Below are 288,358 nucleotides of genomic sequence, written 5' to 3'. Positions count from 1 at the left end.
GATTTTTGGTGTCTTGGTCACTAAAAACTGTTATAAAACCAGCGTGCCGTATTGACAGAAATAATAATTCTATTGCAGCTATATAGCGTAACTATGTTGTGAAACTCAGAGCGATGTAGAGAACAAAAGTAAAACCAAGGCAGAAGAGGGACTAAATACCTCCACAGAGCAGACCACTGTGAAACACAGTGCGTAGCAGGCACAGCGCAAAGTAGCTCAGGAATTTCTCAGCAGCTCCCTGCTAGAAGCAGGGGGGGACAGGCCGGGCACGCCCTGTTCTCGCAAACAAGCAGCGGGGCTGGCCGTTCTGGGAACTGTCCAGAGTGCTGGACCGACATTTGCTCTGAGGCCGCGTTGTCTGTTCAGACAGACAGATCCTGGGGCAGGGCACCGAGATTGGACCTAATGCACTGACTTCAGTGGACCTTGGCTCATATCATTGCCTCTTGTAAGCTAATAAAAAATTATTCTTCCTTTCTAATACATTAGTACAATTCTTATTATTTATATTAGTGATAACTGTTATTAATATCAGCATATCTCAATATTATCATACGTGGGCTCCCATCTCAAAAGATCAGCTGAATAAAGGGCAACCCAATAGTACTCATAATCTTTAGGCAGATGCAGCTTGTTAAGCAAAACCATCTGCAGCAATCTGCTCCAATGAGTTCTTCTGCTTATTAAAAACATTTTTGAAAACATTTCTACAGAGATAAGGAAAACAAAGGCCAGATAGCATTAATGATCTCTCTTTCTTTTCCAAAACATTTGTTCATTCTAAACATCATGCAGCTCATCATGCAGCTTAATATGCAAGCAAAGACAGCAACAGTTCAACTAATGCCAAGACCGCCCCCTATCAGTCTGACCAGTATTAACTCCTTTGCTCCCCTGTGCTCCCTTCCCTACCTGTTTTCTCTTGATTTCTACGGAGATTACAGTCTCGTGGGGGCATAGCCTGTCTTTTGTTCTGTGTTACCTATCATAACAGGGTATCTAATCTCTTCTGTAAAGCACAGCACAGGTGTACTAACAAACTTTGCTGAAGTAAAAATAATGAGGCATTAGCCCACGCTAGGTACATTTCCAGTTCAGTGTCCTAGATGAATGCCAGACTTCTCTGTACGTAGATGTCCCATCCCACTCGGTGGGTTGTGAGATGGGTGAATCTTTTTGACTCCCCAAAGGTCTGTGTACCAACGAAGGCCAATCTCTGCTCGGCAGAGCCACAGAGCCAGCAGAGTCACAGCAATGACTCAGAGGAACAGTCTGACTTGCAACTTTATTAACTGGCGAATTCAACAAATGGACAAACTTAATGAACTGGCAAGCCCAATGAATGAACAGAGGCAATTTGGCAATGGAGCTATACTTCCTGGCAACCTGTTACAACTTATGCAAAACTCATATACCTGAATATATGGTGGAAGAGTGGAGGAAGAGAGAAGCAAGAAAAGGAAAGGAGAAGCGAGGAGGATAGAGAAAGGAAAGGTATCACCATCCTTGGATCCCGCGATGACAATGACAGGCGTGTCAATCCGCCGGTGACGGGCGCGTGTGTGGTTCCCTGGGGAAGTGTCTTTTATACTCTAGTCCCCGCCTCCCATTATGCCCCTTGAGGACTTATATGGTTCTTGTTCTATAAGGTTCTCAATCTTCTGTGCAGGCCCTGGGGGAGGGGGGGTGGTTGCAAGCCTCTTCCTCAGGTAAACGCTGTGTGACCTCTGGCCATGTATGGTAAGGCCCATCAGAACCCGGAACCGTGCATCCTCCTGTGCTCTCCGCTCTCCCCCGTGCCCTGCTAGCCAACCTCTGCCATCGCCACACAAATCACGCCTCACCTTGCCACAGTGTTTGAGACATTAACTCTTACAGCCTCTCACAGTAGAGATATGAGATATGCTTAAACATAAGGAGAAAATCCTAAAACATGTACTATCTAACAATTGCAGGTACCACAGCTGAAGCAGCACTTTCAACAGTTTCAAGAGATGGAGAAACCAACATAGTGTTCTCTCATGTACTGATTTAAGTTATCACATTCCCCATGTTGATTCACAGTTTATCATAATGATTGGTTTCTTTCTGCTTTGCAGAAGTAATACCATGTATCCATGGTATTTCAGGTTTCTGCCTGAAAATTAACATCACCCTGGTAATGAGGAGCAGTCCAAACATGAATCTACATCCCTGAAGAAGTCCTCCCAAGATGCTCACATTGAAAACTCTGACCTCCACATCCTTATTGAAGTATTTAAGTCAGAAGATGAAGGCAGGAATCAAGATACTAACAGCTTAACACTTAAGACACCTCATTTTACTAAACTCTGTGGGACTTGGAAACGTACATTCTTCCCCTATGAAATGCTGCGTACTTCTTCCAATCAAGCCCTAATTTAACACTGGCAAAGTGCACGCAGTTCTTTCACATGTTCCCAAACTGTTTACAGTTTGAAAAGTAGTAGGAAACTAGTTTCATTTTTAAGCAACTGAAGTAAAAGCAGAGGTTGGCACTACTACAGAATTCATTCAAGACTTAATTAACTTTATTCAAGGGGGTCCAAACTATGTGATCAAGGAACAAGCACTGTTCTGGTTAGGGAACCAAAATCTCCAATAATCAATTTTTTTTCCTCATTTTTAACATTTGTTTTCTGCCCATGGTTAGACTTTGCTGTAATTTTGTTTCCACCATATCTGAAACAGGGATGATAACTCTTCCTGATAATGAGTTTCACAGTAATTGTTTTAGAGCATCTGGGGAAAAAAAACAAAAACAAATGTGCTGTTGTGATAATACTGGCTCAATTTCTCAGTGTTGGCAGATGACTGGAAGCATACCCACATTAGTGGAGTTGTTTCTTTTCCTTTAATACTGTGTTCATCTTTGTCAAATGAAGACCCCAAGTTTCTTCCAGATGACAGAAAGTCTTAGCAAAGTCAATAAGAAATTCCCAAATAAAAGACTATGTGCACATAGTATCAATTTTTTTATAATTGCTTCATTTCAGCAAGGCACAGACAGATTGATAGAAGATCCATGCATCAGAACTTATGTATGCCCAAATAGTTTTGATAGTTTTTGAGATGTTATTCCAATGGAGCATTTGAAACTGGAGCTGAAAAGTGTGTTGAGTTTACATATCTAGGCCATTCCTCATTGACAAATTAATGATTATTTTTTGCCATAAACTTCTACAAGCTACTGTGTGCACAGTCAATATTGGCCAGCGTGATGAAAAAGCCAAATTAGTTGATGCAGTTTTCAGTTAAAGTGTATAAACAATCATCATAATTAAAAATAAGATTATCAAAACAAAAAGATAGGTATTGTGGAAGCATGTGGCTTATTCTCTTAATACCTTTCTCTTTCTTCCTTGGTCTACATTTGCCCCTGAAAAAGAAGCTCAAGAACAAGGAAATAAGAAGGAGGGAAAACGGTGGGGGTGGTTGCGTTTATTTAAAAAAAAGCAAACAAACAAACAAACAAAAACCACACATTTTTTATGAAGTATTTTGGGTTCCCCCCCCCCCCATGGAAGTCAGGATTATTCTTCACTTCTTTCCCATGAGTCTGCTTTTGCAAGTGGTTTTTTTATTTCTCCTTTTTTCAGTAAGGGCATTTTAACTCTGTGCTGAGACCATATTGCTGCCACAAGAATGCTCACAGAAGAAAAATGAGAGTCATAAATCCATTCAAAATTATTTAGCCACTGTTTCTAGAAAAAAGAAAAAAAAACTGTTTCCTATAACAATGAAATACTGAGAGGTATTTGTGTTCTAAGAGTTCAGTTTCGTACTGGTGTACCAGTGAACCACACACAAATAGAAGAATTTAGTCATAAAAGCCCATTTCTGCCACTGTAATTGTGTCCTTTTTAAGGACTTCTGTTGACAGAATGGCACAACATGACACCTCTGAACAATATCACTTCACCAGCTAAAAGCTGCTGCGTATGTATGGCCTTATTCAAACCTTTGCTTTCTTTAAACATTAAATGAAGAAGCAGTAGTTATTTTCCATTGATCCAGGCAGCCAGTCACATGATCCAAACAGAAAATACTCAAATAAGAGTGGCTTAGTAAATAATACCAATTAAATTGGTTTGCCATTAAATCAGTGTGATTAATGAATATGCCAAAGTTTATCAGCAGACAGTTCAGGTGCAGAGTCAGAAAAATTGTCTGTGGCAAATACTGTGGCCCATTCTGCTCTCTAGAAATTGTATCTCATCATAGTAATAGTAGAAATTAAACTGCTACTGAGATTTTGTCACAAGGTTTAGCTGCTGTAGCCATCCTAAAACACAAAGGTCAAATCTCCCTTAGAGCCAAACTTTTAGAAGCTGATTGGAGGTTTTTTCCAACAAACAATAGCCAATTAACATACACTGCTTCTACTTTTCACTGGTTGTCAAAGAAATAGCTCTTGGATGTTTCCTTCTTGTTAATATTATGAATTAGAACTTTTTTTTAAGAGACCAAGAAAATAGAAATAGAAACTGCACAGCTCAGAAGCAGATATCAGCAGGAAGGGGAGAAAGGGCCATAAGAGTAACAGACTAAAGATTTTCTACAAATTCAATCCCAGTGCAGGAGTTATAAGGTCATGCTGTTGCATTAACATGTAAAAATCAAGCTTTGCTAGAAGAAAGCCCAGCTGCTTGCTGGCAATGCTGAAGAGACACCTCAACCCTCAGGACGGCTATAACCCAAGAGATGTGGGTTATAGCATAAGCCACGTGCTGTTTCAGCATCCTACCAGCCAGCAGGTAGGGACAATGAAAAGAGTACCTGGAACACCTGCACACCTTGAGGCTATGAGTATTTTTAGCATACAAAGCCAAAGCCACTTCAGATTACAAACCAATGCACAAGACAAGTCAAACTGTGCTTGAGTAGAACTGTGCATTTTAAGGGACCAGTGCTAAATCTGAACCACAGATCTAGCGCTGGGTGACAGGGGCATGTCTAGGCAAGGTCTTCAAAATGGAGAGCACATTCGTATCTCTTACAGGCAAAGTAGCAGATACCCAGTGACACACCTGATGAACTTCTTTCCCTGAGCTCTGTCCCCAAACACTGGATCTTCTATGACCATAGAACAACCTGTTCAGGTATTCCCCACATACTTTGGTACTCCACACACTCTAGATGAAGGTTGCTCACTCTAAAAATCATTTATGTATGATGCACCCTGACACACTAATCCATTACTGGTAACACAATTTCAGTGGCATGGACAAATAACCTACATATAGTCATTTACTTTTGAAATGGTGCAGGGAATGTTCACAAGCTCAATTTATCAAGACAGATCCCAGAAAATGCATGCAGATGTCACTGGGCATGATGGACACTTTATGAATACACTTCCATGCATTAATGGCCATGTACCATCTCATTACTTCTTTTCAGAAGCAGTCTTGTTCTCCTTCTATGAAGAAATATTTCCTCAGTAGAACAAGTAAACTGCAGTGGCTAGCTGAGAAAATCCTGTTCTGAACAACTGACCACCCATTATTAAGTATATCTATCTTACTTGCATATTAAACTCTGGTGGCCTTAAAAAGGGAGACCAAAACATGACTGTTATCCCAGTGATGAGGCTTTCTTCCTCATTAAAGACTTATTTGCACAGACTCACAGGATGGCAGAACAACCACAATGGCAAAGAACAAAACCGAGATGGATCTCATGAGACCCATCAGAATAACCTTTCAGAGATTTGCAGCTACATCACACTAACTTCCCTAGCCAACTTGTTCTCTTTGTGACTGACACTCCTTCCTGGAGAAATCCTAGAAGAGCTTAAACCGATAATTCCTAAAATACCTTCTAGGGTATTGATAACTCCACAAGTTTCAGGATAATGCTGTATTTTACTCAGCCACAAAACATAAACAACTTTCTTTGATACCAGTATTTGTTAAAGGGCTTTTACTCCTCTTAGCCCTTATTTGGCTAGGGAAAAACAAAAAAACCCAAACAAACAAAAAAAAAACGAAAAAAAGGAATTCAGAAGTTGCTCAAGGCAGAACATTAACAAAATAAGAATCATTAAAGAGATTATTTTGGGTCTTCAGCTAATAAGCTTCATCTTTGCCATGCTGTGGGAGTTCTTCCCACATATTCTCATTAAAAAGAGAAGTTTTACATTAGCCTTTACACATTTCCTTGTGGTGGAAGCTCTCTGGTGCCTCAAGAAGGTGGGAAGTCCTAAGAGGTGCTTCCTCAGAACTCCTATGTGGAAGGAAGTTACAGCCAGGAAGCTGGGACAAAGCTCATTAGTATAAGTGAGTGGTTGTTAGCTGACCCTGGATCATTCTTTAACCCCACATTGAATTTAAGGACACAAGATATGCATGCATATCTGCAGGGAGGGAAATTCTATCCCTGCCATTGAAAGCCAAAGCCTACCATAGTCCTTCTGCAAGTATTACTGTGGTAGGTTGGAAACAGAGAGATTTCAGCATGAAGTTGCTTAAATGTTTAGCCATTGGTGGCTTTGATGTTGTGCCAAGGGCTACAGAAGGATGCCATGCAGAAATGCAGAGATGCTATCAAGATGCAGATGCATCTACAGCTCTATCTTAATGTTTCCACCAGCAGCACTTCAGAGAAGAGCTCCACAAGGTGCAGGAGGCATGAAATACATACACCATGTTTCCACTTCAACGTGGTGCTGCAAAACCCATGTTGATGCTGTCTTGCACAGACAGGTATGGGTGCACAGACCACCCTAGCCCAACACCTATCACACACTTGTCTGCTACACAAAAAGTCCTTGCACTTCTGCTGGCATTTGTCCTGGTACCAGAATCGCTAGCGTGCCAAAAACTTCAATAAAACCAAACAAGTTAAATACAATGCTGTCCTGTTTAACTGGCTTAGTGTGCATAATCTCCTGCCTGAGGAATTCCTTGATGTTTTCAGAGTTGAATCAGGTCCAGGTCTCTCACCTTTTAGGGTAGGAGGTATAGGCTGGTGAAAGATCATGCAAATGGTTTTGAACAACAAGATTTGGTGAGAAAAAATTTAGTAAATTAGTGAGCCTTCCTTTCCAGATACAAAAATAAATATATCAGAGGCAACATGAAATAATTGAGAATAAAAAATTGTTCTAAAGATATAATGGGCAAAATATTTTATCCCAAGGCCAAAGTTCATCAGTTTTCACTTTGATATATTTATGCAGCACCACTTTGGGTACGGTAAAATTACAGAGCAACAATCTTCTGAAACTTGACAAATTTGTCATGTCAACAGATGGGCTGTAAGAACAGAAGCTCTGAACTGGGATTAAGGATGATTTGGTCTTGAATAATTCCATCTAACTGCTAGCTACAGCTAAAACAGCTAGATATAAACTTAGATCGTTATCCATGTATTATAAATCATCCTGTTCATGATGTTGCTTGTTGAGAAAAGCTACATATTTCTCTCTTTGTAAACTTTCCCCTGCTGTAATGATTCTTTGAAGAAATTATGCTGGACATCAGGTAGGGGAATTAATATTGGCTGACCAGAAAAATGGATGCCTTCCCCTCTTGACATTTCAGCCATCACATTGAGTTATGTTGCTTAAATCTAATCATAGCATGATACCTTGTACCATGCTGTTATACCTGATGCAATAAATCATTAAATCCTGCTAGAATCAACCTATGCTCAGCTGCAGCACTGCTATTGTACCCCACTGGTTTGTGTCATGATTAAGAGATCCAGCACCAAACTCACACTGAAGCAGAGTGCTCCATTTCATGAGTCTTGGAATTACATTTAATTTAAGGGCATAGATTCAGGTGATCAAGACTTCACTTTATTTGTTTGTATTTTTAGGATGAAGAATTCCTGGAACTAAGGTTCTTGATTGCTCCAGGAAAAGCAGGTAGTACTTAGGTGGAATGGGAAACTTTGGGACCCTTATTGGCTCTCGTGTTTATGAAATCTATAGTAGGTTTGACCTAAAGATAAACTTAGCCAAAGATTACATTCACATACATTCATGTATCCAAATACACATACACGCCTTAGAAAATCATATTCTTCTGCTGCATGAACCAGTTCATGGCTGCAAGCAGACATACATATGAAGAAAGCTTCCCATACACTGTGTCATTAATCTGTATCTCTGGTTTCTTCATCCAGATCAATACAAGGTTGCTGTACCCATATGAAACATGCTGGTGCTTATGTAACACTTCATAGGCTACTGTTTCCCAGAGTGCTTCTCTTGGAAATAAAATGTCATAAGTATGTGTGTATGTACAATATTATTTCAAGTCTAGAAATCTCCAAGTACTAGAATGACCTAGAAAAGAAAAATTGTTACTTCACAGCAAGCCTAGCCAATAATCACACACAGCTTCGGACTGAAGCATCAAAAAACCAACTCCTCTACTCTGTGACCACAGCTCCTATAAATAAACCTCCAAAACCAGGCAAGGTAATAAAACTATCATAGCTGGCATTGGGGATTACTAATAAGAAAAATTACTCAAATGCTAATCTGTTACAGTACTTCAATAATTAGATCTTCAACTTGTAGAGCACAATTTGCAGGAAATACTGGGCAGTTATGTACAGTAATTTACACAAAGACTGCCTGTGATAATCCATTTGTTTGGCTCATAATTTTCTTCTCTGCTCTTATTCACCCATTAACTGTTATAATAATTCCAAGCGTGAATCTACTGTAGCTTTCACACAGTATTTGCACACCTTGAGGTACACAGACACTGCAAACTGTATGGTCAATACAAACCGACTTTATCATATGTCAAAGCAAGGGAATAAAACCTAATCCCAGGCTTCCTGAAGCCTGCCATTGAGAATCTTTCCCTAAAAAATAAACAAAAACACACCAGCAGGCCAGCCATTAAAAGGAGATAGGACAATTCACACCATCAAATGTCAATAGCATTTACTGGAATCTCCTTCCTAGAGCTAACTTTGCCAGTGCTCTTTAATGTTTTATTTTTTAATTCCCATAAGGGCAAGAAACATGCTAGACTGGTCTACCAAATTAGCATACTCATGTCTCTGAAGAGCCATAAACTCCATTCCTGGTCATGCTCATGCTAGAACCATCAGTCAAACATGCATTACATACACTTCCACCCTCTAGGGCTTGTCCCACCCAAAGAGGATGGGTGTGACCAACAACCACACCTAGGGACCACGGATATTTAGCTCAAGCTGTAAAGGATACAGCTTCCTCCTCTGGCAACTGCCACTGGTGAGCAATATGATACCTGTTTTGTTAGAATGTTTCTGGGTACATGCAAAGCTGTAGGGATTCTTTGGCAGAATTAGGAACTAACTTCAGACACTTCTGGTGAATAAAAATGGCAATAAATATGTAGTTTTCAGAACTTTTTTGACACAGGTCTAATAGTAAAATCTAAACCACATTTTAAAGCGCAAGTGAGCCTATCAATAACTGCCTGCGCTTCACTGGAAGAATACCCTTGTGGTTTGCACAATGCTTTGCTCTACTGCCTCCTTTAGCCTTTTCAAGAGTTACTTAGCTGCAGATGGGAACAGAATTTTGGTTTACATTTGAGTTTGCCTAATTCTGAATCCTCTAGAGAAGAGAGAACAGAATGGTATGATCCAAATGCTGTTTTCTAAAGCACAGGTCCAGACAACATAAAGCATTCCTTTGATACATTTACACAAAACACACAGCAGCTTACAAACGTTCATACAAAGTGAGGATTCTGCATTGCATGCAACTGTTTCCCTCTGCTAAGCTGATTTCTTAGTCAATGTGGGGATTTTAGTATTGCAGAAATGACCTGTTACTACTGTGGCTGTGTGAATTTTCTGTCTCCTCAGTCAAATAAACCTGTAGCAAGCTTGCAGTAGCCTTGCCTTTTAACCAATGATCCAGTTAACCATTCCCCTGGCCCACCACTCTCTGCCAGTTGGGAACTGACCATCTTGCAAGCCACAAGTGTCAGAATATGAATTTGTATGGTGACTGCTCTGACATGGTATTTTGTTTCCCAGGCCTTCCCATTGGATTGGTTCAAACAAGCCCCCTCCTCGCCCCACTGGCAGAGCAGCATTTACCTCCTAGGTGCCCACTTCTAGGGGCTCTCTGGAGGTGCTATCCTTTTCTGTTGGGCCATGGGTCATTTAAACAAAAAATTAAGTTCAACAGTCACAGATTGAGTCACAACATGTGCAATCCTGTGTAAACAAACCTCAAAGGGAGATAATGAGTGCAGAGCTGCAAAATTTAATTTGAGAAAAACATGATTTCATGAGACTAGATGAAATTAGGGTTTGTTTTTGATGTATTGTGGAGTGGGATGGAGAAGAGAGTGGTTGTCTAAAACAAGCTATTTGTTCAGCTTTGGATAATCTATCCTCAAACAGCATGTTCCAAGCCCTAATTCTTGAGCAAGTAGATGCACTTTCAACCTTACTACACTCATGGGAATTGCTTGGCCATAGCTAACAGTTACCAACAGAAACATTAGGAACAGAAAACTTTTTAAAAGTTATCACTAAGATCAATAAAAAGAAAATCTATTTCTATCCATTATTGATCAAGTTCAACTAACTGTTGTAATTACTTTTCCAAATTTAAACAGGAATGATTCATGTTGCAGAAACTTAGTGCACCTTTAGATAGGCATCACTGCAAGGAGATACTTTCCTTCCTTGCTTACACATGCCACTTTTCCAACTCATAGTGTTATCATCAGTGTAATGTCACTGACATCTATAATTCCCATTTTAATCACAGAGGACCCCAAAACTGTATTATGTGTGGCACTCGAGAGAGTTGAGTGTATTCCAATTAAACCTAAAGATTGAGAAAGATGTATGTACTGCTCATTACAAAAATACATTACTCATCTAAATCTGTCGTGGAATGATTCATGAGCAATTCATTTGTAAGCTATGCAAAAACTGTTCCTGTTCAGAGTTCCTTTCTATATTTAGATTCTACAGCAGTTCACTTTAAAAGAAATATTAAATCAGTGATGGGATGTGGAACATTATTCTTTTAGACAAAAATAAGAGGTTGTCTGGGGATTCTAATTAGTTCAATAAGCTATGAATGAGTATAAGCAACTTTAAATACTAAGAATAATTTTGAGTCCCTGTTCGACTAATTAAGAAATACCTTTAGTTGTAGCTGAACTGACGAGTCCTGTTAACTGTAACTAATAAGCCTAGGCTAGTTTTGATGACAATTGAGGCTAGATAAACACATTAGAACTTTTTTCTGCCTTGGAAACAGTAAAGATTTAGCTTCACAGTCTTGCCTCCAGCAATGCTTTACATAACTGCATTTTATAAAATGTCATCAGCTCTTTCAGTGCCTGAGGACCTACCATGAGGGAATGCCATAGTTCTATATATGTCACACATATTCTGACTACTTACCAAAATAATAGGAACATCATTAACTTGATTGACTGCATATGGATCAAGAAGGGTTAAACTGTTCTTTCCACAGCTTGACCCCAACAAAAAAGTTCAGAGAACAACTTTAATTAGATTCAAATTTCCTAATGGACCTTGGTTTTGCCTTTGAATGTGCATTGCAGATTCTGCATAAACTTGCATTTACAATTGAATGTCAAAGAATTTTATTGTTCCTTAAATTCAGTGTATGGACAAATATTTTCTTTCTTTCTGCGTACATGGACCCCAATTCAACATTCCCATTCAACAAGGAGATTGTTTAAATTCAGCCCATTTTGTTGGCAATAGAAATAGTAAGTTATACTTTACTTTCTAGGCACTTGTATTCTCCAAAGTCATAAGATTCCTAAGAATGCACCTGACACCACTGGGGTTTATTGGGCGGATGATCAGAAATTATGGGCTGATGATCAGAAATTCCCTGATGACACTAGATCCCACAGAGCAGCACTAGCACGAGATTGCAGACATTCAGCATAAAATTGTTTCTGTCCTAAGCTTCTAGGTTTCCAGCTGGAGAACAGGAGCATTGGCAGTCTTGGAAGACCCAGCTCAAAATAGAGCTCTCAGTACTTTTCCCTTTTTCACTTTTAAGGTTAGTTTGGATGACCTTGCTGGGTACAGGATATAGCACATTCCAAAACATCTGACTTAGTCCCTCTAAAATAGATACTTTTCTGCTGGAAGAGGCATTACTTAACAATTTTGGAAGCTAATTTTATTATAACATTCTTAAGTACTTTATGCAATTTTAAACACAAGTGCAAACTGAAGCAAAGTTTTAACTATAAATCGGTATTTTGGGAAAAAATAGTGATGATTAGTTAATAACTGCATTCTGATAACACTGTGAAGAAGGCCATGTAGGTACACAGAGATATTATGATTCCATATTGCCAGCAGAGTTCAGAGGAAAAAGATAAAACAGGCAAATTACATCTGAGAAAGGAGCCAGAAAAGCGTATTTACATGGCTTTTCATCCCTGGCAGAAAACATGGTGATCTGGGAATTCACCTTAACAATCTTATCATTAGCTCACAGCCTGCCTAAAATGCACAACAGACTGTGGAAAAAAATGCATACAGCTTGCAGAGAAAAACAACATCTTGTTTCACTAAGATCTATGTATTGCCAAAGGACAGTGACATTACAAACAGGAAGATGGCCAACAGCAGCCCCTATAGCAAGTTTATGGTAAGAGCTTGAAGGTATGTGAGCAGCAGAGAAATTCAGCAAGCAGCATCTGTTTCTTTGATTTTGTATGAGGCATTTTCCAGTAATAAGCCAAATGAATCTGAAAGCCAATGCAAATCATATCAACTCCACGTTTTTTCTCTTGGAAAAAAAGCCCCTTGTACCAGGTCAGATATCTCAACCAATTGAGAATAAAATTGAGAACTATGTCAGGGAATAAAAAGATAACTTCTCTGATCCTGAATAATCCTCTCCAAATGCAGTTCATAGAGCATAGTGAATATAGCACATCTGCAGTCTTCTATCCAAACTGCTTCCCAAGGTAAGGTGCCTCATGAATACAACACATAAATGTGTGCAAAGAGCTGTTTATTTTCACTCTAATTTTTTTTCCCTTGCTTTTTTCATGTAATAGAAATGAGCACACTGGTACACTAGGGGACCCAGAATGTTGTTTTCTTTAAACATTTTATTTGTGAAGCTACATATCCACTCAGGAGTCAAAAGTACCAGTCATCCTCTTTCACCTCACAGAGAGCAGGTCAAATCCTCTCCTGTTTCATGCCTCAAACTCATTCAAAACTTGTGCCTGAAAAACACCCCAAATAATTTCTTTTGTACCTACCATTACCCCTACCATTACAAAAGACCACACAAGACCCAAGACACTGGAAAATCACATATTGGTGATATAGGAGTCAAATATAATAAACTATTCTTAAGACCAGAAAGAAGAGCACCTGGTGAGCGAGTATGCTGCTATTATGCATTTCCCCAGGGATGAAAGGCAGCCCACGGAGGACACTTGGTGAGACAACTCAGTGATGGAAACTGCATGGCATTACAGGGCAAAGAGATCTGCACAAAGGCCAAGTCGCCTTCAGCTACTCTGCTCAGCCAGCCACTCCTGCTAATACCATCTGGTTTCAAAACTCTATAAAAAAACATACTCGAAAAGATTTTTAAAAAGGGAGCAGGGAGGGGAGGGAAGAAACAGCCCAAGCTTACAGCATACATAAATTGCCAGAGTCACATGTCTTTAAGCTGCAACAAATATGAAAAAAAATAAACTGAGAGCCTAAATGAACTAAAATTAGTACTGTGCCAGAGGAGAATATGTCCATTGCCAAAGGCAAAGAAAGAGTTGATGAATGATGCAAATACAGCAGCCAAAATATAAATCCCTATTCCCCAGTCTAAATCTTTTTTAACAAATAAATTAGTCATGTCATCAAAAGCAGAGATACCTGTGTTTCCATATTAGCTGATCTACAGGGATGAGATCAGATGATGTTAGACAGGACTGAGCAGGATTCAAAATGTCATGTTGTGTACAGCCATCAGGAAACTGAAGTGGTCTTTCTGCTTTTGATGCTATGAAATCCTCAGGATTCACTGTTGCCTACTGATGCCCTTTGCAATGGGTCTTGAGCAATTTTTACACCTAAGTTATGTTTCCATTTCTCTTTTATTCTTTTCATTCTCTCTTTTGCTACCTTGAGTATCACAAGACAGGAGCAAAACTTTTTCATATTGATCTTCTTTCTAGATCCTATGAACCAAACACAGGGACTAAACAATTGCTACATGAAACAATAGGCTGCTGCTTTCAGGTCCAGCCTCTCCTGCGAAAAAACACACTCCTCAAAAGAAGTTAATCTGCCTTTAAAGAGCAGCCTTTTTCACGTAAAACAGGCAGGTGTAAGTTTATAGCACTGGATTTCAGTTCTTGACGCCAACGGGCCTGCAACCAAGCTTGGCAGAAATGAAAGCCTGAAGGCTTGATCTTGAATTAACTGAAAGTTGGTAGCAAAACTTCCATTAATTTGAGGAATACAGCCCTCTAGCTGACTTGCTCAATCCATCCATCAATACCCACCTCACTCCCTGCTTTCTATGCTTGTAGGAGGAAGTTTGCAGATTGGTTACTCTGTCCCTTTCAATATCATAGTGAAATGTGTAGCATAGCCTGTCTTATCCAAAAGGAAGATTTGCTTACCCTGAAATTTATTCCTCAAGACAACATTATCCAAAGGAAGCTTATTATCTTAATTGAAAAAGATAAAAGAGAGCATAGGTGCATTTCTAACATCTCCTATACACCCCAAAAGAGAAAAGGTTACATCCAGATTAAGTTGGTTATACCTTCCGGGCTCCATTTATCTAATGTGCTACTGGAGATAATTCCCCATTCTCTGAATTGTTGTGCAGGAGTATAAATTCGGTTTTCATAAAAATTCACTGATTGCTAAAGCCATTCAAACTCTCTATAATATCAATGCTACTATCACATTTCCCCTCCATGTCCCTCCCTCTCTTTTCCCTCTAAAATCGAAAGAGATGCTTCTATATCAACATTAAATGAATTTGTTTGCTGCCCAGAAGCCAAATTAAATGTGTTATTTTATACTCAGCACTCACAAATAGGGAGAAATAAGAATAAATGAGAGCCATTAATTCTCACAGGGAACCACATTGCTGCAAATGGAAAAGAAAACCTATTTTTCCCATAACTACCATTTTATGCTAAATACATCATAATTGCTATTCAAGACCAGATTAAGAGTTTGTTTTTTTCCAGCATGTGCTTTCTTTTTATTTGTGATCAGACTGCAGACTAAGTCTGACTCTTTGCATTCAAACCTAAACATGAGTTTTCTGAGTTGTGGGTATGTCTGGTGCAAGTGTGACTGCAGAGACCCAAGCAACAAGGCTAAGCAGTGTGGTGCCTTATGAACCTCCCAGCACAGGCTCTCATAGGATACCATCGTTGGTGGCGTTCTGTGCTCCTAATAATAAGCCCTTCTAAATTCTTTGTCCCATGTTCCCCTTCCCAAATTAACGAGGGTAGAGTCTCTACTGGTCAATAACCTGCAATTGCAGTACAGATGCATCCTGTGCTTTGTATGCCTTCGGGCACATGGCTTCATAAGCAGAGTCTAGGCCAACAGGTTTGCCAGCCTGCAATGACAGATGACAGCCCAAATGAGATGAAAGAAAATCTTCCACTGAATACACAGCAGAGACACCTTATAGTTTTACAGCAACGATAACTGACAGGTATAAAGTCTTTTCTAGGTCTGGCCATAGAAAGACCCTTTCCTTGACAAAAGCCCTTCAAGTTTAAACATGGTTTTAATTTACCTGATCGCAAGACTTCCCATTTCTAAGAAGTTACAAAGGTGAATTTTGTTGAAATACCAAAAATGTCAGGTTTGTTCTGTCTTCATTTAGGTATCTGTCCCCATGCACTTTCCCTCCCACTGAGCTGATCAGTGAGAACATCCTAAACATCTTACTTTGTGTGAAACAGCTTTTTTTTTTTTTTTAAATTAAGAGATGAATCCATAAAATGTTCCAAGCTCATCTTGTTCCTGCATTTTATTACATTATGCATATATGAAAGCCTTTCTGATCTTGCAAGTCTTTTATGACATAAATTACAGCAGGCCATATAAAACCAAACACAAGACATCTTGGAAAGCACCAGGAATCACAAATTCTGAAACCACAGCCTATGTTTAGAGCTAAATAAACATTTCTCAGCTTGCTTTGAGGCAGTGGAACCACCCCCGTTCCCTGTGGGGTTAACATTTTATAATCAAAGCCCCATCAAAAACCTGGCATCACTGTGACCCCTCCATTCATCAGACGGGAACTACAGGTCTCTGCAACCTGCACATCCTTGCTTTGCATCACACAGAGATTACTGACAGACAGCAGTTGAAGACAATCTTTCTCCCATGGGTATGCTCAGTCCTTTTAATACTCCTAATCCCTGAAAGGCTCAAGTCAAGCTCAAATCAAATAAGAAAGGATCTTTAATAAAGGGAGGATCCAAGATCTCCATTCTCAAATTTGAGTACAGGAAACCAGCAGAGGGAATGCAATCCTCACATGCTTGTAATCACAGAGAAGGCCTGGCAGTGCCTGTGAATGTCCCAACAGCTGCACAGATGTTATTTCTAAATTGTACTTCCCATCTGAGCGAGTAGTTAAACAGTATGATCCTATCCTCCAAAGCAAATAAGTTTCAAAGCCAAGTTCTAACAGATGACAGCCCAAATGAGATGAAAGAAAATCTTCCCCTGAATACACAGCAGAGACACCTCATAGTTTTACAGTGACGACAACTGACAGGTATAAAACAGTCTGTAGCCTCTGGAAAATAATACCCAGAAATACGTGACTAAAAAGCAAAGATACTAAATATGTGTGTATGCCCCCAGTTATACCTATCTAAAGACAAAGCTTTCTGTACACATGCACACAAAAAATAGAAAATCCTATCATGTAGTCTAACATTGTGTATATGTGTGCACACACATGTATGAATGCTATACCCAATATAATCTTAAGGGTTTTCCCCATAATTCAAATTATTTGTTTCTGTCCTCTCACAAGCCCAGAGCACTTACTTTCCTGTTTTCTGTTGCCTTAGGGCTTTCTACCCAGACCTTGCTTCTAAACCTCTTATTCAACAGCCCCTGATACATTTAACCCCCCATGAATTTGTCTAATCCACTGTGAATCCATACATATTTGTCTTCACAGCTCTTTACAACAAGTGGTTCCATAATTTATACTTTGCTTTACATGAAGAAATACTTTCTTTTCTTTACTTTAAACCTTGTGCCTTCTTGTTCTCCAGTTTAAGTCACCATTCTTGGTTTCAGAGGCAACTATAATTTACACACATACACATAATCTTTTCAAAGCCCAGTTATTCTATTCAGAATACATTTCTTTTACGCACGCATGGAAGCCACTCCAGATATCTCTCCCCTCTTTTCTACTTCTGTTTTGTGAGGTGATGAGAATCAGAATAATGTGCTGTATTCCGCATGTGAATGTACACGTGTGTGAATGTGAATAATTCATAGAGAGACAGAATGCGACTTTCTGTGTTGTTCAACTTTACATAATATTTTCTAAGACTGTATTTAGGTTTTGACTACCAAGAAGCTCAGGACTGATGTTTTCAGAGAATTACCAGTAATACAAGATCTTTCTCCCTGTGTGTACACCTCATCACTATGTGGGCATTGATGCATTGTTATTTTTTACTGTGCATTAGGGTCTGCATTTAGCCCAAGGTTTTATAACCCAGTAACTCAGTATTGTGAGATTTACGTTATAATTAGAAAACTTGTAATTCAATGAATGACAAAGGGCCATTGATTTTCTTAAAAAACACTTCCTTTCTTACAGTTACTCTGGAATAAGGAAAGGGTTGATCATGGCACACAAGAACAAATAACCTTCCATAGCCATCTTCTCTACAGTTCCATATAGTAACCTTTAAAGTCTGGCAAAGCAGCATTTTGTAAAATGACAACATCAATTCTGTCAATATTTAACTGGCCAAAAAGAAAATCATTTCAGTCAATCACAGCTTGGAAAAATACAAGACTATATTCCCTGAACTGTTTTTTAACCAAATTATACCAATCATCTTTAATGAATATTCTAAAGCATTTAAGTGCTGTACAATTTAACAAAAAACAGTGGCTTTTCAATAGGTTGATCTAATTATTTTTAATAACACATAAAAAGAGGGACTATAACTCCACCAAATAATTATGTAGGTTAGGAGGTTTTTTTTAAAAAAAAAAAAGTGCAGAAAGAACATTCTCTGTCAAATGAAAATCAAAGTAATACCTAATAACTTACTGATTTCAGAGTAATTTCTACTGAATCCTGCTGGGTTTATCCCTCGTAATGTGATTCCAAGGGACTTTCCAACATGGGATGTTAACTGGGTTTTTTACACCAACTCTTCTCATAAGTAACGATGCACAAAAAATTGCATTTATCAGACAGTAATCCACACATTCTCAAACGTCACCAAAAGATCATAGAAAATTATATTGTAATGCATTCAAATCCTCTCAGTGAAATTGCCTTTTAAGCAGTAGTTTTATTTGTGGTTTTCTTATAAAGTAGGATTGATAGCACATTGCAGTGCAGCTCTTGAGTCAGTAGCCATCTCCTGGATCGTGCATACTGCCATAGGAGCAAAGATGAGGTTTTCAAGTGTTCAGCACTGACCTATCCCCAAAGCAGTTTTACTATCAGTTTGAATGGAAGTAGCATTATTTTACTACCAGCTAGAATGGGAGTAGCGTCAGGCCCAGGGTATGTCAGGCAAAATTAAGAAATATGAGCTAGCTGCATCCAAGCACAGGAGTGCTGAAAACAGTGTGGATGCAGAGCCATAAAGTCTAATTAAAGTCTTAAGTACTTAAAGTCTGATTTACTTTACTAGCATTATTTCATTCTCTTAAAATTCTATGCATTTCTTTTATTCTTATCGCATTTAATTATAGTTTAAATATTTTTTCCAAGCCAAGAAAACTGCCACTTGCATGTTGAAAATGTTGAAATAAGATGCTCTCAGCAGTTGAAATCTGTTTCTTAAAGCTTTTTCCACAGAAAAAAATGGATCAAATCAGCCCTTTCCCACACAATTCCGGTTTTGACAAATTGGCATTTCTAGATGAAGTATGTTCTTCTAAAACATCCTGTTCAGTTCTATTTAAATACATAAAAAATGTGAGCAGTGAAACTATGTGATGAAGTATATTTTATCTGGGGCTCAAATCATGAAATATTGAACATGGCTACAGGAACCTTATTGAATAACAGCTCCAGTGAACCAAATTGGGTTTTGGAGTTATGAGGAGAGACCGCTCAGAGAAAGTACCTGTGTTGCAAACAAAATCATTTTCATGTCATTACTTCTCTCACAGAGGTGTTCAGAATATCCAACTGCTATTTCAATTAAAAGGGGTGTAAATACTGTGGTTTTAAACTTGATAGTGTGAACCTCATTGCCACCCAAATACAGCCATTTTAGGATGGTGTTACTTACACACAGCTGGGACAATATAAACAATTATATTTGCTTTTTACAGCTAATTTAGACATTATGACATGTTGCACAAAATAACATTCACAATTAGCATAAGACTGGTTATTGTACCTTAATTTTTTGGATGTGAATTCTTTCTCCAACATCCAATACTGGAGACTGCCATAAGCTAATCACATCCATGAGGCTTCACTAGACTAATCAATGAACACTGAATAGGCTGAAATTTTAATTCTCAAGTATTCCTATTTTTTTCCAGAAATGCATAATAGAGAACATAATTCAGTTTTGCAGATCTTCATAATTAGTTACCCTTCATTTAGTTTAATAATCATGTTATGAATTCATTTGTTTTACAAATTTACTTAATTTTTATGCTTATTGCCAAATGATATGATTAAAAAATTTTAGCAGGCCTCTGTACATCGATGAAAAGATCTAAAAATAAGTAAAACAAGGAGATGATGAGGAATGCAGAGCTTAAAATGTAAAATTAAAACATTAATTTAAATTCTTAATAATGTAGGTGACCTATTATATGACTAAAACAATGGAAGATAGAGAAAAATATTGGCAAAAAAATGTTAATCAACTAACTAAGGTTCTCAACCATGTCTGAGATAATAGACAATAAGCAGCCTTCAACACAGTCGTTACAGCAATCAGTTTTAAAGAAAGTCCTGGTAAAATCTAAGCTGTAGCAGTAGCTGACTAGAGACCAGTTTGAAACTGGCAATAACAATTTTCTTAAGATTTTTGAAGATTAAAAGAAAAAGCAATCAACAGGAAAAACTCAAGCCCCATACCGTAGCCACAATAGTATGACAACAGGCTAAAACAGAGCAATAAATATCCAAGTACAGAAGATACAACCCTCTTAAATTAATATTGAATAACAAGCTTCAGTGCACCTGTTCATCTCCTCTGTATGCAAACTGCTAAACTGCTGTCCAGCTGTTAGATACCAAATCAATGCACGTTCAAAAGCGATCTGTGTGTCTAATTGAAGCTAACCAAGGAAATGCATCTCCTGTCTCTAGAAGATTGCACAGAACGAAGGAGAACAAGGAAGAGTCAACAGTGTAAAGACAATGGATAGGAACTCTGGGCACAGAAATAGTTGGGGAAAAATCATAGAACATTATTGCAGTAAAACTAAATAACTCACTTCTTGGTTGCTTCTAGATGGCTTCTCAGTGGTTGCTGAACACAGCCCACAACTGATCTGCTCTGATCTCTCTCACATTACTCTTTCCCATTTTTCTCAGAGTTTAGACAGTAGGAAGAAACCCCAGACATACGGGGAAGAACTTCTACAAGTCTGAAAAGTGCTATTGATTTGCAATTGCAAGTAATTGATTAACGATTTGTTACAAAGGTCACAACAATAAGCTGAGAAAAGGAGTAATGATACATTGTACTGGCCTCCTGTTTCAAGGATGAATTCACAGGAGGGGTCAGATACAAGGAGATAATTAGCGTTAAGAGAATTCAGGTAATCGAGTCTGCTTGTGACAATGACAAAGATAAAAGGACAAGAATGTTACTTTGCTCCTCCCCCCCCCCCCAATCACAAAATGTTTTTGCTGCAGATTTGGGACCTGTAATGTCCCTGCTCTGATTAACAAATTGACGTGGGTTTCTTTGACACATTAGCAGATATCCCATATAAGCGCATGTATTCTCTTTATACCTGTGTACAATTCTATTTTTCTAGCACATGCAAAGCAGGATCTGAGAGCATAATGTACCCAGAACAGTGTCTCTACTAAACAGAGCATCAGGAAACAGTCTGCATTGCCATCTAACCTGATACAAAACTCATGACACTCATTTTCATATTTGCTGGTCTTTGCTGTTGATTATAGTGCAAGTGATTAAATTATTCATCTTAATTCCTCAGGCAGTGTTGTCTGTGTGATTGGTCAGGGAAGTTGCATGGCATCATTTCAATCCACTTATTGCAGCACTTAACTTTTTTTTTTCCTGTTGCATGTGTGATAGGGATTGACTGTGGTGGTAAAATTATTAATATTTACGATTGAGAGGTCTGGCTAAGAAGTGATCATTGAAATTATTCATTGTTAACATTGAAATTATTGTTTTTCCTCACCTCTTTCTTCTTTCTCTGACACAGTATATAGGTTGGGTCTGCAATCAGTTGACGGAGAGCAGGGGGCAGATGCTGCCCGACTATTCTCTCACAATGATCATAGTTAATAAAGCTTCTGCCTGACCTGTCCTAAATTGTACTTGCTTTATTACACAGTTGGAGTCCCCAGATTCTCCAACAAGTTGTAATCACTGTTTAGGAATGGTAATGCATGCAATGTTGAAATTCATACATAAATTATTTATACCACAACTGATTGGCAAATTCACCAGATAAACTACTTATGATTATTATTCTGTTGGCTCTAAGTTTTTTGTGAATTATGTACCTCTGAGAACAGATTGCTTGTACTTGGGAGAGAGATCACTGAACCAATATAATCTTTACTTGACATGTGAAGATATTGCAAGAGGTTTATACCAATTATTGTATGATATAGGAGTCTATAACTAGCTGAGGACCTGGGTTTAATATTACTATTAATAAATACTTTTTAAAGTGCTTACAGGCCAGGATGAATAAATGCACACTGCAGTCTATGAGAAAGTCAGAAGTGTAAAACAGGCTATAAAATACAATGAAAACAATGATATTCATGAGTGGAAATACCTGTCTGCATGTGCAATTTACTGATTTTATTAGTTTCCATATACCTGTAAAATAAGTTTGACCTTGTTCTAGCCCTCACATTATAGTAGCTTGTGTTTGATCAATCATCCTTTTTATATGAATAATTTAGTTCCAGTAATAGCACACTACTCTGAAAAATATAACTGCAGGGATGTCTCTCTGTACTTAAGTATCACAACAACTAATGTTACAAAAGCAAGCTTATTTTCACCTGAAAATATTTTCAGAATTAGCAAAAGATAATAATATGTCTAAATTCAGATTTTTTTTTCCCAAAATATTTTCATAGTAAGGGAAAAAATATCTTAGCTTCAAGGAATTTATTTAAAAATACTTACACATATAAATATTCCTGGCACAGAGGTGAAAAGAAAAGCTGGCAAATCAGCAATATTGTAGTTTGCCGGACAGCTAGAAAACAATAAAACACAAACCCAATTTGTTTTGGATCAACCTGATTCAAACAGCACTTGACCCAGAATAAAACAGTAAGTTGCTTCACATCAATTTCCTTCAACATTTAGTTAAGGAAGGAGACCAAAATACATAAAAACTAAGAATCAAAATACTTAGGAGACTTTTATAATTAAAAGGAAAATCAATACAGCAAGTGATACAATCTTTCTCTTAAGATTTTCCAAAGAACAAAACACTTCAGTTTGCTTATTCTTCCCCCCACCCTTTCATGAATACTGCCAAAGATCAGCAAAACAGTATGGCATTTCAGTGGCCATTGCATGAATTTCTTCTTTATTCACCCACTTGGTGTCCCTTTCAAAGGAACTGCCTCGTGGATTGCTTCGGAACCGTTGTGCTGTCATTCAGCAAACTACTTAGGCCTAACTTCAGCCGTTCTGTACTAAAATGTTCAAATGTGCCTGAAATGTAGTTCTGGCTCAGCATGAACGAAGCGTCCTGCCCTTTACAGCTTTGGTCTAATAGTATCCAAGACTATTTAGCACCGCACTGAACAGGAACACAGATATCTATCTATCACACATCCATTTATACTGCAGCCACAGAAACATCAGCGTGGTTTAAAGTTAGCGCAGGATTCTTAATACCCTTAAAGCAGAGGTTAGAGTCATCTGCTGAGCTCAGACTGCAAAAGCAGACAGCAAGGTGGAGAATGAATTTGAATAAATGCTTCAAATTAAGACAAAAAAGGGAATGAGACAAATAGTATCATAGTAAATAAACAAAAAACCTGCAGTGCTTTACCTAGCCTCTGCAAAGAACAATGGACTCTTTAAATGAATTGTCACAGCCTGCAGATACTGCTGGAGAAACATTTCTAAATATACTCACCATTGATTACACTGGGAAAAAATAAGAGATCCAGTAAAGCAAAATGTTCATACACAAGTTCATTTTTCCAGAATAAATGCCCAGTGTTCTTAATGTGTTTCTAATGCTATATTACCAATTACCTGGCACAAAACCTGAAGGATTCCTTTTTCCTGTGACTCTAGAAACACGAGTACTGAATTGTTTGGGGACTGGACTAACAAACCCCAAATCCACCAGGCCTCTTCTCTGGCCCTGCCCCACAGGCTCTGCACCAGCCTGGAGCACTTCTCAGCTCTGTGTACGTTCAAGCTGCTCCTTCACAACTTCTCCTCCTGCCCACCTTCCCTGCCTGATTTTCCGTAGCAGCACTCCAGTCACACGAGCTAGCCCACCAGGTCTCAGTTACTCTCAGTTACTCAGTGTTTGCGTACAGGCACTTGAGATGGGCCTCTCCCTGCCCTGTTCTATCATTCCTGAGGTTTCCCCTGTTCCCATCACCCTGCACCACTCGTTTTCAATCCTGTCCACCACTGCCTCACTTAACTGCGGCCTGTAACCTCCCTCCCACCGCTCCTAGTTTCAAGCTCTCCTCACCAGGCTGTCAGCCAGCTAGCAAAGGTGTCCTCCCCTCCCTTCTCCAAGTGGATCCCATCAGGAGGAGACCCCACCGGGGCCCCCTGCCCAGGCCACCCCGGCCCTGCCATCGACCTCAGAGGGAGAACAGCAGGTGTAACAGCCCCACAGCTGGACAAGCTCCAGCAGCTTCTCCACGGCATCCTGGGCCCCCAGCAAGCACCCACACACCCCCAGGGAGCAGGCTGGGGCCCTGCACCCTGCAGGAGGGACCCTGCCGCTACTGCCCCGTGCTGCAGATGTGGCCTTGGGGTGTGGCTGGCTCCGAGGCCTCCACAGACAGATTTCACCCCTCAGCAGCTGTCCTGGTTTTGGCTGGGATACAGTTAATTTTCTTCCTAGTAGCTGGTATAGTGCTGCATTTTGGATTTAGGATGAGAATAATGTTGATAACACACTGATGTTTTAGTTGTTGCTAAGTAATGTTGACACAGAGTCAAGGCCTTTTCTGCTTCTCACCCCACCCCACCAGCGAGTGGGCTGGGGGGGCACAAGAAGCTGGGAGGGGACACGGCTGGGACAGCTGACCCCAACTGCCCAAAGGGATATTCCATAATATATGGCTTCATGCTCAGTGTATAAACTGGGGGGAGTTGGCCAGGGAGCAGCGATTGCTGCTTGGGAACAGGCTGGGCATGGGTCAGCAGGTGGTGAGCAATTGCATTGTGGTGCTTGGTTGCCGACTGGGGTTAAACCACGGCAGCAGCTACCAGGGCACTGAGCCTCTTCTGCAGCCGCAGACACGCAGGAGATGAGCCTCCTTTCACAAGGGCCAAGCCTCCCCCATTTCGGAAGTCTCCGCACCAAGCACAGCCACACACCTTCCTGTGCAGTGATGGGGGTTCAGGCACTGTCTCCCCAGGGTTTCCATGAAGATCCTGTCAGTCTCTACATCCCCCCGCTGCCGCGCAGCCTGACAGCCTGCTCCCTCAGCTCCTGGCTGCTCACCCAGCACAGGCCCCACAGGCCAGGGTGCCGCCTGGGCCTGCCCCGCTCCATGCAGCCCCCGCCAGCCTCAGCCCCTCGGCACCCGTGGGCCAAGGCCTCCGAGGTGCTGGGGTGGCTGTGCCAGCTGACAATTCCACTAGACAATTCCCGATGAAACGTGAGGAAGGCCCCATATTGTTCCCATTGATTTCAGCAGTGCCATACTAGACTTGGAGAAGCCATTGATTTAGGAGCTGGGGTATTGAATGCCTTGCAAGATCAGCCCTTCACTGCAAAAGCGTTTAGAAGAGCTCGTGACATTCTCCAACTTCTAATTTGCTGAGGTGGTTTCAGCAAGTTGGCGTGCATTGCATGACTGCGTTTACGAGCCATCCCCAACTCAGGACTACCCAGACAGATCTTTATCACCAGCTGTGTAAGCCAACAATATATTGGTCCAGAGATTTTTATTGATACAAATCCTCCTCTGAGGTAATTTGTCTGGATCAAACTTTGCCATGTCAATTTGTAAACTTAATTAACTGTGGTCTCAATAAAAGCCAAGATTAGGAACATAATGATTAATTAGATCCTTTTAGGTAATGCAATGGTTGAATTAGCTAAATAAAAATAGCGGAGAAGCTGGCAAGATAACGCTCCACTGATGGATGTAGGTTTGTCCTACAAAAGCAAATGCAAGAAGTATTATGCATTAGCACAATAGAAATAACTACAACATTAATCATTGGAAGTATGCAAGTTATATACAGCTCCTTTTTATATAAAAAGGCATAGCTATTGCGATGATATCTTACCCCAGAAAAAAGGGAAGCTTCAGTCTCTCCATATGATGTCAGAATTTAAGAATTATCTTTAATCTCAGATAAGGAATCAGGAACCAGTCCTACTAACCTATATTTCTGACATGAGATATTACATAGATGAAGATAATTCACAGGTTTTTTTCTCTTATTTATATGGGAGTAGTAGGCCTTTAATTAACCAGTATTGTATATCAATACCAATTATTATTGTAACGTTGTAAAGCTGTTCTGAGATTGAGTTCTTTCTTCCAAATCCTGGATTATTTTTTATTTATATATTTTTATAATATGTTAATATATGAACACACACAAAATATCAATTCCAAACATTCTTGTCACTGGCGAGAGCTCTGGGAATAACGCAAACACTGACCGTTACAGCAGAAACCCTAGCAAGTCCTTCCTTTCAAGGGTTTAGAATTGCACCAAAGCAGATTTCTGTGAAATGATATCTGAGGCACCAGTTTCTTCCATGTTCCACTTTAAGTTAAAACTCTTTCCTCTATCTTTTGCAAGTTTTACTTTAAAAAAAAAATTGACTCTATCCTCTGCTTGGAAAGCATTTCAAAAGCACAGGATATTATTATGTAGTTATTAGAAGAGTTGCTACACGATGGTCAGAATTTCACAGGTGCATTAAGGCTCTGATATACAGAAGTCAGGAAGAAACTTCTGAAGTTTAAATACTTTTGGAGGATTTAATCAAGCCATGTATATATCTTAGCATTTATAAACCAGACTACATTGGCAAATTGGATGGAGAACATTTCTTTAGGTCTGCAAGTAATTGGCAATAACCAAATGGATTTAGCAGTGGTCCCAATAGTCTATTCTAGTTCTGCAAAGACCTTGCAGGCATCATTATTCATTTGTCCCTCTTTCCCTTCCACCCTCTCTTTTCTCAACTTAGACAGTTAGCTTGGACTAAAAGCGTTTTTGATGTGGGTACGATTAAACTTAGTGTTTGACTTTTAGTAAAATAACACTTCAGCCTAACTTAAGTTTTCTTAATAGTAAGTATAATACAAAGCAGAAGATAAAAATGACTGATTACTTTCTACATATAGGTGAGTTTAATCTCCTGCATTATTTCCCTATTTTCCACCACCATTCTTTAGACTAAAAAGATTTAGAGGATGGATATTTCTCATAAGGTTGATCCACAGTGGTATCGTCCTTATTTTGTTGAAGGAAGTCAGATCTCTTGTTTTTGTTCTAACTCAAAACCAGCACCATGCGAGTTACAGTGGGGTGAGTTTGGTTCCAGATGCTGGGGCTACTCATTGTCACAGGCATTGTTCTTTTTACTAGCCAGTACTGAAGTTTACTGGCATTATTACTGTAGCATAACTATGCCAAATAAGTTTAGTTGTGCTTAATTGTTTCCCATATGCATTTAAATCTGCAATGGTTGTAATAACAGCTAATAAATTGTGAGACTGAATTTCATAGGTAAATTCTAAAATTATTGTGGTCAGAAGTGTGTGAAACAGGTTGACAAAAAAAAAATCAAGAAAATCACAAATCTTTAACTATTCAGAATTGCAGACCTTTTTAGGAAAAAAAAGGTAAAACTGTATGTGCTACCTACTTTCTTTTATTCTCACTACAAAAACAGAACTGCAACTGAGGAGCTGACTAACTTGATCATTTGCAGTGAGTCACAATTAAATGGAGGCTGCCAGACCCAATTAACATATCAGTTTAGTGCAGATATTGTTCTGTCAAACTGAAGGGAGAACTGGTTTTTTCAGGTCCCAGGAGTTTATTGCTTCTTGCTTGCGAAAAAAGCATACTTCATTTGAGCATTTCCAACTCCTGTTGCCACTGTCTAACAGTACAGAAACAAAAGCCTAAGGACTGCAGCCTATTAGGACTCCACACATTAAAAACACATGTTGGCCAAAAATTGTCATAATAAAACATTTGCATGTCTGTCCAAAATAAGTCATCTCAATGTATTATAAAGTCATTGGCTGTTATGCTTTAAATCTGATTAGCAGGGCTTTTGTGTGTGTGTTCTGATGTGGTTTTGTTTTTTTTTTAAAGCAATGTGATTGATAAACAAATTAAGATTTACTTAAAGTGTTAGACTAGCTTTTACAAGTGAGCATCTGAGTGGATTTTACTATGTCTAATAGGCACTGAACTAAGAGTCAAATACATTCTGTAGGCAACCATAGGGTTTTCCTCCTCCAGCCAGACACATTTCAATAAAACTTAATATCCTTTGCTAACTGTGGTTCAAACTATCCAGCAGCTTGAACTTTCAGCGAGACAAGGGGCCTGGGCAGACAGTAGAAAAGTCCCTAGCTCTACTTCCCTTAAGGAACCGAACTACAACATAACAACGGGGAGGGGGTCAAAAAGTGGATGACTGTGCAAAGCGTGAGGCAACAGGGGTCAGAAGATGCCACAGCAACGGTTGTTATGAGGCTTTCTTTCATTCAAAGACACAGAACTGGACTGTTTTCCAATAACCATTTTCCAGACCAGTCCATCCAGGCAGCAGCCCCGCTCTTTCCAAAACAGAGGAGTCTGCTCCTCCAGAAAGTTGAAACACAGCTGTTGTCTTCAGCTACAAAATACCCTACTTCCATTTTCATACATAGGTCAAAATCTACAAGCAGTTTGAGCATACTTATTCTCCTGAAATGTGGGTGGAAAAATCCCTCACTTTCCTAGCCTTTTTTTTATTAGAAATGTTTACAGAAGCTCAAGAATATCACATAAGGAGAGGAGGAACTGCCAAACAATCAAATCCTAGCATATTGAGAAGACAAACTTGCACTCATAACTCACCCCTCAAGCATTCGGTTCCACACTCAGTCAGTTTTATGTCAAGGACAAGAGAAAAATAAAGAAGGGAGCATTATCTTCTCTCCCAGGAAGGGGTGTCACAGGACTCTAAAGGAGTAGCAAACCCAGCTGCTGCCCATATTTTTATTTATGAATTTATTTTAAAGTGCAGTTGAATTCCCTTTAAGGCAGCCACACACCTGTAATAAGAAAAGTTGATAATTTAGCCACTTAGCAGCACAATTTCAGTAAACCTGGCATAATCCCTACTCCTGAAGTGCAATGACTAGTGCTACAAACTTCAGAAAAAAGCTCCCTCACCAAATGACTATGGGGTTTTTTCCCCTCTTTTTTTTTAACTTTGTTTTTGTTTACTTTTAACTGGAGAAGGAATAAGTGCTGTAGCTGATGGCATTATTCTGTTTACCCCCTTTGGCAAAGAAGACTCTAGCATTTCAGTGCCACTTACTCTGTCGCTTTTCATTCCTGTTCCTCCTAGCCATACAGACTCCTACTGCTTTCTGCTTGCCTTGTAAATAAGTATTGTGTCTCCCAGCTAATGGTCAGGCTCCAAAGCTGACAGCCAATTAACCATCTTTTGGCGGCTCTTGGAGCGTGTGCCTTCTGCCAACATTTGAACCCAATCCATTAAAATCAGCTCTAGCTAAGCACAGATGTTTTCCTGATTGCTTTCTGCAGACACAAGAGGACAATGAACCTAGCTGCCTGCGTGCAAGTGCATTTCCCAAATGTGCACTGGCCTCTCTATGTGAACATGAATTTCATATGGGAATAGACATGAATTGCAAAGGTGCAATGTATTTGTGTTCGTTATCCAAATAAAATCTGGAAAAAAAACCCCAAACCCACAAATAAAAATATTTTTAAAACTCTTTAAAATCATCCTACATTTCTAGTTTATAATTTATTAAACATTAGAAACTTTCAGTACATGGACCTCAAACACATTAGCCCTAGGGAATCTCTTAATATCTATAATGCTCCTTATTTCTCATTAAGAAACAGATAAACAATTCAGAACATTTTGATATTACCCTGTCACAGTTGGGAAAAGATTTTTACATTAACTATTTAAATTTTATGGCACTGTCTGCAGTATTTTCTGCTTTGTTACAACAACTGAATTAAAGGACAAAGGAAAAACGATTCTTTCCAGCAGAACTGAATTCCAAACCACACTTTAAGGTTCAAATGTTATGCAGTCATGAAAGGATAATAAAAATCTTTAATAACTCCATGGAAGTATGCCCTGAAGGAATGAAACTTAGAAGCCATGAATAGGTCATCTAAGGGAATTTCTTCATGTTTGAAACTACAGAAATGTTGACAGCTGCAAAGGATCGGTGACTCTGCACATTATGCAATGCTGTGTTCACACAAAATACTTAGCCAGCCCTGGGAACCAGGGCCAGAAGCTGGGGACCAAGCGGGCTCAGGATGCACCTTCTCATTTTCTAGCACTCTTTCTTTAGCAAGTTAACCTTGCATTCTTAGCTGTGTGGCCTCAAATGTACCCTCATCTCACTGGCCTTGCACCTAGGGCTAGCAGACTCCTTTTAGAAGCTTTAGCTCCTACGTCCTACCTAAGCTGCATAACATTTGCAAAACAATTAAGTGCTAAGTTGCATGTTGCTCACATAACATGGGAATACCGATATACATTCACACGTATTTTTTAATGTTATTTTTCTTTTCCCTCCTCTGAGAGCACAACATATGTAGTTTCACTGTTTTTCCTTTTTATTTTGAAAAAATACTTAGAAAATGAGAAAGCAAAACCTCTTTTTCCCTAGTAAAAGAATGTTTTAGCATTAGCTACTGGTACAGGATTGAGCTAAGACCCTGCACACACTACCCCCACACGATATATGAACATACAAGTGAGCACACACAAAAGCACTATAGGAATGACTGGAAATGTGAACAGCACCTGTTTTTTTTCTCCTGCTGTGTCTACTCACATACAGTGATCCACTGCCATGTTTTTACATAATGACTAACCAAAATCAATGAGCTTCCCACTTTTTCTTCTGATCTCCTATAATCATTTGTGTGACTACTAAGCAACACCTTCAGTAACTGAGCACACTGCATGTGCTCCACACACATTAAAGCTTTTTTCATGTTTACAGAAATCTAGCAAATAGCTCCACTTGAGAAGAGCAACTAACTGATGAACACCAAGTCGTTTAAGCAAGCTACACAGTCGAAAACTAAGAGGCATATAAGGATGTTGCACTTGTTCAGGCCAAGGGTCGATTTAGCTCAGTCTGCTGTCTTCAGCAGTGGCTGCAAACGGACCTTGGTGCACTAGCAGCTTCAAGTGCTTCATTCACAGTGTCTGGTATTTATTTTAATAAAGCCATGACGTATTAGACAGTTGATAGAATTCAGTCTATTTTCTGGGCCTGACCACAATATGGGAGATGCTTTATAAAACACAAATGTGCGGCGGTTGGCAAGCCATCCATCAACTTCAGTCATATTCAATCTCTCTTAGGCCTTGGCGAGTGTACAAGACCCCAGCACAAATATCTTACATGCAGCTCAGGTGTGGTGTAGGACACTTCTGCTCTTACTGCAGGCCTCAGCAGTCACAAGTGCTGGTGCCAAGGAAACCCACTCCATTTAATTTAATTTGCCAGAAACAAGTGCTATTTATGAGAAGTTTCTCTTCCTAGAATAAAGGAAATTTATTATAGGAATGGAGGCCAAATCCAATAAGACCTTGTTATCCAGATCTTCCATCATGGTTCAATGTACTGTGGAGTAATCAGTAGCATTTCCATTTTGCAGGATTTTATACATGAATTGACAAAAAGTTTTGCTTCTTGCCAGACAGGGAACAAACAAGATATCAGTCTGGGAACTTACTGAAAGAAAGTTTAAACTTTAAACAATACCTGTTTTATCACTGAATCTTTTGTTGGGGAGCCGTGACAGATATAATTCCTGGCACACAGTGAATTCCAAATTAAGTTTATAGTTTGAAATTGTTTTTCCTGGCCGTTATTGGTAACAGAGCTAGTTAACAGCTTGCTAGTTAAAATGTAATTTAAGTAGTACTCATATTTAAACACTAGCACTACTAATTTCGAATGCACATATTGACAAATATCAGCAAATGACTGACTACTGCAGAGAAGTTAATAGTGCAGCATTAAGAACAGGTGCGCTGGTTCAAAGGGTTCTCATAGCGTAAACAGCAAAAGCTTCAACTAAAAAGAAAAGGCATGTTTTGAAGTGCAGAACACTATTGCATGTGAGGTTCATAAGGGAATGAAATGAACATATACGGCTCATTGAATCAATAGAGTTCATCAGTGAATTTGTCAGAGTATATTCTCACATATCATTAAAAGACATTTGCAAATGTATCCAACAGAGCAAAAAGTTACTTGCTTTTTCACTAATTTTTCAGGTTTGTCCTACCACATTTGGCAAACAATGATATTCAAACAAGGGCCTCTCTTCACATGTCATATTCATTTACATTTGCATTTGTACAGGGTGCCATAAAAATCAGGTTATGATGTTAATCAGACATGTACCTGAGCATTTAGAATGATCAGCGTTTTATCATCATAAATTTCACTTTTAACTTGAAATCAGTTCCATTTTTCAGCGACAAACTAGAAATTTTGTGTTCAAATGGAAGCACTTCAAATTAATTTAATTTAAACTGTATAAACATGGCATATAACCATGCATATATTCCTATTCAATTTACAACAGGCTTAGTGCCAAGCCTTACTGACAGGTATGATATGGACAGTTGTCTCTTTTTGGTCCAGAAGGTTGTTAGAAGTTAGAAACAAAGAGAAAACTGGAATTAGTTTCAGGGAGAAAAAGCAGACTAGAGGTATGGTGCACTTGGTAAATTGCATGCTTGTACAATTCGTATCCCAGGGAAGCCCGGGGCTGTGAGAGGATGCAGTATGTTCTGGAGAGAAAAATGCACAGACCCACACAGGCAGAGGCTCCTTGGAGGTGTCAGGCATGTAGAAGTCAATAGTTGAGACTCTTACAGGGGTAAAGCCCAAATGAACCATAATGTACAGCTTTCCTTCATTTCACCCGGTAACTTAAAAAATTGTTTAGCATTTCTGGAAGAAGGAAATTAAAATCTGAGTGCAATATCAGGTGCTGTTTACATATAGTAATAATAAAATACATATTCCCCTTGAAGACAACACTCTTTCTCTCCCTCCTTCCTCCCAACATCTCAATAGCCAAATATAAAAAAATCAAGTTTGGAAAAAAAAAAAAAAAGACACTGAAAAGCCTGGTAAAGTGATTTAGCACAGCCAGTCTATCTGTATTACTACGAGCGGGTAGAATTTGTTATCAGAAATAGACACTTTTCCCCTAGTCTTCACAGATTCCTAAGGCTTTTCTACCTGGCCACATCAAAGAGTATCAACACTTAAAGACATTTGTATGATAATATTAATTCACACATAATTCACACCATCTTTTGATCAGGATTACTTTGATTATTATAGACAAGATGGTTTATATTAAATTTTTCACACCCTCAACATCATACTGTGTAATTGTTTGCTCACTTAATTGCCATGAAAAATCACATCAGCTGGAAATAGCGTTGGTAAAAATATCTTAAATCTGATTTTAAAAAATCACTCTTCCTATAGAGTGGGACTGAAAGTAGACCGACCAAGATAAACCAAGAACATTCATAAATAATTCCAGTGATGACGCTAATGAGATAAAATGCTGTGGGCTTCTCCTGGCATGTGTCAAGCCGTAAGATTACAGTGAACAGTCTACAGACACTGCAACCTCCTAAAACACTATTCTTACAAGCTATAGCTTCACCATACTTTTAGGATATTAGTCACCATATCTTTAGGATATGGTTCAGTGTATGTTTTGTGTGCAGGTGAAGAACTGCAGCCTAGTGAACACAGCATAGGACCAGGACTTAAACTACAGGTGTCATTTCTGCTCTTTGATGCATTTGATAGGTGACCTTACGAAAAGTCTTTACAATCAGTTTGCAACACGGGGACAGTGATACTACCTCTGTTATAAATTACTTTATAACGAGATCGACTGACTGAGAAGTGCTCAAAAATTACCATTGTGAGGGACACGTGGCATCAGCAACGGGCAGATTTCGTAGTGCCAGGATGGCATGCTGTCAAGGTACAGCATGCCAGTGTGACCTTCTGGTTGGAGGCAGACTGGGAATAGAGAGTGTTGTCCTGTCTTGTTCACAGGAGGCTGTAACTATGCTTGCAGCGTCTCCACAGAAAATCTAAGCAAGAATAATGTGCTCTTCCAATTTATAAATGTACCATTTTCCTACTCTGCACACACATGTTCTCGTATTCTGGGAGCACAGGGAAAATGGCCTGAAGAAAAGCTTTTGGCTTCTGGGTGTTCACTTTCTGCACGCAGACCTCCGAGATTCATGGACTTCAAGTCTTAACTCAATAAAAAGCATATGGGAAAATACAAGCACAGATCCACTTTCCCATGTCCACATTAAAAGCACCAGTAACACCTAGCAGCTTCACCAGTTGCAGTGTGTCAAAGAAAGGAAAACAGCCAGCAGATGGTCCTCCTCGAGGCCTTGCTCTGAATCAGAGACAGTACATAATCAGGAGCTGACTTCATTTGCAGTGGCAAGCACTCAGCACCGCTGGAGAACAATCCAAGCAATTGTACAAAAAGTGCCAACAAGAAGTCCCATCAGAACGGATTAAGCAATGCTTAGGCACAGCTCTCAAAGAGATGGAGCACATAGCATTCCACAGCAAGGGGGACACCTGTCCTGTCACTTCCCACCACAACATGCAGACAATGACCTGTCTCTGCAGTCTGACACGATCTGTGGAAGTTCTCCAGAGGCAGAATGGATGCACTGTTGTTACTAAACAAATTAGGGAACAGACGTATTTAAGACTCTCCCTTAATTTTCCTCTGAAAATCCATAATAAACTAGCAAAAGATTAAGATTTGGTGATTAGCACCTGAATAATAACAAGTAATTATTTTTGAGCCAAACAAGGATAGAGTATCCTGGGTAATTTATACTGGGTAATTAAGGTAATTAATACTTGAGAGTCTATCAAATAAATAGTCCCTAAAAGTGTCATTCTAATAGGGGCATGATTATAGGCAGCACTAAAGAGGGTTGAAACAGATACAACTATACCTGTTTCAGACACATATTTAAAAAAGACATAAATCTCATCACTTAAGCTGTCATCTAAATTCATCATTGAACAGGGCCTGTTCCTCTAAGCTTGTTTACATGGGCAAATCTACCATCAAATTAACTGGTATAATTATACCAATAGCACCACCTGAACACACTTACTTGAGATCCTTTTTCTGTTTGGCCTATCTCGCACCAGTTGCTACATGATATAGTTGGACAAAGAACTGGCTCCTGTACTGTTTCTACCTGTGGACAAGTGAGCAGGTGGAGGGATCCCAGCATAAGAGTTCGTCTAATTCATTATCCTCATTGGGACACAAAGGTAATATTCCACCTTTCAGTACAGTGACAGGAAAAAAGTGCAAGCATAAACTAATCTTTCCAATAGCACACCTCAGCAGGATAATAAACCAAGTAAAGGCTACTAAAAAAGCGTGTCCTGCCACAGAGCTGTTGTGTACTGAATCAACCCAGTTGTATTTCCGATGTTCTCCAGATCAGTAGGAGTTGCTTAAGTAGCACTCTTTTATGCTCTAACACCCAGCATGGGCAGTGAGTCATCCTCCTGAATCCATTTGGGTGCCTTGGCCAGAGAAATGAAGCTGCAGTAATGGTGAGCTCTTGCTGACCAGCTCAGCAAGCCCAAACATTATTAGGTTTTATAGCTCTCCTCAGCCAAATTATGGCCATTTCTTACCACACCTTGAAAAGGGAGTCACTCTTCCTCAACACAGAATGAAGGGCAAATACAGCTACAGAGGATTAAGGAGTCAACTTGCATGTCCAGGATCCATCTTTGCACTGGGGTCAAGGATAGGCATGTCCCCAAGTCACTATGGCCTGGGAAAAATATGAGTCACATTACCTAGCTCAGTGAAATAACAATAATCAGTTATCTGGGCTTTGCAAAGATGCAGTATGTCCCCCTGTGGTAGGACTGTATTTATAAGTTTGAAGGTGATAATATTTGGAGGTGGCAAGTTGTTGGATTTAATATATTCCTCCTGCTAAATTATATTACAAAGTTGAAAGGACAGACTACATTGAAATTTCCTTAATGAAAAGTTAACTGCTCATACTATGACCTGCTTCACCAGGAGAGTCTTATGTCCTGATTAATGAGAAATCATGAATCTCATTGGTTTTCACAAGTAAGATGAATCTTTAATATATAATGAAATATCTAACAAACATTAGAAGAAAACTCTAAGAAGCAACAGAATATCCACTTGCACGTTTGAATGCTAGTATCTACTGACCAACTAACCAGTTTGGATAGGTTGCCCCATGCTAGCAACAGCCTTACAAAATGGAGGAGAAGGGGCTTGCTTACATTTTTTAGAAGCCAGTGTTTGGATTAACTGCAGTTTTATGCAGTTTTGTTTCACTTCTTCATTCATCTTCGTGCCTCAGTTTTATAGGACTTCTTGGTATGATGTCCAGCTTGGAGTTTGGTCATGACTGATGGTTTGGAAGGCTTCATACATGGACTTCCATCTCTGCTTTAATAAAATGCTGAGTTTGATGGAAAACTAATTCGCTAAGCCCCTTCCATCTTTCCTCAAAGACAACATAATCCTGGTTTTTTAATTGACTTTTATTGATTGATCAGAAAATTGGTGCTCCTCACAAAATTTGTCCCCACATTTGCACAATTCTCTGATTGTAAGGGTTTGTTTCAAAATTTTGCATGCCTGTCTGAAAGCATAAGGAAGTCTCTGATATCTGTTTTCTTCCAGGCAGGTCACAAGTGTTGATGAATCCTCAGTATTACTTTCCATAGAAATACAGGATAAAATAATTCTGCTGGCTTAGAAAATACCTTAATTTTTTTTTTCACATAAGCACAAGCTATAATACTCAATATAATTTATTTCTGTGAAAAAAGTCATATGCTAGGAAAATAATTCAGTAAGCTAAACAATTAATCACTACAGCAACCCTAACAATATTCTTTTCTAACTGGTAATTAATATATCACTGAACATTTTTTAATTTGTTTCTGGAAACACATCCTGCAGGTTCCACTATTTGCAGTCAGTAGCAGCACTATCCTTCAAGTGTTCATCTTGACACAACCAGTGGAAATGGGCTTTCTGTTCTCTTCATGTCCTTGCTGTGCACTTGCACTACACTGTGCAGCACTTGCCGTTCCACTGACTGTGAGTTTGATTCCCAGCACTTTCTAGTCAGGTGCTAAAATCCTCAGGTCAAATCAAAGATGAAGCTGGCAAACGTAAGTCATCCTAAAAAAAAAAAGGTGGTATTTTATTTTCCTCTTTAAAGGAAAGTATAAAGAGCCTGAAGTTGGAAATATTCCTATAATTTGATGTTATGATTTACATAAAGTGACTGTAATTTTGGCAAAACACTAAGGTAAAATGAACCATACATAAAAGCTCCACTTAGGTTAAATGGCTCAAATCCAGTAGGAGCAAGAAGAAACCAGCAGTTTGCATTTGGGAAAGAAAGCATGAGGATTCATCTGACAGTGATATCTCAACAACTTCATCGTGAATTGTCCCAGTGTTAAATGTTAGCTGTTTTTGCAGCAAAGTGTGGAAAGTGTTCCTTAGTTAAACAGCAGATTTCTTTGTTTCTTCGTTTAATAACAAATAAACTAGGAGGAAGGTTTTGGTTTTCATCAGCTTGAAATTATATCACTGTTTTGCTGGAAATAATAGCAGTTGGCATTTTCTTCATGCCAGCATATGCATGTGTGAGTTGAATTGTCTCTGAACTACAAGCAATAACAAGATACTCCTTGTGCCAGAAAGCAATTAATTATTGCACTGCAGCCAGGTTAATCTCGCGGGTGGAAGCCCCTATCACACAGCCACGTGGCAGCCACAGCTTCTGTACTAAGAAAGGTCATCTCTGGTGTAACTGCTTAGTCACTTTAAGGAGTAGAGACCTGCCCTCTTGGAAATACACCATCTAATTTTATTAAAAAGAACTGTCTTTCTGACCATATAGAAAAAAACATAGAAATAAAGGATGCAATCAGAAGACTGTAAATGGATTATTTGATTTTCCTAATGTTCAAAAGGATTTCAGGGCTAAGGCAACTTACTGCTCTCATACAAATGACTTTTTGGCAGCTTTTTCTGTCTATTCAAGAATCTAAAATCTGCTGTGAATTGGGATTTACAAGACCAGCACAAACCTAACTTTTCCTAGAAGGGCAAAACCTACTGAGGTACCAAAGAAAACCATTGCAAACGCTCTCAGTGACGAGGCAGGAAACTCTGAGTCCCGCAGGAAACATTGCACCCTCAAAGCAGCAAGCATAGGGAGGGGAGCAACGGAAGCCTTAAAAAAACCACTTCTGTTTTCACTAACAGAGCACCAAATGTTGATAAACTGTCCAATTAACTACGAGGATGAAAGCTTTTTTTTGAAGCCTGCTAGCAAGAAGTCCTCCATAACTGCACCCAAATGTACAACTATCATCTTCTCCTACCTCTTTAGCAATGTCACTCCAGTTACATAAACATGCCGTGCACACTGAATTTCACATCACTGATGCTGCTTGAAGCATGTCATAACATTTTCCAGCCAAATATATACGCCACTCCAACTAATATGCATATACATATATCTCCAGTACGCAGTTAATGAGATGCAATTATTCACGGCTGATAAGACTCTTGTTCTAAAACCCTCTACATGAAAGCAAGAAAAATTTGAGTTGCAGGGAGACTTCTCCCTTTCATCAGTACTGTCAATTATAATTCCAACATTATGTAAGAAACAGGAGAAATTGGCTCTGATCTGGCTAAAGGTTAATAAATGCAGTGGTTCAGGGAACTAGAGCAGAAGAATACTAATGACTCCTGCACCTGGAACGCAGCTTCCCTCTTCATTCTCATTAGCTGCTCCCACGTCGGAGAGTTTACAATGCATTTGTGCCCAATGCATTCATGAAATAATGCAGGTCTTTGGCTTCAATAAGTTAAGTTCAAGTCAAACAGAAGAAACAGGGTGTTAACAAAAGACTGACCCTGTTATCACTAGCTAGATAGCATAAAATAATATTGACAGCTCTTCTGCTCCTCCATCCCCACTTTAAAAAAAAAACAAGTATTTTTCTCTGGATTAATTTACAAATCCGTTTGTTTATTTTCCTGTGATAATATTTTTAGATTTCTCTGTCAATATTCTGACTTCTTCTCATGCACCAACACGTAACAAAAGATTTGCAGCAATGCTGCATTTCTTGTGAAACCATATTCTCAACAAAACGTGAAAAAAACGAACTCAATCAAAATGCTATAGCAAGAGATTTCCTGGCATTGAAGCAGTCAGGAATATACACCATACATTAAATTAAATGTCTGAGGGCAAAGGCGAGGGAGAGACTTGAGGAGTGACAAACCGCTCATCTCTCACAGTGCCGTTAGCAAGCGCAACAAATTACATGCAAGACATGCACAGGATGAAACACAGCTCCTTCTCCCTGTCAGTGTCCTCCCCTGCGGTGGCCTGGGGTCACTGTCATGCAGCATCATGGAGCTGACAGTCGGCCCTTGCACCCCTTGCAGCCGTGAGATGAATGATCTCTCCCAGACTCTGCTCACCAAATGACACTTAATCAACCGCCTGCTTTTTGTCACGTCAGTACCTCATCAGAGAGTGGCAAAGTAAACTGCTCAGAGAAGTTCAGACAACATTGTTGTCATGAGATGCGCCACATCATTTCTTAATTCTCATTTTAGATCTTTAGCTCTATACATAATGATTCCCCAGAGCAGGAGTGCAATCCAGCTCTCCTGGCTGACCACCGGGTTTTGGAGACACGGCCTCCACCACCAGCTGAATATTTTGTGATTCGTGGAACGTGTTCAAGGGGAGAGACACTACTGGTATAACCAAAAGTGGTTAAGGTTATAAATGGCACGTTAAATTAGGTATCAGAGGGAAAGTCAGTGGAGGGAGTCTGGTTTTGGTAAACCGGTTATCTCCCAGCACTGTCAATATGTGTGAGATGCTGCCCTTCAAACCAGGCAACGCCAGGAGGCAGGAGACCTCCCTCCCTGCTCGCCGGGGCTGCCTCGCACCAGGCAGTGACCTGACCACCGTGGGTCTATGGCCGAGACTGAGGCATCACCCTCCAGCCCTCCAAACCCCCACCAAAATGCCTGCACTATAGGTAGGACTGTTCTTGATATGCTTTCTTTTTCCAGGACAGGGAATCCATTCATTCAGCAATGGAAAGGGGATTTTTTTTTGTAGACAAGAAGCGGAGAGCATCAGCTGCTGCCAGAAGGAAATTATACAGAGAAAACCTGCAGCAGCAGCTGGTGCAGCTGCCAGCATCCCCCGTCTGCTCACCCCTCAGACCAAAGTCTCTCTCTTCAGGATGGAGGAGCTGCCTCCTTTTGTGAAGATTGCTTCTGCCAGCACAGCAAGCAGATTCCAGAGGCAGAGGTACATAAAGCAGCAATTCAGTGAATCCCAGGCATATTTGCTATCGCTAACAGCAGGGCAGGATGTCTGAAAGTGGGGTAGTAAATAGGATCATGGCTGAGGGAAATGCAGACCCTCAGCCAGTTCCCAGACATGGGCATGAATCTTACTGAGCAAACAAATATTTACCTCTACAGTAATTAGTTCCATGTTGCAGTTACATATAAACCAGCAACTGTGAGTAGGAGCTACTTCGGGAGGAACTTCTGACTGTTTTGAGCACATAATAGGTATTCTTGCCCTCCAAATAGTTGTGTGAAACCTCTGGAAGGGTTTATTTTGATAAAGTGTGAGATAGAAAGATTTAACTCTATATACCTGGTGTTCCTGAGGCATTTGGCCAAGTGTTTTCAAAGGGTTGCAAGCTTATGGCCAGGGCTATTTAGGACCAAGCTTTACCAGTGACTTAGATCACAGCCTAAACCAATGAGAAACCATCAGTAGCATGCAGATGTGTTTCAAACATGCACTAAAAATATTTTTCTTTACTTCTTGACTGAAAAAAACCTGATGATGTCAGCTCTCAGCCTGCCCCATCCAGCAGCTGGTTTCTGCCATCTCTGTACCTTCGGTCCTCAGCTGTTGTTCCTCTGTACCTTCTTCCAGGCACATGGTGAGATACAGTCGCACACAAAAGTTCACTCCTTGCTATGAAATTAGTCACTGCTGGCCTTGACACAGATTATTCCCTGCGTCATAATGTTTAATACCAAGGAAAGATTAATTAAATTTTGTGGAACTATGGCTCAGGTAGCTCATTAGGGACTTGTTTCCTTCTTTTTATTTAAATTTTCATTAGTTCACATTAAGTTACATTACAGGCTGTAGCCACTTTCCCCTTCTTGCACTCAGCAGATCAACTTAGATGCTTCCAGGATTGGAAACAATGCAAGGTAATTAGCCCAAGTAACACTCGCTCCCTCCGGGAGTGACTTTTTCCGTGGTGTACCTCCTGCCAAAGGAAACCTGAAGCACCATGAGCTCTGAGGATGAGGGCCAGGTTGTGAAATTCCACTTGGAGGCGCATGTTCACCCTGCAGAGTCAGTACAACATGCATCCCTCTGAGTGAGAAATCCCACCTCTCCCATTGTGGGAGGTGGTGAAGAATTACAAATACCACAACTTAAATGTTTTAGAAGCCACAAACTCTGGAGACACTTTTTCACGCAGCTGGATGCAGTCACCAGCGTTTGGGCTGTGTGTAATACCACAGGCTGAGAAAAAATGAGGACCCAGTGCTTAAGGCTGTGCCTCCCCCATGGCCACCTGATGGGGACAGCCATCGCTGTGCCCAAGAACCTCCCTTGCTTGCCCCACTCCTTGGGCTTCTCCAGCATGCACACATGTGCTGCTGAGCAGTGACCTGAGCAACTATAACTGACTGGGCTGAGAAAAAGCTGAGGAAAAAGTTAATGTAAAGAAATCCTTCCTTTTTAGCCCAAGTACGGCCCGTCTGGTTCATGCCAGAGTGCTTCTGCACATGGGCAGGTCAAACAGAAAAATCTCCTCAGTCAAAACACGGCAGAAATACAACTGTTCAGTCATGAGTGTGACAGACCCACTACATTGCTCCTACAAACTTGATTGAATGTCTTGCAGTCCTTGAGGCTTTTCCCACAACTTGAGGTCTCAATGGCAGATGCATTTTCCATCCGACACACCACAGCCCTTTGCACAAACAGCTCTCCACCTCGTAAGCGCAGAGCGAACTGGGGCAGGGGAAAGCCTGGCTAAAAGAAATAGGCAGTTTTATTTAGTTTTTGTTTCCTTTGTGAAGCCCACCAGATGCATATCCAGTTCTTTGAGCACCTGTTTGTGCCAGAAGAGCAGGAGCTGAACTTCCCTGGCTCACAAGGGAGCCTCTCCTCATGCTGCTGCTCCTCATCAGGCTCACCTGAACCCACGCTGCAGTTCCCCAAGGTCTAACCACACATTGTCTACCCTAGTTTCTTCACTTTCTCTGAATGCTATCCTCCCAGTTTCTCCCACATCTTCTGTTTTGGACACAATGACCTACCATGGAGGTGTATGACTCCTTCCCTCTTCAGGTACTTCATGCACCTTCCCATACACTCAGGCCAGCCTCCTTGAGCTGGTCCCATCAGTTCCTGTCACAGCCAACTGGACAACTCCATAGATGTGTTTTGAGTCCCAGCTCTGTCTGGAAGCTTTCAGCTGAGCAGGCCTGGCCGAAGGGCAAGTGTTGGAATGAAGGATCAGAATGAGTGCTTCAGTTAAGCAGGAATTTCTATGAACTTGCATTTTGGTGGATGGGTTTATGTTATCTAAAATAACTGAGCAGACAGTTTTCAGTATGAGAAATCCATCAAATCTACCTGGTGATACACAGAGAGCACAGATGAATGAGAGCAAGAAACATTATTTAGAAAGGGGAAAGAAAAGGAGTCCGTAATAACAGAGAACAATGGAGGAATGCGTTTCCAGGACAGGGTGTTAATGGGGAGTTGCTATGAAAAATGATTAAAAGCTAGTAGAAAATACAGGCTGCGCAAAACTGATGTTATCAGGTTCAATTTCATTTTAGTCATTCAAGGTACTGAATCAGAGTTATTATAACAACCAGTCAATGGTCTCAATAGTTTTCCCTGCCTGCATGTTTATTATCAGGTTTTTCAGATTAAGGCAAGAATAGTGAGCAGCTCATGTTAAAATACAAGGTTATGAGCACATTTTTCATAGGTTATAAAAACTGTATTTGCCAAGCTTCAAGTTGCCACATTGCAAGGGAAGGAAATTAGAGAGCGTAAATCCATTTGCAGCTGCACTTTATTCCAAAAGTGATCACGTCGGGAAATACAAGGATTTTAAAACATCTACTACATCGTAGACTCAACAGATAAGACATCCACACTGGGGAAAAGAGATTTTCAAAGTTTTTCAGCCTGACACAGAAGTCAATGGAGTCAACGGCATCCTCGGTACCTGCCTGTGCAATACACGCACTTTAGCTTTTTTCTTACACTGCACACACCTGCTGAACATAAAATCTGACAAGGCCTTTCATACCCACCACTTGCAACCAACCCTGGCACTGTCTGAACTGAAAGTTTGTGTTCCCTGTGCAACCTGTCCTATTTTTTTTTTCAGGATCTGAATTCAGTGTTAGAAGAAAGAAAGTAGTTCATTGTTCACAGCTTAACTGATGTATTTCTGCACCGGCACCTGCGTAGACAGTTTCTCTCACAGGTAAGAAAGGATGGCTGAACAGAAACGGATCCCTCTGACGCTCCACCGCAACTAGGACAAACCCGATGCCAACAAGGCAACCACAGGTGAGAGCAGGCGTCCCCTCACACAAGGCTGAAATTTAGTGTCACGTCACCTGTGGACAAACTCTGAGGTGGTCCTGCCACCCCCACCCTCATTTCATTAGTCGTTGTTGGAGATTTAACATAGAAGAAATACGTATTTGAAGATGGGTGCCAATGTTTTCAAACCATTTAAAGGGCCATGAAGTACCTGAAGACAACATTGCCAGAGTCCACTGCATGCGTATGGCTCCTGAAAACTTACGATGCTGTCTCTGTCTGTCAGGATACATCACAGCGCGTATTCCCAGGAGGAGGTAAGGTGTCACAGGAAAAAGGGTACTGGGGAAAATAAAAAAAAAGAAAGGAAAGAAAAATTAAATGTTATTTATTCTAAAAACTTGGCTCTTCAAAAGAAAAACACTTAATTTTGTTGAGCGCTAAACTTCTTGCTGACTAAGAAATTTACCACGTCTTTTTCTTCCTCTCTATACATCTGAGGACAGCAGGGTGCCTTGTGTTGAAACAACTCACTCAAGCCTCATCGTATTTCACTTGAAATTATCTTTCACAGAGCTGGAAAGGTTGAAGAGAATTTTCAAAATCAGTTAGGCTGCACTAAACCAGATTCATTAATGTAATAAAACTTCAAAGCAGAGAATTTATTCTATCTGTAGCAATCAAAATGTAAATAAATACAAGAATTCAAATAAATCATCCAAATATTTGGGGGCGTTATATCACTTTTGGGAAGTGTAACAGTTACACCAGCACATCAGGGAATGGAAAACTGGCTCGCTCACACTCAGGAGATTCATCTGAATCAGACAGCAACACTATTGAATTAGATGGTGCATAGCAGGACGGCACTACACCTCCCAGTATTCGACCCTAAATCTATATTGCTGTTGTACAACATATTCTGCAGCATCTCTTATTCAAAATACAATATTTTTATTCAGCAGTTGGAAGCATTTATCAGTGTAAGGAGGGCTTTCTTCTGCTAGCTGTATGGGCTGAATACTGACTATTTTCCTTATTTAATGGAGAAATTTGAGCGGGGCACTGCCAGGTTAGATACTACACTAGTAGCTGCTGCCATGTACCTGCTCCGTCCCATCCCCGACACTGTCACACTCTGACTGCTCCTCATTCCGCACCGGGAAACAAGTATCAGTAGCAAATACAACTTCTTACTCACAGTTTCAGTACTCCTGAATCAGAGTTTCTGCTGGGGATTTCTTTTCTCTGAAACAGCCATTCGATACTTTATTTTCCGCCAGTGGATGGACAGCTTGTGTCAACCTATTGACTTACCCAGTGACAACCGTTCCTCTTGCTCCTCCCTCTAACCTGCCAGTTCAACAAAGGGCTCCATGAAAAGACTCATTGGGTTTTTTGGCACAGGCTGTGCAGGGAAGGCAATTAAAAGACATCACAATATTAAAATAGGACTGTCGCCATCTTACATCCACAAAGAGATCTTTAGTTTGATTGGTGGACCATTAAAATGCAGGCCCTTAATGAAGACGTAACTCTGGCACAAAGATCGTTTTTGGAATATGAATCAACTGTTCTGACTAAATCTCCAAAACCATTATTACAGGACTTTTCTTTTTATAACCTATCTCATTAAAAAAATATTTGGATCCCTCTTGTTATAGTTAGCTCAAATTCTCTCATTAAGTCCTCTTTTATGATCATTTTTCTCATGCTGAAGCTCTTAAGGGGAAACAAAGCTGTTTCCTCCAAAGGGCTTTTCCTTTGTGCCCCTTGTAAGGAGGACAGAGCGATAACATTCAGGACAGCTGCTCTGCACTGTACACAACCAACCAGACAGCAAAAACAGTGAAAAATGAAGCCAAAAAAGGAAACCTTTTCATATTCATGGGTCCCTGAGGACACTTCAATGAGTTCACAGGGGTCTAATGAACAGCAAATGTCACAAGTGTGGTTCACTGAAAACATCATGTGGAAAAGTCTTTAAACAAAAATGATCTAACAACATAGCTTATACAAGGTTAAAAGAAAATGAAGTTTCTGTGTAAGACTAGGACAAACAGTCCAACAAAGGTCAAAAGGACTAGCATTCTCCATGTATTGCTGTTAACTTCAGGTCCGCAGCTTTAAAAATGGTACTTCCTCCATGTGTTCGCACTGCAAACACATCTCCTGAGTATGAAGAGCAACATGGTGTCAGTCCTGTCAAGGATTTGCAGTTTGTTTTGCAGGTAATTGTGGAGTGAGACCAATTTGGAGGCTTATCTTCATTGTTATATTTCATCCTAAATGTTGGTGGCTCCAGAGATCTGCTCTGCTTCATTACACCTCTCTGTACATTAGGCTTCTGCTGACAAATGGTCAGATGTGGTGAAGTTATGCCAATAGCCTCCAAGGTAGGAGAAAAATTAATAATTGAGTATTTTTAAATATTTTATTGCTGCAAAACCAATTGGCCTTTGCCAAGACTGGGAGCTTCTTACTTTAGTGTCTACTCCATATGAGAAAACGGCAAGAGACATTAACGCCAGCAAAGACTTTACTTATGAACTGAAGAGGAGCTGGAGGGAAACCAAAGAGGTGAAGGAGCTCACAAGATCCTATGACATGGTAATGCCAGGGCCAGCATTAGAAACCAGTTTTTGAGTTTCCCAGTCCAGCAATCTGTTTTGTTCCCAGCCAAAAATGAAGCAGGACTTTCATAAAATCCTACTGTCAGGAAGGCACAAGATTTTATGTCTTCGTCAGGACATACTAGCAGCATACAAACTGGCCAGCTATCCCTGGCACCTGGCGCTATCAGGGTCTGTTCGGCACACACAGGCAATGTTCCTCTGGCCTTACCAACCACTGAGCCATCTGTCCCCCTAAAAATCATTCATATGATTGCTGCTAAAATCAGCAAATAAGGGTCTGTATTGGGAGCACTACATTCACATTTGAGAGCATTTGAGAAGCTGTTTCTTTAAAATATGCACACACATGCAGAAGTGTGTGCACACACACACAGAACCAGTCACTAAAATATTGGCAGCCCTGACTTAGTCTCAATAACAGTCACATATCTAGACTGCTCAAGCCCTGCAGTGCCTCGTAAAGACTAAGAATCCAGGACCAAGTTTTCTCTGGGTTACACCAGTATGATGAAGCCAGTGGGAACACTTCGGAATTACAAGGATCAAAGCGTTCCCAGGTTGTAATTGGTCTTTGTGCACATCAGCGCAGCCGTTCGTGCACGGGCTGCCGAGCCAGAGTTACTCTGCATGCTCACTGGGGTAACAGACTGCAGTTCACTCTGAGTTAATTTGTATTTAATTCATCATGGGTTGCCCATGTGTAAATAACTACATCTCAACTTCCTATCTAAAATCATGGGATTTTGTTGTTACAGCATTGAGGCAAATATGGTACAGCCATAGCAGTAGCCCACAGACAGCAGTAGCCCACAGACAGCAGGAGGGTACAAGCATCACACTGCGGATATCCTCACATCCTCACATCCTACTTTCCCTCTCAGCCTCAGGAAGGAGAAATATTTCCACAGAAATATGCAGAACCAGCTGGGGAATACACCAATGTGAGCAATGATCTGGCAACTCTGGTTCGTATACACTCCAATCTACCCACCCACTGCTCTGAGAAATATGTAAAAATACCATGATCAAATAGGGCTACTTTCACTATTGACTCAATTTCATAGAATCATAGAACCACAGAAGAGTTTGGGATGGAAGGGACCTTTACAGGTCATCTAGTCCAACCCCCTTGCAATAAGCAGGGACATCGTCAACTAGACCAGGTTGCTCAGAGCCCCACCCAACCTGACCTTGAAGGTTTCCAGGGATGGGGCATCTACCACCTCTCTGGGCAACCTGTGCCAGTGTTTCACCACCTTCATCGTAAAAAAATTCTTCCTTATAAGACTGGTTCTGCTACCTGCATACAGCTCCCCAAAGAAGTAAACTTGTGATTTTTTTTAGACTGCAATGTGAAAAAATTGAAGATGTGTGCCATTTTCTCAAGGCATCAATATTTAATACCTTTCTTGATAACCTAAACTGTGGGTTTCTCATTCTCTGACTTCAAAGCATTTAGTGGTCTAACCCAGTACATCACATTATATAATCATGCTTTTTTTTAATGCTGAATATTAACTCAGAAAGTCCTCAGCACATGGAATGCAATACCACAACACACAGGCATTCAGGCCGCAGAAGTATCTAAAACTATCCAGCATCCCTTAAAACACACAACTCCTAGCCTTAGCCCTAGTCTGTAGATGACCTGTCATTTCTTTGTTATTCCAAGCTAGATTGATTTGAAGGACATCTAAAATGACCTATCAGACTCAAATATTAAGGAAAAAATATGTTAGTGTTTAGAAATGCCAGAAAATAAATACACACAAGGAAAAATAATTTAAGCTATACAAATGTTTTGAGTGCAAAAATAACATCTGAAAAAAAAGGTTATGGATGTCATTATGCTCTGAATACTGAAATCATCTTCTCTTTGCAGAGTGGCAGTGCAGAAATAAACAAAATGTTAGTTTTTATAGAGACAGAAATAGAAAAGAACATGGAGATTACAATGCTTTTAACTAACACACGGAAATGTGCTGACCATGCAGGTCTGGTTCAAGGTACAGCTCACACTTCCATCATGTTCTAGCAGGGACAGAAATGGAGAAAACTGTTAGGAGTACTTCAGAAAAAACTTATGTTATGTTTACTTCAGAAAAGAGATATGTGAAAGCAAACAGAAGTACAAATATAGTAAGGTCACATTGGGTGCTCCCCTTCGCTAAGATAATAGTGCATCCATGGAAAGGAACAGCAGTGGATTTAAAGCTGAGCAAAACAGGACCTGATTTTCATTCCAGCATTTCTATTTAGTGGAAAAATCTAAATGGAGTAACAATTTGAGATTTGATTTTTCATTAAAAATAAATTATTTTCTTGGTTGGTTAAGACTTACTGTGAGCTGTTCTTGCAGGTAAGAGGCATGTTCAAAGAGATTTGTGCCTTTTTTTGCAGGATGCTTAGAGTTGTCTAGCGCCATTTGAAAGTTTCTCCCATAGCAAAAGCCCTCAGCATCATCCCCACCCCTACTTTTAAACATAAGCTCTTCACACACATTTACGTATAAAATAAAAAGGGTAACAGGAATTAACATGCACTGCAGTTTTCAAAGCCCATATTAGGAAACACTCATTGTGGCCAAATCAATGCAACAGCAGTTTTGTTCTCAGAGGAAAATCAAAGCTATTCTAGTCATCCTCATTCCTACTACTTTTATCCTCTCCAAGGTACACAAATGGTTCTTCTTTTATAACTGCAGTAAGGGAACTCGGAGGCATACTCAGCTACCAGAATTATATGATTTGCCATATTTCGCTTGCTGGGAAAGAGAAGGGTAAAATCAGCATCATGATACTGTAATACCACTGCAGAACCTTTTTCTTCATTTGGCAAACCTCTCAACTGATAAAACTATACTGTCTCAGAAATTGGGAGTAAAACCTGTCCAAGGTCTCTGTTTTCCCTTGAGCATAGAGAAATGCCTGTTATGGTTCCTACTTGATTTGTTTTCCCTGTGCAGGACAGAGAGAAAGAGCTGCTCATAACTAAGCCTCTGAAGTGCCAAACATCATCAGTCCCCAAAGTAATTAGTGGAACTCCACACTTCTATAATGAGAGGGTCTTAGACTTTCAAACCTGGTTAATATTGTATTTTTTCTCTCTAGAGTCCTGTGCTCAGATTTTCTGCTCTGTATATCTTTCATAGCTCTTTACATACAGTGTGAAATGTTACCGGCCTGATCAGCAGTATGCTGCAAACGTGGTCTTTGAAAGGGTTCAACGATCTCACTAGATGTGTCATGTCTAACTAGCAGGCTGAGGTCCACTCTAAAAAGAGAGAAAGAAAACACCAGACCTTGTGCTTTTGTAGCACAAAGGGTTTCTTAAGGAATATTGCTGTTAAATTAGACCTGGAGCTGCATGGAGACCACTGGAAAATGTCTTTGACCTTGCAGTAACCTTGTGTAAACAATTTTAATCATTATTATCTTCTATATTACTGCCCCTGTTGCCTACTGCAATGCTAAGAAACTTCAGCGCATTAAAATCGTTATTGCCATAGTTAAGGAACAATCATCGCTTACATTATAAACAGATTATTTTTAATAAGTAAGATTTGAGCATACTGATTTGAACAGAATGCAGTCAACCTCTATAATGATCATCCTCTGTAAGCTAACTAGTGGCAAATAGATAAATAAATAAATAGTCAATAAATTACACCCACAGAAAGGTTTTGGGGGAACTTCTAGAAAGCAAATATGCAAATCAATGCAGAGACCTTCAGTGTGTGGAAGTTCTTTCTTCAGTGGAAAGAAGGACCCAGTTACAAGCTGTGCTGTACAAGGAGAGATGCCTGCTGAAGTAGACTGCCAAGTAGGAGAACAGCAGCAGTGGCAGAGGATCACACGATAGATCCGATGCAATTTGTGGAAGCCATGGTTTGGTTTTTTTACTGCAACAAATCCGCAAGGGGGACATAATGCTGTTTGTAAACTGTTGGAAGAAGCAGAGAGATGAGTGGCTAGTGTGATCAATGGGAAAAACTCACCATGACAAGTAGGGTGGATGGTGTTTCTATATATAGAGACAAGCAGACTTCAGCAGTTGGCCTTAAAACAGGTGTTTTTGCATCCAAATTACAGGAAGACACTTGTGTTCATACCGGGTGAATTGCTCAGTTTGCTATGAACACTGTTGGCAGTGCTATGCACAATATGTCAGACTTAAAAAGCTTCCGTTTCCCAGTCACCACTTACATTTTATCTTTTTTTAGTAAGCAAAGTCTTAGAGGACTGATAGTTGCCATAGACACATCAGCAAAGACTCAAAAGAATGATCTGGGAGAATATGACTATCTTTGAACCAGATCCCAAAGGGAATCAAAGCTGAAGCTGAGATGACTCATGGATGCACAGAGAGAAATCAGCTACTCTGGCAGGTAGAGCTGGGAGGAGCAGCCTGGATACAAACACCAGCCCAGCTCTTCAGCCGGAAGCCAGGAGTCAAAACGGTGTTTCTAGATCAGAATCACACAGGTTGTTTCCTCCATCACCCATTTCCTATAAAGACTCCTGTTTATTTTATGTGACTGAAGGACTTGAATTGGCCTTTGGTGGTCATCACTGCATGTGAACCAAAGCCATTCAGATCACCATGTGTTATTGTGCAGAACAGATTAGCCTGTCCATTGGATAAAGATTCAAGATCAGATAAAGATTCGATAACCTGGGCATAGTTCAATTTATTTCATGAAATGGAGATGTTTAGATAAAAATACAGTGGGGTCCCTTTAAAATGGCTTTCTAGCAGAGGACAATAAGCCCAGCAGTCTTTACTCATTAAAAACCTCATTAAGGACAGAATTCCAGTTTTATCTCTCTCATATTATCTGTGCAGTCATGTTTATCTTGGGAACAAATAAATGGGACTGTTCTGCTGTGAGACATCTGTGAGCAACCTTTCACCTCCTGTCTGTTATTTTTATATTCAACACAAAGCACATTTATCAAAACAATGCTGTGGATTTATATAATGACTTTCATCCCACTGCCTCAAAGAACATTATTCTAATTGCCAAGGGTTTGTTTATGCCCATTTTGTGGAATAAAGGCAGACTTTCATTAGCTGATGAGACATCCTCATCAGGATGGAAAATGGGGTCCTACAGAACCACTTAGGAGCGCCATGTGAACCTTGCTCTTTCAGCTTCCCTGGCCAGGCAAATGGTCAAATCTTGGAAAAGATTTTGATTGCTCCACTAAAACCTCTGTTTTGATTTAAGTCTTGATTAACCAGAACATTAAACAAACTTGCTGATATCAAAGTCATAGAAGATGTGTCACATCTCTGCCATTTTCTCACCCCCGGTTTGCTGTCTCTCATCCTCACCTGATGGAACTCCGAGAGCGCTGCCACGCCAGGAGCACTCCACACCCCCAGGTCTCCAGCTCTTCTCAGGGATGGCATCGTTCTTGGCAGGACAATTCCTCCTCCTTGGGCTGGATGCTGCCTCCACAATCGCCCAAAGAGCTCCTGCATTTCTGCAGCCAAGATCATCTCTTCATGCAGGCCCACCGTGTTTCGTGTATCTGATGTATTTCAGAATACGGGAAAATGGTGCCACAGGTTAATTCAAATTCAGGGCCATCCTGAATTTAGCTCCTACTGCTCCCTCTGTTGAGGGAGCATCACTCAAAGTAGACTTTTCACACTGAATGAGTTTTTCATAAGTTAATTGTCTCCATCCTTTTCATGAATTAAATTAAACTGGGAACATCAAGCATATACTGTTAGCTTTAGCTTCAGGCATCTTCACCTTTAGATAATTTCTAACAGCAAAGGATGGCTCAAAACATGTGGCTGTTAACACCTTTCAAATCAAATCAACTACTAACAAAAAAACAAAGGTAAGCCTTATTCATAGATGATGCTTCATCTTGTACCATTTAACAAGGAAGACAGACAAGAATGATACCATTGTTCATTTTCATATCAATTGGCAGAAATTATCTTTATTAGAAAAATGAATTTTTCATATATTTACAATTTTTACATCATGTTATACTTGGCACGTGTGTTTTCCCCAAATAGTTATATACATTTCGGTACACACAGACATTCGAGTCCCCCTTTCCCTTAATGTTTTTCTACATATTTAACAAAAATGAAGAACACAATACAATTTGTAAGACAACCATAATAATTATATATTTCTCTATCGTAAAAAGTTTGAAGCAAATGGTTTTTTTAGATATGTTTCAAAATATTTATACAGTATTAGCACTCAGTCATGCACTGGGTTAAAATACGGTCGGGGTGAACTGCTGTGAGACAGTATGCATAACGCGGGAGAGAAGTGTGTGACTCCCAGCTCCTTCAAGCTGCAATGTGTGCTATTGGGGAGATCCAACTATCACCAGGATGTCAAAGGCAGGGACAGATGGGTGCAGGGGTAGCTGGGTGTACGCGTATCTCTGTAACATGACAGTTAAAACTGTGTGTGTACAGATACTTGTGTGTTAAAATTCGTTTCCGTTTGCTAAACCTATCTAATAAAACAGGCAGTAATTTGAATGTCAAAATTAGTTTTTAATTATTCTCTTTTTCCCCAAACCCTTTCTTTTGAAGAATCCATTAAACTATGAATTTTATAATGAAATTCTGGATTCTCTTAAAAATCAATTATTTTATGCTTGATTCCATTTCACCAATATTCTTTTATTTCTACTCTAACATCCTGATCTCTTTCCCCAGGTGTTAAGAGGTCCTCAAACCTCTACTATTCTTTGCTAGCAATTGGAAATTTATGACTTACTCTTTGGTTTGAAATATTACACTCTTGACACTGTTACAGTGAATTGCACTAGTAAATAACAGAAGTGATAGGCTTTTTAATTTACTGTGTATGGAATCAAATGGTTCCAAGATTTCTGGTAAGATGTTATTTATGGAATACAAATTTATTCTACGGCAATGTAGACTAGTGCTCCGTGTAACCAGTACAAATCAGTACACTTGGATTTTTTTCCCCCATCAGAACAAGAATACTTTTCCAACTGTACTAATAACTAATTTTCTTTCTGAGCAAAATCCTAAGTTAATATTGTGAATTCTTATTTTCTCAAGGTACAAATGAAACTAAACCGGTCTTAGGATGACGACTGAAGATCCAATACTAATTTTCAGTTACATCTCATTTTTCAGAGTTCAGCTGGAAATAACTTCTAATCAAACTCAAAATAGCAATACATTACTTGAAACTGTTAATAAATGGTTGTAGAATCTTTGTCACAATGCTGAATTTTTGTCTTGCCCCTCATTCTCCCCAAAAACTTTATACATATACATATATATAAAGCTTATATATAGCTTATATATGTACATGTATGTATACAAAGACTAATCAGGACAACATATTAAGTTTACATTATTCAAGTAAACAGGTAAAAATGTTTTTAAAAGTGTAATTTGAGATTTTAAAATATTTCTGATGGGTTTTGTTTAGCAGCACAGAAATATTAGTGTTTCATCTAAGCCAGCAAAAGTCATTAAACAGGATGAAAGGAAGCACGAAATGCCCTTCAGGTTTAGTGTAAATTTGAATCTGATGAATTAAAATTAACATTATTAGCTCACAGGTGAAGTGCTTCTGAGAGAACCTGAAATGTATGGATGCAAATTTTGCATAAAAATAGCATACTTAGTTAAGAATCAGGTAGGAGTTTGCCTAACACATTAATGAATTCTGTTTGTACCTTCTGGTTTCAACAGGGAAGACACAAGATATACTGTTCATGTGCATGTGGGTGTGAGGTGTGAAGACAGAGAGATCAAGCTGTTCTTCATCAGTGCAAAATGGACGTTCTGAAATGAATAAGACTATTTCAAAATCTTATAGCTGATATAAAGTATAAAGTGTAAACAGTTCTTATTAAAAATTGCACTAGTTTCCTTCCTAGCTGCACACAATCTTACATGATGCAATTTCCATACCTTTGCAACATGAGGTTTGGTTTTGTTTTTTTTAATTCTGAGCGTGAACTGCACTAAGGATCTGCTCTCCCATCACTCACTCACACATCCCTATTTAAGTCAAAAGGTGTTTTGCCTAAGTTTGGAATCCAGACCTAGGCCAGGTAAAAACGAGCTAACCAAAAATTTTCTTCTTGCAGATGAAGGGCTTGGAACCAAGTTCTTCTCCAAGACACACTTGCAATGAACTGTAGACAAAATCTGACCCTACAGAATTTTCTGTTTCTGGGTTAAGGTGGAAAAATTAATAACTATCCAACTCTCCCTTTGAAAAAAAGCTCAGGAATTACTTCAAACAAATGATTCCAAGGCATTCTCTGTCATAAGTTTTGGTTAGAGCACTGTAAATTTAGAAACGGAATACCACAATCACCTCTTGGTCAAAATCTCCACATCATCAATAATAGCAAGCTCAAAAGCCTGTGTGTTGAGAAAAGTGATTTTGACTTCACCACCACTGCTAAATACTGCCTCTGTGTGCAAAACTGATTTTGAAAACTGCCCAGTCTGCATGGAAGAATACGTGGGCGGCCACTGGTACACACACCAGCTGATCTTTCCTGGGCATTTTTGTTCTTTAGGTATCCTTCCTCAGCTACCTTAAGTAACGTGTTTAATGACCAGGTGTGGATTGCGTAAGCTGACACAGAATTTTAAGTCAGTCACCAGGCCAAGAGACCCTCTCTGACCATGAATTTTCAAAACAGTATGAGAAGACCTCCTTTTCCTATGGCTTTGTTATTTATAGTGAGTATAATTTCCAGATCTTTTGGAGAGGAACTCTCCTCTGATGTGTTTTCACGTGTCCTAGCACAATCCAATCCTGATCCCAGCAAGTCCTTTAGCCTCTTCTGTAATAGCTATCAAACGACAATAAACGCTGCTAGAGGATTTGTGGATTTAGGAGGTTTGGAAAAGAGAGCAGAGAATCACTTAAAATAAAGCACTGCTGAAATGTGTCCCACGGCTTTGGGATATTACTCACAAATGACTAGGTTGGAAAGTATGCACGCACACGTGTGTATACTGTATATATATTTAGGTTAACAAGTTTAAACTATTAATAAACAGCTTCTTATGGTATTTGGTAATTAAAATATCAGGCTTGTATCATTCAAAATAGTGCAACCTACATAGCAATATACAGGAAAATTACACACATTGTTCCTATTACCATTAATATGCTTGTGCATATCAAGATGACAGGATACCCTTTTCCATAGGATTAACCTTTTGCATATTTAATTGTATTCTTTGGCCCATTTTCCTGTGAAACCTCGTATGACAACATAAAGACTTTGGCTTTAAAAAAAAAGGAAAACTCCCGTTTTTTCAGTGATTTTCAGAAACTTAAGTAGAATTCAAATCACTTCAGTTAAAAATTATCATTTCTTCCAGAAACCACACACCCCGCAGCCTGTCACAGACCATCCGCTCGTGTGGATAACTGTGAACCTTCATTTTAATTTTTTTTCACTTTTGAAGATCATTTACACTTCAAACATTGCACAACACATCCTCCAAAATTTTTCTCGACTCCTCTAATCTTGTCCCAACAGTAAGGTCTCCTTCCCCAGCAGCACAGGAAGGCACAGCAACCTTGTGAGGGCCTTCGACTGCATCACTATGAGTCCAGATACAGGGCTTGCAATGTGAAACAGAAGCCAAAATATATTTCCAAAAGGTTTTTGCCATTAAACACCATTATTAAACGGGCTCATTAAAAAATTATCAGACTAAAGAATCCTGTAGTAATGATGTAACACAAATCTCTTCAAAATGGCTATTCTTATGTGCTGCAATGCACAAAACAAATTAAAAAAATGATTTCTCATAATGCATTTGCTGAGAAAAACATATCATTTCTTCTAATAGTACTAGAAGTGCAAAACAAGACATTCTCCATTAAAATTTCATGTCACTGTAAATATTACCATTTGCCCACGTTAAAGCTTAGTACCATTTATGAGAAGTGAGGAAACCTTCATCAATTCCCAAGCAAAGTATCATCTCACTTGGAACTTTACAGTGCACTGAGTAAGTATCACAATATTTATTGGTATTTATTTTCACAGTTTTATAACGTGCACATAGAAATATAAATTTTGAAATATATTAGTGAAAACAAATACTAATACAAAAGGGAAAGGACAAAACATCTAGGAGTATAACTGCTTATCACCACTACTTTTTAAGAGCTGGAGAGTCAAAACCACCTCTCTTTTAAATACGTAATACTATATTTAGTGTGGTTATCTACTAATAAAGGTATTGCATGACAACGTTACAGCATGGTTATATTCTCTACTAATTTAGCGTTGTTTTCAATACAGGTAAAGAATTAAGCAAAAGGAGTAAAAAGTGTCATTTAAGTGCAAAACAACAAAAACCTGGTAAATAGTGAGGTAACTTAATTTTACTAATATCATTTCTGGTTCTTAAATTATAGATATGACAAAATCATCACAAAATCAACAGTGGATTCTTACAGCTGTTTGAACTGGCATTCATTTTAAAAACAATTTCAACCACAGCAGATATATTCTGCAGTATGTAACAAAAAAGCTCATGAACCTGTGAGAAGAAGGAAGTGCATTTTCACTGCATTGCAGGGCGATGCACACTTGTAATCCTGACTTCCAAAGCTGCAGGACATTGGAAGAGCACATATTTAGAAGGCATACTCTGTACACAGGTCGAGAGAAGCAGGGCAAAAAAAAATTAAAAGCTTGACTGATGTGAAATAAATGAGGAGCTTATTTACAAAGAGTGCAGTAACCCTCCCCAGCAGAGCAGAAAGAAGCAAGGCAGGATTTCTGCTCCCATTCAACAGGGCCACAGACATCAGAGAACATAAACAACCACCTCTCCATCCCACAAACATCGCTGCTACACTGTAATGGAGGTGAACATGGGATTAATTCCACAGTGAAAGCTGAGCATCAACAAGAATTTTACACTATGTACAACGTGCACATCAGACAGAAAAGTCTGCATGATCAGAGCGATGTAAGAGACATGATGGTCTTGAGGCTACTCCCATTTAACTTAACCACAGCTTCACAGGTGACTCCAGCCAGAGCAGGTTGAGCCTTTCCTCTATCATACCATATAGCTGCCTGTACTTGCATTTGTGTCCACAAATAAATACACACCTGCGATTAAACTGTGCTCCCTCCTCATGAGAGTAAATACTAGCATGTTGCTAATACATTTAAAGAAGACAGTACAGGCAAATTTGGGCAGGGAAATGGCTCATATCATAAAAGTCATACTTTGAAAGGCCCTTATGCTCTTTCAGAAGTTCCTTCAGCATTGTTATACTTTGAAGGCTCGGCTCTCAATAGGAAGGAAGTTTAGATTAAACAAATAACATTGGGAAAACAAGCAATTTAAGTGTATCACCGGAAAACTGTTTTTACGTTGCAAACCAGATTGCCCTATACAGGAAAGATATCTACTTTAAAAGGACTTTTGAGCTAAGATAGGACTGGAGCTGGGAAAGGGAAGGTTTAGCAAGGGAATGTAAGACACTCCATCTTGAAAGAAGCACATGATGTGATGATTAACACTTAACACAATCTAGCGAAGCCACAGGATGGTTACTGTTCTATATTAACTAAGAGAGGATTTTGCCATAAAAGATCTGTTTTCACTAGGTTTTATATATCAAACATCTTAAATGCAATGTAAAACAACAAAAAGATTCACCTCTTGAATCCTTCCTAAATCCAGGCTGACTCTTAGACCCTTAGATTCATATCACAATTCCTGTTCTACGTTGATGAACCCAGCAAGAGAAGGAATAGTACCAAAATCTTCCCCATCACTAAGATGCATATGCTACACTGCAGAAATATGAAAATAGCAAGTTATTCTACAAGGAATAGATTCTGACACTTTTATTTCATGCTGGATAGTCACGTGGTATAAAGAAAACGATGATACCGGCTAGGCTGGGAGCACTGCAAAACCCACCGATGACAGGTGCTGCCTTAGTAACTGCTTGCATAAGCACAGGAACCTATATGCACCTGCAAGGTTTAACTTGGCACTGACTTGCAGATTTAACTAGCAAATTTTTGAGGCTGGGGATAAATAGAGCATTACTTTTCTAAGCCCACCTAACTGAGACGTCTAAGTTAGGAGCCTATACTTTCTAAAAAGTCAACAGAAAGAGGTAAAATCTTTCAGGAGACATCACACACGTAACTGCTTCCAAGCCTTCAGTGCTCCTAACTACCATACAGAGGAGCTTTCTCTCTCTCTCTCTCCCCCCTGCCACAGGCAACAGAAAGAGCTTAGCCTTCCAGCACAGAAACCCAAAGCTATACACACAGCTCTAGTTTTTGCTTCCTTTAAAACTATCCAGAAAGATTTATTTTCACCAGGAAAAAAACAACCACTCCTGATTTCCCTTGTGAGCCTTATTTCACCTCCTAAGTGTTCCTGAAAGATCACAGAGAAAGAGACATGTATTTATGAGATGCTGCCAAAACACGGTGAGCTGGTGGTGATTTGGTTTCTGTTTGTCCACAGCACTCTTTCTCCTAACCGAGCTTCTTAGATAGCAGAATAATGAATTCTGAGCAAAAGCTGCAAAAACATTAAATGAAATTTTCCAGAAATACAAAACCTCTTAATTTTCCTTAATTTTATCTTATATATTAAAATATCTTATTTCCATGCGTTTAAGTTAGTGGGTGGCTACACTGCTCTAAGAAACACAAGCAGAACACAAAATCCATTTGAAAGGAAAAAGGAAAATTTACTGTGGTGAAAAGGGAAAGACAAAAACATGAAGAAATTCTACAATGTCTTTAAAAGAGGAAAAAAGCAAGAGGCAGGTATGTCTATGTAGCTGTTTTTACCTCCATGTACCTACTCCATTCCTCAGCAATTCAATATCCTGCCTCGATAAAAGTTGTCGTCCAGGAGCAGTGTAACACTACAGGACATGCTACCAAGAATGGCCCATATCATTTACAGCCTGATTCAGTTCCAGCTGGAGTCACGGGAAATCTTGGTGATAGGAATGACCAACAAACTGCTAGAGCTGTAATCAGGAAAATGTAACAAGTCACCAGCACCATCCAGAAAGGTACAGAAAGGATGGCCACTTATGCAGGAAGATTCTTTTCTCCTCTTCAAGAATAGCAGCAGCTAGAGTGAGAGAGAGGGAAATACAGAAAGTCTTGATCTCAGTTTAATTGAAAGTCAGTGCAAATATATCAACAAAGCTCAGGCAATACTCAGAATTCCACGCACTCTATGGCTGAGCCTCACAAGCTGTGGCTTGCGGCTCTACTGTTGAAGATTTTTCTTCAACTTCTCAGCTTCTTCTTCTTTACATGTATACATCTGCAACCACACCAGCTACTCGCCTACAACCCTACACTTTAGCCTTTTCTTCCCCCTTTATTCACTCATATTATATGCCAAGATCAAAACAACAAATGCATGCAGATTCTTATTCCCTCTACTTTCAGTATCTGTGTTTTGTTTTTCTTTTTTTTCCCTTTAAGGCAGCATCTTTTATTTCCATGTGAATAACTGCTGTGCAACATTATCAAGTCTTCCCTCTGTCTCTTTAATTTGTTTTGGTTTAGGGGAGGTGGTTGTATTGCATATTTACAGTTAATAATAATAAATCTCTACAGTCACCAGAAATCTGCTCAAATCCAAAAAAGCAAACACTGCAATATATTTCTTTATCGCTAATTTGCTTGTACATTTCACAGAAGGATAAATCCACCTGGGTTTAGGATGTTTACATTTGGATATCAACAGTTTACTTAGAAAATGTTGTAAATGGGAATTTTTCTTTCCCACAACTTCACATACAGTACTTGTCTCTATATTGAATTATGTGTGTCTAGTTAGATAGAGATGATGATACAAAAGACTTGGAGCAATCAGCAAATATTTTGAGAGCTTTAAGATGATGTGAAAGACAAGAGCCACCACTGAGTTTTATGATTCACTTGGTAAATTCTCAGCAACTTGCATGGCACTTTTTCATATGATATCAGCAAATACCATATCTGCTGAAACACAACAGGTAGTTCAAAATACTTAAGATTTTACTTAATATATTATGATTTGGGATGGAAATTAAAATTTGCCTGAAATATTTTTATTAAACTTGTTACAACAATATTTATGTCTTTTGTGCATTTGCCTTCCTATAGACCTAAGACAAATAGTATACCTATGTCTTTGCGAAAAGGTTTTGGTTCATGAAAAGTAGTGTTCACCCCATAAACACCCTAGCCCTGCTTAGCTCATACCACTATTCCTAAGAAATGTGAATCTCTCTAAGGGCAGGTAAAGATCTTCTGTTTATGAAAACTACATCCAGTGAGGAACCAGAAAGCATACCTTGTGAATCAGGGCCAATAATTGTGACCAAATGTTGAATAAAGAATAGTCAAAACATATGGGTACAGATACCCATAGATATGCTTTCCAAACATACTTATAATAAAGCATACTAAGATTTTTGGAAGCTGGAGAGGGACTCGGAAGCCCAAATCTCATTACATTTAATTCCTTAAAAAATATAATCCTTCACCATCATGGCCAACATACAAATATATTTGTAAATACCAAGAACTCATTCTGGACTGTTTGGTAGTTAAATTCAGCTTAAATCTGTTTAATAAAAAAATTACAAACAAAATTCAAGAAGCCATATTTTGTCTATCCCTATATATCATTTATATTATCTCCCATTTGCAACTCTGCTCTGCAGTATGCTATTCCAAATTAAACAACTTGCATACTGCACCTCTGGCATGCAGACACTACAATTGCAGCTGACAGGCATGATTCTATTGAAAAGAGTTTCAGTTTAGAGAAAAGTTAGGGTAAAATTCACATTTTCCAATTCACAGTGGTAATGGTTTCCCTGCTCAGTGTTCTTCAGTGAAATGTAAGGAATAATGCTTGAATAATCTAAACTTCCTCTACACAAAAAACCTAAAGCAATTCTCAGAGTAGCAGGAGAATAGGAGAGCACCACCTGTTGAATGCTTTCAGTATTTAAATATATTAGCAATTATATTTACTTCTCTAGTTTTAATTACATTTACAGCTGTACATTCCGCTCATGAAAGACTTCCTCTCTTCCCTTCCACATTCCCTCATGGTTAAAATCTAGCGGTCTTTTTTTTTCCAATGGGGGTGAGGAGGGGTGTGTAGCAGACATTTCATTTATGAAACAATCTGATTGATCTTTACTGGAAGTAAAAGTCATATAACAATGCATCCCTGTTATGTGAATATCTTTGTATACCAGTAAGTGATAAAGATCCTGTTCCTTAGTTATGTGTGCATATATTCAATTTATGTAACAGACTTGACCAGAGAGGTTAAAAAAAATGGTCTGATGTTCAACAAATATGCACAATATTCCGGAAGGAAGAAGTCCCTCAAAAGGTGTTAATCCTTCACTATGTATGCACATAAGTGGTCCTGCGCTCCTCACTGATACACTGGACGTATGGCTGTCGGTGTTTGATACTGTATTAACAGCTTTAATACTATTAACATACAATTAAGTAGATGTCATTAATACACTATGAACAAAGAACTACAGTGGGTTGGGATTTGGTTTGGGAGGTGAAGGAATAAAAGAAATACTATACAGCCCTGAGTAATCACCAGTAAGGGGCAAATGCAAACTTACGTACACATTAGGCCTCAAGGTTACTAATAAAGTCCACAGCTCCATTGTAAGTGCCATATAGTGATATCTAAAAATATATACTCTGGATTAGGCAGCTGTGAAATTTCTGACAAGATGACTGCAGACTTTTCAATGAACTTAGTTTGCAATGGTAAGTGCACGTGAAATATAAGAAAAACATTTGTACATTAACATTAACCAAGATCCGTGGGGCTTCCTTTTGGTACACAGCAGTTCACATGTTTGGGCCTACAGCCTTCCCATTTATTTTCTGTCAGTCTAGAATGAACATACTAATTTTGTGCTAACACGCTGTATTTTATTTATTAAGGTCCCGGGGTTTGGGGTTTTTTATTATTATTTGGCTTTGAAAATGATTATGAAGCTAAAATATATTTTTGAAAGTCTAGCTTTCTGTTCTCTTTTAGAGTCTTACTTTTGAAACTGTGCAAATGCATTCCTGATTCTTTTTGTCTGTGTCATACTACATGCATACCATATTGCTTATCCAGTACTAGAAAATGATTAAACATTTCTAAGGACAAAAGTACATCGAATGATACTTAGCAACATAAAATAGAATAACCGAAATAGTAAAATAATTAGATACAAAACAGCATAGTTGCCAACATATATTGGGGCTATTTCAGTACAGCTTGCCATTTATATATAAAGCATACATAAATGGCTATTTTTTATCCTTTTCAACAAGACATATTTTAAAAGGATAGTTAAGAGCACACTAGTTTACCTATTCATGTACAAAAGTACACTGGGAAAGGGAGAGGTTTACATATCATTTACCATAGCAGGATACTATTAAAGGATAAATTCTCCCTCTAAGATGGTGGCAACTATTTTTTCCCTATAGATAAAGTGTTCGTGGAAAATTTAAACATCTGATTCAATGCTAGGCATTTTCTTATACACACGTCTATTGCTACAGGAATTTAAAACCCTTGGAGTTGAGTACAAGCTATTCCTATTTGCAACGTAAGGCAAAACATGCTCTGAAATGTACATGTCATTATGGATCCGACCATCCCTGGAACAGTATGATGCTGTAGACTTTATGGATGACCTTAAATAATTATCATTTCTTCCTCTTGTTGGTAATGAATGTTTATAAAGATCAGCTGGACTTCGCCTAAGAGATAAGTGCTGGTCATCACGATACGAGTGCAGAAAGGGATTATCATCTGAGTGAACAGGATACAGGGACTTGCTCCGCTTACTGTCCTCTAGAGCATGAGTTAAAAGTGAGGCCTTGTTGCTCAACAGTTTGCTTGAGGGAACACTAAACATGCTTGCATATGGACTACTTTGTAGAAATTTCTCTCTTTCTTTCAAGCTTATACTACGAGAAGGTCTTCCAATGTCAATATCCCTGGACTTATCAGCGATATTATCAAAAGAATGTTGCCTGCTAATCCTCAACTTATTTTTTTTATGATATTGCAGAGCATTATTTTGTGACCAACTATGCTCATATATTTCTTCAGGAAGTGATAAGTTCGTTGTATCCTGCAACATCTGATCTTCTTCAATATCATAGAGGTTCCCCGTCCGCAAGCATGCGTCACATTTATAGGGAGATCTGCTCAAATAGTGTCCCGCATAAGTGGGCAAATTGGAAAGACAGCTCCTGCAGTGGGTGGAATTCTGTCTGTATCTATCATTCATGTCAACTAGGGAAGCATTTTTATCTTTTAAAGTGTAGTGCTTTGCATAAAGTTTATACTGGTCATTATTTGGAAGACTGTCTTCATTATGCAAGGGAGTCCTGTTAGCATGTTCTGCTTTCCTGTAGTTGTCATTGTGATCTTGATAAACATCAGGAAACTCTATAGGTTCTGGAAGGACAATGTTTTCCATGTACTGGGGTGTGTCCAAGCGGAATCCTGGCTCCTTGTCAGCATCAATTGTGTAGATTTTATCCCGTGGAGAGCTCTGTTTGGTTTTCAGATATGTCAGTTCCACTTCACTACAGTCTTTTGGGTATTTTGATGCTACTGTCCTTTTTTTAAAGTTGTCCTTGGTTTTGTGGTGCTTGTTGTTGTTTTCAGGTTCCATATGGCAAGTAGCTCTGCTTGATGTCTCTGATACATCTGAATGGACAATCTCTTCAGGAAGGTATCTTTGGCTTTTCACTGAAAGCTGCCTGTTTTCATCTGACTCGTTTTCTCTCTGTGAACCTTGGCTCTGACGCACAGACTCTTGACGTAAAGATTCAACAGATTTCCTCCAAAGCTGCCTGGGTCTGGAGTTCACTTTTGCTTCTGCTGTTACTGCAACCTCTACTGTATTTGGATTGGACTCATTCAGTGTGAGAGGATGCTGACCTTGGAAAACATAGTTGTTAAGATTGTCCTTGTGTCGATTGCCAGGAAGTGTCTGCAGTTCACTCATGTTGTCACCAAAAAAGTTGTCCTTTGTCTGAAAGGACCTGTTATCAGAAAATATCAAGTTTCCCTTATCCATGACCATGTCCATAATCAAGGAACCCCTCTGAATAAAATCAGCTGTTCTTTTGGGGGAGTTAATTCTTGAAGGATTGATATTGGTCATATTTTTCGCTGTTCGCAGTAGTTTTAACATGTTGGTTTGGGAATTGGTCAAAGTAAAGTCAGGAGACTTCTTTTTTTCTTCAATGTGTACTCCATGAATGCAGCTGTAAATACCCTGTAATATGAGGAATATAAAACAAATTAAATCACTGGGTGTAAATTTTAAATACTTCCATTTTATTTTTAATTAGCAATCAAGAAAAATTTAACACTGCTTGTCTAATGACTGGAAAGATTAAAAGTACATATCTTTATTTTTAGCATTTCCTTATATTGCTATGGAAGAATAATTTCTGCCATATCTGTTGGAACTGTAAAGGAGAAAAATTGCCAGTATTTTACAAACCAGTGGTCCGTGTTGGCCTCCCCTGCTTATTCCAGAAAACAAGATTAAAAGGGACCCCAAAAGGTTCCCTAGTCTCATCACAAAATGTAACTAACCTTCAGTAATGGCGACTCTATTATTTTAAACCAGTGATTAAGCTACCCCCCTAAACAAGCCTGCAGTCAGGCTATTTTCTTGGAAGTTAAGGTACTCTTCACTTTCACTCAAATAAAAAGGCATCGTATTTTAGCTCTTCTGTTTCCTATCCTAGTACATATTAAAAAATCCCAGCTCTTTCTGAAGCCTGAATTTGAGTTCATTTTGAGCAAAAGGCTGAAGCCCATCTTTTAACTCCAACCTCTTCAGTCACTCCTGTGAGCTCAATTGACATTTCCGACCCTGTGAACTTGTAATTCTCAGAAATTTGCCTTTGAAATAAGTACTTTTTTTTCCCTGCATTGGTTAGGAGAATTTCACATGTAAAAGGCCAAAAGTATAAAGTGCAAATCTAAAATGTGGAGGTTAAAGTGTATATGCTTTTCTAGACAATCCTCAGCAGAGTAGGGCAGAGTATTTTTAATGCAGTTCCAATACAGTCCAATTTACTCAACAAGGTAATTTCAGCACATTTTAAAGCAATTAGGCATTTTAGTATCATTTTCAATTCTCCTCAGCTGTATAAAAAAATCTAGCAAAATCAATTACCTAATGAAAGTACTACATGTTAAAAAAAAAAAAGACAAAAACCAACTAATTTGTCAAAAATATAAGAACAAGCACATACTTCCCTTATTTTATGACAAGTATCAGTTACTTGGATATGTAAATCCACTTTGGGTTTGGTAAAGTTATCATTAAAACCTGTCTTAGTGTCTAACCAAACATAAATGACACTTGTGTTTGACCTTTTCTCATATGGTTTATTGAAGTTAGCTATCAAGAAAAGCTTACAAAAATATTCCAGTATATTTTTATCACTTAAAATCCACTTGTCCAAGAAATACACAAAACTGACAGCTAATGTCTGTCATCAATTTAGTATTTATTTTGTTTGGATTTTTTGGTGGAAATTAATCCATTTCCTGCATCTGATCAGCTCTACCATTTCTTCCTCAAAATTTCCCCTAAATGTATTTGTTTTCAGCATTTGATTACTGATTATCCTGGCATAAGATAATTCATACCCTAGAATAATCCAATGGAGAAAAGACTTCCCATGGAGCGCAAGTACATCCTAAGCCCATTGACTACTCTAGAGCATCACACTGATGCTCTAACATGTATTTCAAATGTCCAAGTGGGAATAAAAAGAAAGATAATGTTTTAGGGAGGTAGCTTTTTTTCTGTCTGTTGCCTGAAGGGGGAAAATGAAAGTAGTACTAACCCTGCTGATTGAGAACAATAATCCCGGCCTATCTGAGCAGACTCCAGTGAAGCAGAATCTAAGTTTCCAGTAAAATAAGTGCTCCCAGACAAAGGTTATTAAACTGAGTGCCATGGCTGCTGCAAGCATGTAAAACACTCCTGCCATGTTGTCAATGTCCAGCTGGCTGCTCATGACTTCATTCTTCTCGTTGTGGCAAATACCAGTCAGCCACAGGGTTTCTAACTCTTCCATTTCCCCTAGGGAGAGCAAGGAGTCAAACCAGTTAGAATGCAAAAATTACTGCTCACAGTATTCGAAAGTCTTTGCAAGTGTAAAAATACAGCACCATTTAAAGCTTCATTTGTAGAGCACTTTAGTCTTATCTATTAAGGATTTGCAAATATAGCAGATTTCAACTCACAGCACCCTAGTTTCAGATGTCCTCAGATTTCATGAATTACGTGGGAAGCTGGCTGCTCTAGAAAGCAGGATCTGTGATTTGGGTAAAACTTTCTTCTGCTTGCTATAACTAGTATCACTTGTTACAGAGAGTGGAACCGGAGGGTTCCTGTCCCAGGGGATTCCTCCACCCCATCCACAAGAGCTGCATTTGGTGCACACTCAGGCCCCGGAGGCTCCTCCCGTCCCAGTCTAACAGGTGCCAGCGGTGCTGCTCCCGTCTGCAGGTCCGGCCGGTAGTAAGCCCACGTGTGTACTCCAGAGGTGCCAATGCACACGCAGACCCGCACAGACAGCAGTGTTGTCAGCAGCACCCCCATGGCACTCACAAACACAAATAAAGACGGCCTGATCTTCCTCCTCCTGCCCAGCTGATGAGGACCGAAGTTTGCTAGTGAAACGCACGCACCATCACTCGTGTGACTCACAAACACACCAGTATTTACAGACCCCTCAAACACCGGCATGGGCTCAGTCTGTGCAACATCTGTGCCCAAACCTTATACGCCCCTTACCCAGGCACCGGCTTCGACCTCGGGTCTTTCGAGAAGTCCCCTAACAAATCACATCTGCCCCCACGCTCATAAACACTGAACGGAAAGCAAGATCGCATCAAAACCAGCTAGGAACAGAGTTTAGTACAGAGATGGGACAGGCTGTAGCAACCAGACAAAGGGCTCAGTCAGACAAGCATCCTGACACACAACCAGACCCTTTTATGCCCCCGCTTCTCCATTTTCCTACACTTGTTCCTCCCTGATCCATGCTGACCCCTCCCTTTGGCCCTTCCCTTAAACATCACAAAATAAATTTCACGTGTTCTCACAATCCCTTTAAAACACGCCATAAGAATTTTGTTCTTTCCTGTGAGACCCATGATAACCTTATTTCCCCTTTTCATACAAGTTGCCACATTCTGGCTGAACCTCTCCTGACATGGCTGCTCTCTGCTATTGTCCCTGGTATATCTTGTTCCCTAGGGTTTAGATATCTGGGAATTTGATTTATTAGTGTTCTTGTCTCTTGTTTTATTTTTTATGTTGAACAGCCACTAACCAGATAACCTTACAATCCAGTTATCTACATATCCTTTGCATCCATATATCCCTTCCATATTTTTAGTCCAGCCTCCCAGCCCAAGAAGATGTTTTTGAATGTTAAAAGACAGACCATCCAAACAACAAAGATTAAATGGCAAGTTTAAAAATTCAGCATGAGCGGTAGCAACCAGGTCCAGCAGCTGGCTGCCCCGGGCCATCACTGCAGTAGTCATTAGTCACATTTCCTCTCAGAGTTGGCTGCATTTCAGTAATAGGTGAACTGATTTGGAGATGCAGTTTTAAATCACTTTCTGATCTACAAACACTTTAGAAAGAAAAGATATTATTTAGCAGAACTTTCTGTTTTTCTTCCCCATAATACTTTTATTTATGGCAAAGCAAGGACAGTAACCACCACTGGATGTAAAATCACCCAAAGCATTATGTCTGAAGGTTACAGTAACGTTATATTGGAAATGGAAAGCTTGACTAGCTTTACCTGTGCAGCACATGCAGCAAGTGAGGAAAAATAGTTGTATATGATACCGTATTAACAAAGTCCATTGTGTTTCAAACACCACCTGCTCTTCTATAGAAAACAAGTGTCACTTAATGCCTGGATACTTGCAGGAATACAGTATGCCGCTTTTCCTGTTTACGTTTCTTTTTTTTTAATTTTTATTGTAACTAGCAGTATCTTTCACATACAGTTCTTCTCCTGGCTTTCTGGCTTTCTGTCTCTCTTCATTTTCTGTTTTCCCCCAGAGGCCTGGGTGAAGCAGTAACTGCAACCCCTTCCCCCCTCACATACTCAGCCCTCTCTCTCTCGGTGCCCGGGACCCCTGCCTCTGCTCCCTCCTGGCCCTCTGGATCGCCCGGCCTGTCTTCTTACAGTCTCCTCTGCCCTTGTGCTGCTGCCGCTGCCTGCCTCCTGGGCAGCGGCAGAAAAATAAATGGTATCATCACGTGCCTGAAACAGAGCATTCCTGGTTTCTGGTTCTGGCTACGCCACATCCTTGCTACCATTAAAACCTTTCATTTACTTAAAGCTAAGGAAGCAGATCCGCTTTCTCCCTCTGTTGCATATTCTTAGACTTAGAATCTGTATTTGACTGCTGAGATTTGGCCTCAGATGAAGGACACTATCACTTAGCAGTGGTTGCTACTGCCAACATGCACAGAGATGTGCAAGAAACTGTAACGGTTCCTTCCAAGATTGTTTTTTATATTGCATGATATATTAATTTTCAAATGTTTAATGTTGTTCTTACTGAAGCATTGCATGTGCATACATGCGTTTTTACTCTCTTGGGGATACAGTCAGCTGAGTAAGTCTGTTATTATTTGTAATGACATAAACTTCACTGTTTCTAGAAAATACAGCAGGCAAACAGAGGCCCAGAAAGTACAGTATTAGCTGGCTTGGTGTGTTTCCCAGTTTAGGACAGGGCTTCAATTTGGGGGAAGAATTCCCATGCTACAGATCCCTAATCCTTACCCAGTGATTAGGGAATACATTTTCAGTATTATAATCCATACATCATTATAGTAAAGATCAGAAAAAATTGGCTAGAAGCTATATTGACATTTCAGCTACCTTCAAGCTAGACCAGAAGATCAAGGACCTGCTGTGCAAGACCATTTTGCAGGATAGAGTGCCAGGGCACTAGGAAAGCTGCAGCGCACAGATAATTTGGATGTGTGAGTTGGAAGTGGAACACAATACTGTGATGGAGAAATTGCTTCTCATAGAATGCGAAGGAAAAATTGAAGTAGAAAGGACAAGTACCGAGGCACTTTAGCAAAGGCATTTCACAAATTCGTAAGAAATTATTCGGTTCCTAGTTAATTCTGAGTTTAGTTTTGTGCTTGAAGCATGAATTGAACCTCTACATCTGAAAAAGGCAGTGTATCTTCTCCCAAATTACAGTGCTCAATCTTCAAAATACCTAAGAGCATCCCCAAAGAAGAAATTCGATCCTAATGAATCTTTAAAAGTCTTCTAATCCAGGACATAGGGACAATAAATTATTAATTGTAACAGTACAGATATTGCATACTGTCGCTGCATAGATAATTGGGGTTCATTATTGCATTTCCATATCTTAGAACATTTGGATTTCTTTTGTTCTGCTAAACCTCAGCGGACTGTTCCCCTCGTCTCTCTTTCTAGTCCTCCCCAAGGTCTATGAATAAAACTCACAGAGGCTATAGAAGAGAAAAGAACCAAAGTCCAAAGAGAGCGCAGTATTTCTGGTTTGTGCATTAGTAGCCGAAGCTCTGACAATCAACCCTCATTACTTCCCACAGGAAAATTCACATCTCCCAAGACTGTCAAACATCAATTTGATATGACTGCTGTGCCCTTTTACAATTCATAACAAAATTCACGAAGGAATTTAAACCTCTTTTTTATTACTGTTTCCTCTGTGTTTATTTCCCTTTGGCATGTACATCTAAAGTAACTATTGATAATCCACTAACCTTTCCAAAAACGTCACTACAGAAACCAACCAAGCTTGTTTTGAGTAGAGATAAATGACAGTGCCCGGGCAAGCTACGAAGAACAAAGCATCCCAGAATCTCACAGATCCTGCTGTTGCAATATCCCTTCCATTATATCTGACAATGACAGAAATCACTGTTAATTAATACCCAAAAGTAATCCACAATTTTATAGATCACAAAGCACTGTGAATCATTGGATTGTCATATTTACGAAATGATATTATCTGGGAATGGACAGATTAGGCTGGTAATTCTGGTCTATATATATAAATGTTACCATTTACAGCATATATTTATATACATGTCTGTGTGCATGCACACAGAAACACAGACAAAACAGTTAATACAATTAAATACTGTAATAACACTTCAGCATAGCTGACAATATATTTGGCAAAAATGCCCAATCTATATCAGTCTTCCTGTCCATTACATTTTACCCAAGATATTTACAGAAAGCATAACATTTTTATTACAAAATCCTGAAGTATGAGGAATTTTTTAACTGGGGTGTCGATTCATTCCTTATAAAAATCAGTCACTTCCAAACTTGGCCTTGAGTTGGAATTCAAAACATTGAACTTTGAGGCTAGTTAAACTTTGGTTCAGAAAAAACTATTTAAAAGAATCAAGTCCTTTTGGAGGAATGCTGTTGTCTTTCAAATCCTTTTGGGTGGCCTAATTTGTGAGGTGAATGCGTAGGGTGATGACACCTATATACTGGTCTTGGCAACCGAAAGGCCAGTAATTTGTGATTACCAGGCATTGGAGAGTTCAGTCGTCTCCATGTGTGGATAATTCTAATTAGCAAGTAAGAGCTCCAAATATTGCATAAGACAGACCTTGGAAATCTAAATCAGCAACCTCAATATATATAAATGCCAGGCCTCAATGAACCAAGTGTTAGTGGAGTTCAAGTCTGCATCTAATAGAGGGGTCTCAAGTTACTTATTAATCAGACTTATTTTAAGGCTTTTGCTAAAAGGAATGTAATGCCACAATCATTTTCTACCTCTGTCCATGTGTGGACTAGATTAACGATTAAATGAATAGTTGCAGATTTCAGCAACAAAGTACATCATGACACTAGAACAAGATTAGAAAATTAGTTCCAATATATTTGAAAAAAAAAAATAGTGTTTATTTTCTGTTTAATATGTTTGCAGTATATTTAATCTGCAAAATTTACAAATAACTGCATGATGCCTACATGAAGATATTTTTAAAGTTTCTATAGTGCTGTATCATAAAAAGTCTGCCTCATTTATAGTGTAAGAATTAGTATAAGCAAGTATTTTAAAGATCCATATTTCAAGCAATTTTGAGCCTCTGCACTATTCACTCAAAACACAGTATGGTCTTGTCTAATAAATTGCAAACTTCTAGCTTTCTCAGTGGTAATTAAGACTATTTACCATGTTTTTACGTTACAGCGCAAACAGTACTCAGATCCCTTTGTATTTCTATTGGGTTTGTTCCTGTGGCTGTGGTGCTCTCAGCTCTGACTACCATTTGCACAGAAACGCGCCAGTTGGCCATTCTGACTGAATATCCCAGAAGTTACTTTCTTTCTACGTTCTAATGCAACATCTCTAGTGTATTTCACACTTTATCATTCGGGGAAGGAGTGATAAACTGTCCAGTGTATCCCCTGAACAATTTCTTCACAATAAAAACATCATTATCCAGACACAGCAAAGATACAGATCAAAGGGTAGAATTACACGCTTTTCCTCATCATAGCCCTTAGCAGTTTTGCAGGCTGTGGTAAGCGTCACCTATCCCTGCCACCCTCCTCTCAGAGCTGGAAAACATGCTGCCGTTTTGCGGTTTCTGTCATTGTCTCTTGGAGATGTGGCAGCTCTCAGGGGTTCTTTTAGGGGGGTTACTGGTATCCCCAGATTCCCTGCATTTCCTAGGCCCAGCGTCTTGTAAGGGTCTGGGTCCTCCCTTGGCTCTCAGCTTTGCTCATTAAACCACCTTCCCGAAAGAGGCGGTGTCTTCCCAGGAGATGGGCCAGCCATGAGATACTGACGGTTAAAGCTGTGCAACTTATGGCTCATTTCACTGGTGTTATTTTGGTTTCTGAGTGCTTTTTTCCTCTACATCTACACATGTATCCAGGAAGATGCATGCATACTGAAAATTATGTATTATTTATAAAAAAGAGAAACCCAAAACCCACATAAATCCATCATTCTCCACATTTACTTATAGAAAAGCAGTTTGGGGTAAGAGGGGTTGGTTTGGGGGTTTTTTTTGAGAGGGAATAATAGTTTTTCAATACTTGTCTAATGCCTTCCTCATCATTAGTAAAAAAAATAAAATCGTTCATTATCACCCAAGTATGTCCCTAGTTACAAACTTGCCAGAAATAAACAAGCACAAAGTTTTATAATGACATCCAAAAAGAGAACAAACAGACTAGGATAACCTTCTTTGCTGCTTATTTTAAAAGCAAATAATTAAATCAACTTGCTGCTCCATTCCAGGAAAGAAAGCAAGACCTCTGAAGCTTGAGTGGCACCTGAGCATCTTCTCCCCCTCTCTCTGAGGATACAAAGGTGGGGAAAAGTGACAGAGACAGAGAAGCTAACCCTGTATCTCCTGATGGCAAAACCAAGAGCGTACACCAATAGTCGGTAAGAAACAAGCATCAGAAGTGCTACATGCCCGGTAGGGTCTCCACCCCACTTCTCCAAGCCCACAGCCACAGGGCTTTTATCCTTCTCCTCCCCACAGCTGCTGACAAGCACCAAAGGGCCCAGTCCCAGCCAGTACAGCTGTGGGTCGAGCTTCATCCTGGTAGAAAAGCACTCCCCAAAATCAAAGCCCATGATTTACCTCCTTTGATCTTCACTCTTGGGAAGTAAGCCAAGCCTGGGCTGGGTTTCAGTGTGACTTGGGAATATAGACAGGTTAAGCACAGACTCATGACAGTCCAAAATAGCAGTCAGAAGTGTGAGACACCTTTTGCTTTTAAAAGGTGTGCTGCATTCAGCCAGCCCCGGGGGGAAACAACAGCAGCAGAAGTTTGGACAGAGTGTGTGATGGAGGGAAATTGAAGAAATAATAAAGGACAGACATATGACTTTGGAATTAGCTCTACACATGAGAAATGCTTGTCAAGAGCCATTAAATAAAAGTTACATGAGGGAAGAAAAAGCAGCAAAATATAAACAGAGACTACAGTCAAACCATTGACTAAGTGGAAAAGGAAACAGAAATGGTCCTCGTGAAGAATTTACTATTTACTTGTGTTTCACTTATCTACATTCTCTGCAAGAACAATTACCCTATCAGATGAGTAATTACATTAATTTTACAAGATTTGTAATTGGAAAATTGATTTTTAATTTTGATTCTCTTATTATCCTCCAAATGATCACATTAAATTGCCAAATAATTTGGTTTAATATTTTTATAGGCACTAAAGTCTATAATTCACTGAGTTCTTATTTTTCTTCTTTAAAAGACAGGTGTTTTACTGCTCTACGTTAATCATGTAGGTTAAAGCCATAGGTTCCTGGAGATAATCACTGTTGGTTCACAGGCTGTCTCAACTAATTCCTTAGGTAGTCTGAAGGGGTATTTTCATCAAGTTCCTACCTTAATTGTAACCTCTTTAATTATTCTCACACATAGAGGGAGAAGAAATCTATTTTATATGTCCCTTCTGGATCAAAAAAAAGATTTTTAACACTTCATGTGCTGTTCCCAAATGACAATTTAAGGGTGTTTCAGAGTGCCAGCCTGTCCCTTCACCTTATCCACAAACCACAACCTGGCACTGAGGTGCCAACAGAACATAAGAGAAACAGCAAACCTAAAACAAACTGAGGAAAAATTAATCTAGTGGGGGGTTCTCTGGCAGTGGCATTTCTAAAATGGGCTACTGCTCTCTTGAGCGTGGGTGAGAGATCGAGATCGGGTTTACACAGTGAGATCCATTGCACAAAGGCACTTGCAACCACCTGAGCTGTGGAAAACCCCAGTGCCAGGTACGCCTGCACCAATGCCAGGTCCTGCAGCAGGCATATCGGGCAACTGCAGCTGCATGGAAAGTCACCCTCCTCTGACTCCAAAAAACATTGCCTTGCATGAATGAGAGCTTCTGGAAAAATTAGTTCTCCCTATATTGTGTTGCTTCATCCACTGCAACTGTCCCTATCTGAGTGTAGTCTGCATATTCTGCAGGAGTGTGCCTAGGGCAAGCAAGGAAAGGATGCTCTGTCCAAGTGGAGAAAGCCGAGCTGCAGCCCGACGTCTTCGTTGTTTTATTGGTTAAGTACAACAGGCCTGTAGGGTCAGCACATCCCCTAGACTTGTATAAGGTGCAGGGCAGGAGGAGGCCACCCCAGCAGGAGATCACAGTGCATGTGACAGAGCAGAAGGTGCAAAAAGAAACCAGCTGATATTGACGGTATAAGGGGTGGTGACTCTTGCGCAAAGCGCTAACCTAAGGTTCAGCATGAGGAGCCAGGACGCAAGTAAAGAAAACTGACATATACCAATTATACAACTTGAATAAAAGGGTTAAATATATACTTTCACATTGGTCAGATGTAGGGCATCATCTTCAGAAGACTGTGGCTGCACTAGCAGAATCATCTGCTTATTCAGACTGGACAAATGGCAGTTTTCAAATGTAGGGGCAGACTGTTTCACACTTACTCTGGTGAGAACTCCTGCTAAGTGATGGAGGAGGAAGGCAGTGCCCTATCACTTGGATACCCTAACATAAGAGGGTCTTCACCCTGAATAGAGGAGTCAGAAGCCAAATGGGTTGATGTGCATTTGGTTCAATAAGCTCATCAATTTGAATTTGACCTAGTTATATGATCCATACAGCATGTTTCATAGAAAAGATTATATAAAAGCACAGCAACTTTTTGAATTCAGTCTGGATCCCCCAAAACAATCTCTCTTACTCTTATTTTCTGAGTTATTTCCTCCTGTAGAAATAGTAAGAGGAACACAGATGACTGACAGCAATAAACTTATTGTGAGCTAATGACTGCACTCTGCATGCCCCCATTAGTTAAGGATGAATTAACAGGACTGCTAAGCGCGACTTTCAATATTACAATCCCTCTAACTCTTGTTCAGCTACACAAACACCCTCCACTTATACACTCAGACTCTCCAGTCACATTTGTTCCACCCACTGCTTAAGGAGGACACTAAATATATAAACAGAAAATCACTGGGATTGTGGGTGTATTCTGCCTGAGCAGCACGCACTGAAAATATGTCCTTATAATCACATACGTATTTCCTTCTTGGTCTTTAACAGCCAGTGTGAGTCACACTGCTACACTTCCTCATAATCTAGACAGCGATTTGGAAGGCTTATGCTAAAATATGAAAAAAAATAGCAAAGAGCTTTCCTCTTCCAGATGTAAGGGGCCAAATCTCATTTCCACAGTTACCTATTACCCCTAAGGAGTGAGAAGCAATTATCCACCCAGGAAAATAATTCTTAGTGTACTAAGCTGTCCTAAAAGCACATAAAGATTAACCAGAACTGAAAGTTATTAGGAAGGGGATAACAGACTCTCTGTGGAAACTCAAACCAAAACCAGTTTTCTTCTTTACATCTCTGTCTCGCTAATTGCTTTAAAGGTTGCAGCTTTAAGGGTTAAGGGCTTAATACAGCTATACCATCTGCCCCTCTTTTCCTGGGGATCTCTTCCCAGACCTTCATTTGAACTGAGCTCGTAACCTGTGGGTAGCACAATACGTTACAAATACCTCACACGAGTAGATGCTTCACCTGGCCAGCTGGCTGATATTCTCCCACTCCTCCCCAGACTTGCTCTCTTTACCCAGCATTTTTCTGTTCCTCATTTCCATCCATTTCTGCTGTCATGCGTATTTTATCCCTCTATTTCTACTGCATCCCCTCCTAGCTAAAGGCTCCTTGCTGTCTTTCTCTCCATCCCATGCACACTCTGAAGCCCTCTTACTCTTTTAATCCCAAAGCAGCTTTGTCGTTTGCAGTTCAATAATCTCATTTGCTCACAAATGGGAAAAAAAAAAGAGAGAAATACAGAGAGGAAGAGAAAGAGAGGAGAGAAGGAGAGAAGGAGAGAAGGAGAAAAAGAGAAAGAAGGAGAAGGAGAAGGAGAAGGAGAAGGAGAAGGAGAAGGAGAAGGAGAAGGAGAAGGAGAAGGAGAAGGAGAAGGAGAAGGAGAAAAAGAGAAAGAGAAAAAGAGAAAGAGAAAAAGAGAAAGAGAAAAAGAGAAAGAGAGAAAGAGACAAATTCTCCTTACCTACTAGGCACCAGGGATTCTGCTCCAATCTCAAAGACGTGATGCTATAGGTTTTAGAAGCAATATCTTTCAAACTACTTTGCAGGATAGTTTTAGAAAAGTACCACTCTGCTTTAAATGGCACCATGCAGCCCAGGCCCGACGAGTATTAGCAATACCTGGGCCTTCAGACAGCTGGCCAAAACTTCCTCCTATTGAAGGCTGGAAAAACATGAGTGCCTGCACAAATGTTGCAGTCCAGCAGTTATAGACTTGCTAAATTACGCAGGCTGTGAGCCTGAGCCTTTACTGTATTTATCAAATGGCAAGCTAGCACAAAAAAGTAGTTGACAGCTGCTAGGGTAACATGCTGGATTCTGGGTATGTCAGCCTGCCCAGCTGCTCTTTACAGAGGTTTATAAAAGAAATCAAAGCACGTATCATGCGATTCTTCAGTGCACAACATTTTTGTTCTGACACATTCCTGTGGCTGTGGGTGGAAGATCCAAACAAAATGATGGTGCTGCTTCTTAGCAGCCGTATCATTTTAGCTGCTTTTGAACTCCTGGGTGCTTCTATTTCTCAACAGAAGATTGAGAAATAGTCTTCTGTGTCTCAGTAGAAATATTTTTATTTCTCTGTTAAAAAACAATGACAGTTTTGTCTTGTGACCACAGCAAGCCAAAAAAATGCACAGCCACTACTGCGCTTTAGAGAATTACCCTGATGAGCAACTATTTTGAACAAAACTGCAGATGCTAATCAACTGGAAGTTTTTGCAGATAATGAGATGTGCTGTACAGATAGCAAGATATACACAGCCAAAAATTCACTAGTAATACACTGCACTCATATCCTTTATACAAGAAAAAGCAACTCCTAACTCTTTACATTAAAAAGATTCAGTGCTCCAAAGCAATTAATGTTATACTAACAGATGCATATTCATCTCAACTTCCTGTGAACTGGGCTATGTATATGAACCTGCACAGACCAAGTGATGAAACATTTTGGGGATAATTCTATTTTTGAGACAACTAAGTAGCTATTCTTTAAATTCCTCAGCAACTCCTTCCCATCCTCCGTCCCTCTGTCTCTTTTCCTCTTTGTTAGAGTAACAAATTTGGCATCTTGTAGCCTGCTTCCTTCCCCTGAGACTTCAGAGTCGCTTTCACAGTGTAATTGTTAATTGTCAGTATAATTTGTCCACCCAGTAGAACTATCCCCAGGATCAGAACACTACTCATGTAGATACATATAAACCACCCAGTCTAAGCTTAAAGTTATCCCTAACACAAACCTACATCCCTCTGCATTTACCTTAATTTCTTTCCAGTGCCAACAAGATAAAAAAGAGTGTTCAAAGCCATTGACTTTAATGCAGAAAAAGCATCGTGCTTTGGAAAGTATGAAAAGATGCTCCTGCATGAACAGGTCATTAATACTTCAGTTGGATATTTTACATCAGCAAGAAAGAGGAAAAAGGTTCCTATTCACTGTGCAAAAACTACATTTCAATGTGTAAGTGAATTGGCTTGGATAGGAGAATGATATAGAAGAAGCAAGGAAAAATCAGATGAGAAAAATCACAGGAGAAAGACACATGCAGAGGAAATTGAAAGCTCTAAAACACATTTCAAGAGGCTATCTCAGTACTGTGTAAATGTAAAAGAGAGATGAGATCATGGGTTTTTGTAGGTGAAATCAGATATATTTTTAAACAAATTACTTGGTCTTATCCACATATCTACTATCATCCAAAAGGTTCTCTCCTCTTATTAACATAACATTCATATCAAGAAATTGTGTTTGTTCAACTCATTAGGACTTTTTTTCTTACAGTTATGAAACTCATTAGATTTATAATCATTCACTGAAATTATTCCATACTGTGATGAATGTTCTATTACATATACTGAATAATAATTCAATACTACTAGGCACTTTGCTGTTTTATATGTCTTAGAGAATAATAAATTCTGCAGAGGCTATACATGTGACAGAAGTATTTCTGCCTTCATTTGTGTTTGCCTATTTACTTAAACAACGTCATTCAGACTCCACTGCGGCCTTCCCAGGAGTATCATCTTAAGATGAAACTTTCCCCCCAACCATACTTGCTTTTAGTCTAGATAACTTCAAAGAGATTTTTAGTGATACAGCAAAGTGATGTTGGTCTGAACTCTGGGTTCATCCCTTCTAATTCACTAAAACAGAGTTATATAAGTTCATAGCTAAAAAGATTACTCATTGAACTACTGAAGTTAGACGTAGATTACAAAATCAGGTCATGCTAGTTCCACACAATCACTCTTTACATTTAATTTCTTGGTGTTTTGTTCCGGTTCACCTGCAATGTACTTTATAAATCAGTAGAAGAAATTTCAACCTCAATATCATTCTTAGGGGGGGGTTGGTTGGGGTTTTTTTCTTTTTCTTTTTTTCCCCCTTTTGTTTGTTTGGGGTTTTTTTTCCTGAAAATTATCATCTAGACCTGTGACACAATGGAGTGAGACAAGATACCAAACATTTCTGGGACTAAAGGAAACATACCTACAATAATTCCTACACATCATATATGTCCAACTGCTATTCTCTTTAACAGTGCCCACACCATTTTCTGAACAAATTTAGGGATCCTTTACAAGAGAGAATGAACATTTTAGCATTCATGGGTTGTTCAGAGTACCTTCTAAAGGTACTGAAAAATACCACTGAAAAAATGCCATAAACATATTCACAATCCCCATGGTTTGTGCATTCAAAACTTTTGCTTATCTTCTGAAGTACTGTCTGAGCAAGATGAACATGGGAGCAGACATTTCATGACAAGGTTTCATTCACCCGGGTGCCATCTGTATCTATTGCAATTCTATAAATTATTCATATGGAAGTTTTAATACTGAGTTTCGTAGACAATTCATATGTATTATTTTCAGCTACTAAAAATGAGTTAAAGATACAAGCATTCATATGCTATGTAAATCCACAGGTCAAAGTGTAAATACATGATAAGATTTTTCCCTCTTTCCTCCCATCCATTTTGTTTTCTCCCTGATATTCAGAGACAAAGTGATGCATAAAAATGCAGTACCTTTGGTATTTTGACGAGCTTTTTCTTGAATAGCTTCAAATACTTTCCCTTCTATTTAATGTATTTTCTTTCCCTGTGATTTCATTTCTTTTTGTTGGATGAGAAGTATCAAAAATTATGAAAGAATAAGCATGAAGAAAATGCAAGGTGAAAAGAATTAAAACCTCAGCAATGCTCTGGCAACATCTAGAGGGGTTAGCTCACAACTGAGAAAGACACCTCAGATCCTCCTTCAGGCTACAGAAGCATTTTCTTCTTTAGTATGGGACAAATAATTCAACTTCTCTGATTCAACTTCCCCATCTAAAAATGGGTCAGAATTACAGCACCTAACACTTCTTAATAGTATTACACAAATAGAAAAATACTCTATTCACAAAATATTCACAAATAGAAAAATAAAGCAAAGATTTTAGCCAATTAATTGCAACTGTTTAAAACAAGGATACGTAATTGCTTGAAACCTAGCTATTATGTGTCATACATTCATTCCTTAGCAGAAGTGAGCAATGCTTCTTCCATAAGCCTCTCTAAATCCAACAGATATGTACACCAGACAAAATGCATCAGTCATGATGATTACATAGCTTCCAGTCGTTTTAGTATTAAAATAGGAATACAATCCCTGTGCTGGAAGACTAACACACTCACTGTCTCCAGTATGAAAATTAATGTCTTGTTTTTTATGAAACAGGAGGCCACTATGCTAAGGTCCTGCACTTTGCCATTTAAACTGTCCTATTATACAGAAATTTACCATTCTTAGTCTCAATAGCATGCTATTTACTTTTCAATAAAGATTTCTTTTTCACTGACAGAGAAATGCAAAGTTAACACATGTATCTATGTAAAAAAAAAAAAAAAAGAAAAATCAAAATGATTACGTAACACACCCCATATTCCAATCTGATGGAGGATTTTAGTCAGTCATAACACAGAAAGTTTTTAACCACCATATTTTTATTCGCATGCACATGTGAAAGGCTTGAAGTTTCACTGTGGCAAAGAAGCATTTCTACAATCAAAATGTACTTCAAGCTCTATGTGGAGAACGAGTTATTATTACTGTCTACAAATATATCAAGCATGTGCAGTAAGTTTTTTTCTTCTGCAGGGCAGAAGTACCAAGAGGACCTACAATTCTTCTATTTTTGAATTAGAATGAAAAATAGCTGTTTGAAATCCAATAAAACCAGTCACCCTACTTCAATTCCATAAACATTCTTTTTCCAGGAGTTTAAATTAATCCATCCTAGATTAGAGATCACTCACATCAGTTCAGAACTGAGTTAAGGACTTTTAAAAAGCAAAACAGTCATGCTAGATAACTCATCTACCAAGTAAAAACTCCTCAGGAATTGCTCAAAGGCAAAAATAAAAGAAGAAAATAAATAAATTTAGAAATGCTCTCTAACATTGAGGCCAGCGTTACTTTGTGATGTATACGAAAACACTTTCTGAAAATAGATGCAAATGGCCTTGGCGGTGAGGTGAGTTAGAACAAAGTGGAAGAGAATTCCTGTCTCAGCAACGAGAAATAATTTTACTCATTTGTTTTGCATTTGTTTGGGTTTTTTTAAAGACTGTAAGAGAACACTAGTAAAAGGCTCAGAGCCACTAAAACTGAATTAAGTGTGCACACATAGAGAAAGAATAGAAAGGAAGAAAGATAGGTCCCTACCATCTCCAACAAACTGAAGGAGGGCTAGATCGATTTGTCTCTTCCAAGGTGATCCTTTCTGAAGTGCTATTCCATAACCCGTAGTGGCAAAGATGTATCCACTCCCTATTGTGACAAGTTTGCAGCCTTCATCTCTTCCAGCCTTGTAATTCAGCACCGCTGCATCATAGATGAAAGCATCCAACTTCCTGCAATAAAAGAGAACATTTTACAAACCGAATCATTAGGGACAGCTGTTGTCAGACTTCTTTTGTCCTTGATGTTAGGACCCTGTTGAATATCATATGGATTCTTTGATATCATTAATTACATATACTGCTCTGCTGTATCTAAAATTAACAAAAGGCATCTATTTTAGTGAGGGGAAAGTAGGACACATAGTTTTGCATTTCTATTTTAAGGGATGCTGTTAAAAAATACTGAGCAGGAGAAACCAAGTTACAAAATGTCTTGCCCTGTTATCTTTGTATCTTTGCTCTCAAAACGGATAATAAATATCTTGAGATGCAAAGTGATCTCCAAAAACAACACAAACGACAATAGAGAATTTAGAATTGAAACAACAGAAACCAATTTGCTTATTTAAAATACTGAATGAGACTGAAAACGCGACTTCACCAGTTTTCCACACACTCTTAATTTTATGTCTCTTTCCAAAACTAAACAATGAAGGTGGAGGTTAAGTCCCTGCTAAGACAGAGGAAGGTATTGGAGCATATCTGATATAGCTATCTAAATCCTGCTTAAAAATTATAGAAGATAATTCTTTAAGATTCGCAGTTCCAAACATACTATTTGTGTACCTGGAGCACAGCAGGAATAAAGGCACTTGTTGTGGAAAAGTTCAAGCCTTTCAGCCCATCTACCTAAAAATGTAAGAATGCGATCATCCCATTCTCCAGGGTATACAGGGAACACAACAAAATAGAGGAAAACAACATCAGTAAGGAAAGGAAAAGAGGCAGTGTCCTTCAGGGATAATTTTTAAGAAGCACTGGAAAGAAAGAGTTAGAAGAGACAGGTGCATGGATATTTCACAAATGAAGCCAGTAAAAATGCATATACAAGAAGAGGAGGCCAATTGGAAGGACAATCACTTGCCAGCAGTAGACCTCAATCAAAGAAAAGACATTCTTATACCTAAAGAAATTCATGTGCAATCTTTAAAAGGAAAAAGATAAAACTTAAATTTATTTTGTATTGCTGCCCTCATCTGCAGCCAAAACCTTTAATTTAAGATTTCTACCACTTGCACAAGACTAGCAGAATACAGAGGCAATAGGAAAAAACTGTCATCTCAGTCCAAACCTCACCTAAATGACGCACTAAAACAAAGTTATTCCATCCACCAGAAACACACTTTTCAACATCTTTGGCCATCCCATCGGAGTCAGGGGAGGACACAGATACACAATTGGCTTCACAGGTTGGTGAAGTCTTCACCCTGCCACCGTCACTGGCACTGCAGCTCCCAGGCAGTGCCGGCACTGCCCGCTGTGCCTTTGAAGAGCCACAATGCATTACAGTGGAGCACTGCTACAATTTTCTGACGGGATGCAAATGACAGAGGCTGGCAAAATACTGCTCATAAAGAGTTGGGACCTGTCTTCATGGAAAGGGAATTATAAAAATAAATTAATTGTGGCACAAACAGGTACAAGAGCATCAACTTAATTATGTTATATCAGTATGTACCAGTTGTGAATTCTGTTGCTGTTGAAGTTTTGGAATCACACTTGCCACTAGCTTAAATCAGTTTATGTTGATAGAGCTTTAATTTATATCCACAGAACAGAGGAAGACCTAGGCATATCAGATTTTGGCTACTGACAGGAAAAAAAAAAAAACTTTCATGCATAACATAATGCAATGTTTCTTCTTAAATAATCAATCATACAGAACGGTACAGAACCCTAACTTTTGCAGAACTCGAGATCAGATAGCAAAAATGCGGCACTAAAATTACCCCTGTCCATCTCACGTTAAAACAAGGGAAATACCAGGAGAAAGTGAGGTTGTTGGATTTTGTCTGCTGTCATGAAAAAGTGAAGAGTGAAGTTCCTGTCACTACTTACTGTACTTTATTGCTTCCCTTCAAGGATACTTACCCCAACAGTCACCTTTTAAGTCATGAAATTGGAATTTAGTGAAGTAGTTTCTCTAAATTAACCAATTTAGAGAAAGTACAGGTGGCTCATGCAACCATTAAAAGAAATAGCTGGGCCATCATTTCTTTTGTTTTTCCACTCTTCCCTAAAACTCAGTTGGTGCAATCCTCAGCTTAAAAGTCAGCTTAGCTCCATCAATGCTAAAAGTCTGACTCTCTCCTTCCTTTAAATGGGTAATTTCACACGGAGAAAACAATTGCTAAACATCTGGTAGGTGATGGGTCACAAATTCAATCCAGAAATAAGATATGGATGGCTACCTAGCACTGAGGGTAACTAAACTGGAAATAGCCAAGAGGGTGTTGGGGTACTGCCCAAGCCTGCAGTCTTCAACACAAGACCAGACAGTTTTCTAAATGATGTGCTTTGATTCAGCATGTCGGAGACAATCTTTGGTTTGTGTAGAGAGAAAGAACAAAAATCCACATCCTTTGGGTAGGCACACAAGGGAAAAAAAGAAAACTGCTTGCCGTACCCTCAAGATACTTGTAACGTTTCTGATCTACAGCAGACAATTACCATAATCAATACAATCCAGTCTTATGCTTTTAGACCTCTGCAGTTATCTGTGGGGAAGGAAGGATACTTTGGCTCAGGCAAGGGATTGGAAGGTAATGCTCCTCTCTGTGGGTACAGACACTGCTGCAACCAGCCGACCTAAGTTAAAATACACTCTAGAATTTGTCATCTGTTTATTCTGGGGTTTATAGTTTTGCAATGTAAGCATATAAAACACATGCTGGTAAACAGAAAGAGTCAGCTATTCTTCTGTCAAAACAGACTCAGTCAGAAATACAGAGGAAAAAGATTTTGCTAAAGACTCCAGGGCAAAAGCCTTGTGCTACCTCAGAAATCACTCTCTTCATATGCAGCTTACCTCCTTAGTTATTGAGCAGCGTAGTAAAACCTTGGGACAGAAAGACAAGGCACAATCACAGTTTCACTCACTCGCTGTGGACCCCCCTCCCTAGCTTCCCAGAGAGTCTGGCATCAGCTGCAGTGGGTACGCACAAGGAAAGCACGTTCTGAAGCTGCAGAAGGCTTTACCTGAGGGTTTTCGCTATACTACTTCTACAAAGTCACAATAAATCTCATTACGCAAATCGATTTAAAAACACGAGGTACTTTCTTGACAGATGCTGAGTGCTGAAAGGTTCTGCTATCAGTTGCTGCCCAATATCTGAACTGTAAATCAAAAAGTTGATTGCCCTGAAAAAGTCTTGCTGTCTACAAATACAAACTCATATTCAGAATATATTTTCTCTCTTTCCAACATAAATCTTCTAACCTCTCAAGGCTTAATTATCTCTTCATCATGTGCTGATTACAGAAGTACTATTCCTTGCAGAGCAAAGCTTCAGAACATGATGTACCCCTGCAGCGTGGGCAGGGAGTAACAAGCCACGACTGAAGCTCTCAGATGTTAGGGCACCCAACTCTTCCATCAATAGGAGGTGAATTTCCTGACACACTGAATTTTTAAGAACTTTCAGACAACTTTAAACATTCCTCAATAAGAGTTTCCAAAAACTGAGACAGCAAAATCTGGGCATGTCCAAAAATTGGACCCTTTCCAAGTTGTTTGCGAAGACGGTGGTGAGCATAAGCTCCGGAAGAAGACAAAGCAGGCATTTGCACAGGCCAGCAGGCTGCTGGGGCCGCAGAGGACTTTCCTTCCTGCTATGGCTGTGGGGAAAGCCACATCTGCTGTTTTGCTTGGCACTGGCGGAAGAGCCAGGCTGCGTGCATGGCAGTGACTGCTGGATGCAGTAGCCCATCCTTGTCTTGTCATTCTCAAGGCAGGACTGGCAAGTCTGGATCTGTGCTCCAGCTCACCCTTTTCTTCTTTCTATTCTTTTTCTACAGGCGGACTGGCAAGCCCCAGGATCTTTGTTCATGTGGCAGCAAAATTCAGCTGTGCTACACAGCTGAGAAGCTTTGTATTGGTCTGAGTGCTGACAACTCTGTTATTTAAGTTACATATTCACAGTAAAACAGCTTACACACACCGAGTACAGCACCCCATTTCAAGAAATGCTCAAAGCCTCTTGCAAACCTTAGTCATGTAAAAATGAATCAATTAACTTGTCATTTCAGTGCAGCCACTTCAGGGGGTGAAAAGCTTTGTCACATTGTGTAGGTTTAAATAAACTGCTAAGAATTATTAGAAAGATGAAAGAGAACTATAGAAACTGGAATGCAGCAAGAAACAAGATTTATAAGTGCCATGAACTAGCCAAGCGCGCCAGGCGTCTTCAATGAATGCAGGGGAACAGGACTACAGTGTTATGAATCATCTGAGCAACTGGCAGGTTTGTAAACTTCCTCAGAACTACTGCAATAATCCGGGGTAGGAGAGAAAATAAACTTTTTGGCATATTTGTATAAGAGAGACTACAAAGGCAAATGTCCTTCATTACCTAGCAAGCACAAAGAGGGAAAGGGATGGGGAGAATTTTAGCTCATGCAGTACAGGAGAACATGTGTTATAAAATTATGAATTGGAATAGTTCTAAAAAACCCCAAAGAGCATTACTGAATGTAATAATTTGAAGCGGGAGATCTGTGAAAAACAAATGTGGACAGTCTTGTACCTAAACATTTATGAGTCACCAAGAAGTAGAAGAGTTGAAAAATCAGAATAGTGATTGAAAAACCCCATTCTCTGAAGTGTTGCTGTAGACATTCAAAAATGCCTGCGTAAAGAAAATTAAAGTTAGAGGAAAAGGTACAGAAAGGTAATTACAGAAAAGCTGAAAATACTTCGCTATACTTTCCCCCATCTTTATTATAGGCACATACTTTTCATCAAATTCCTATGATGAAAATTGAAAAGCAGGATTAGGAAAATGCTCCTTTATTAGTCATAGTTTCTTCCTCAACAACAGAAGTATAGCTCACTTGGAAAATGTTACTCTGCTTCCTTAACCAACTACATGATCCTTCAGCAATTTTGTTTGCTTGATGGAACAAGAGGGAAAAATCTAAAATGGCAATCTGCTCAGTAGCTCTGGAAACACAAACAGGAATCCAGCACACTAGGAATCAATCTCTTTCAGTTACTTTGTGTCCTGCTATGGCCTGTGTTGTAGTATTCAGAAAATGAGAGGGATGCTTTAATGCAGTCCTGTTTATTCACATTCTTCTATTTTACTGTCAAGCACTGGAGTCGATGGAACAAATAGTAGTGTTTCCATTGAGGATCAGAGAAACTGGAGCATGACTGAAGTCACTTTCTGGTTTTGAACTACTGCAGTAAATCCAAACATACAATATCTACAGCAGAATTAATTTCTTGGTAAAGTGGGCACCATTCGGTGCAGTGTTCATCTGTCAGATCCAGGACATTAACTTCAGAATCAATTTTTTCTCACTCTCGTTTCTTTACGTTTTCTAACACCCCAAATATGTTCTTTTCATGGCCAGACAAAAGCTGTGTATTATTACTAACACAGATTTGACTCACACAAAACCAGAATGTGTGTAATATATGAAGTGCACCACCATAGCAATTTGCTTGCACTGCATTTTGCTGTACACAGCTGTATTGCAATGACTTTTCTACATTATTTTTGATGAAGGGTACCTTTTAACTCCAATATACACCTTCTGGGGCTTGTTCTGGAAAACTAAAGGTCAATTATATATTTAAGAATAATTATTCATCATAAATTATATACATTTTATTCTGTGGAAAGATAGTTAAGGAAATCAGATCTATTTTTGAAATTTGCCTAGGTGACTTAAAAAACTAAGAGATATTATTCCTCAAATTTGGTTGTAAATAAATGCAAAAGAGACTTGAAAGGTTATCACATAGCAAGTGTCATACCTGTTTACTAAGGCTCCCGTTGCGTCTTTTGAAAGCATGATATTTGAAATTACTGTCTTATTACAAATACCAGACTGCAAGTCAGTGAATCCTCAAACAGTAGTTTTAACACCACCTTTGCCCTCCCCTCTTTACCCCCACCCCCATCATCAAGAACACTTTTACCTATTAAAGCTTTGTCTCCTAAACATAATTTTGGAGAGACACAGCTCATTTTCAAAACATTCTGCAAAAAACCACTACTTTTTAGCTTTTTTGTTTTTAAAAATAAATTGCATAGTCTGCAGAATAGATGCCTTACATGACCCTTAAAGTAGCATTTACAATTTGATATTAGGCAAAAAACTGGTATCCACTTAAGGCTGGATTAAACATAAGCATATATTTTAGAGATCATCAATACCATTGCTGGGAAGGCAGCAAGTGCAAAAATACTGGCTTTAAAATATGATGGATTTACATTACAGATTTACAGATGTATTACAAATTTAATAATTTACATTTTATCCCTTTTTTATCCACAGAAGGGATAAAAGAAAGTATGTCAAGAGTGCACAATGAGAGACACAATGTCATTTGTGCATCTCTAAAATTATGTCCAGGGGATCTAATGCCAAAAGGTCACTATGGAATGACGCAGCAATCAAACGGAAAGAAGGCTGCTCTGAAGACAAGGCTTCAATGAAAGTGCTCTAAAGTGACACTTTGTTATTGCTGGAGCAAGAGAAGCAGATATTTAACCTTTAGTATGAAGGACTGATGATTTCTTTTACCCAGTTTTGACTAAAATGCATTTCAGGTTATCTGGTGGCACTTCATCACCAGCAGTGACTTTATCTTTTAGCACATATTCAAATAGCTCCACACAGATCTTAAGTTCAGAACATTGCATGGATTTCTTGACATCTTGACATTGCCAATTCATCAGGGGAAAATTTAACAATCACCCTCCCGCAACAACACAGGTTAGCAAATTTTAACCCAGTTAAATGATGAACTCATTAGCAGGGAATGAGCTTTCAACTTTTCTGCCAGTTCAAACTGTCCTCACTTCAATCTTCGCACAGAAAACGTAGACGCAAAATTCGAAAGAGCCAGCTCTGACAGACATTAACACCATCATGAGAGATTGTGGAGGCTTCACCTCACCTGTCAGGGCAATCTCAGGCTGCCAGAAAAGCTGCTGTGAACCTTCCTGCACCACTTGGCTGTGGTTAGCTGAACAGGCATATTCACCTTCCTCACTCACAGGAGCTCCCCTGCACCACCCCTCTGTCCACCCACCTTCCCAGTCCCTATAGCATTTCCCTTAGCAACAAAATAATGGAAAATTTAGTGTGCCTTTATGATTAATTTATACAATGGAATAGTGTCCCACTTCAAGTCTCAGAAGCCAAGCAACAAAGTACTTGCAAAGCGTCAGTTTATCAAAATGCAAAATTGGAAAAGTCGGGTAGGGAGAATATATTTTTAGATTAAAGGTTTTGTCCCAGTTACAATAGCATAATGAAGGATAAATTCAGCACATTTCACCAAGCACCTGATCTCATCCCCAAATCAAATGAATACTAAAACTTAGAATAGCTTCTTCTCAAATGAAGAGAGGTTAGATGGGATATAGCTACTTTCACCTGTTCATTATTTCCAGGTACTTTGTAATATTTAAAGACATTACATAGATAACTGCATTACCTAAAAAATTATAATAAAGACACAAGATATAACCTTTTTTCAAAAAAAAACCAAAAAACAGAAGAGAACTCAGGTACTGAGTAAAGGAATTAGAAATAAATTACTATAAACCATTTTTTTTTTCCTAGAGGCAAGTTGCTATGGATCAGCTGAAAAGGAGAGACAGGCTTTATTTCCTTTTTTAAAAAAAAAAAAAAGCCATGAAGAAATTCCTGAAAATGTGATCCAGCTTAAAAGGACATGATAATGTCTGCTTCTGTTTATAGATAACTTGAAACTACTGAGGTATGAGCTTCCCCAGACATTTCAATGAGAGCCTTCTTAGATCCCAATAACCCTCTAAATGCCAATATTAGTATTTGCCTGTTCTTCAAAGCCTGTAAGAACCAACCTCCCCCAGAAAGTCCCCTGGAACAACACATTAAGTTTTACCGAGTGAGACTTTTCAACTCGTGGAAGAAATACAAGAATGTGAGAATAACTGCATTCCCTGAAAGGACGGCAAGTGATGGGGAAACGGGGATCAGCCATCAGAAAAACTGATGCCAGAAAATCTGCCACAAATGGAAATGCCATAAGAAGTCTTTATCTCTGTAGTGCCAGCTTGGTGGCACTTTGCAGTCCAAACCCTGCCCTCAGCTCACTTTAGCAGTTACACTAGCAGTAAAAGCAGGAAAGCTATGCTGATTCAGCCACACTTTTCTTTTAAGCTATTAGATTTCAGAATTGATAATTTAGTGAAGAGATCTTCTGAAAAATGCGCCTAGATGGAACAGCAAATTTAAATGTGTTCATATCTCTGCAGCCTTTCGGCACAAATAGCAGCTGCCCAGTTGCAAGCCAGCTTTCCAATTCCTAGCTTGGGTGACTACAGTTGTAACATCAATTGAAAATCATTCCCCTCAGAGTGCAATACCAAAATGAATATTAGAATGAACACTGAAACAAATATTAGATTGAAGTCCAAAAGAAAGCATCATAATGTAAATTGATATTAAGTTACCCCAGCCATCTGATGCCAAACTGAATGAAGCTATTGATTGAAGAAGTTGCCTGAACCCGGTCAACCAGGAGAGAAAATACTGAATGGGCCAAACTGTTTAGCAGAGATTTCTTTTTTCCAGAATGTCAGGAAGAAAATTGTTACTCACATTATTACCTCCTTCAGATGGTTTTAAGGAAAGTGTATTTGTATTTATACAATAATTTAGTACTTACTGTCAAATTTGATAGGGATAAATAGACATTCTGGAGCACAGCAAACATCTTGCTCTCCCAGGTAGTTTTGGATCTTTGTTCAGTGCTGTTTGACTTACAAGTTTCCCCAGAGGTATATATGGTTACGAATACCCATGCATGGGCAGTATATCCTCACTGGCTTAGACTTAGGTCCCGATAGTCTATGACACTAGCAAACAGCAGATGCTTAAGGAGGAGTAAAAGAAACAAGACATGTATGGATGCTATTGTCCCTGAATATATCTTCTTGGCTTGAGATGAATGGATATTTCATGAGCTGCAGGTTGTATTAAGCCCCATCATGTTTAACAGCTGCCAAATTATTCTCCTTCCATCAATTCCTTCTGTTTCTTTCTGAGCTTGTTTTAATTTTGGTATTCACACCACTTGATCTCCAGAATGTAAGTATGCCAGTCTAACTCCACAAACACAATATTCTATCAATCACTACTGAACTTTACAAAGGTCTGGTGCCAAACAGGGAAAAGACAGAGAGAGAGACACTAGGAGAGAGAGGAGAGAGCAACGAGGAGAGACCAACTGATGTTCACTTTTACTTAAACAAAAAAATCTTAAGTGGTCTACTCTTGTGATTATTTCAACTTGTCAGCACTAAAGAGTACTACAGAACAACAACTTTGGAAGTATTTTACATCTCTATTTCCACTCCAGCTACGAGGCAGAAAGTATGCAGGCATAAAATATGATACTCCAGGTACGATTTACAGGAAAAGTTGCCTGACCTCATCAGTGCATCAGATGTGGTCTAGCTCGGTTTCAGATTTCACTTGACTGAGAAAATTAAAGTTCAGTTCAGCTTTTTTCTAAGGAGTTCCTGTGGTCCTATCTCACAGCTCTATTTAATTTTTTATTTTGTCTTTCAGTCCAGCTGCAGAAATGGATGCTTCTAAGCGTCAGCCTCCAAAAATGTCTGAAAGTTATATCCAGAAAAATGGTCTAGTGGGTGCCTTTGTACGGAAGCAGAGCAATCCAGGAGCTAGTTAAATCAGTCCTCTAAGCTATTTTATAATCCTGACTATTAGTTATAAGAAGCCTTGACAGTGAATTATCTGAAAAATTAATTTCTCATCTTATGTCACATGTTCACATTTTGGATTTATCACCCCCTTACAGGAATGATCACCTGGCACAATAATTTGCCCTTTCAGGGTCTGACAAAAATGTTTTAAATTAATATCCTATAGATCTGATGAAAATATGGACAGTAATTTTCTTAAACATTTCTCCTTAACAAACCAACATCTAGAGATACAAATTGGATTAATCACTCAGTACTTTCCTTTAAAAAAAAAAGGCTAATTCCCATCTTAGATTATAAATTTTGTTGTAGTAACAGCAGATGCAGACTCAGGAAAATATTTTTCCAATCACATGTGAATAAACAAGTTTCAGATTCAGTAGTTTAAACTGGTGAATTTTGAGTATCCCAAAAGATCTCTAAGGCTTTCATGCTTCGAAAGACACTTTGAAAGAGGAGAACATAATTCCCTCTTCATTAAGATCAGTACATACTTCAACTACAGGCTGCTCTTTCAGTGACATCTTAAAAATGTGACTGGAGCGAGGATCACCCATCTAAAAACTGATTATTTCAGTTGCTGTGTTTGATTTTTTCATGATGTTTTTGAAGCTTGTGAAAAACACAAAACCCAAGCAGGCTCAGAATAGAGAGCTTTGACGAGTAGGCCATGAGAAAGCAGGAAAACATCATGCTCTTAGAATGATAGCTGGATATTAAGGATTTGATATATTATTTTAAAATTCAGTTGCATAAAGTAGTGCTTGTGCTAAAGCTGTCTCCAGCACAGTTTCTCTCTTCATGTATCATAACAGGCATCCAGGAGGGTTGCAAGCAATAAATTATTCCAGACTACAGATATCTCATGCTGCCTGCCGACCTTTCCCTTTCCCCCAAACACACCTCAGAGTCAACCATCTCTGAAAATTTCTTAAACATTTGGTAAAAGAATTGCTATATGTACTGTAACATCAAAAGTCTAAGAAAAGAGTGACTCTTCTCAATTACAAATATTGCAAGGTGTCATCAATTAGAAACAGTCAAAAAATATTGAGCCACTAGATTAAAAGTTTAAAAATTTATGTCTGCTGAACATTTCTTTGAGTGCCAGTTGCAAGCTGTTATTATCAGCCCACAAGAATGATGAACTTGTGCTTTTTATGAAAAATTAAAATATATAATTTTTCTTTCAAACAGGTAATTTCTCTCATATCTTTCCCTCCTCTTTTTAGGTGAAAAGGTATGAACCACAGAAAGAATAAAAACTAGTAAGTTTTTCCTTTGATGAAAATTTTGATGACAATTTTTCTTCTGAAAATACTGCAAAAAATATTGAAATTGGTTTTGCATCCAAGTGGAGATGTCAGCTGGCTGCCTAAAAGACAAGTTTGTTTTGTTTTTTACTTTAGGCACACCACCACTTTAATTGACAGACCTAATTAACAGAAGGACCTGCTGTGAACAATCTGAATTGTGTTCCTGCTGACAGAAATGGAGATGTTTGCCTCCTGGTCATGCCTGCGCCACGCTGCAGAAGCTGCCAGCACAGCCTCTGACCAGCTTGTATCCGTTCAGCAAATAACAGAGTGTGCAAAGCTGTGAATTGGATACAATTTATAAGCACTGTAAGCACAACAAAAATCCAATTCAGGCCAATAAACTTAGAGACTGAGGGTTAAAAGGGCATCAGATCCTTCTAGGGTCTTCTCTTGCACTTTCTCTGCTTAGTACCATTGGATTAAAAAAAAAATATTAATAATCAAATTGTTGTTTTCACATGGGAGGGTGTGCTTGCAGGGAGGAAATAACTTCTCATGCCATTCACACTGTTCAGTTAGATACTTTCAGGTGTTTCTTCTAGCATTATTATTTGTCATTAAAAAATGCCAAGGAATAGAATCATCACATGTTCCTATCAAAGCGACTAGCAGCTCGGAACACGCCTGCAGGCAAATAACAGCTTCGCGGGGGACAGCTCAAATTTGAGAATCCGCTGCACCCGAGGCCACGCCTGCCGAGGCTCCGGCAGTGCAGAAATGCTATCACCACAGCATTCTTTCCAAGCGGCTTCGTATTTCTGCCAGTATGCCACAGATGACTAGGGAATAAGGTATTAAACTTGATGTGTATAAACTACCAAGCATAGCAATCTCTAACAGGAAGGCAGATGGAGTCCCAAGTAAACTTTAGTATCAAATCCCTGAATATATAGTCACAGCTGTGGCTGTAAATAAAAACTGAAAACCGCTCACGACAGCGAGGGGGTCTGCAGCTGTACAACAAGGGGCGGCTTGCCTGTGGAACACCAGGGATTCATTACTGCAGTTTCTTTGAAACAAGTTATATTCTCAGCTTTTTCCAATGAAACTGAAATAAAGTCCTTGCATCAATATGCTGCCATAACACAGCATCAGTTAGACCGTCTCTTTTCCTGAAACAAGATATACACTGTGTGATACTCAGCTGCAGTCCTCACATCCAGGAAAATTAAGGAAGTGAAGAAAAAATTAGATGGATTCATCAGTGACAGGCAACAGGCAAGCGGAAGTTGCCCATTTTGTCTCTACAGTAAGAAGAGACTCTCCCAATTAAATTTTCTAATTTCAGCCATTAGCGGTTAAATCCCAGACAATATTCCCGTGTAGATGTGCTGGGGCAAAGGTGAGAACATGAAATGCATTTCCAGTTTATTGCCGTTGCATTTTTTCCTGTTGACAGTTTTACAGCAACAGAATACTCATACACGGAGAAACACTACACGCAAGCTCAACAGCTATGAGCTAATACAACCCACACCAAAGAATTACAACAGGTAATGTTGTTTTGCTTGCAAAAAGATAGCATTCTTTAACTATAACCTCTTCTGGAAAAATATAGCAAGGCAAAGAGTAGCAACCAACCCAAACAGCCACTGTAAACATAACACAAGAATTAACTACTTCCTATTTGAAGACTTATTCTCTCTTCAAGAAGCCAAATCAATAGGATATGTCTTTCTGGTACAGAGGGTTCTAGAAATGTAAATTAATTAAACGCAGCATAGACAGAAATGCTTGTGATACATTTTTAGAATTTTATTTGATCAATAAACATCTAAAGAACAGAGAGGAGCCACCACAGCTCTAACGGAGCTGGACTTCACCCACCAAGAATCCATTAGCTAATGTCTTACAGACTTTACTCTTCTGAATAATGCTCAGGAAAATAACTTCCATTTCTGTTTTCATTAAGGAAAAGGAACAAAAAACTGGAGAATTCCTGAGCTGCTCAGTCCTGCCTAATGAGCAATCCGAAGCTCTGCAGGTAGCACAGCGCATGTGGTTCAGCTGATCCCTTATATGCACGATATTTAGGGAAAAACACTGCTACAGTTTTTGACAAGGTTGTGAGATCGTGATTACTTTCAGTACCAAATTGCACTGAAGGAGAGACAATATTTTGCCATTTTTAAAAATATGAAGTAGTACTTCAATAACAACATGCATGAATTTTGCTCCCTTTTAACAGGCCTGGTTGCAAACGGATACCTTAAATTAATAAATACAGAAAGTTCTGCTGTTGTTCAAACGGTGTTTCAGCAGCTTTCTGAGAACTGCATCTGTGAATCTCAGAAATAAGACACTATTGACAAGAGGTAGATATTACTGAGTCTTTACAGATATTTTAAATATATATTTTCAAAGGGGAAAAGCCAATATAGCTGATAAATTTGCCTTCACCATTGATAGCAACAAGCCTTCATGAGTAAGCTGCAATGAACCCCCCCATGGGGATTCACCTGAAGGAGTAAGCATAATGTCAATGTCAGTGTAAAGCAAAAATCTCATTTCCATTTTGATTTGCAGCATTTCCCAGTTGATTCCCTTCTAGAGTGATCTTAAACATTTTCAGTGCTAATTAAACAAGATAGGTCCAAGCCTATTGCCTGTGTAGTGGTTTGTTCTAATTAAAAAAAACAAACGCAGATGCTTTCCTTGTAAGTTATTTTTTGAAACACTGTTAGCTTCACCTCTCACAGATGAAAACAGAAAGGGGCTGGGGGTTTTGTTCAAGGCTTCCCAGACACGGATGCGCGCACACCCATCTCTGCATGTACAGCAATACTCTAACACAAGACCTGTCTAACACAAGACCTGTCTAACCCCTGCACCAGACCAGGAAATATAGGCAGGAACATCATTTATTTTATACACATTTCTATCTGTATTTCTGCCCTTGAGGTTTTTCCTGGCCACGTTAGCGACTGGACTGAAGCAGTTGATTCTTCCATCTTGTGAGAAAGCAAGATAAAAAACCCAGTTTGTTTTTTAATTTGTTTTCAGAATAAGGAAAGGGACATGAGCAAGTCTCCAACAAAAAAGAAATCTTAGGGAAATCTGTGCATCTGAAGCTTTATGTTTGTCTCCTTCCCACTTTCTCCTTCCAGTTCAACTCAATAACATTATGTATTAAACACGATGGTCTCAAAGATCAAGATATTCCCAATACATCTCAAGAGGCTAACGCTAATTAAAGCTGATCAAAAGACTTAAGAGTTTGAGATACAGCAAAACCAGACTGCGCTGTGGCAAGGGACTACCCGATAGTTTGATTCTATTTAGATCAGACGCCACATGTGTAGCATTATTCCATCATCAAGTACTGCCTGATTGCTGGTATTTTTGCTCCACCTTAAAATTAGAATCAAACTCTATATATAAGGAATTAAAGGGGACTAAATCTTATGTCTTCAATTAAGCAAAAGTAGTTTTAAAAGTGAGATTGGAAATACATACAAACATTCTTCAGGAATAACACAGGTACTATTTATTTTGACTCGCAGCAGCAGTTATCAACCAGACAATCTTTGCAAGTCCTTCCCAGGTCTATAGTCTATAACTCTGTAATTACCAGGTAGTTCATCTTCAAAAACCTGTGCAGAAGCAGCAAGCTTTACCATATGTAAGAGAAATTGCTTGTTGTATGCCACCAATGATGAGGATAAAAAAGAAAAAAAGATAAAAATACAGGAATAGCTTTGACAAGATATACAGATGAAAACAGACAAAATAGCTGTAATAAGGTAAGCAGAACACATACATACTGAAGAGGAAAATAGAAATTATATATTTGGTCAGAAGCAGTTTGAGGAAGGAGACAGGTCGTCCTCTAAAGAGCAGTAGCAACATAGGCTTCATGGGGCAAGACGTATAAAAAATCATGGGATCACGCAAAGTAGGGAAGGTGAAAGCTTGATCAGGTCTAGGTAAGCAAACTTTACATGGAAGAGAGAAACAATCTGGTCAAAATTCATGAGGGAGAAAGGAAGATAATACAGGAAACAGTTACGTATACTGAGGAACAGAACAGAAAATTTGGTAGAAAAAGTGAAAAATGATGTTCTTAAAGAATATGAGTCTGGAGAAAAAGAAGAGGCAGGCAGTTGTAACACACTACCAAATACCTATTCATGTTTTTCTATTCTCCTCCCTACAGAGAATGCAAGTTATTACAGTCTCATATTATACAGTCTCATCTCTTTCATTCAGGACACTTTTAGCTCCAGAGATCGCTGAGGTGTCAGCCACGGGAACTGCATCACGTCCTCACCAAACATCTTAGCAAAAAGGAAAATCTGGGTGGGCTCAAGGTGCATGTGACAGGTGAGGATGACAGAGCCTGATAGGTTTGGTCACCTAAATGAAATCATCTTTCCAGAGAGAAACCACTCTGAGGCAAAAAGAAGGTGCAATCACGCTGCCTGATCTGTAACTGAGTTTACTGCCCACAATTACCACACCGATTGGCTCTTTGCACAGTTCTTGCTCTGCAGAACCTGAGGGCAGAAAATATGTGAGCCCACTTGACACTACTCTCCTGCTGGAATGTCCAAACCTGTGCTATAAGCAAACACAAAGTGACACATCTATTGTGCAAAACTTCAGCAGCTGACGGCATGCTGTTTAATCCTTCTGTAGGTGCCATCAGACAAAATACTAAGGAGCGCAGCTGTATGTAGCAGTTACTTATATTGATCCGGAAAACACCGCACATGGCAGCTTATTTGCACCATCTGCTACAGAAATGTCAGTTCAGGGGAGAAAGGTAGACACCTGGGGGTGTCCACACTGAGAAATCACTTAGAAGAAGAAAGAAACTCCAGCAGGGGAAAAAAAAAAAAAAATTAATAGCTTATGCTGTCAAAAGGACTAAAGCTTCTGAGGAAGAGCAGCAGCTGGCACAAAAGCAGCCAGCCTGAGTTTTAGTGAATGTCCTGACCTCCCCTGCAGTCAGGTAGCCCCCCCCTTTTCATGCTTAAGTGTCCGACAGGTGGCCTGATTTTAAAGCTAACAGCAGTTTTTCAGGGCTTTCAGTAGCACAAATGGTGGGTGAAAAGTACAAGGAATATACATCCCCTAAATGAACTATCCATCCAACTGAACAAGGCCTAGCAATGGCTGAAACTAAGCATAGCTTCTTGTTTAAAAATTCACATCAGGAATGGTAGCATTCAGCTGTCTCTCTATAATGCATAATTTACCTGTCACCCAGGAAATATAACTTGCACAGGCTCGGTCGGAGCAGGAGCTCTGCCTCTAGTTTGGAAGACCTTGGGTGAGGTCCATCTCACATTATGTTACACGTCTATCTTAGGATGGGACAAACAGTGCTTGAGAAATGCCAGTTGAGAATGCCTTGAGAAATGACGACAGAGGGAGTCCAGACAGCAACATGGAGACAGCAGAGAACGAAACAGTAGGAAGAATAACTTTTTAAAGAAGGGAACCTGCACTCTAAGGGGAAAGATTTGGGGACTTCAGGGATTTTTGCATAAGAAATATGTTACAATGCCCTACATGATTGGGAGAAGGAGAGTAACAATTAAAAGGACAAGCAGTTCCCAAAAAAGGACCAAAAGTAACAGCTTAATTTAGTATAGGAAGAAATGTGTCCTGTGTTCACCATAAATAATAGCAGGCGAGATGTGCCTTGAAACAGCCACTAGAGTAGATGTACTTAAATCCACTATGGGTAACTTAGCCTTCTCACTTCAAAACCAAACAAACCTAAACAAACTATATTGATAAAATATGATTGTTATAATCCAGTATTAGTAACAAAAATGCACATGCTATTATCAAGCCTATATGTTTAGAAAAGACTACGAGAGCTGACGCATTCCTGTCACCCAGATGAATACTGATACAAGTAGTGAATCACTCTCATACCTTTTGAGGATTAAGAATGAAAATGCAGTCTCTTTGTCCAACCAGGCAGAATGGGCTACTTCAGAGAGTAGGATGGTTGGCACTCAAGTCTAAATCTCAGATCTTAAGGAAGAAGGACAATAATATTTGCCACAATATTGACCAAGATTGCCAGAAGCAGGATTAGATAGTACATTTGAGACTACCTCATCTCAACAGATTTTACGAAGATCAAAGTCAATACTTCAGATGTGACAGTAAATGTACAGGGCCATGCTAATCAGAGGACGGAAGAAAATGTAAGAGTGGACTTAAAAGCGTACCAAAGGGACGGGAAGTTGAAAAGAAATAACAAGTACTTGCACACTGGTCAGACAAACAAGCTTTGTCAGAAATTCACCCCACGAAAGCACATTCCTATGAGAGGAATTTCTGCAAAGATAATGAAGGACTGTACAAAACATCATGTTCTGTGTTGAGCCCCCACCCAAATCCAGGTCCATCTGTATCATCTCTCTTTAAATTTGAGAAATACTAATTCTGCCCCTTGAATCTATTTTACACAGGACATTGAAGCTTCCATGCAATTTTAAAATACTCATACAAATCACAGGCAATTGTTTTCCTTTCTGATATCTGTACAGTGCAGTTGAAAAAAAAAAAGAGCCATGTACTACACAGCATGCCTGACATCAGTCTGTTCAGTATCACAGTAAGTACAGATCAATATTTCTCAGTTTCTGCAAAGTCTACAGTATTCTTTAAAATCCATGGAAAAAAGCTTACCCAGTTTTCAAGCTGACCAAGGCATCTTCAACTCCTTTCTGATTATACTTTGTCATGTAAAGGTGCATGTCAGGGTAGTTGTTTCTGATATTCCTCTCTGTGCTTCCATTTGGGACCGTTCCAAATCGAAAAGGAGGTGAATAATCATATGGCCTTTGAAACTAGAGAGAAAAGGGAAAAGCAAAGTGTTTCAGGCATTCAGAATGTGAAGAAGGGCAATTTCAGGTTGAAAAAACCAGAAGTTGTATAAGCTGCCTCAAATTTCTTCTAGGCAAATGCTGTGGGTTAATTCAGCTCTATTATACCAGAAAGTGTGTCTTTACACTGACTGAACTTACAGAAACGTCTACATCCAAAGTAAAAACAGCTCAATTTTGCCACTCTAATGGGACTTTCTCCCATGCATTGTAATATGGCAGGACAGCAGAAAGATACTGGAGCAGAGAGATACTGGAAGATGTTCCTCATCTGCCAGCATCTCCCTAGAGAACCCAAAGTACAAGCAGACAGACTGGTAAACAGCAATCAAAAGAAAACAGTATTTTGTCAATAATGGTTTCACACCTCCATCTCAGCTGAGACATTGTGGGTCCCCACACAAAGAAGGCAAGAGGATCATTCCCACTACCTGAGAGGGAGCCTAACGCGCTGCTCCTGCAGGGTGCAGGTGGCTGCAGGAAGCTTGTGCGCAGGGAGGGACAGGGTGAGGGCCGGCGTCCTTTCCACCGCCGCGACTCGAGGAGAATAAAAGTTCTTGCATCTTCCCCAGGGGCCCAGCAGCTACATCACTTGACATGAAAAGGGCTCTGGAGCTCTCACACCTATAATCCTAGTCCCTATTTATTCCTACAATTTAAAACTACAAACCATTTGCTTGAGGGCATATGGGTTTATTCTACAATTTTACTTTCTATATCGCTATTGCATCAGCACAGACAAACAAGCCAGGGAATATCTGCAAAGGAATAGCAATAGCTCAGGGCACACTCAGGTTTCAGATTTGGAAATCATTCATATAATCTCGCATAAAATTTTGCTAACAGACCTGAAAATTTTATATGCGCCTTTTCAAGATCTCCCTTTAAATACCAAGTGACACTTCAGGATTAAGTTAAAATGTCTCTTTAAGAAATAAATGAAAAAGGCCACTCAAATTAGAGGAACTATTGGCTAATGAGGAAATTCAATTGAGCATTGATAAAAGCAGTCACCCATGAATTCCACGGTAAAACGCACTCTGGTTTTACTGCTGAAGTTAGAAGAGCAATCTATATACCCTGTGCTGCAAGAGGCGGTTAATATTTATACAGCTGCTGCTTCCTTTGGGCTACATATGTAATACTTCTCTTTTTAAATTTGGTCTCAGGGCATCAAGAATTCCCAGGACCCAGTGCCAATTTGCAAAGAGAATACAAATAGGCTTATACAAAAACTGGGAGTATTTTCAATTCCATCAAACCTTGACTGTGAAATTATTGCTGCAACAATATTTTCATGTTACAGAACTACAATTAAATGCTTCATTTTAATTAAGCATATTTTGACAAAGCATAAAGGAATGAACTCTATTTTTCTCTATTCGTTTAGCTAACAGATGTCTTACTTTTCTCATTTTTCCTTTTCACAGCTTTACTGTTTAAATTATTACTTTGCTACTACTTTACACATACTAATTGACCATTGCACTAAAATTACCCTGTATACAAGTCATGGTTCTTAGTCTATATTTGCTGTCTCCTTTTTTCAGTTTATTATGCAGCACTGAAACAAACCCTGCTCTTAAATATATGTCCAGAGATTCTGCTGATATAGATGTAGCTTGCTGTTAACTTTATTTAAATCTACAGATAATGAATCCCTGAAGTAGTGAGATGGCTTCCAATGTCTCCTAATATCTGTATCAAATTTTCCAGTCAACAGAACTGGAAAAAATAATTAAAGAAACAACGTCGATTTCAAGACCTGTAAAAATTGCTGCTGCTCATACAGCTGAGATTTTTTTGGAAATTCAGCTGTGGTGAGCATTCTGCAAGCTCAATTCCTAATCCTGAGGTATGGCAGGGGAACTGGGGGAACAGGGAGATTACGGTGCAGTATCCTGGTAATTTAGAAATGGAGGTTGGTTCTGAATATTCTCACTTTTGAGTACATTCACATGAGTTTAAGATATTGGGAGGAGTTTCCTCCCATAGGAATAGTTGAAGGAATTGAGGTATCTGTCCCAAACTGACCATTCATGGAACACAAAAATATTTCTGCAGGAGCACAGAGATTAATAAAAAGTACTAGTTCATTCAAAGATCACAGGGATAACAAGCAGATGAATAGTTCCAAATACCATCCACAGACTGGAATTTCTTGGCACAAGACACTCAACCAACAAATTTTAACAGTTACAACGAGATAATTTTTTGAAACGATTGTCTGCTACTACTGCCTGCTCACAGACTACTTGTAAATAAGAAAGAAAGGGTTTAAAATATTTTTACTAACAGTGCACTCATATCTAAGGTGTATAAAGTTATCATCAATAATTTTAAACTTGTATTCTTTGAGGTGACATGTCCTGGAGAAGCACATAGGCTCTGTGATTGCAGCAAAGATCTATGTGGCAGGTATGAGACAGGAAAGAAAAAGGATCAAGTCTCTATATGCACTCATTTTCCCTGAAGCCCCATGATGGGAAATAAAATATATCATGCCTGCTAGGAAGCAATTTTCTTCCTAGACATTTTCTGAAATGCTAATTTTTTTTTAATCATTAATAAAATCCTTAAATTGAATGCACAGGCCCCCTGCTTGAATCATAATTGTGGAGAGATCTACTGTTATTCAGAAGACTAACCAATTTGTCCTTGTTTCCCCACGCTCTGCCAGCTGCTAGAACTGTGGCACATGGCAACAAAACTCTGATCTTTTGCTTTTATTTTGTTTTACCTATATGCCTTAATAAAACTGACAATTTCATTAAGTCAGTAAAGTGATCTTTCACAAATATTAAATACTGACTTAATCTGAAGGTGTGTATGCTTGCCTGAAAAGGCTGGTATTCAGAGCAGTTGTTTGTTATTGTTCTGAAGTATTTTAAGGAACTGTGGAAAACATTACTAAAATAGTAGAAAATAGTAAATATTCTCCCTCTGCTAACACAGCTTTTAACAGGAATTATGGCTGGTTTGGAGTGATAGAAAAATACCCATATTTGAACTCTCTCCTTTCTTCTTTTACCAGACGGAAAACACTAACAATCTGATTTTTTATCTTTGAAAAATATAGCTATTGGTAATTCCAAGACTATTATTATAATCATCAGTTACCGAAATGCAGTTGATATCTGTGCCTGACAACCCTCAAAAAGCACTGTAAAGGTCTAATATTGAAGTGGAGAGAGGGACTGGGGTAAGAGGGTCACCCGACCTACCCCGTCATCCATGCTGCCTTTTGACCTCAGCCTGCTCTGCTTTCACACGGACAGATCTCTAAGTAACTATAGAATTTGTGACATCTTATTGCACAAACATATAAAGCCAAGGTTACTAGAATACTGTGAATCTTGCAAAAATAAGGAGCCTGTAAATGGCATAATTAAGGCTTCCTATTAAGGTTGAAGAGGATCCCCTAGACCACAGGCATCTGGGCATTTCTTAAAATGTGACTGTGTAGAGGAATCACAGCAGATAAACGCTTTGCAAGACAATTCTGTCCACTGCTATCTACTCTCCCTTAGTAATCTTGTCTCTCTTTCATTACATGAAAAAGGCATAAATGGTCTCAAAAGTAACAAGTGCTATGAATGCCAGCTTTGCTGGATACTTTTGGACTCATTTTCTGTACCTTTTTATGAACACAAAGCTTTTAAAAATCTTTTACATACACAAGAATGTCAAAATATAATTTTCTTCTCATTTTCTGAATCATTTGAGTTTGTGAACACCCACCCCTAGTAACTGCAGTACATGCTGTGCCATGTATTTCTGGGTGACATATAGATAACATGGCATTCAGAAATTCATTAGCAACATTATGAAGGCTGAGGAAACTATCAAGAGGTCTTAAAGCGAAGAAGGGTAACTAGCACATTACCATGTGTTCAGCAAACCTGGTGAACCAGATGCTAGAGTGTAACACATTTCCTGAATGGGAGGACATTGAATGCTGAGGTTCAGGGATGACTGCTCAGAGAGAGAAGGTTTTTTTCCTGGCTTCTCTTCTCTATAGTCTATCACATACGGAGCTGGATTGAGAAACCTCAGTATCTCTAATTGGGAATACTTTTTTGCATTGACAATACAGCAATGACAAAAGAGCTTGACTCTTCAGTTGTGGCAATAGGAAAAAGGGGAGAGGGGAAGAATAATAAACTGATTTACCAGCCCAGAAGTTTTTTCAAAAAATTATTGAATTTCTAGATATTACTTATTTAAAGTTAATTTTACCCATACTTCTGTCCCTTCTCAGTGGTCTTTGCCTATTATCACTTTGCTTGCAGCAAGGATCAGAGTTCTCTACTGAACAACAGTAAAATTGTTGCAAATTCCTGAACTGTTCTCCTACTAACAACATTGCAGCAACAAGGCAAAGAGGAGAGAAAAATAACTTAACATGAATCAGATTATATTCCTGTAAATTATCCTTAATTATTTGAAGTTTTAAGATCCGAGAAACCTCAGGATTGTGGAGGAGGCAAAACCTGTGTATGACAAGAAGAATGTTTTGAAAGAGATCATTGCTTTTCTGGACTTGTGGCTTGTTTAATTTAGAAAATAATCAGAAAAGGCATGGCTCCCCTGATTTATCTCTATATGCTTCAGGCAAAATTTGAAGAACTGTAAAATAAAAACAAAGGTGGCAGATCAAATAAATGATCAGCAGACCACACAAAAACAGATGGTATTTTCTGATCCAAGTATTTCTCTATTTTTATTTTGCTTTTTGTGGAAATAAAATCCTACTTAGCAAAGAGAATAGAAAAATGACAAAAATAAGGAATTTATTAGCCAAAAGCTACAGAACAAATACTGACATTTTCCCAGCCCATAGGTGAGAGTGGCAAACAGCCAGCAAAGAGAGGAAGACAAGGGTGAACTGGCAGCCCCAAAAGCTAGTGCTGTGCCAGGTGCAAGCCAAACCCTGCCAAAACCAAGACTTCCCAAGAAAACGCTCTGTACTTTCTCACAAACAGCAGAAAGACATTTGTCAAATCCTTTTTTTTTATCCTCAAGAGAAGAATACCTTTTATCTGTCTCTTACTAAGAATATTATCTTAAAATAGAGGTATATTTAAGTCTTCATACTCTTTCAAAGGTTTTGCAATAATGCAATTTAATGAAAACAAAACTACTATCATTTTTTGTTTCTTTTTATCTGTCTTTCCTCTAGCCATGCTCGCAATTCATGCTTTGATACTTCAGGAGATCAATCAAAGGCTGGTCATAAAAAGCAGTTAAAACAAAAAGCAGACACAAGGCTATCTGAGCTGTTGCCTTTTTTTGAATAACAATTTCCTTTATTTACTGTCCTTTGAGAAAAATCCCTTGTGAAGTTCCCCCCTGTGCTATACTTTATTTAATTATTGCTTCTTAATGTCAATATTTAGTTTCATTTTAAAACAACTGGGCACAAACTTGAAAACAGTGTGCCCTTCATGCATTTTGTGCATATCCATCACAACAATAATTTTGCAAATGGACTTCAATCCCTCCATGCAATACCACTATTACAAAGCAGTCACGCAAAAGAAATAAAAAAGAAGTAATTGCTAGGTTTCTGATTTATAAGACTTGATTAAAATTCACAAGTACAAAGATCTGGGAAATATAATTTCAGCAGAAGAAAGTTCAGTCAAGCTATAACAATATGAAAAATAAGCATATTTATTATTTGTCAGTTTGTGGGAAACTTGAGTAGGGTTTATGTGAACTACCAGAGCCTACTGCTCAAAGTGAAATTCTCACAAAAGTTCTTAAATTAGGAAAGCGCCTTCCACAAACACATAAAAATTCTGCACCTTATCCTATGTAATTTACATCTCACTTCAATGTGATAACACAAAGCCCCAAATTTTCTTATCTGTTTATTTTTCCTATTTACTCTTGGCATTTTATACAAGGAAAACATTCAAACATCCACAGCCAATATGTATCACTTTTTATAATTTCTCTTTGCTTATTTGTGGCAGCATCACTTTATGTCTGAACTCTTTCTATAACTTCCTTGCCCACTACACAGAAAGCAAAAAGACATTTTTTCAGGAGCATTAACTGGCTTCCGATAATTACTGGATAGTTGCTGGTTTTATTAATATTTTGTCAATTAATATATTATTCATATTCCACACAGAGATGTTCAAATAATTTTAAATATGCCTTCCCTGCATTCAAACTGACTTTTTCATTTTCCAAGCTTTTGTATATTGGTGAGGCATTCCTTTTAATCAAACAGGAATTGATTTCCATCACAAAATAAAGGTACTTTTCAATTAATGCAGTTACTTTTGAAAAGGCAACTCAAAGACTTTGAAAACAGTGTGATATTTTCATACTTTGGGTCTTAGGTTTGTTAGTGAAGGACTACACTCAGAATGAAATCATCCAGTTTTAGCTTATTATCTTGCTCAGTGTTTTTTTAGCACAAAGTACAAATTTGTAGAAGGATTATGAAGAATGGACACTGACCTCTTTTGAGCCGAAGACCTACCTTTTTATCACTCAGTCCAGTCACTTGGTCAACAAATTCCTCTTGAATCATAAATGCAGCTAAGTTGGCAGTGTAACTAGCCAGGAAGATGACAGCAAAGAAAGCCCAGACCGACACCATGATTTTACTTGTGGTCCCTTTGGGGTTTTGCACAGGCACAGAGTTGTTGAATACCAAGCCCCAGAGTAACCACACTGCCTTTCCAATGGTAAAGGATGGTCCGTGGGGATCTGTAATTGCAAAGGGCAGTTATTTTAGTTGCAGTTAAATTCAACCTTGGCAAGATACCCTACATAATAACAACAAATTACTCACAAAGACATGGTTAAAAAATATTTCTGTACATATTCACTGTACTCCCAATGGAATCACAGCATTTATTATAGCTACTCTCTATTGTAATGACATTAAGTTCCATATTTGTAAAAAATAATTCAACATTTTTCTATGTGGCATTTAGTTCAAAAGTTTTAAAATGAAAATGGAAAGCATAGGTTTGGAGAAGCAAACTGGTATGTCTCTTGCAGTAAGGTATGTGCCACAGTATTGCCCAGTATTGCCCAGTATTTCAGTCTTCTGTGCCAGTGGACATGTAAAATTGGAAACTGGGTTTAAGTCTTAATGTTTCAATTCTAGTACTTTTCTCACCCAAATTATTTTTTATCATTTCCAGCCTTTCAACATCATGCTTTTTGAACTTCATGTAAGCATATTTAAGATCAAAATGTGTGAATACATCACCTACTTTTAAGCAACTTTGCACTCCAAGGATAAATCAGTAAGTCAACACAAAGGAGCTGCCTGTAGAGATACCTAACTTAGAGCGAATCAGACTCTGGCTACCTCACATGTTCAGAGTCAGTTCCATGGCTTCAAATGTGTTGGCACTACAAGTAAAAACCTGTACCAACTAATCCATTCTGTAATTTTTGTTATTCCTGTTTTCAGTCAGCTTTTAATTCATCCCAAAGCAAGGAGAAGTGGTCAGCACAATGCCCTCATGCCCACACAGTGGCAGAAGTGGATACGCCATGCAATTATCCACTCAAAAGGGCTTATTTGTAGAGCCCTATGAGAATAAAGGGAAGTTTGTTCTTACCCAGCTCTATGTAAGTACAGTGCAGGCATCACATACTGCTCGTCATCAAGACTCCCTTTATCCTCAATGGAAAGAAACAGGCCTCCCCTGGCTGTGACTCGTTTGACCTTTTTATAAGTATCTATTTTTCAATCAAATGGCAATTCAGACAATAAGCTGTGATGCAGACACCTGTAATATTACCTCCTTCCCTGCTCTGTCCCTTTATCCAAGGGGATGCACATTACAAACTCAGATTTAGTTATTAATTTAATTATAATTTGTTTGAATCATAATTTAATTATTATTAAAAGAATAAAACCCAAAGTGGGTATACTCAGTGCATGTTCTCATTTCAGTAGAAATGCTCTCTGATGCAGTGCAAATTTTTCACAACACAATCAAGCACAACATCTTAGGTTATCCTCTTTCTGTTCTGCAGCAGTGCTAAGAAGATAGAGTGCAGTAAAATAAACACAATGGAGCTGACTTTTGGTTTATGAAACTACCTTCTAGAGCCATTTAAGATTGAGCTGATACAGGGATAATATGTATTTTCTGAGCAACAATGATAAGGAAAATATATGCCAAGAAAGCAGTCTAAAGTCCCGTTTATGCTACTGGAGATTGTATTACCATTGAGCTTCATCCTGCCAAAAAAGCCTAGGGAAAGCAGTAATCTACATAAAGATTCCCATTTATTTTAAGCTTCCCATGTTTCAAATGAACGGCAGCTGCATTCGTGGCAAGTCTCTAGACCTAAGTTAGGATGGTCTAGTGCCATAATATGTCTTTGTAGCCATAAGTACACTAAATAATCAATTCTGGCACATGAGGTGGCACAGAAAAGAACAGCCTAGCCCCTAGGTCCCCAGCGTCTATATTCACCTTTGATTTCCCCTTCCTAAACACAGTGTTTATTTTAGACAGAGGTTACACATTTACCATCTTATTGAAATGATAACATCATCTGAACATTACAATAATCCCCTTTTTCAGGGAACAAGCTAGTCATAATCTAGAAGAAACCATTAGCTTGTAATACTCTCCAGAACTGTGTTCACCAAGCTGGAAGATCTCTTGTTATAAAATGAGGCAAGTATGATTCAGAAACTAAAAACAGGCTGCACCCTCAACTGTAAGTAAAGAAAGGAAAGGATGAGGGCACCACAATACATGGAATCCTCACTCTCAGGTCAAAGTGCTAATAATATACAACTGCAGCTTTCACTGCAAAAGGCAAGCTCTGTATTAAATTTGTTGTGCTGGTATATTTTGAAAATGAAGTTTCTATAACCATGGATGCTACTCAGAAAGAGGCGATGCCCTTCTGCTGCTGGCCTCATTTCAAGGCTCAGTTCATCAGACTTTTTATAGGGACTATATAAAACTATATAAAACTGTATACTTATACTATATAAAACTATAATAGTAACTGCTATTTTTCCAGATTATCCACCAAACCACACCAGGTCATTTTCTCTGAACTAACCGTGAATTCGTAAGTCAGGAGTCTGTAGAACTTATTCCAATGCTTTTTTAAGCTGACACTCTACAACTGGTAGAGTATGCTAACCAAACACTGCCTGAATACGACTCTCTCTGATATCACTTACCCTTCTATATGTCTTTATTCCAATTATTAGAATACAAACACGAGTATATAAGCCCTCCAGAAATCATATTTTAAATTAAGAGCAAACATAGTTTCATAGCTGCTTTTACTGTTTTATTCCTATGTTATGTTTATTTTAAAAGATGGAAGGCAAGGGATGGGAAATACATTCTTTTTTATAACTTTAGGGTTGTGTAAAATGCAAAGCTTACCTCTCCCTTGTGCTAAGTTCCTGTTATATCCTACAGGACTAAAGTACTCAAATATAAAGACAGCCATGGCGGACACAATGAGAAGCATCACAAACATCATCACCCAGACAGAAGCACTAAAAGGCTCTGCAGCAAAACAGACAAGAGAAACAGAAACACAGTTCATTAAACCAGTTGCAGCACAAGAATTCTAATGTCTTCGGCTAGGCAAGCCGAGCAGCTTTCTTTAAATTAGCTTTTACCAACCACAATGCTACCAAATAACTACCTAGCAATATATAAAGAACTGCCATTAGTATATATACACAAAATCCATACAGTCAAAACCTTAAATGTAAGTTGCAATTCAAAAACAAAGGCTGCACACTTTTCTTTGCCAAAGCCTTCACTGACACTGAGTGACAAATAATTGGTTTGACTCGGTGCTTATTCAGTCCACAATCAGGTAGCCCATTTCTATTTATGTATGTTAGATGCATTTACCAACAGAATGGTCCAACCATTATGACTGTGTTTCTGCAGAGCAAAAGCAATTAAGCATATGTTTAAATACATTTGGTAATTCAGTGAAGTAGACTTCTCTCTCGTTTTCTATCCAAAAAAATTGTTAGGGAAAAAAAGCTAAATACTTGCATTCAAACTAAATTTTTTTCTTTCAGAATTTTTTTGTCTCTGTGTTCACTTTCATCTACCTGCAATGAAGATGTTGTTTTTACCAACTGCAAACACATCCTTTTGAAAGTTTCATTCTCATCTGGGAGCAAATTTCTGAAATCAAAAGGTTTTTATGGAAAACTGAATGTCAGTTTGAAAGACAGAAGAAACATGATTAAGTAAAAGAAGTAGGTTGGAACAGAAAACTAAAAGCAGTTTCAAATACCAGACTAAGCACCAACTTTTTGAAAGGATTGGGTATGGTAATAGTATGTGATAATGCAAAGTTCTTAAATATCATCTGGCCCAATCACAAATTCTCTGTCATCTCAGGAATCCCTGCAGTAGCTGTCATGGTATAAGGATATATGTAAGAAAGGTTTTTTTTTATGGAAAAGAAATATCTCTTTATCAGGTCAGCTTATTTGGGGCAATTTATACCCTGATTTTGGTAGATAATGCAACTGTGAGTGTGCTCTGAAGCATGAGAAAAAAAACCTTAGTATACTATTTCAAATTAGGACAGAATCAAGAAGCACTTGAAAGAACAAGAAATTAGTGTGTTCCAATGCTTTGCCTGTTTTTGAAAGCCCAAGAGGTTCCTCCATCTTAACCTCTTCATTCTTTGAATTTAAATTAAGATTTGAACCCCTGAAAATTCTTCCATCATTGCAGGAAATGACTATGAGTGAGAGTTGAGGTGTGCTAAGCCCAATAGCCCAGTCTGAACCTTGCCCGAGTTAGCATGAATGATTCACCCAGAACTAGAATGAAGTGTAATAATTTGGGCCCAAGCATGGAAATCTCGTGAGATCATTTGCTTTTGCTACAATTTCTTCAGAAATTTGGAACCAAGAAAAGACCAAATTCCAACTAGCCCAGCTGGTGATTTGGGATGCAAACTAAAAAGGCAAGGCAGGGAAATTTTAAGCCAAACTGTTCTCTTTCTGTTTTTAAGATAAGGTTAAGGAACAGGGGTTTTTTTAATTTTATATTATTTTATTTTTAAGACATCTTATGAATTTCTTTCAATTACTATAATTATTTGTACGGACGACAATCGTAAGTTAGCAAAATAACAGAATTCTTAAAAGGCAGAGAAAGATCCATTCCGATGCAGACAAGTAAAGGACGTTATGTAGCCAAATACAGTTAATAACAAATATTCTATGAATTCACATTAACTGGATTAAATTGGAATTCACATAAAACTATCATACAATTTTGACAGCATTCTCATAGAAGAAAGCAAGCCTGATAAAACTCTTATCAAAAGCAACAGTGTAGAAACAGCAATGGTAATTTGTCAAAATCTGAATAAGACAAAGGGCAAAACAAGTCGATAAGAAAAAGTGAGCTATTAACAACAGTTTAAGCAGAATGCTCTTTAATAATTTAAGCAGTCTGGTTATGAGGTGGAGGATTAAAAGAAGCAATAGGAAAATAAAAAACTATTTAGAATACCAAGCAGTAAGACTGAACAAGTACAAAATCAATTGAATAACAAAGTCAATCTTCCTGTCCTATTAGATATCAAATTACCCATTCAGCACTGTTCTTTGATTCTCAAAGGACAGAAGGAGAATTTCCCTCAAGCAAGCAGCAGGTTTTATAAGAATTTTCAGTAAAGCTATGATATGGCAGAAAAATACTAATATATGACTTGCCAGTGTACATTTCAAATGGTTGGCAATGGAGAACATTGAGCAATGAAACAGATGTCTTACTCCACTAACTTTGAGTTTCACCTCCCACCACCAAAACCAATACTTAAACAATACATAAAATCAATAGGGACATAGATTTCCTATTCCACCAATGTCTCCAAAAAAGAAAACTGACCTCACTTATGAACTCTCTCCCTCTTAAAAATATAGAAATTTGGATTTGAGGTTTCCCTTATTTTGTTTGTTTAAATAAAGTTGAATTAAATCTCCACAGAATCTTTTAAAAAATCTATTTGTGGATCTAGTATATATGAATTTTAGTACAATATGAAAATATTTTTATGTGGATAAAATTCTCATTTGAAGGAGACACCCACATCAGAATCAGAACACAGCAGATAATGAGGAAGAGGCTGTCAGTCCATCAGTTGCTTAGATTTATTGGACACAACCACTGAATGAAAAATCTAGTTTAGACAAAATCCTGTAATTGTGTACATTCATAGTAACAAATGACAAAACCAAAACCAAGTATTTCATGAACTGTAATCAAGAACTGGTATTTTTAAAAAATCATTGTATTTGACAGATTTTAAAATAATCTTTTAAAAGAATTATGTAAGATGACTCTTTTCTTAGACATTCACTTAATTGAAACAAAATCAGTCTGTGAATAAATTCAGTTATCTGCCTGATAATATTTTGCACGGCAAAGCATTTTACTACTATGCACACCTCACTGAGATACATAGTCACTTCCAGTAAAGTGGCAGTTTCATCTCCAGCTAAAAAAACAGAACGGACTTCTGAGAGCACAGACTTGATTTATTGGTGCAGTAAATCAGATTTCTTCAAAAATAATGCTATTCTATAGAGCTTTATAAGAGGTTATTTTTCTTTTTGAATTATATATACATCCAACTAAACCAATAACATGAAATGCATTTTAGAAATCTAATAATTATGTTATTGTGAAAAATGCAAAAGCAGCCTCTCTTTTCATGGTAGCTGTAAGCAGGTTTTTAAGAGTTAAGCAGAGTCCATAGTAAAAAACAACTGCACTTGCAGCACATTAGAAAACATCCCAGTACTTATATTTCAAATTATAATTTCAACATGCTGTAACTTCAATTTTAAAAATGAATTAAGCTTACAAGTCAAAGACTTATGGGAATGAAAAGACACTATCTGAATATTTGCATTAAAAGTACAGCCTCTTATAACTTCATTAAAAAGTCTTTCATTCATTAAACAAAAATAATAACCACCAACAAAATCTGTTTAGGAATCACCGTGTTTGGGAAGCTATTTGATTACTCACTGTGTTATATTTATTTGCATCATCTCTCTTGTTATATTTATTTGCATCATCTCTGTAAAGTGCCTTTATGGAACAGGTATGAGAAATAAGCTCTGTGGCTAAATGATGATTCTTGTGCAAGAAAACCCAATTATTTGTCCACTTGTAGCTGATATTACACCAACAATCTGTTCCTCGATGGCTACAAGCGATTTCAGTGGAAGTTAAGAATTTACACTTAGCAATTTAAAAAGAAACCATACAATCAGTGATGCAAAAATGGCATCATTGCTGGCCCAATGGACTTGAACATACTAAACTGTTCTGTAAGATACCTGGAAAATACTGAATTTTTTTTTTTTTCAATTTCACTTAAATGATTTTAGTGTCACTAGCATTACTTTCCTGTGCAAAAGATCTTTAAAAATACTGCGCCCAAATACACTACGAGGAACATAACAGCACTCTGGGCACTTTTGATCCATCTCATGGGTCATTCTCTTTTCAGCTTCAGGTAAATTCAGGCTAACCACCAAATACAGAAGTAAACAATAAGCATGAAAAGAGAAGGAGAGGGAAATAATGAAAGGAGAAATGAACAATTGAAACAAGAAGCAAACAAGGAAAGAAGACCAAAGTCTTTGTTTCTTTATATCCCACCTCCTTTCTGTCCAGCCTTTCATTTCTTTGCTATATCTCCACTGTTCAACTGCATCATCACAACTCCACTGTTCAGTTGCATCAGTGGAGAAAACACTCAGAAGCTCTCCACTGCAGTAGTATGGTGTTCAGAAGCCAGAGGTAAGTTATCAAACGAGCTGTCAGATCTCTTCTAATCATAAGGAAGTATCTTTTTCTTAGCTATTCTACAAGGCGTTTTAAAATTATTTTGTGAATGTGAACGTTAGAAAGATATGAAACCATTTATAATGGGCTAAACAAGCATAAATTAGTTTGTAAAGAAGAAGTTTTTGAGGAAGTAATTTTCCCAACTGAAGATTTTGGGGGATTCTTTTTCATATTGAAATCACTATCATTGGTTTTCACTTACTGCATCTGAAACCAACAGCAGTATCGTCATGTGCCAACAATCATGTTAATCAGCACGTCAACACAGTATGAACTTCCTAATGTAAAATTCAAAACTTGACAGAAATAGGTCAATGCACTATATGGTTTAACGAACAATGAAACCTACCCAACTTTATAGAAATGCAATTAAATGATCTGGATGGGTTGGAGAATCATACCTAGAAAAGCAGATGGTGAAACTGTGCCATTGCTCCGTGACACCATGACACTAATCCCAGTCTCAACAAATGGCACTGAAAAGTCAACCACTTCAGAGCGCTCTTCATTAATAGTGAGAGACCCCACAGCCATAACTGCACGATGATATACCACCTGATCCACAAAGAGAAGACACCACCAATATTACTCAGTAGAGAATGCCTCATTTCTCCAAAAGAATTAAAAACAAACATTGCTAAGTTCTTACTTAAGAGCTCTTTTACCTAACAGAACTTACTTCACCAATCATTCCATTCCACACATTATTGACTTTTTTGCCATGTTTCCCATTAGTCACCAAATACAGGTCATATGTGAACTTGACAGTTTTAGACAACTTCTTCAAGATATCGATGCAGAATCCTTTGCAGCACTTCTTTACGTTAGTTCCCTCATTAGTTGAGTTGCTGTCAACAGAGAAGAGAGATATAAACATTTCTACTGGGAAAAACAGAAGAACCACAACAGCAAAATTTAGCATACTGTGAAACAACATTTTGTCATACTTGTGAGCGACCATGTTTTACTGAATCAATGGAGAAATAATCCACAGGGTGCTTTATATGGTTGTCCTGGTTTCAGCTGGGATAGAGTTAATTTTCTTCCTAGTAGCTGGTATAGTGCTGTGTTTTAGATTTTAGTATGAGAATAATATTGATAACTCACTGATGTTTTGGCTGTTGCTAAGTGGTGTTTACACTGGTCAAGGACTTTTCAGCTTCCCCTGCTCTGCCAGGCGCACAAGAAGCTGGGAGGGGGCACAGCCAGGACAGCTGACCCCAGCTGCCCAAAGGGCTATTCCATACCATATGGCCTCATGCTCAGTATAGAAACTGGGGGGACTTGGCCGGGGGCAGCGACCGCTGCTCGGGGATGGGATGGGTGTCGGTCGGCAGGTGGTGAGGTGTTGCATTACTTGTTTTTTTTGTTTTTCCCTGGGTTTTGTTCCTCTCTCTCTCTCTCATTACTTTTCATTAAAAGTTGTTATTATTATTATTAATAATATTTCAATTATTAAACTGTTCTTATCTCAGCCCACGGGTTTTCTTACTTGAGCTTTTCCAATTCTCTCCCCCATCCTACCGGGAGGGGGGAGGGTGAGCAAGCAGCTGCGTAGTGCTTAGTTGCCAACTGGGTTAATCCACAACAATGGTCTTTGTAGATCTTACGAATCATAACGCAGTTGCTTGATGAGAGATAAATAGAAGATAATGGTAGACCTTGTATGACATGCTTTCTGCTGCAGTATCCAGCCTACTACACTTCACTTCTTCATCAAGAAATACAGTCTCCTCTTACTAATCTTTCTCTTAGGCTTAGATTAAACATTTATTACTTCTACTCTCAATACATAAGACTACATGTCATTTAGTACTTAGAGAACTTCCCAACATGTAAGCTATATAAAGGCAAAGCATTTCACCATACTGAAAATGGATGCTGCACCTTTTTCTGCACCTTGAGAAGGTGAATTTCAGGCCACCTTTGAGTCCAAAGATGAGGGCTTTCCCTTTGTTTTTTTTCTGAAATGTTCATTTCATGAACTCTAGAACTTTTTAGTATAAGCGTCTTCAGAAGCCAAGGCAATATTTTACAGCCTTTGAAAGAATTCAAAGTTAAAATAAAACTAGTTTAGAACTTGACTAAGTACAGTTGTGTAAAGAAAAAGTTTCTCTCAACTTCAGGAAGCATGTGCACAACCATTGAGCAGTCTCTGGAAATCTTCAGAAATATGCATTATATTGCCTAACATCTGCTCAGTAAAAAATGTTGTTATTATATTCAGTTCATAAATACGTAGAAGGAAGCACAGAATGGGTGAAACGACACTGATAAATGCACAATGAGAAAATTTCCACTGATTTCTAATGACTGCTCCAAAGTTACAGAGCAATCAAAGCAGGGGACTTTTCTCTAGATGGTATGTCACAGTGGTATTTTATGCTGGAGTAGTTTATCCTGTGCCAAATTTAAACATAAACATACATTTTCAATAGGAGACATTCTCAAATTGTTAAAGACTAATTAAAACAGGCTTATTTCAACGTAACTGGAAATAATTCAAAGAGGACTCATTAAAACAATCCTATTTTAGAATGCAATCTTCTTTCATGTGACTGAAAAGGGCTAATTCTAGTTGATTTTGAATTTACTATAAACTTACTATCTTGTCGTTAATTCAATGTGACTTACATGTATATAACCAGAACCTTTCAACTTATAAAAAAGGAAGATGTGCAAACAAGAGCATACCTTGTGGGAAAGGGAAAAAGAAAGAGTAAATGAAATACAGAAGGAAAAGTAAAGATAGGAAACAAGAGGGAAAGAACAGCAAAGTATCAGAAAACAATTATACAATGAAAGAAGCAAAGGAAAGAATTAATGAGAAAATAGTGGAATATATTTTGCACTCAGAAAAAAAAAAAAAAAGGAATGCTGTGTATTTACTTACTTAATTTTGACAAATTTACGACATGGCACGGTGTTTTTTTGGCAACTTTCCATCAAAGGATCCACATCCTCAACAATGACAAAGGGAGCCTCCTCCAGGGTGACAATACTCAAATGGTTATCGTCTGGGTCGCTGTCTGCAAAAGAGCTGTACCTTGGCCAGACAGAGTACTTCAGGCTCAGTGAGTTATTCTCCCATTTCCCCACCTGAAATGCCAAGATACACAGGCTGCTGATATCTGCTGGCTTGTTTTTGACAAATGAGATCTAATATTAAATGTTCTGGGATACAGGTACAGGAAATTGCATTGCAAAGACAGTTGACTTGGGGTTTTGTTATCAAAATTGCTTTAGAACTTTTTAGTAATTGCATGAAGTGAGAAAATGCACAGTGGTAAAGACAATGTTAGAAAATGGACTGTGGTAAAGGTAATGTTATTTTAAGAGATAACAGCTTTTTAAAGACCGGATGACAACAGTTAACACTACCTGTCACCTGGCTATAGCTGCACTGAAATTTGACAGAACAGCAACCAGATACTCCATTTGTAATCAGGACCAACTTGCAGTAATACGAAAACCGTTCTCAAAAAAAGAAAAAAAAAGAAAACTAACCCACACACACACATACACATCAAACTGATAACCAAAGTATCATAATATCATTTCTGTATCTTCTCAAAAGAGAAGACTTCTCTATCCTTATAGTTTGAAAAGCCATTGTGAAAGCCTTTACCCAGGGTTCCATCGCACCAGGGCTAGGCCAAACCAAGTTTTTAGTAAACACAAGTTCAATTGTGCATGGTTTAGTTCTTACTAGAAATAACGTATTTTATTCTGCTTTAGTTAATGTCAACTGTTGGGAGAGTTTAAGAAAGCATAGTTCACTTTACATTAAAATTGTCTATTTGTTTACTATTATAAATTATCCCTTTTAAATTAACCTACATTTCTTTCCACTTCCAGAACACCAGAAAGGGGCATATGATTTAAATATTTTGAGAACTCTAGCATTTTCTTCCTCAGATTGTGTTTAACTACTTTGTATCCATAAATCGAATTGCATGTTTTATCTGAGTAGCGATGACAGATAATATAAATGAGCTAGCCATCCACAAAATTTATAACCTAATGCATTTTAATAATTCTTCAGTTGCTTAAGCTTAAATGAATTATAACATAATCATGAGACTGCCAAAATATTTGTTTTGCAAGGAAAATGGTGGGAATTAACAGTACAATGAGAGACTCAGGTCCTAAAAAAACCTGTAAAAAAGTTGTCACCTACCTTCTGTCTTCTAAAGACTTTAAAATGAATCACAAAAATTCCCGAAGAACATGATTTATATCCATTCCTATTTAGGGAAGTATGTAAGCACATGCCCTTTGCAGTTTCCTTTCCATCCTGTTTAGAAGTCAAGTTTATAAGTCAAGTTTATTTGCTGAACTTTAATGTAGGAGGCAGAAATGCCAAATCTCTGTACACTTAAATTCAGAAATTCAAAATATCTCAAGGGAATAAGGAATTCACATCTAAATCGATGGGAACCAGGCACAGGATTTATACGTACAGTTCTAGTATGAAATTTAACCAAAACACAATGGATGAAGCCTTTGTGAGAAAAACTTTTTCATACACAGGGAAGTAAATTATTTAGCTCTGTATGAGACACTTATATTGCAAAAATAGTTTAATCGTCAAGTTATGGTATACAATTGCATTCACAGCAGAGGCTGTGTTGGTTTACGTTAGCTTACACAGTGTCGTTCCTATCTACGCCCTAAGTATGCCATGAAGTTGGCCATCTGGAATGGGGAGATTTCCATCCAGCTCAGTACTTCAGACAAACAGCAAACGTGCCAAGTAATACGATGAATTTCAGAAGTGGAAAATGTGCCCGACTGTCTGCCTATCCCAACCAGCAAGAAGAAACGACACGTGACTGAGGCTGAGTTGCATTTGTGTGTTCAGGACTATAGCAGTGGCAGCACCTGCCTTTCTAAATCACTCGATACAGGACTCCGGGAGGAGGCAGATCTGCCTAAGCCTGAAGCGCTTCCCTCTGCAAGCCAGCCCTGCACTTGCATCACTGTCACATGGACCAAGAGGAGTACGAGCTGCCCACAACAACACGAGTTCATCTGATCCTATCAAAAATGTAACGACCGTTTAGATGCTGTTAAAAGAGGAATCGTGATACTCTTTCGTACTTCAACCGGAGTAACTGCCATTTTATTGTTCTGAGGAGGATATAACCAGTCGTATTTTTAAACGGCTGAATTTGGGGAAAGAGTAATTTCTTTTGACAGTTTTATCTGTATGGAATTGTTATGTGTTGAGCGAATCTCTAAAGTTAGGTCCAAATTTTTTTTTATCTGTTGCCTTCCATGGATTTATCTCAATATTCACTCCTTGCAACCTTATTTTTAAAAAATAATTAAAAATTAAGACCTTGCCTTGGGTCTTAGGGGCATCTCTACTTCTCTGTCCAAAGAGGTCTACTGCTGCAGTCCTGGGGTGTCACAGTGACTTCATCTGGGCTTTATACGGTGCATAAATCGCATGACCATTGCATGTCATCCCTGCTACCACCGGTGCAATGAATAACCCACAGTGTCAGAAAGCACAATGAAAAAAAAGTACAAGAAAAAGATATCAATGCAGTGAAGAATGGTAGGAAAAGCAAAAGGCAGAAAAGCTCTGAAAATCCTCGCTGATGGCCTAAGAATGGCAAATGAGGAAGCGTAGGAATTAGAAAGAGCCTGTAGGTCACTCCTTTTGTTTGGGAAATGTTTCTGTTGGATTTGTTTGTTCTAATTAATAAATGGTTAGCACAGGTGTTGGCTTTGCTCTGCTGCTGATGCTGGACTCACAGGTGAACAGTTTCCATGTTTATTTGGGTTTTTTTATTTTAAAATAGCTGTACTGTTGAAGATTACATGTTACACTTCTATCATTCTGTTACAGTTTTGAATGATCAAAACACTTTTTTTTTCATTTATTTTAAGTGGAGGGAAAGAATTCAGTTTTATACAATTAAAGCACATAGTCAAAATATGGGAGGATTTTTATATTTATATTAGAAGCCTTTTAGCTTGTGCAGAACTAATTATAGCATTGTTATTAAGAATATGAATGGTATTAATTATTTACACAATGTTTTGCATCTTCCTATATTATTTAGTTCTTTCAACATCCTTGTGCAATTGACAGTATCCCTTTTTTACAGGGTGAAGGGTTGAAATGACACCAAAAAGCTGTAGAATAATAAAAACTAAAACATGAGCAGGTTCCTGTCGTAATAAAAAGAATTTATGAAATTGCATCCATACGTAGGTGTCCTGCAGGAGCAGCATTTATGTCATTTATAAAAGTCAGATCTAGTATTGGATTCAGTCAATATCTGTTTTGATTGCCTTTAAAACCTCAAATGCTTAGGGAAAAAAACAACAAGTTATAACAACTACACATGCTCATTGTATTTCAGAACATTATAAAGAGGTCTGCTTATAAAGTGTAAGAATTTGTGTGCAAACCCAAATGTCAAGTCCTTATTCAACACTGACTGTTAAAGTGGCTTACCTATGACAACAAAGCAAAATGTCTGAGTTAAAAAAAGCATGCCAAGTCCTGGTTTTGCCTGTGGAGGTCATTATAAATGCTGTAGAATATGAAAAAGTTCATATGTAAAATATGGAAAGTAGAATATGAAAAGTTCAGTTGCTGCTTTCAGTAGGAGACAATGGTGATATTTGAATAAACCATTTTACCGTGAAATAGTTTACCAACCCAGACATCTTCAAAATTCAATTGCCTCCAGTGTTTTGCAGCGCTGATTTTCAGTGTGCTACTTCGTGATCATTATAGCTACTGATGAAATGAACTAAACGTGGCATCCTCCGACCAAGTCCCAGCATCTAGATTTGAGGTAGAAGGTGTCTGTGTTTAAATTAGCATGCTTGCCTACTAATATTGGTATCCCTGATACGTATATTCTTTATGCAACATTTTCTAATTTTAATGACAAATGATTTGAACACTAGAACGCATTAATCTGCAGGTGAAACTACAAACCTGCAATACAGAACAGTAGTGAAAAGTAACTCTACATACTCTTAGCAGAGACCAGAAACAATTTTCATAGCCAGTCTATCAAAGACTAACAGGTCCACAAAAATAAAATAGTGGTAAACTTACATGTAGGATAGAAATACGCTGCCTCTACTGTGGAAATGTTATCACTACAGTGAAGAATTGCGGTCTTATTCTTTCCACCTGCAGCCTAAAACTTCTTACTTGTACTTGATCAGTCTCAAGGGAACTCTTTGCCATTCAGAAGCTTTTTCTTATCTCCTTAGTCTTCAAGCCATCACTGCTTGGGAAAGGGTAGCCAGAGGACACCAGGGAGTTAAAATACTGCACAGGCCTACCAAGTTGCCAAAATTATATTTTAATAGGGTGGGAGATGGGTAGAAGAGACCTTTTCTGAACATAATTTCCATTGTCCTAATTTCTTGAAAGAAAACAGTTCGGAAAGTGGGCTTTTTACTGTTCAAAACATAAACCCACCATTTGAAATAGCTTGTAAACAGAAATAAAGATGTTTTAATAAAGACGTTGCACTTACAGTTCTGGACTTGCTATCTAGAAATACATGTTAATTTATCAGAATATGTAGAGATAAATTTGAGGTGAAAGAATTTCAACCACTCCAATCTATTATTTTGTTTTGTTTTGTTTGCGTTACCGATTCACAGAATTTGAAATTTTAACTTTTTTTTCTCTGAAACAGAACGGAAACATTTTTAAGATTTCAAAACTTTGTGTCAGTCAGGATAATCTTTTCCTCTAGCTCCTGGAAGTAAGACTACTGCCCCAGAGAACTCAGCTGAAAGCACAGCTCATTAACAGTAGGCAGCCAGAGACATGTTCCAACCGCATCAAGAAGAATCTCACGTATTTGAGTTGGTGTGGCAGGCCCAGCCATCCTGAATTTAAAATGAAGCAAATATAAGATAAAACATTTATATCTGGTGTAGCCACTCCCTAATGACAGGAAATTTAGCTGTAGACGAATCAGGGCAGTTTGTTCAGTCTTGCCTGCATCCCTTTCCTCACCTATTCCTTTCCTCTTTCCTGGAAGATTAAGAATATTTAAGATCCCCATCAATACCCATTTTGGTGTAACACAAAGTCGTCTTCACCTGCAACCATTTGCTGTTTCAAAATCTCATGTACTGAGGAATCATTTCCTTAGCACCTCTAGGCACACGTAGAACATGGGGAAAATATAGCTATTTTGGTAAAATGTGTTCTGTAAAATCTCTTTTTCATTTAGGTAACATGACTTTTTTAGAATGACAACCATTTAATAGAGTATTAAATAAAGTACAGGAGGAACATTTGGAATTCTGGAGTATGCAACCTGAAAGATGAAACTACTGAATCGTTCAAAGACAGGTCTGAAAATTTGATTTATGCTCCAACCTTAAACCCAATTAACTATTGAGAATACCATGCTTAGAATAGCAGGCTTAGAGTGCAAAGCGCACAAAAGTGTGTCAGAAAGAGAGCTCTCCTGCTTAGACCTCCTAAGAATCCAATTAATATTACTAGACAAATTAAAAGTGAAAATGAGCTTATTCTCAGCAGATACAATGGAATATCTGTGTTGCTAGATTCAAAAATGGAGGGGGAAGGTAAAACTGCATTAAGAAAGATTTTAAAGTGATAAACACAGTAGTGTGTATTTGTAAAACAAACATTTTTTAAAAAGAAAACTCGAGCTGAGGATAACGCTCAAAAAATGCAGACATGCTCCATTACAGAACTGTCAAAAACTGTATGCAAATACTTTTACTCTACTGTGTGGAAATGCCATGAAATATCCAGAGATTTATGACAAATTTCTGTCATTCCTAGTTGGACTGATAATGATGTGGCCTCAATCCTAGAGAAATACAGAAGATGGCCCTTACTTGAAAAAAGGGCAATAGAATAATTTTTGGGAAAGATCCTGGCCCAAATTATAAAAATCCTTATTTATGGCCAAAAGACTGGGACTCTCATAAAAAAACCAGTTTCAACAGTGAATCAAACCCTTGATTCACTATTGTAGGTGCAAAACTCAGCTTCAAGTACAGACTTGCAATGGTACATATACCATTGTATCTCTTTTGAACTTGTACATTCTTTCCTATTTTCTCCATCTTCATACACAGTCTGGAATATTCCCTTTGGTTTAATCTCTACAGGATACAGGAAAGAAAGCAGAAAATAGCTGAGAGCACGGCAGAGTTTGTTTGATGTCAGACTGAATTAGCAATCATAGGGTCCTCATCTCATCCACCTTTGTCTAAAGCACCTTAAAAACTCACTGTATTATAGATGGTTTGACCACCTTTGCATGCCTATTTATCTTTTGAAGATTGCAGCCAAGCAGGGTGATAATGAAGTACTCGGTGTGTTTCTGTGTAAGAGCTAGATAAATACAGCTAGCCTACGACAGACAGACAACTTGCAAAGTTACGCATTGCTGTACCTCACAGACCCCTCTCCCACTGCACTCTAAAGCAGCCTCTACATAATATGAGGATGACTGACATAATCCTAATCACACATCCTCCCAGAGACCATCGAATCAGAGAAAAAGAGCAGGGCCAGAACCTGAGCAGAGAGAGAAAAGAGCAGAGTATGTTCTCCCTTGTGTGCCAATGCTGGCACGAAAAGAAAGTCTGTCACACCGGCATCTCTCATGGAAAACAAACAAATAACTCGGTCCTCTCACCCTCTTCCCAGCAGATGGGAACTGTACGCAATACACAGTCATCATCCTTTTGCAAGAAAAAATGTTACATGACAACATGGATACTAAATGCACTTCTAGGACTACACGACCAAACCTTTGAAAAGAGAAAAACGTTCGGGGATGTTCTTTCTACACTAAACACACACACATATATCACAAACATACTTTTTGAGCTGTCTCACTTTTGTGAAGAAAATAATGCTGAGCAAATGCAAAATCTAACTCATCTTGCATTAGAGAAAAACTATTTATTACTTTTGTTTCATCACACTTTTCCACTTACAAGGAAGAGCTACTCTGGCAAGATTTAAGTCAATAACTAGAAAGCATAAATTGAGTTTGTTGGGTTAGCAATAAGGGGCAGCTGCAGAACAAAGCACAAGAGCAAAATCCTTCCTCCAGAAACAGCATCTGTTGTGGACCTTCTGCTGCAAACCTTCATGTCGCTTCGCGTTTCTGAAGGTCCGTATTTCACAATGACACTCTAAATTTAAATGACAAAAGATGATGCGAGCACTTTCATGTCTTATTAATAGGGAGTCTTTTACAGTCCTGAGTGGTTTGAAGACATACATTTAAAGACTTTGAAGTTTTCAAAATTTGCTGCAAAATCTCATATGGGATATGCAAATGTACTGCTCTTCCCTCGTGGCTGCTCCCTACGCTGCCAGGAAGACACCACTACTGCGACCAGCAGGGCTCCAAGGAAAACACAGGACCCAGAGAGATTATAAACAAACAGGAGGGGAAAGAAAAGCTACTGCCTCCTGTAGCCTCATTCTTCAATACAGAATCAGTAATTAGCACTCACCAAATCCTCAGTGGTTGGTATAGTTTTGGTACTGGGAAATGTCCCAAATGACTCTGTGTAGCGCAAGAGTTCAACCTCATGCCAGAGAAGCCCTTGTATGAGTTGATTATGTCATTAGAAAGGAAAAGAGCTGAACAAATCGACAGCCCCGTCCTCCGCCTCCCAGTGAGGGCAGACTTTTTGTCACCTCTGCAGCCAGTGAAGATCTTACAGCTCTCCAGAAATGTCCAGATCGCCACACCTTTCCCTCCAGAGAGGAAGAGCTGCCCTGAAAGTCTTCCTACTCTTTAATCTCCTCTCTAATATTAGCTGTAAAGAACAGGAGCAAAGCACATTTTACCACCGCTTTCTATGGTAGCTGTGATTCCTTTACAGCAGCGGAGAGGAGGCAACCATCCTCCTTGGGAATGCCGGATTTAAGAAATGCTGCATAATAATTGCCGCAATTCAAACGATTCAGTACAGTAAAGGTCAAAGGAAAAGCCTTTAGGCTAAGTGAAAGCTCACTGATACAGAAACAATATGCAATTTTCACTTGACAGTAAGTGTCAGGATAGGCATATTTACAGGAAGACTAAATACACTAAGCAACAAGGATGCAACAAAGAAAATGACAACCCAACAGATGTTAAAGAGCATGCTGTGTCTGCTATGGGCAAAGATAATATATCATGTTAGGCCACAGAGCTACTGACAAAAGATATACCAGCAAATGGATTATTAGATCATGCAATTTCATCTGTTCTAGTTAAAATATATGCATTTTTTCACAACTTTTAGGGAATGTCTATCATGAGGCATCAGGATCCTTCAGCTGCCACGACCCCCACTCTGAAATCAATCGAGATTTTGCAAGAAACTACCCTGTACCATCTCAGTGACTTTGCATTATCACAGTAGTCTGACAAAAAGCTCTGTCAGCAATCTGAGTGTTAGGTTTTTCAGTCCTTGTCCAGTGAAGTTTCAGCTATACCATTAGATACGATAGCTGCCTTTTCTCGGCTACATGACGGTGGATGTTAGTAGCCAGATGGAGCTCTCTGTGAAGACCTTGGTTCATTTATTCCAGGCAGGAATTGCGAACCCTCTGCCCACTCATTCCTGCTTAGATACAAATGTGTACAACCTCACACAGAGCTTGTAAATCTGGCATAGGCTAGTTAATCAGAGCAAAATCAAGTTCTACATTAAATCCTGCATTAATAGAAAGTTAAATATGATTGGTTACATTTAGAATAAACCTGGATGTAAGTAGCAGTTCTTGCAGTGGCATTTAACTAGCAATTGTGCCATGCAGTACTTGTTACTCCTGCTTCTTGTAAAAATTCATTGGCTACAAAAATGTAGGACACATATCTCACAAATTCACCCAGAATACAGACCACCATGGTAATTTTATCTGTATCTATCTGGGAGCACCAGTAGAAATTGTTTTTACCCTGGAACTCATCTTTACAGAGGGAATACACTCATCTTTAAATGCTATACAGTCCTCCCTACCTTACTTAATATATATGATATGCACAGCTAATTAAACCGCCTAATTTTGCCACTGCTAATTATATTCTAGTATCTGATTTTAATATTGAATTGATTGGTTTTATTTCCACATTAAAAAAAAAAAAGACTACCAGACTGTGAAGTTTGCAACTCACTGAAGTTAATGGGCTGGGTGAGACATCCAGGTCACACCTCACTGAGATAAGCTTCATAGGGGAGTTGCAGCTGGTAGCGCTGGACCTCTGAGGACTTTTTAGCACCAGCACAGTGTTCCTGCAGTGCTTTGGTGATATTTGGGCAACGCTGTTAACTCTGGCAAATTTATCAAGTTTCACTGAAAGAAGCACATTAAGCTTGTCTTCTTAAAAATCTCTTGCCTGAGAACAGCAGCCCCTTTGCCTGTCAAGCTTAGCAGCAAGAATATGAATGTTGATGTCAGAAGTTTGAGTAGCTGCTTTAGGATCTGTCAAAATATCTTGCTGGATGCCAACATGCCCAAAAGTGATTTTCAGTCTTCAAACTATTATCATCCAACCAGCTTTTTTCACAATCTGATATGGGACAAATCCCTCAGTCAACCCCATTTACATGCGAAGTTACCACTTCAAAGTTTTGATACTGAGTCATTTGTAAAGGAAAAGGAACTTATTTTCCTAGGGGTAAGACGTATGCTCTTCAACTATGGTTGAATGGATTTTCTATAACCTCAAGCCTCAAGTATATCAATTTCAAGACCAAGGAAAAATTGCATTTAAGTAAAAGCAGATTATTATACTAAAACCTAAGAAAACTGAGTCTTAATATTAAATCTTGTATTTTCAGAAGAATACCAAGTAAAAAAATCTTCACATAAACCACAATTACTCTTTCTTACATAAATAATAAAGTAGCTACTCGCAATTTCTATGTACATTAGTTACATTACAAGGATTAGCAGGCTGTTGCATTGTCAGTTTTTCACGAGTAAATCATTTAATTAGATTCTAGGACTTGATGTTTTCCATATAGGATTGAGGATATTTAATAAGACTTCAGTGAAACAATTCTGTGATACTCATTGCAATACTGTAATTGGAAGTAAAAGCATGTGCCTGTCTGGAAACTCAGAGCAGGAAATGTTAGATCTCAGATGAGTAACTTTGACAGTTTTGAAATTGAGCAAAACAGTGCAAGGAGAAAGGAACAAGGAGAAAGAAATTGGCTAAGAGATATGGGGTGAGAAATGCAACTTGGAAAGAATGTCGAGACAGCACTAGAGAGATGTTCAAATAAACCAGGGGGTGGGCAAGGGCCTTCCCATGTCTCTAAGTCAGAGGAACTGTCCTATTATTTCTGAAGTGCACAGTGACGCTCTGTTGATATAAATGTGGCGTGCTCCGAGATAGCCGAGAGCTACCTCCAGCTTGCCAGGGTAATTGATTAGTCAGTTTATTTGTCTTCATCCACAGAGGCAGGGATCAGCTTGTGGTCAGAAGAATAATTCTGGTGGTGACAGCCCGTTCTTGGCTGCCTTTCACTTCTCCCCTCTGACATAATTAAACCTGGCCCCCTTCCCATAGTCCTACGATAGAGAAGCAGACACGAAAGCCACAGCTAGGGGCAGGCTGTCTTTACCAAAGTAACTCATCTGGCCTGCTACTACAAGGGCTCTAAAGCAAAGGGGCAGCTAGGAGCAGAAGCATAAACTGTTTTCAGGGCAGGAGCCTCCCTTCAGTCACTCTTTTTTTCCTCCTAGAAGCCCCTCAAACACGACAAGGAGCAAGGAAGGGATCTACCAAATGGAAAACTGCACAGGCAACCTAAGCATCAGCCTACAGAGTCTTGTAGCCCAGCGCAGCAGGTGGAGCATGCGCCGCTGCTGTACAACACGCACGGTTAGATACAGCAAATCCTGCACCAAATCTTCCATTCTCTGATCGGGGAGTCACTTGAAGGTTAGAACAGGCTCAAGTTATTTCTTGGAAATAATGTCGGTTCATATATACAGCATTTCTTTGCTGTTGTTAGCTCATTTTTCAAAAACATCAAGCCTATCTTCCCTTGTCCTTTGAATGGTCTCTCTAGAGAAGTTCAAGGTACAAAATGTATGAAATTATTATACCATAAGCATTGTTGGCTGCCTCTCTAACCATTTTCTCCCTTTGGTGCCTCATACTAATATTCCCCAAGTAGTATAATATTTTTTCCAGAACATTATACACGATATGCAGACTGCTGAAGAATTTTAAAATAGGGTACGAAATTTTCATAATGGTTACTGAGCAAAAGATTCCTCCAAAGATTCAGATTGACACATTTGGATAGGATTAAATTTATCCAGAGAATTAAATTTGCATCAAATGAGCATAAAGAAATACATAGCATAATCTAGGACTAGTCTCTGTGTTTTTGCATGACTAGCATATTTACTGAGATGTCCTTCAGTAATTCTTATTTTGTCATTATTATTCAACATCATGAAGACTCTTGCAGTCTTATAAACTGGAGTTTTAAGTTGATTTTATGGGATCCTAAAATGATAAGAAAAAGAGTTCATAGATTTCAGCAGCCATTTAGATAATGCAGGATCATGCTTTATGAATTTAAAATAAAACTGGTGGATGATACACATGTATTTTTTCCTACAGTCTCATATTGCAAACAGTTTCTAAGCTCCCCTGTTTTTAAAACATGGGACACAGATAACCTGCAAAATTCAGAGCCAAAACAATCACAGGCTGAGGTGGGAGTTTTAAAGAAAAAACGCTCATGATAAACTTTTTCTTTTCTTACTCACATATATGATTAACCCTGATATTAAGACACTTTTCCTTCTAGTCTATATAGAGGTTTATGGAGAGCACTTGCCTACCAGGAGAACACAAGGCAAGATTCTGATTTTTTTAGGCAAACGTTAGAGGGATTATCCTCCAATTCAACAGGAATTTCACAGTTTAAAACAAAAACTGTACTTTTACTCTAAAATCTGACAAAGAATACAAAACCAAGCAAATAAAAGGACTGGAGTTGTCAAGATATACAAATCCATCCAAATTTAGATAGTTAAGGCACAAGTTTCTGGAGATTTTTCAGTCATCCATTTTATTTTACTAAATTGTAAGAAGAAATGCAAGGTGTGTTTCACAGAAATCTTCTGAAATCCACGTGGCTTGTCTTCACTGATATGTTGCTTTCCCTGTTAAAACTCCTTAGACCTACTCAGAATAAGGTAAAATTATCTTTTCTGAACTGTTGTGACAAACCTGCTACAGCAGAATATCATCGACATCCATGACGTTAATCTGTCTACTTGTCATTAATAGGGTTCTACCAAGTCTCTCCTCTCCCGTCTTCCACCCAGAGGCAATGCTCACCTTTTCCCATTCGCGATCGTTGTTCAGCACTATCACCACCAGCCTGGGGTGTGCTTGATAACCATCTGCTGTGAAGGACAAATCTTTACCTTCCCAAGTCACGTTCATCATAAACCTAGAAGGCAAGGAAAAAAAGTTCATTGAAAAATTAATGAGCTATCCAGCAGTTAATGAGCAAGCTAGTTCAGTCATCAGAACCACAGATGAAATACATGCCCCAAATACTGTTAATGCTGTGAAAAGCCTACGTTTGCAGCATGGGGAGTCTGAGCATTTCAAGGCAGTCCAGAGCAGAAGACAAAGCAAAATATTGTTTACATATGATTTTTAATGCAGACATCATTTTTGAAGCAGCTTCCACACTATATATGACCTGTACATTCCATGAATAATCTTTCTGGCACTTTGCACAACCTCACCGGTTTTTCAGGACCATTTTAAACATGTTTACATCAGCTCTGTATGTAGCATTATACTATTGTCTCACTAGAGTAAAACTCAGAGGTAAGTGCATCTCCTCTGGCTTTACCTGTTTACACCTCCAAGAGTCCTGTCAGCCCTTCCCGACACTGTAGCTATACACAGCATCTTTGTGACACTTGGATAAATTCCACTAATGCCTTCAGCCAAAACCAGACACGAAAACTTTGAAGGGGTTGATAATATTTCAGTTCAGTAATTTCAAAAAGAAAAAAGATACATGTTTTAAACTTTATTCTATGTAGGTTAATTTTCAATGGTTTTCAAAAGATATGTAATCTAATTAGCACTTTGAACAGAGAAAAAATTTGAGGGATTCAGAATAAAATGTACAGCAAGAAGGAGGATTTTTAAAATTTTGTTGAACATGTCGGTTCAATCCCAAATTTCCTGCCTGTAGACTTACCAGTTGGGTATTGAATCAATAAAACTGTTTATTTACCAAAGGCTCTTTGTTCAGCTACAAAGGTGAAGACTTATTCAACTGAAAATTTTGTCTACATTTATGTCAACAAAAGGAAATTACCCAGTGCTACAAGAGGTACCTCTCCTAAAATGTGCCACAGTACTGTTGTTTGCTTTCTCCATTCTCCTGTATTGCCACGCTAACCTGCGTGTTCTACGGACAGAATACTACTTCTTATAAGCAATCCTGTCATTAGCAATGATTACATCATCTCTACCGAGTCATTGCTCTGTCCTGGACTGTGCCATCGAGAGACACTTAGGAACTCTGGCGAGTAACACTGCAGGCGGCTCCGTGAACACCAGCCATGGGCCAGAAGCGCTCAGCAGCCAGACACTGCAGTGGACCTGATCTACCCTGGGGTAGGGATCTCGGTACTCTACTCATCACCTTAGAGACAGCCTTCATCTCTACAAAGTCCTACAGCCTTTCTAGGCATAGATTTGCCCCTGAAGGTCTTAAATTCTGTAATGAGTTTATACCAATTCTAATACCACCTACCTAGTTTTTCCATTTCCTGATTAGTATGCATAGCTTTTAATTTCTAACTATTGCTTTCCATTCATCATTAAACCATGTACCCTCTTTTCAAAGCATTGTCCTTTCATTGATCCAGAAATGCCGGCATTCTGGCCATCTAACAAACTTGGCTTTCCTCAAAAATAATTTTCTCTCAAAACTTTTCACAGATTTACAACATAAATCCATATTTATATTTGCTTCAGTTCCACATAGCTTCAGTGTTTCTCAGTGAGAACAGATTGTTTCCACCACTCCAGGGTCAGAAAGAGTGATGAGAAATTGCAGTTTTTATTTAAAGCGCAAATACATGGAACTTACTGCCAAGAGTCTGAACTACCACAGCACACAGGTCAAGCTCCCTGGACTGTGATATTGAAAAAAATCTATCATTTTATACATTATCTGAAATTTCATCACCTAAGAAAATTAGGCATGAAAGGGAAGAGAGTAAAAGGCTGGTATTGGCATCAGTGTTCTTTGGTCATGTTGAAAAAAATCAAAACTCCAGACTGTCAATGTGAGCCCGACAGGACTATCCTGCAGGTACGAGGTAAAACTGCAATTCAAAATCTTGGAGATCCCATGGCTCTTCCAGAATATAATGTGCCCTCCACCCCATATCCATGGTCTGAAGTTAATGGCATTGAAATGCACTGAATTCTCGGTGTATTTCATCGAAATAAATTCACCTAGGTGCTCTCCTTCTGGAATTCAAATCAACACCAATATCATTCCATCCCGCAGACAGATGTGTTTTGAAGGGTGTTAAAGTTACTTTAACTATTCTTCATTCATTGCTCTGTAATTTTTTTACCCACAAGAAACAGATGCTGGTTTACATGTTTATTTGGTTGGTTGGAGGGCTTTTTGTAGCAGTAGTAGTAAAATGGTCTCCTGGTAAATCTGACATAGACAAAATTCTTCAGATCCACATTCAAAGGAGAAGGCTTTGTATTGACATAGCTGCCTGAAAATCCCAATAGCAGAAGCACACTAAATAAAAGTATATAGACCCAGAGGAAATAATGGCATTGTATCATAAGTTAATAATTAAATGTGCACTGTTCTAAACAGCCATATTAACATCATTCAGCACCAGTTTGACAGCAATTTGTAAATTCACCCATTGTAATAACTCATATTTTGTGACAGACTTTCGGCGTGAAAATTTTCCCCTTGGCAGAACTTTGCTTTTCAGTTGAACTAATTTCCCGTATATTACATTTTTCATCCAGCACGGAAAGAGCTCGCTTGGGAATAAAGAGCTTGTTTGCCACCTTTAGAGGAAGTGGCAAACCACCAAACAGAATTTGCTTGTGCATACATGTAAGAAACCAGCATAACATTTGCTCACTGCTGAAAATCAAACGCATTGTGACCCAAGGAATAAAATGTCTAGGAAGTCACCACAAGGGGAAAACGAGGACATACTGTGAAAACACGCACTACTACATTCGTACTTCTGCACCCTCCCTCACAGGTTCCCTCCCAAGTCACGCACGTGAAATAACACCCCCCACAATGAACACATCCTCTTATGAGGCCAGGCAGAAATCACCTCACTTCAATAAAACTGAAAGCCAAGCATTTTGTCTCCTCCTAAGGCCTGGACCACCAACATGCATGCTGTGCTGCATCAGGCTTTTGTGTCCAAGTTGGGATTTTAATTACACAGCCATTGGTGATTGGACTTGAGTTGAACCCTTCCTTTATGTAGTTTGGTAGGACCACTACCCCAGATTTCAAACACCACTCATCATACTTTGGGATTAATATGCAAATGCCCTAGCCTGGAAGCTAGTCAAGGGCCATCACAAGATGCAGTGCTGTAGCTGCAGTGATGCTCAAGTGCTCCAAAAAGAAAGCTGAACCACAAATCTAAACTGAAAAACTGAGCTCAGCGTATATTTTTAAGCTGTGTGAATTTACCAGCCATTTAGTAGTGAAACATATTTTGCAACTTAAAAAAAGTCCCTAATCTGTAAAAGTCTCTTAAAATTGTATAGAGTTGTATACAAAGGTATCAGTGAGTGACGCAGTCTGAGCTACCCCAGTTTCTCAAGTTGCAGCAATAAAAAAGAACTTCAAAGAGATTTTTGTTTTCCTAAGCACACTCTTCTGTACAAAATTCATCAGCTGCCTGTGTTCTTCAGAAACCAATGTCTACAATCTACATTCCCTTTTGAATTGTCATTTTTCCTCCACAAAGGACAGAAGTCCTGCTCTGCTTTTACTGGCCAAGATCCTAAACTGCTTGTCTCTATGAAAAACAACTGTGTGCTTTTCTGTTCCTGGTTAGGAAGATTGAGGAGAAGAAAGTATATTATATGTTATCCTTAGAGAGTTTTAAGTTTGCCCAAGATTAATTCTGTGCAAGATGTCTTTGGCTTCTGAATTGGTCAAAATGTATTTCTGAAGTAGTTTTAGAATTGCATATTCCTGTTCTTAACTAAATGAGGTGCTTGATTATTTGAGCTCGTTAATTTAAGGGGGCAATTCAGCATACACCTTGGATTAGTAGTTAATCTGCTTTCATACCTCATTAATCCTATAACCTTTGCAAAGATGTGATAGAAGGAGGCCTTCTGATGGTATTATTACACTGAAGTCTTAATTAACTTTTGCAAACTGAAGTTTGTCTGTAAGATTCCTCAGGTGATACATGTATGAAAAATGGGATTTTGGGGGGGCAGAAGCTAAGCTATTCTCACACTGAGTCCAAAACAGATTTTTATCATGCGAAGAACCAAGTCTGTACTATATATTTCAAAACACTTTTAAACATTTATACAATTCTTTTTTGCTTGTCACCTTCCCTAACAAAACTGAAAACAGAAGTGTTGAAACACCACAGCAGAACACTGTTTGCGTTGTATTTACAGCAAACCTTTGAAGCACCAAGGTTACAAACTGCTCTCAAGGTTTCCAACTTAATTTTTATAGACTCAGAAAGATCAAGTAATTCAGATAAAGCTTCAGATTAATGCCAAAACCATGTAATTTTTATCCATGTCAAAATTCTGACTCTACCCAGAAAGACAGAACACATTTGAATAAGGTGGGTTTTCCTACCCTGTAAATATTATATCACAACTCCATTGACTCTAATTTCCATTAACAAATGGGGGAAGACTTTGCCAAAAGGATCAGACCTCAATTTTTAGAAGACCTCAGTTTTTAGAAGACCATTTGCTAGGGTACAATATTGCTGAAACAGAAGCCCCTTTCTGGCCAGTCTCCTTGCAGAAGCCATGGACCTTCTTTGCCCATAAGGTGTTTGGTAAGGATTTCCTATACTGTGTGAAAACAGTTGAAACCCCAGCAAAGCTGTGACCACTCCTGGAGCAGAATCTTTGAGACTTTGTGCTTCTATGTCATACAACAGCAACCACCTTTGAAAGCTATGGAATTTCTTTTGATGTTTTCCATATATATTTATATATGTGTATGCAAGATACGCAAGTGTTCCCCTAATAGATGCAAGGATTTGAGAGCAAAAGCAAGAAGGTTCAGCGGATTCTGTGGTGGGCATTTTTTCAAGGGGAAAGAAAAAAACCCCTATGTAAATTATAAAGATCACTTTGTCTCAAACAAAGATCAATCCTAGCCCTGGCTTCATAAACTTCTTTGGAGGATGTGAGAAAAAAAACAGCAACAGAATGAAAGCGCAACACTGCACAGGAGGGCAATCCTGTGAAACGGAAGCAGGAGCGATATCGCCTCTGGAACCTCACCAGCAATGGTGCTTGGGGAAGTCCCCACCCGGCAGTGCCCTCCACATGCTGTATCTCTGGGATGCCAGGCAGGGAGCATCCTCCCAAATATTCATGTCCTCAGGATGGGCACTCTCATGCCCACACACCTGTGTCCCAGAAGACCCTGCAGCACTACTTGACAATGTATTTCTCCCCTAGAGCAAGCTGAGCTTACTCCTGATCACCCATTAAGAGTAGCGAGCCAAGATTTCTTTCTTTTTTCAGGGTAACTTGTGCCACAGGCAACAGCATATGAGCCAGTCCCTGAATCAACTGGCTTCTCCAGGGGAGAGCCGAGTTGAGGGAAAACCCTGGCCAGAAGGCAAGGGAAATGCTGATTTTTGAGATTCACGGGGCTAGAAATGTGTCAAGAATATGGAATACAATGTGGAACCATCCCTCAAAAGCATTGCACAGCCAGGAGGAAGTGCTGCTGTAGAGACGGGATAAAACTAGTCTACACATTGAAGCAGCGGCACTCTGTGCTTGCTGAGGCCAGACAGGTCTACTTATGCTTAAAATAAAACTGAAATACTCTTCTAGAAAGATGCAAGGATCACCCCATTAAAAAGATGTCATACATAAGAAAATACTTTTACAAATGTGTAAAAATTCTGGGCATCTAGAAAAGACCCGGATTTTAAAAGCTAGCAATTGCATGCATGTACATACACTGGCTCAGGAAGTCTTTGGAGCAATGCAATAAATTAAAACTTTTTAATTAATTGATCCCTTAAAAATAAATGCATATAATGTGGTTGTGATAATTATTATATATACAACAAAAAATGCTCTCACCAAAACTAATACAGTAAAAAAATTCCCTTTCTCCCCTCCAAACTGTTTGTTTTGATGTTTTCTCCATTTTTCTCTATTTCATGTTTTTTTTCTTTCCATCTATCCACTGAAATATGAATGTGAAACTGTCTGTGCTAGGAACAAGTTGTGTAACTGAGCACAATTAGTAACAACAGCTGTTTGTCCTACAGAAAGGATCCTTTGGTTTCTCCCCTGCCAAGGTTTAAGCCTTCTTCTCCACTAACCTCTTTTCATAACATTACAGCATCTAGTAATAAATAAATTGCTAGACTGGGGGGGAGGGGGCACGTGTTGAGTTCCTAGGCTTACCTTTAAAACCTTCACTCTGGTGGGTGTGACTGTGATTGCGGGAGAAAGGGCTCGGAGCTCCAGCCTGGCCAAGCACCGGGGGCGGTGGGGCGCGGGGGCAGAGCCAGCCGGGGGCTGCGGGACGGAGGGGCTGCACACCATACGGGAACGACGCCTGTAGAAACCAAACGGGTCGTGCAGACCCCCTCAGCAAACGTCCCGTGGCTTTAAAAGCAAGTTCAGAAACAGGAAGGGCAGGCTGTCTCAGACGCCCCTTCTTCTGGTTGCTCTGGTATTTGCTCCTTCCTTTTTTGTTTTATAATGATAATTTTATACAGATTCAGACTTTTAAAAGTAGAAATTGAGGACTCATTGGGCTCAGGAACAGAGCCAGCTCTGCAATAACAGGCTGGTTTATAATTAGTGTGAAATTCACCTAGTATCCAGCTCCCAAACAGATCACTGGCTGGGAAAAACAGCGGGTAAGGCAGAGGCATTAATGAAAACATATCACTCCTAAGCTACCTCCAAAGAAGAGAACTTAGTTACTAGGCCTGTAAAATAAAGAATGTGGCCTGATAGCTGCAGGGAGCAGAAAGCCTGTGGGACTCCTCACTGCCACAAATTCAGACCCACGTTTCCTGCCCTCATCCTGCAGCTCAGATCAGGTAATCAAACTTGATAAATTCCTCAGGTGCCATCACTGGGGACTATCATTTTTTATTTAGTGCCTTCTTCACCATGGGGCAGTGTTTCAAATCCGTGACAACCGCAGGCAATGAAGAGAAACCGCAGAGACTTAGGGAAATACAGGTTTCATAAAAGAAACTCTCGCCTCCTCTCTCAAAGAAGGCATTTCCAAACTGAGATTTAAAGCAGATGAAATGCCTCACAAGCAACGTGTCATCTGGTGATATTTCTCTTTCCTCCAAACAGTATGAACCAACCATTTTAATAATCTAGACAGCCAGCCTGTCGGGGCTTGGCGTTCACCCAGCGTCATACCTAAAAACGCAGGAGTGAACCCAAATTTTGTCTTTTCTTCTTTATCTTGTTGAGGCTCTGAACTGCTGAACTTCCTTGCTATGATTCTACTGTGAAATCTGAAGGATACTTATAAATAGAAACCCCAAGACAAATTATTTATCATTAAGAAACAGATTTCCTAAAAACATCTATAAAATTAAATCAAGAAACACTGAATGTAGAATATATAATGTGTGGTCTGAAGTACATACAGAAATAGAAATAGGTCTGAAATAGATCACTATTGAACAAGGTAGCAATGCCTTCTTCAAACAGTGAAGCTTTTTTTAAAGACAATTTTATATCTTAGGCTATTTGGATTTTATTTTCTAAATTCAACTCCTTCGCAGTGATGCAAAGAGCCTCTTCTTCCTCTTCGTGCCTCCTCCTCCTCCACTTCCCCTAGCCCTCGCTCTCCTGAATATAACTCCGTGACGATACCCTGCTTTGGAGCTGTATCTCCCTAGGCCTTGAGCCAGCATGGATGAATAAAATTTTGGGAACAATATGCTCAGTGACTGTGAAAAAGGAACGGCATGCCAACTGCTTGTACCTCCTGCCAACTGCTCCTTAAAGCATTAGTTGCCACTAGGTCTGGGAAAGTCATTGTGCCCCAATTCTGCCAGAGAAGTGACAAAACTCTTGGGGAGCCCCTCTGAAAGGGGGGCAAGGGGAGGGAGCAAAATCTGAAAGGGCCCAGATGCCCGCGAGGGTGCCACAGACTAGCTTAACTCATAAAACACCAAAAGGATTAGTGAGTTAATGTTGTTATTAGAAATAACATTTCAGAAAAAGCACTAATATGGTTACATTTTGCTCCACCACCTCAGAAACATCCCAGACTCCCCCCCGTGAACCTGCCTGGCTTCCCGCAAGGGGACAGTGTCTGCAGCAGCTCCATCTCCAAGAACCTGCACTTACATTTGGAATTTCAAGGCCTGCTTTCAGCCCTGAATGCTGGCTCTGCTCAACTCCAGAACAGAGGCCATACTTGCTCTCTTGTTGTAAATTTTTTTTAATTATCACAGAAAGGGGAAAATGTTCTAAAAGCCCCTAATCTGGTAACTGTTTGGTACCTTCTGCTTCCTAAACTGACCTAACCTGGGAGAAAATTCTGATACAGATTTTCTGTAATTTCTTGAATCATTTCATTAGTAAACGAGCACCATGTCGGGATCTCTTGGGTGGAGTGTTTTCCTCCACAACCCCTCTTTTGTTGCCAGTAAAGTGTAGTTTTACTTTCAGAGGAACATGACAACAGTTTAATCAATACAGTTCCTGCTGTTTAATGCAACTATATGGAAAGTGCCCTCATAATATAGAAGAGGGCAATTACAGCACATGAATTAGCAGAAGTGCAAATATCTAATTGTTACTGTTTAAAATCTGCTCATCAGCAGTAAATTAGACTTTGTGTATCCCTGTGTACCAATACAATTGCTACAATACTCTACCAGGTCTCCTGATCAGAAAGCATCCCCACACAAATTAATGAGGCTAAGTGGGATCCTGCCACTGACTTGAGTATATTTTCTCATTTGTTTTTTCATGTTGACAATAATAATTTCTTGTAATCCAGGATGTCTGAAATTAGTTGTTAACATTAAATCTAGGACTGGCAGCTTGGTCCTCATTTGGAGATGCTTGCCTAAATCTACTGTCCTCCCTGGAAATCTGCTGCTCCCCACATCCCTGTGGCCTCAGCACTCCATGAAGGCTTGCAGCTTTGTTCATGCCTTCAGCCATTTAGGTGCATCATCCTTGTTTGGATTTGTTTCTGTAGAGCAGCATTCACAGTAGCGAAGGAGAAGAATAAGCAAATCTAGCAGCATGCAAAAACTGAAACTTCTTCAAGCTTTGAAGTTACCAAAAATGAAGTACTAAATTTAAAATATACTCAAATTAGCTGTTTCCCCTCACCACACCTAAGCAATGTATGTGACTACTGAAACTTGGGTTACCGTCTCAGATCATCACCCTGCATGCAATGCACTCCCGTGAGCATGCAGTGGCTCCAGTAAAACCACAGTGGGATCACAAAATGGAAAAGACAAACAAAGTATCCTGGAGAGCCTTAGGTGAATGGAAATAAGATTTGTTTTTCTGCACAGAAAGTATGCTACTGGTGAAAGAGCATTTTGCTTCACGTATAATTAGTTAAATAACAATACATCTTCAATCATACAATAAAGCAGATGATACTTATTTTTCCCAAGTCTTTTGACAGAACTTAAATGAACAAATCCTTCGTAAATTGGCTGTTGATCTGTATGCAGGAAAAGATTAAACAGATTTGCTGAATTATTCATCAAACCATTGTGTCCATTTAATACCTGATTTTGCTCAAAAGAAAAAGAGGAAAATTTATCTGTCATTGCTAAAAGCTGGAATTGGAATATTGAACTTGATGAATGAATATCAGGACTAGAGAGACAGCATTTCCCTTGCCCGCTGAAGAAGACGCTGCCTCATAGCCACACTGTACGCTAACAGGAGCACAACAGCAAGGACAAGAAAATGAACAGTGCGGTAGGCCATGGAAAGACAGCAACATTAGGTAGCACATTTCAAAACACTGTTCCCACGGAGTCCCCAAGTTTTTAAAGTAGAGTGATTCAGGGCAGGATCAACTAATGCATTTGTATCTGGCCCTTTGGACTTCACATTGCTCCTGCTCCCTGACTCTGTGATGATGAACAAAGGACACTATGCTTGGGAAGGGGATTAAATGACTGCCCAGAGCAGTTTGGACAGCTTTCTAGCCCTACACCTTCACTACCAAAAGTAAGATGAGTCTCTAAACCCTGTGTATTATTTGGTTGTATTTGGAAACGGAATGTAAGCAATCATAAACACCGCGTGGTAAACACCTGACTACCTATGGCCACAGACATCTTTTCGCTTTTCAGGATAACGACAATAGAGCAACAGCTTTGTCATTCCCACCCATCCCAGTACAGATCAGAGCGGTTAGAAATGTTGTTGTGAAATGTATCTCCCAGGGTTATGACCTTTATACACAACACGAGGACTCTTCTAGACAAAGCAGAAGCATTTCTATTCACAAAGTGGCAGCATTTTCCGTGACAACTGGCAGGGTTATTTTGTTTTGCTGTTTGTTTGCTTACGTGTTTTCCTTTTTTGAGAGAGAGCAAGCATTTGTTCAACTGACATTGCATTAATGAGCTGCTAATTCTATCTATCCTGCTGCGCTAGTGCCAGTATTTCACATAATAGTATTTTTCTGTCTTGGGAGAATCTGGGTCTTACACAGACAGGAAAAGATGATCTGAATCAATATATATATATATATATGTATGTATGCTTTTAATGCATTGAAAATGATCCCTGTATTTTATTTCAAATCCTTTATTCATAGGGAAAAACTAGTTTTCCCATGTGTATCAGAAATGAACATTGATCGAATCATTCAAAAAACTAAAGCAAACCTGATTTTTTCTGGGTCTAGAAAGCCAATAAAAGCATCTTAAAATTGCAGTGACAGGGGAAGGATAAATGGTGTGCTTCAAAACATATATATCTTCAAACCAATTTAATGCTCAAAGGATTTGAGAAAGAGGGAGGAGGAGCTTTCACTTCATGGCTCTCTTTACATAGAATTTCTTCATAAATGGAGATGAAAATCACTATCTACATGCGGGAAGTTGCACATAAAGCATTACCAACCTCCATTTACAAGCAAATTAGCTATTATGGCAGAGCCTTAGAATACTATACTGGGTTTAAAGATGAATTAGACTGTCATTATAATAGACGGAGTCTAAAAATCCTGTTTTTTTGCTCCATTCTTGAGCTTGATTTTGCTCAAGCACCACCTCATCAGCCTCATTCCTGCTTTCCACTGAGTTCTCTGCTCCTGAGCTCGCAAGCAGGGTCCCTTTATGCAACCCTACTTCTCCAGCATTGATTTCCAGCACAAACAGGGAGGTACAGTGCAGCAGATCCCAGGTCCATAAGCTATTTACAATTACTTTAGCCCTTTTCATTGTGAGGATGCTCCAAAATCCTTTGTTCAAGTTAGCTCCTTAATGCAACATCATATACATTTATCTTGTAGTTTAAAATACAAAGCTGCACTATCTGTGACCTGAAACTGTGAAGATTGCCTTTCAGAATGAAGCCCCAATTTAGGCATTGATTTGTCATGTAAGGAAGAAACCTACAATTTAATGATGAGGATAAGAAAGTACAATTAATTTATGTAATTCACCTTGGCATGGAGAGACTGGTCAACTCCCAGAGATTACTTAGCACTGCTAAATGCTTGTATATACTTGCTTTTCTTGCAGATTATATGTGACAAGAACAGTCTTGGGGAGTTATTACATAAGAAGGACTATTTAAAGTTCATTCATTTTAGTGTAATTCTGACATTTCTAAATTAAAAACAGCCTGCTTCTTGTTCTTGTGGTGTTGGAGAAGCTCAAAGAATCTCCAGTATGGAAAATATATTCTCACTTCACAGCGCAGTGTTTCGCATTGGGAAGTGATTTTATTAACCACAGTGCACTGTGTTACAACTTTGCCTATTAATAATTTCTATGTGCATCATGCACTGCACACTGCAGAATCTCCTGGTGAAGTCTAATCTCACTGCCCTAACACTCACAAGCCCTATTCTTGTAGTTGTACAGATTTAATGAGAAAAAAATGATTGTTTGAAGAAAGACAACTTTTGCTGAATACTGAATACCTAATTCAAGTCTACACTAGTGTATTACCAAAACAATGAGGTAGGAGTCCTTTTCAAAACAGGCTCAAGTTTTTGTGGCCCATCCAACTGAACCACACAGTATTTTAAACATCAACACTTCCGAGGACAGAATACAATTTAACTTCACAGAAACTGGTGTTCAAATATTAATAATGAACTTTTTTGCTTGTACAGATCCCACTGTTAAGGCACAGAATGCGGTTAATGGGACACCAGTCGCTTTCGCTTTTATCTGGCATTGTCAGCATATGCGTTAAGAAGAACCATATGAGGATCCCATACTGGGTGCAGGTAGGACAGTCATCCCGGCAGTGCCTTCCAGCTGCTCTGCCCTGACACGAGTGACCATGCGATGGCTTTCCCTGAGCCATGCTGGACCAGAGCCACCCAGTGCTGCCTCCCATCACTCCCCAGGGGCAACTGGGGCATCAGGAAAAGAATCACAGATTTTCTGCAACACCTCTGGTACATTTGTACAGTTTTACAGCTTAGAAATAGGAAAGGGGAGACCGAAAAGAAGTGGAAGCGTCATACTAAAGGCAAGCCCTCTCTAAGGACAACTGTACAAGTTTCTGCATGTTGGTCACACTGTTTATGAAATACATGTATGAAATGTTAAAATCCATTTACTTGGCAGTATTTGGCTTTTAAGAGAGCTTCTGAAGAATGCTGCGAAAAAGATACCACTTTTGTGGAAAACAACTGTTCCAGGACATCATATGGCAATCAACCCCTAATCTAAATATGCACATGCATCTCAGAAGATTAAAGATGTTCCACAGTCTCCCATATGAAATCAGCACTGCCTTTACTTGTGCCAATTCCATCCTGCTTTTCTGTAGAAAGCACTTCATCTGCAATATTTGGTCAGAACAAATTTCATAAATACTGCTTAGTAGCTTCCATACGAGATATTGTAAAGAGCTATTAAAAAACATGCAAGATTCCCTTTACTTCATCTCACAAACCAGATAAAGAAATATATTACTGTGGCATGTATTATGCAATATTTTGGATAGAAGTAATCAGGAGTACCACATCTAAAAGGGATAATTAAAAGGCAAAAAAAAAAAAAGCAAAGAATTCTGATTTAAACCTTGGTAGTTCCCATATGACAAACTGTTTTGAGAAAACATCCATATCAACTTGGATTAATGCAGATTAATTTTTATAGTTATTCTAGTACAGGTGACAAAAATAAAATCCTCACAAGCAGAAGTGACAGATTTCAGTTATTAGGTGACAAAAGCTGCCTAATTAATCTACTACTTCTGTAATTTCCAGGGACACCTCTTTAACACTGCACATCTCTTGTCTTCTAAAATATTACCAGGTTCCTGCTGATGCAAGTGATTCAGGCACAGCCTCCAGAGCATTTTGGCAATTTTACCTCATAGTTAAAGTACACAACGGCACGATTTTATTAACTCAGCTTCATACCGTCTAAGACCAATTTCTGTCATCTTCTACATCAGATCCAGAGCAGTATTTACTCTCCACAGCACATAACATAATTTCCATGCACACAGTTATCAGTGCAGCAAGTCCGCTTGCATGTTCCCTTGGAACATCTGAAAACCATTGCTTAAAAAGGGCATGATGGGATTAACAAAAACCAATATTCTCCTTCAAGAAACATATAATGGCAACAGAATGGAAAATTACCAAGGTTATGTAGGGAAAAAAAACCCCAAACCAATAAGCCTTACTTGTGCAAGGTATGAGATGGCCGGTCATTTTTCTCCAGTTGTCCATAGCAGCTAGTTTTTGCTTCAGGAATGAAGGAGTGTTTTTCCAGCATGGCTGATGCAGCAGTGGCAATAATCCCAAGGCCATCCCGTACCCGAGCTTCTAAACTGTAGTCCCATTCATCATACGATGCTGAAATGAGTCCTGAGGGAAACTCCTTGGGAGTGATTTCTGTGTTACCACTAACCAGGCTGGGGACTATCCAAAAGAAATCATAGCCAGTAAGGCCCAGGGAACGAGCCTCATCCAGTATGTAGACAGCTTCATCCTTGGAACAATATAGCAGGATGACAGATGAATGAATTTTCTTCAGCTGAATTTGGGTCTTGGCATCTCCAAAGGCGGTATCGAGTATGATGATGTTCTGCATGTCCCAGCCCACAAAACTATTTTCCACTGTGGTCTTAATGACATTGATGAAGTCTCGATATCCAGGGAAGGTGGTGGTCACCAGAGAGAACACGTGCCAGTCATAATCCTGCATGATCTTCAGCATGACAATGGCTTCTTGCTGGATGGAAGCCCCAAACTGGAAGAACGTGGACATCACATCCTAGAATACCAAACAGAGTGAAAGATTACTAATATTTTACAAGTCTGAAGAGAATAGAATCTCTAATTCTTCTGCTCTCTTTGGTCCACCATGGCTACCAAACTTTCATTGCATTCAAATAACTTTCTGCAACTTATCATATTCATATCATTAATAAGCAAAACTGATCGTAAGTACGTACCGCAGCTAATTAAAATATTTGCCAAAAAGTGACAAACAGACATTTACATAGGACATTTCTGACTGCTTGATCACTTGAAGACAACTCCTCAAATCAGTACTTACTGAGGAAGCTCCCTAGAGACAGCCACCCACTGTTAAACAACTCATCTCCAGCAGGTAGCTTTAGATTCATCAAACTTATTAGGAATGCAACCCAATAAATTCATACTAATTTTTAGTTACAATGGAATTAAATTGCAATGCACATGCTGTATATATATGAAGAAGCTCTGTACTTCCAGACCTAATGTCTGAGGGATTCTTCATTTCCACAGGTTCATTGGACTTGGTGGAAGCTGTCAAACTCTGCAGAAGTAGATTTATCATCCCCGGGTACTGAGTTCACTACTGGGCGTGGGCTCACTACTGATCACGCTCCATTCAGAGCACATGGCCCATTGATGCCTGATGTAGAATTAACAGGATGGGACTCCAGGGACAGCCAGCAAGCTGCCAGTGTCCTCATTAAAGGACTTACATGGAAGTAAATTCAAACAATGGCCTCATACGTAACTGCACTGCCTGACACAGCTGTGCTGCCAGTTTGCTAGGAGACTTGTTTCTAATATTTGTCTTAGGCTTTTACAATATTCATAACATTTTATGCAGTATAAGGGCAGGTGCCTGTTATTTTAACATCATCTATCAGGAACAGGCAACACAATAATATATTTTGTTGGCACTAAATTTATGAACATTTTCATTGGTCTATTTTCACCAAGTTGCTGTAAGATCTAAATTTATTTTGGAATTTTACATTCTAGATTTATATACGTCACAATTATTAGAGTACCAAAACTGTACACAGGAAGCTATATAATTCTTTATTTTCATTTTACTTCAGTATTTATTCCTGACCAGTGGTGGCAACTTATGTACATCATTTTCAGATACAGAAAGCATGAGCTCCTGATGAAAGAAAAGCTTATTACTTAAAAATAAGATATTAACCATTCAAGATTTCTTATGCAGCCTTTACAGGAAAGACAGACACGGTGCTTTTAATTTAAAGAGTTTTATGAACGTGGTTGTGAACTGCTATCCTATTTTACATTGCGGGGAACAGAAACAGATTAATTGCCTTAGGTTTCATGGCAAGGTGGTGTTAAACATACAATTATTAGTGAGAACGGTAACTCAGCTCTACAAGTTCTGTATTTTATCTACAAAATCTATTCAGAGCAACCTGAGTGTCTTTTTTTTTTTTTTTTTTAATAGAGATGAGTGTTATTGCTTTCTAAGTGTTAAGAACCTGACACCAGGATTCTATATAGCTTGACAGCAATAAAAGTCTTACGACCTGTGTCAGACCATGAAGACTGATATTGAAGGTAAAAAATACACACTACTGGTGGTAATGAAATCATGTGCCATGGCTGCTTTGGTACCTCAAAGATGGCATTCTGAATGCCAGTGCCAGATTTGCAGTGGTTCTGGGTTAATTACAGATGTTGTAAGACATATTTGGGAGAAGAATTGAATTAGGAAGATTTGATTGCTGAATGCTTCTAGGAGCTATTTCCTGGTGACCTGCGCTGTATACTTAAAAATAAACAAACAAACAAACAAGCTTTTCATCTGGGGACACTTACAGCTAACGAAACCCAGCACACAGAAAATCTGCCCAGCGTCAGCATTAATGGTTTAGTTACTGATATACTATTACAAAGTAAATTAGATATCTAGAGACAATGCCATGAATCCAAGTTTGCTGTAGCTTCCTAATTGAACATTAAAAAAATATTGTAATGCAAAGTCAATCACTTCAGTTTTCTTCTCCAGCTCTTATCTTACCCTCATTTTTACTTGTGATTATGCTAAATAACAGTAAAAATAAGTAAAATAATTTACAGTAAATTAAATAGATTATTTCCATCATATCCTTTCACTCTACCCCATTTCTATATATGGTTTATGGCTACTAATGTAGTGGAATAATTCTTTCAAACAACACATACACATTGGCCCTTCATGCATCACAAGGAACTTCTCCAATATGGCAACTGAAGATGAAGTCTTTGACGGCAAAAAACAATGCAGATGGACATTTCCAAGTGTGACCTTTCTAACTAGTAAATACAGATTTTTAAGCTAGAGCAGTCCTTGTCATCTTCACTGGCCATGAACAACAGCCTTGTGCACAATGGCCTGTGTCACCATTACAGGAGTCTGACAACACAAGAAAAGTACAAAAAATAAATCCTTTCCTTTTGTAAACATTTTGTTAGAAAAATAGTTTATAAAAGGAGCTTTGATTAAACATTTTTATAAAGTTCATACCCATATTACATGAATCCTTTTCACATAATTGTGAATGTGAATATTAGTCAAAATCAGGCAATTAATATCAATTTGTGATATGAATGGTGAAAAAAATTGTAATTATATGGTGAAAACAAGTTTGGGTTCAGGAAAAGTGGAGATAGATACAAATATCACAAGCGAGATTCTCATCTGAAGAAATTCCATGTAGCTCCACTGACTTAATGTGATGCTTTTATAGAGCTGAAGATCTGACTGTATGTGTTTACAATGAATTTGAAACAGATGGAAGATTACAAGCAAATTGCAGCCTTAGGAACTTCAGCAGATATTTAAATGCCTATAAGGAGAATATTCAAGGACATATTATCCATTAAGTTTAGGGGAAAAAAAAAAGAAAGTTTAGTGCAGAAACAGTAAATAAATAAATAAAACTATAAGGGATTCAACTACTGTATCCTTAAATATCTACAAAACTGTTCATTTTGGGGTTTTTAAAGCTTCACATTCTTCCTGAAACACATTATTATTCCTCTGCTTTATACCGACTTAGTATTTTGTTACACAAATAGAATTTAAGTTCTACTTTTCTATATTCAAAAGCAAACTAAAGTGATGTTTGTAAAAACCCAAAATTATTCAGTTATTTTCATTTAACTGTCATCTTGTCATCTATCAAGACATCTAAGTCATTGCTGAAGTAGGAATACAGGTGTAATATTGGAGGTGCTTTAAATGCACATCAGAAATATGTTCATTTTCTTTCCTCAGAGCCCCCATCTATTGAGATTATTGGTGAAGGATGCAAGGAAGCTCTACCACTTATCCAATTAAAGAGAATTTTATACAAAGGAATTCCACGGATAAATCTCAAAGCATGCAAATCCCAAGATGTTACACTGATATGAGCAAAAATCTAGTTGGAAGTAGTTGTGGAAATTATTACGTAATACTTTATTTGATTTTTCTGTTCTAGCTTCTTAGCTGGATTCTACCACAGCCATGTAAACAAAAAACAGCAATGAAAAGAGAAGGAAAAGAACAAATGAAAACTTTTTGTTTCTTCCCGTCTTGCACATGAACATACAGTTTACAGCAAAACATCTCCCCATATGTTTCACACCAGAAGGAAGCAATCCTTCAATTGCTTCTTGCTTAACATTCTTCTTGAATTTTGCATACGATATAAAATTCTGTCATTACGGAAAAAGGGCACTTCAGTGTTCCCATGCTTGTGCACAAAACAGAGCAGCTCTCTCTGATGCTGTCATTTCATAGATTAATATATTAGAGTAAGTTGCTTTTTAATTAGTGTACAGAGTCTATAAATCTGTCACTGTTGTCAGAATTGCACATTTCACTTCCCCAATTCCAACAAATTACAGGAATATTTCTCTCGAAACCTCATCCTCAGCTATTTTCATGACATCTTAGTTTCCTAGCTCCAGCTTTTCCATGAGATCAGCAGGGCACATTCACAGCTGCTGTAACAGCTGAGGTAAGCTTTGACAGTAGTTTATGCCTGCTAGGGAAAAAGCTGCAATACTTGGTTAGTTAAAGAAAGAAACATTTGTTATCTAAAATAGTATACCTTTTGTTAAATGAAAATGAAGCGCTAAACCAGAACAAAATAGGGGTCAACATAAGACCAAATCGATTTTCCACTTGGCAGATTTGTCGAGGACAGTTGTTTCACTGGTAAGACAACATTATGACAGGAAGCAAAAGCCAGCATGGAACACGGTTTAAAAAGCAATCCAGAGGATGATTTTGTTCAGCTAGAAACAAGATTATTATGACAGGACTACAAGTAGGACTTTAAAGTTATCTTAATTACTTCATTCTTACTCACTCTGTATCTTCCACAGAGATCCAGCAAAAATTCTTTTTCTCCTATTTTACACCACTGTCACTTAGATATTCCATTTTCATAACAGATTTAAGGCATGCGGTGCTAGGTTTACATATACAGTGCAAGCTGTTTCCTGCTTAATGAATTATAGTAGTTATTTGGCATTTTTATGAAGACTGGAAAAACTGAAAACCAGAGATGAGTCATGAATTTAAGCTGAATAATTTAGCATCACATCAAAAATATACAGAAGGAAATTATTTGTATCAATCTCAAATGTAGGTAGATAATGTATCTTGCAGTGTGTTAACTTGGAACAATTTTTTTAGATTACTTGAAATGATGTATTGATCCCCTGGTAAACATGAAGTGAATCCTGTTTATCTGTCATTAATATCTAGGTTTCAGCCATACGGTCTTCCTTTGCGGTACTACAGAGACCCATGCAAACCTTTCAGTCAATGCAAACACTGAAGTGGAGAAGCTGAAAGGAAAACCTTTCCTCCCAAGATACCGTGCACATTTCTAAACTCTTAAGTTATTAAATTCCTGCCTCTATTCATTAACAGTATAGAACATGCAATTCCCAACACAAACATCTCACTGAGGCACCCAGGGAGAAAACTCCCCCAGTATCACCATGGGACCAATTTGGGGGAAATTATACAAAATTATGCACTTTCAGGCAAAACAGAGCAACATGTGAGGGTGGAAATAATTTACTAATTATTACAAACAGCAGAAAAGATTTGTTTCCCAAGGACCTGTCACCTCTCTGGCCTCACACGTGGCAAAAGCACGCACGACCCCCGCCCACAGGTTTCTTGGTCGATACCAACCTCTCCCGTGGGAGCCGCGCTCCTGCCCTCCCATGTGGGCTATGGAGCTGCTTGGGCCCCAGGCATCCCCCACCAACCACCATGGTCCCACGTGGGACCCCCCAGCCGCCATCACCCTGAGTTGAGCTCAGCTGCAGCAAGGCCATGCCCAGCCCCAGCAGACACTGACTTGCTCCTTGCACTCAAGCTGGAGCCTGACTCGTCCCCCTATCCTTGTCCAGCGATGCCTGGACCCCCGTGCCAGCCCTCCCGAGGCACGGGCTGAGCTGAGCGGGAGGCAGGGGCAGCAGGGCAGGGGCTCTGTGGACGAGGTGCGCGGGCTCCTGCAGCCCCCAGCCGGTAGATTTGATGTTCTCCACATCTGCCCACGTAGACCTGTGAATGTGTTTCGCCATTTCTCACTGAGAAGACTAAGGCCTTCTAGCAGAGCTAGAAAAGGGATGGAAATTTTCTTACTCTGTAATTTAACTGGTGCAAATGCAGAGCCACGAAATATATAAAGGTCAACAAAAAGGACGAACTGAGGCCTTACTTTTTATTTTAAAAGTTTGCTCTGGGAGAGGAACACGCAAGTTAGAAAAGGGCAGTAGCAAGCAAGGGAGTACATTATGGCTTTCCAACATCTGACACGTCCCCTTTTATTATTCCAAGGAATAAATATCAGGAAACATGATTTTGAAAGGTTAGCACCGGCTTAATCAAGCATGTTCTTTCCCATTTCCAGAGGGAGCCTGCAGGGATTAATTTTGCAGAGGCTTCTCTATTTTCAGGTCATGGTTTTATCCTAAGAATTTTGCTAGATAACAGATAGGGGTTTGGGGGGTTTGTTTTATTTTTTTTTCCCTTTAATATATCCATTTAATTTTATACTACTTGCTTGGCTTATCTGGGTCTGCTACAAGAGTTGAACTTTGCCACTATTTTTTCTATACCAGAATAGCAAATAAACAAACACAAAGGAGTGAGAACAGGGTTTCTACAGATCAATGCAGAGTCCACTGGTTTTTGATCCTTCACATTCTTCAAATAATACATTGTCATGTCTAATGATTTAAAGTAACTCAACATGCCATCACAGTGAAACAACATAACTTGATTATGGAAGACAACTAGTTTAGCACAGAGCTCATGAACCATTCTCTGGGCTGGAGCGCACCGCCTGGGTTTTCATTGACAGATTGCTCAAACATTGGAAATTGTGGTGTCTCAGTCTGAGCTCCTGTTCAACCAGGACAGGCAAGTGAAAAATGCTTTCAAAGGCTGAAATGACATCAACAAGCCTGTGACAGAACTTGATAAAATCCTGAAAAGACTCATGTGAACCAGCAGGGATTTTTGTGTGGTCATTTGATGAAAGGTTTATTCACAAGGTGCCTTCTTTCTAGATAAATTTCAACTTCCACTGTTACAGAAACATCTTACATCATGAATATTTCAATGAGGAAGGGAAAAATTGTGGTTCTACAAAAAGGCAGCAAGGAGCTGGCTGTACCAGAGCTATTTGGGTGAGTAACAGCTATTGTACAGCTTTTGGGGTGAAAGAGAATCCCAACATGTAAGAAGAAACAGAGTACTGATGCCTGCAAAGAAGATAAGGGAGAATAAAGAGTATTTTCAGACAAATTATATTTGCTTTGTACCTTCAAATATTTCTTGAATATAAATCAGTCACTCTTTAACCCATACAGGATCATGTGGTGCTGTATGTCAGTGTAAAGTCTTAGCATTATCCTAAAATACTTTTCCTTTATGGAGAAGATGAGATTCATACAAAAATTTCTCATTTCCTATAGGTATTTCACCATGAAAATAAATATTGAAAAACGTGTGTGACCTAATGTATCAATTAATTAGCAAGAAGGACAGGTTTTATGCCACAGATTATAGCTGAGTATCATTTCTGTTATGTCCCTTGTCATGACTGCAGATAAATGTTTTACCATTTTTAAATTTAGGTGTCTGATTTTCTCATGGTTTGTACAAGCAGCGTCCTTCTGGTTTAGTCATGTAATTAGTCAGCACTAAACTGATGCAAGTAAATAGTCTCTTGAAGAGCCCAAAAAGACTTCATTTTCTATGGGAAAATGACTTTAAATTAGCCATGTAGCACATCTTTCACCTCAAGGAACACCTGAGTTCACATGGAGTGCTCTTGAGTCTGTCCTTTCAGTGAAAACTCTTCAAACAGTTGTTATGAATGATTGGAGAGTAATCAGGAAAGTCAGTGACTTTTCAAAGACAAGGCAATTGTGTGAAGATACTCCAACAATACTGGTGAAAGTAACTGGCTTTCTGCTGTATGGAAACATTAATCTGCCAACAATTCACATTTGATAGATCACAACAAAGTTGTGGTGACAGTGTTAGAAGAAAAAGTGGTCCTGGTCCTGTTCTCCCCACGGCAACATGAGAAAGTTTAGAACAAACTGATAATGATCTATTCTGTACAGGTTACCTACCTGGATGAGAAAAATAAACAATGAAATGATGCTATGAAATGAGGTAGAAACAAACTGAAACTCAAACCATAATTTTACTGCAAGACTTTCAAAATGTGCTTGTTGGAAGGAGGAAAGCCTAGACTTATTTTCAGAAACAAAAATTCATTTTGCAGAATCATAGAAAGCTTTTTGCCAGGTAATAGAAATAAAAAGCCTTAAGAGAGCATCAGTGCACTTTTGAATTAGCCTGGTGAAAGGCCAAGACTCAGGAAATCCAGCAGGGATAGACACAGACGTCCGAGGAAAAGAAAAGTCTGGATAACTTTCCTCTCCTAGTTCTGGTATTTCATTGGAACTCACATAATTTACCTCTAGAAATAAAATACCACAAAGACATAGGATGAATGAAGGATACCAGCTAAATGAACCAGACAGGTCTCTGGGAAAGAAATAAAAATCTTGGTATATAGACTACCCACCCCCACTATCCCACTCTCTTATATTCGCACTGGGGCATTATTTACTGATGTTCACATTGTTTCATATCAGTATTGAGATACTACATATTTTACTACCAAAACAACATGCTGGGCTATGTGGAATTTCTCACCTTCCTCAAGTTTCAGTCTGTGACTATAGAGAATTATCTATCAAATCAATTAGTTCATTTACTTTGAACTACATCTGCTCCCACAAGGCCATCAGAGATGAGATTCTCTTGATTCATGGGCAGTTTGGGGAACTTTAATGGATATAAAATCAAAGCATTTAGTTTACAGTGAGTTATATTATTTCTTGGAGCAGACAGCTAGTTCTAATTATAAATCTTGAAAACAATCCTGCTGTTAATGGCCATGCTTACTGAAAACAACCTTGTATACAGGGTTTAACTGTCCAGTTTCACAATAAGACCCTGATAGCCAGGTTTTGGTACAGGCAGATAGATCTCCAACACAAAGGAAGATTCCAAAATTTCCAAGGGAGTCCAAAAAGAGAAACAAATGAAAAAGCAGTGTTTTATCTTCCTCTTTCAATAAAAAGTGAACCTTGCTAATCTCTATTTTTAAAATTTTCAGCAAATAAAATTTCATTCTAATAGTTTAGTCTTACAGACTTTACTGCCCAAAAGGGTTATGTCATTAGTCGTTTAAAAGTGCAATGGCCACATTTTATCTGATTAACAGCTTTTTACAGCACCAGCCTAATTCATTTTTTTATCAAAATCAGTCATCCAAATCGATTTTGCTCTACCCCAGCCATAAGTTTAAACATGTACACAAATTACTCAGCCATCCACAGAATCTGCTAGAATCCAATTTACTTGACTTCTTTTTGGGTACCTGCTAAATTAAAATATGTGGGTTTGGTAATATTTTTTCAATTTAATGGTAATATTTTAGCTAAGCAAAATTTCATGTGCTTACATTACTATTGCTGTGGAATCAAAAAATATAAGTTGTTGGAATAACTTATGGAAATTTTCAAGAATCAATGCTATGCAATAATTCATCCCTGAGACAAATTTTCATTCCAGCTATTTGGTGTCTAACGCACTAGCTGTTTCACTTAACTATAAGATGACATCACAGAGTAATTTAGATAGGTATCGTATACCCCCAACCTATAGGAAAAGTGGTTCAGAACAAGGATTTAGAGTGGTTGAGGACAAGTATGATTCTCTGTCCAAATTTTCTATCTTATCTAGCACAAATATTGCACAAGAAAATTCTGCATAACAACCTGCTTACAGCTCATGCATCAACAAAATTTGCGAAAGGATTTTCATACAGTTTTTGCCATTAGGAGCTTTAAAAACAACACCATCCAAACTTATTAATCCTGTAAATAGAATCAAAACTCTACTTACCCACAATAACATTTAAATATGCTATGGCCAAGAATCCAGCATTAAATCCAGAATCAGTAACAATTTATCATTTAATGGCAGCTGAATCAAACCAAATAGGTTGATTACTTACAGTATGTATTGCATGTGTGCATAAATGCCATACACTATATAGAAAGATATGCATAATTAAATATCAATAAAAATGTCTTAAGACATCATCTCCTTATCTGAAAACATTTGGTCTCAATTGAATGCTAAAATATTTCTCACTTGTGTGGATGATGAGAAGCCAGAAAACCATTAACTAAGTAATTTCCATACATCTACACTTAACAAGTAAAAATGAAGGCAACAAACAACCTCCTCCTCCACCCCCTTTCACCAAATGGTGAGTATAAAATATTAAGCAAATAAAAGAAATATAAAACCAATTTAATTTTTTACTGTGTGGTTGTAACTCTGTGCTTTTCCTTTATGAGCCAGGACTCTTGGACTAGCCACGTCTAGGTGCCTAGTCTGCTTCAGTAGCACTGGACAGGAGAGAAAAATCCAACAGCAAGAGGCTAGCTGGGGAGGACAAACAGATAGGCAGATGGAAAGGAAATTTTTTGAGAGGACGGCTAAACTGAGTTCAAGGAGCCATTCAGAGCATCTTTCCATGGCAACAGAGATATGTAGGAGATATTCAAGTAGCAGAGGAAGATGATGATAAGACGAGAGATTCAAAATTCTTCAAGAAGATATATGCATTTTGGTTCCCCATGTAGTTTGGGTGCTAAACAAGAAGAGGTGCAACCCTGACTCACCTGCCTTTGGAAGGCAAAGTCACAAAAACATCGTAACTTACCCAAAGCATGCATGCTGCTTTTAAATTCTTCTAGAAGGAAGTGTTTCAAAATACTCAGTATACTCCTCTGCTCTTATGTACAATCAGCAGGTCTTTAGAAGAGAGTGTACTGAAGGGAAATACCATTTATGCTTATCCTTTATAGTCTCCTCTTTAGGCATCATCTTTGGCCTCTGGGCAAAGCTACAGGTGCTCTTCTGTTATGCTAATGGAAATCACATGCTTTCTCAAAGTGAGTGATCAGCCCATCAGTCTAGCAATTTATCCTTTTCCATTGTACATTTAATAGCAGCAGGTCAGAAGCAAATTCAGTTACAAAATTTCTGATATGTATGATCTTACATCAGTAAGTACTTACAGTAAGTACAGTACTGCACAGATATGTAAGTATATATCACCCCAGCTCAAGACGAGAGGGTGGCTAACTACATATCTTAGAATGAATCCTACTGATAAGAACATAGCCCAAAGTACACCAGCAATGGATGATCTTTCACTGGTATTCACTGCAGAGCCTTTGAATAATCATAGCTGAAATCACAAAACAAAACACATTTGCGTTAAAGTAGTTGCAAAGTTTCCAGTACTCAGAGCTACTACATCCATACGAGAAGGAACATAGGAAGAATATGGAAGGAGGAGGAATGTGGAATTCAGCTGTAGGCAGATACAACAGTTTTGCAATATCAATGTGCTAACCAGATAAGGACATGAGCATTTAATGTTGCATTCTGTGATGGATGGTAAATCAGGTACTATAACAGAGATAGGCAGACAAAAAACTCTGTTGCACCTACTTTTTCTGACTCTACCCACACTGTTCCACACTTTTGACTTAAATCTACATTTTCTTTTTGGCATTCTGTTTAAGGGTGCATCGACTTATTTAGTAAGAGATTTGCCAAGCATTGTTCCCATGAGCAAATACTATTCTGGGCAGAAAAGCTTTACCAACATATATTCAAATTACTGAGATTTTTATATGGGCAGTAAAAGTATTTCTTCTATGAAATAGCTTAGCTCAAGTTACTTTTCCTTAGTTAAGTAGAGGTAAAATATCTTTAAGAATGGTTCTGATTTACAGTAAATATCAGAGGGAAAACATAACTTTAAGAGAGGAAATGTTCAAAATGCTAAGTTTAGGTCCTTACAAGACATAGTAATTCTTTCTAGAAATTACTACAGATTTGACAGTCATACTAGATACAGTAAATACTGCACTGCTGTAGCAAATTGAGTATCTCATTTCCAGCCATAAAAAAACATGTTTGTACAATGTTCAGTACAGTGTGAAGAGGACTGAAGCCATCTTCCTTAACCTGCACAATATCTTAATACTTTGAAGAGAGAGACATAATAACCCTTGTACTGAATACAAATAAGTAACAAGACATATTATTTCGGTTCATTTTTTAATGCCAGAAATTTTTATAAGTTTTATTTTATTATTATGCATATAGCTATTTCCTAGACAGGTACAACACCACACAAATCAATGACTTCTATAGATTCCTATGAAAATATAAAAATAAACTTCAGAGTTTTTCTAACCAAGGTAGGAAACATGAAAGACAACTAATCTCAGTAGAGACTACAACAGTTAATAGATTTCTTCAAGTATCCATAATGCAACTAATTTGTAAGTACCCTCACATCTAAATTCAATGGGAGCTCTGAGTGCTCAACAGCCTCCAAAGGTGGATGTGCTCATGCAGAAAGGAGCATCTGCACAGATGTGAGAGTTCAGCCATGCCCATTTTATTTATGCTACTACGTGTCCTCAGAAAATTGTTTAAGTACTCAGTTAAATGAAGTCTACCAATTGTCTACCAATACGAAGTGGGGGTACTTGCTCATTTTCATTAATGGAACTGTGCATCAAAGGGATTTAGATGCCAATCCTTTGGGTTCCTTTGAAAAAAAGCCTTTTGTGTAGGACGGCTAACAAACAAAACACCTGCTCTTACAAGTTGTTAAGTGCCTTCAGTTCCATACATAAAAGATGAGTGCTCATTACATTTCAGGGACCTTATGTAACAAAGCTTGTTAAGAAGGTTGCAGCTGCAGTTTAGATTTCAGTGTAACAGGCACAAAGGATTGTGCTTTGCCTTAAACTAGTGTATCTTGATTTGTCTCCATTTGTGTCCCCTAGTGCCATACCCTAGAACAACAATTTAAGTTTACAGACTACAAGATTGCTCTTCTTTTGCAGGTCCTTTAGAAATAACCCGTGGACCTTCTGGTGTCCAAAATCCAGTCTGAAAAATACTGAGACTTGAAAGCAGTATCCTAGCCATTTCCATCTGATACTTGCTATTCACAGCAGGTGTAATATTTTACTATGATTAAATATCTTATTTTAATAAGTATTTGAGGATTGATCCTCAAACTTGCCACGGCTTACTGTGACATGATGTACTACCAAAAAGGAAAAGAAAAAGCCGTGACCTGATTCTTTGCAATATACTCCACCAAAACTCCTGGAATATGTGTGAAACGTGGAAGAACAGAGGACAACTTCACTGCACAGCTCTCACTAGGCAGTTCTGGCACTCCTTTACATGAATCATAATTCTCTATATAAAAGCAATGCAACTTTGAGTTCGCCAGATGATGATATTTCATGTTACATTAACAGATAATTAAAAGATGAATAATGAAGCTGAAGTGAATCTCCCCCTTTTGTGTAAGGAAGATGGATCTGTGGAGCAAGCAGGGATTGTCCTGTGTTCAGGAGCAGACACAGCTCATTTTAGGGAGAAAGGTGTTGATTTTTCAAATCACTACTAAATAAGGCAGTCTTCCTGCACAGTGTGTATTGAAAATTGGGAGACAAAAGAAAAATGAGATGTAAAATCTATGCCATATCACTTGACATGCTCCATTCCACACAAAGTAGAATCGTTACCCCATATGAAGCTCTTCAGGAGATGGATTCCTGGCTGGATGGAAGTTCATGTGAGATCCGTGATTCTTCTCAGTGGACAGACATTTGTTGCTATAATTGCAACAGTCCGTCAGTTCACTAGAAATCTCAGAGAAATAAGCAGAAACAAGCTCATGTAGAGAAAAGCTCCATACTGATCCTCCCTGATTTCTATGGGAGTAAACTTGGTTTGCTGAAGATCAGGACAGGAGCAGGTACTAAGAACAAAAGTGTCACTATAAAACATGCAAAGAACAAATGATGGTGTTTGTATTACCAAACCCATGCTGCAGGGAATGGGTCAACGTCCCACAACGTGCATCTTTTTTTCTCTATTCAGCTTTCCTTGCGCAGGGCAGCCTGGCAGGGACTTCAAAACCACTGGCAAGGAATTCAGAATCACTGAGCTACTACAAAGGACCTTGGATACCAGGAGTGGAGGAGAGGAGCAAAATCCCACCCATTGAAAAGTGAGCAGTTCCTCAGCATAAGCCTGGACAAGAAGGGTAGATGTTAGAAAGCACCACAAAAGAGGAAGAGTCAGGTATGCAGGTACCTACTGGCCCAGGGGCTGAGCTTCCTGCTCCCGACAGACACCTTGCTAGGCATCCCACAAGTGAAAATTTCATCTACAACACTGCCTCTGAAAGCCATTTCTGGTGACAGCTCGGCTATTTCCAACACATCCTATACCAGTTCTGCTGTCCAGAGCTGACACAGAGCCAGAGACAAACATTCAGCATGTTGAAGACACCATTAGAAATAGATGAATAGTGCAAAACAAATTAACTCCCTCATGCATAGCAGCAGATATTTTCTTTCACTATTTGTGGATCATATATTATTAATAAATATTTGGACAAGCACTGGTTCCTGATAAAAATATTAAGTATGAAAGTTTTACCGAATTTTAAATGAAACACCTTAATTTGAAAACAGAAAATCCTCTGTCACTTGAATTTGTACTCTCTTTCAGAAAACATTAAAAAAAGCATAGAGCAGAAGTAATACAATGTGACAGGTGACTGGACACAAATCACAAACAGTCAAGGAATGCCATTTACAAAAGCCCTTTTCTTAATCATCCTTATTATTAAACAAATACTAAGAGCAACATGATTTTAAATAAAATCAGTGAGGGCCAGTAAAAGTTTAACTCACTAAATTACAGCAGTAATTATCCATTATTCTTAGTAACGTAGCTTAGCCAGCAATAATCTATTGGTCACTTCAGACTGTATTTGCACAATGACCGTATCATAAAAAAGCATTTTCACAAAAGCTGCAATTCAACAGCTATAAATTTTCAAAGATATAACAGATTTCCTTTGTAATAAGGAGTACAGCCTTAGAATAAGAAAGTATAATGCATTACCTTATAAATCTTCCCTCCTGGAAGATTTATTTATCCCCAGTGATACATAGAGTAATTTAGCACAACTCATGTTACAATGCCACATCTAATGAAGTGTCTTGAAACCATCCATACAGAAATAGTTTCTAGTCTCCTCTTTCAATTGACCATAAGTCTGGTCCAAAGGTGGTTTCACTACTACATATGAATGATAATGTGTTGCTATACATACCCATAATACAGGATATAACTGTACTCATTTTATCTTGGTATATCAAATGATAACATATCATCTGATTGTGGAACAAAAATTAAAGCTGAAAAAATTGTAACTTCTATTGTAGTCTGATAAAAAATTCAAACCTGTAAAATACACTATGTATGGAATTATGTACACTGAAAGACTTCTGCACATTGAATGCTTCATCCCTCTCCACAAGATTAAGTACATTTTCCTTTGATTTTTTTTGCCCAACCAATCTCATAAAGGAGTTAAATTTATTATTATACACTCACGCCATAGAAACAAGACACACAAACATTTTCTTGCTTACCATGAAAATATCAAATAGCTTGTGCTGATCAGTTAAAATATGCCATTTGTTTTTTCTATGGAAATTTGTTTTTCTTACAACCTCACCTAGACCGCCAAGAAATAACAGATTTTATGGAGTATTCATGAGCAAAATTCAACACAAAGCACAGAATTAAAGTATAAATAAAAATAAAATCATTAAAATAATATACAGATGCTTGGTGCTATGTCAAGAATAAGCATATATGGAAAAGTATTGTCTGCTTATAAGGAAGGACTCAAATTATTACTTGAAAATGAGACTTAATCAAAACGAGACTACTAAAACAAAATGAGAGCTCAACTGAGCAATGATATTTGTACATACATTGGTGAATTTGGAAATTAAATGGATACATAAGGGATATTCTCATTAACTCATTCATATAAATTGGTATGCAATGAGCAGAAGAATTTGAGAAGACAATGATAAAAATTATTGTAGTTTCTTCAGCAAACAAGCAGCAGAGATACAAATGGGGCCTGATTGCTAACCCCCCTATGTGGGAAGACTTTGCCACCTCTTCAGTTTCTTTCAGACAACTAGTTAAATGCACACTGGTGCATTATGAAGCCCACATCTAGGTGCATATTCCTACTCATGAGTATGAAGTAATTTCCCAAACTATTTAAACATTTTCACAGTTTCTTAACATCTTTAACACAGACCTCTTCCCACCCCAACCAAGCAGCAGCTGAAGAATGTGTTTATATGAAAACAGGAGCACTTTTATTTACTGCAAAGCTTAGGGCAAATTCCTGCCCAATTCAGAAATATGGGGCCCATGCTCTTAAACTCTTCAGGATCTCCAGACAGTCTCAGGGTATTTGATGACTAAGAGGAGTAAAAGTTTAGTTAGTGAATGTGATTCAGTTGGCTATATACTCATAAACCAGTGCCATTTATTCCCTTCACAACACAAATCAGAGAAGTCAACCTCTTTTATGCTCATCACATAGTTTTCAGAGCCCTGTCTCTACAGAGAGACTAGTATGTGGTCTCATACTCCCCAAGAGTTTAATGTACATTTTTTGAAAGAGTGTGTTGACCAATTTCTATGTACTGGACTACTATAAAAAATTGAGGCGGGGAGGGTAGGGATGGGGATGGGCAGATGACAAATCTAAATCATTACAAGTAAGCCGTGATCTTTAACTGCTGTGGGAAGGTGTAGCAGTCACACTGTTACCAATTTATAGTTAACTGTAGGACATCTCGCTTGAATGGAACTTTCCATGCAAATTATGTTAGTCTTTGTATTATTATTTGAATTGCCGTTACTTTCTTGGCAAGGTATGCAATTCAACCACCTTCAGAACAAATATTTTAGCTTCTAATGAAAGTTTGGGAGAGCACACAGCCCCAGGACCTTCTCATTAACATGTTTTGCCATTGCACAAGTTCTGTACTCCAAGATCTACAGACTGGGAAATCTTGTAAATCATGAGAACAGATAGCTTGGCAGCCTTTGTTCAGATTTCTCAGGCCAATTAATGATAATCAATATTAAAGCCAGCTGTGTTTAAAATTATTTAACCAATGTGTCCCATCCCCCCCTTTTTATTGACCTTTAATTTGTTACCTCCCATTGGCAGCTGTCAGCCTCGTGGTGCAGCTGGAAGAAAGATTCATGTGAATACTCCTTGGTTGCTTCAGTGCAGAATCAGTCAGGTTGTCTTAAACAGTCTCCTGTGTCTCATTCATCTTAAAAATGGCCAACTCTGCTCAGAAGATGATGAAGGCTGTGCAGTGATTTTCAGTGCTGCCGGAGCAGTAACCTCAAAGGAGAGGGATGGTATTGAACACTGCAGGGACTGGAGCAAGGGATGCAGACTGGAGTGAAATAACTTATTTCTACAATTATTACCTGATCAAGACTTAGTCTCCTATTATTGAAATTTATTAAACTAATTACACCTCTAAAGTTTAGGTTAGATTCAGAGATTGTATTAACATTAAAAAAATTCACTAGTGATTAGAATCGCACTGACGTTTGTAATGATATAAATTACTAACTGCAAAGCAAAGCAAAAATTATATCATATTCCAATTCGAAAAAATCAGATCAGGCAGACTATCTGAAAATTACATGTCCACCTATTTAAACTCATATTCAGGATTTATATTTTCTATCTCTGAGCTGTAGCATCAAGGGACTATTTGGAAATATTAAACATATGCTAACACTTCAAATTTAAGCAAGCTTTGCATTTATTTAATGCAGTTTTTGCAGGTAATGTATTACACATCAGCTGTTCAGCTTCATTCTGCTTTGCACTATTATTGAGACCTTGACATCAACAAATAATTATTTCATTTTTGGTTTTGCTGCCCAACATATAGGTATAACATCCTCTTTTCATATTCTGAACAGATAGTCCAAGTAATGCAGTTACACTAGAAGACAACACAGGTCTCTGACCGTCCCTTGGTATTTCTGATTTTGGCCATGCAGACCAGCATAAGAAGTGCTTTTTTGTGTTTTGTTTTTGGGTTTTTTTAATGTCTTTGCAGAGAGATATGAAAACCTGGGAATTTAAGAACAAATACTAGCGATGCAACCAATTAATCAGTGTAACCAACTGAACATGCTAGGTAAACCACATGCAGAGAATAAGCCAAAAGAATAACAAATGTCATTTGCATCAAAACAGATCATAAAATGCATACACTTTCCAAACAAGCACTGGTGATGGCTGTGATGTAAGGTCATGACAGTTCATTAGGCATGATTAGCATGCTTCCCTCTTGCCTAACAGAATGCTCACCAGTATCCAATTAATTTGAGGGTTATGAGTAAGTGACACCAGCTGACTGGAGTTATAGGATTAAACCTAAAGACTACAGCTACAAGAACCTCTGGAACAATCTGTTCCTTGACCAAGTTCTACTTTCTAAATGGTCATAAAGCTGTTCAATTCCCTGCAGGATACTCTCAGTCTTTTCCAAGTCACGTCATTACACAGATCTAGGTACAGCTACATCCAGCATTTGGAGACCATGTAATAAAAATCTGTTTCAGAACAAATTTGTGGACTCTATCTGTTAGGTAATATAATAGCTACGGCATATAAAAAGTATGAACCATAACAGGTATAATATATACAATGCACAGCCAGAATCCCTATATATACCCAAAAATACCCATATGTTTATATACACACTTATATACAAACAGCAACAACATAGTCCTCCTGTCATACTGACTCCATCATACTAAGTGGTGCCTTAATAGTTGATGAGTAGTTTGAAGAAACTATGAAACCATTGCAGAACCAAAGATGTTTACTACTTTAGTCATTAAAAGCTTAAGTATCAGACTTTATTTTAATCAAGTGAGTTTTATAATGCCAAAACTGTTTCAGTTATTTTCCAGTAGAGGGCAAGAACAGTGATTTCTAGTTCACTTAATACCACAAGAACATTACCTATAATTTACCCATGAGCCAGATTAAGCACTAGAATAGCAATATAATCTAAATGGATGTTTTGAAGACTTGTGATGAAGGTAAGCAGTGATAAAGCATTTTGTTTCTTGCTTGTTTGTTTTTTTCAGAACCCAGGTCATGTTCTGAGCTCTGTATGTATTCCTTCTCCAACGCGGGCCACAAATTCTCTTCATATCCCAATTCCCTTTCCACAATCCTGCTGCCTTCCAAGTTTCTTTCCAGATTACACCTCAAACTTGCCAAGGCCATTTAAAGTTAATGAAGGTGGACTGGCTGAAATTTTCTTCAGGCTACAATTCTTCCACAGTGCTTTCATCCCTGTCTCTCATGTCAGTAATAGTCTATGTACTGACAGAAATTTAACTCTGCTTTACTACACTTGCACATAGGCAGACTGATGAAACACTACAGAAAGGAGTAGCAAATTTCATAACACATCATGCAGATCAAGCCTACAAACACACACATAAGATTGCAGGGATGTTCTTTCCTTTAGCACTGGTAAGAAATTGAAGACTTCATCAATTTCCAGAATAATATTTCTAGAAGTTTTCCAAATGTAAAATCCTAAAACGGTCAAGGCCTGATCCAAAATCTCAAACAGTTCTACAGCTGGTCAACATCCATGGCTGTAAAACCTGCATTTCTAACAATAAAAGGAAAGCAAATACCCATTGTATTATCTGTTACAAATTATGTAAGCCTTTTCCATAATATTTTAACCTAAATGATTTTTTAATTTCTAGATCTGTGAGGGATCCCAGCAGAGTCATTATCAAGTTAGAAATATGTTTCTCCAAAATACAGAGGTCTTTTTCTTATGATCAATATATCACATTCATCACCACTAACAATCTCAGAGTTGTTCAACTATTCAAACTTGTCTCAGGAAAAAATGATCCAAAAGACCAGATAGTGTCATCAGAAGAAGGCAGGGGTGGCAGTGGGGACTACTGGATTATCCCAGGACTGGCATATGTTCATTTACAACTTCCAAACATAATCTAAACACATTCTAATGCTTCTTGATGAGGAAATGCCATATTAGGGTTCGTTTATTGAATTAAACTACAGACAACCCATTTTTTTTTCAGATTTCACAAACGCATATGAAAACTTGCAAATTGGTATATATAAACAATAAGCAGAAAAAAAAACACTTTTTCTTCATCTGTGCAGATCTGGCATGCCCTGTTTTCCATACATGAGTAATCTCAAATTAGAAAAATCTGAGATTCCAAATTTAAATTTAAAGCCTCACAATATCTGAGTGCGTAGCTGGTTGACACCCAGGAATAGAAAGCATTCACTTTTGCTAAAGGAAAGCAAGTATCTGTCTCTTTGTAACAAAAAGGGTGCAAACCTCTTCCAAAAGACTAAAAAAGGTGAATCCTTAATTTCCAGATCTGTGAGGGACCCCTTTAAAATCTCCTGGCATGATGCTTTCTTGGGTGGGGAACATTGCTGTTTTGTGGAAGGCATTTTCTTCTGTCCTTAAAAGGCTATGATAGAAATAACTCTGGGGCTTTCTACAAATAACTAAGAGAAAATTAAATTCCTCCTCTTTTAAATGAGTTGTTTTAATTAGAAGTGGAAGAGAGACATAGCTCCCAAGTGACCCATAGTGCATGGATCCTCATTTCAGACAAACAAAAATGTCATTTGCAGCACGAAAAGCCTGTTTGTGGGTGTTGAACCCCACATGTGCTGAGCCATAATGATGATTTCTGGAGTGCTCACAGCTAATTTACAGGCTTTCCATAAACATAGCATTATAGTGTTTGAATGCTTCCTAAACATAGAGAAGCTTATCCCAACACGTCTGTCTGTAATTATCCTGTTGAAGGAAAGCAAAGCAGACAGGGTAATCACATCTTAGAAAAGGGATTCCTGGGAAAATAATGTATAAACTTTTCCTCTCTGTCCTCTCTTTGAAAGTAATTTCAAATTTTTCCTACTTAATACATTTTTTAAACCTCTACTTATTACAATAAATCCTTGCTTTAAGTTTAAAACCATTTGAGTTTGGGGGAAAGGTCATTGCACAGGGAAAGGTCTAGCTAAGCACATCCACCTTAATGGTCAGCTTGAACCAGAATCCATATCACACAGTAACTTCTGCAATCACTTTTGCTTCACCAAAACATGGCACATGCTAAGTTACCTGTTTCTTGTAGGTTAAGATAAAGAGTCTGACTGGAATTGCTAATTTTTTAGCAAACAGGAAACCTTCATTTTTAGATAAGAAAAGCAGCACTGACTAGATGGCAGCGATTATAAAGTGGCTCAGCCAGAGATGCAGTGTTTGTTGCAGATACATGGAAAACGCTCTTGTCTCAGAATTTATTATGCTAGGCCGTCTGGATCAGCCTGCTCCCAGGCTTGCCAGGCTGTCTAATGGATCCAGAAAAAGACAAAGCAAGTTAACAATTAAAGATGAGAAAGTCCTGTATCACTCCCATGCTACTCCTCACTAAGCAGGTATTTAAATTCAGAATGCGTACGTCTAAGCCGCACAAGGCAGCGCTTTGACCGAAAGGCAGGTACTAGAGGGAGTATGAAGCATACCAGGGCTCCGGCAGCTGCCGCTCAGCCTGCTTCCTCCCCTTGGGAGCACAGCTTACCCATGTGGCACATCATCTCACCTTCGGACAGAACCCAGTCGTGCTCGCTACCACAGTGCTCTGGGCAGCACCAGCCTTAGTATACCTCCAGGGAAGACAATTTGAGAACTGCTGCCCAGTTTTTTTTATTTAAAAATTTTTTTTTCAATTTTTATTTAAAAATAAACATGTTGGCAGATCTAAATCATATACTGAAAAAGTTGACTCAGTTTTTACAGGAACTATATAGCAGGTAGCTAGGTTTGAACTCCAGGTCCTACTTAAATTCAAGAAAAAGTTCTCAGCAACTTCAGCGTTGGTCACAATTGCCACTAGTGTACCAAGGAAAATGTATACGTTTTTCATGAACATGCAGTTTTAAAATTCACTTATTACTATTTATTTTATATATATTTAGAATTTTAGTATAGTACTAAATAAAAAGTACTAATAATGTATTATTTATTATAGAATTACTACTATTAATAGAACCAATTAGTGTGATTTGCTAGCTTTGCTATGCACTGAATTTTAACTATAGCGTTACTGTATCATCACACCTTTGGTTTGCCTGCCCAATAATTCAATATAACAACAGTTCAAGCTGACAAGTGAAGCCAAAAGAAACACACACGCTCAATGCTTAAGAAGTCACCAGGTCTGCAGGCGGAATAGAAGGGATCTCTTGCTAAGAAAAGCTTGCAATTCTGTTCTCTTGCTGGCATCCTACTCTTTGGTCATTGCCCTCTTTAGTTCCCTGCTGCTTTCCATTGTAGTGGAAAAGATATAAGCAGAAAAAATATGTAAGGCTTCAGGCTTTGCTGGTTGGTTTTGTGTTTGGGTTTTTTCCCCCAATTTTCTATGTATTCATATATGGTTATCCAAGTAAATAAGCAAATGTTGCCACTTAGCAAAGTACATTCAACAAAGAAAACATTATTTTAAGAATGTACCTGTCTCTTCAAAACTGTGACCAACAAACTGGCCTCTCCATTTAACATTCAAGATTCTTTACACCAGCTTGAAAAATGAAGTGGAAACAGGCACACAAAACCAATTAGGTTACATCAAACTTTCATTATGAGAACATATATAGATGCATCTTTATTCAAACCCAGTTGGAGAGTTTTTCACACGTGGGAAAAAGCTATTCCATAATACTCTCTCCATTTCTCTCTCAGGGTCTCAGTCAGGGTACTCAACCATGGACTTTTCTAATAGTCCACCAGCAAAAATTGCCTACTTCAAAGCACACATTCTGTATTTACATGCATAATCATTCCCTGTATACATTGCATTGTTTGTGAAAAAAATGCTAATGACAGAGGACAGATTTTAAAAACAGGTGGTAAGTGTCCTTTTATAACTCTAAAACCTTCAATGATAGTCCTAATGAATAGTGCCTCTGCAAACATTTTTTATGACTGTATAAATTAATTTGGCAAGGTCTGTAAAACAGTCTAAAAATTGATTTTTCGGAATTTCAGAAGACACCTACATATTTATCTGTGGTTTTGCAAAATGCTACATCAATGCTGAACAGTGCAAGAATTTAATATGATATTAGTTTAACCTAGCATTGCTCCAATCAATAAATAAATTTAGAATAATTTACTCTCCCATGACTAAATGCTGAATTTAGCAGTATTTCCAGATACACAGCCAGATGAGACCAGAGATTTAATTTCATTAGAAATGCTTTTTGCTGTGCTCTTCTAAAACTAAATCTAACTTTTCCATGAATAAATGCAGCCATTAAAACTGCTTTGTAATTTTAGAGAGCAGTGTTAGAGCCAAACTGTCCATCAGAATCGGGTTAACAGTAAATAGATCATATTCACTTTTTGTTTCACAAAGTACCATTCAAAGTAATAAACATGTTAATAAATAACTCGAAGCATTATTTACTTAAAGTGTTAAGGAAAATGTCACATTGGCCCCACTTGGCTATGATGGCCCTTGAATGAACCCTATTATCTTAGGATCCTGTGGATCCCTATCTTAGGATCCAAAACTGTCAAAGAAACCACCTAGACTTCTCTTTTTCCTTTGATACTTGTAACTCTGTGTTTTGCACGGCTAAAGGCTTTAAATTCTTTCTCCTTTAGGAAAAAAGAGTGTCTTAGAAGAATAAAAAGTTATTCGGTTTAATTCACTCTACAGGAGAGAAGTTCCTTTGAAAGCTAAATGCTGTTCCCAAGGCTGCATGCACTGCAGGAGTAAAGTGTCCTATGGGCTCAAGGCTCATATTCTTGAAGATATTTAGGTAGGTGCCTGGTTTGGTTAAGTTCAAAGGGATATCAGAGCCCAAATTCCTTTGGGCTCCAGGCCTCGGTATATTCCTAACACATACAGTATTTTCAGAAAGTGCTGTATGTTTAATAATTATCAGTATTCCTCTGAGAGAAATATCACACTTATCTAACATCATCTACATGTATAATTTTAATAGAGCCAACAAAATACAACAACTGTGAAAGCTTGTATATCTTATGGATTACATTGCAGCATCCAGGGAATTAAGTGCATAAAGGCCACAGATCTTAGGTGAATCCCACAGCTGGCCGCTTTTGTAGTGGAGATAGCATTTCTGAAAGTTGCCAAATGGCAACTGCAGAGCCTTAAGGTCCTTCGAAACTTCAGAAGAGGGACTCGTGTAAGCAAAACCACAATCTGTAGACTTTGCTTTGGAAATCCCCCCTATTATTCACTGTCACCCTCTGATAAGTGTAGCTTCACAGATCATGACGTCATCCTATGAGTGCCAAGTGATACTGCATATTGCCATTTATCTTGTACTGGACGTACACTAGATGCTTGACATGATTAATTATAGGTGGTTTTGTACTGACCCAAGGAGTTTTCCAACTAGTTTTAAATATGACAGAGTGGGGCTACGAGATAAGGAAGCACAAGCTTCAGAATTACAGAAATTGTAAGCTGACACAATTAATCAGTGTGTACAGAGAGCAAACAACTTTCATATATCGTGCAGGTACCTCCAAAGATCACCAAAAAGTGAATCATCTTAGTTCACCAGTGCCAGCTTGAGTGAAAGTCAGACCACTTGCAGAGAGGGATGGATGTAAATAAGAAGAGACAACTGAGGTACCAAGACCTCCTACCTCCACCAAGGAAACGGATAGTATGGTCTTTTGATGTCAAGACTGAATTCGTATTAAATCCTTCACTATTGGAACAAGTGGGAAATAGCATTTCTTGCTCTTATGGGAACAGAGTAAGCGTAAGAGCTCTTCACGGGGAGAAATGTTTCAGCAGAAGGTTGGAATTAAGCCAGAGGCAGGGTATAGTCTCTTCCCAGCAGTCAGCAGAGCTCCTACTGAATAAAAGATTGAGTCATGGCTGTACTGGCCAAACCCCTATCATTTCCTTGAGCTACAGGACTGAAGAGCAAGAGAGTAGAAATCCAGCATTCCCCATATTATCAAGGAGTCTCGCCAACTCCTTTGATTTCATTGTAATCACTGTTTTAAACACTGAAAATGTATCTTCGTCTTTGCAGGAACTATCTTGGTCAGCAGATGCTGTGCTAAAGTGAATCCTCACAGAAGAGCCTTTCTAACCAGCATGTAAGCCTCCTGGTACGAAAGTCAGGATTCTTTCCTGGACACAACTCTCTTCTGAGGTAGTTATAAACACTTTAAAGCCAGGATTGTTGTATGCAAACTCCTCACAAATGAGAATTAGTAGTTGCCAAGCAACTTTCAAAAGATTACCATAAAAATTTTATAGAAAAATAATCACTAACGCATACAAAAAGCACAGGAGTTTGTGGGGGAGTAGAAGAAAAAAAAAATGGAGAGAGAGGAGGGACACCAGGAACACTAAGTTTTCAAGCTTACCTTAAGTATCTGCTGTCACTACATGCAGTTCTGTAAGCAAACCACAGCTCCACACCCATCTAAACATTTGGAAATTTTGCCAACAAATAGGAATCACGAGCTTCTGAACCTTAATAGCAGTTCATGCTTTTGGAAAACAGTTGCTTAGTCTCCTCAGCTACCACTGTCACAGATCTGTATCTTAAAACACATATTGAGATATCTCTCTCACAGTCCATCCCATCAATCAGCCCTTAACACCTCTATTTATAGCCTCATCCTCCGACCCCCACCCTCTGCGCTGACTAAACTCTAGGGAAGACCTGGAATAAACCTAAACAAAAAAATCCCTGTGTAAGTTCAGAAATGGCTAGCTTAGTAACTACGCCTTCTTTTAGAGGTTTCTACACTCTTCTTGGAGGTTACTCAAGTTTGAATTTCGCATATAGGCATTTCTCATCCTCAGCAAAATCCACCACTGTTACTGCCCTATGGCCTCAGCATTACTGCCACTAAAGGGACAAATTTCAGTACATTGTAATGCACAATCTGTTCACTGGTATGCTAACGTGGTTTTAGAAGACACCATTTTGTAAGACAAGGCAAAGGAAAACGGGCTTCAAAATGTTACAAAGTGATTTCTAAGAATCTTACCAAAAATCATTCCAATAAAAACCACTAATTTTTCTTGCAAGAAAATAAAAAAAAGTTTTCCCTGTTCAAAGAAAGGAAATGCTTGAAACATCAATTAAAAGCTAAATTTTAAAATGGAGGCGTTACCTTCCAATATAAAGGTGAATCAAGTCACTGGATACACATATTTCTGAGCATGTGCAAAGACTCATTGGAAGATAGAGAAAATACACATTACTGACTAAATAGCCAGGACCACAAAGTAGACCTCTAAATTACACCCTTTCCAGCCAGGCAAAACAATTCCTCTGGAAGCAATATAAACAACCTGAAGCTTTTATTATCTTGTTGCAGTTCCCTGGAACCTTAAAGAGAAAAGAGATACCAAAGAGTGGATCAGACGTGTGTCCTGTTTCTTGGATTTTCTGATTCTTTTTGCTAAGCACATTTTGAAACAAGAGCCCATGACACACAAAACTACTGCATTTTCTAACACTGCAACGGAGGCATATTTCCTCACTCCCACTTGTCACCATTAAAGTAGCATATGGTTGAGGGGAAAATGACTTTGAACCTGCCACTTAAGGACTTCTGCCCCAAGCAGGAGATAATACCTGCCTGCAAACAGTCAGATGCAGGAGTGCTTAAGAGCAGCATGGTAGAAGAACATTACCTGAACAAACTTTGCAGTCAGTCACCTCATCTCTGCTTAACTTTTATTAGTGCTGAAATTTAACAGGTTCTGAGGCTATATGGTTACATTAATCTAGATAATGTGTATTTTCACAAGGAGGCACACAAGGAGGTTAATATTTCATTATACTTATGGGAGGGCCAAATGTTAAAATCTCAAACTTCTAGGTCCTTGGGGCTGCAGCTGTTACCAGACTGCAGCATGTAAAACAAACAGGAGATGCTGCTCCCTCAGCACAAACTGGAGAACTTAAATTAAAACAGCACAGAACAAATACAGTACCAAATCTTACTTCTTTTCCCTGACAAGAACTGAAGAATCCAGGCAGTACATTACCAGCTACCTAGGTCTAAAAGGCTATGCTGCCTGCCAGCACTTCTTGACCTGTTTCTTCATAACTTGCCAGAAAAGGAGAAACAGTATGATGCATCTGATCTACTGTCATGCAGGGTACAAATGTTTGCTGACTGCAAAAGGTATAAATTTCCCCTCTATTCTTTACTATATTTCAAGATGTTAAATTGAATTATCCTCAGTGAGATAAATTGTGCATAAATAGAGCGTTTCTGATTATAAATAGTTTTAAATAGGCCATTTTGCAGTGGAATAAAAAGTTGATATTACATGTTTCACAAAATCAATCTCATCTGCCCAATGTCTGTCTTCCTAACAGCTGGATGCTTAGAGCAGAAGTGTTCATCCTGCTTTTTCTGCTAAACCTTCAGTGAACAATTTAGCCTCTGACATTCTAAGTTTATGCAAGAAGGAAAAATGCCACAATACTGAGATGATTGCAGTCAGAGCTATGGACAGACTGCAGAGAATCAGATCTTTAAAGGGAAATACAGCCTTGGTAACTATCTAGACAGAGAAGATCAAAGAGAACCTGATAAAACAGTAAAGTCACGTAAGGCTGCAAGCCACCTGATCTCCAAAGTCAGCATTGCTTTGAGCAGGTGATCGGACCAGGCAACCTCCAGAGGCTCTTTTGAAGCTGAATTTTCCTTTGATTGTTCAATCTACATATTAACCTTCCCAACGACTAAGGAACCATTGTGATTAACAGAGTTTTGTTAAACTTAGAGGCTTATATACAAACGCCTTGAGCCATCATGGTATTCTGTTTCCAAATATTGCAATTCTGCCCTACTTTGACACCTGCTGCAGTTTTACATTTACGTCATTGCAGAAGCGTGGCTAATTGCCCTGTGCTTACACAGAACCATTGAGAGGATGGCACAAGAAAAACCAGTTCTTAACCAGCTTCATAAATACTTCCTAAGTAGTTGTTATGTTACGTCAGAATTTCAAATTATTTTAACAAAGGGAGCGTATATCAACAAGAAGTGGTGCATCATCCATAACTCCTATGAGTTGAGCTAGTTTGTCAACTTAAATTTGTGGAAGCCTTTTCAGGGCATGGAAATTTAAATTAAAATTATAGCAGCGTGCAAGCTCTCTGCAGAAAGTTCCTGTCACTGAGGTGACACATGAGCCTCCACAGCTCTTGAGAGGGTTGGTGCTCCTGTCTCATTTCACAGTGATACAGCAATCATCTGCAATGCCAACATAGAATGAAGCCCCAAAGATGATTAGTCCCTATGGACTAAAGCTATTATATTTGGCTGAAAAATACTAGATTTCCTCACGCAGTTTTTACAGCTATGTGCCTCCACAGCTTCCAAAGCTTTTCATTCTTCCAGCCTTGGTCCCAGTTAGTTTTGAGGCATGATCAGGAGAATTACTTTAAAAGTCTAGCAATTATAATTAAAATGGTTCCTGAACTCCCCAGGACAGCAATGAAATGCATAGATACTTCCTAATTACTGGTGTTGAGCCCACAGTATTTCACCCATCAGCAGATGATATAAATGGCTTAACACTCATTCAAAAATCACTGAAAAGAAGAATACAACCGTACCTGAGATGGGTGTCATAAGACAAAACAGAAAAAAAACCAAACACACTTAGCTGAGAATGCAAAATAGATCAAAAAGATCTGCAAAGATAGCCCATAACTGTTGAATATATTATATCAATACCAATCATGTTCAAAAATAATTACTTTTTCCTAAAATATCCATACAGACACAGAGGCACAGAAACACAGGCATGGATCAAAGCAGTGAACAACCTGATGCATTTGGAATCCTCTCTCACAGGATTTTACCCACATGAGCTGCACATGAGTGAACAACGTTTCAGTGACAGGTCCTTAAACTCAGCCTCACCCCTTCCAGCTCCGAAGATTAAACTGTTCTAGTCCAGTGAACCTGGGCAGCCGAGAGGCTGGCCACAGGCTGTTCCTTGGATCGGTGTCAGCCGCAAAATCAGCATTTGAAAACAGAAATCTGCAGCTGCTGCTTTTGCACTCTTTCCAGTGAGGAGCAGAGCAGTTGTGGACACCAAGAAGCAAGCATTGCCTGGCTGATTTTAAAAGTCTAAGCAGGTCTTTTTGGAGTACAGAAGGAGACTGTCTCTAGTAAAGAGCTACAAGGGAGCAATGCTTTAACAGCATTGAGCAGAGTCAGTGGTAGAGAAAGAAGTGGTAGGAAAATAGTATTTTTAAACAAGTAAAACGTGGACTGGATCAAACACACAGTAAATTGGACTTGTGATGGTATCTATCAATCCACTACGAAACACCAAACATAGCATTCAGACATCAGCTCCCTCAGGATTGCTGGATCCTACCAGGCATGGTAAAGAGAAGATTACCATTAGCAATGTAGCGTTATTTTTAATTGGTCCAAAACAAAGTGTTTTCAGTCTGCCAAATGAGTTTTTAGGTGTGTGGGAGGACACCTAAGGACTTTAATATGTTTCCTACAAAGAAAATATCCATTATAGTGGAAAATTGAGTGAAAACTTAATCAAATAGGTGAGAAAGTGAGGGAAAGCCTCCAGCATATTCTGATAAATTAAGGGCTATATTCACAAGAGTATTATGCTGTGTCTATGACCAATTCCCATATTAGCTATATATTCAAAAAACCCAAACCAAAACAACTCCATGACTGTGCCATACCCCATACAAAGTTACTCAAACCAAGAACCTCCAACAATTATTCTGTCTGTAATATCTTCAGCTATGAAACTTAGATTGGTTGAGGGGTTGGGGGGGAGGGTCAAAATCCACTGATATACTCAAAGATCTAAAATTAAACTATTTCCTACACAAACAATTTAGGAACTGGCAGTACCCTGTGACATCAGTGGGTTTTGGCATTGCAGGGTTTAGTGAACATCTATTTTTGTGAGCATAAAATGTTCCAAGAAATTTTCTCAAAATGATGGGGTCATCCTCACTGTTCTCATCTCAAAATCAGCTATCCTCTTCTTGTAAATGAAGTGAATGAATTCATTGACAGTTGCATCCTCATCCAACGTTAACCAGTTCTCCCAGCAAGTTAAGGCTGAAGTCTGAAATGCTTCTGGAAGAGAACAACTTGTGGTTTCATTTTGATCCTGAAACAAGTTCATGCTATACACAGGAAATACCTATATGGGCACATTTTTCCACAGTCATTGCCTTTTGAAATTCATTCACATTTTGGAAAGAGGCCAAATATCATATAGTCTTTACAAGGTTGTTTTAAAAGCTAGATCAATTCCTTGATCTGGTTCACGGCACAGCCGTACAAACATTGTGCTGGCACAACAGATGTCTGGGGGAAGGTGAGGAAACAGGCGTGCTTCATGTTGTATTGCTATCAAAAACAACTTACCATGAAGCCATAGCCTCCGTATACAGACAATATACAAATAAATCCAAGATGAAGTCATTTGACAAATTTACACCACCGTACAGACACAAAGAAGCAAGAGTTCCCTAATATCTTCCATTTTCTATAAAGTCTTCATTGTTCAATGATTGCAAACTGACAACAATTAAGAAGATTCCAAATATTAGCTTAAATGAAAAGAAGCTACACAACAACAACAAAAAAAAGGGAATCCAAATGCTATCCTATTATTACAGTCAAGATGAAAAGCACTGCCCTACGCATGATACCAAGAAATTTGACAACACTGCACATAAGAAGTGATTTGACTACAAATCTATTATATAACACTGATATTAAGCAGTGTTCCTTCTAGCCTAAGACTGGATAAAAGAATGTGCTGGTTTCGTTTTGTAAAAGACATGACTATCTGAAGCCCAGAAAAGGCCACTGGTACCTAGCAGGCTTTCTCTGGCAGACAGAGTCCTTCCTTGAATTTATTCCTACTGGGACTACATTACATACTTTGGAAGGAGACGAACCTAGATTCTCACATTTTCAGTGAAAGAGTATCCATCTCATTCTATCCATCACATTAGTAAAGTCTTCCAATAATTAATCACTCTGAGTTAAAAACATGCCTGTCTTCTTTAAATTTAAGCTCAAATACCTTTCACCCCAAATCTTTGTTACTCAACTGAAGAGAAGGCTCTGTTGTCCATTTAATTATGCACTGTGGTCAAGACACCAGCTCACTTTATCTTGGCAAATAAAATATTATCTTTTAATTTCTTGCTGAAGCAATGTTTCCAATTTTTCTAAGTCTCCTCATGATTCTTGTGGGAGAAAAAGGTTGGCTGGTTGCTTTTTTCCCCCAACAGATTTCCTCATTACTATCACCAGAACTGGACAGTCAGTTCTTATAGCAGTTACCCTTGGCCAGGAGCAGCTTCACTATTCCTACTCAGAACTCCCCCACTGGTAAAAAGATTGTATTTGCTCTTTCACCCATGACATTGGAGTTTCTGGTGGATAATCAGCAAACGTAAGCTGTCTTAAGAGTCAAAGACTCACTGTTCTGAACACGTGCCCATAATTTTGTTCTAAATATTTAGCTTAAATATAGTCCCAGGCCTGCTAGAATTACATCTACTGAACATGGATTTCCATTTGGAATTATATTTTCTCGTGGATGTCTGCAGGATATCAATGTTGTTAGTCAACTGAATGTATGACTGCAGGACGCTGTGTAACTTTTCTCAAAAACTCACCAAGCATAACCAAATAAAAGGTCTTGCAGAAATATATTTAATCAATACTATTACTTTTAATCTCATGACAAATTAAAAGTAGCTTATTTTTCACTTTAATTGACACTAATTATGTTACTCTCCTAATTTTCTATTAATCAAGTCACATATCAGCTGTTCTGCTATTTTACCTGGAACTGATGTAAGGCTGAGGCAAGAAATCCCCAGGTCATTCTCTTTGCCCTCTCTGGTACATATTTAGTGCCCCACAATTTATTTAAAAACAAACAAACAAACCAACCCCCCAGCTTTAACACTGCAGAGAACTCCTTGCCCACTTCCTGGGTGTCAGACATGTGGCGCTACTGATTTTTAAATGTCTTTTTAGTAACTGCTATGTAGCTTGTGAATAGCTGTTGGTAAGTATTTCACTATCATTACATGAATGAGTTCACCTGATTATTTTTCAAAATCAGAGCAAAAATTTCTGAATACTTCTGCCATTTCTCATCGAGTCTGCATGTCCCTAGTTTCAGACAGAGGAGTGCCCCTAAAATACTACAATTGTACTCATAATCTAATTCTTTTCATTATAGTGAGATTGATTTATATAGGAGATGCATTTTTATCAGTCTTCTGTGCAATCACTCAAAATATAGGGCTAACCACAATGTGTAATCATTTCAAATACAAGTTTCTGTTGGTAAAGGCTATAGAAAAGCATCTACTTGCTGTCAACGTGCCACAGTCACAGCGTGCAGGAGCACCTCAGGGAATGGTTTAGCTGCTGTGAATTTTCCCAGCACCAAAACACATTGCTGACGTAGTCCATTCCCTCAAAAGTATATATATATATAATGGTAAATATACTCTTAATCAGCTAGGGCTTAAAACTGCTTATTACTGATACACAGACTGCTGACTAGAAGAGAGAAAAAATATTCTGGAGGGGAACAAAGAAATACAGGCCACTTATCCAGCCTGCCTACAATGACAAGCTAAGTAAAAAAAAAAAAAAAAAAATCTACAGAGGCATCAGCTCAGGCAGAAGGTTCAGTACAAATTACTTGCTCCTTAACCTAAAATATAAAGTGCTGTACTTTTATTTTCATTTCTGGAAAGTTTTAATGCCCAAAGTTGAAATACAGATGAATCTCTTGGAAGCAAAGCCCACCAAGTGATGTCCTTTATCCAGAAGCAACTGATTGTACCCAATACATGCACTGGTCATAAGAAAAACTAAAAAGGATTTTCACTTACAAAGCTTAGATGTATTTTATATACACTAACAACATCCTCATGACTAGGGTCCTACCTCCTATGTAAACTATTTCACTACGTAAAAATAATCCTGTATTTAGGTGAATATGGCACAGGATTTTTGGACCATCAAATGGCAGGAAACTTTCATAACTCTGCTTTGCTTCAGGTGCTAGCTATATATAATTGGGTCTCTGGTAGATTCAGACAGTGAAAGCATTTTTCAGTTATCAAACTTCATGCCCTTATTTAATTATTCTGCACCCTCAAGCATAAAATGCATGATTTACAGAAAGTGCTTTTTATTCTCTACTGATAATTTCCTGATTGTACTGACTGACTACAGGTTTACACCATGAAAGCTTCTGGTTTTAACTTATCTATTTTCTGTAAAATAGATGTAAGTTATAAGTAGCCACTAAGAGAATAAACATCTCTTGAAAGCCGTGTGTTTGATTCCTAATGACAGAAGACTCTAAAAATATTCCGTACCTTCTTAACTGCAATTACTACAGTAATTGTAAGAGTAAATCAAAATCAGCTACGGAAGGCAGGAGGAATAAACACAGCAGAGTCCCTGCCTGGAAGAGCTTATCAAGGACAGGGCAGGAAAGTTTTTGAAGTAGTTTTACTCACCTGACACTCACACTAGTTAGGGTCTCCCTTCATGGTATGGCATTGCACTATGCAGACATGCCCAGAAAATAGCTGCTCCTAGACTAATAAAATAGATAGTGAAAACATACAGATGCGTGGGAAACCTTTTTCCCATCCCATAAAAACTTGAGGGGAAGAAAAATCCCAATTTAAAATTGGGATGAAAAGCTAATCTCAAAATTCTAGAGCACCCCGACTGAAAAAATAGCGTGTTTAAACAGAAGTGCTCTATTTTCCTAATTGTCACACATTCCATTTTTACATTTTCATATAACTAACATACATAAAGGTTATTGAAGCTGAAAAATATTTATGTAGAAAGTGCATAAATGGTCTGTCTGGGTATTTCTGAAACTTTCATAATTGCCTAAGGAAATCTGAAACAAAGCACTGTCCGCTATCCCAGCTTACAGCATTTCCACACCATTGGCATGGAGACCGACTTTGCCATTTTCTGTGCGGTTCTTGGAGCATGGAAGGTGGGGAGAAACTGCTATCTCTTCCCTTCTTTACGTGGTTTTTCGTAGACTCTACCTACACCTGCCACACTTCTTTTGCTATTGCTTTATCATCTTTAAGACAGTTTCCTCTGAAGCACAAATAACTTCTTTATTTTGCCCAAACAGATATTCATTTTTGAGCCAGTACCTAACTAGGAGCAGGAAGTCTCCCGCTTCTTCAGAAAATATCTTGAATTTCAGTCCTGTGTTTCTCTTCCTCCTATATTTTCAGCACCTTTGTCCATTAATAAAGCTTTTATAGAGCACGTGAAGTGTTCAATCTTTCATGATTTCAGGAGCTGCGAGGGATTCATTCAGACCTGAGGATTCTCACTGTTCTTGTATTGTGCGGTGCACCAAGAATATAAACCCATTATTGTGCTGTTTGGGTTTTCCATCCTCAGCTACTGCTACTCACTTGCAGATGAAATACCCCAAAAGAAAAACAGCCCTTTTTTTTCTTCCTGATAAAGAAAATACAGCAAAACCCCTAATCTTAACAAGTCATTTTAGTGCAGAGTACTGCACAGTTCTTGTATGGCAGCCTGTAAGCCAGGTTCTGCTAATTACACATTTAATTGTCTCCAGAAAGATTGATGGGAATTTCTTCACAAAAAAAAAAAGTTGGCTGCATACTGTAATAAAAGATATCTGAAAGTGTTACTGTAATTAAAAAGTCTTGGAGATGCTGAAAAGATCATGTTGTGGCAAGTATCCAGTATACAACAATCCGACATTGACTTTGAAACTCCTTAACATATACAAGAAGAATAATGGGACTCAGAGAGAAATTACATCCAAACTCATTCAAGCCTAAAATGAAAAAAAACCAAAACCAAACCAAACCAAAACAACCCAAAACAAACAAGCAAAAAACCCCCCTTTTACTCAACTTGTAAACTATTAACAAGTTCTCACCAAAAACTCCTCAACACCCCAATGCTCTGAAAAGATACAAGCTCTGGCTACAAATACAGATGAAGACCAGGCTATTTCTTAGGCAAATTATCAGAACGGGCTTTCTAGGTTCATCTCGCATTTTCCTCTTTTCTGCTGTGCCCTTTTGGCACTAAGACATGCCCTGCTTTCAGCCACCGGTCTTCTTATGATTGCGGTTGATGAAGAGATGAGTGCTTTCACAGTGCCGCGTGAGTGAGCTCTAGGCAGCACGCACCAGCTGACGGTCTTCAGGCTCCACTCGGCTGTTTCATACACAGCAGCAGGAAACGTACAGAATCATGCCTGGGTGAAAACAGGAGATTAAAACAGATTTCCTTCCTTGCCACTCAGCATCTTCAGTTAGCAAATACTGTTCACTTCACTTAAATTTGATAAGAATATTTCTGGGCATTCACTATCCTAATTTGTTGCTTGTCTCTCCCTACCAGCAAATGCCAGCTTATTTATACTGAGACCCTGATAAAATCTGTGCAACACCTGTCATGCTGGAGTCTTCCCCAACTTCATCTGAGCAGAAGAGTCTGATGTGACTTGATATTATACAAATCTCACTTTCTACTCTGCTACTAAAAACTGCCATGCCAGTTAGAGAATGCCCAGCCAACAACAAAGAATGCTTGAAAACGGTAGTTCCCTGAAGAGCCACATTTTGTAACCATTCTGTGCTCCATGCTGGATGGCTCTTTACAGCAGTCGCCATCAGATCTGACAACAGCAGAAGTCAGCATCCCCCTGTTAGACAGGCTTCCCCTTTAATAAAGCTCGGAGTTTGAGAGCCCATCCTCAACACAGCTATACCAGGCCTGCAGCACATTTAGCTGTTGCCACACTACTAAGTTTATTTATAGTATCTATGTTTTATCTGCAGACTTCCAAATATTCAAGAGTTTTACAGAAACATGACTAATGCCCTTTAGACTGTTTTAATAAAATGACTGTTTTGGATTTTTCAGCAGAGAATGAAATAAAGGAAGCAAGGCAGTGAACTTGGAATTTCTTTCAGCATTCTGCATAAAAACACAAATGAAATAAAGACAACTCATAAGAGTCGGGAAGGAAAAGTCAGCATTAATCTGAGGCACAGAGGGTTTAAATAAATGACTTTACAAAGTCATTACAAAACTTACAAAACTTCATGCTTATAACAGTACCAGGAGCCCAGCGCTGCTCACCTTCCACATACTGATCTGACTCCTTGAGAAAGTATCCATTTTGCAATATTTAGATTATTTGTAATAACTCAGGGCTTCTTTTTCCTAAACTCATGAGTTTTCTGCTCATATCCCTGCTCCCCAGGAGAAATATAACTTAGAGAGAGGATTTCAAACAAATGGAGCAATATGCTAAGAAAATAAGATGATCGAAAAAGAGAGTTATGACTAAAAGAGAAAACCACTTTAATGACCACTGCACAGGCCTGGGACCCAGTAGATCTCTTTCTTTTCCCAGTTTCCCATCCCATCACATTAACAAACTGCAAATTAACAGCTTCTACGTAAGTTATTTCTAAGAGCCAGATTACCTGATTCTTTCCTGCTGAGACCTCCACCTAGAAATGCATCAGATGGAAGCGATTACTTAGTACCGAGGACAACCAGCAATCGTGGCAGCTGCCAGGCCAGCAGGTACCAGGGCCAGAGCGCAGGGGGAAAGGTTTGACAGCGCTGTCGTCAACTGGAGCGTGCCGTTTTCTTAAAACCAAAGAGACTTCATGAAATTTTGTACAATTTAGCTCTTGCAAAACAGAAATGGACATCCTGTTCGGGCATTTTCAGAAGCAGACAGGGAAAGGTTCAAAATGAACAGTGGTACCACAACAGGCAATGATTATGGCTGCTTTTTCTCTGGGATTCCTGCAATTTAAGGGTTTTCATTGCCAGCATCCATGTTTGTGAAAATTATAATCTTAGACAGTTGAACAGTAGGGCATACTCCTCTAAGACTTTTAGAGTGGGTTTTTTAATTATTATTATTTCTTTCCTCAAAAGGAGGCAATGCTGAGATCTTTGTTTTATTATAGTCACAGTCACCAGTATGGTCACGTGAAATGTCCGTTCTCATTTTCACCAGGTGATTCTGTGACAGGCCTAAACTAAGAGACATGCCAATCCAAACCAAAATACCTACTGACAATAAATGGGCCAAATTACTTTGTCAGTGCTAGAAAACCATTCCTGGGTATTTAATAAAGCTTTTTAAGAAAAAAGGCACCCTAGGACTAATGCCTTTTCATTCAAAATTCATGAGATCTATTAATCTATCAAGTATGTATTTTTATTGGATCTTACATAGCTCCCTTAAGGCAAGGGCATTTTAAAGCTAATTAAATAGAAACCACCATGTTCACTGTACTCGGTGCTCAGCTGAGGATACTGCTTCCATGCTTAGTTACCGAGCCCTTTCCATTAACATGCTACCAAGCTTTTTCAAATTACGTGTAAATATACAAACTGATATGAATTAACAAATCAGCAGGTACTCCTTGATTTTTACAGATCTACCTATTAAAAATACAATAGTACTGATTTAGCTGATGACCAGAAAAAGCTTTCCAATATTTAAACCAAATTTTCTCAGACATGCACAGCTTTCTAAAAATGCATATGAAAATGCCATTCCAGGGCTGACATGTCATGTGAGGTTTCTGCTCTATGAGTAAGTTTATCTGAACTTCGGAGCAAAACGCCAGCATCATTTCAGAAGGTTGAGAAGACAGTACTGTCAAAGACTGTCCCAGGAAGATGAATCGAACAGGTGAACTATTGAAACTGCTTTGTTAATAATACCTATCTAAAAGCCTAAAACCCACATCTTGCATATTAAACATATGGAATAGCTATTGGCCATTACGCACAGAGAGTATAAAAATAGATATTTATTATTTTATAGATGAGGATGGGGGAACTTTCTTTTTTTAACAGACACAGCTGGAATTAAAGTTAGTTTCTTTTCTTCAGTTAGGGAATGTATGTCAATGTATCAGTCTAGTTGCAGACAGCAGGCTCACGTGATATGATATACACATTATTTTCCTAGATTCATTCTAGGTGATCACATGTGAATGAGAAGGTGCTCTCTGGAGTAATCTTATGATTTTGCTCAGGCCAAACAATAACACTTTAAAGCTGACAGAACAGCCACCCAAACACTTGGTAACTTATTTGCCTTAAAACCCTGCACCATGTAAAGATTTCAACCAGTTTAAGTGTTTAAGTTTCTCTCATGCTATCAATATTTAAAGCACTTCAAATTTTTTCAGTAGGTAACAACACCCTAAGTGCTAGTGCCAACTCCAAGATATCCACCTCTATAAAAAAAGGAATATATGCAAAAAATACATACATAGCAATTAAAGCTATATTGAACTCGCATAGCTAAAAGCACAGGAAATGTGGAATGAAAACAGCATTAATTCAGCTGCTTTGCACACACAGTTCCATACTCTTTTTTTTCTAGATTTAATATGTAAGTAAATACATTAGTGTTTTGTGACAATTTCACAGAGAATTTTGGAAGCGATTCAGCAGTCTCAGCTGTGTAGTAGAAGTCTTTTCAGGACCCACTGATGTGAAAGGCTAATACTGACATCAAGAAGTGTATAGTTATCTAGCTCTCAAATCCCAGAAGAAAGCTGCATAGCAATTGTTCACTGGAGAGTGGTCTGGAGTCACCAGCAAGAGAGAATCCAGCCACTGTGTTGCTGTTCCCTTCATGTTACTTTATTCAAACATGCTGTTGCAAGCACACAGAACTACACGGGCTGGCTAAAGCACCTCTCGGTTACTCGGGGGGTCCAGAACAGGAACAAGATCAGAACATCAGCTCTTTCAATGCTCGGACATCCTCTGTTCTTTCCAAGTTACTTCATGCAATCTGCAATCTAAGACCCATATCAACTCAACTGTCCATTTCTTACAGAGTAATGCCCATCAAAATTGTAGTTCTTTTAATGAAGATATAATTAATGCTTGCATTTCTCAGGTCATGCAAACCCTGACCTACTTCTCTGCACTGCTATGAGTAGTGGGAACCACATCAATTTGACAAACTAATTAAAGATAAGTTCTGATGAGAGACTTTGTCTTGAGGGTGGGCATCAAGGATGTACCCAAAATAACCAAAGAAAAATGAGAGACCTTTAAAACCAAATGAACTTCAGCAGCCTCTTACTGCATATCTTCTACGTGTTACTGCTGTCCAGCTAAATAGAAAGGGATGATGAAAACTAACAACTTAAAATGCGCACCATGATTAACTTATTAAATCATATTAAATTATCCCTTCCTTGCTATCAGATAAAATTTTTAGAGGATTTGTCCTAAAGGACACATGAAAGACTGTGACCTTCACATAAACCCATACAAAATCCTTCAACTTACTGTGCTGTGGTATAAACATGGCAATGCCTACCTTCCTAAATTAGCTGTTCAAACAGAAGAGTGGGTATTTCAGGTTTTTTTCCCCACAGATGCCAATAGGTAGTGCTCAGGAAAACTATTAAGCAGGATGTCAACCAACTTAAACCCAAACCATCTTCTAAACTCAAGAGTCAGTGTGTTAAGGCATGTACTTAAAAGTGAAGGTATCCCACTCCTCTCTCATCCCACAGATAGTAGTGCTTAATATATTAAAAAAATTGTTCCAGAAGAGAAGGTCCAGAAGCACTAATGGAAGCCTGAGCTATTTTACAAAAGGATTTCTTGCACAGAAAGAGTACAGCACTATAAAAATGAGCTCCAAGGACACATTTCACATTTAAGTAGAGTCTATTATCAAGATATAACATTTTCATGCATCATTTTATATTGACAGAATCTGTGTAGTCTGAGAAATGGCAGTGTCTGTCTCTTTCTGGCATAAAAGTCCTCCTCTGTGCTGTGATGGAAGAGTAATATGAGTCACAGATGAAAATTTAGCTTTTCTCTTATACCTATTTCCCTACCAAGTGTAAAAGTCCATGATTTTCCAATCTATTCCAGAGACAGCAACAAACAGATGGACAAAACCTTTGCTTCTGTCATGGTATTCGCATGCCCTGTGACAGCCTAGTCCTCCACTGGGGTGTCAGCAGCCCTTCGCTGTCACGTTTACCCGTGGGAGATGTGTCACACTGAGTGACACGTCATCACAGAGTCCCAGTCTCCTTTTTCCTCCATCTCCATCATTCCACAGGGGCCTTAAATATCTACATTAACTGTCTTGTTCCCCATTTGATAGCTATTTTAAGCTGTATTTCAGGATGAAGCCGTGACTTAAAAGACTGACTATTGAGCTAAAAATCTAGATCTAAATTCTAGTGCTCTGTCAGAGTAATGCCTCTTGGTCCTGGTCTCTACTGCAGTCCATTAAATCCCTGTGATGGTAAATTATCTAAAGTAACAAGGAAGCATATGATGTAAAACATGGTCAGAGCAGAAAGATTAGAAAGGAAATACGAAAAAAGAAATAATGCAAGTCCATCTCAGGAGAGGCAAACTGTGAAACTATGAAAGCCAGACTGCCCCACAGAACAAGAGTGATTCACAGCCGCAACACCTTCCTCATACCACGGAGAGCAAGCATCACCGTAGTGAAAAGCTTTTGGGTTTTGTGCATACTACTGATATAGCACTGAGGAAACAATGGCAGAAAGCTGTTAGTGCCTAAATAACTTAGGAGTAATCATGCTGAAATCATTTGCCATTTTAGGAAATTCCATCCTAATTGATTTATGTAATTAGCTCTGCTAATATTAGAGGGTTCTTCTTTTGCCTTAAAATCATGCAAGGTACATAGAGGGAGCACCACGTACTTTAACAGGGCCAGTGCTCTCTAGAATCATTCTGAGACTCTCTTCCTCTTCCTTGTTGTTTCTCTCCTATGACCTTACTTAAAATACTTCAGCCATGCTATAAAAACTGTCTTAGAAAAAGGCAATCACTAGCCCATTGGACAAAAGATAAAACATTTTTGATGATGACCAGTTAAACCAGAACTTTCCACTGGAAAAATCTGAAGGTCTCAATGCCCTTCCAAGCACCTAATCCCTTGGGCTGAACACTTCTTGCTAGGAGATACAAGGTCCAAAGCTGAATGACCCCAGAGGTACTATTATCTCAGAAATTTTAGAAAAGGGCCCTGCGGGTCAGACTTCCAGAGAATATACAGGGTTGGATGAGAAAATATGGCCTGTTAATGCTTCTTCTGTATCTGCACAGTATACCAAGAGGACTTCAGTATGCAGAGTGAGTGATGCTGGCTCATTTTTAAGCTGACAAATCCAGCTCCCAACATACGCTCCAAAACTTACTCAGGGTAACATGCAGTCTCAGAGGAAAAGGCCAGGAGCACAAATGTTCTGCTCCAACATACATGCAATCACCCAAAAAACCTTTGCTCTCCAAGCCAGGAAGGCTTATGCAAACTAAAATGAACACAACGGACTAACAAAAAATAGAGCTTATTAATAAAACATTTTAGATTTTAGCATGTAAAAATTAAAAAGTTAACATGACAATAGGCAACTGAAGTTCATTTATTTTTGGATTGTGCATTTGTGTCACTTCAACTGTACATAAAAGGTTCTTCCCTAATTCATATGGCTTTTTAGTAGTTTGCATAATGCAGAAACTAACAGCAGAAACTCAGCAGAGTTTATAATATGACTTCATTGTAGTTGATAGAAATGGAACAGCAAATGAAGTATCCATCCAATATCTGCTCTGAACTGGAAGATATTATGACTTACCAAATTATGTTAGATCTACTTTGGCAAAAAAAAAAGTCACTATAAGTTAAATTTTTCCTCAAAATTACTGTCAGAAAGTCCATGTAGGCATCAAAGCAGCACTAGGATGAAATCCTACGTCCTGTTTTATTATTAACACAATTTCATTAACACCTTTTGTAGCAGTGATTTCTACATAACTGAAGAAGAGGATTTTCATTTTTAATCTCTGTACATCACCTCTACTCAGTTCATCCTGTGGTGCTGTGGCAGAGCAGCTGCTACTATATTGATTTTACCTTCATATCTATATTTTGTCTCATTGATTGAAAAGTCATCAAAATAAGTTTATGCTTATTTGAAGCTAATATCTAGGCTGCCTGACTTTTAAATGATGGTATAAGCAGACTGTTTAGCATGTTAATATGCTAGCAAGCCAAGAACATCCCTACTTTATTCTCAGGGAGTCTATCTTTAAGCATTTTTATCGGTGATTAAAGTATTAACGCTTATATTGCAACAATTAATACTTTTCAGTTTTCTGACAGTCTTCTGACTCTTCTGTCTAGGTTTTCAAAGCAATTTACCAATACAAATAAATTAATTCTCAATACCCCACAAGGTAAGGAGTATCTTTGTTTTTCCAGGGGCAAAAGCAAGGTACTGAGCAACGTGCAGTCGTGTTCAAAACTGGCCTAAAGTCCAGACTGCAGCCCTCGAGAACTGACACAATACTTAACTTCCAGCTATGGTTTAGGCTTTGCATACAGTCCACACTTCTGAGTATCAAGACCTATGTTTCTCAATTCATGCCCTGAAAATCAGAAATGACTGAGGAAAACAATCAAATGAATTACAAATACATATAAAGATTTTACAGCCAAGTGACAATTTTTTAATCATAAAACTCTGACCACTTTCCTGCCTCCAACTCCATTAAGTGTTATTTCATTTGCATTCTCAACTCTGATACTTTAGAGCAATTATAACTGCCAATGCACAATAATTAAGACTCTTGCTTGAAAACAAAATTGTGTGAATATAAGCAGTTGCAAATTTTGAAGCTTGAAACCAGGAAAAAAAATTAGCTTCATCTTTTCAGCATTTGTATTTTTTCCAACACACACTTAAGGGTGCAACTTTTTTGAGCTATAAGCATCCAAAAGAACAGAAGCAGCAATAGTTTTCGATAACCCCGCTAAGTTTAGAAATAATATTAAGAACATAGTAGTGTTCAGATGACCCAAAAAACATAAAAAACTATCACCATGGTTCCCTACCCTATAGACAGAAACAGATGACACCAAGAAGAATATAACTGTTTCTTACAAACAGATGACAGGAAAATTTACTAACTTCAGTCTGCTGTTCGTCATTGCCACCAGTAAATGCAGGATGCACCATTGACGTTATCGCCAAGTGGAGTCCTGAGTACAGATTTCAAGATGAATTGAAAGGCTAATATAACTGATATAAAGAAGATATCTCACAGTGCCATGCACCTTTTAAGTAAATATCTATTTAATTAGTCAACACATTTTAAGCAACCACTATCACTTTCTTTAAAACCTCACTTTCCTTGTGCCCTTACAAAATCCTGTGGCTGCTTCATGAAAGACCAGCACAGACAGAAGCTAAAGTTCAATGCAGACAGACAAGGAGTGAGGAAACTAGAATTGCTACCAGGATCTATAATTTCAGTGTACATGATCTGTGGCTTCTGAGTCAGTATGATATGTTACTAACAAGTACTCTCTTTTTTCTTAATAAAGCATATTTGATCCTTAGCAAGAAAAGTATCTTAAGGTAGGGAGGTAGGGGAACAGCATGTTGAAGATCTAGGTGTTTAGAATGACTTTCACTATTGCTTACCAAAAAATAGGATGTGTGAATGCCTGAAAACACTACGTATTAAAGAATTCAGCAGGAGTATGCAGAACAATAATGATGCCTGTGATCATACAGTATGTAGAGCTAGTTAAAGAGTTTAAGCTGGAATATCTTACATAATATATCTCCCAAATAAAAGGACCAATAACTGATCTGGTTAATGACTGCTTCCAGTCTCACGAATAAAATGATCATGTGGAGTTTCAAAAAATCTGTCCCACTAAAAGTGGAAGTCATAAATTATCAAAAAACTTTTACCTACACTAGCTATAGCTTTGAAATGAACCTTAAGTCACTGGACTATGAAGCAACTTCAATTTATTATGTAAGCAAAATGCCAAGTACTACTTCTATATTTGTATAAAAAAGCTACTAAGAAAATGCCTTCAGTTAACCACTCTTTTGCTGCTTTTCATTTGAGAGTGAAAGCAAGTAAGGCCTCATCAATGCTGCCATCTACAGAGCACTTCTCCGCATCAAAAGAAATTTTTTACAAAATTAAGACCTTGAGACTTTGCATTGCCTGATAATAAACAGCTAGGAAACCAAATGCACACCATCTCAGTTTCTACTTGCAGCAGTCCCAAATAGAGTTATATTGTATGCATTTTTTTCCTGGGGGAAAAAAGGGGAAGAGTCAAGGGATAACAATCATTTCCAAACAATTTCAGAGACAGTCACATCCGCTTATGCTGTTGTGGCTAATGTCACCTGCAGTAGTAATGCACCACTCACCTCAGCACTTTACAGGGAACATAAAAATCAAGGAAGAACAGTGAAAGATTTGCACATAAATAGCTGAACTAAAAAAAGCCTTCAGTGTATCCAGGAACATTTTCACCTTCCATTTTCTTCCCCACAAAAAAAGATAAGTAAATAAATATATGAGTAAAATAAACAATTCATTCTGATAAATGCACTCTATCTCAAAGTATAACGTCTTCTATTTCATCTACCACTACAGCTGCTTCATGTCACATTTTCCAACTTTCAGAAGGTACAGGCAAATCTCTACATAGAAAAAGCTAAGTGAAAAATATGACAAAAAATAATATATAAACAAAAATGAAAGTAGATAAAATGATCTCTACAGTAACATTTTGTCTTACTTTGAAATAGAGACAAAAACCTATATAATTTGAAAGGGTGTTTTGGATTATACATACTACAAAGTCAGGCAGCTTCTTTTAATAGAGATAAATCTCACTCTAGAAGGTACAACTATGGTGAAAACTTTGCTTTGTCTTGTCTTCAGTCAGCTCTTCTGTAAACAGCAGGTTTCACTGTGTAAGACCGAGTTTCAGCCCCAAATACACTAAATCCCATTCGGTGTGTTCTCTTTTGTAATCACAAAATGCACTCCAGTTAGGAAATGAAGTCATAATTGTTCGTGCATTTCCAGTGCTAAACCTTTAACTAAATATACAGTGCCAGATTAGCTCGACAGGCCCAGAAATGTTGTTTGTTCTGGCAGAGAGAGCTGGCCCTGCTCCAACAACTCACCAGTCCATTACAGACATGGTAACTGAACGCAGAAAGGACTCATTTTCTTCTGTGTTTGAGATTCCTGATGAAGTGTATTTGGCTATCCAAGCTGCACACATTGCCAGGACAGGTTGAAAAGCGGGAAAGAAAACGAAGCCTTTGCCACAGAGCATTTCTGAAGGCTGCTGGGAGAGCACAACTGCAAGAGCTTGGTGCTGCCAGAGCTGTTTCCACGGCTTCTGCTTCCCCCACGGCACAGCCAACTCTGTCCTCTCTCACTGACGGCTCCTCCTGCCCAGGGGATCCCTTCAGAAAAATGGCCTTGCCTTTTTGCAAGCACTCTTCCTGTTCACAGCTCTTCCCAAACCAACCACCTCCCGCACTTCCACTATAAGGGATACTCGTATTCAAGATCTAACGTGATCATCCTGATGCCTGCTCACGGGATCATACAGGATCTGCCAAAAGTTTCATCTGGATCCTGGGCATCATGCCTGCTCCTCACCCATACTGTATTTTTAAATTGCGGCAAGTTTATACCTTTCTGCTGCCTGGCATCTTAAGTAGACAACGATCTGACAGCTAATAGTGATCATCACTTGTAAGCATACCTACGGGATTCATTGTGTACATGGCTAAAGCCCCTGATTTTCCACACAGAGCATCACTCCATTCCGAGAGGGGAGTCAGCAGGGTGCTGCAGTGAGAACATGTACCTTAGAAACTTAAAAAGTTTATGAAAACATAAGCAGAGCATCTACAATACGTGATATAAGTGAACCCAGCATGCAGGTGCCTGATCTCCGTAGTGGGTTTTACAGGCACACATATGCTCTCTCACAGTGGCCAGCATTTCCAGCAAATGACGTTCAGAAGTAGAACTTGTCAATAAAAGGGTGGCATTAACAACTGTATACTTTCAAAGCTCATGCTTGGTAATTCACAAAATTCAGCCACTAAGCAGTAATGTTCCAGCCACTTTTGTACAGCATCGAGATGTTAGTGTAGATCAGAGACCCAAGGTACACATCATATGAAAATATAATGCTGCTGTCACACATGCTGAGACATTGGACATCAATATCTTCCCGCTGTTTCTAGCAAAAATAAAACTTACAATGTCTACCAGGTGAATTTCTCTACCGTTTGGCTGTAGCACCACATACCTGAGGCTGTGCGGAAGATGCTTCTGCAGAGCATGGTGCAGGTACAAATAAACACCTACCCAGCTGACATGCAGGGATGCATTTCCACTTTACCGCAACACTGAACAGGCTCTGAACAGATTTTAACAACCTGCCCATTTTACAGAAAACTTGAAGGAAGAAATCCAAGATACTAAAGGCCCTTTCGACCTCTGTTTCTAGCTCATTCCCCCTGCATTCGTGATATACCACTCCACAGAAGGATGTAAGAACACGAGCAACAGTGGAGCACAGAAAATGTTCTCCCTTGAGCACCTATCAGGCACCATGCAGAAAACATGTCAGCAAGCTCAAACGAGCAAACACGTTTGCTTTAATTTTGTATATAAAGTTTTGTACAAATCATAGTTTGGAGAGAAGTTGTTTCTATTCTAACTTCATATGAATTTCAAATACTTAGTTTTATTTTTAAGACGACAGTTATCTAGAAGCCAAAGATTTAGGCAGCCTATCTTAAGCCTGAAAATACAAAATCTGTTGAAAGCAAAACTGGCTAGGCCAGCTCTGAAATTACCAGCACAGAGGATACGCTTTAATTAGAAGGTTTTCACCAGCAGGTTCTTGTAGACAGCAAGTACCTGCCTAAGAAAATGATGTAAGAAGAAAAGCTGTCAAAACTTTTCAACAGACATGCAGACATCACGGATGAAAGGGGCAAATGTTTTAAAAAGGTCACGGCAAGTAGTCAAGTTTGCTGTTAATTCTGTAACCAAACATGGTTACATACAAAACAGACATTGCTAGAAGAACCTCTAGGTAAAAATTCACTCCACCTTTTTTTATTGGCCTTCATTCAACTTTTTCTTGTGCTTTTACGTACTTGCCTCCCTGCGCAAACGTTAAAAATGAGCATGTCTAATGAAAGCCATTCAGGCACTATTTTATATATTCAGCCCAATGAGAAGCAACTTTTCCCTTTTCTTATATTCTCCAACTACAATGGAACAACAAAATGATAAATCTAACTATACAAACCACTGGTAAAAGTATGCCAGCCCTTATCATATCTATTTGTTCAATTTTACTGCAAAGGATGCCCTTTGGCAGTTCACCCCTCAGAGCAAACACCAACTCCTCCACACAAGTACATGTGCAATCTTTCTAAACCTTTAAAAGTCTTTGAGCACAGGAATTTAAATAGTTACTAACAGCATTATAACACGAAGTCAAATCATTTTGCTCCATCTGTATGGAGAAGTGATGGTTCTATATGGCCAGACTATAACTGTGCAGGAAGCCACAAAAGTGGGTCTTTTTGCTGAAGGTCTGGAACAGAAGAGGAACCCAACTGTTACAGATATCTATGACTGGACTGAACATGACCTGATCCACTTACTGAGCCTTAGTTTTATTTCCAATTATATTTTGGGTGCACTAGTCAATGTAGGATCCAGGAGCAGAAGACATTGTAAAAGGTTATTAAAATGTATTACTAAACCTTTCCACAATCCCAAACCTATATGGAATATACATAACATCAAACAGCCCACTACATCTCAAGCAGGTAACAAAAACCTGCACATAATTATTTTTTAAAATAAATTTAGATGCTCATTTTTTCAGGAAACTAAGTATCAGCACCAAATAACGAGTGAATTCCCTGACACCACTGAATTACCATCTGCCTACGGACATAAAGTCTACACAGAAATGGCTAATGCACCTATGCACAATGACGTGAGCATCCAACATCACGAGGCGCTTCATTCCCTCGGCGCATGTGGGATGCCAGGTGCAGAACAGCCTCTGTAGCTCCCTGGGTAATGCCATGACTTTTAGTGGGAAGCTGGCTACTTACTGCCATTTGAGACTGACTGCTGGATTCAGTGTGACATCCAGTGTAAAACTTCTATAATTGCTCAGTCATAACCAAATATCTGTAACATCACTGCATTATGACGACTACGTTCCCTCTCACTTCTGATACTCACTGAAACTGTTCCTTGGAGCTGGACGTATCTCAGTTCTCCTTCTGACTGTGGAATCACTGCCCACCAGTTCAGTAACAGTGAATCCTTCTCACTTTTTTGCCAACTCCTTCAAGGTCTCCACACATATAGGCACCTAAGCAAAGACTCACTTTAGGATCACTGCCCACACGGAAAGAAGCAGACCTGTTTGTTTCACTGCAGTGAGTGAACAGCCCTTGCATCCTCAAGATCTATCAAACTAACACTTGCATCACACAGTCTGATCCCACTAGTAATCACTGAACCATCACTTCTCCAAGTCATCGTCACACTCATGTTGCCCACTTCCCCAAAGAAAATAAATACACTTGCCAGTATCCAGCCATGTTTCAACAAACCTTTTTCATATGTTAGACGGTATCAATGCACTAGCCTTTTATTTATTTAAATAGACACAGTATTAATAGGTTTTCTGATCAGAAAATATTTTGAGAGGTTTTATGTGAAACATTAACAAAAAATTACTAGTTGATCTAGTCTGCAACTCCTTAAATATTAGTCAGAATTCATTTTAAGAGATAAAGGAAATAGCTAAATCAAATATGTGGCATCTTCTATAAGCAATCTTTTAATTTTTTACCTTATAAAGTGATCCCTGTGTGCTGTTAAAGCTAACATAAGCTCAGACTAGTGACCAGTCCTTGCCTGCTTTCATTTGCCAGAGCAATGAAACTCAATTATCTTAATTGTATATATTTGCATCTTTGTGCTATAATAAAAATGCATTTGATTTCATGCAGAATTTATATGCTTTGGCAAGCTCAGCAACAAATCACTGTTTGCATCTAGGGTAATGTTTAAGTGTTTTAGCATGAAGCTGCACCTACAGAACACTTGGAGACTTTCAAATTTGGGACGTGCCTTGCCTCTGCCTCTCGGGTATCTTTACTTTCACAAGGTTGCACTTCATTGCAGGGTTGACTGAGCAAAGGCTTGTGAAGTTGTCCCTTGGGTGCTCCCTCATCTCTGATCATGCCTGTCTAATCATTTCTTTTTCCTGAGATAACCATGTTCTCTATCTTTCTGTCATAAGGAGGAAAAAAAACAAAACAAAAAAAAACTTTCAAGGTTATTAGAAGTGCTTTATAATTAATAACTCTGGCTATTCTCCCCAACATTTGCTTGCTTAATAAAAATTTGCCCTCGTTTTTTGTGTTGACTTTTAAGAAACTTCCAACATTTCACCTTTGTGTGAATTCGTTGAAAATAAAAGATTTAATGCTATCTTTCTTTACATAATGGTAATACACCATATCATTATATAGCACATTTAATTTGTATAATAGCTCTTCTGCATTTTTATCTGCACAGTTTTTTTAATAGATCTTTAATGTATCTTAGAAAATGTGAGAATGAACTGAGAGCAGTCAGAAAAACAACTCCTATAGAACCCTAGCTTTGAAATGAGACACTGTCATCTCCCAGTTCAGCAAAAAGGGATAATAATATCCACTGACCTTTCTACAGTATTTTTTCAACATAGAGACCACATTATTTTCTAGAATTTCCCAGACAAACTTGTACATGTGTTATACAGGTTACCCATCTGGACAGGAAATCTAACACATCAAAATATGATTAATTTACTGTATAGGAACAGGTCATCTGTACAATTCAGTGGATATAACAAGCATTTCCAGGTGGCCTGGGCAAACATCCCAGATGCTCCAACTCTAGAAAAATAAGATTTATGGATTAAAAAAAGACATTGAAAACCTGTATGTACAGTAGCCCTAATTATGGGTATTTTCTAAAGAGTCTCTATTAAAGCAGAAATGTTTCTAATGTTAAACGTTTAATCATTAATTTATTCTTGTTACAAACTTACAAGTTTGTTTTACAAATGTCTCTTGGATTTTTGGGGGAGAAGCTCTATAAATTCTTCTTACTACTTTAATAGCATTGTTCTACTACTTTAATTATTTCAATGTATTTTCATTTTTTGCAATGGTTTTTTTGTTTTATATCTGATTCATATTTCCAATTTTAAGCTAATAATCCACAAATCTATGTCCAGCATTTGAAGCTTTATAAGCCATTTTTAAAGCCAACAGAAGAGTGCTCCCTGATAGAAGAAGCTCTCCTGAACCAGCTGGACCTGGCTGATAGGTGGTACAGAAGCTCATGATCCACAACATTGATCTGTGAGAAGCGGACACTAAATGAAATGGAATTCTTTCAGCCTCCTTGGCTCAAAATGATTACTGAACAACAGATCCAGCAAGTAATGACCCGCTGCAGAACCTGGGAATAACTTGGACTCCTGCAGCCATGCTTATACGCTACAGCTAAACAATTTGCTCACTTTCACATAGGAAGAAAACTCCAATCAGCAGAGCTCTGGTTTTAGAGTCAATGAATGCTCTGCCCTCTCTGCCTTCCTTGATCTCATCCCCTTCATTTTCCCCTAGACACACAAACTGATACATCAATAGAAAGGTCTCTCTCACTTCTGTCAGGTGACAAAATTGAGCACAAACCTTGATGTCTTCTCTGAAGACATGATTTTAAAGATCCGGAATCACAACACAAAACACAGTCATAATCATATCTGTAATAGTAACCCATTTTTTGTAAAGTAAGAAATCATATAGTTACAACTCTGACACTACATTTGCAGCAAATCAAACACGGCATGACTAGTTTTGGTCTTCTAACAGAGGTCACACCAGCAAATTACATTAAAAAACCCAACAGCATCATTTCCACTAGTGGTACGTCATAGCATTACCCTGAACAGGAAAACTTTGCTGCAGCCCTACATGGAAACCTACATTTCAGAACAGAAACTCTTTCCAAGAGGAAAGCAACAATATAAATGATCAGTTACTTAAAGAATTCTTTATTGAATCAAATCTTTTAGTTATATTTTGCCACAGGTGGATTCTGGCCAGACTACAAATGGCCCTGGGATAACTCTGTATTTAAAGAAAATTATTTTTTGCAATGGCTGATACGTATGTAACAAAGCCATAGGACTTGGCACAGTAGGTGGTGAGACTAAAAACTAACTCATCTTGTTATTAAATTCCTATTTTTTTAAAGATTCCATCTGCTCAGGTCTATTCAAGTCTTTTAAAATACATACAGCTTAGCTCCTGATAGTAAGATGTAAAATAATAACTGTGGTGACTTTGGTCAGGAATCTTTTGATAATTACTCTTATAGTAGATTCTATGTGTCTGACCAGCAGATTAATTACCAGTATTTTAGTGAAGTACTTACAGGTTTATGCAGAGGAAGAAGCATCCAGAGGATTCATTCTTGTTCCACCTCTTTTTTATTATTTGTGCAACACTTTGTAAGGCCCTCTGTGCAGTTCTGATCTATTTGTATAAGACAAGTACGCTACAGCTATTGAATAATTCAATCTCACTATTATTTTGGTACAGAGAACATTAATACAGACCAAAACAATCAACCGTAAACAGAATTCAGAAAGACAGAGACCTGGTGAGGTCACTAAGGTTTACACTGAAGAAGCATCTGCCTGTGGTCAAGTATGCTGATGCAAAGGTTTTGCGTGCCCCCTCAAAACTATTCATGATGACAGCAGAAGCACAATTCTCGTTCAAGGTCAAGAAACAGGGGAAACAATCCACAGGTGAACAAAGCTGCAACTAACAGATAGGATGAGTGGCCATGCCCGGACAAATGAGAAAAGCCAGCTCTTAGCACATCAGTCAGAAACATTAACCATGTGGTTTCACTGAAGTCAGACAACCAAAAGCAACCTGCAGAAAGGGATCTGGGGGTGCTGGTCGGCAGCAGGCTCAATAGGAGTCAGCAGCGTGCCCTGGCAGCCAAGAGGGCAAACTGCACCCTGGGGTGCATCAAACACAGCATAACCAGCCGGCCAAAAGAGGTGATAGTCCCACTGTATTCAGCGCTGGTGCAACCTCACCTTGAATACTGTGTGCAGTTCTGGGCCCTACAATTTAAGAAGGATGTGAAGGTCCTTGAATACGTCCAGAGGAGGACAACAAAGCTGGTGAAAGGGCTGGAAGGAATGTCCTGTGAGGAGCGGCTAAGGACTTTGGGCTTGTCTGGTTTGGAGAAAAGGAGGCTGAGGGGCAACCTCATTGCTCTCTACAGCTTCCTGAGGAGGGGAAGTCGAGAGGGAGGTGCTGAGCTCCTGTCCCTGGTACCCAGTGACAGGATGCGTGAGAATAGTTCAAAGCTGTGCCCGGGGAGGTTTAGACTGGACATTAGGAAGCATTTCTTCACCAAGAGGATGGTCAAACACTGCAACAGGCTTCCTAGAGAGGTGGTCAATGCCCCAAGCTTGTCAGTGTTTAAGAAGCATTTGGATAATGCTCTTAATAACATGCTTTAACTTGGTCAGCCCTGAATTGGTCAGACAGTTGGACTAGATGATTGTTGTAGGTCCCTTCCAACTGAAATAGTCTATTCCATTCTAAAATTGGCACAGCCTGACCAATGCAACACTCCAGGGTTTTGTGCTATGTGCACATAGAGAGCAGAAAAAAAACAGAAGTCTAGTTTCTGGACTTATATTTATGCCACTTCTTGCCCTATATCTGAGCGTGGAAACCATTCTTAGAGTTACAAAATAAACGGTACTCCACCTCCATCTGAACTGCAGGAAGATATTCTTTCCACTGTGACTAGGAACTGTGATGGAAACCTCAAGCCACCCCGCAATGGCAGTAAAAGTGCAGGCAGTGTTCTTGGCAGGATTAAAAGCAATGACTCAAAAATTCGTTCTACGTTCACCTTTCCCCCAAATCAAGTCCCTTTTCTTTGTACCAAAAGCAAATGTTTTAAAAAATGAAAAAGATCCATGAAAGAAGTCATTGTATATGCCTCTGATCACTCACAGAAGGCTTACCAGTACTTTTGAGAAATGCAAACATACAGGATTTCTTATGTATTTCCTATGCAAAAGAAGGAATTACATAGTCTGCATGGAAACAGACTTTTATTTATCATACCTAATTTTACCAGAATAGGACCTCTTAAGTAATTGCAAGGTTTTCATATTAACTCTGCCCTTCCAGCTGCAGGATTCACAAGGGGACTTGCTGCAACAAGTAAGATTTACAGTGCACCTGGTAGGAAACTGATCCGGTTATTGATAAATGTTACTTGGCATTCTAGATGCTGTGAAAGTTTGTTCAGGGTAGTTCATTGCTCTCCTGCTATCCATCATTCATTCATGGGATTAATTTAGTTAACTCCAGCTCAAACATGGTCCTTATTTTAACATTTCAGAAAGTTTTATATAACCCCTGCATTCTAGTATATCAGCATTACTTGGGTGTACATACTTCAATTTTGTGTTGAATTCAGGTACCTCAGAGACCAACATTATAGGAAAAAAAAAAAAGGATAGTTTGGAAAGACTTTGTTCGTACCTTTTGTGGCAAGAAAACTGTATATGGCTTGTATATGTGATACAACCAGTTTGGCAAGACATGCTTTTTTATAAAAGCAAACACTTAACTGAGTTATCTATTTTATAAATGTAAGGGAATTTATTGTTTTAATGACTTATTTACTGATGACATTTAGATTTCTTCTCTTTCTTGTTGTAGTGAAGGGTAGCACAAGAGATAAGGGATGCTTGTAAAAATATTTTGACCAATTGTGCACCCAAATAAATATCCTAAATTGCCTATGGCGCGTAGATGTAATTAGACAATATATTTCTTCTAAGGCATAGGGTTGTTTAGAGACATGGTTGAATAAGCACATCAAAATATGGAGTTTCTCAAGAGCTGAGCTGGAAAGGTCAGGAGAAAACTATTAAAATCTGTGACTTCTTTCTCTCTGGAGAAAAGAAAAAGAGAAACCATGGCAAACCATGGAGAAGGGGCAAAGAGGAGAAGGAGATGAAGAAAGTTATTATTGTAGAAATAGGTTAATTTGTTAGAAGCAGAAACTGAACAAGAATGTTTCTAAACTGTATTATAAATTCAATCATTTGTCTTAATTTACCCTCCACCTGTCAGGCCTCTGTATGCATCATAAGGGTTTTGCAACCTCTTCCCCTTCTCCTGTGTGGCTGGTTGCCTGCACTCAGGGCCAGCTGATAGAGAGCAGCTGTGTAACATTGGGTCAGACTGGTGGGAAAAGACCAGTGTGAGAAAGATCTGAAAGAAGCCTTCTTGGGGGCTTCTTCCCTTTCACTTGAAGTTGTGTTGAAGCTCAGGCTCTTGGCCTTTGCATGAGCTGTTTTCCAAGTATGTCTGTGCAAGCCACCTACCTCACTGATCTGGACCTGACACTGACTGCAGATTGACTTCCCAGCTTGACCACCAACCTCTCTGGTCACCATGGACTTATCTCAAAATGACTGTGGCTGAACCTGGCCACTATCACCATACCTGCTCTGCTCTTCTTGTTTGGCTGCTGTGGGATGACACACTTGGTGAGGACACTGCCTTGCTCTCACTCTTGGCTCCCCTTCCGTCCCAGAGCAGCCTGCTCTTGCTGCTTGCTAACATCAGCTCCCAAGTAAAACAACTGGTCAACTTTCGTTTGGTTTTCTATTAGTTGTTAGTGTCTACACAGTGGTATCTCCCTATAGCTGATAATCTCCTGTGGTTAGTATAGATTCTGTCACCAAAGCCATGACATGAGGAAAATAGTTTCTTGAATTCAATGAAGTCCTTGGAGAAGAGACTGTGTTTGTATACTTCTTTATGTAAACAGGACTTGAATTTTGGGTAGGTTATGGTAACTTCTAGTTGCAGTTGTAATAAAATAATCCTATCCTGGATTAGTGTACACCAAAAGATTCCACGTACATCAAATTATGCAAAGGCCATGAGGAACAGAAACCGTATTTATGGATACACAAGATGCTCAGAAGACTAGTAATAAGCACACATGAAAGCTGTTAACTAAACACAAAACCCAGGTTCAGGCCTGCTCTTTTCAATACACTAAAGATGTCTGAAGAATTATAGAGCAAGTGCACTTCTGCGGAAAAGCTTGTTCCACAGCCACATAATCTTAATTTCACTATTCTGCAAACCAGAAAGTTTGGTTTAGTAAGTTCCTTGCACACAATTGTTATTTGCATAGACAAAGCATGGCCAACTTTTTTCTAACTGTTAAACAGACCTTTTTTTTTTTTTTTTACCTGGGTAGTTGCTTCTATTTTCTGCTTACTATTCTTTTTTGGTTCTTAAACTACACAAAGAACACCACCACCCCCCCAAAAAAAGTCACATACTCAGCATGTTCCATACAATGTTCCAGAGCAGCGAGTGCGCTACAATGACCGTCCCTCTGCTAACACAGAGGGAAGCAAACCTCTGCACCTCCAGAGACTAGCACATTTGCTATTACAAGCTTGAGCTCAAAAGGTGAGTTTCATAAACCAGGCCAAGTGCATAGGACGATACACTGCTTGGTAGGTTGCATAAATGCCTCTTAAAATACTGGACATATTAAAGAAACTGTGCTATGCAATTATTTTCTTGAGAATACTTATAAGCAAATATGATCACAAAAGTAAAATCAGGAGAGCGAAGACCAGTGTGAATAATTAATAATTCCACTTAAACCTAAGAGAGGAATCGTGTAGAAGGTTTGTTGGTTAGGTACGTAAATATATATCATGGAATATTTTGTATTCTGCTAAGATGCCCAAGTCTCTTAAGACATTTCTCTTTGCCAGTCACTTCTATTTCAGATCACCAGTCTATAAAAAGAAAGAACTAATATATACTAGTGTACATGCAGCAACAGAGCTAGTATCTATATAAATATCCCTCAGAAGATAATTGCCCACTCCCTATCATCTCATGCAAAGACACACAAGGAAAGCTAGGAGTTTGCAAGAATCTGCTTCAGTATAAAATTCTGCTTGAAATCCTTTTGAAGTAGGTGGGAGGGCAGAGGTACAAATATGAAAGTCGCCAGTTCTCCATCCAGTAACCTCTGCAACACTTTCAAATCTTTGAATTACCCAAGAAGTATGCCACAGAGTGCCTGCTTCACAAGGGCACCACAATACCCACAGCTAACAGATTTGGTTCAAAAGAGTTAAGAGCAGTAAACCAGTTAAACCAAGCCATCATGGACGCAATGATGAAAATAACACAAATGTCTTGAGCTGAAGTAATAGACACGACTGCATTTTTTTGTGTTCTCAGCTTTCTCCACAGTGCTAGACAGATTTTTCCTGGGGCACAGAATGGTCTTTTCCTCTCAAATGCTTGATCAAGCCAGTTCTCAATAGTGCTGAACTCTGACACAGCCATGTAGACTGTCAGCTAAGCCAACAATGAGAAGGATCCCACCGCAGTATGGAATCAGCCATAAAGAAAGATAAATTTTGCTTTAAAAGCCTTGTTTCCTTACAGAATTTAAACGCCAGTGGTTTTTATATTTAATTCTTTTTAAGTATTCTGCTTTTGGCAGTTAAATGAAATTAAATTAAACCTCAAATTTAAAAAAAAAACCTACGACAACAAACAACCTGCAAACAAAAAACAACCTTTAGATTCCAGACCATGAAGCAAAGAAGTAACCATATCGCTGGAATGAGGCTGTCTTCTGGAAAGATATTTTCTGTAACATCCTGAACACTCTCCAATGGTGTTTATGAATTCCCCCACTATTGAAATGGATGAGTACACTGCAAAGAGGTAACTATAAAAACTGTAAAACAAAGAGTTCATTTTTTCTCCAGTTGTGAATTCCAAACAACAGTATCATTAAACAGATCTTTTGCCCAGCCAAGGTGTTATTTTATTGCATGCAATAAACTCTGTCCTGGTCACATCAAGAGACTTCTTAAATGACTGACTCGTCTAACTGTCTAGCTACTAACCTCTGTGGGCTTTTTACCTAACTTGCCTGAGAAGGGTGTTTTTTGGAGAATGCTGAAAGACAGAGGGAGCTTTACTAATAGCTATAATTACATGCTTGGGGTAATTTAGTTGAAAATGAGCTGCAGAGTGTTTTCATGTGGCTCTAATATTGCTGTGTCTCACAGTTAGGGGAGAAGCAGGAAGTCACAGGGAACCTACAAATTAGATAAATTGGATCAAAGCTGAGAAAACCATCTGCAGATTTACCTGTGACAACCTGTTTGCCTGACAACACAGGCAGTGATGAAGCAAACAAGCAAAGCACTAGCATATGCTGCTCAAGAGACAGCAGTAAACCACAGTGGAAAGCAAATTTTATTGCTATGTCCTGTTCCTAAGTACCATCAAAATGTTTTCATATTTCATCACTGAGAGCATGCACTGCATATTAACACAGTAGCAGAGCACCACAAGTTAGCACTGTGGATGAGGCTTAATCACAGAATCATATAGGTTGGAAAAGACCTTTAACATCATCGAGTCCAACAGTAAACCTAACACTACCAAGACCACCACTACACCATGTCCATAAGCACCTCATCCAAACGTCTTTTAAATACTTCCAGGGATGGGGACTCAACCACTTCCCTGGGCAGCCTGTTCCAATGCTTGATAACCCTTTCAGTGAAGTAAAATTTCCTAATATCCAGTCTAAACCTCCCCTGGCGCAACTTGAGGCCATTTCCTCTCGTCCTATCTCTTGTTACCTGGGAGAAGAGACCGACCCCCACCTCTCTACAACCTCCTTTCAGGGAGTTGTAGAGAGCAATAAGGTCTCCCCTCAGCCTCCTTTTCTCCAGGCTAAACAACCCCAGGTCCCTCAGCTGCTCCTCATCAGACTTGTGCTCCAGACCCTTCACCAGCTTCGTTGCCCTTCTCTGGACACGCTCCAGCACCTCAGTGTCTCTCTTGTAGGGAAGGGCCCAACACTGAACACAGTATTCGAGGTGCGGCCTCACCAGTGCCGAGTACAGGGGCACGATCACTTCCCGAGTCCTGCTGGCCACACTATCTCTGATACAAGCCAGGACGCCATTGGCTTTCTTGGACACCTGGGCACACTGCTGGCTCATATTCAGCCAGCTGTCAACCAACACCCCCAGGTCCTTTTCCACCAGGCAGCTTTCCAGCCACTCCTCCCCCAGCCTGTAGCGTTGCATGGGGTTGCTGTGGCCCAAGTGCAGGACCCAGCACTGAGCCTTGTTGAACCCCATACAACTGGCCCCAGCCCATCAATCCAGCCTGTCCAGGTCCCTCTGCAGAGCCTTCCTCCCCTCAAGCAGATCAACACTCCCGCACAACTTGGTGTCGTCTGCAAACTGACTGAGGGTGCACTCGATCCCCTTGTCCAGATCATTGATAAAGATATTAAACAGGACTGGCCCCAGCACAGAGCGCTGGGGGACACCACTTGTGACCGGCCGCCAACTGGAGTAAACTCCATTCACCACCACTCTTTGGGCCCGGCCATCCAGCCAGTTCTTTACCCAGCGAAGGGTACACCCATCCAAGCCATGAGCAGCCAGTTTCTCCAGGAGAATGCTGTGGGAAACCGTGTCAAAGGCTTTACTGAAGTCTAGATAGACAACATCCACAGCCTTCCCCTCATCCCCTAGGCGGGTCACCTTGTCGTAGAAGGAGATCAGGTTGGTCAAGCAGGACCTGCCTTTCCTGAACCCATGCTGGCTGGGCTTGATCCCTTGGTTATCCTCTACATGCCATGTGATGGCACTCAGGATGATCTGCTCCATCAGCTTCCCCAGTACCGAGGTCAGGCTGACAGGCCTGTAGTTCCCCAGATCCTCCTTCCATCCTTCTTGTAGATGGGTGTCACATTTGCTAATCTCCAGTCAACGGGGACCTCCCCAGTTAGCCAGGACTGCTGGTAAATGATGGAAAGGGGCTTGGTGAGCACTTCTGCCAGTTCCTTCAGTACTCTCGGGTGGATCTCATCAGGCCCCATAGACTTGTGTCTAAGTGGTGTGATCATCCACCCCTGTTGCCCAGGCAGGCAACAGGTTCAGAATGATATGAGGACATATCTGTTCCTACTGTTCAGTCTTAAAATACAAAAACTATATCACTGAATTCCTGAACCAGGTTAAAGATCTGCAAAACCCTTTGGTCTTAAACATCTCCTTTATTTCTCTGCTAGTCTAATCCTAAGCCTTTGGTTCATGATTACTTAGAAATCAAACTATACTGGACACTCAAAGGCAGGAGGGACAAAGGTGGAGGGAGCAGTGTCAATACAAAAGAAAAGCCAAACCAGAAAGCAGCAAAGGTCTTCCAAAGAAGGGTTGTCTATATGCAGTGATGGCTGCCTATCTTACTTGACTTGAAAGAAGAAAAAAAATCCTGCTCCTTCCTTTTCACTTCATAGACACTTCACTTGTTTTTCAGAGAGGAATGGTACAGCAGATATTGCTACAACAGCCTGTGACATAGAACACTTCCCCCAGACCCTTTGCAAGCCCCACAACCTCATGGCTGTCCAGCACATGGGTCATAAGGTTGTCATACGACAGAAGCAGAGAGCAGCCTTTCACTGCTGTTTCTTTTTCTCAGTCAGCAGTCAAGGGTTGTGCAAATGCCCTTCTGCCCTAAGAGTTTTTATATGGATTCCCACACAGTGTATATCCTATCATCTAGGGTTTATAAAGAAGGTTATTAAGAGCCACCATTGTGTCTGAAAAGATGCATTCTCCAACAGAAAGCACATTCACATCCAACCAGAAAGGTCACTGGATGTTTCCCATGCCTATCTCACCATGGACCACACCTCTCTCACCATGTTTCCTGTGTGCTATAAACAGACCACAGGCTACAGCCCATAGATATTCCAACTCAAATACAAATTGGAATTGTTTCCTTTTCATATGTCATATTTAATTTATTGTTACTTGAAGCATTACTGAATTTCCTTGGAGCTTCAAATATCTTGAACAAGACTCATCCCTTGTCAGGAGGCACTGCAGCAATATCTTTCTATGGAAAGGTCAGAGATTTCTCTAAAATCTATGATGAAATGTATGATGTTTTGTTCAGCCTCTCACTAGGTATACTCAGTATGCTTCAATCCATGGCAGGTGCTCTAGGCACACAGCAGGTATGGCACTCATATTGGACGTGTAAATTGGCATGGCTTGCCCAGGTACCATAAAAATGGACAACATTTAAAAAATTAAATATCAATGAGTACATTTGGAAGAGGGAAATCTTTCCTACCAGAATTCTCTTTGGGAAGGACAAAGCTCTCAACAGAGAAAATGAGGAAAAAGTGAGAATTTATCAGAAGAAAAGGATGGTAAGAATACTGCATCTCCTTCAGTATAAATCATATCCTTTTCCATATCTTTAAAGGGCACTGCTAAACATAATGACTAACATTTGTGAACAATTAGGTAAATCTCTACTGAGATTGCTCCACATGAAAGCAGCTTTAGAGATCAAAAGTTTTAATTCCAAGAGAAGGCTTAAAGATTAAGCAAAATTGCATTGTGACGTGCTTTGAGTAATGGCGTCTTCATAAACAGAGACGACACTTCTGCATAACTGGCTGCATGTGCACATACATGTGTGCTTGTGTATGTATGATGGTTGTCCTTTCTGTAACAGAAAAATGATTACATCTCTACATTTAGAATTTTCTCCCAATTTTTAATATAAATATTGGCAGATGTTGTTACCTTTGTTGCAGAGAGATTAGTCTTTGGCAGGTTGCAATCTTGCAAAGTTAAATGAGAACACTGCAGAGTCATGGGAATCCCAGCACTGGGAAACAGACTTACATAAATTCTCTAAAATGAATTGCAAATTTTTTGAATTACTAGAACTGGGAGGTTTTTTGACAGCTTATTATTGAGTTCTCATGTTGGACAATGTCCTGGAAGACCATCTAGAGATCTGGCTTCTGCCAGCTTTGGTTTTACATTGGCCAGTATTTCTGCAGTTGGTGACAAAAGCAAATCCTATACTACATCCAAAATGATAATTCAAATGTTTTGCAAGTGCTAGAAAAAGCTCTTTACACTAGCCTTAACAAAAAAAAAAGTCAGATTTCTACAGTGAGTTGACTATAGTCAGGAGTCTCAGCATTTGTTTATATATTTTAAGGACTATAAGGTGAACTTTTAAGAATGGAGCTTTTTTTGAAGCTTCACCTCAGACCAAAGACCTTCTGATGCGTTTCCAGTCACAAAAGCTTGAACAGCTCTTGGGCTAGAAGGCAGCCCTTTTTAAGCAAAGGGTTGTTCAGGGATATGCCATTGAAACTTTTCTACAGACTTCATTATATTTTTTGGCCAACAAGACAGAGACAAATCTACAGAATGGGCAATGAGATAGGTAAAAAAGTTCCATAGAGAGAATGGATGTGCCTTTTGTTTAAGATCTAGGACTCAAATGTTCATATTGATTATTATTCCAACAGCTGTGCATTGAACCACTTGCTTTCTCAGCACTATGTAAAGACTAAACAACTTTGGCTTTTTGAACATAGGAATATTTCAGTAGCCATTTAACATTAGACCCAGAGTCAACAGTATAGTCTCAAGCCTTGCCTTTGCATAAATCAGGGCACCTTGTAGATCTAAAATTAAAAGGCAGTAACAGAACAGTAGAGGCTAGACAAGAGCTACAGAGCAATCCAGCCAAATACCAATGACGGCAGTAAGATTAAAACATAAAACTTGGAGTAATTCAATAGGGAATAGAAAACAAGATACTGAACTGGGATTGTGATAACAAGAAGCTGTAAGCCATTTTGAATGGTAGCCCATCAGAAAACTATCACTGAACGTGTCAAAAAATGACTTAACTGAATATTAATGACAATCAGAGAGAAGTTCTCACTGAAACATCTTTCTGTTTTTCAACCAGCTATAAAAGAATGTACCAAAGGTAGGAGAAAGCCATTATCATTTTGTGCCACTTTTATAGACATGGCACAAATCATGACAATCTCTGTGAGGCACTGCTAAGATTTCACCTATAAAACTGTCTTCCATTTCAAAACTCAGTGACAGAAATGTCAGACAAAAGAAGGACACTTAAAGAACAGAAAATTACTTAAATGGCTAAAGAAATTGAATTATGAGGAATATATTAAAGAAACACATTTATACTTCTGTAGTTAATAAAAAGGCTAAGGGGGAACTAAAATTTGATTAACTGCTTTTTAGATCTCAGTGTGCTTCATGTACTACATTACAGAACCAAATGGAGCTTCTCTGAATATGTTCTGATCATTATCAGTGCTGCAAAAACACATCCGTCTGTCAAGAAAAACAATCCTAGCTAGCCAGAGAAGGATTATTTCAAGAAGTATATTCACAAATGAAAAGGAGAAAAAGCATTTAGATAATAAACAGACAAATGAAGATAATATAAATCCTCCACTATTGATTTAATTGAAATCATATTAAAACTAGCAGATAATAAAACTTTCCAACACTGAATTGGACTCTAGTAGATTATTAGTTTTTCTTTGTGCTTCAGTAATCGAGTACACTCATGCACACTTCAGTCACTGAGTTCCCATTATACTATGCACTTCTTTCAAAAACTTTAGAATTCTGTTGGGGATTTGGATTATTTATACATTTACCTCTTCACACATTCCAAATTATTAAAAACATATTAGGTATAGCCAGAACCCATGGATTTTTACAGCTTAGGAAACTTCTACATCACCTTGCATGTGAGGACAGAGAGAAAGGAAGAAATTTTAGAAGCTATTTGGAGCAATTTTTTACCATACTAAAATAGGTTTTTAAGGTCTTTAAGGAGTCAAACAAAGGAAGCAGTATTTTACTTAATGTTTCTGTTAAAAAGTACTCACATATATGCAGACTATCTTTACTTGAAATATCCTGCAGAGCCTGCTGGAGTAGTGAGTTGACCTGAGTGGAATTTGATGAGCCAAGCTACTTTTAAAAAGCTGTTACTATATTATTGGTTTTTTTCTCAGAGACTATATCATCTTCACCCAGAACTTTTATTTTCTATCACTTGTAAGATTACCATTTAAAAATATACTTAGATTAAGTTATTAGTAAAGTATCAGACTTGGGGGGTAGTCTTGCACTTTTTTTCAGCTTTTTTAATTTCATGCTCTAGAGCCTAAACTTTTAAGCTATGAGCTCATCCCCTGTGGCACTGCAATTCTCCACTTTTTGGCACAGGATATGCAAATGAGACCCAGTCTATACAGTTGTATAAACCAGTCACGTCTAACTTTCTGTCTTGGACACTAAATTTAAGAAAAGTTTTCCAGCCAATTTAAGGTTGTCCAGAATTCAAATGGAAAAAGTGTATTAAAAAACTCACGAATAAATAAATAAATAAATAAGCAAATATCCCCAGGACTCATACAATTCTTATTCAAAGTCACCTGCAGTCCACTGTATTTCTGCTCTATAGAAAACCCTTTTCAAAGAAAACTTCTGCTTGAAAGACAAAGGGAGGAAAAACTTGGTTCAGGCAACAGTAGCAAGTGAATCCAGATGCCTTATTCCAGGCATGGGGGGTTCATTCCTTGGTTAGTATTGCATTCAGCTGCATGATTTTTCTTTTATGTAAATAGATTTGCAGCACTCGCCATATTTCAATCCTCGCTTTGTTTTGCTGTCTCTCATTGAAAGCACATCGTCCTTGAAAATGCTCAGACAAGAAAACTAGGACAACTGTAACACTTGATCATTCCCGTATCATAATCTCAATATAAACAGAACAGTGAAAAGATAAAAATACATTCAGTTCTTATGTTAAAATCTAAGGAAGGTGTTGCCATCTGTATGTATCAAATACCAAATGCTAAGATAAAACCAGATAAAGACCTCAAGGCAGGCAACGTTTATATGACTTGAAATGCTGAAAACTTTCCCACACCAATTCTGAATTAGCTGCAAGTGGTATGACAGCAATATCCAGCTTTGTCTGTCCTTTTCTTGTTTCAAATCATTTCTTCTTATTAATGTTTCTAATTGTTTCTTATTAATGTTTCTAATTATTTCTTATTAATGCATATAAATACCTGAAGGGAGGATGCAAAGAAGATGGAGCCAGGCTCCTTTCAGTGGTGCCCAGTGACAGGACCAGAGACGGGCACAAACTGGAACACGGAGGTTCCCTCTGAACTTCAGGAAACACTTTTCCCCTGTGAGAGTGACCGGGCACTGGCACAGGTTGCCCAGGGAGGTTGTGGAGTCTCCGTCCTTGGGGATATTCAAAAGCTGTCTGGACACAGTCCTGGGCAGCCTGCTCTAGGTGGTCCTGCTGGAGCAGGGGGGTTGAACCAGATGACCTCCAGAGGTCTCTGCCAACCTCAACCATTCTGTGATTTTGTTTCACTGATACAGCAAATCCTTCAAATACCCGTGCGCATCTCCATGAATGCTCTGTGATTAATGATGCAGCAGTATTGAAATAATGAAACTACGACTGATGAAAGCCATATTAAGAGAACAGAATGAGGAATCATCAGTCCTCTGTACAGCAATCTCATCCCATGGGCAACTTATTATTAGTGCAAATTAGGCTAACAGCTAAACTGCAGAAAACACTGATTTACACAGGGCTGTTAGTCTGTCAATAACATGGTAAATACATTTGTTCTGAGGTGTATATGTCAGAGGCTATTTCTTCAAAGTATCTAATGAATAAAAGGGTAGGACAGTGCTGTCATTTCAACTTGGATCAAAACTCATATTTTATATACTTTACAGAATTCTTTATAAATGTAAGCAACAACATTTCTTTTGCAATTGCAACATTTGTTATCTAATAAATTAGGTATCTTAATTAATTTAACTGAACAGTGCAGAGGTCTAAAGAAAAAGCTGGTACATTCATAAATGGGATATTCTTTTCCAAAAATATCTTTTATATGCTGACGGTCATGCTCTTGCAATGTGTGAAACTATGCAAATGAGCATGCTACAACCTAAATTTCTTATTTGACATCTAAGTCAGCTCCAAATGAATCAGAACAACTGAATTATTTTTATAATAAGAGTGACCACAGAATAAGTTTCACCATTGAAAAAATTATTCTGTAAGTAAGCTGCAGCCACGAGAGAAGACTGATGTAATGCACCCAGAGTGCTTCTCATTTACACACCTGAATTATAGGAAATGTTCTACATTTCCCCTTGGGGAAGAGGTGAAATATGCTCCACTGAGCCGGAAACTCGCTGCTCTTGATTTTTCTGCCTCAGGTTGACTTGGATATTCCCTCTGTAAAGCTGGCAGTCATAGTGGGAAGTTCCAAAGGAAACAGTCATATTTCTTGATGCCATGTCATAAAGTCATGCCTTTTTTTTTTACATGTGTGTGTGTATATATTTTTACACACACACATACTCTCCAGCAACACTTCATTCTGCCTTCATCCCAGTTTCCCCATAAGGAGGTCAGCATCGGGCCGGGGACTGCAGCATGCATTCAGTAGCCATTTTGGAGCCAACAGACACATACGTCAGCCGGCAGCGGAGGAAGGGGAGAAGCTCCTCACAACCACCTGCCTCCCCATTCTGTACGCAGCATGACTTGCACTCCCACCCCATACTGCCCTGTTCATCACAGCTGTTCTAGTTGCTTCTCCATCAAAATAGCTTTGCCTATAGCCTTTTACAATTTTTCACTCCCTTATTCCTGGATCTCTCTCACGCTTTGGTAATGCTGATTCAGGTGCAGACCTGCACAACAGATTTGTCACAGGCCAAGAAGCACAATATTCCAGGACTTGTTCCGGGTTACACCAAAGTCCTTAAATGGTTTGGCCTTGTTCAGTACTTCACCACTTTGCTTTGACACATATGCCAGACTTCAAAAAGTCATCACTAGTCAGCACCACATGTCCATACGAAGAGATGTAACCTATATTGTCACCAGTACTATCTGGAAGAAAGAACAAATGGTGCCAAGCCCTTTCTTCTACTACTGCAAGACATTCTTCGACTCATGAACAAGAGCTCGTCAAAACAGTGCACAACTTCAAGCTACTAAATTAGTGAATTATTTCTCCAGGAAACTTCATATTCTTAGGACATGATTTTCCTTATCACTTCAGTTTTTATTCCTTCTAGATTAGACTACAGTACCTCTGTACTAACAAGAGGATTTTGTAATATTCTAAAGCATAAAACTCAGTGAAGGTTCTGTTATACAGAACCATCATCCACCATGTAAAATGTTGAGCAGAGAAGACGCAAAATTAACAGTATCATACACTGTTGCAACAGAAAATCCATTAAAACAATTATCCTTCTCAATAACTGTTTTACAGATAGGAAATTTAGGCATAAATTATGACAAATATCCAGGGCCATATATAAATCCAGCATGGTATTGTTACTACTAGAACTAATGCATGTAACCCACTCTTCTTGTGCAGCTGTAAAATATTTCCTCTAAACCCATTACCTCTTATTCTACTAACAAAGCACCATTCTTTTATCCCTCTACTGAAAAGGAAAAACAAAGTGAAAATATAAATCTTGCATCTGAACGCTTAAAAGTTACAGCACAGTCCTCCCCTCCAAGGTCCTGCTATTCTCTCTAAATCACTTTGTATTCTAGACAGTCTGGCTATGTTGCCAACACATCAATTATACTTTGCAAGGTTTGATTGCTAGATTTATTAAATTCAATATAATTAAGTGTGAACCTTTTAGTCTGAAACCCATATGCTGTAAGTACAGGAACAAGTACGTCTGAAACTTTTTAAAGTTAACCATTAGTAAAACAAATGTATTATTTTAGATCTGTAAAAGAGTTACACAAAGTAGGCTACGTTTAACCTTATGGGAGCACAATGGGCCATGAAGTACAAAGCAAAGATCAGTCTTTCATGAAGTTATAAATGAGGCTAAAATACAGACAGACATACTGACTCCTGGAAGATTCAAATTTAGTCTATTACGAATCTTGAGTAGACTAGAATAGTAACTAATTTTTCTGCTAGGAATAGCTAATTACGGATTCAGATCGACGTTCAGCAAGCTGTGCAATTACCAAAACACAGACAAATTGAATGACAGGTAGAATTTCAGTTGTTACGCAACTGGCAGAGTGCAGGAAAGGCCAAGGAAAGCTGGTCTTGGCACTTGCAGAACTGTTCTAAGATAGAAAGTCCCACTCTTGGTAAACAGTCGTTAGTAGTGTTTTGACTGCCAATGACAGAGTTTGACCAAAAGAGATACTTATTAACATAAAGGTTAATTTGGTGTTAATGACTGTTTAATTTCACAGATCTTTCTGTACCAGAATATGAATGCTAGCTTATTAAAGCAGCTATACCCATTTTTAATTATTTCTTCCTTGTAACCTTTATGCTGTTCTAGAGATTTTTTTTGTGAAATCTCAAGATTTCTCTAGGAAATCTTGCTAAAGAAGAAAGTGTTATATTAAAAAGTCATAAAATTAGTTGCAGCAAGGTGGTGGTTGTAATCAGTGCTGTCACCACTGTGCTTTTAATAAAATTCACATTTTGCCCCTTTCAGTGGTAGTTATTATCATTTTTGTGTCAATATTTTAGAACCAAGATGGTCAGCATGATTCCCTTTTAATTAATTACATTTTACTTCAGTGCACACTCTGTTGATAAGCATAAGACACACTAACATCAATAAAGTTTAAATGCTTTTTAAATCACTTTAAAAATAGTTTGCTATTTCTCTAATGAACAAAACAGTCCATTCTTTTTGTTACATCTTATTTAGTTTCTTTAATAATATGAACTTACCTCTCATCACCTAGAAAAGGGAGGACAGAAACAATACTGCTAATTTTATAGCCCTGACCAATCCCCCCTGCACAAGCCCACAGATCTTATGGAAAAGAGGATGTCCCAGAAATTTCTCAGAAGTTATAATAAGAAACAGATAAAAAACTTTCATTGCTCTTAAACCATTTAGTGCTTTTAAATCATCATCTTATTCTAGCTGTTCAGCTAGACCCATGAAGGTACCATGAAGTTACAGTATTTTAATTGGGGAAAACAGGCTGCCTTTGTCTTAAAGACTGAGTCTTCTGGATACCACTCTAAATGCACTGAAAAGTGTTATGTTGGGTTTTTCAAATTAAGGATGGGAACTGTGTTGTAAACATAAAGAAAAAGGAGGACAATTTGAAGCAGAACCAGGCTCCCACTTTGCTCCCTGCCAATAAAAGAAATCACAGCCTCTTACAATGAGATTTTCCTGTAGAATATGTTGAATTCAGAGGAGAGCTGTTCATTCAACTCTACCTAACCTTGAAACATCATGCTTTTTAAGTGGTAAAAAAGCTACTCTTGGTAAATAACATTTATTGCAGAAATAAATATTGTATATTTGTCTTTGTAGACAAGTAAACAATATTAAGATACCTCACATTCATATCACTGAAATAGCATGCTATTTTATCCCCAAAATGTGTAGCCTGGCATGAATTATATTAATCACTGATCATGATGTAACATGGTCCTGAGAAAGAAAAGTTCATCTCAGGATGCATCGGTCAGTGTCTGCAGCACAGCTACAGAAATATTAGTGCTAGCTGACAAAGCACTGGTGAACAATCATCTGAAATACTATTTTGTACAATTCTTGTTACCCACATTCAGGAAAGATACCTGAAAGTGTACAAGTATAGAGAAAGGTTATAGGAATAACAGGGTAAATCAAGAACCCATCACACAGGCTGGTTTAGCCTAGCAAAGTGAAGACTGACAGAGAGACTCTTGTCTACTGTGTGAATGGGATAAAAGAGGAGCATAAGAGCTGTCTAAATTTAAGAATGCTGCTTATACAGTCACAGTGTATATGAGGTAACCCTGAATAAATTTATGTTCAAAAATAAAGAAAGGTCTAACCATGAAAATAAAGACACTATTAAACATCATCCTTTTAAAAAAAAGTTGTGTGCACCTTTAGGTGCAATCTTTAATGTAATATTTGCAGAACGAGAGGGATTTTGCTACGCAGTTCTTGAGATGGAAGCCAAGTGGAGTTTTTGAACAGGAGAGGAAATTTCCTGATAAAAACTAGTAAGGTTGAAATGTAAAGAGCTAACTTTGCAAAGAGGTTCTTTGACTGTAAGTCATGGCCCACTTGGAAACAAGCTCACAGTTGACCACAAGTGCATGATCATAGTGCAAAGGTTTTCCAGACCAACCAAAACATTCCTTTCTCATCTGAAGAAGAGAGAGAACTAAAAAGATGCTCTCAGCTTCTCTGAACATTCAGCAGCAGGCAGAATTACAGGACAGCTAGTCTAGCACTATGCTGTGCTATTATATTTAGATTTCAAACCAGATGGACATTATCTAATACTTAAATATTAGAATTTTCTACTTGAATTTTAAATAGATCATCTCAGTTCTGACTCAGCCTCAGACAAGTGGTGGCAGTGACACTAGAATTTACAGAAAAGCAAAACCAAAATGGATTACAAGTTCAATGAGAGGAAGACATACTAAACACAAGACTGAAAATTTAAAAACTTCACACAATAACCTGAAACACAAGTAAAAGACAGAGAGCTTTCATCCAAAGACAATATTTCACTATGTTTAGGAAAGTTCTTGTCAAAACCAAAATTGAGTTATAAGCTGGACAGAAACAGGTGATGAAATAAGATCTTATTCTGTTCTGCTCCACTGGAAGACAGCAAATAGAGCTGCAGAGAAAATCAAGACACAAACCTTTTGCTTGCACCTTAAGCCTTTCATGTTTGCTTCCTTCCTCCTCCAAAGTAAACTGCCCTTAAGCTGAAATCATGCACAGATATATTTGCAAATAGATTTAGTCATATAGAGAATTCTGTCCAAGGTCAAGTTTGGCAGAAGCCTGATAATTCCCATCTCTAGAAATCCGTATTTTACAAAGGGTCTTCATTTTAAGCAGTGAAGACATCTGCTTGTACAAAGTGACTCAGCCAGCACACTTTCGCAAGCGTCTTTTCTCAGACAGTTTTATTCATTTTCTTTACATTTAACATAATGTTAAGAAACATAAGAATTTTTCTAAATTTGTTAAGCACATTTGAAGGAGTATACGTTTCATTAAGATAGCATCCTAAGCCAACACTAACATCACTCAGTTTCCACAGTAATTTCTGACACACTAGGAACTACATGCACTACAAGTAGCTAAATACTGTACTCTAACAACTACTGGTATGCAAGGCCACAGCTTGGACACTCAGTATCTGTCCTAACAGAAATGTAAGGGTTGGGGCAAAGGGAAGCAGTAATCAAAAGAAGCTTACCAAGCTTTTTTATAATAATCAACCAAAATCATTCCTTATCCTAATGCGTTGTCTCGTGTGAATTTTAGCTCTATAGGCAAAAAGTCTTATTTTACCGACATGCCAAAATCAATAGCTAAACTAGCTCTTCAACAATCAAAAGCTGTCTGCCCTCCAACTGGTAGCAGATACTATATTGACTTTTCTTTTAACTCAGGTTTCTGTGGCCTAGATCAGTGCTGTGGCAAAATTGGAGATTAAACTAACATCAGACATTGCAGGAAAAATCCTTTAACATTTACAAAAGAAATTTTAAAATTAACCAAATTCGTTCAGCCTCTTCTAAAGTGATTACGCAACACTATGAATTTGAGCAGTACCATCTGGTAGAAAGACGTACAATGCACATGCATCCATTATTCGCACATTTTCACACTGTACCAAGCCTCTGGGGGAATATATTTTACCACGATATTTGAATTGGAAAAACATAATTTAAGGACTCAAATTTGAAAGGAAATGGTTTCCATTTAAATGCAGTTACAGAATTAAAAGCTAAACTCATAATACAAAGTAGAAATGATATGCACATTTTCTAGCAAAATGGGTCAGGAGAGAAGGGTATTTACATCACCATTTTAAACATCTAGTTTAAGTAGCTATTTTTCCTACATGGATGCTGCACAAAGACTAACTTAGCTCCACTGAATGACCTACTACTCTTCAATATCTCTTTCGGGAACATGAATTCTTAACTTAAGCACAAGCAAAATAACTAAAGGAACTGCAAATACTATATATATTAATTAGATCCTCATTTCGTAGTACTGAAGGCTTACCTGATTTCAAGATCTCTTTTCTTTGTTGTGCAGATACGTGAACTGGCGAGTACAAAGCCAGTCTAGGGTATAAAGACTAGAAGAGATTATAAGCATGCATTGACAGACAGAAGGAAAAGAAAGGCTTCTGAGAAGCCTGAAAAGATCCTTTCTTCGTACGGGATTTATCAGAAATATGGCTGATATTGCAAACATCAAAATGCTGGGCAATTCTGTTTCTCTGCATACAGTCAGGTTCCTTAGAATAACATGGAACAACTGAGACTTATTCACCACATTCCCAAATATATTTGTATCCACATGCACAGGATCCAGCAAATTTTAGCCTGCATGTAGCATCTCCACTTAGCTGACTAAACCATGTTCTATAGAGTTAAGTATCTCTGATGAGATTTGTAGGTAGGAATGAGATCTTTATGTGAACCAGTTGAGGTGATCTAATAAAATAAACTACCTTTAGCAGCAGATCTAATAGGAAGATAAATTGTTTTCCTTGCACCAGTCAAATTATCCCCCCATTCTTTTATCTTCAGAATTCAGAAGCAGAAGTGGATTAATGGTTGACTCATGTCTCATTCAAAAGTAGAGAGCAGAGGGCAGGAACAAACAAAACTTCATTGGAAAAATTCAGTTTCTATTTACAGGCAAGATCTAAACTAATTTCCTAGACAGACTCTCATAAGCTCCTTTGCTACAAAGATACAAGCCTTTCTTTGTCAGCAATTCTTTTTCCTCGGTCATTGCACAAGTATAGTAGGCAAAAACTCTCTTCAAGGATCATGTTGAAAGCTTGCACTGAAAACCAAAACATGGGGAATTTGGGTTCAGATAAAAATTATGTGGCTTACTTTCCTGTCTATTTTTAGACAGCAGTTCAGAAAAAAAAAAAAAAAGCTATTCAAGGAACTCTATCAAAAAATTATATACAACTTATTTACAGCTATTTTCTATCCAGCTAATTGTCTCAAAAAGTTTGGAAATAAAATTAATTTAAAACGTCCCTTGAGATAATGGATAGAGCTTTTCCTCCCTGACTATTTCACCATAATCTAGTATCCAGTTTATACTGCAGAATCCTGCAAACAACTGTAGAGGCTTAAGGAACAAATAATCAGAATAGCCATGGGTTCAATACCTATTGTAGCAGCCTCAAGGCCAGCAGTCTTCATATCTTTTTTCCTATCTACATTAAGAAACTAGGCAGGACCAGGTGGCAATTTTGATGGATGTTTAAACAACACTTTGCTATATTTATGAAATCGCTTGTGTATTTCATCTACAAGCAACCATTACTTAAAATTAAAATGCATAGCTTGTATTTATTAAAATAGGCATCAGATGGGAGTTCTTGTTGTAAAGTCATGAAAATTTAGAAGATTGTGAGAACATGTCAAAGAACCTCTAGTGACTCTGGCCTATTTCTCTACAGAAGGCTGCTTCACACTTCTTTATAGAGTAAAGAAAACACTATCAGAAAGCTCAAACTCATCTGTTCAAGAAGGTGTAAAATATATTATAGAAGTGTGAGAAGAACCAGTAAGAGAACTGTTGGGATTTTCTCACTGGGTGCATTTATTTGAATGTCAGCAACTTTAATCTAGATCACTCATTATACAACAAGACCTTACATGTTCTGTGATATTATTGGAAAGGGACCTTTTCAACCTGGTTGTGTTGCTTCTTTCTTAGTTCTCAACAAAGCTTGCAAAGCCAACCATCTTTATAAAACCCAGGAGTAACTTGCACAAAATTAGTGAGTTTTATCATTGAACACCCTTTTAAAATATCACTCAAGGTCATGCCTATGACATGAAATGTTTCTCTACAATGTATATTTTGTTTGCATAAGCATATTTGGCAGGTAATCTCACTCACAGTACACTGAACTTCCTTCATCAGCTGAGTTTAATTGCTTCCCAACACACACACTCTTTCCCTGTTAATGCTTTTTGACAAATTCACTGCACATTAATTTTCATTACTTGCTCTCTCATGCAAAATGGGCCATTATTTCTCAATCCCAGTAAGTTTTCAGAATGAACTAGTTTCTTGTTCAGATGGGTGCGCGTGTTTGCAGTATGGCATTTGGGATATTACCTGACTATAGCTGATACAGTTACAAGTTTGTCAAGCACAGCTGAAGTCAGAGTAGTCAGCAAAACAGGGTGTCTTCACCATGACATTACTTGAGAAAATACTACCTGCTGTTGTTAAGTGACATAGAGAAGACCAGGGTTTTTTTCATAGACAAGACTTTTTTGAGCCATCGAAATGGAACAGAAGAAGCTTTGAGGACTATTACTGCATAACCCTTCAGTGACAAGGAAAACATATCTGATTGTAGAAATAGCCCAGTGAAACAGTTTACCAGAAAAGGTGATTTATTGAAGACTTTCTCTTGCTGTTTCTTCAGCTCAGGTGGAATTCCTGGAATTAGACATGCTTTCTTTGTCCTACCGGGATTCAGTTCCTACTTGATCCTAGACAAGGGCTTCCATCTACCACTCAAGGCTTTTTCTCTCCAGGAAGGCTCCAACTTTCTAGTCAATGAGTATTTACTTATACAAAGCAGAACAGCACCAGAGAGATCTCTACAAGTCCACCCACCCCTGTGCCCAGCCTGGAGTTGATGCCCATTTCTAAGACGCAAGTAGAGTTAGTTCCCAATTCACTTTCCTGCATGCCAGGTAAGTATTACAGGCCTCTGGTTATTGGTCAAAAGTCACTGGCATTTAACAGAAGAATACTGTGAGAATCTTTTAGGAAACTGCAGGAAAGCTTTGTAAGAGAAGGATAACTGAAGGGAGGTGACTTCTCATGCACGATGTGATACTGCTTTGGAGTTTGTAAAATTTGAAAGTTTCATGAGAAATTGTATAGTCAGTCCCTTAAAGCTATGGACCTTCTTCACCCACAATCTAAATTACACATGAAAAGCACAACTGTAGTAATGGAATAGGTATCTATACATTTGTGTGGCCAAATAGAAAGTTTAAGAACTAGGTCCTGGACAAGGAAGATGAGTTTGCACTGGTTCCAATCTTTCAGCAAAAGCAACAGTTACTAAGAAGTTCTTAAAAGTATCATTCTTAATTTAAGCTGCAAAATAAAACCTCTCCCGTGATCCATTGCACAAACAGCTCATTTGAATTGATTCAGACTTGCTCTGTTTGCCTTGTGGTCCAGAAATATGACAGCAATGAAGCTTTCAATGAGGTACTTAGGAAAAACCAATAATAATTTCTACTCAAAACAAGGTGTAACCTATTTTTTATATAGCTGACTATAAAGCTGCAATTTTTCCTCTTCTGGAAACTTCGGGTAGTTATATACAGTATTAAAGTATCAAAAAAGTTATTTTAAAAAGTTTTGCTTTTCAAATATCTTTTTTTCAGACATTTTAACAGGCTGAATTAAAATCAAACTTTTCTGTAAAAAATGAAAATATACCTCTAAAGGGAAATGCTCAATCTAAGTTGATCCTTGATCACAACAGTTACTTTTTAACATTAATACTAATTCTTGGACAGTCTTCATTTCATCACATTAATGCAGAAGGCAACCCTTGAGATACCTACAGACCCTATAGGTAATTGTTTATGTTCTCTCAACTGCAAATTAAGTTTATTTATACATATGAAAACTCACTCTAAGGTAACAGATGGGAACGTCTGTGGGAAATATGCACATAAATTTTAGGTTTCATGTGAGCTGTAGATGAAAACAAGCATACTGCCTCAGATTGAAATCTCCCAGCTGTATTGATTTTTCAGAATGGAACATGACTAGAAGTTATTCACAGACGCTCTCCTCCTGCAGCAGCAAGCTGCTCTCCCTCCTCTCACGGGAAAAGGGGCACCAAGGAGAAGAGCTACTGATGGAGCTGGGGAAAAAAAAGACTCCAGGCATGAGCTGCAATGGATCCAAATGAAGAAAGGAGGAGGAGGACAGAAGAAAAGCATTTGTTCAGTAGTCCAGGAACTTTTTTTTAAAAAACAGTTTCATTCCTCCTCTTACCCATCTCATTCTCTTCATCATATCTGTACATATAAGTCCACTATGTGGCCTGTCTCAAACAGCTCTCCTCTCGTCATACACAGCAACCCTAACCATCTCCTCTGTCTCTCCCCCACCCCAAAAAAAGTCTCAGTCACAACTATCAGCAGACACTTCCTTCATCCTCTTCATTGTCTAGTCCCCTGCAACCTTCCCAAAAGCCTTGCAATGAGGCTTTCTCCTCCCTACCGCGGTCCCAGCGTCCACTGCAGGTTCACTGTAGCTCACACCGTGCATCCCCTACCTGAGCTCACTCACTGCTGCCCAGGGCAGAGGAAAACAGAGGATGTGGGGCTGTCCCCAGGCAGGCTGCCAGTCCACACCAAACCAGCTTGCAGAATAAACCAAATCCAAAATCCCCGCAGCTCTCTTCAGGTTGTCTTGTCTCCCACCCTCACAATGTAAAACATTATGCCCCTTGCACGGTTGCCAGAGAACTTTTAAGAAGGGACTGCGCAGCCAAGCATGTGTGGTAGGAAACACTGAAATAATACTGGAGAATCACATACATCCCAGGTTTGGCAGGCTTATGGAAAGAGAATCCAGCTTAGATTCATGGTACTGGTGATTTACACAGGGGTGGACACAGTTGACCTTTTTTTTTTTTTAGATCCATGACCTCAACTGGCAAGCATCCCAGCAACTGAACAAGTAGGGATGCATACTCAGTTAATTAACCCCTTCTCAACAAAACCCCTGTACCTTCAGGCATCATTCAGTAACATTATTATTCAGTAACTCTGTCAGTGGGATGTCCACATGTACTCTGCACAAAACAGCACACTGTAATAGTCCGCAGGAACTGCGTTCATGATCTTAGGACAAAAGGATATTAATCAGCAAAAAATTCCAAGCAGAAATATTTGATACAGTCACAACACTCTGCCAAGGAAGAAGTGTCCTTCTTTAGTGAGGTACAAGATTGCAGCTGCTGAAATTCTGTCTCCTGGGTATTTGAAGTCTATAGCACCTCCACAAACTCTAAGTTTACTCAACTAGAAAAACTAAAAATAAACCCAAACATTAATGATGTGGCAGACTGACATTCATAGATGGTGAAATCCAATGCACATCAATGCTGACCTAGAACAATCAATGCTACAAGGGAACGCATTGTCATTTCACAACCCATGGCTTGCCCTATATAACAGAGGGGCACTTTACTGGCCACAGGTTGCAAAGAAAACAAGCAGTCATAATTGCTATCATGATTACAACTCCTTTTTCTCTTACTGCATTCCTCATAACAGACAGAAATTAAAAACCTCTGCAACTCCTCCCAAGGTTATTCTGCACACTCCCACACAAGAGAATTCCTAAGCCTGTGGGTACGGGTCTGATGAAGTTATGAATCACACAATTTTAGACACAATCAGGAGACCCTCAAGAGTTGGTACACGCAGGTGGTACAGACACTGATCAACAACAGTTTCCCTTTTAACTCTGCTGTCAGGGACAGCGTTCCTACCCCAACACACACTCGTAGGCTATTATCATTAAGACTCCAATGGTGGAACCAGTCCGCTCAACACTGAAGCCTGGTGTCTGTGCCCAGTGCCAATACAGCTCCCACACCTGGAGACAACTGTTCTGGTGTTATTTCTACACATGGACATGAGAACCACATACCAGATCAACTGCACAGAAACAGTACACAGTGGGTCCTAAGTGTACAGAGCAGCTACGGTTGCAGTAGGAACAACTTCATATAGACAGACTGATGCAGATGTTCCTACTGGATAGTACTTTAATTTTTCCATGAGACAAGCAGTTCTGACAGTCCCTGAAGTCTGCAGCTGAAAGCCTCATACAGGCAACAAATGAAGTTACAGCAGAGAAACGATGGCTGCTAAGTCATCATTTTTAGAAGCAGGAACCACAGATGTAGCACTCCCATGACATCATGTTCAGACACCTGTAAGCTCTCAAGCAATTTGTGAAAGAATTAACTGTAAGATGTGTAAAATAGGTCCTCACTGTAATAAACCAGGGGATTCTTTTTGTTCACCTTCAGTGTACAAAAGGATGCAAAACAGACAGTGCAAAGGGAACTCTTCTGCACGAAAAATTCATCATCTTCTGCAAAATATTGAATCCAAGTCCCAGATTTCAATTTTTCTAAGGATTTTTATGGCTAGCATCATACTGACGAAGCCATCCTTAAATACATCAAGCAGATGTAAAATGATATAGTAATATCTTCCTGAATATTCAGAAGATCAGTTAATCGAAACTGCTCATCTCAGAGGGATCATTAGAAAGTGCAGTTCTCATTTCTAAATTGTAACTTCCTATCACTACTGATCATTCTAGCAAATATAGCCAACTATTATGCTTATCGCACAGCTTAAGTCATCTCCCAGATGACTGTTGCAGCCTCCAGTTTCACTTGTTATTTCCTCAGTGGTGCAGTTATGCATGAGTATAAATAATTATGGCACGAAGAAAACCAAAGTTATGAAAAACATCAAGTAAATGGGATTTATTTGTACCGAAAAAGTTTATATGAGGTAAGGCATGAGGTTGTGACATTAAGTCTAAAGTCATATCCATTTCCAATTTTAAAACCTCTATTTTAAAATAAACCTAAAATTGATCCATAATGTTTAGTTATTCTTAATGTTAGTTTTCCACAGCCTCAATTTCCATTTCAGTTGTTTAAGCGTACAGGATGTACATTAAATGTGACAAAAGAAAGATGCTTATTAAATCAAAAGTACTTCCTCTGAACTAAAGCATTAGTTACTTTCTTGCAGAAATCCGCTCTCTCCCCTTGAATGCAAACCTTAGTACACCTTGATACATTGCCCAAAACCTTGAACATGTCTGTAAAGGAACTTGCATACTTTATAAAAATCCTTCTATTCAGCCATCCTTGACTGCACGTGATAACATGCTTACTTTATACCAGCACGTAACCAAACTCTGGAAACAGAGAAAACAGGCTTGTTACCACGCAATGTAGCTAGGAAAATTTATAGGGTGGACTAGGGAAAAAAAAAAAAAGCTCTATTTTTACCTGTCTGAGCTCTTAATTCACTTTAAAATTAAAAGTGAAACACTACACCTGCCACAGAAGAAGTCTGGCTAATCTTCAGGGTAGCTGCATATGAAAAAAGCAAGATTCATTTACGTATCTTAACAGAAAAACAGAGAACCCTGAGAAATTGTCCCATGTACCACAGACAAGCTGCTCCAAAGTGGGCTTCTGGAATAAAAAAAAAAGTTGAAATTCCCAAAAAATAGGAACCAGAAAAAGCTACAACCAAAAGTTTTCCTTTCCTGATGCTTGCGTGTCTTCCCTCTACTCACCATTATGTAAAACGCTTGAATATAACGTGCTTAAAGTGATCTCATTCAGTAATCTCTAGCAGTGATCTAAAGGATGCAAGAGCTTTTTTACAAACTCTCTCTTCAAGCCATCAGCTAAATATTCTACAATCCATGGGTAACTGCCCGGGATGAAACAGAATGCCGTATTCTGGATTTGGGACCCTGAAGCTTTAACCAATTATTTACATAGTCATTAAGATCAGCTTCAGTTTTGGAGATGTTGCTGCAGAAGATCTACACCCAAGAGAGCTGTCATTGCAAAGTCCTGGGAGGAGGGAGCAAGAGGGTAAAAACCCGATGTTGTGAGAGTCACTTGCAGGAGACTACGAGGAGATAGATAATGAACCCTTGCCAAATCACCTCCTCAGGTGCAGCCTGATGGTGTAACTAGGACATAGGGCACAACCACGACCGACGGCAGACAAAAATACTGGAGTCAGAGATAAGGGTGGAATCTAACTGGTCAGAGATAAAGGTGGCATCTAACTGCAAGGAAATAATATCTGAATTGTCACCACTTTGAAGTGCCTTGGCAGAGGAATCTAGTGAAGTGCAGAGCCCTCAAGCTCTCCATGTTGCAGGGGAAATGAAAACTTCTAATGCTGCAACAAGAAACGCAAAAGAAGTATTTTAAGGAAAGTCACTCTAACATGAAAAGGAGAAAAAGTCATCCCACATTTTCATACCCTGTTCTACACATCCTATCTGAAAAGCTATCTCCCACGCACAAAATAAGAGGAGGATGGTCTCACATATTATACTTTACAAGTTAAATTAGGAATGTAATAATCCTCACTTTTTTTGTTACGTATTTTAAATAATTAAGCAATGGAAGTTACTAGACTTCAAGACACCCATCCCAAGTATAAAGCAGCAGCCTGTGCACAGCTGTGCCCTCAAGGCAAGTTCCATGTAGACCAGCCCTGCCTATGTTCTCTGTTAAAAGGCCATCACTCTGAAGGAACTGTCACCATTAATGTTGCTGTAACATGCACTTTTGACATATCACCAGTTTGAATCACCAGAAATGAAAGTTAAAGAAAGCAAATTTTTCACTATGTTTACAGAAGAACACTTTATTCTAAAACCTTTGAAACAAAATAACGACTGCCCAGTTGTTATTTTGTTCCTAGTCATATCTATTCAAGAAAGCGTTCAAGTACCTGTTTATGTGTCATTTTAACACTTGTTACATTCCCTACAATGAGCTATGGATGTGCAAATGACAAATGTCAAGTGCTGCTACTTTTTTTCAACTTATACAAAGCATATGAATCATGATACTATCATGCACATGCAAAGCCAAAGCCAAATATAGTTTAGTGTTTCAGATCTCTTCCTAAAACTTATTTTTAATAAATCATTCTGGAAGTCTTTCCAAAGATTTAGCCACATCTCAGCTGCCTCCCCTTGATACATACCTTGTTACAAACTGTGAATAATGAAATATCTGAGGTTCTGCCCCATCTCAGAGACTGTACACATTGTCTAATTCTCAAGCGTGTTCAATCTGGCTTGTCAATACATAAGCTATACATCTAAAAATGTTGGGATAAGAGTTTTATATCACCTGTGCTAGCTGGCAAGGGCTTGAAACTTGCTGTCCAGGAGCTACCGAGGCTGGGTAGTAGGTTCTCACCCTCTGTTTATACTTTGACTGACAGTCAAGCCAAGAGGGAATCCTTTCCACTAAACCAAGTTGTTTCACTGAAATGCTGCCAGACACCTGCATTACACCCCTGATGTGCCAGGGGGAATTATAGCTTTTATTTGCACTTTCCTGAAAATAGCTCAGTAGTGCATGCCAAGATGGGGATCCTGACATTATTCACAATTTGAAGGAGGCAAGCTATCAGTTATCTTTAAACAGAGCACTGTTCCTCTTTCCTTTAAGAAAAAAATGATTCCATATTCCAAGAGAGGGACAGTTAATTGTAACTACTGCTTCAAGGGTATTCCAGACAAGAACAATCTTTTGCAAAGCCCTGAATTACCTGCCACAAGCACACGAACAGGAGGCATCAGCTGAGATCCCTGTTTAGAAACTCCTTTGGTAAGCAGTTGTTGATTGCTCTTTTATGTAGATACAGTCAATTTTCACATTCTTTTAATATGACACAGAGGAAAACACCTTTAAAATGGGAAGTACTCTTATGTTATAATGCATTTGCATACACTGTGCAGCTACATTAAATAACAGATTTCATAGCATGAACTATATAAAACACCTATTCATGTGATAAGCTGAAAATGTATTTATGCATACGACAATGTCGGGGTTTTTTCTCCCTGTACAACAGTATCTCACATACCCATTTTTCCCCCATAACCAAATATTTTGCCCCATAACCAAAAATTTTCCCATACTCTCACCAATGCTACCATTTTAACTTTGATTTGATAGGGTGACATAATACTAATTATCATTAATAATGACTAACAAGTTTAAGGGAAAAGTATAACACAGACAATAAAGAGAGGCAACAAGATACCTATTTCTGGACTAAAACCACTTCATTCAATAGCATACTACTTGTAGGACTTATTTTGCACGCTGACACATTGCAAAAATTCTCAGTTTTTTCTGTCTTCTACAGACACACTCTGGTATTATTCACAGATGGGACACAAATTGCCTCTCCTTGAGAGACATGGCCACCACACAAACAGCTCTGCTTGCTTTTTAATTTTGCACACATTCACTGCTGCATCAGCCAACTTCCGTTTATGAAGCCTGCTTTCAAGGCTGTTTGCTTTGTTTCAGATTTCAAAGCACACTGATCTTTCCTCATACTGTGTTTTGCCCAGTGGTTCTCTTGTGCTATGCTTACCCTTCTCAAAAAGTAAAGAACAGAAAGAGATGCAATGATATAATGCAAAACCTGATTGTTGTGCTACTGTGCTGAAGTCTGTATGGTGCTAACACGTAAAGTTTTCTGATTAACGTTAGCTTAGTGTCACATATGATGTTATGAACTTGCCCTAAACAATTCAGTAAATTATTGGTATTATGCAAGAATAATAATAATTGAAGATCAGGAACAGGATTTATTTCTAGTCTTTCACAGGCCAGTGGCACAGAGATAAATACTCTTACAAATATAAAAGGAATAAATACTTTAAATGGAAAAGCATCATTCAAGACTGCAGGTACTATTCTGCTTTTACGATACGACATGCATATCCACAATTTAACTTGCAGCGGATTAATGCAGCCTCACATCAAGAGCATTTTCACAGAAGAGCATGCTAACACTTACTTAATAGCTTACAGTATCAATACTAGTATAATATTTCAATATGTTTCACCATATATCTCTAGCTCAATTGATCTACCCTAGTAAGGTGTGCCTCAGTGGAAAAAATACATTCTCTAGGTTTATTCTCAATGCACATGCAACCGTGTAAATGCTAAGTTAAACTAAAGAGAAATAAACAGTAGTTTGGTTTGTTGTTTTGTTTGTCTTTTACAGTAATCAAAAGCTATGTTGTCCACAATGAAAGGCCCAATCAAACATTATAGAAGGGGAGCATTTCATTACCCATACATTATTTCATAGGCACTTGTTGCCGTACTGATTATTCAGACATGAAAATCAGGTTACTTGAACAGCTAGTGGATTACTGGGAATACTTGGTAATGCAAAATTAATATTCAGACCCAGTATCCTATTAGGGCACTTGTTCTCAGTTGGGATATCCAGCTTATTTACCTGATACTCTTTTTGCAGCGGCAGGCAGTTCTTAGTTCATCACTCAACACTTCACCAAGGCAGTTCCCAAAGAGAAACAGATCAGCAGGATTTTAATCAACATGGCATGTATTCCAAATGCCAGAGGAAAATACAGGTTTTCATATACCTGGTGGGGTCAATAAGAGACTGTGCTCACTGGACTAACTTGGAGAAATGGGAAAAGTTAGAACAGGAAGTGCCAGAGTGGGAAAGTATGTTGGGTTATCGATTCCGCCCTGCCCCCCAAAAAAAAGACTAAGACCATACAATTGCCAGAAACTACTTTTCTCACAGCATGAATAATAGGATCCTCTGCTTCATTCTGTCAGAATGCTTTGGCTAGTCACTTCTTCCAAATCTGTGTGTCTGCTAATGTCTACTGCTTCAACACTAAAATTTTACAAATATACACAAAAATTGTCTATGAGCAGAGAGTACATGGAATAAGCTAACACCACAGCATGGTTCAACAGTCCAATTCTGAAATAACAATGAAGTAAAAATTGCTGCTGTTCCCAAACCACAGATGAGGTTTGGGAAAGCAGATTTACCGTCCCTCGGACAAAGTGCCAGCCTCAGCTTCAGAGCTCTTGGTACCTACATGAGCAAAGGAACCTGACCCACATACCCGTCTCTAGGAGTCAGGCCTGCAACCTTTCAAATTCCTCTCTCTTCACAGAAATACCTCTTCATTAGCAGCACCACTTTTTGAGCAAATCTATCACCTACCAGGACTAGTTAATCACCTCTTAGAGAAAAGCAACAAAAATACATCAATAGAAGAAGAAATCACAGAAGGCAACTCATGTGTCAGTTGTTCATATGTGAGCAACAATTATTTACACACTGGTATCTGCCTTTGTATTGTACTTAAGTCCTTTGAGGATTACAAATTTTTCTGCATGTCTATTTGGGCACTTAGGTACTTACAAACTTAAATGCTTACTCTGGGAACAGTCAAGTTTGAAAATCAGGGTCTGATTTTGAGTGCATGTTTTACTTTGACTAAAATTAGAAACTATGAATGCATGGGTTTTTTTCAAAAGTGCCATTGAACAAAAGCGACTAGACTAGTCATTTGCTGACTTACTAGATGTTTCTTACTGTTTTGCTCTCTTTGCAGCATGTTGATCTTCACTTTGGAAAAAGCACGTGGTGAATTCTGCAAATTTTCTGTCCAAAATAGCACACAAAGCACAGCTGCCATTCCAAGGCATTTTCAAAGAAACTGGGGCAGGATGCCAACTCTCACTTGTAGCAGAGGCAGACCATAGGCACCTCAGCTGAGGCCCTGAGGGCTTCTGTGTGCCAGTCAGACTAGATCAGGTGCAGCAAAGGAGCAAAGGAATGTAAAAGACAACTTAAACTCAAAATACCTTTCCAAAGCTCTCCATGTATCTGCAGCAGAAGTAGGTCTAGAACACAAAGACAGTGGCAGCATGGGGGAGGGAGAGGGGAATCGAGGCACAGCTGATATGAGGAATGTAAAGCTGAAAGCAGATGGTGTTCATCCCAAAATTGAAACCTAAATCTCAATTGATAAAGGAAACAAGGGGAGAAAAAAAAAGAAATCCAAAATGGTGAAGGCATTCCCAATAGCATGTTTATGAGAATTAGGGGAACTATAGCATTACACAAATAATTATTACCATGCCATTACAACTACATTTATGAGGAAAATCACATGTAGCCTCAAGTTCATGAAGCAGATGCTATTGTGGAGAGGTAGAACTATTGTAACAAAAATGCCCCAAGCAGAAAGATACCAACCGCCCTGCAGAGTCAGGGAATGAAGCCCTGGCTCCTCAGAGGAACTGGCTTTGTTGGTGCACATAAAGGCAGTTCCAGGAGTTTTGGCTGTGCTAGTAACACAACTTTGTTTCATGACTCTGCACATGCTCTCTTCTGTTAAGTCGGTGAAAACGGAATGCTAAGTGATATTGTGTTCACTAACTCAGAGATTAAGCCATGTACTTCTGCTGGTTTTGGCTGGGATAGAGTTAATCTTCTTCACAGTAGCTAGTATGGGGCCATGGTTTGGATTTGTGCTGGAAACAGTGTTGATAACCCAGGGATGTTTTCGTTCCTGCTGAGCAGCGCTTACACAGGGTCAAGGCCTTTGCTGCCTCTCACCCCACCCCACCAGCGAGGAGGCTGGGGGGCACAAGAAGTTGGGAGGGGACACGGCTGGGACAGCTGACCCCAACTGCTCAAAGGGATATCCCACACCATATGGTGTCGTGCTCAGCCCATAACACTGGGGGAAGAAAGAGGAAGGGGGGGACATTCGGAGTGACGGCGTTTGTCTTCCCAAGTCACCGTTAGGCGTGCTGGAGCCCTGCTTTCCTGGAGATGGCTGAACACCTGCCTGCCCATGGGAAGGAGTGAAGGAATTCCTTGTTTTGCTTTCCTTGCGTGCACGGCTTTTGCTTTACCTATTAAACTGTGTTTATCTCAACCCACAAGTTTTCTCACTTTTACCTTTCGATTCTCTCCCCCATCCCACCGGGGGGAGTGAGCGAGCGGCTGGGTGGGGCTTAGTTGCTGGCTGGGATTAAACCACGATGGTACTTCAAAAATAAATCCATGAACTTGTGCCTGGACAAGGAATTCACAAAGCTACACTAACTTTTTCCAGTACTTCATATTGCCTTATTTAATGACATGAGTACAAGCAAGCAGAGCACGCATCTGTTTTCTTTTTCAAACTGAGATGTATCCTTCTTTTTACCTCAGTCCCACTGCAAGAAAAGAAGGGTCATCACACAAATAACAAAACAACACTAAAACCAAGGGTGCTGCGCTGACTTTTTCTTCTTCTCTCCCGAAAGCACAGCTAGGAGTGCCTTAAACTTTCTGAAGCACTTTTTTTTACAGCTGCACTGGCCTTTTCTTTCCACATGGCCACATATTTTTATTAATAAGCACTTTATCACAAAATAATTGGCTTCTGCAGGTCCCTGAAAATGAAACAGCTGTAAGAGGTAAACAGATTATGATAATTCCAGTATTAATGAAGTCTGGAAGAAGTCTGAATTGCTTCAGGGAAGAAACAGGCTTGGTCACTTTGAAACAGAATTTTATCCAATTTGCTGTTCGGCCTTTTTTGGTGCAAAAAGATATTTATAAACAGTACTATCCATGTGTCGCAGACCATATGTAGCATTCATTAGCACATCACTTCAACCTTCCTCTCCAGCCACAGTAAATCATCACTAAAGAATTTTGTCATTTCATTAAAGTATTTTAGGAAGAAAATTCCTTTCCTGCAAAGATACCATTTCAGTTCTTTAAACACAGCCACACAGAATGGCAAACAAATAATGCAGCATAACTAATGTTTTTACAGTCTTCCTTTGCTAATGTTCTGCTCTATATGTATATCATGTCCTACACTTGGAGCAGAGCCTCTCTCGGGTACTGAGAATACATCCTTACCCAGCTTGAATCTGCACAGAAATTATGGATTCTGAAATGCATTACCTTCTGTAGCCTTTTTTAAGAGCTATTCAATAACAAAATCAAATTCTCAGTGATAGTAACACTAATTTCCAATTGTTCAACAAGGCCAGATGAAGTATGTTGTCTCTGAGGAACCCTTCACAGCTGAAGACTGTGCAAGCTCTGTGAGCAGACACCTGAAATCATCCGTTCCTCAGGACAGCTGTGTAGAAAAACATGGTAGCCCAGGGGAAACAGCCAGGAGAGATTTTCAAAGTTTAAACGGATATTTTTCAATAACCCTAGCTGTCATTCTCTGTCTCACTGAGTCTTTGAAATTCTTTCTCACAGCTTAAGAGAGCCACAGATAGAAGTCACACCACCTGCATTACTGTGGCTCTTGAGCCACAGGGCAAATGCTGGCCTCCAGGTCCAGGGCTGTACTCCCCTTCATGCCCATGGGAGCAGATCTGCCACACACACACACATCACCTGCAAGGAGCACACCCTAGAGCAACCTATCCTACCTTTCATGCTCAGGTGTCCACCTGGAGGGAAATAGCTAGTTTGCTCCAGGTACAATCTCAGAAGTGAAGTAGCACCAACAAAGTGTGGCCAGACAAGGGACTGGGACCAGGACCCTGAAATGAAATGATAAAGTGCCTAAAATCCAGAAAAATGCTTATCTGTACACTTACCTAGATTTTTGTTTTAAGTATATCCTTGCCCAGATATGAAGAAACACAGTTCTTCTACATCTCTTCACAGACACCGTTCCAGCAGCTTTTCTCCCTCACTAAAAAAAAATTATTATACACAGCAATTTCTGCTTCCTTGACCTGGTTACTTAGAATAATCACACTATCATTACCTCTCTATATTCACTACGTACTTATTAGCTCACGGCACATGACATATCCCCTGCATGTCATGGCACTCACTAGAAACCCTTTCTCAAGAGTACAAGAAAGAACTAATGGATTTTGCTCTATGAACCAAATTTTGAATGAGAATCAGCACATTCAGTAGGTCAATTCTCAGTGCCAAAGGCAGTTGGTTGGTCTAGAACTCCTGATTATTTACAGAGACAGAAATACCACCACAGACTTGAACCTGAAAATACTTATATGAGCATTAAGAGGTTTTAAATCTTTCTTTCTGGTATCTGGAGTTCATAGAATTAAGATGTTTGGGAGAAATTATCACAGTAACTGATAACTGGCAGAAGCAATTGGGTAGGAGTGAGGAACTTGTTAAAACTGGTAATCTGCAAGAACATGAAGAACATGAACAGTTTATGATTGGCTTCTACATGCCTATGTAACACAGAAACCAAATAGAACAAAATTAAAAGCATCCTGTGGAACATATTCATGCAAACGGGGTACCAGTGGCTTGGTTTTCCAAAGAAAAACAAGGCCACTCAGCTACTGGAAGAAAACACAATGGGGATCTGATTTTTACATAATTACGTATACATTGCCATCAAGTAAAACATCAGGTTTTTTTCATGCTTGTCCCACTTCTGTCTTCAATCCACAGAATGGCAATGAATGTCCAGCACAGCCATTAAAAACTGCAGCGTTTTGGGTGTCCAGCTGCAACTGCAACCCAGACTGCTCACAAATTTATGTAATGTAAACCACTGCATAGCATGTCTGACATGCAGGCAACATCCCGTGCAGATTATGGTGAGACTAGACCACAGAACTCACAAGGCTTTCAACATTATGAATACTGTAATCTTCCAACCATGCAGCTCCATGGCTGTTAACAGGTTCTCTTTTTCCCTAATAAAACAGGGTGACATGTGGCAAACAGCACCGTTTTTCCAAGTCAAGAGTATGTCTTCATCACATCTCTCTTGAGAATTCTGCTGCTGCCTGAGGCACAAGAGAATAAAATACAAAAATGCAGAAATACCCAAAGAATAGTCATAAATTCTCCTACTTAAAATAAAAAGGTAAAATTAACATTTCCACAGGAAATAAAAAGTATATCCTTTTCTAGGCGCTGAGGCTTTAGAAATTCTTGGAACATAGTTTACTATATTCCTGCAAGGATCCCAAGGCCAGTCTGTCTTTCCAACGCTGATAAGCACAGTCCTTGACTTTCTGATCAGCTGTACATCAGGATTCTGCTCATCCCACTTCATCCTCACCAAATCTAGCATTTGTATAAGCCTGGCTAGATTTGGAGACAATCTTATTATAGTATTGTATGGTTATTTCAAGCTTTTTATAAATGTAAAGAAGAATGTAGGATTAGAAAGAACTTCATGCTGCAAGTCCTCATCCTTCTTCATTCATTGATCAGTTTCCATCATAACACTAGCTGACTTCTTGCCATTCCTGAACTTCTTAATCTTCCTTCTAAATACTATTCACTACTTTCAATTTCCCACCCAAATGAAGCCCACCTTAGTTTCAGTCAGCCTATCAACTCATTTTATGTTGTTTAATCAGCTTTTCTTCATCCTGTATCCATCTACCATATTCCCCTCCCAGGCTCACTTTTACTAGATTAAACAAAACCAGCTCATCACCTCCTGCAGGTGAGACTTTCCATTCTCCAGTCACTGAAGTAACTAATTTCTAAACCCATTACACGATTAGCCAGGGCTTTCTAGAATGTGGGAAACTAATTGCAGACAATATTTCAGAAGTTCCTCCCTTTCCTGCACAGTGAAGTTGTCTCTATTTCTAATAGCAACGCTAACGGAAAAAATACAGGAACACCCTGTCAGCTTCTGGCCCAGAAAAGTTTGTTGCATGCAACTAGTTCTTAGCAAGATGTTACAACTTGGTCCTATTAAACTTAATGTCATTCTTGGTTTACCCCTTTAATTTTTTCTAAAATGTCTGTTTTTACAATGTCTCAAAGCTGATAAATTTATGAATACTGCAAACTGCAAAATTAATCTAGAATATGCTAAACTATATATTGTGGTCCTGTAAACAGGCAAAGCGTGAGGTTTTGGGTTTTGTTTGTTTGTTTTTAATTTAAATACAATGCAACCCAGTGAATTCAACATACTGTCCTTTAGCTATACTCCTATTCTCAGAAAATTTCCAGTCCTGGTCAACAGGCATAACTAATATTCAAAAACTGGAATAAACAGCCACAATGAGCAGCACAGAGATTTTAATCCTATCCACCCAGTCATGGAGAGAACTGCTAAAATCTGGGTTAATCCTTCCAATCCTTAGTCAAATGAAAGTCTGTGCAACTGAAATAGTATGCCAGAATTAGATTTGCTTGTGGTAAGGATTTGATTAAGCCAAAAATTAAGATCTGAAATAGCTTCAGTTAAAATCAAAGTATTTCTACTGACAAATATTATAATCCAGAAGAGTCATTGTACTGAGACCAAACTCATAGTCCTTCTCTCCACAGGAAATTAATCTGGGATAAATCCCAGACACACTGATTTTCAGATAGGATTTTTTTCTCAAAAAAAATTAAAAAAAAAAAATATCAGCATTTCTCCAAAATAATAATGACAACCGCTGGACTGGAATGCCATGAATAAGGCACAGCCACCAGTTAGGAAAACCACAGAAATAAAGCCAGTCACTTATACTGCAGTTTTATGAAGCAGATTCTCACAAACACCCTAGTGGCAATTTTAACTACTTTATATTTGTTACTGTACTCAAAAACATGACATACCCATTAGATATAAAATATTTATCTCATATCTATTTATCTGGATCGGGCAGGGATTGTTTTTATTTTTAGCAAGCTAAGAGATTACACATGTCAACACAGAAAATTTTAAAAATGAAGAAGGGAAGACACCACTCTCCCAGAAGCCATTTCACTTGAAGCTTCTTCATCATTTGATTAAAGCCTGCACAAATCAGGCTGGATTAAATCTAGAATATAACAAATAGTCTGTATTTGCTGCTGCAAGTCTTCAGAGTTGTCTATAGACAATTTATGTCAAGCCTGAAGTTTATGGTTTTCTTGATGAAGTTACATACGAGATCACCTCAAGACCCAGAAAGTCAGTGCTCCCCTTGAGCCTACAAATGCCATGTCTGCGCACTTGCGTAACACATCACACTGCGCACAGTTACCGTGGGAGGCAAAAGCAAAGTGGCAGTAAAACTTTCAGTTACAAACATTTAAGGTCTATAGTAACAGAATAATAGAGGCAAATATTCCGTCCTAGCCTCCATGCCAAGAGAGCCAGAGGTTTCAAACTATTGCATAAGCATATTTCTGTAATCTTTGTTGCTCCAAAGCTGGAAGCTTTTACTCAGGCAAGGCTCTTTGAAGTTACTTTGGGGACTGGCTCTCTGCAGATGGAAGAACAAATGATTAAACCAGCTCAACAGGGAGTCAGACTTATTGTACATACTTGATTTAAAAAGAAGCTAAGGGAAGGAGCATGTTGTTTGTTTGTTTTAATACAACACTAGAATGCTTGTTAAGAAGGAAAATACACCACCATCTGAGCTGAATCAGAAAAGCTGTTTTAATACCAGCGTTCTTAACTGGGTCAAACATGCAAATAAAACCTTAAAGTGACCTGCTAAGACAAAAATCTAATTACCAAAATGAAGTTTAAATAGAACATCAGGTTTAACTTAGGTAAAACCAGGTAGCATGTCAACAAGATATTTCACTAGCAGTCCAGTAAGTCATTTGAAAGAGAGCACCCCAAGTACCATTACAGCCCTTAACGTACCAAATCGTTCCTTTAACTAGAGACTGCTCTTCTAAACAGAATATACCTTAAGTCCTGTTGCTTGGACTTTCTACCTGTCAGAAAATACCTGCTTGCTTTCTACCTGTTAGAAAATACCTGTATTATTTCTTTAACAGAAATAATACCTGTTGCTTGGACTTTCTACCTCAGACATTAAGAGGCTATGTCTGCATCTTTATGCCCTTTATACAAAGAACATACTAAGCCCGTTATTAGAAAGGCAAAAACCCCTCCATCCTCTCTTTACATTCCAGCATTCAAATCTTCAGGAAAAGCATTTGAGTAGGCATTAAAGTACTAAATATTTAAAGTATTTGCTTACTTTCCACTTGCTCCTTGTCCTTTACTTCACAATGAAATCAATCATGCCACAGCCAGGATCCCAAAAGCAGGATTTTTGCTTTCCATGTGGGACTCAGAATCACAGAATCGTATAGGTTGGAAAAGACCTTTAACATCATCAAGTCCAACAGTAAACCTAACACTACCAAGACCACCACTACACCATGTCCATAAGCACCTCATCCAAACGTCTTTTAAATACTTCCAGGGATGGGGACTCAACCACTTCCCTGGGCAGCCTGTTCCAATGCTTGATAACCCTTTCAGTGAAGTAAAATTTCCTAATACCCAGTCTAAATATTCCCTGGCGCAACTTGAGGCCATTTCCTCTTGTCCTATGGCTTGTTACCTGGGAGAAGAGACCGACCCCCACCTCTCTACAACCTCCTTTCAGGGAGTTGTAGAGAGCAATAAGGTCTCCCCTCAGCCTCCTTTCCTCCAGGCTAAACAACCCCAGGTCCCTCAGCCGCTCCTCATCAGACTTGTGCTCCAGACCCTTCACCAGCTTCGTTGCCCTTCTCTGGACACGCTCCAGCACCTCAATGTCTCTCTTGTAGGGAGGGGCGCAACACTGAACACAGTATTCGAGGTGTGGCCTCACCAGTGCCGAGTACAGGGGCACGACCACTTCCCTAGTCCTGCTGGCCACACTATCTCTGATACAAGGCAGGATGCCATTGGCTTTCTTGGCCACCTGGGCACACTGCTGGCTCATATTCAGCCAGCTGTCAACCAACACTCCCAGGTCCTTCTCTGCTGGGCAGCTTTCCAGCCACTCCTCCCCAAGCCTGTAGCATTGCATGGGGTTGTTGTGGCCCAAGTGCAGGACCCAACACTTGGCCTTGTTGAACCTCATACAACTGACCTTGGCCCATCGATCCAGCCTGTCCAGATCCCTCTGCAGAGCCTTCCTCCCCTCAAGCAGATCAACACTGCCGCACAACTTGGTGTCGTCTGCAAACTGACTGAGGGTGCACTCGATCCCCTTGTCCAGATCATTGATAAAGATATTAAACAGGACTGGCCCCAACACAGAGCCCTGGGGAACACCACTTGTGACCGGCCACCAACTGGAGTAAACTCCATTCACCACCACGCTTTGGGCCCGGCCATCCAGCCAGTTCTTTACCCAGCGAAGGGTACACCCGTCCAAGCCATGAGCAGCCAGTTTCTCCAGGAGAATGCTGTGGGAAACCGTGTCAAAGGCTTTACTGAAGTCTAGATAGACAACATCCACAGCCTTCCCCTCATCCACTAGGCGGGTCACCTTGTCGTAGAAGGAGATCAGGTTGGTTAAGCAGGACCTGCCTTTCCTGAACCCATGCTGGCTGGGCTTGATCCCTTGGTTATCCTCTACATGCCGTGTGATGGCACTCAGGATGATCTGCTCCATCAGCTTCCCTGGTACCGAGGTCAGGCTGACAGGCCTGTAGTTCCCCAGATCCTTTTTCCGGCCCTTCTTGTAGATGGGTGTCACATTTGCTAATCTCCAGTCAACTGGGACCTCCCCAGTTAGCCAGGACTGCTGGTAAATGATGGAAAGGGGCTTGGTGAGCACTTCTGCCAGTTCCTTCAGTACCCTTGGGTGGATCTCATCAGGCCCCATAGACTTGTGAGTGTCTAAGTGGTGCAGCAGGTCACTAACCATTTCCCCCTGGATTATGGGTCCTCCATTCTGGTCCCTGTCCCTATCTTCTGACTCGGGGGGCTGGGTACCCAGGGAACAATTGGCCCTACTATTAAAGACTGAGGCAAAGAAGGCATTAAGTACCTCAGCCTTTTCCTCATCCTTGGTCACTGTGTTCTGTTCCCCGTCTAATAGAGGCTGGAGATTCTCCTTAGCTCTCCTTTTGCTGCTAATGTATTTGAAGAAGTATTTTTTGGTTGTCTTTTACAGCAGCAGCCAGATTGAGCTCTAGTTCAGCTTTGGCCCTTCTAATTTTCTCCTTGCACAACCTCGCTACACCTTTCTAGTCCTCTTGACTTGCCTGCCCCTTCTTCCAAAGGTCGTAGACTCTCCTCTTTTTCCTGAGTTCTAGCCAAAGCTCTCTATTCAGCCAGGCCAGGACTCGTGCATGACCTGGATGCTGTGAGCCTGGATGCTATCTTTTCCTAGTAGAAGTATGCTCCTCAGCATTTAGAAATGCCTTTGCTGACCTAGAGAATTGTTTTCTGCATAAGTTACTTAAAACTAAGGTTTTACATGCCTATAACTTACTTATCAGACAGTAAAAAAAGCAGTAGAGGGTAGGAAATGAGCAAAGTTCATCCTTAGTTTGGCTTAAGTTTTCCACTGCTCTCAGGCAGTGTTCACTGAGGTGTCCACTGCAGCTTAACAAATCAACAGGACTTACATTGGAATAAGGATTACTGAGCTGGATCGTTACATTTTATTATTGGATGAAATAACTCACTATTTTAAGATCTCCACCTCGTACTGTACTGAAAAAGGTAAACCACAAAACAGCTCCTCTCAAGCCCACAGTCATCTCATACAAGGAAACACACTTAAACAGAAAGAAAGCAACTTAAGCAAGCACACAAGAGAGATTGGTAAGGCTATCAATGACCATTAAAGGCACATATGCTTGAGGTTTAACCCAGCAGGCAGCTGAACACCACACAGCTGCTCACTCACTCCCCCGCAGTGGGATGGGGGAGAGAGTTGGAAAAAAAAAAGGTAAAACTCATGGGCTGAGATAAAGACAATTTAATAGAACAGAAAAGAAAGGGAAAATAATAATAATGATAAAAGAATATACAAAACAAGTGATGCACGATGCAATTGCTCAGCACCCGCTGACCAATGCCCAGCCAGTTCCCAAGCAGCAGACCCCCGGCCAGCTTTTCCCACAGTTTATACACTGAGCATGACACCATATGGCGTGGAATGTCCCTTTGGTCAGTTGGGGTCAGCTGTCCCAGCCGTGTCCCCTCCCAACTTCTTGTGCACCCCCAACCTACTTGCCGGTGAGGTGGGCTGAGAAGCAGGAAAAGGCCTTGACTCTGTGTAAGCACTGCTCAGCAGGAACAAAAACATCCCTGTGTTATCAACGTTATTCTCATCCTAAATCCAAAACGCAGCACTATACCAGCTACTAGGAAGAAAATTAACTCTATCCCAGCCAAAACCAGGACAATATCTACCCCTTATTCGATACCATCTACGTCATGCCCAGGTCCCACACTTTCCAATACATCCCAATTAGTCACCACCACCTTTCCTGTCTCTTGATATTTTCACACAGATATCATTCCCTTAGTCTATGGGCCATCCCTCTAAAATGTCCATTGAGTTTATGTAGTCCATGACTTTGGACTAAACAGTCCATAACAGTCCTTCAGTGTAGGAGAGATGGTGTGTGGTGTTGGATTGTTGCAGCTGAAGCCAGTTCTGGTTCCATCACCACTGCACTTTGCTCAGTTTCATCAAAATTCATTCTTAATCTCATAAATAATTAATCTGGGTAATTCTTACTGTAACACCGTTGATATGGCAAATAGCAACCATAGTAGTGAAGACATACAGTATTACATAACAATTAACATCATGCAATTCAAATCATTGGCTATTCTCACACAAAATCAAATCCCCTTGAGGTACACAGCGGACTTTCCCATCCTCCCACATTACCCACCAAGTGTACCCAGGTCCTTGAGCAAAAGCGATCCCATGGATGGGTTTGCCATTGCCTGAAGCAGGAATAACCCAGACTGTCTTCCCCAGCATGTTTTTCATGTGCACGACAGGGACTTTATCCCCTTCTACAATACCTAGAAATTTTGATTGGGCAGGACCAGCTCAGTTGACAGATCCCCTAGTGTTGACTAACCAGGTGGCTTTTGCTAAAGTTGTATCCCAATGTTTGAATGTCCCACCACCCATTGCTCTCAGTGTAGTCTTTAACAGTCCGTTGTATCATTTGATTTCCCCAGAGGCTAGTGCATGATAGGGAATGGATATACCCACTCAATGCCCTGCTCTTTGGCCCAGGTGTCTATGAGGTTGTTTTGGAAATGAGTCCTGTTGTCTGACTCAGTTCTTTCTGGGGTGCCATGTCGCCATAAGACCTGTTTCTCAAGGCCCAGGATAGTGTTCTGGGTGGTGGCATGGGGCACAGGATAAGTCTCCAACCAGCCAGTGGTTGCTTCCACCATTGTAAGCACATGGTGCTTGCCTTGGCGGGTTTGTGGGAGTGTGATACAACCCATCTGCCAGGCCTCCCCATATTTCTATTTCAGCCATCACCCTCCATACCACAGAGGCTTTAACTGCTTGGCTTGTTTAATTGCAGCATATGTTTCACATTCATGGATAACCTGTGCAATAGTGTCCGTGGTCAAGTCCACCCCTCGATCACAAGCCCATCTATATGTTGCATCTCTTCCTTGATGGCCTGAGGTGTCATGGGCCCACCAAGCTATAAATAATTCACCCTTATGTGGCCAGTCCAGATCCACCTGAGCCACTTCAATCTTAGCAGCCTGATCCACCTGCTGGTTGTTTTGATGTTCCTCAGTGGCCCGACTCTTGGGTACGTGAGCATCTACGTGACGTACTTTTACAACCAGATTCCCTACCCAGGCAGCAATATCTTGCCACAATGTGGCAGCCCAGATGGGTTTGCCCCTGTGCTGCCAGTTGCTCTGCTTCCATTGCTGTTACCACCCCACAGGGCATTTGCCACCATCCATGAGTCAGTATAGAGATAGAGCACTGGCCACGTTTCTCATTCAGCAATGTCTAAAGCCAACTGGATGGCTTTCACTTCTGCAAATTGGCTCGATTCACCTTCTCCTTCAGCAGTTTCTGCGACTTGTCCTACAGGACTCCATACAGCAGCCTTCCACCTCCGATGCTTTCCCACAAGACGACAGGACCCATCAGTGAACAGGGCATATTGCTCCTCATTTTCTGGCAATTTATTACACAGTGGAGCCTCCTCAGCACGCATCATCTCCTCCTCTGGCAATATGCCGAAATCTTTGCCTTCTGGCCAGTCCATGATCACTTCCAAGATTCCTGGGCGACTGGGGCTTCCTGTTCGAGCCCGTTGTGTGATCAGTGCGACCCACTTACTCCACGTAGCATCAGTTGCATGATGTGTAGAGGGGACCCTCCCTTTGAACATCCAGCCCAGCACCAGCAGTCAGGGTGCCAGGAGGAGCTGTGCTTCAGTACCAACCACTTCCGATGCAGCTCAAACCCCTTCATACGCTGCCAATATCTCTTTCTCAGTTGGAATATAGCGGGCCTCAGATCCTCTGTATCCCCAACTCCAAAACCCTAAGGGTCAACCTCGAGTCTTGCCCGGTGCTTTCTGCCAGAGGCTCCAGGTAGGGCCATTCTCCCCAGCTGCAGTGTGCTCTCCTCAGAGCACATTCTTTACATCTTGTCCTGCCCGGACTGGCTCAAGGGCTACTGCATGAACTATCTCCTGTTTAATTTTTTCAAGGGCTTGTCGTTGGTCAGGGCCCCATTTGAAATCCTTCTTCTTCCGGGTCACTTGATAGAGAGGGCGTACAATCAGAGTGTAATTTGGAATATGCATTCTCCAAAAACCCACAATGCCTAAGAAAGCTTGTGTTTCCTTTTTGCTAGTTGGTGGAGACATGGCTGTAATTTTGTTGATCACATCCATTGCAATCTGACGACATCCATCTTGCCATTTTATTCCTAAAAGCTGGATCTCCTGTGCAGGTCCCTTGACCTTACTTTGTTTTATGGCAAAACCGTCCTTCAGAAGGATTTGGACTATTTTCCTCCCTTTCTCAAAAACTTCTTCTGCTGTATTGCCCCACACGATGATGTCATCAACATATTGCAGATGTTCCGGAGCTTCACCCTGTTCCAGTGCAGTCTGGATCAGTCCATGGCAAATGGTAGGGCTGTGTTTCCTGGGGCAGTCGATTCCAGGTGTACTGGACACCCCTCCAAGTAAAAGCAAACTGTGGCTTGCATTCTGCTGCCAAAGGGATTGAGAAAAACACATTAGTGATATCAGTTGTGGCATAGCACTTGGCTGCCTTTGACTCCAGTACATATTGAAATTCTAGAATGTCCGGCATGGCAGCACTCAGCGGCAGCGTGACTTCATTCAGGCCATGACAGTCTACTGTTAGTCTCCACTCTCCATTAGACTTTCTCACTGGCCGTATGGGACTGCTAAAGGGTAAGCGAGTCTTGCTGATCACTCCTTGCCTCTCCAGTCGATGAAGCAGCTTATGGATGGGAATCAGGGAGTCTCGCTTGGTGCAATATTGTCACTGGTGCACCACTGTGGTGGCGATCAGCACTCGTTGTTCTTCGACCCTCAGCAACCCCATAACAGAGGGGTCTTCCAAGAGACTGGGCAAAGTAGACAGCTGTTTAATTTCCTCTGTCTCCAAGGCAGCTATACCAAAAGCCCACCGGTACCATTTTGAGTCCTTGAAATACCCTCTCCTGAGGCAGTCTATGCCAAGGATGCTCGGAGCCTCTGGGCCACTCACACTGGGGTGCTTTTGCCACTCATTCCCAGTTGGGCTCACTTCGGCCTCCAATACAGTTAGCTGCTGGGGTCCCCCTGTCAATCCAGAAATACAGATGGGTTCTGGCCCTGTATAGCTTGATGGCATTAGGGTACACTGTGCACCAGTGTCTACTAGAGCCTTATACTCCTGTGGGTCTGATGTGCCAGGCCATCAAATCCACACAGTCCAGTAAACCCAGTTGTTCCTTTCCTCCACCCGGCTGGAAGCAGGGCCCCTCTAGTCCTGGTGATAGTATTTGTTACTCACTTCTTGTAAATGCGAATCAGAAGTCCCTTCATAAGATCAGGAGTAAGATCAGCCCTTCTACTCTGTCTGGAGAACTGCCCCCTGGAAACTGGAGCAGCAATTTTCCTGGAAGAACCCCCTTTTGTGATTGTTTTTCCTTGCAATTCACATACCTGTGCCTCTAAGATCAAGGTAGGTTTTCCATCCCACTTCCTCATGTCCTCTCCATGGTCACACAGATAAAACCACAGGGTGGCCCATGGTGTGTACCCTCTATATTCTCTCTCTTGAGCATAGGAACACTTACTCCTAATAGCTGAGATACTGGTCCGTACAGGTGGGGAGCAGGACATATCCTCTTTGAATTGCTGGACCTCCTGGGACAATTTCTCCACAGGTGAGACGCAGGCCCATAGGGAGGAAGAGAGACTTTCTTTGTATTGCTGGAGTTGGCCAGTCAATTCATCCATCATTTGTCTTTCACCATCTTTCCAGGTCATTACTGCCAATGAGTTGGCATATGACGATGGTTCACTCTGTACCAACTTCTGCCACATGGTTCGCATGCACTTAACTTCATCTGGATCTCTGGATAACTGCTTGTTGTTCAGGTCCCCATAAATCACCTCCAGGATGGCTAATTCCCTCAGGTACTGGATACCTCTCCCCATGGCAGTCCATTTGCCTGGGTGACATATAACATCTTCCTTGAAGGGATACCTTTCCTTCACACCTGACAGGAGTCGCCTCCAGAGGTTGAGGGCTTGTGCCCCTTTTCCAGTCACTTTGTCAATGCCCCCTTCCCTAGAAACGGATCTCAGCTGCTTGGCTTCCTTACCCTCCTGTTCCAGGCTACTGGCCCCATTATCCCAGCCTCGGAGCAGCCAGGTGACAACGTGCTCACCTGGACAATGACTGAAATCTTTTTGCATATCTCACAGCACACTCAGGGATAGGGATCGGGTGCTTGTTCAAGGGTGAAGTTCCAAAACACTGAAGCTGCCCACTGTCCTAGGTACTTGTCCATACTATCCCACACACCCTGCTACTCATAACTCTCAAGCCTTGGGGCAAATCTCTGGGTAGTATTCTTAAATAGTTGTTTAACCTTAAACAAGACCTGAAACATATTCAGGAGACATAGCAATAGGAACATGCTGGTTTGAACATCCCAGGGATATTCGGAATTCTCAAGAGCTATTGTAACCAGCCTGGAGGAGAAGGGGAAGGTGAAGGAGTGGGGGAAAGTGTCCCCCCTTGTCTCCCCCATAAATTGGCTCTCCGAGGAGAAAAGGTAAAGGGTGTAATTATTAATAGTTTCCAAGAGATGGTTCCCGAAGTACAGAGATGACGGCAATGCTGAGTACAAATACCAGATTAGTCTCACGAGCAGTAATTTTATCATATCATAAGCCAGTGTTACACAGTACAGCAAAATGATAACCTTAATCCACCCCGCAGAGGTGATACACAGCACAACAGGGAACATATACAGCAAGTCAAGTGTTACATAACACAACTCTGACAACAAGCACAACAGCTCTGAGAGCAAATAAATCAACATTGTGACCAACGACTATTAACCTAATATAACGAATGTTTATAACAATTGTGTTTTAACACGCTCTGGTCAGGCCTGTCGTTATCTCAACCTGTCGAGCCCCACGCTGGGCACCAAAAGACTGTTGAGGTTTAACCCAGCAGGCAGCTGAACACCACACAGCTGCTCACTCACTCCCCCGCAGTGGGATGGGGGAGAGAGTTGGAAAAGAAAAGGTAAAACTCATGGGCTGAGATAAAGACAATTTAATAGAAGAGAAAAGAAAGGGAAAATAATAATAATGATAAAAGAATATACAAAACAAGTGATGCACGATGCAATTGCTCAGCACCCACTGACCAATGCCCAGCCAGTTCCCAAGCAGCAGACCCCCGGCCAGCTTTTCCCACAGTTTATACGCTGAGCATGAGGCCATATAGTGTGGGATATCCCTTTGGTCAGTTGGGGTCAGCTGTCCCAGCCGTGTCCCCTCCCAACTTCTTGTGCCCCCCAGCCTCCTTGCTGGTGGGGTGGGGTGAGAGGCAGCAAAGGCCTTGACCCTGTGTAAGCGCTGCTCAGCAGGAACAAAAACATCCCTGGGTTATCAATGTTATTCTCATCCTAAATCCAAAACACAGCACTATACCAGCTACTAGGAAGAAAATTAACTCTATCCCAGCCAAAACCAGGACAATGCTGCAGGTGACAGCTGGCTCCCATATAAACTTCCCACATATTCATTTAAATTTTAACTCAGAGACCATGGGATGTGTTTTTATGAGACATTGGGAATCTGAAAATATTTGTATATAGTGGGAAGCTGCTGAGCAACTGTTCGGGATATTTTAAATGTTAAGATATTTTATCATTTACACCTGTCCTAAGTCAGCTATTTAGTGTCATTTCACGTATTCACTGACCATTGGAAATATTCCAGTAACTCTTATGCTATAAAATGGTGATGGGTAGTAAAGAACAACAACAGAAAAGTGAAGGAGACTGTAGCCAGAAGCCTGTACCCTAGAAAAGGTTAGACACGAGTTTTCAAATTGGTAAGACTGGAAAAATGACAGGATGAGTATATCTGGAAATGGCTATGAAGATCATTTGTTGACGTTAGCCAACCTAATGCGGGGGGGAATAATGTAAACTTGTATTTTTCCTTCCACAAGTGATCTTACCCTGCAAAAAGCCAAAACTATGCTTGTCTGACACTTTCCTATGCTCATCTGACACTTTCCTATGCTCTGTTCTCTGAAGACATTGCTCATTTTCAACTTCATGATACAACCAGTCATTTAGACAACATCAGCATTTATGTAATTCACGATCCATAACTTTGTTCTTTGCACATAACTACAGTTTAAGTTATAAGTGCCAGTAAACATGAGGCTCAGACTAATATGTTAAAGCAACAGCAAAACACATTCACATACAGGGGAGGCTGCAGAATCATCAAGCCACCTAACACTGTGGAAAGCAATTTATTTTCATATATTTTAACTGTCTGTCCTGTCCCCAAGTACTCTGAAGCCCCTAATGGGAGATCTGAAATTCAGATTAATTGAATTAAAAATAAATTATAAAAGGGAATCATAAATATATTTTCAAATGCCAGTTCCTAAAAATCCAAGGTAGTAGGCACCCCCGCAAAGCACCTGAACAGAGTGAACACACATACATAGAAAAAAGTACATCTATTACTACAAATCAGAGAATTATTAAAAAAATATTTCCTTTTTCTATGGAAAGGGATGTTTACATAGAAGGACATCAGTGCTGGACACAGTAGCCAGTCAAGTGCATAGCAGAATAAAGGGAGAGTTGTATATTTAGGAAATCCTATAGACTGACTCTGTCCCAGAGGTTATACTAAAGAAAAAAAATATAAAAGCAGTAAGGAAATTTTAAATTACATTGGAAGAGAAACATACAGGCTCCAACAGATCAATTTCCAGATACTTAACTACAGCCCAGACTCCCTACATTGCACGAGGAAAAGCAAATGTCCCCCTATATGAGTATGTAAAGCTGGTCAATTAATGCAGAAGGAATCACTTAGAACAGGAGACAAATTGCCCAAAACCCCAAGGCCAGGAACCCTGAAGAGATACCAAGATGGAAACTCTTCACAGTTTTGAATACTTTTGGTTTTCTCGTACTTCTTTCTTCACAAATCGATCACTTTCATCAGCAATTTCTGTTGCTGATTTATCACCACCTCAGCTCTCCACCAACATCACCCTAGGTCACCTGGTTTAGTTGCTCATCCTTTCTCTATTTTCTGCTTATTAAATATAAACAGGCTTGGCTTAAAGACAGAACGGTTTTTCCTTTCTTCTTGGGATTCCAGAGAATTTTTATTTATTCCAATTAATCTTATTTTAGCACAACTATCATCTGTGCTCTGTGTACACTGAAAGACTCATGGTACTCCTAACATTAAGGGATACCTAATTTTAAGCTGAGGGGTATATTGTCTCCTAGCCATCCTTGCTTCTGCTAGAAGTGAACTAAGCCAATAGATGGAAAAAAAACCCAACACCCTGACTCTAACAGTAGGGTGACAGCCAAGTATAAAGTAGAATAGCAAATACATGGGATACAGCATAACAGGAGGGTGTTTGGAAGCAGCTGTTTGGTGGAAGGAGATTTGCATACAGCAGGGACTGGATAAGAAAAACGCAGTCTAAGAGCAAGCGAAGAAGCAAATGTTCCTTTTTACAACTTCTGTACCAGTTTGCTGTTACATAGTTAAGTGATAGAACTTAATGTTTTGCATGCTAAGCATTGGAGTCATCCACAACATCTTTCGCTAGAAACCAGACTGCACAACAGGAACTTTCAGCCTGTTTGCAGATAACGATAGTTAAAATGCAAATGAAGAAAGGAGAGAGGAGGGGACGGCAAACAGATCAAAACGAAACAAAGGACAGGGTTAGCTTATTTACTACAAAGATAATGTGACTATTGAAAATAAACCAGACCATCCTAAATGGTAATTGACTAGAATACAGACACTTTCCAGAGTTTTTGCATCTGTTTTCTTATGATGAATTCACAAGCCTTATCTCAGCCCAATTAGGTACTTCATATAGCTCTGGTGCCTCTGCCAACACAATTTACCCAGAACTCTTAATTAGCCTTACACACAAAAAACAACATGTAATTTGTCTGGTAATTATATGTTTCTGTAACTCCTAAAAGCAACTCATTACAGGAATGTCACACACTTAGAACAGATTACCTTAATTCTATTTTCTATTTATTCAATTATAACTGTCATTCCTAATTGTATTGTAAATTGTGTTGAGCTGGAAGGTGGCTATAAAATCCCTGCTCTTTCCTCTTTCATAGTGGTTCTACATATGCAGTGTGTTTCCACTAGACACAAAATCAATGTAGTGAAAACAAAGCAGTCCTATTGTTAATTCTAGTCACATGGAGAGGCAAGCTAGTCAGCACAAATAAACAAAACTTTGTATCGACAAAATTACAAGCAGAAATCTTGAACCAAAAGTTAGGACAGTAAAAAAAAAAAAAACCAACAAACCACCACTGTCAAGAAAAAGAAACAAAAGGAAAAGACAAGCAGCTTCCCACCCAGCAATCCCTTGAATGCAACATGTTTATAGAAATATCTTGCTCTGAGATGCACAAAAGGCAGGCTATAAATAGTTACACACACTGAGCGGAGGCCATGGAGCGAGACCAGTATTGGTGTTCTCAGTCATGCTGCAGCAGGTAACTTGTGACAAGGAAACAGTCCAGCCTACCTTCATTAAAAGCCTAAAAGGAAATTACTTTCCCAAACCTATGATGGAGATAGAAAGCCTAAAACACTGACTGAAGAGTCATCTGGTAATGAAGCACCTCCCCAAGAGAGCTTACTCAAAACCTAGAGTAAGGGATACATAATTTTAGAGTTAAAAGGTGTATGGTCTCGATGAGAAAAAAATCTACTTTATCCAGGCTACTCAAAGATGGGTGTACGTGATGCTACTGGGAAATTACACTACCATCAGCCAGTTCAACACACCAAACTACTATTACTTGTAGGCTGCACCCTGAGGAGTAGGTAAATCAATGTACTTGAAGAAAAATGTTAAAAGTAGGAAGATGACAACGTTTCATTCTCTCACCCTTCCTCTCCACCTTCAGCAAGGGAATCTGGAAGAAAGCAGGGAGAAGAACCTGCATGTATACCAAAAAAACCAGACCTAGCTTTCTCAGACCTGATCATGCCTAAATATGAAACAAATGACGACTTCCAAAAGAAACTGAAGTCATTTTGGAGCTGTATGCAGAATACTAGTGTTTTAATCAAATCTCATCCACAGCCCTCCAATGTGCTGCTTAGTGTATTACAGCCAAAAAGGACTTCACTTTTGCTTTGAATTTGCCCCTGTCCAAATACAGGTTAATCTTGCTAAGCATTCTCTGTTCTATAAATGTACAATGTTTCACTGTTAACCATGCTCTAGAAGTTTAGGAGCAGTTTATGACCTCAGATATGTTGCTGGATTTCCTAGGTCAGTTTTAGTTCAGTCTCTGTGGCTGTTGAGGAGATGAGGGGAGTAGGAATGGATTACACATACTGTCTAGATATATGCATTTATGAATGATTTCTTTAATCCGCATGTGAAGCTTAAAGAGTCAGTATTCAAACAAAACCTTAGTCACGAATTTGGACTAGAAACTGATGCTTTTTCAAGAGGTTTAAATCAATCACAAAAGTTGATCAGGGAACCCTGTGCACTCCTCAGCTCACCCCAGCAGACATCAATGGACCCCTCATGCCTGAGTCCCAGAAGGCCCAGACCTTTCTCCAGAGGAATTTTGCTCTTCCCTAAATAAGAGATAACTTGTACACCTGGGACCTCCTTCTCCTTCCAAACACCCAGGCTTTTTGATCACTTAAGCCTCACATGTATGGAAAGTACAGGGGAACTTGCTGTTGGGAAAGGTGAGACAACATTAACTGCGTACCACAAACTTACAGCTGCTGGACACCAAGTAAGCTCCATCTGCAACTTGGAATATCATGTTTTACGTATCAGGAAACAAGCTAGTTTTCCTGTTGGTTGTTCAGCTTTTATACTACATTTCTTCTACACGCTTTAATTTCTCTCCGAAATATTCCCCCTTCTAACCAATGTTATTTCCAGTTCTGGTTTCACACGGAGCCTGTGTGTCAACATATCAACTCTCAGGATAAAGGAAGATATATCACCATGGGCCTTCTAGCACAGCTTCTTTGAATGCAAATACTCAAAAAGAAATGTTTGCTAGCTGCTACACATTTACACAAGAGCACAAAACCTTTCCCTAGAAACAATGGGGAGACCCAAGCATAATCCATGAGCAGCACCTCCTCTCTGGGGCCATGAGAGCTCCACCTAGGTCTCCATCTTGAGAAGGCAGAGGGGCCCTCAGTTGGAGGGTGAACATGCAGCGTAACTGGAGCTCTGCGCTAAGAATTAAACCATGTCCATTTTTACAAACTGTGCATCTAGCTTATGCACCTCAATTGCAAACACAGGGTTTTTCTTCTGAGGACATTAAGTCTAAATATAATATAAATAGCCAATGGTGCTGCTATGGTTTTATTTATTTATTTGAGTGAAGTACAGAAGAAAATATCTCAAGGATTTAAGCAAACAATATGGTGACAGATGGTGTGGAGACATTCCAGGCTGGGCTCCCTCAGTAAAATCCACACAACTTCACAGCTCCAGGAAAGAGGGGAGGCAGAGGAGGAAGAGGAAGGGGGAGGAGGGAAGGGGGGAGAAAAGAAGTACATGCAAAGCTAGCCCAGATGACCACAGATTTCTAACAAATAAAAACAGTTGTGGACTGCAAAGTTTCTCTGTTCATCTATACAAAGCTCTTTGTACCATCACTGATGTAGGCAGATCTAGCCTGGGTATCTTCCCAACAAGTCCAAAAAAATTATAAAGAAATTCTTCAAATTAAATTGTTAGTTCAAATAAGTGACAAATAAAACACACTATTAAACTGTCTATTCAAATCCTCTCAAAAATAGTAGATGAAACATGAAAAATGTGTTTAACATGATATCAAGGCCTTTCTGTTCTGTTCACTGCATAATTTTATTAGGATTAATATTTTCAGGTATGTTCTCTGGATATATTCTGATTGCCAGAAATGTCTTATGTGCTTTATAATAGTCTATTATTACTTTGTAGCTTAAAGGGAATAATTTTAGATTTTATATTTGAGAATGTCCTTGGGAAAAAAAATTCCAAAGATGCCACCAAGAATGTCTGCAAGCAAAAAATTATGCTGAAAGTCTGGTGTCCTACTTTTACAGCTCAGGAGTCTGCTGTGTTATAATTACCTATAGGCAGGCAATAGTTTGGAGAGATTGCATGGATGGTCTACAACAGTGACTTACTAGCAATTTTAAAATGTTGTTGCTCAAAACAAGGACACATGGATTTCTATTTTCAAGAACTGCAAGAACAGACAGGTTGAAGAGAAAGAAAACGGTACCTTTGAGATGAACATATATTGCTCTTACTGCAAATGACTAGATCCAAGTGAAGCTAAACACTCCTCTCTCCTAAGTAAGAGTGGTTTAAAGGATCCCACCCTGGGCCCAGTTGCAACTGTGTCAACTCAAGCAAGCTAAAAAAATAGGGACTTACCCACAGCTGAGCTGCATCAAAAATCAAGTAAACTCTAGAAGATTTCCATTTCCTACAATCTGCTTATTAGTTACAGAAATTCCCAATCTCTTCAAAACTATCTTCCTTCTACTTAGGAAAATTAAACCAAATATCCCTCCCTTCAACTCCACAAGAGTGACAATTCAAGTCTACTGTCATGGTATTCCAGAAAATCCTCCATGCTTTCCTTTGCTAAATTAAGAGGGTAACTTTTGTGTGGACAAGAGAATGAGGAATAATGTAATCATCTCAGAAATGGCTAGGAAAATCCTTTAGAAAAGAGAGAGTGGGAGAGAGAGAGCAAGAAAGCAAGGCTCATGTCATTAATATAATGCTCCTCCAAATTCTGAGACACAGCTCAGAGCAGCGAACGCTGCAGCTCTCGCTGTTAAAGCTTTACTTTCTCTTAGCAATGACAGTACAAGAATAGTAATGTAAACCAGCATGCTGTATCATAACCACCTCACACTCCCAGAGCACTGGGTCCTGTTGAAGAAAAGCACAAGATATTGTATCCACTCACTTAGTTCACCTCAGTAAGCCAGAGTTCAAGCACGTTTTTAACCATTTAGTAACAGTGATTATGGCATGTGTATGTAAAAGGTACGACCACAGATTACGAGCCTAGTTCTAAAAATCCTTACGGATGTGCAAGACAACTTTATTTTTTAAAAAGACATACAGGTGGACTTTTATAGATATGGTCAAGTAAACACAGATTTGCAAGAGGAGGTCAATGCTACATTTTTGTTGCAGTTCAAAATAAATATGAGAATATCTGAAAGTTATGCTTCCCCTAGCAGCATTAGTACAGCTAGAAGGAAAGAAAGTAAAATTAAACTGCTTCTTTAAAAGAGGCAGAAGCTGAAAGTATTGTGTGCAATAGAGCAGTGCAAGCTCCTATAACTAGACCTGAAACACCAGTTACATGAATACAGGTATTTTTGCACTAAAGCATTTATTAAACTACAGTTTAATCTTCCAGTCTTTTGCAGTACCAACCAAAGCCAAAGTTAGTATCACGCTCAGGAGCATAGTACCATACACATGCTAATATCAGTTATCAGTAAGGGCAGGAATGAAAAGTTACAAAATTTAAATTTAAGATTTTCTGTAAAAATACAGGACTGCTTTTATGAGCCAACTAGATGAGCTGGACAAAAATTTACATAACGCATATGGAAGACATGCAAATCCATGAGCACACTCCATGAAGTATGACCTCCAGAAAAGATTCTACAATAAAAAACAAACGCAACACCCCCCCCCATTCATCACAACAATTTTTAAACATAAGAATTTAAGCATGCTTATGCATAGTGTAAATGTGAAGTGTGGCTTTTGAACTTTTTTTTTTTTACTTTTATATGATCCCTGCACTATGAGGACATGTGGCAAAGAAGTTGTAAGATGTGTAGAGGAACCTTAAGAGCAGCGTACAAAGTCGTATATGGATAAGGGAGCGTGAATTCTCAGTACCAGAGCCAGGAGTCTGGGTGTGTTCTGATCATAGTTACAAGGCTGGGCTTAGAGTTCTGGTTTGCACAAGTGCGGTATGGTTTTTGTATCTCAGGAATGAGGGAAAAGAGCAATTCCAGCTATGTCTATGAGCTGAAAATGACAGGTAATGCAAACATCTGCAAGTGTTTCAGTAAAATACCTGAAAAATAGCCACCAAAAGAATGAACAAGGTTTAAAAGTACAGTTTCACTCACTACTTATGCACAGTTAGATGTCTCAATAACTATCCCAGCAGCACTACAGGACGCGGGGGCCTGGCGGATGAGTTGAACATGAGTCAGCAGTGCACCCTTCCGGTGACAAAGCCTAACTAGGCTGCATTAGCAAGAGCCCAGCCAGCTGCTTGAGGGGAGGGATTATTCCCCTCTTTGGTACTTGTGAGGCCACGTCTGCAGTCCTCTGTCCAGTTTTGGGTTCCCCCATACAAGACATCAATATACCTGAGTGAGTCCAAAGGACTGGAGCACAGGAGGTGCAAGAAAAGGCTGAGGGAACTCTTTTCCCTAGAAAAGGGACAGGTAAGGACAGGAATAATTGCAGCCTACAACTACACAGAGACAGCTGGACTCAGAGACTCACAGCAAAAGAACTCTTCTGCCTGTGGTCACAGTACAGAGGGAAATTCTAACAAGTTATAATGAAAATATTTGCACGGTGAGAAAGGTTAAGTACTGGAACAGATTGCCCAGAGAGGCTGTGGTACCTACATCCTGACTGGACGATCTGATCTGCCTTTGATGTTCGCACATCACTGAGCTAGGGTTGGGTGAGACAACATCTAGTGATCCCTTCTAACCTCAATTGCTCTATGATTCTACATTTACTATTTTGGAGGAGGATGGGGATAAAAAAGGAAAGCTGAAGGTGGTGGTAGGTGCAAAAGGGATTTTATACTAAGCAATTAAAATTGTTTATTGCCAATATTATCAGCAGAAAGAATAATGAAGAATGATAATTTAACCATATATAGTACTTATTTTTTGGAAAAGCAAAGATTTATTTTGCATAACATTTCCAGAGCTGTTTCAAGAAGCGTCACTTTGTAATAGCCCTTCTGGAAAATTACCCTCACCTTTAATGCTGTTTGGCTATGCATTATAACTGTCAGTACTTTCATTACAATAAAATGCTTCAAGTTATGTCTTTCAAAAAGATTTCTAATGAGAAGTTAGAAAGACTTAATTTTGCGATACGCAAAAGCAATATGGTTCAAAGACGCTAAGTGTTCCTGGATGTATTTATAATACATAGGGGCTTTTTCCCCCCACTTGTGAAGGAAACAAATCTTTTATTATTGTTGCAGAACTAACCATGATGTTCCGTTTTAGAAAAGTATGACAAATACTATCATTATAATGATAGCATGTAGTGAAACAAACTAAGTTTAAAACCAAATGCTCAAGTCAGGAAACAGTTCCTAAGTAATGTTGGGTTTGAGATCCCTCACATGTCAACAGATACAAGATGAATAAACAGCCAGTCTGTTTTCAGCATCCTCCAAGGGATGCTGATGCACAGCAGGTTGGCACAGATGCCCCAGACACAATTCTCATCTTGTTTCAGTATATGATCCCACATCAGAATATGTTTTAAGTCTGTGGCAGAATTGGGGACCAAAGCCAAGGAGCAGTTGATTGACAGGAGAGTTCCTGCCAACAGCAGGTGATAAAATCAGCTGGAGGCAGAGCATGTGGCACTGTCCATCTGCAGCGCAGTTGCGATCAGGTAGGTACCATACATCCTTAAGTGTCACACTGGTTTATTGGTAGGATTTTGCCAGTAGATGTCAGGTGAAGGCAGATCAGAGAGGTTCAGAAAGCATTTCAGTTTTGTTGGCTTCACGTGCCTGTCAATTTTCATAGTCTATATCAAGCAACATATCTCCTCAGCTGGTGCAGGCAAACTTTAACCAAACTGAAGCAGAGTACAGCCAGCTGGGCCATCAGAGGAGGCAGTCTAAACTAGACACCGTTCACAGCAGATGTTCGCATAGGGACTCAGTACTTCAAAAGCTGTATGCCCTGCATTAATCACTGCATACTCCAAATGTGGGCATATCTCATATTTAGAAACCTAGAACAACTTTTTCTTTTTTAAAGGCATGGCTCTTCATGCGAGATTCACATTGACATAGTATTTATTAGCCATAGCGAATATGGTAAGCTTAGCTACTCTGAGTCATTCCAGTCTTTAGCAGTATAGAGCATTATAGATGACTTCTCATTTCTGTGCCTTCAGTTTAGTTCACGTTTAGGACAGTTAAGCATCATATAACAACCACCTGGCACAGAATTCACTGAACTGTTGTGCCGCCTTTGTGTCAGCCGTGCTTGGTAGACTACAAACAAGCAGGTACTACACATACACACATTTTGAAGTAGAAGTCATCTAAAACACAGTACCAGCATAATGCCACAGAGGAGGAAAATATCTGTCAGACCCACACAATAAGGACATAAATGAAATGGCCTTATTAGAGTGCCAGAGAACTACATCCACAAGCAGGAGTGGGACCAAGCATCTTTTTTGCATATCCAGCCATCTCAATGTATGAGACAAAACAGAAGACTAAACACTGATCAACTTCACAATTTAGCCAACACCCATGTGTTTCAGCTAAAATCCTGACACTGACTTGGAAGACAGGTTTTACATTTGCAGTCCTTCTTCCTCAGACTTCATCTCCTCTGCCTTTATGACAGCACTGTGAATTTCACCTTCACAGGAATTCATCAACTCCCAGGAATTCATTCCTAAATGAATGGTTAATTGAGTGACACATGCAAGTCTCATTACTGCGATGTTCCAAACCCAGTTGCAGGATGTTGCACGTTGCAGAAGCCAAGTTAAAAATTAAGGCAATTTTAGTTACATGAACAAACAATTCCTTCAGCCAATTCAAGCTACTGAAGAGAGCTCTGTTGGATTGTCTTAACACACAAAAGAACAATTTTGATTTCCCAAGTGGAAATCTTAGAAGCCAAGTTTCAGCACAAAAATGTTTTATTAGCAAACTGTGATAACCCCTAAAATAAAAGGCAGTGATATAATAATGACAATATTAGCATACAATGAAAATAGTATTAACTTACTGAGACAAGAAAAATACAATCTATTTCATTTTCTAGAGGTTCCTATATAAAAGTAAAAAATAGATCTGCATCAGTAATATCCTGCATCTGCTATTGAGCGTGAAGTCGATTCTGTAAGGATTTCTGCCAGTGTTTTATCACTCAGCACTGGCTGGGATCTTCAAATGTTCTTATACTGGCATAGAAAGTTGAGTGAAATACGTATCAAATAAATATATCCTAAATATATATAAAGCCAGCTTTATAAAGATGGGTAAATCTGTACAGTAATTTAAAAGCACATGAAATAACTGCCTCTGTAACTTGGTCACTGCAATTACATTTAAGATAGCAGCATTGACTGTAATGATCTTTCCATATAAATCAAGATGTCAAAGCCATTTTTATAGAATCTCTGCTATAATTCAGCACTTATTGTCCTCCCCTTGTATGACATAAGTTTTAAAGGAAGGCCATTCAAAATACCAAGAGAGATAGATCTCTTATCCCAGTGGAAAAAGTCTTTCCCAGAGGTAAATAGTTTCAAAAGTTCAAAGCTGATTCCTCAATTGTAATCAATCATTGCATCTTTCCGGCTTCTTCTTTCCCCTCAAGTTACGAAACAACGTATCTGGACCACTTCATTTTTAGATGGATTCAGAGAGCTCTTTCCTATTCAAGTACTATTCAAAAGCCACTTATAAGGAATGATGATATTTAATGAATAAGAAACCCTAAAGGGTACAAATATCAGGAAATAAGTTACAATTAACATTGAAAAGCCTTGTGTGCTGGAAAACCACTAAATGTCTTCCCACACTTGAACTCCCTCTTCAGCTATCCTCTTTTACACCACGGTGGGAGCTCCTCTCAGACTTTCAAGCCAAGCAGCAGTCCATGCCAGAGAGCTTAGTCCGGCGCAGTGCTAAGCACCTATTTCAGAGACAGCAGTGATCACTTTACAAGATCAATGCTGCAGTGCCAGAGCAAGGATTTTTTTTTTTTTAATTGTTACAATGTTAAGGAAGATGAGCTGGGTACATGAGTCACTTTTGTCATTCTACAGTCTCACAACAGATTACATAAAGAGATGTTTTCCAACAGAACAATTTGTCATTATCCCCAGAGTTCAGACAACCCCATTGTGGATTTTCATGAATTATAGTAGGAAATTAGCAGTATTGGGTTAGCAAAAATCTAATTTAATAAATATAGTGAATAGAAGAGATGGTTCAAGTTTGCAAGACTACTTAATTTATAGGCTGTAGTGGATCACAAAAGTCCAGCTTAATATGATTGTCCTATTATTACTATAATCCTCAAATACATTCAGGTCTATTGATTGCTATTTCTTATAAGCACCGCAGAGTATCTGCTTATAATTTTACATCTTATCCCTAAAATCATTTTATGGACCTACTATTTTGAGGTTGTTTTTACAGCCATATGTCATATTTGCTAGTACAATTTCTAAACTGACCAGCATTCAGTGTGCTGGAGAAAAAAAATTTCATTAGGACTGCTTTTACAATGGACCGAAAGTGGAGTTTTGGGCATGAACCCCAAAATATTTCAGAATATTTGATGAGTGATCAACGAGGACACTGCTCCGTATATTTTTTCTTTTTTAAAGTACAGGGAGACAATTAGAAGCATCCTTTTTGAATTGCTTGTAGAGGTTATTCACGATAGAGACCAACACAGTGAAGTACATTAGACTAGCAAAAGCTTTTAATAAATTTTCCTACCTTATCTGCCATTATCATGGAGGCCCCGCCATGAATTCCAAGAATTGGAATAGAAGTCTGAGATGAAATAAAATCCAAAATCTGAGCTACTGCCTCCTGATCAGTATCATCTCCAAAAACCACTCCATGGATCTTGGTGCCTGACATCAAGTCGCAAACATGTGTTATGATGCTCTTAGGGTCAGTCTGGTTCACCAGAAGGGTCACTACATTGACATCAACAGTCAGGTCTGCTGACATTTCCCTGGTCCAGAGAGCTCTGATATCTCTCTCTGTGATATACTTGGTCCTTCCCAGAATCACTGCAATGTTCAGGATGGGATAACTTTTCTCCGCTCCATGAACAAGATCTAAAGGCGCCAGAAGAGCTTGGAGTACCAGGAGAGCACAGCCAATTTTCCTCATCTTTGCCAGCTTTATCTCCTGTAAAAGCGATCACATTTATGAGAAAAACAACAGAGAGGAAAAAAATACATACTGTATAGCTCCAATGAAGGTTTTAAACAGAAAGCTTCTGGACACAATGCAAACTTTAGCAGCTTTTTATAATGCATTCTTCACCTTAGTTTCAATTCAAGCCTCTTATAGCCCCTCAAAAAGTTGGCTTGCCAATGACGGTATTACAACTGGTCTCCTGCAAGCAAGGCAAAAAACGTAGCACAAGTTCAGAGGAAAGACCCATTAAAACTCTTCCTGGATGGCCAACAAAATTAAAATTACTGGCATCATTAAAAAAAGACATTATCATACTTCTCTTTAACCTTGCCATCCTAAAACAGGTAAAACACAGAAGTCTATTTTCCTTTGTCCTGAACGTCTATTTAAAATTTAGTCACAGTCTAAAAGGAAATGGTGCTTTAGCTCAAAATGAGAGAAGCGAGCCAGAGGTCTGCTGGAAACCCCAGTCCACATACTCCATTCATCTCACAGCTTCCCAGAACCATCCTGCTTTATTTCTGAAGATCCCTCCTAGACAGCTGCTGCTCAAGCACAGTCTACTGCATTTCTGGAACAGATTCAGAAGCACAATATTCTATCTTAATTCTTCTCCCTCCTCTTACGCGGCATTCACTTGAGCATCTCGGAACTGCTGATCTCAGACACAAAGTTGTCACTGGTGTTGAAGGGGAGGGTGTTCCATAAATGAGCATCACTGCATTGGTTTACTTCGTGTCTTCACTGAATCTCTGTAGGGGACTGAATATAGACAGAGTAGGACGGGGAGAGAGATGAGCCATAGAAGTGATCTGAACTATCTGAAGGAGGGAAAAGAGGGAGAGCAGGTCTGACTCTGCAAGATCTCCCTCTGTTTCTGTGCCCCGGGGGATTTCCACCCCCATAACTGGCTCTCTGCTAGCTGCAAGGAGGGAATCCCTGTGCCTCAAAGCCAACCTTGTTGCAAAGCGTCACGCAGAAAACACTAACAGGGCTGTCCAATCAGGGGTGGCATTTTTCAGATCTCCCCTCTCATCCTGCCAGCCCTATCTCCATCGTCAATCAGAATCATCTGCTGCTGAAACACACACCAAGACAAGGGCTTGCTGTATCATCACCTCCTTTCGGGGCAGACAAGGAGATGAGCACTTGAGAGACCATTTAACTGCGAATCAGTGCCACCGCGCTTCCTAAGTCTTTGCACTGCGGCCAGATTCCTACCCTGCAGCACCAGGGGCAGCGCGGAAAGCGGCAGAAACGAACAAACCTAAATGCCCGCAGACACGAAGCCGCTTCAGCTTCCTTCAGCCCCCCTGAAATAACACTTATAACAACAACCAACACACAGGCAACCCCTCCTTGCCCGCAACGGGCACCGTTCGCTTCCCGTAACCAACCGCACCGCGCCGGGGAGCGCCCCGGCTCCCGCGGCCGCGGCGGGCGGCGGCGCGGCGCGATGGCGCCCCCTGGCGGCCGCGGGGCGCCGTCCCACGTACCCAGCGCCTCAGGAGACGGAGCGGCGGCGGGTGCCGGTAGAGCCGGTGGTGCCGGTGCTGGTGGTGCCGGTGCTGGTGCAGGGCATGCCGCGGCCGCGGGCATGTCGCGCCCCTCGGTGCCCGGGCTCAGGGCCGGCCTCCGCGCCGCTGGCCGCACGCGTGATCCCCGCCGCAGCCTGCGAGCGACATCGCATCCCGGGAGGGCAGCTAGGCGGACAGGGAGACAGGCAAAGGGGGGCTGGACACGGCGGGGGGGGACGGGACGGGACAACGGGGGGAGAGAAGAGGAAACCAGGAAAAGCCGTTAGTCAGGTTGCAGATTTGACAGGGGAAAAAAAATAAAAAAATATTTCAATCTCGTGTGGCAAGTGAACCGAAATAAAGTGACTAGAGTCAAAAGTTCCTCCCCCCCCCCCTTCACTTAGAAATAAATTTAAGCTCTTTCCTAACAGCAGCGCCCGTGAGCCCGCAGCCGCCCGGGAAACGTCCCTCATCCTATCCAGGTCAGGAAAATCCTGGGCTCCCAACTGCCCGTTTGCTTCCAAGAGAAATGCACAGGTTTGGGCTCTGGGGGAAGAGACATCCAACCTGGGAAGAGCAGCTAGAAGCAAACTAATTCACAGGATCAAGGGCAGGAATTTTCTTGACAGGTTCAAAACAAGCACAGTCTGGAAAACAGCTAAATCGGTGTGGGATAAAGCTCTTTTTGATCTTATAACGGAACAGATTCATTCTCAATTTATCATAAACAAACCCAGGGAGAGACACGCTAGCAGATCCTTCCACGACAAGCTCGGATTGCCTGATTTTTCCTTCACTATTTCCAGTCAATATGTATAAAGACACTTCTTCAAGCAACCCCAGTTAAATGTAGGACGCTGGCGCGCCAGGCAAAGGCAACCGGCATTCCCTAACTGGTGCTCGGTGCTGACTGGAAACTAAGAGCCCAGCATCAAACCGCGGGAGCCAGCAACGCTGACATCCCCGCGCGGCGCCCGCTGCCTCCGAGCCCATTCCCAACTCCCAGGCGCGTATCAGTGCTCGCCAGAAAGGCAGTACTTACTGCATTCTCCCTCCACATAGTTCCAGTTTTAAGATCCTCAAAGTCATTTCAGTAGATTCCTTTGCAAACAACGAAGTGGAAAATAGGTTCCTTAATGCCTGGATTTCATCCTGCAACTTGTTCCCACCGCAGTAAATACAAGCCCGGCAGCTCTTTATCGCTTGCAATCCCGCATGATCAAGTTTTAGCAGAGCCATTGCAACTGAGATTCGCTCTTTACTTTTGGCAGGAGGCATTTATGCGTCTTCATCTTTTTCTTTCGTCCTCCCCCTTTTTTTTTTGCTGTTAAAGGGCAATTGCAATATTGCTGCAGCAGTTCCCCAGGACGGCAGCCTCGGAGCCCCCGCGCTCCTCTCAGCTTCTTGCAAGCGGCGGGGACCGGCAGCGCCGGCTCCTGAAGGTGCGGCGGGAACCACCCGGCGGCCGCCGCGCGGGGGCCGCCTGCGCGCCGCTGCGGGCTGCCCGCCGGCCCGCTCGCTCCGCTCCGCTCCCCCCCGCCGCCCCCGGCACCGGCGCCCTTGCAGGGGCGAAGCTCACGGGCGCCTCGTCAAACCGAGACCAATCGCGGCTACTTTGAAGGCTCCCCCTCCCCCCCCCGCCCCGTTCTGCTTCCACAAGCACCAGCGAATGAGTCAGAGCCAGGCAATCGGGGGAGGGGGTGTCAGATCTGGGGGAACAGTGAAAACACCAGGGTTGGGGCAGAAGAGTGGCAAACTTGAGCACTCTTCCCACGTTAACAGCCCCAGCGAAAGGTTGGTAGCCCGGGAAACCCCAGAGTGTTCTCCTTTCCCTTGATGCAGGGGCTGTCAACCAGAAATCCCTGCCGTGGGGCTCAGGGGAATGAATGTGGAGCAGCAGCTTCCACACTAAAAGCAGTCCTAAAAGCTCCAGACCGCAGCCAAATATCGCAAAAATGCTCTGCAGAAGTTGGCTCCACCCGGGCATCCCCGCTGCTCCATCCCCCTTTTCAAAGCATTGTGCCCGTTTCTCCATCTCCCACTCCTCCAGCACAGCCCTGGTGTCAGACCCACCTTGCTGCTGAGCAGCTCTTTCCTCCTCGCCCACACCACACCCCACCACTACCTGCCTCCAGCACGCACCACCCCACCTCCTCCCGCATTCCATTGCTTTTCTGCTTTCCCCTTTCCACCACCCTGCTCCAGCTGCCACAACTTACTTGGGTTTGCATGAATGAATATACCAGCTAACTACGTCCTCTTTTGTCCTCAATCCTTTACAATCAATCATATGTATTTCTACACTGAATACTTCAGAGTAAGGTCAACTCACACATTTGACAGACCCAACTCAACAAGGCACCTATGCCAGAGGAAACCTTTGGGTTCGAATAGGATAATGCCAAGCGTCCACTCACTGAAGTTTGCTTTTCACCACATTAAGACGCAGAACACCGAGAACTCGCTCCCCAAAACATTTAAGAATGCATCAGCTTTACTGCTCTTGACAGTCTCTTCATAAAATTCTCCAATAGGTCTATGCCTTTTTTTTCCTTTGAAAGATCTCATCTCCTAACTTACTTAGAAATTACTTCCTTAGACATTGCATTAGTCTTTCTAAGCAAGGCAATTAAGCAGCTACAACTGTGCCATTTTTTTTTTTTAAGTTTGATGTTTTAATGCATCTTTGCATTTCACCCTTGATGCACGCTTTTCTTCTCTAAATATTACAGTGATGTTTGTCACAGTTACTGGAGATGATGCTGCAACTCCACCCTTGTGTAAGGGTTATTTCAGTATTATCATTCAGTAGATTTATTAAAACAGGAGCAAAATTGGGGATTCAAGATACTCGAGTGCAAGTGAAATTCACAATGGCAAAAAAAATGTGGCTCTAATATTAGCATATATTTAAAATACTAAAAGTGACATGGTGTCTTTGGAAAATACTTAGTATACAATATGCTGTGTACAATACCTTGACTGAATTTAATGATTTGAAAGAACAATACAAGAAATAGCCAAGTTTTGTAACTTTAACAGAGCTATATGTTTTTCACTAATCTAAATTTAGACATACTTTAGCATTATTTCAAATATCTTTCTTCAATTAGTCTTATAAAAGTTTGTGAAATATCACATTAAAACGTAGTCCAAATTAATTTACAAATTAGAATTGAAATCAAACATATTATTAAAAGTTTGCCCAAACACATTGGGACCAATCTTGGCAGTACATATGCAGTCTTCCCAAAAGCCTCACCAAATTCAAGCAGATTACTGCCTACAGAGTTGAGTAAATGCTGCAAAATTAGACTGCTATTTTAATAGACATCCATAGTCCATTTCTAGGTATTTTTGCACAGTTTGATTTAAGATTAAAGAGAAGAGCTGCAAACATGGTAAGAAAGCAACTTCACTCAGCAGAAACAAGAAAACAAAATTTGCATCTAAGTGTCTTTAATGTAGCCTTGTAATTTGTGTGTAAAAAGGGAACACTTACTTCAAAAGCAGTGTAACAAACACTAACATCCCTGCGCTTGGGAGATTAAGTTATAAATTTAGTATTTTCATGGAGAACAATTATTCTGAAAGGCAGGTGGATTGATACTTAAGTGATTGCCTTCTCCACACAAACAGCTGTGCACTTACCTAAAAGAAGCTACAACATAACTTCAAAACATTCGGAATCCTGCTCTTCTGAGGATATTTTCCAGCTGGGGTTTCCCTACCTCCTGCCTGCTACATAAACCCATATTTAAAGGTCAGAAGCTTTCTTCTTACTCAGTCCCTTCCAAAGCAACATTAAATTACAAAAAGGTTTCCCTTTTCCGAAAATTACCTGTTGCAGAGTACACTTGTCAACAGAAACAAGCAGCCAAATTATCAGGTACAAGAAATGTTTCCAAAGGCAGTGGGGTCTAATGGCCTGACACAAGGCGGATTTCTGTCTCAGTTGCTGACTCATTAGTGACACTGGGTCTGTTAATTTCTCTCCACTTGCTTTACTTTACCAGCTGTAAAATGCTTACCTCAGACATGTTAGACAGCTACATTAAGCGCTAGATTTAACCCCCAGATTCAGGAAAACAACTCCATCATTTTCCTCTTGCTCTCAGAAAGAGCAGCATTAACTAAGGTAAGTACAATCACCCTTTTTAAAAATAATTTGTTCTCATGCAATGACACCAAAGTTAACCAAGAAAAATAGTTCAACACATTAGGTATCAAATTATCACCGCTCTATTTTCAATAGAGGTAGTCTTTGTTGCAAAAGTTTAAGCCATGATTCAAGAGATCTCTAAACCAAAATGCAGATCTAGTCAGTAATCCTTGCTACATGGAAACACCATTACACAAGACCTCATATGTTTTGTGAAACAAAATGGTAACGACAGATTACAGGTAACTGGCTAGGTTAAGGGAGAGAGGCTTACTTCATATTCATTCCAACTTTAAAAACGTTTCTAGTTACAGCAATAAACTCCTCCTACATTTAGGGAATACTGCTGTAACAAAACAATATTTTTACATGCATCTTATCCACCACAAATATCTGAGTTTCATCTACCCTGAGAAAACTCTCCAGCAAGAATCGAAAGCGACATTGACGCAAAGTCCTTTTTCAGTACCACACAGGATCAAGTCTGAAATGAAACCACTTGACTCAATAAAAACTTAATGCATAGCAAACAAGGATACAGTAACATAAACTTACTCTTGGGGGGCAGCAAAGTTACATACGTGGTAAATGAACTCAAAGTAAAAATGGGAAAGAACTCAATTGTTTTCAAACTTACTAAAACATTTGGTCACAGATGGCTCTCTTATTGAAAACTGGCTTAGCTCCTCATTTGGCAATGTCCTTTCTTGCACAATGTACCAAGTCATGCATGAAATGATGGCCTTAAGCTACTCTCAGTTTTGCAAAGGACATGAGCTGGCTGCCACGGAAAAAAAGGAGGCAACATCACTGAATGGAGCTTGAGGCTGTTACAGCACTTCAGCTTCTCTGCAAACAATCCCCAGCAGGGAAGGAACACCCCAGGGACAGCTCAGCCAGAGTTTCTCCTTCCCACCTCATCTCCAATTATCAGTTATTCGAGATTCACTAGGATTGTGTCTTTGCCTCTTTTGTAATCAATTTCCCATATCAAATTAATTAGCTTTATTTCCAAACTCTGCTATGCAGTTCCCAAGAAGAATTCTCTTTCTCTGGGAAATCACTGAATTAGTCAAATCTAACTCTGATGGTCAAGCCAGAATTTCATCATGAACTCTGTACTTTTTAATTAAAGCTGCTCTATTAACAAAGAAATCTGTGTCACAGCAATGCGGTCCTGCGAAGACTGTGTCAGTAACAATTCCACTACACATCCAACTGCCTGCACAAGGTCTGGGCTTCAGGGAATCAAATCAGGTGTAAATACCTATTTAAGACTGCTTCTCTTCTTCCCTCCCTGCTCTCCCCCCAATCAGAAATTGTGAAATATCCGTACATTTCTAATAAAACCTTCTAGGAACACCCAAGAAAACACCTGACTACTGCACAGACAGTAACAGCTTGTTCGTTAATACCTAGAACAGTAGAGGAGCAGTTATTTATTTAGGGCCAAAATATGATCTCCTAATCCTCACTGAATTCAGTAAAAGTGACAAGCCTTTATGAATCAGAATTTTTTAAAATACTATTTTAAGTCTTCTTTTCACTCACCCCCTGAACCATATAAATCTGTCTCTTCTGTATCTATTTCTGGACAGCATAATGGGCCTCCTAGACAAGTAGTTACTAGCTGTATTAGTCTATCTAAAGGATGCTCAGATTCTTGAAGTGCATAATGACAGGAGTAGTTTTGCTCTTGCCTCACATGGAACATTCTCTGTGTCTCCACATTTGCAATGGTCTACATTTATACAGATTTTACATACCTAAAAAAGCCCCTATGTATATAGCTGATGCATACGTTCAAAAGTTTTACCAAAAATTTGTTTTAAGTCAGAGATTACTATCATTCTGATCTTTTGAGGAAACAATACATAGTTCTAAAGCCTTGTCCCTTGAATAAGTACACATTTATTAGGTATTCAAGGGGCTGGACAGACTTGTTCGGTTTGAAAATATGAATCAGAAAAATAATCTTATGAAACTTGAAGATAGGTGAGCTACTAGTCTTACCAATATTAGTATTACTTCTAAAACAAACTTTCATGGAATATTCTGAAGTTATTTCACTTAAAAGTTGATTCAACACAAAGAAAATTACTACTTATGACTACTAAGAGACAGCAGCGACCTCTCACACATTGTTCATTGGTGGAACTTGTTTGCTAAAAGAAAGCTGTACTGAGTGGGAAGCACCAAGATGCCTACACTGCATCTGCTTCTCAGTGCTTCACTAAGCAAATTTTTGCTTAGGGAGTTGAGACTTCTAAATCCAGAAAATCAAATTTAGTAAAGGTCGATGGAAGCTTCTTATCAACACAAAGTTACCTCAGCTCTAGCTGAAAGATATTTTTAAGAGGAATAGTATTTTGCTCCTTGCATCCAACCCATTTTTTGATTGTAGGCACTAGCTCTATTAAAACTAGGTGCTAAAGGCTTATGAGACATCAGAGCCAGTAGGAATAGATCCAAGATAGAAAAATCCCCCTTGGACTTAAATTACAGTTCCACATGATGAGTCAGAGCCTTCTGTTACCTATTTCTGCCATACATGTTACATGGCTTTTGTTCATATACAGGAATGCTATTGAGCCACTTGAATATTAGTTTTCTTTAAAGTGCAATTGTCATGGTTCTTCTAGGTTTTACATTTAATCTGCTCTTGCTCCAGTCTAAGTAACCCCATTCCTTGCTTCCTATAGAAACAAAGTCACTTGCTTTTCCCTGTGCAAGGAGAATTCTGGGCTGCAGTGCTCTCTACACCAACTGTGATTATTAGTAGATCTAATTAGTTTCATTCTATTACATTTTCAAGCCTTGCATGGCTTAATCTCACTGGTGGGAACAACGAACAAGACAAAAGGGCTTTAAATAAAATAACATATTAAAACACATTTGTCTCCTACCTAAAGTGCAGGCTTAGTTCACCCAGATGACCGCATTTTTAGGAACTGATATCCAAATCAATTATTCCTATAGTTCTGGAATCTCCCCCCAAGAAGAGCAAATGCTATTTCACCTACATCTAAACTTTTGTCTGACTGACAGTAGTTCTTAAGCCTGAAAGAACTAGCTTCTGCTTCTTATGGCAGGGGATGTCAAGTTGGATGGAAGAAAGAAGGATTCAAGGAATTTTTTCAGGTTGCTAGAAATACAGGAATCATCTGCTTTCTTGCCTACCTACAAGATAACTCACATGGAATTAGCCCTTAGGAGGAGACATGGCTTTTGCTTGCGGTGGTTTTCTGTACTGTCAAAAGTTACAGGTTTCAATAGGCCTTTTCCCAGAAAAGTTACTGTTGACAATCCTGTTCTTTCCTCCTCTCCTGCCCTAAGGGGAGAAAAGTAACTAATTCATTCCTGTACGAATTCTGCAAAGAGAGGTCAAGGACTATACAGGCTAATTTCTAGCTTTTATACATCATTACTTCTAAACCTCTAAGGTCACACTATTGCTTTAAACACTTGACTGGAGATGGGAAGCTCCTAGTTCTCCAGGTGTCACACAATACAGTTCTATGTTGCTTTGAAAAGGAGACCGAGTTCAGAGGTTGAGATTTATGTGAATCCTACACTTGGGAGCCTCCGTTACACCAGGGAAGATACTGCTGACCACAGACTTTGCTTGTAATATTGCTACGATCTGATCTTTCCAAGCTGGTTCAGTGTTCAAGACAGTTGTGTTCACATTCAATGATGTGAATCACTTGCAAAGACTTGTGTTGTTTTGTTGTTTTCATGCTTGAACATAGCCACCCAAATGCTTTTTAAATATAATACACATAGGTGCATCCTTTCTGATAAACTTTATTATGATAGCCATTAAGAAATACAGAAACTGAAAGCAAAACAAAAGTAACTTTTTCCAAATAAGGAGCCTTCTATGATTTACTGGAATGACTTCTGATCATGACCTCATTACAGCAACTTAAATGTTTATGAATGAAATCTTTGCCTACATTACTGACATTCCTTAAATTGAGCTCAACTACTCTTTGAAATACCGTTTGCTAAACAATAGCACTGATATATCAACACAAGTATTAAACCTCTTTTTAAACTCATGAGATATATACTTGAGCATATACTTGAGTCTATCTTGAACTGTAAATATCCTCAGTTTTGTTCTACCTGATCATCTATATACTGTGCACACATCCAATCACATTAAAATACATGCAAGGTTGGGTGGGGTTTTTTTGGCAACAGTTACATATGCAGAATCATCTAGAAAAATACAAACATCTGAATGTATTTCACCAACCTATTGAAAAAATTGGTCCCAGACCTGCTTTCTGGAATTAATATGCAATCGCTTAATTTTTATAAGCCAATTAACTGGAATCTTGCCTGACAGACAGTTGTATGGTCTCTACTTTCACACAACTATTTCTGTTCCCACCAGTCCTTTCTATAACACAGATTCCAAAATAACTGTGATGTATGTAGGAACAAGAATATTTTTCTAGTTTAAGCCTGCCAGATCTTATCTTTCATCTGCAAAAATCAGACAGATTTCTTGCTTTTTTGATTTTAGCCAGAAAGCTAAAATGCTGGAAGATGATAACCAAAAAGATAAGACTTTCTTCTTAGACCTTCTTGCTAAGTGGGGAACAATGTGCTCTTCCAAGCTACAGAACACTGGGCAAGGGTTCATGAGCTACTCCATCCGTATTTACCTTCTGTTGTGTTTATCTTTACATACTTGATTATACTCCCATATCAAAATCCACAGAATATGTGAGTATTTGCAGGACAAACAGCATGTGCTTCTGCGGTATCCCAAGTTAAAGATATTTAATATAAAACAGCTATATTCTTTAAGAAGTTTCAAAACACATTGGGCTTATATTCACTCCTATGTAAGTATTAAAGTAATAACTGCTTGACCTCACTGATCTCACTGTTGTCCTAGTCCATCGCAGATTTATTTCGTGGTTCCAAGTTCTCCTTGATGCAAGTCTGAAAAACTTTAAATATCGTATTTTTCTACCAATTGACTTTTCATCTTTGCTGGTTATCAACATTCATCCTTGAATGCAGGTGTAAGAGCTGTTCATCCTAGACAAACACTTCAAGGTTCAAAAACAAAATGAAAAATAGATTCCATGTTTAGTCTTTGCAGATTTTCCAGCCTTCATTTTTACCCCAGTTGAACAAAATTATCTTTCTAATAACACTAATTCCTAGACTGGCTGTTTACTCTAGGATTGAATTACAAAGTTGATAGGGGGGAATTTTTCCTCAATAACCCCATTTAGGGGATGGGACAGGGACATCTTAATGCTCTGAAGTAGGAGTTGGCTCAGTTTTTAAATAGGAAGCATGAGTGGGGTTTAAGCAATTCATCTTAACCCTTCATTGTTATGAAAATGTCTCCCTGCCATTTACAAGGGTCTGTTTGGTGCCTTTTACCTTCTTCAAACCTTCATCAGCTCCACTAGCCATCAGCATGTATACCTGCATAAGGACAGATTTACAGATCTTCACCTTAGCTCATATAGAACATCTGTTTCACTTACTCAAGTTGCTTTGCCCCTGCTAACATTATGACATTAGAAACTTGCTCACAGTTGACATAATTCCCTGATGTTGACAATTCTGAGAGCTTTGATGTTTGGCATAGCCAGTTCCTCTAGATTTAGTGTCATTAAAATGTCACCACCATCAATTACACAGGCACTCAGAAAGTTAAAGATAGTACCTTTATAAGAGCAGCTTTATTGAAGAGAGTAAGAGTACAGGAGGATAGAGAGAAAGACTTTCCAGAATAAGAGTTTAATATCAGTGACAAAAACAAGTTCAAAAGTAACAGGGAGGAGACTGTTTCAATACGCTTTCTAATGTAAACCAAGCATCCTGAGTTTTACCTACTACCATTCCAAGGGATACACTTTCACCCTTCCCTCCATCATCAGCTGCCTCACTCAATTTTAATTTATTTAGATTATGCCAAGCAAATACAGAAATGTCATAAACATTCTCACTAATATCTTGTGATTCTCACTAAACTTCAAACCACTGTCACTTCTTGCCACACTGAAGTGGTGCCTCAAGCGTGCCCTATCTCTCTGGTTTCTTATTCTTCAGAGGATTATTACTTTTTAGATCTTAACTACTCCAAAACAAAGTGAACGTTGTCATCTGTGTATCTGTAGAAGGATAATCAAATTTAGCCTCAAATTTAAAAAATTACAACCTTCCACTCATTCCTCCACACATCTTATTAGCAAGTACATTAGTTAAGAGAAGCAATGACAACCTGAAGACCATCTATCTTTGTGCAATAAGGCACTTCAAGGTAAGAGATACATTTGCCTTCTATTACCTCTCCTTTTTTAAAGTCTGGGGTTAGTTTGAAAAAAAAAATATCACAAAACAGAGCAATGTATATGACAATACAGAACACCAATAATTACTGTACAATTGAATAAGAGAGTAGCCAAGAAAACACTTTTTTTCCCCTTCAAGAACAAAGTACAATTTTGACCCAAAAGAGATGTCCTCCAAGAATCTTAGTGGGGCATATTCTGAAGGGAGAAAAAAAAAAGAAAAAGAAAACACTCAGCTATCCTCTTAATGACAGAGCCTTTCAGTTCCTTAAAAAAATCACCTAAATAATCCGTATACAAAACTGCTATACATTTACTGTTTCAAAATACATCTTTTCATGCACACAGTATTATGTATATATTGTAAGTATATCACATCACGTCAGGCAAGATTGGAGAAAAGAGAAATTGTCAAAGTTATTCAGCAACCAATCATGATAGGTCCATGAAGGTTTGGTACTTTCAACACATGTTAAGATTCTATATTTCTTTCTTCTTATAAGCTTTGAGATGATTTGCTTCTTACCTCGATTTAATCATGTGTTTTGTCTGCCAATTGTTAACTCAACGCAGTGGAACAGTGGCAGGTCCAATGCCTTCACAGGTACAATAGCACTTTTGTAAACAAAAGTGTATTTTGCTCCCTGAAGTTCAATTAACTGCTGAGTTAAATCTCATCTCAAGATGATCAATTAAGGCACTTAGACTGCTGAGAGAGAAGAGCATGGGCAGGAATAAAGCTCAGTTTCTAGGGATAAGTGAATAGTATTTTCTCATTCAGACTGTTTTCCAAATAAATTAATTTTATAAGTATGAAGAATAAACACACACTTGATCTGACAAACTAGCACAGATCCAGAACCTTTGATTTTATATATAGATCCATAAAAGACACTAGCTTATGATAGGAGGAAGCATTAAGTCAAAATTCTAACTGAACTTATAAACATTATAGTCTGAAGCACTCAATTTCTAACAAGAGACTAAAAAGGTAATCAATAATTTCTTCTCTAAAGGGCGAGTGATTAATCCTCTATAAACCCAGTAGGTATTTTACTGAGAAACTGCACCAAGGGGATTGCTGCAGAAAGAAACTGTTTCCTTTATATTTCTTATATTCAAATTATTTTTTGTGTGTTCCTGTAGAAGAGGGCTATGGGCCTCAATAAGCTGATTTACCATTTAAAATAAGGTCTGACCTGACAGTTGTTCACTTGTCCCAAGATGCAGCCTATATAGCCATATCCCAACAAGCCATGCCCTGCTGCAGCTAAAGTGCAGCTAACAAGTGCCCTGCTGCAGCTAACAAGTGTCAAAGATGCGTTCTAGTGACTACAGAGAGTGCTGAGAGCCCACCACATCTCATCTTCAAGAAGCACATGCAGACTGAAACAGATTGTATATGTATTGCCTTTGGAGCATACGATTGTTAACCTAAGTACATGAAATCATGTCTATTTTTAGTATCAAGTACATCACTGTATAAAATGCTCCTCTTGAAGTTTCATATGCTCAGAATAATTTACTTCATTCACAAGGGCTTCTGAATAGTTAAAGCTCTGGCTAAATCCCAAAATTCCACTATGACTACTCATATCAAGCTGAACAGCATCCCAGTGCTTGACCTCCCTCTGAGAAAAGGAAAGGGAATGGCAGGATATAATCCACTCCCTAAAATGGATGGAAAGATGGTCTAAAAGTCAAAGGACATTAGAACTACTCAAGGGGACAAAAAGCAACTCCATACATTGTCTTGAACGGCAATTACCTAACAAATGCTGCATATCACCAGAGTACAGCAGTCTTGCATAAGCACAGAGCAACTGCATGCTGCACGTTGTTTTATAGGAAAGGTAAACTTAGAACATGAAAACAGCTATTTCAGCAGTTACCATGCCTTCCAACTGCAGCAGAAGAATGACTAAGCTTGTTAAAACTGTGTACTGTTCAGGCTGTTTGTAGAGTCATTGGTACTAACTCCACCCAGTGAGAACTCTGTTCCTGTGGTGTGAATACCAGTCTTCAAGTTTCTTACACTTTTGCAGGCAGCAGTGAAATGATGTATTGAAAGCTTAAATTGTGCTCAAACCAAATGCTTAAAATTGTCTCAGACTAGGTTTAAAATCCAGGCCTGCAACTGTACTGCAGTTTGCTCAGTTGGATCTAGAAGACTAGTTCATAAAGCTTCCTGGTTGGACACTTCATTATAATACCTGTTGCACAAGCTAAAGAAAAATTTCTGTGTTTCTGTCCAGCCGTCCAAAAAGTCAAGTCCAGAATGATACCAAACATATTATTGGGGCATATTTGCTGTCAGAGCAAAATTTTAGCCACTATGTAGAAGAATTCCCCCAGTCTGTACCAATATTTGCGGAGTATCAGTTGGACAGAACACCAGGTCAAACAGTTGATTCTAGTCAACTGCATTGTTTTGCAAAATAGAGTCTATCCTGCATGAAACAGCCCAAAGTTAATGTTCAGCATAAGCAAGTTATTTTAGTTTGTTTCTGCATGGAAACTACATTCCAAACTGGGTTGAAGACTTCCAGTGCATAGCTATATTTATATTGTTTACACAAAAACTGTTTGAGAAGCTATCCACATACTGTCCACATCAAATTACTTTGTCAAGGTACGATCTGTAACTACTCTTGAGTCATTAGCATGCAGCCCTGATTACTTAGTAGGCATCTAACCACAGGAAAGGAAAACAAATCATGTAACCTCGTGCTGATTTAAAAATTGTTACTGGTGTAATGTGATGTAAACTGACAATGCATTGCAGTTCCAGCACTGCATTGCATCAGAGGTGAAACAAGCAGGCAAAGAAACAGACAGAGATAAGAATAGCACATTTAACTCTTCAGAGATGGTCACAACAAATAGCAAAAGCAAACAAATTAGAGTATAGTTAGCATTGAAGAAATCCTCTTATTTAGTCTTCACCAGACTAATCTGCTTGGGGCATGGGAACATTTATAGAACATAACAAGCATGCAGTCACAGCATGTGTGCACATGAAGTGCCTTCAAGTACCCTGGAGTATATACACAAGCCAAACAAGGTACAGATGATGCTTCCTTTCTTCCCTGACCGTGGTAAAAAATGAGTCTGAAAACCTTTCTGAATACAGACCAACATTTCAGTTCACTGCCTGTAGATTTGAGGTTTTTTTTGCTTTGTCAAATGCAGTGCTGGGATTGCTTTATTTCTCCTGATGCTCTTCTAATCAGTTTGTGAAGGCTGGGGGCATATACTCAGACCCTGGTCATCTGTTTAAAAGCATGCCAAGTTTATAAGTGGAACCATAGCTTCTTTCCCTTTAAAAGTTTACAGCTACATTGCTGCCATAGCCTGCCTGAAAATGTCTGGAGGGGAAAAAACCCAAAGGACAGAAAGCAGATACCACTCTCCTTGTACCCCTTTTCCCTCCTCTACACACACACAGAGCTCAGATCAGATTATTCAGGTTTTGGCTGCCATTCCCAAGTCATAACTGAGTTTGTACTTTCATTCCACTACATAAGTTTTAAATTCAGGTGTTTTTTCCTTTAGAAGTTTTGAAGAAAGACTTGAAAGGGAACCTAAGATATAGCCAAAGCAAGCTGGGTCTCCTTGAAGCACAGGCTTCAACTATGTCACAACTTTGTGAAGTTTTAGTACTGTCACTTGTGAAGAACCAACTCTGCTTTGTATGCCAGCACAGATGGAAGAATGGTTTTACCAACCACTTTTATCCCAACATTCCTCACACTGCTTCAGCACTGGGACCATGGATTCACTTCAATGGGTCTGAGTTTGTACCTCAGTCCTGACTATTCCCATCACTTTAAACAGGTGAGAAGGCACTAAGTGAAAGAGAAAGAGATGCTGCAGCACAGCCAGGAACCTAACCTGCCTAGAGATCCTAACTCTTCCACATCACATTCCTCTCTTCCCAGCACACTAGTATTTCTGTATGTGTAATTATTGTGAACCAAATCTATACTGCCTTTGCAAAAACTTTAAAAATGTATGGCTGAAAGAAGCTAAGTGATCTCTGCACAAAAGTCAGGATGGAAGAGAAAATGTAATGTGTGGGATTTTCTCTGACTAGAGATATGTCCCCCACTTGTTGTACTTCAGCATCTCACAATCTCTGGTTATCCACAGGACTCTTGTGATGGAGAAGAGGGGCAAATGTTTTTTTTCCATCAGCTTTCTTGGTGATGAGTCATTTAATCTTTTTTCCTCAGCTTCTTTATCTTTACATAATATTACATAATAATATAGAAGTGCTCTGTTTTCCATCAAGGAATATCTTGCATGTTTTTTAAACACATTAAAGCAGATTTACTTTGAAGCTTTGAATTGTTTGTAGCTTCTTCCAACAGAAGCACTGCAAATACTGCTGTGTGAATGAAGGATATTTTCAGTTCACTGGTTAATCCAAGACAGGAAAACAATTTTTTTCACTTTAAATCAAAACTGACATTGAAGGAAATGCCAGGATATTAACCTTTTAAATGGATATCTAAGCGAGATAACATTGTTTCAAAAACACCAGGTCAAAATTATTTCTGTAACAACTGGACAAATTCAATAGGATTACATAGAAATATTATACCTTTGGCTGACCCAAATCTATATTTTCTGCTGAATAAGTGGCCAGAAAAAATACAGCCCAGTTCTACTCATAAGTAGAACACATTAGAATCTTTTCACTTTGTGTGCCCCTTTATCTGTGCTGACCCCTCAAAAGAACTGCTGGTCCTGTAGGATCCCAGTGCCTCCAGTGAAGGCTCCTCTGCCCTCCCTCATGAAGTATTTTGAGCACATCAGAGGATTAATTGCTGTTAACCACTAGAAGTACACCATAGTATCTACCTTACAGCCTTACTCCCTGGGAGGACAACTTTTTTATGCACTATTAAAGAAGTCTTTCTCCACCAGGGCATTTTTGGGAATGTTAACTCACAATATGGTCTATGAACACTGCCTCTGATATCAGAGAGGATAAACAAAATTACACATAGAAATGTATTAGCTGTAGAAGGAACTTACACTTTAAATTATAAAAATATTCCCCAATAAATTCAATTCTAATTAATATGACAGATCCCATGTCTCACGGAGGGAATGTATAATTCCTACAAAACTTCAATAGAAGACAAGCTCTATTTGTCAAACTTCAGAGCAACAGAAGCAAGATCACTGTTACAAGTTCAAATTTTTAAACAAGTATGCAAAGCAACAAGAAATTCTTCAACATTTTATTTTACCCAGAATAGCTATACTTTAAATACAGACCTGACAATATTAGCAACTCCAATATGTAACAATCTCATCATTACAGAGAGGGCACAGGACTGGTTTATTTATAACATTATCATGGATACTAGCAACACATTTAGAAATATTTAACTGTTTTAATGCATATCACAAGAAATTAATCTACCAGTGAGCAGATTTTCACTGTTTATAGTGTAGACCACTGTGCATTAAAGGAGGTCAGATAGCTTCTCTTTGCCAAGTTCATTTCTGCTCTTTGAAAGCTACAGCAATATTTGTAGATACCACCATTCTGCACAAATTGAAAGGGAAAGATTAAGCAATAAGGAACTAACAATGGTTACTAAAGAAAACTGCTTGAGTGGGTCTGTACAGCTTCATTTGTAAAGAGCAGTAATTTGTTCTCTCAACTCATGAGGTGCTGGCTATTTTGTTTGTAATGGATTATTTCCCCCTCTCCATACTTGAAAAGCTGCATTTATTTTTTGTTTTGCCCTAGTTTCATTATTATAAATTATTACGTTTGAATCAGCTTCTGACCTAGATCTTAAAAACCAGGATATTTCCAAGATAGAATTCAGAGCTTACATATTCTCAGTGACAGCCACAATTCTGGGACACAAGCTTAGATTAATGGGGGGTGGGGGGGAAGTATTGGAAAGTGGGTACTGACATTTCTTTCAGCTAAGCGAAGGGACAACAAGCAAACACAGAAACCACTAGACCCATAATAAAGAAATGAGCAAAATCAGCTAGTAAACCAATTGTACTAAATAGCTACAACCTAGAATGTTGCATTCAAGGCCAGATAGAATAAGTCTCTTTGCTCAGCAGGAATAAGAAAAGGTCTACAATAAGAGCCTTTTTTTCATTTTCAAAACCTAAATCACATATGACTAATTTCCAGGGCTAACAGGATAGCAGAAACAGTCAGCCATACAACAGTTTGTTCAGAACCCCGATTTTCATAAACTAAAAAAAAAAGTCAGTTTCCACTCAATCAGTTACGATACCCAGCAGATAAAACAGATGGGTAACTGGCCATTCACAGCCCATTTCCATGATATGCATTCTTGTGGTCTATAAATAACTGAGTAGGGACACCTGCTTCTTGGCAATGCAGTAGAAATGCCTCTATTCTGTTCTACTTTCATCTTGTTCATTATGGATAAGGATAAAAAGGGATAAAGCAGAATTAAACAATAAAACTTTTCCCTTGCCAAGATAACACATATACTGCCACTGCAGCCTCAGCACAACTGGCAACAGCAGGTGCCATCCATTCACTTGACTGAAAACTACTCACCAGCTCCCAGATTAAACACACTGGGGGAATTCATGTTGGGTTTTGTGGGGTTTTTTTATTTTACAGATTTGCCTTCTGGGAATTGCACTGGAATCACTATGAAACTGCTACTTATCCTTCAAGTATGCATGTTTATGCTACTAAGTGTTACTTGTTTTGCTTTTTAAGACTGTTTAAGTCAGAAAATGTCATGCTGCAAAAAAATTTGAGGGGTGACTCCGGCCAATTCATTTGTTCCTTCTCAACAAAAACCCATAGGAGCCATCCTCTAGGGTAAGAGGATGGATAATTTCTGGTGGACCTGCCAAAGGCGACTGTGGCCTTCTGTTGTGGACACAAGCAAGCTGGTAATGCAACCTGCTCTCTCAGGAGTCATTAGGATTTCATCATTTTTTCAGTTCCAACCAACTCATTCACGTCTGTGAAATTTCTGAACATTAAGTAAAAGAGCACCTGAAATCCACTGAGCACAGGCAACTGAAGGAGAGGAAGAGATTTCTGCCACTGAATACAGATGTAATTAAAGAAGAGACTGTTTCAGCTATGCAGGTCCCACAGCTGCATTGTCCAAAGACAAAAGCCAAGAGGCAATATTCTTTCACAATGCAGAAAAACAGCCAGCACTATCTGCCAAGAGCCATTTCTATGCTTTTGTATTTCTTTTATTCCAACCACTTGCACCTTCTTTGCAGATCTGGATGAAAACTCCTCCTGCTGAGGATTTGCAACCTCATAATTCAGCAGTCCAGCTTCTTCAAATACCTCATCTGTCACTTGAACATCATCTTTTTGCTATGTTTTCCCTAGTTGCATTTCTTTCAAACTCCCTAACACCACCTTCTTCTATTTGTTTTCATTATGAGCTAATCACAGTTTCATTTCCCTTCCTGTGTGTTTTCCTCTTAAGTACTCTCAGTATCTACTACCCCCTTCACTTCGTAACAGAGAGAACATATCAGAAATTTCTCAACAGGCTGCTCTTCTAGAAAATAAATGTTTCCATAGGGATCACCAGCTCTAATTAAAAAAACCACTGCTGAATTTCCAGTCAGAACCAGAAACTGGCCAAGAAAACAGTTTACTGACACTAACCTGGAATACAAACCCCCTGACTCAAAGTCTCAATTCACGTAATGCTGAAGAGACTGGTTCCCAATTCAAGAGCTTTGGAAGAAGTTGATTTATCTCCATGCAGAACAGGAAAAAAAGTCCGAAAACAAATTATGCAAAATATGAAAAGCTTCCTGTCTTGCTATACTAACAGTTAACTGTCATTCAAAAAAGACAGAAAAGGAGGACCAGGGTGGGGGTGGGTGGGGTGGTGCGTGTGTAATCAAAATCCACATTCTTCGTAACCAATACAGCCATGAAGAATTTAGTCTTCACTAATGACTCATGTGAGTCTCCCTATAATCCCACTCTTGCCTACTTCATTATCCTATTGTTCTATGCACTGTATCTATTGTTCTATGTATTTTATGAATTTTCTTAAGTAGAAACTGATTTTGTAACACACATCTATGAAGTTAATATAAAAAATTGTTAATATAAAAAATGAAGTTAATATATAAAATATATTGAACTGCAGACCACAATTTCCATGTTTGCTTCCCAACTCTAGCATTTTGCATCAGAAGCTGCCCTCAAATGAATCTGTCACACACTTAGAACCAAAGTCATTACTGTCATCATTTGGGCTGTCAGCCCAATTCCATGCAAAAATTAAATGACATGCAACTAAACCCCTTAAGACTAACTAAGTTTAAAAATAGCCAGCACACATTCATTCACACCACCAACAATAGCATTAGACAAATAAACTCAGATTTGCAGGCTAATGCCCTTCAACAAGCAAGGAATTCTGGCCAAATTTTGATCCAAGATCAATGGTAATATCCTATATTGCAAAACATGAGCTTGATTTTTCTGCTTAATTGTTTGAGCAAAGAGTAAAGTATTTTACCTTCAACAGTTTCATGTAAGAAATTAAAAAGGTTACTGTTGTTATAAAAAATCATCTTGTCTCTCCACATTGATTAATTATTATATTGAACATTTAAATGCTCAGATCTTCAGAACTGCAGAGCATGAATGTCATGGTTAGAAGTCAGTTCAGATAGTTACATTTACTTTAAACATTCCTGATCAGGTACTGATTCAGCAGCACTAGAAAACATTTATTTACCACTAAAGAAGTTGTGAAACAGGTGTAGTGAATAATTTTAATACTTATTCATCACTACAAGGTAGATAAAGCATTTTCAAGTGTTTACTTTCCAGCTCTGTGTGAGTTCATTTTTAATGGTTTCTTTAGCTTTTCTAAATTCATTTAAAAGGCAATTTCCAACCTACATTCAATATCCTGTCCTTACAGTCACAGCTGAAAATGTTTTAAAATAAAAGATGGATAATGACCTTCAATGAATGATGGTGCTAAGCATTGCAGTTGTGCATGATTCACATCACAGACCAAGCTCCAGCTGAATTTACATTGCTTCCTTGAGATGCTAGGGACACATGTAGTAAACTGCCACTGACTAATGGGCAGTTTCTCTATTTTATTTGCAGGACAAGTAATAAAGCAAAGAATTAATTTGCATTGCCCAAGGATTTTACTCCCTAGCTAACTCTCCCTCTCACTTGGATACAGTTACCTATATGGAGAGGTAACAATAAAGAAAGCCAACTGAAAAAGGTTAATTAATTTTACAGCTTCCACAGCCGAGCTGCTCTGCAGTAACTGATAAAGCAAGAGACACCCAAGTATGCATCTCAGGCCTGTACCTACCCAGACAAAAATATATTAGGAACTGCACTTAACAGAGCATTTATATTTTTGCTATGTACAGTTAGAGCAGTAAAACTCAACATTTCAAATCAGAGCTTCTTCTCAAATTCAATATAAGTTTCATCTGAAGAAGTAACAGTTGAAGTGTGCTACCTTGACATTTCTAGACGCCCTTTCTAGGAAACAACTTGTATTTTCACTAGATGGGATTTTATATATTTTTCAGCCCACACCTTACTTGGCTTATTATTAGATTTGTGGGTTTGGTTTTTTTTTATTTTTGGCCTGGGGTGGGGGTTGGATGCAGTTTGGGTTTGGAGTTTTGACCTTCACCTATTCCAATAAAGGGAACAGTGAAAATTTCCACCACTGCATATTCAAGAATTAACAAAGCTTGTACTCATGATCAGTTAAGAACTCTGATATTCAAGAGACCCTGATTATATACCCATGCAAAGCTAAAGAAATTAAGTAGTAGTTCATATTTATGGCTAGGCCCTCAAATTTGAGGGCTGATCTAAATTTAGTGATTTGCCTCATTCTACTGTGTATTACTTTTTTCCACATGCTTCATTCTGTTGCAAGTTACAGCTTAGCTATTTTCAACATTTAAGTATTAATTATAAATTGACATTCTTCCAAATACTGTATCTAGAGACCTTTAAGAAGCACGTCAGAAATGAGTGCCTTATCTAAAGCATTCATGAGATGAGATTTACACAAGATGTAAAAGCAATGGATTTCTGTATACCAGAGTTAATCAGACGCTTTATATTAGTATGAAAAGGGACATAATTTATGATACATTAAAATAAATATTTAACTAATTGCTCTGAAATTCAGTTGTCTTTACTAAAGGGTGGAAATTGACATCTTTCACAAACCGCCACCTCTTGTCCCTATGCCCACAAACCCACAGTTTCAGAGAACTCTGGAGTCTTGTGTAAATACCATAAAAGCAGCTCTCTTACCTGGGGAAAGAGGTGCACCGCACAGATTTTGGGGATTAGATTTCCTTTACTTGGATAGGGTACATTTCTTTGGCACTTTCCACTTTTTAAAAAAAAAACAAAAAAATGCCTAAAAACCCCAGATGCTTCTAGTAAGCTTCCAACAGCTATTGCTGCATAGTGTATCCAGACGTAGAAAGCCTCAGTGTCATCCACATGACAAGCTACAGCAACTTCAGGAATCTGGTATACAGAGTTCTCAACAAAACCATCACAAGCTGTGCAACAGTAAAGTCTCAATGCTTATTTGATCTCAAAAGTACTTCTATTAAAATGGTTAACTCCACAACCACTACAAATATTTACATCTTTATAGCAAAGTCAGAACTCAGGCAAAGGACAGAGCAGTAGAAAAAAAATGGCCAAAAGCTGAACCCTCAATACTTTGAACAATTTACAAGTGTAAAAAAAAAAAACAAACCACTGGAGATGATTGGCGTCTGAACACTTTGAACCCCTCTGCCCAGAAAAGAAAATGGACAGGAGAAAACTGCTAAGGAAATTTCACTGATAAATCAAATCATCTCTATTGCTCCCATGCTCTGAAGTACATATAGCAACCAACCCCATCTGAAGTATACTCAAGCCAGAGCAGCCACTGTTTCCTTCTAGAACTATGGAAACATGAACCTGTTATTCCTGATACATGGCAATTATCTGTTTACACCACAAAGCTCCAGCCTAGTCTCCCATCAGTCACCTCATCCTTAGCTTCAGTCTTTGAGCAAGTTAATAAATGAACTGCTTCATGTTAATTCTGAGGCATTAAGATGAGTCAAGGAGGTTGGCAGTCAGTCAGTTTCTCACTGGCCCATAAGCACAAGAGGAATTTTAATACCCACTTTACTCATGTAGCTGACCCAATCCGCAACAGCACACTTACTAATTACAGCTTTAAATCCTATAAAGAAGTTTATTATCATTTATTATAATAGCCTATTGCAAACCCCAAGCTGTAGTATTGAACATTTTTGGAAAACTGCCTCACTACTAGTTTTTCAGACAGTATCTGCAGTTTTTCCATAAACATTAAAGCATTGTTCACCTCTTACAGCATATTAAGAAAGCATATAATTAACTTTGTATCAAAAGCACAGCCAAGATCTTCAAAAGTGGTTAGCATTTTTGTAATGAGATATGAAAAATAAAATATTCAGGATTTTACCTAAAATTGACATCCCTTTTAGTGCATCTCCAAACAGGCTCTAAAGATATGAACACACTGAAGAATCACAACTTGTTTTTCAAAAAGCTCCTAGCATGTCCAGATTAAATGAACAGAGAGATCAGAACAGAGATGTCAAGAAAACCAAAAGGATGAACAAGAGGATGCAAAAACCATTTATGGACTGTCTCTTCCCTGCAAAAGTTGAGAGAAAAGGTATCTCACATCAGAGAATGTAACTATCCTTGCACATTCCATATCTGAGTCTCAGTTTAGGGGGTTTTTTTTCCCCCCGTTATTGACATATGCACCAAAACTGAAATCAACCTCTCTTTAAATCTAGGTGCTTTCTCTTCAGCCAACCCCAGACAGGTAGAGAAAAGCACCCCACCAGAGCAGTCAGCCAGCAAACAGGAGCTGTAAGGATGAATCCCACATCTCCTACCTGCTATGGGAGCACCTCTCTACCAGGCTGCAGGCTGGTCTGAACTCAAAATAATATTCAGCAAGATTCTATAGGCCTGTAGCAAAAGCGGCACATTATTGCAGTTACTAGTCACAGGCTTTGTATTAACTCATCTTTGCAAACCTCAGGAACTGTCAGTCTTTGTCTAGACTCACCTTGGTCTATCTGGAGATCAAACAGGAGGTGGCTGTTGCTCACCTTGTTTTAGTTTGAGCTTAGCTTTGTGCAGTTGTGTGGTGTAAGACCTATTGTTACAGTAATTGTGAGATATTTCTGTGATTAATGTAGTGTAATAATAAGTAGTTATTCTGTACAGAATAAAACTATTTACGACCCTAGAATAACAACGTAGTGTAGAGTAGTTCAGGCACAGGATGACAGCAAAGGGCTTGAAAGTACAAGAACAGGAAAGTAAGACAGCTCTCAGCTATATTCGACTCATGAATAGCTGATTACTGGTCATTAAGTGCATGCAAATTTGGGATCTGGGTAAAACCAGATATAACCAAGAACAAGGAATAAGCATCCAATATACATATGTATACAGTATATTTTACATTTGGGAAATTCAGCTGTAATGTGGAATTCCAGACATACAAAGAAAGAGTAAGGTGTAAGCATGCATTAGAAAACAAAAATAGCCTCAAGTGGGCTCTAGAAGAAGAAAAATGCACCACCATCAACATCAGTGTAAAAAGTTGCCAGGCTGTAACTCCCTCCCCATTCCTTGTTGAGGAAGGCTGCAACTGTTGACCTGAGGGCACAGAAGGGTAGCACGTGGATGAATACTACACCAAGGGAAAAAGAGGGGTAGATATTAGGGTGCATGTGAATAACAAATTTAACTGTATTATGACTGAGACCTTTGCTACAACAGTACTCTTTCTTCCTCTGCAATAATTATTCCTAGACTAATAATAAACTCTTCAGTTAGACTGTTAAGACTTTAATTAGGCTAACAACCTCCTGGTTTTGCCTTTGCATATGAAGTGTTTCTTCAGCCCACAATCTGCACAAGGTGCAGTGCAACAATTCATGCAGCCAGAGGGAGAGCACACCAGAAGAAACAATTTCAAAAGGGGAAATCCTGAGTGCCAGCTCCTATTTCAAAGCCTGCTCGTAAATTTCAAGTTAAGCAGTCATAAGTAAAAAAAGACATAACTTTGTAAACAGTTGTATCACTGATAATAAATGTTTTAATTTCAAGGTTTTTCTGCATATGAATGAGGCATCTAAAAGTGGTTAAAATCACATATAAAAAGTTGTATTTTTATTACTTAAGAACAAGTACACAAACTGCTTATCATCAAAATTAAAACTGACTTAACATTTATCTCCAAATGAAAAAGAAAATCTGATACCAACCGTGCAGTGAAGAAGTTAAGACACTTATTAAAAAACTGAATTTAATTTACTTCCCTAGCCACATGTCTACAAAGTACTCATTTTGGAGATACATTTAAGTACCTCTTGATTTTCTTACCCTCCCAAAAAGTTGTCAGAAGACCAGTGACTTGTTGATATCTGAAAAGTGGATAATGACTAGAAACGCTATCCTTGAAACAACACATGGGGCTTTTGCAGAAATAGCTAGCAACATTGTTCTGTCTTCTGTCTTTGAGTAGGCGTTCCTACTATTTGAGATATAACGGTTCAGTGATTAGCATACATATGAGCTTGTGCTGACATGAGCATTTATACTACCAAGTACAAAGATTAAATACAAGAATGATAAGCAACATTTTTATATTTACTTTATGCTATTCAAATATCAGTAACAAACACTACCTGAATAAAACAGATTAGTCAAAATAGTTTTCAGGTTGTGGAATTTTTTTTTCCACAGTGGCAGAGCTAGCGGGCTTCTGTTTTCACAGGCACATCCATTTTCTCTGCAAGTAAGTTTTGTTCAAGCACCTCACAGTTTCTGTTTATTCAGTTACTCAGCTACTTAAACATCCCTTCAGGTCAAATGACACTGCACATAGAAAGTAGCTTCAAAATGATTGCGAGGTTAAGATACTTTAAGATGTGCAGAGAGTATGGGCAGTAGGACAGTATAACACATACACAGTAAGACCAGTGCTTTCATTAGCTCCACAGCAATTCAGACATGACTTGAAAGCAGCATACATAGGCACTACATAGTTCTTCCGTATATATTTCAATAATGAAACCATAAACAAAAATAAGATAGTCACATATGTAAGGAGACCAACTTAGGAAAGGCAATTATGTTTGGAAAATTTAGAACAGTAATACTGAAAACTGTGTTTGCTGATATATGCCTTTTTATATGCATGCACATCTGTGGTAGACTTGTGTTGTGCTCTTTCTCCCTCTTAGAGTATTCCCCATTCAGAGTGGGACCTAGTTACCCATAGAACATTGGGTCTGTAAGGTCTGGCTACCAAAAAGTTGGGACCCACTTACTTACAAACATAATCTTGTGAAGTATTCAGTTTCATTGAATTTCAGGAATGACTTCTGAAATGAAGGTGTTTTTAAAGTACAACTTTCACACACAAAAATTATGTTTGTTATCAGTTTGGATGAAAGTAGGATGAAGGCACAACTCCAGTGGTTTCACTACTGCAGACATGAACCCTTAACTTACCTGATATTTTGCTTCCTGTGTACCCAAAGTTGACACTTCAGTGCATCTTATGCATCAGAGGGGCATCCTGTGTGCAATGTAGCCTTTGAAATTCTCTAGAAAAACAAGCTCTAATCTCATTTTAGAGACTCACAAGACCACAGCAGAGAAAAAACAGGCAATAAAACTATACAGATTTAACTAAAACAGTTATCACTGTCAAATGCAAGAACGATTTAGTCCATGGAAGCTGCTGACAAAGTCAAGATACTCCCTACCCCAAAATCACTGAAATTTAGAAATTTGGATAGAAGCACTGGATGGCCATAGCAGGTGTCTAGTATTCAGCACTCTGGTTTAAACAGTGTTAAGAAATTAATTATACAAAACAAAAAAAATTCACCAAACTTGCCCTTACCAAAAAGAGCAATAAAATTTTTAAAAATACATACATAGACAATTCTTTAGCATCATATATGGAACTCTATTTCCAGTTCTCTTTCCTACATAAAGTCATTGACTAATCAGTAACAACTGAACTCCTGCTGTATCTGCCCTCTGTTAGCATCATTAAAGCCTGACTTTAGACCAATTCAACCACATCTACTGGTCAATCTATTCTTAGATGTGAACTTAAAGGTGGAGGTAGGGCTGAAAACATACAAAATCCTAAAGAACAAGTTTCCTTAATCTATTGCCTCCATCTGAAGCCATGAAATGCAGCACAAAGATATCCTCCTCACTGCACTCCCTGCCCAGCTGCAGTTGAAAAACTGCCATATTACCTTTTGATCAGAGATTTCAAGAGTATATTGGGATTCTGCAAAATCCAAAGCCATCCTGAACCTCCTCCAGAAACTGCAATGCACAGAACAGAACATGGTTGGATAGTCTCCAGTGGGAATCCTGCAGTTAAGGATTCCTGATCAGAGACAGTAGAGATCCCTCAACCTACCTACTCTCTGATTAAGATGCAAGTGTTCTGCAATTCAGTGATTCTTTTTCCAGAAACCTTACCTTACCATCCAAGATTTGATCAAAAAGAGGTAAGGAAGAGGGCGAAACAGAGGAGGGTAGAAAAGATATGTAAAGAAAAAGTTCAAATTATATTAATCTGTTTTGTTGTTTGTTTGGTTTTTTTCAACTCTGAATTGTACTAAAATTAAATATCGCTGTTAATGAATACCCTAAGCAGCAGATATTCTACTAGTCCGTGTCCAAGATGTTTCCCTATCTCACAAGGGAATCCTTAAATTTATTTCTGTTTACTGAATTTTTTCTCACCTGCCACACTCCTGGTTCACAACTTCACTGCCTGCAGGTAGGACACTGTCCAAGCAAGGTACTGAGTCCAGTTATACTTCAGGAAGTCCTGTCCCTTATAATACTTGATTAAGCCCAGAGGCAGATTCTGAAATAAAAGAGTAAATCTTATCAGTACAATAAGCACAGAAGGATTTTCTTGGTTTGGTGCTACTGCAGCATAGATCAAACACCCAAGGTACAGCAACTACAGGCAAGTTAGCACCATTAATACATTTGAATAAATGCTTAAAAAGTATTCCCTATCAGGATGCTATGAGAGAATTTGAGTAGAAACAGAAAAAAAAAATCACCTGAAGCCTTAAGAACATTATGACACATCCCATAGCTCTGTAACTATTCTATACAGAAAAGCATTTTTTCTTGCCTAGAACAGTAAGTATTTAACTGTAAGCATCTGAAAGTAGGATGAGAAGGCAATGACCTTTAATTTCTCCTGACGCAGATTAACATTCAAGTTTAACCTGCTGAAAAACACAGCAGAAGTGTAAATACAGCCCCAAGATGAATGACAGACTGCACAGTGCTGTCTTACGATACAGGAGCTGCCACACAGCCTGAGGTATTGATAAAGGAAGGAGGGCTCTGCCCTCTTCCCCCACAGCCATTAAATTCAAATTTAGGACAGGCTGAACTATTTTGACAGAAAAAGTGCCATGCCAATCTTATATGTTGTGTATTACAGAAGGATTCATAAATCTTTGCTCAAGACAACTGCATTATTTATGTAAAGAACTAGATTACTCTGTGCTGTGTCTTATATTCATGGAAAGGAGGGCTGTGACAAATCCATACTAATGGAATTTTATTAACCCTTTTTATTTTAACTGTCATCATAGAGGAAGTCTACCTGACTAGCACAACCAAAATCATCTTCACTGTCTGCAAATATATTTCATCTACTAAACCACATGAAATGCAGTAGTAAAAAGTCAGTTAAACTTTATAATTTGCAGTTAACAGAGTAACTGCTAGGTTTCACTTGAACCTCTGGAAACCACTGCACATTCTCCAAAAGCTACAGCTATTAAGCAGGAGGCAAACTGTATTTTTAGTAACGTGACAACTTATACACAGTGTTCTTCTGCAACCAAAGCTCTGGGAACAGGAATGATAAGTAAAAAAGGGAAAGCAATAAAGGAAAACACTGTTAATAGGAAAAAAGACCAGGAAGGACAGTACTGAACCACAGGATTTATTGATAACTGAAGCAATTAATAAGCACAGGAAGGTATAGACAAAAAACCCCAAAACATGGCTGGTAAACTTGGGGGAAAAGGACAGAATTAGAGGACAACACCCATGTAACAGTGCCAAAAGTTGGAAGCCACATCTTTTTGAGCAAGCTGCTTCTTGCTTCCTGTTCCCTCTGAATTCCAAGCTTCACAATATAGAGGAACTGGGAGCCACCATCCCTTACAAAGATGCTGCCCACTAGCTGATCAGCAATGTAGCATCTCACAACTGGCCAAAGCAGCAGCTCTTGGCTCATATCGATTTCAGAAATAAGCAGAAACAATAAATCCCTACTTTGAAGATAAAAAAATATAGTTTCACTCACTGCCTTTGAAGCTGCCAGCCTCCATACTTTTGGATTCTCACTCCGAGTAACACAACACCAATCTTGATTAAGACTTTTTAAAAAATGATGTAATAGTCAACAGAAGTAAGCCAGACAGATATTCTTTGCAACAGTAAATCATATAAGGACTCTGCAGACTGATGACTGAAGATGAAACTAACCTCATCACAGCCAAAAGCAAATGGTCCCAGCTCCTCCTGTTTCTGCTCCCAAGACTCTTTGCTGAATTGATACAACTCCCTATCCCAGCAAAAATATTTCACTTCTCTTGGCTGTGCAGCTCAGTTAGCTGAACTGGCTCAGCAAGAGGTCTGACAGCACAACGCTGGAGAAGAGGAAGGAACTGCATACCTGGAATAGATGGTTGGTGGAGGGGGAACATCCTTTTGTCAGGGACATTGAGCTTTTAGATCAGCTGTTGTGATAATGGAATACTTCACCCTTTGATATCTACCAGAAAATTACAAAATTGCATTATTCCCTTGCTCTATGGAGAAAAGTCACAGTAAAAAGGTGACATGATTAAATGAGGGGAGGAAAGAACATTGAAAATATTACTGAGATATCTGTTTCGCTATCATATACTTTCAATAATTCATGAACAAGTTAATTTAAGTATTTTAGAGAGGTTATAATCAGCCAACTATTCAGTAGCAAGTCACTACCTCCCTGCAATCACATCTGAAGTATCTTTTATTTATCAGCAGAAGATATATAATGAACTGACACTTCCAGTTTTTAAGTTACATTATCAATGTTATGACATTTCAGTAAAATTGGAACCTGGTTTTCAGTCTTTCCTATGCTGCACCTCATGGGGAGACACCTGGTAAATTTTTTTTTACAGTAATCTCAGTATGGTTATGTCTCCATTGCAACTGACCAAAAGACCCAGTTTTGAAAACATTTTCAATCCCTCACTCCACATAGATCTTCTTTAGGATCTGTTTATCCTAGAGCATCTGAAATTATTGTATTTAATGTAACTCTGCTTATGACTTTCCATTTTCTGCAATATTAAAGTAGTATTTGTAAAAAGACTTCAAGGTGGCAACTTCCCACAAAAGACCATGACCTAATACTACTTGAAATTCTAGAAGCAACACAAAAGCCTTCCTGTTCCTCAGCAGCACAAAAGAGGGCAAGCTTGCAAACTTACTCAAACTCTCCACTATTAATCTAAGGGTTTAAGAAACAAGTGTGTTTCATGAAGGGCAGTGAATAAAAGTAAGAAGCACAGAAAGCCTAAGAACAAGTTTGCAAGTTACTTCCATCCCCTAAAACACACATAAGGAAAGCCAATCTGAGCTGAAGGTCCTGTACTGAGACAGCAATCCCAGAAGAATACTAAGACCAGTTGACAACAAAATATGGTATATTAGTTTGGCTCTGGTTTCCTTCTTGTAGGTTGGCAGCCCAAAAGTCAATTAACTAGACTATCTTCACTATTGCTTCCTGTGGAGTCCCTAAGACATAAGGCCAAAGTCCCCAGGTAGTAGCACAGTTCCCAGGTAGTTTGTTTCCGTTTTGACTTTTTGAGCTGTGGTTTTGATAAAGTACTTCATTCCTCACTTCCAGCTAATTCTAACTTGCATAAGGCAAGTTCTTTCTCCTGCTACAGCTGATGACCTTATTATTGCTCTACCCTTTGTCTCCATCCACTGTGATACTCATTGGTAAATATGAGTATATCTGGTTTATTATTCAGACAAACTAAGCAAAGAAGTTTGGAAAGTGGAAACGCTTGTTGCATTTACATAACTGAAAGAAAATGATCCCTTGTACCAGCTTATTTTTTTAAAGGGCCTATCAAACCAGCACAAGACTGAGTCGTTTATAGCATTAGAGAATGTCAGAAAAAGTGAACTATCAGAGATCTGAAGTTCTAACTCCTAGAACCACCCTCCCATATCTCACACAGAGATAAGTAAAGCATCTAGTTTTGTGAGTAAGCACATAGCTAAAGCCAAGAAATAATTTAAGTAATTGCTCATCTCTGCAGTGTGTTCATAACATAGCTGAAGCATGCACTGCACCTCTGAAAATGGAGGATGGGCAGGATCAACTGCCAAGGTCAGACTACAGATAAAGCTACCATTAGATCTAAACCATAGCTACTGAGGTAGAAAGCAAACTGAAGTCTAGAAGTGATATTCTGAAGTACTGGTACTTGCAATGTCAGAAACAGTAGCAATTAATGAAAGCAATTCAACAAATCCCTACATAGAAGACATGCTTAAGAACATATATTAACTATTGTATTTGTAATCCCACATCCTATCTTAGTCTCTTAAATAGAGGACTTGCAAGGTAGAGCCTGCATACCCAGCAAAAGACTAGGGTCATGGCTGATTGCCTCTGCTATTGCTTTACCATTTATCTTCACTTTAATGCAGGCTAGTTAATAGGACAGTTTGATGTATCATTTGGACAGAAGAAGCTGAGCAGAAAAACCTATACTGGGGAATGGAAATGTTTTTTTGCATTGTGTAATTAGAAGCAATAGAAAAGACATTGAACATATCTTAATCAATTGAAGAAGTATTTCATTAAGCATTTAACTTAAAGTCAGGCACACTTCCTTTAGAAAGTAGACATACTATAAATGCAGGGAAGGAAACTGGATGTAATATCAAGGCTAGCTCTTCTAACAAAATAAAGAATAAATAAATACAATAAGCTTTTTGCAAGGTAATAGTATTTACAATGTCTGAAGTCTTTCTTGCTGAAAAGTCATACATTACTAGAAGAATAGAACAGACTATAGAAGTGAATCATTGGCAAGAAGAGTTCTGTATAACTGTTAACTGTTGAATGAACTATGACTCAACATCTAAAGTTACTCCAAATTAGTGTAACCTGTGCTTAAAGAGTTAACATGTTAATAATATCTGTTATACAGTTTCAGCTGAAGTCTCCAAGGATATTAAGAATACAGTTTCAAATACCAGGTAAGCTGTCATAAAGCTCAGTACTTGGAAACTCTGATCCGAGATCATGGGCTACAGTACCATTACTACCTACTGCTCTACAAACATCTACCATTAGATTCCTCCAGCTACTACAACAACATACTAAGTCACATTAAAAAACAGCTCATTTTAGCAGAACTGTAGACCTAGAAAGGGTGATTATTTTACATCAATACCAGTATTTGAGAAAGTCACCATATACTAATATGACTTTTTTTTTCTTATTTTATTATGCAAGGAATTATTGGAAAGATAAAAATCCATTAAAGCAGTTCACTTCTAGAAATGGATAGATTCCCCTCTGCCAACTAATACTTTGAAAGAATAAATAAAATTGAAATTGGTGATTTTCCTTGAGCCTACCGCATTCCAGCCAATAAAACAATTGTCAAGGCACAGCAAGGGCTGGTTGCTCCCCACAGGACAGGGAGCCAAAGCACAGCAGACAGCCAACAGGACAAGGGCCTTGCCAGCCAAAGCCAGCTCCCAAGCAAGGGAGCA

General features: G+C 39.1%; 1 protein-coding gene across 1 annotated transcript; it reads right to left on the bottom strand.

Moving 5' to 3' along the window:
* Window positions 1–61,679: 61,679 nt before the first annotated feature.
* GRIN2A (glutamate ionotropic receptor NMDA type subunit 2A) lies at window positions 61,680–257,944 on the bottom strand. Its single transcript, XM_072878469.1, has 13 exons — window positions 257,927–257,944; window positions 254,933–255,355; window positions 142,469–143,061; window positions 128,669–128,783; window positions 116,197–116,402; window positions 113,983–114,151; window positions 113,705–113,858; window positions 108,834–108,959; window positions 105,929–106,158; window positions 99,233–99,393; window positions 81,290–81,477; window positions 66,272–66,510; window positions 61,680–64,677 (listed from the first exon to the last, which is right to left on the bottom strand). The coding sequence occupies exons 1-13, from the start codon at window positions 257,942–257,944 to the stop codon at window positions 62,887–62,889; spliced, it is 4,413 nt and encodes a 1,470-aa protein (XP_072734570.1). The 3' UTR covers window positions 61,680–62,886.
* Window positions 257,945–288,358: the final 30,414 nt, after the last annotated feature.

Source organism: Ciconia boyciana, chromosome 13 (assembly GCF_034638445.1).
Source record: "Ciconia boyciana chromosome 13, ASM3463844v1, whole genome shotgun sequence".
In the NCBI taxonomy this organism is placed as follows: domain Eukaryota; kingdom Metazoa; phylum Chordata; class Aves; order Ciconiiformes; family Ciconiidae; genus Ciconia; species Ciconia boyciana.
The sequence above is the reverse complement of the archived record's forward strand: the minus strand, read 5'-3'. Positions and strand labels throughout refer to the sequence as shown.

Excerpts from the sequence above, each read along its gene's own strand:
- GRIN2A (XM_072878469.1), bottom strand. Across the intron at positions 114,152-116,196 it reads CGTAAATTTGTCAAAATTAA|CAACTCAACTAATGAGGGAA; the intron begins GTAAGTAAATAC and ends CTCTGTTGACAG. Across the intron at positions 66,511-81,289 it reads CCTTCAGTTTGTTGGAGATG|GGGAAATGGAAGAGTTAGAA; the intron begins GTAGGGACCTAT and ends TGCTCTCCCTAG.